Source organism: Phalacrocorax carbo, chromosome 12, assembly GCF_963921805.1.
Source record: "Phalacrocorax carbo chromosome 12, bPhaCar2.1, whole genome shotgun sequence".
Classification (NCBI taxonomy): domain Eukaryota; kingdom Metazoa; phylum Chordata; class Aves; order Suliformes; family Phalacrocoracidae; genus Phalacrocorax; species Phalacrocorax carbo.
Window position 1 is genome coordinate 3,886,680 of NC_087524.1, and position 288,358 is coordinate 4,175,037.

A 288,358-nucleotide genomic window follows, 5' to 3' on the forward strand; every position below is an offset into this window, starting at 1 on the left:
ATTAACAGGCAGGAATTCCAAAAGAGAACGCCTGGGTTTGCCAGGAATGCTGCCACAGGCATCAGAACAGTCACTGTCCTTTTACTGTGACGCTTCTGATCTCTGAAAACCATGGAGCCTCACAAACAGGATATTCCTGGCTGATGTCCTCTCTTGGTCAAGTAGAAGGACTTGTTCTTCTACCCCAGACAGTTTTGGAAAGGTGTTTGTATTGTTTCAGGTCTCTGATACAACACACCAAAATTTTTGTTTGATACAAACAAAAATTTAGTTAATTAATTGGTTAGTACATCTCCTAAGGTTGTTACTGGAGCATTACCACAGCACCTTCATCTGTCTCCTGCCATAGCCCCATTTTGCAATGCAGAGACTGGTGATTTGTGGTAGTTGCCCCAAAATTAATTTTTTATATTTTCATATAATTTGGGGGCAATGGGAGGATCTCGGTCGGGAGCAGAGATAGTGGAAAAGTATTCCACCTATCGTGCTTCACTCTGGCATTCAAGTCCAAAGTCCACAGAGATATTTAAATAAACACCAAACTGCTATTTAGCTACCAAACATCTAAGTGATTTCAGCGGAGGTCTAGATGTCTATGTTCATCTGTGTGTGTCAGTTAAGCTTTTTGAGAAGGACTAAACTTATTATTTTACCAAAAAATAGAAGAATAAGGCTACAGAATTATGTGATGGGGGAGAACAAGAAGGAGAAGCAATGAGAGCAGAAAGAGGGTAAAATTTATAACTAATTATTCTTATCAAAGCAAAGAAAGATGACTTAGAATGTGGCACACGGACCTAAAAGAAATATTGGGATTATTAAATCAAGAACTTAGAAGTTCAGGAATTGTCAGTCTGTCCCATCTGCACATGGGCAGTGGGAAGGGCTCCGCAGTCCTTGTGTTCAAGCACTCACACCAGTACTGAGCTGCGTGCTGGGGAGTTTCCGGAGTATCCCAGGCCACCAGTTACCCACGAGGCTAGTGAGCGTGCAATGCCCTTTGGGTAGGCTGGAGAAGTCAGCGCTGGAGAAAGCGGGTACTTGTAGTGACAAGGCCGTGTCTCAGCTCATCAGTTCCCTAAGCAGATGGATAAGGAAAGCCTCACTGTTGGATAAATCGCAAACCATGAGTTACCTTAAACCAACACTGAGCTCAGGTGAGACTAAAGATAAAATTCAGATAGAAGAATATTTGTTCGTCACACCCACGGTAGACAGGAATCTGTAGACTTTACAGAAATTACAGAGGGAACCAGAAACTTCTTTTTCTGATAGCCAGATGATTTGGTTTTTAAATGGGATTAAAGTATATTGCCCTTGACTAAGACCAGATGGGACCAACCAGTTCAGGATGATCGTTAGTTTGGGGTGACTGTTCCCCACAGTCTTTAAAACATGCTGTACCACCCTCAGAGTGTGTTTCATGTCATAAACTCCACACCGTACTTTTCACAGACTGGTGAAAAACACCCAGGCTCCCTCAGGATGAACTGAGACACATTTCCGAGACAGAGAGGGTTAAAAAAGTGAAAAAGAAAGGCATGCTTTCTCTTCTTCCCAACGACCACAGCCTTAAACTCTTTTCAGCTCACCCCTGTGTCTTTTCTCTCCCCACCATCTGGTCTGCCCCTTGACTCCTCAGCATTCAAATCAAGCATGGGGAACCAGCTCGCAGTCCCTTGCCCATATGAGTCAGAAAGGACGGAGCATGCTCAGCCGTGAGATACCTTCTGAAAATTTTGATCTTCTATTTTAAGAAGCCAGTGCTGAGCTACTTGTCAGCAGCCCAAATGCGGAACACTTTTCATTAGAAAAGCAGCACGCTTGTTACAGATTCAAAGGTCACCTTCTGCTGATATTTGGGCCCCTGGTCTTACAGACAAGAGCAAGAGATCACCTGAAAGAAGGTATCACAAATCAGAACAGATTTAGCATTGCAAACAACCTCATTCTCGATCCCTAATGTAAATTTATCCCTTTGGTTTGTCTATTATGGGACTTAGTCCACTGCCTTTAACTATGCTCAGTTTTACGCTCCTAATCATAAGGAACGATTGACATTAAAGCATTTGTAGCTGATTTTGTGCAATGACTTTCATGAGGGGCTGGCTCGGGTTTTTTACATTTTAAGGTTTATACCAAAAGCAAAGCTGTCCATTTTGCAGTCTTGTAGCGTTCGGCAAAAGATCATGTATCCCATGTAAACCTGTGCGCAAAGCGTACAGGATTTTGGATGTCGTTTCTGACCAGGCTCTTGATTTCCTTAGTTAATAGTATGTTATGCATGTTTACACAGATATTTGTACATTCTATGTATATATTCTTGCCGAAATGCAATTGCTTTTTGTGTGTGGTCTGCAGAGATGAGCTGCTGATGTTTGGCCTCGGTGCAAGCCGTAAAAGATTCATGTCACACAGCAACATGACAGTAAACAGTCAAATACACAGTGGGTTTTGACATCAAAGTCAAATCTAAAAAGAAATCTGAAGACATTTCCAGCTTTCAGCAGAGATAATTTAGAGTGTTTAAATAAGAGGAAGGTCAGACAAACTACACTTGACACTGCTGGGAACTGACAGATGTTTTTAAGAAAAAGCAAAAAAGATCACTTAAAAAAAGCAGCTGAAAGATTCCCATTTCTTTACTACATTGGTAATAAAAAGAGGTTTCAGAAATAGTCACAAAAGCAAACAGGGAATTTCCCAAGATTTTAGGACTTGTCCGTCTATGTCGCTGATCATTTTCAAAAGCAAATACACATTATGTAACAGAAGGGAGACCCTTATATATCATTATCCAGCAGCGCATTTCCAGCAACTGAATACGAGATTATAAATGCAGAGAAATAGCACAAGAAACCTGGAGAATCCAGCCAGTAGAGAAAGGAACTAAGATTCACAAGAGAGCATTGTTTCAATCTTTCCATGTTACATCAAATCTGTTTGCCTAGATCACGCTAGTACACACATGACACAGTTGGGCTGCCTTCCAGCCCACTTGGGCTTTACTGGTCTGAAATGGAGCTACTAACTTTCCTGGTTTACTAGTAATTCTATTTATAGTTTACATGTGTTTTCCTTTTACACAGAGGCATAGAATGAGCAGTTCACCAGGAACCGAAAGCGCCCAGGGGATAAAAGGTTAAATGCATGGACACAGGAGGGAGTGGGAGTTCAAGCACAGGTTGACAGTGAGCTGTCAGAGGGCAGAAAGATCCTCCACATAACATAGAACAGAGCTGTGCTGCTGGCCCCAACCAGCCACGAGCTTCTGGTTTTTCCCAGAACTGTGCAGAACTGAGCAAGAGGAGAACCCTGTTAACGCAGATCTGTTAACACTACCTGCTTTAGGGCAGACTCACAAATCCGTATGTATCACAATGGACAGCTCTGAACTGCTCTTTCAGATAATGATGACTGAAAACCCTCCTGAGAATCATCTTCCAGCCTTTCACGATCCTTACCCTCCTACATTTTCCTAACACGTTACGTTTCCCTAACGTCTAACCAAATCTTCCTTTACCACAGTTGAAATTCACTATTTCTATCCTACTTACAGTATAGAAAAAAAAAAATGCTATTGCTTCTATGTCTGAGGCAGCCCTTTATGCTTTTGAAGACCAGTATGTCTCCCCTTAGTCTTCCTTTTTGTTTAAGCAACAACAGAGGGCCAATTTTTTTCATCTTTTCTCACAGATCATGAGGACTATGATCAAGACTCCTTATTGCTGTTCCTCTTCTCTGAATTATCTCCAATCTGTCTACATCCTTCTAAAGCCATACTGCTCCGAGTAGACATAGTGCTGCAGCTAACATTTTGCTAACATCAAGTGGAAAACCTTGATGTATTCTGCCAGCTAAGTTCTTTGTTTATATGACCCAAGATTTATTATTTGCGGAGTAGCAGCACTGTTGATGCATTTTCATGTTTTCACCCACTCAGTCCTTTTTCTGCCACTTAACCACTTGTTCCTCACCAAAACCTGTGACAGACTGCTTGATTTTTATCAGATCATTTCTTCAATTTGTCAAGGCCATTTTGAATTCTACTGTTCTTCAATTTACTGAAAATATTATCAGACACAAGGCATGCTCATGAAGCACCTGATTCTTCTACTGCATCCATCCTATACTAGATTAAGCCACGTCACGTTTCCCTGCTTTGCCTATCTGAACAGCATCAAAAGCCTCAGTAAAATCATAAACATCTGAAACCTACTCCTTCCTCCAAGCTCACAAGGCCAGTTACGTGAAGTCTTAGAAGGGAAATACACTAATCTACTTAGAATTAGTTTCATAGTTTATGATGACTTGAACTTAAACTAAGCTGATGAGTCTTAGCCTTCAGTTCTTCTTTCCTACTTTCCTTCTCACTGATGCAGAGAAAATACAAAAGGGGGGTCTGAGCAATGGATACAAGTGTGTATTCAGCTCTGCTCAGAAGAATTTTGCAGATGAAGCCACTGAAGTCAGCAGTATACAAGGAGATAGCAGAAAAAAAATTATAGAATTAAATGTTAACACTATGATCAGTTTACTGCAGTGACGTGGGATCTACTGGAAGTTCAGAGACTTTACAGGTAGGCAGTAAATAGCTAGTGTTCAAAAGGAAATAATAGAAAGTGCCATCAAAAGTGCATGAAAATTGTTAGGACAATGTGAAAAATGTTTCTAAACTGTAGTCTAGAAGTGAGTTTAACAATTGGAGGACATCCTGTCATTTCCAGGAAAAGATAAAAGCCTACTTTATCTTGTGTACATATTCCTGGCAAGAAAAAATAAAATTATATATCCAAACTTGTTTTTAATTCAAATAGCCAGAAAATTCTGAGTGGATGCTCTAAGAAAAAAAGGAGAAAGTGCCTTTCTTAAACGAGAAAATAATTTGTTAATCATGCCTGTTCTGAAAAGTTATTTTAACGGGTGAATAGGATCTCTTTCAACTGCCTGTAAAGGTGCTTCAGTCGTTATAGTTAAGTATGCTGATAGCAGGTGGGGTTTTTTCACACAGACAACCCTCTAAAGCTTCCTACTATTATGAAAATGAAATATTTCCATCTTCATTCATTAGATCTCATGAAATCATTGAAGAAGTTAATCAGTTAAAAGATCCGTTAATGTATGGATAGAACCAGCGAAGCTGGAGAGGACCTCTGGAGGTCATATTCTCCAACCCCCTGCTCAGGGCAGGCCCAGCGTCGACGTCAGATAAGGTTGCTCAGAGCCTTGTCCAGTCAAGTTCTGAAAACCTCTGGTTCGTATTATTATTCCAGTAGTTATCCACCACGAAGCCTTTCTTGAGGAACGCTGTTGCAATTTAGCATGTCAGTTGGCTTTAGCACACACGCTGCATGTGGTACGGCCTTGGGCCTCACACCAGATGCGGCCAAAGTCAATGACCGCAGCATCAGCGCTCTGTTTACCATGTACTTTTCACATTTTATTCAAACAGGCACTCCCAAAAGAAGCACTGCAGCCTATATGCCATTAACAGAAATGGGTAAGCGGCAACCAATTTATTTGAGGAGTTTCTTCTCCCATAATGTCTTTGTGCTTACAGAATCACCTACAAAAACCTTCCGAATGGTATTATTCCAATGGTAGCTTCCACACATATTTATGGTATTATTTAGCCAAGAAAGAAACATTTTGGGGACTAATATAGAACAAGGAAGGCAGGATTTGGCACGAGCAAGCATTTTGAAAAGCTTTGCAATTTTTCACAATGAGAAAGAAGAATTTCTCTGCCAAATAACCGTGCTGTACGGAGCTGTGTCAAGTGCCCCCGGGGGGCATGGCTAAGTTCTGGAACACCTTCCTGGTGGAATGGAAAGTATGAATGCCTCTGCTGACAGAAGTACGTGTAGGAGTGCAAAACAATTGTATTAGTGAAAGTTCACAGGCCTACTTCAGTTTCAACAACCTGATGTCAGCTAGTAGAAACAAGTCTAATAAAGACAGGTCTTCCGGTCATGGCGCTGCTGGAGGGAAGCGTGGGTAGGCAGAGAACTGTTCTCATTAGCAAAATTTCCATTCACCTATTCAGTTTCAAGAAATGGGAATCCCTTGTAAATGAAGACCAATACTCCCACATTCTTTCCCAGGTGTTAGGGCACGCAGGTTGGCATAAGGTTCAGAGCTTTTGGATTTAATTTATTTAACCTCTTCTCTGTTGATCCTTGTGCAGAAGGGGGAACCTGACACGTGACGAAAAATAATAGCTTTTATGTACATGTTTCTTAAAAAAAAATTATGAATTGAAACACACTTCATCTAATCTTACCACTGTTTTCAGCCGACTTGTTTAATCCACTACAGATTTAAAGCAAAAAAGAAAAACTTCAAATAATTTTTTTTAAAAAATTGCAGAACTAATTTAAACATTCAAAAATCATTATTTTAATTTAGACTCCTTTAAGAAACAATCTTACTCTTAATATATTTCATCTCTGTTTGATTCTGTTACCACTCTACATGTTTAAAAACAAACACCCTGAAAATAAAACATGTGATCTGCCACAACATAAATAATCTGATGGAAGTGTTTCCTGGGAAAAAAAGACGAGTTACAGCCTGCTTCAGCTGTCCATCCCCACTTCCAGCCATGCTAATCTTTCTTTTTGTATCCAAAAATCAGTATGTTCTCACCAGTGAACATCTCTGCCATTACTGAAACCAAAAATGTATCTATGCAGTGCAGTTAAGCATCCAGCTAGGCTTACCATGGCCCAGCTTCCTCTAAAGAGTCAAATGACCTGGCCGATCCTGCTTCCAGCCATCCATGTCTGTTTTTTGCTCTCACTGTTCCCAGGAGCTCAGTTAGATGGATGCATGCTGGAACCCTTGAAGTGAGTTCTCTCCCTCTTTGCCAGTGCTTTCTGGCTGACAAAATATCCCTTCTTTCCACATTCATAGCACAATATTTACCAGTGCTGTAATCACGTTGCTCTTCAGTTTGTATTTGCAGAGAGTCAGACACTACACAAGCTTTCAGCCTCATGGCTCCGTCCGTACCATAGAGCGTGGGGAAGAATATGGGAGATTGCTTTCCATTTAGAAGGGATTACCATTTATTAAAGCTCAGTGAGAGAGTGATACTGTCCTCATGCCACCTTTTCACTGCCATCACGTACCAAAGTAAGATTCCCTTCCTGAAACAGAAACACTGGCATTTTCTGTAATATCAAAGTACTATTTCAAGGTGGTTGGTGGACACCTCACCCCCAAAATTATCCCATAATGAACTCCAATTTTTTTTGCCGGGCACTGTTTCACTGCAGCGAATGCTGCAGGCAATCATACACAGATACAAGGACTACCAAAGCCTAGCTCAAGGTGACAGTTTTGCTCATGTTATGTGACTTGAGGCTAGCTCTAGGGCAATTCCATTTTCCCCAAAAGATTTTGTGTAATTCCATCAGGTGGTCTTGTTTGGCCCCCATTGATCTCATCTACGGTTGAAGTGATGTTTTGTGACTGACATCAAAGAAGAGAGTTCAGGATCATTCTTCCAAATTTCCTAGAAATGCCCCAGCGTTCCCTGCCATAGAGATACACGTTTTGCAGCATGAATGATGGGCTTAGTGCGAACTACCTAAAGGAGCAATATGGAGATGAAGCATCAGTCTCAAGAGGACCCACAGATTTTGGCTGCTCTGGGCCCATCTAACTCAGGTAGAACACAGACATGGGCAAAGACTTTGACCGTTTGGACCTACCCAATTGAAGGAAGATCCCTGTAGGGACCACCTAAGGAATGGAGAAAGCCTGTTTCTCTGGGAAACTGCTCTGAAGGGGAGGGTAGAAGAGGAGTTAAAGCAGATTAAGGGAAAAAAACAATAGAGTATTAGTTTCTTGGATAAAACTTATAAGGATCACATGCATTTTAGCTATAGAAGTTGAGAAGAGGAATAGAGAAAGACCTAAAGGCTTAACGCTAGACACAAAATCTGAGATCTGAGAAGTGGTTTGAGCTCTTGAAAGTAGATGTCAGATGCACAGACAGTGAATACTCCAACTAAGGAAATGCTAGATTGCTAACACTTCACATGAGGAAATATCTCATTAATAACCTTATGAGAAAAACACTTATCCTGACTACAAAAGATAACTCTCCTCTGTACAATCCAGTTGCTCAGCTCTCACCAAAAATGAAACCTTTAATAGTTTAACAAAGGCAGGAGCACTTATGAAAGACACAACTTAATGACTCACCAAACATGTTGAGATCCCGAAGAGAAGGGCATGTCCCTAAAGGAAACATCTGCCACAGATCAAGGGCTTTTTACCTTGTTTGGTTCTGTAAAACATAATCTTTAACCTCAGCTTCTTCCAGTAAGTAGACAAAAACTCTTCTTAGTGGAACACTAATTTTCCCTAAAAGTATTGGCTTAGTTAAATCTGGTGAAGAAAATAAATATACAATATGTGAGTGATAAAGAGAATCTGTCAGAGATAAACATATGCCAGGAAAACTTCTTTATTTTTCTTCACTATCAGAATTATTTCATCTTAAAAACAAAGGGTGTTGAGTTTTGTACAGTGAAAATTGAAACCAAATCAATCTGATTTTCTAAATCTCAAGACTTACTTGCCAAATTGCTCTGTTTCAGCTCAGACTTGGTAACATTTAGTAAGCGGTAGAAGAAACAGCTGGGAGCATGCTGAATCTTTGAAGACTACACTGAAGCACATGCACACAGATTTCTCTGACTTCATAGTGTTCACTTTTCAAATGAAATTTAATTCAGCACTGACTTACAGCTGTCCCCAGATGTTGTTTTCACTAGGCTGACCACTCCGCAAGTATTTTCTGTGATTAGATCCTGTTTATTTTGCTGTTTCTCACAAAAGAACCCTAACATTTTGGTTGCCCCTGCTGACACAGAGGCCAGGAGGTGACCACTGCTGTCAGAGTGGAACTCGTTGGCACATAAGGAGGGCACACATTTACCTTTCTGGTCATATCAATGAATATCACTATAGAAAAAAAAGCTTTATTCTTACCCTTGACTTGCTCGATAAATGGCACCATGGATATTCAGCACACTGTAATGAATATCTGACAATTATCAGATGCCCCTGAAAGCTGATACCAACGTAGACCAATTATTCCCTTAAAACACCTCCCTGGCTCTCCCTTCTCTCTCCTGAATTTACCCTGTGACTTGCTTTGAGAAGGAGCATAACCACTCAAAAGACCACTTCAAACTTGAAACCTGTCATCTCTACTGTATACAGTGGAGAGGCATACATTCAAAGGAGTAGCAGGAAGTTTGGAAATGAAGAAACTATTCTATTGAGTTGGAAACTATGGGTTATTGAACCGTAAAATGTAAGAACAACACTTCTGAAAAAGCAGCTTTGAAATACACAGTTGGAGTTCACACATGGAGTTGGCTGCAACTTCCCCAAGCACTTGCTGTGCTTTGGGGGAAGCTCCAGCATAGAAATAGGAACTTATATGGTATTTAATAAGTTAAAATATTTAGCCACAACATAGGTCACTGCTCATGTAGGACTTGCTCGAAAATAAAATGTTCATTTACAATCTATATACTTTATAATTTAAATAAAGGCATCCAATTTGTCAGTAAACATTGCCTTTATAGGAAAATGCAGTAAAGTTTAGCTTTTCCTGTATTTACATAGCAGCCTATCCAGTGAGACTTATTGTTGTTATTGGCCTGCCTGAAACCGTTAATAGCATAAATCTTCTATTTAAAAATGACGTATTAGTCCTGAATATACTCATTGTTGTTGCAACACCACTATCACAGGGGAGCTAACACAAAGAAAATGAGCTTCCAAAATGGGTCTGCAAGGACCACAAGAGAATAAATACAAGATTTTACATCATCAAATAAAATTAAGTAACATTGTAAGCAACTTTGTTAATCAGACAACATTTTAGTCTGGCACTACACATTTCTGAGAAAAAGTGGCATGCTGCATCAATGTTTTGTCAGGTGGAAAGCAAACAGAAGAAAGAACGCTACTAAAACACACGTAAGACCATAAGCCTGGATCCAAAACTACAGTCTTGCATATATCCTAAATGTCAGCAGCCCTAGAATTTCCTTACGAAACAGAACCGGGAAGTAGAACTCTGACAAAGCACGCTTTTGTGATCATAGCTAGAACGTCAGCTGGAAGTCAAATAAAGACATCAGCCATGTCGTCTGCACTGCGAGACTCTTAATGAAATACTACTGATGCCAAAGGCTTGTGAGGTTGCTAAGCAGGGCAAAAGGGACATGCTAAACATTTAAGAATAAATGTGCGCTATCAGTACTTATGCTCTCAGTTTCCTCAGGACTTACTCTTACCCGTTCTGATGGCCGCTGATGGCAGTCTACAGAGCCCTTATGTCCACGAGGTAACTTTGGTTAAGGGTAGAGAAGATGCTATGGGAAGCAAATGCACATGAATAATATTTTAGGGGAGATGAAGCATATAAGTACAATGTTTTCAGGAAGTGATTGCTAATAAACTAGTGATAGCAATAGTAGTGACACTTTCATCACCAGGAAATTGGAAAACTAAGGAACAATTTACTCCCCAGGATGATTTTCTAATAAACTCTTACCTGCGCAGATGATTATCTTGAAGTAAATTGCTACTCCAGAAGCAAGAGGCAAAAAATCCTGCTGCCCTCATTACACCTTACCTTTAATTTCAAAGGAATGGATTGACAAAACGTTGTTCACCCTTCATTTCATAAAACCACAAAATTTGAACCACTTTTTGAATAGCTCTCAAATTTTTATGGCAGTAGGGTGTTGAGAACATCTGTTACGCTTCTCTCAAAGCCAAGAGTAAAAACACTAAAAATGCAGGAACCGATCTGTATGACATCGTGCCAAATGTACTTGTAATATAAATCAGTAGCGTTGTCCTGTCTTTTATCCCCAGCCTAATATACCTCTAAATTGAGCTCATGTGGGTTACTTTAACATGTTCATGAAAAAAAAAGCTTTACATGTCATTGAACTTAAGCTTTTTCCTCCCAGAAGCAGAAGTAACTCTCACATTCCAACCCACCCAGTTTCCACTGTGTGTTTGGCACAAGCCTAAGGCCGGGGTGAGGCCCCAAAGCCTTTTGGTCCTTTAGTGTTTGGTCCAAATGAGGAGAGAGCCAGGCCGTGAGTCCTAGTTGAAAGGCAGCAGACACCGTGTTCACCAAGAGGCCAAGGTAAAACTGGCGCTCAGCTGCAGAAGTGCTTCTCCATTATCTTGGGGATAAGTGACACTGGGGAACTTAATCCATGCCTGGCTTGAACTAATGTGCTTGCTCCTGCGTGGGAACAAGGAGCACCTAAACAGTCAGATCGTTGTGCTGGATGTTTATTGCTGTGGTTTCCATTGCCCATGCTGGAAGGGGCTTAAGACACCCTGAAGCAGTGCCTGTCCTCTCACACGTTTCTCCCAGTTGGCTTCCAGAATGGAAACATGAGGCCGAAGGAGGTGCCAAAAGATGGACCAGAAAGATTAACTGCTTGAATGATCCACAACGCAGCTCAGAAGCTCTGGCCTGAAGGGGTTCCCTAATGCTTAAAAATACCAAACCTAAAACCAACCAAAAAAAAAAATCCCAGCACTTGACTTACCCAATTATTTTCTGTGGAATGGCTGCTGTGTATTCTACAGAGAAGTAAAGATGAAAAAGGAGCTCCCATTAAAGTCAATGGGAATTTTACCGTGTGACTCCAGAAGGAACAGAGCATTGCCCAAAGAGCTTTTTGGAAGTGGCCTTCTCAACACTATTTTAAGGGCTGTTTGTGTGGCATATTTAATAATTAACTAAGTTTCAGAAGTCTCAAAAAATGTTTGAAATTATTTGCTCGGGCTAGCTGTGGTCCTTTTACAAGAGCAGGTGTTTCACCCCCAGAAGGACTTTGGAAACTGAGTGTATTTTCTGAAGAAAGCCCTTAGTTCTCCTTAAAAGCAACTGAAATGTTTCCAAGATACACACACTCCTCACTGTTCGTGGATTGCTTGGAAGTAGGGCTTTCCACAAAAATCTGATTAGTTCAAGAAATACCATTTCCATGAAGGAAGTGTTTACCTATTACTAGTGGCACAAGTTTTGAGACAGTAAATGAAATAATTTCCAACTTTTTCTGGAAAACAAGTCAGATGGACCCATGGTTAGGCAGCCACCTTCCTAGCAAGGACATGCTCGGCATAAGTTGTACAGACCTCTGCTGAAGGCATGAACAGGTCGGGTTTCAGGCAGCACACAGTAAAGTTTGCATCCTTCTCTTCTTCCAAAAAGCACGTGCTTAGTCTGTAATAGACTGAATGAAACTTGTTTCTCTTCAGTTTCTTACAAGCCTTCTAAACAGTCAGAGACGACTTAGGTGGATGTAGAGATTCAGATCTTTAATAAACGGAGAAAAAAACATCCTTTACATATAGAATGTATCAAGCAGCCCATCTGACACGTACAGATAACTGTGCAGTCACCGTTTGGGTGAACCCAGCTCTGACCATATCTTCTCAAAACACACCTTCTTCACCTTTTGCAGAGTTTCTTCCAGCTCTGCTGTCACTGCACTTGCCTGAACACACTTTTGCGATAACTCGGTCTCTACTTAGGGAAGAGGCCCATGTAATTCAAAGACACTGTGTATCTGTCTTGAATTTGGGATTGAAAATATCTGTACAGAAAGAGATTTATATTCTGGGTTTCTCTGAATTAGAGTTGGTTTTGCTGTGACTAGCAATGTGCAAGGCCAGCTTTATCAGAAACTTCTCAGTAGTCCAGATCTAAAGCCTGAATCAAAGTTGGAGCTGACTATCCTGTTTCCTCCGAAGCTAAAATGTTTCTTTCTTCTGAATCTTTTCCTTTGTCCTAGACAAAAAATAAAAGGTCATAAACTTTTCACCTATGAATCTCACAGAAGAAGATGATTCATATTGATCTCATCCTGTGCCCTTCTCTGTAAGGGAAGGGATCCAGGACTCGAATCCAACACTAATCATTTTTACCCCTGACCTCTTGAGATGTTTGCTCTCAATAGGGCTATTGAGATTGTTAGGTCACGTAATCTGACCTCCTATATCCATACATTTCACTTAGATTGGTGCTGACCAAGAATGTCAGTCCACTAAGACAACCCTTAAAATAGGTGCAGAGAACAGGAGAAATCAAGTGCAGCCACTGCTGCTTGGAATGGTGGTGGCACTGGGCAGCTGCAGGGGCTAGACAGGTTTGCAGGTGCTGGTAGCAGCAGGGGGATCCCAGGCACAGGGGACACCGCATGAAATGAGAGAAAAGAGAGAAAAAAATAAAAGATAGCATTGTCTTAATCTAAAAGGGACTCTACTATTAATTTTTTATCTCATTTTCAGAGCACCCTTGCAATACCTATTCCCTCTCTCAGCTTCCTTTTTATTTTACCTCAGACACCACTTCCCAGCTCCCAGCCTTCCTTCCCTCTTTCCTCTTCTGCTGGCCCTCTTTTTGTTACTGCTGAAAAACATAAATCTGGAAGCCTCCGGCTTTCTCTGTGTAGGACCATTCAAATCGTCCTGCCCCACTAAAAAGATTTTGGCTGCCTCTCAACTGGGAGTTTCCCAGCAGATAAAGACCTGAGTAACGTGAGATTTGAAAGTCAAGTATCAGTCATATCTACATTTTCAAAACAGATCTAAAAATACTAACAGACGTTGTTATTATTATGCTTCCACAGCAGAAACATTCCCTAATTACCCGTAATTATAGCTAAGCCTCATGCAGAGAAGGTATAATCAGAATAATAAAACTGTTGGAGCATTCACTTGGTAGGGCTAAAATTGCAGTTTTAAGCAAGATGCTGGTTCTCTCTGAAAATTGCAAGCATCAATTCAACAGAAATATGGCACGAAAACTATTTTTATGTAGTAATATCAAGTCAGTTTTATATTGGAAATTATAATTTTCTGGAATGCAGAAAGAGGAGACACTGCTGCTCAGCCTGGTCCCTGTTAACAACAGCAAAGGCTGAACCTGACTTCAGGCAATACTGGTACAAACTCTCCAACAGAAAGAAAAACATTGATAGAAGGATGCTTCTCTCTAACCTGTGCAGAAATGAATTTGTGCTTTATTGTATGAACTGGAAAAATTTGTTTTGCAAATATGTTTGTAGCTTTACTTATGCGCTCTCATATATAATTAACGACTGCCCTTATTTTTCAAAGAAACAAATTACATATGCCAAGATTTAATTTGGATTTAGAGACAGTTCCTACCATATTATATCTAGCCAGGCTGGTTCTCATCTTTATTTGAATTATTTCAAATTATTCCTGAAAATCCTCAAAATTACTGAAATATTCCTTGGAACCCCACTTCAACATCAGAATTGCTGCTTGACCAATGTGGAAGTAAAAACATCTATTAGATGTTCTTCCAAGAGTCTTGGCCATAGAGATTATAATGATAAATCTCATCATCACCGATGATTTGCACAAATTAGGAAACTACTCCTGTGATGAAGGAATTATGTCAATCCCATGCACTGACAACCTCTTCCTTCCCTCCCACACAGACATATAGTCATCGGATAAGTCTGCCACCTGCACAGCTGCTTCTATAAGTGAAAAAATATTCCTACTACCCATATCCCACAAATATATGGAGGCTGTTTGTGTTGGTGAAATTGTGAAGTCCAAGAAATGGCAAGGCTGATAGAAAACAAACACCATAGTAAGAAAAAGATAGAGCTTAAAATGTCCTTCTGGAAAAAAAAAAAAAAAAACCAAAAAACAACAAACTGTGCACTTTGAAAATCCACAGAAGGAGAAGTGAGTTATGGACATCAAGAAAACTCAGTCCAGCTCTATAAAGTAAGACAATTCAATACTCCAGAGTTGACTAAGGCAGTACAGTTGATTTTCATGTATGAAGCGCATTGGTTTGGTCTGCATTTAAACGTCAGTCATAGTCCTCTCACGTGTTATCTGGACCCTCCAGAAACTCTAAGAGATCAAAGGACATTGAAAGCTCAAACGAAAACAGTCACATTAGGTGAACACAATTAAAAAGGAATGACCAGGTATCATCCCAGTCAAATCTGCCAGGGTAACAGATCTTCCAAAGCCCTACCCTCATGCCTGCTACAGCTGTCTCCACGCTACCTGAAACATGGCAGAGAACACCGGCTCGCATTTCCTCTCTGCAGACACTATAGTTTCTAACAGTCAATATCGTTTTCCAGGCTCTGCTTGCTTGGAGCCTATTTCTCAGGCAAGACCCCACCCCAGCCCTTCCTCAGCAGACCCTGAATTCAACACAATCTTTACCAGCCACAGAAGCTCTCTCTTTTTGCATTACCATAAACATTCCATGACGAAACAGCGAGCCCCCTTTCTAGACTTTGTTTTCTGCAGCTGACTGAGGTACCATATGTTGCTAAAGTTTGAGTTTTGGAACTGGGATCAGCATTTGAGACAGTGATGAGAGCGATTTGCTGTCAGAGATCCCAGTTTTCCTTTTATCTTGACAGACATTACAGGATCCAATAACAAACTTCGCTCTCCCAGCCCTACTTTTCTCAAATGTTGTCCCTGAGCTCAGCTTTATGTATACACTACAGATATTTCAACGTGTCCAAGAAGCAAGTATAAGGTATTTGTTCCCAGGTGCTTAGGGTCCCACTCTACCTGACAATATCCAGCAGTAAAACCCAGCCCTCTCGGGGCCTGGGCTTCTTCAACCATCTCTCTAACCACAACCCTGATCTACCCATCTCCATAGCCAGAGATTAAGCAGTCATTAGCAGACCTGAATAAAATACTTCCTGAAGCAGTCGGCCAGCTCTTTGTTTCTCTGGTTTCCACCAGTGAGCCTTCCTCACCGTCTCCAGCTGCCTCAAACACTACGCCTACTCCCAAACACCAGACTATCCCTAGGCCTGACATAGGTATCCCAGCTGACCGCTGAACTTTGTGTAAACCGTTCTTCCCCGCTGGCACAAGTTCAAAGCCTATCTTTAGCGGCATACGGCTTCCTCCTTACGCAAGCAAGACAGACTTGAGGGGGAAAGCTCTACCAGTATGAAATGGGCAGGGTCTTCTACGAACACATACATAGTGGCAGCAGAGTCAACTTTCAAGGGTGCGCTTTGAGAGCTAAGACATGGGACAGGAAAGGGGCTCTCTCATATGATGCCGACGTTAACTTTAGTCGAATGCTATAAGCACAGTATCCTGTTTTCCTGAAAAGATAGAAAAAGCAATGTTATTCAGAATTTGTTTTACAATAATTTCACTTCCTCATTAAGGGTCATGTTGCTGATTACTTTTTCCCATTATATTGGCTGAGCCAGGCTTTTGTACTGCACTTGATAGAAAATGATTGAATGCAAGAACACGTATGCTAGGAAACGTTCTGTCAAGTCATTAAAGAGAAAAACCTCCTGTCATTTCTGAGAATTTTTTTAAGGCAGTTTGTAGTACTTTTTTTTCTTTACCTGCCGTATCTGGGACAACAACAACAATTTTATAAATCTGTTCTGATGTTTATGCTCTCCCCTTTGATATTTTCTGCTCTCACTAAGCTTAGCTGCCAGTAAGTTAATTCTCAGTACGTTAACAGTAAATTAAAATAAATTTAAATATTAATTTAATAGTATGAAGTACAATATTAATCTATATCTCTATAACTATATATATGACTATTATATCACTATAATATCACTATATTATAACTATATAAGTATTAACTTATATACTATATTAATATATCAAATATTATAAATAATATCGTAAAAATAAAAATATATTTAATTTAAAATTTAAATCTGACTATGAAACCTACCCTATGCCGAATCTAGAAATGTTGCAATGGTGCCTTTGTTTCTTGTATTTCAGAATACTAACACTTTGACTTATTTATAGTTCCAGACCTAAAAATCATAGAATCATAGAAACATTAAGGTTGGAAAAGACCTCCAGGATCATCAAGGCCAACCACCAACCCAACACCATCATGTCTCCTAAACCATGTCCCCAAGTGCCACGTCTACATGTTTTTTAAATACCTCCAGGGATGGTGACACCCCACGTCTCTGGGCAGCCTGTTCCAGTGCCCGACCACTCTGGCAGGGAAGACATTTTTCCTTATATCCAATCTAAACCTCCCCTGATACAGCTTGAGGCCGTTTCCTCTCGTCCCGTCACTTGGGAGCAGAGACCAGCCCCCCCCTCACTCCAGCCCCTCTCAGGCAGATGCAGAGAGCGAGAAGGGCTCCCCTCAGCCCCCCCTTCTCCAGGCTAAACCCCCCCAGCTCCCTCAGCCGCTCCACATCAGACCTGCTCTCCAGACCCTGCCCCAGCCCCGCTGCCCTTCTCTGGACACGCTCCAGCACCTCAAGGTCCTTCTCGTGCTTAGGGGCCCCGAACTGAGCCCAGCATTCGAGGTGGGGCCTCACCAGTGCCGAGCACAGGGGCAAATAAAGCCCCCAAATGGCATTTTTGTGATAACTGAATCCTGTAGGAACGATGTCCCGTTGGCTACAACATTGGGAATGAAAGTCCTATATGTAGAAACTAGTTTTTGCAGCTACCCCCTTACAGCTGGATTCCTGTGAAAGTAAGCGGCAAGAGAGTCTTTTTTTGAGATCCAGAAGCATATTTAAGATGTCCATGTTGCATACAAATCAATTGCATGCAGGAAGTTTTCACTGCTGAATCCAGGTAAATTGACCCACATGAATCCTATTTACATGTACTTACATTCACAAATACAAAGTTTAATTAATATCCTAGGACATAAAGCCCTCTAATTTACATGCAAAAGAAATAGCTAAAGTTTCTCATTTGATCTCTCCCTCTGGTTACTTCACTTGCTCCCTTCATTCCCTTCTGAGCATGTCCCCTGATCTGTTTCATGCATCGTCATGTCACTTCCATTTCCTCCTAATTATCTCCAGATATTTCCTCTAAAGACTCCAACATGTCTTCAATTCTCCAGTGTCAACATTGTCCAAGCACATCCCTGGCTTCCTTCTGCTTTTCACCTCCAAATTCATTGAGCATATTCTGTGCAACCACCTCCTGGAAGTAGCATCTTCCCTCACCATCCTACCTCTTCTCCAATCCTGGCACTCAAAAGAAGCTCCTCCCAGGCTATAACAACCTGAGAACCAATATTCAGTCCTTACCCTTCCTGAGTGTCATCTGTTTTCCAAGCTCATAAATATACAATCCTTCCCACTTCCCCATTTATACCTTATCTCTAGTAAATCATAAGATTTACAAACTCAGCTCCCATCTCTAGTCTGACAGTTTAAAGATCTACCACTGAACACCAGGTAATCTTGTCCAAACAAAAACTCTTCCATGTGTCAAGCATCTTCCTATAGATGTTAAGATGATGTCTCAAGCCCAGGAGAATCTAAAAAGGGCTCATAATTCCCTTCCAAATATCCGTCATCCTTTTTCTCAGGCACAACGGGTAAGACACATTGCCGTCACTAAAACATTCATGACAATATTCCTGACATTGTCTTCTCCTTAATTCCTCATATTGAGGCTAAGTCTTGCCAATTCATACACCACCACCAAGATACATCCTTCCTTAACCTTTTACGTATCTAAGACTTGCTCTTCAGGTAGCCATCAATGTAATGTCTTTCTCCTTAAAAAGAACATTCTTGACCTTTTCATACATAGCCTATATGCTATTTCAGTTAATTTCTTTCCTCTCTTGGAACTCCTCAGTCCTCTTTGCATCTTTCGCTTGCTGTAGTACATCAAACATGGACTATTGATCCTCACCTTCAAGATTTTTTCATAATACAATCCATCCGTATTCACCACCTCTCATATAATATCGAGGTCAGATTGCGGCTTTCACTCCCAGTGATGCTTGTTGCCTAATCACTGCATTTTACATTTCGCTTTGCACTCAAAACTTAGAGGATCTCTCCATTAATATCTGCAAAATTAATACGACTATTCTCTTTCAAGTACCTGCATAAAAACCTGCCTTGTTGTGATACTTACAGAATCTTGAAAACAATTTGGCATACCATGAACACAGTCCCTCTTGGTGATCATTACTGCCCTGTTGTCTCAGCACATCGGTCCTCCAGACACCTGTGTTGTTTTATATTTGAACTGCAAGTTTTGTGAAGCAGGGACCTTTCTGTCTGTGCTACAGTCAAAAGAGAATCCTCTTCTGTAACTACAATTTCCTGGCATTGCAATAATACTGTAGTAATAATAATAATAAATAAAACACAAACCAGAAGATTCGTGAGCTGGAAAAGAATGAAGCCAACTGAATAAATAACTCACAAGATATAGCTCCACTCATTGAGCCTGAACTAAGGAATAGTTAATCCATTTGCACTCAGGCAAATTGTGGGTTTTTTTTCAGTTTAAAATACTCGGTCTTCCATGGCCAAGAAGTTGGATGCAATGCAAAAGGGAGAGTCAGGATGCGGTCACATGTGATCATAACATAGTTGCTCCTCCAAGACAGTAAATTCCTCTAGGAGCTATTCTCTGAGAGTATGATAAAACCATGTTTCACAATTCTTCAAACCAGCAATTACTTATAACAAAGCTGAAGGAACAATAGATTTGTATGGAACAGAAGTAATTTTGGTACAGGAATGGATGATAACCTCCAAAATAAGGGGCATTCGGGAGCCTTATTTTAGTTGCAGAGTGTAATATCCTTTATTTTATACATATCTGAGATCTGATATGAGAGCAAAGAGATTTTTATCTTAAATTAAAACTGACTTTGGGCAGTAGGGCTTGTTTGGCTTGCATTTTTTAGCTGTGACCTTACTTGTGAAACACTGTGGTTTCAGCAACTGCATTATTGCTAATCTGTTCCAGAAGTTCTAAAATCTTTAGTCTGAAAGGGTTATTTCTGCATTAATTTTATTTTTTTTCCTAAAGATAAAAGATAATGGAGATCTTAGCTCATACACTAAGGGAATATTTCTAAAACAATGATTTCAAGGTAGGAAATGAGTGTGTATGACAGACACACTTGTAAAAATTTTACTATTAAGAAGAATTATGGTATGTCATCAATCCTAATGAAGGAAGACAACATAACAAAGGAGAAAAGGCATATCTGACAAGAAAACTAGAACTATTTACTGTATCATGAATTGGGATTCTATCACAGCTAAATATTGCAGCAAATAGCAAATGAAGGTTGCTTTTTGCCCCCTGTAGATTTTGGACATGAATGCTTGATTTGGAAAAAAAGGATTTCTAAACAGAACTATTTGTATTCTTGAAAGAAAAAACGTGCATTTCTTTTTTTAAATAAGTGTGTTTCCAAAATCTAGGATGATGGGATGTCCGTAAGGTCAAAATAAGAAAACCAGCATAGAAAGGGGGGAAAGCAGCTTCGGTTACATTTGTACATGCTGTATGTAACGAAGAATGAAAAACAAAGGAAGTTTCTGAAATTGATGAGACCCTTTTGAGGCTGGGAACCAGTACAATTACACCAGCCACATTTACTTCTGCATGCAACGCTTTGCCTGTGGTGTCCTCCTGCAAGATGTAAGGTTTTAAGCCCCAGGAAACAGATTAAGGTTGCAGCCGTGAGATCTATAAGCACTTGTCCCGCAGGAGTTCTTCCAGATTTCCCCCCCTCAAGCCTCACTTCCATTTCCCAAACTGCTTTTCTCAGACCTAATTATCTAATTAAGTGGTAATTAATTGGCGGATTAAAAGCTAGACATGAGCCTGCAACGTGCGCTCGCAGCCCAGACACCCACCCGTGCCCAGGGCTGCATCCCCAGCAGCGCGGGCAGCCGGGCGAGGGAGGGGGTCCTGCCCCCCTGCCCCGCTCTGTGAGACCCCCCCGCAGCGCCGCCTCCAGCTCGGGGCTCCTCAGCACGGGACAGACACGGGGCTGCTGGAGCGGGGCCAGAGGGGGCACAGAAATGCTCCGAGGGCTGGAGCCCCTCTGCTGCGAGGCCGGGCTGGGAGAGCTGGGGGTGTTCAGCCTGGAGAAGAGGAGGCTGCAGCGAGACCTTATTGTGGCCTCCCAGGGCTTAAAGGGGGGCTGTAGGAAGGGTGGGGGCAACCTCTTTAGCAAGGCCTGTTGTGACAGGACAAGGGGTGATGGTTTTAAACTAAAGGAGGGGAGATTCAGATTAGATATAAAGAAGACATTTTTTACAGTGAGGGCGGTGAAACCCTGGCCCAGGTTGCCCAGAGAGAGGGTAGCTGCCCCATCCCTGGAAACATCCAAGGCCAGGTTGGACGGGGCTCGGGGCAACCTGATCTTGTTCAAGACGCCCTTGATCATTGCAGGGGGTTGGACTGGATGGCCTCTAAAGGTCCCTTCCCACCCAGACCATGCTATGATTCTATGGTGTCTCCTCTCAGATTTTCCTCAGGCTTTTTTCACTGCTTACACTAATGCAAAACCCTGCACTCCACTCTTCTAGCAGGGCTTGAATTCCTGCATCCTTTCTCTGTTAGCCTGCTTGGGTCTGACTTTACCCTGGGCATCTCGCTATCAGTGGGTAACCAAAGCATACACTTTATTTTCCATATAAACAGAAACACGAGCATCCTCCATCTATCCCTATTTGCATGTATGAGAAGATACAAATAATAACAGGAAGACATTTGGTTTTACAAAGGGAAAAGTTAGAATAAACTTCTTACCATGGGATGCTTCATTCCATCGAGGAGATCTGCAGCCGTGCACGTGCAGGTCGCTTCATACTTCCCTTTTCCTGCCAATTTGGCCTATTTTTCGGCTGTGAATGCTTTTAAAAACTACAGACAGCAGACCAACAATTTTTATTAGATTCTTCATTGACATGGAGTTTTCATATAATAAAAGCACATAAAATACATTCATCTAGCTAGAAGACTATATACTGAGCTTTCTGAGAGCAGCCAAATGCCTGTGTTAACTCCAAAGCTGACCCTTGCAATGTTAAATCACCTTCCCCAAAAGAAGCAGAATTTGATACAGGAAGTGGCGTCTGGCATTTTCAACTTTGGGGCTGCCAAGGGCCTCCATTTATGGCCCCTCGCCCCTCTGTTGCACCATCGAGGGGAAGCACAGCTGGGAAGGGCCTGGGTCTTGCACCATCACGACTGTCGTGGTTTAGCCCCAGGCAGCAACTAAGCCCAACCCAGCCACTCGCTCACTCCCCCCTGCTGGGATGGGGAGAGAATCGGAAGAGTAAAAGTGAGAAAACTCGTGGGTTGAGATAAAGGCAGTTTAACAGGTAAAGCAAAAGCCGCGCACACAAGCAAAGCAGAACAAGGGAATCATTTGCTCCTTCCCGCGGGCAGGCAGCAGCTCAGCCATCCCCAGGACGGCAGGGCTCCATCACGCGTAACGGTGACTTGGGAAGACAAACGCCATCACTCTGAATGTCCCCGCCCCTCCTTCTTCCCCAGCTTTATATACTGAGCATGAGCACGTGTGGTGTGGGGCATCCCTTGGGTCAGTTGGGGTCAGCTGTCCCAGCCGTGCCCCCTCCCAGCTCCGTGTGTCCCCGGCAGAGCCTGGGGAGCTGAGAAAGTCCTTGAGCAGTGTAAGCGCTACTTAGCAACAACTAAAACATCTCCACATTATCAACACTGGTTTTAACAGATATCCAAAGCATTTCCCCATACTAGCTGCTGTGAAGAGAATTATCTCTATTCCAGCTGAAACCAGGACAACGACCAATGCAGGTGACCTGCAAGAAACCCCTGGCAACCTATGGTCCGTGGTCCTGCAAAAGGAAGGGTTGTTGCCTGGAAGAAGCAGGCATAAGGTGAGCTGGAGCGACATGGGACAAGGTAGGAACAGAGGACAGTTTTGACTTGTAATCTCTAGTGATGACTACCTATACACGATGCTCTACTTCCTCACCTTATTAACAGTCCACTGCATGCCAGTGGCCTAAGACCAGAAAGACATTGAGATGTACCAAGTACTGGTCACTCTCCAAGATATACTCCTGTCTTTCATAAGTGGACCCTTTATTTACAGACAAGTGGGTGGCAAGTTTGGACAGTGCAAGGCAAAAAGGACACTTAACCATACACACGTCAGGATTAAAGCATGCGTAAACCAAGATTAAAGCTCAAGCCTTTTGTAGGTGATTCATTCAAACCCATGTTCTGAAGAACTGCACTGATCTTGAGATGTCATGATCCCTGAGCCACCAGGAACTCTCCAAGCGCTGGCTATGCTACTGTGTATATAAAAGTTAAGGCCTTTTTGGCTGATTGGAAAGTTCTCTCCCACACACTGAAAATGGTCACAGATCTCATCACAGCACTGTCCTCATTGCAAAGGCAGTTCTCACCTCCCCATCCAGAACCTATTAATGCTCTACTAACCTGTTAAACAATAAACCCGGAACCTATTAACTAAAAAATAACACTGAAATAAAGGGAAAAAAATTGACCTCGAGTACAACATACACCTTCCACAATGCAGTACAAGGAAGCAGAGACCATACGTTGCCAGGGCAGCTCATTTCATACACTCTGCTTCCCAAGGTGCTCTGATGCCAAAGCACAAACACAAACCACGCAGGGTTGTGCTTACCATAGAGGGGCACGAGGCTGTGAAACTCTGCTCATGAAATAGCCATTTCTCACTGTTTTGTGCCACATACTTTACCTGCAAGGGTAAGCCAGAAATTTTTTATAAAAATTTACTACTGGGAAATTTTTGTATAAAAAAACCTCCTACAGCTCGTGCGCTGAAAACCGTAGCAGGAAATGCAACATAAGAGCACCACAGTCAGTAAGTACTCTAGTCAGGGTAAAACCAAAAAAGAAGAAATGGCTTAGATGTAGCTTTATGGGCTATACCTACCAAAGTTCCCACATCAGGTTTCATGGGTTTATGCTCATATTTTCCTTTAAAAGGCATTTTCCTCTTTCACTGTAAAAGAGTCAAACTGAAAAACAATTACACCGATACTTTGGCACTGTAATTTCTCCCATTTAGGTTATAATAAAAATGGGTAATGCAAAGTTTCGTTGTTCCTTGTGGTTGCTGAGCCGATAAAGATTAGAGTCTCTGCTTGGGAATGTGCCAATCTCTATAGCACATGGCTTCGACTACAACCTGGTTTGTGTGAATAGTTCAGGTATCAGTGTCGAACATGTCTGAATGTGTCTAAACATGCACTTTGATTTTTTTTTATACTTTAATGTTAGCCTTTACCATTGTGAGCTGCTTCTCATTTATATTTTTAATTTCGTAGCTTTGTATTTCTGTGCATTGTTCTGCATAGGAACTGAACCCTCTCAAAAATCTGATCTGGTCAAAATTCAGCCTTTGTTATGTGCTTTGCACTTAATGGGACTACGTCATCATCATTAGGCAAAAATTATACACTCTGGGTCTAATTCTGATCGGTAAAAGTTTCCAACTGTGAAATCAGGTTCCGACTCAGAAGGTTAAATGACAGTGGATTCCCCAGCTGCGGGGAGGGGATCTGTCCCTCCCTACCTATCAGCCACCCAGAAATGGCAGGCAAGGGGAATCGCCTGTGGGTCTGCCTGAAGGGTACTCATGTCATTGCCCTGATGAGCTCTGGTCTCCAGCAGAGGAAAGGAGGAAATATGCTGACTTATTTTATTCCACCATGTCATCGTCCGTCCTTGTATTGTGACTGGACTAACCCACACATCATCCAGAGATGGGAGCCACCTCCTGTGGCTGCTGAATTCAGGGCCCCAAGGAATTAATTGCCTGCCTGACATCTGTGTGGCAGATGATGGGGGGAAAAACGCTTCAGCTCACCTGTGAGTAGATGTTTTTGGCTTTATCCCACTACAGCTCGTGTATGCTGCAAGCTCCTGAGCTGATCTGCCTACTACATCAGCACACACTTCAACTGCCAGACTTTCTCATGGGCATAGAAGGGATTTTCTGATATGGAAGGATTTGCAAACTGCAGTATGAACTTCCCAGCAGTACTTCCCAGAGGTGCAGCAGGCCTCTGGTTATATTTCCATCTGTCAGAACTCTAGAACTTTCTAATGCATCTGGCAAACAAACAAACATGCAAATCCATTATAACAGTGAAAAACCTTCCAGGGCTACAAGACCTACTTCTATGCTTTCACCAAAATGAACCGTAAAATATAACACTTAGGTCCTAAAACATTGGAAAAAATATTTTTAAATGTTTAATAAAATCACAGTAATTACCTCTAAATGAAAACCAAGGATTGCTGTATTCCCCTCTGACGTATGGGGTGGAGATGATGCTGGGTATTCCAATACACGAGGTGCAGACCGTCTGCTTAATGTAAGAGAATTCCCACAAAGCTTCTTGCAGAACATACACAGTTTCCTGTAACGGTATGTTTATCTGTCAGAAGCTATCATCTTCTCAGCAGTGTGTCTGATGAAGACAAACCCTTGATAAAGACAAACCCTTGATAAAGACAAACTGAACCCCACTAGGAAGACAGCGGAAGACGGCCATTGCATCATTCATCACTCGTCATCTTAGCCTTGACTGGTATCTGATACTCTACAAATAACCTAAGGTACATTTTAACGCTCTAATTACTTTCAGTCTCATTATATTTGTCCAAATCAAACATAGGGAAAGAAAATATGATAAAACTAATCCTTAAAATAAACCACCTTCTTTAGACTTGCACGTAGTACCTCAGCGCCGCAAACAAACACCACACCTCCTTTTTCAGAATTTAGGGCGTGTGCAAAAGCAGGTTTGTTTTTGTCCATTACTGGGGACCAGTTGCTCCAGTGAGTTCAGAATCTCTCTCCATCTGTCCTGGTTTCGGCTGGGATAGAGATAATTTTCTTCACAGCAGCTAGTATGGGGAAGTGCTTTGGATATCTGTTAAAACCAGTGTTGATAACGTGGAGATGTTTTAGTTGTTGCTAAGTAGCGCTTACACTGCTCAAGGACTTTCTCAGCTCCCCAGGCTCTGCCGGGGACACACGGAGCTGGGAGGGGGCATCCCTTGGGACAGCTGACCCCAACTGACCCAAGGGATGCCCCACACCACACGTGCTCATGCTCAGTATATAAAGCTGGGGAAGAAGGAGGGGCGGGGACATTCAGAGTGACGGCGTTTGTCTTCCCAAGTCACCGTTACGCGTGATGGAGCCCTGCTGTCCTGGGGATGGCTGAGCTCCTGCCTGCCCGCGGGAAGGAGCGAATGAATTCCTTGTTCTGCTTTGCTTGTGTGCGCGGCTTTTGCTTTACCTGTTAAACTGCCTTTATCTCAACCCATGAGTTACCTCACTTTTACTCTTCCAATTCTCTCCCCATCCCAGCAGGGGGGAGTGAGAGAGTGGCTGGGTTGGGCTTAGTTGCTGCCTGGGGCTAAACCATGACAATCTTATGACTCCTACTTTCTCTAAGCTCCCTTCTCATGCTCCATATGATCTCTGCTTATCTCTTCCCCCTGCTTTTCACTTTATCCTCAGTGAAAACGTACTTAAACAATTGTAACAAAATTAGCCTGCTCAATCTACCTATATACTATGTCCTTGTCATTTTCTGTATTCCTATGAGTCAGTATTTTAACCACAGTCTATTTTCAGCAGACCTGACCTTTTAAATACCTTCCTTACCTTTTTGTAAAGGCACACCCTGATAGACAGTTCCCATCCTCTACTTCTAAGTGTTGTTATCTGGCCCCATAATTTTTCCAGACAACTAAGAAAGATAACAGAAGTTTGTTGACAGGCTGCAATCTAATGTACATAAAACTGAAGAGGGGGTTATTACAAAAACAGAAAAGGGAAATTAGTTTAAAAGGCAAGCTCCTAATAAAACCCTTTAAGAATGTGCCATGCTTGAGTGCCAATGAGCTGTAGTGCAGACCATGGGAAAGACTATTCAATAAAGAGCTATACAAAACACCTATAAAATAAGAGCTGCCATCCAACTGTTTATTTTTATCCAGGCATGCTTAACTTTTAATCTAAATCAGTCCCCGGTTTTTTTGTTGTGTGCTTTTCAGAACTAGCAACCACTTCCCCAGTTAACCCCATGTAAACACTCCAACTCATCAGTCATACAGCGTTAGATGTCACAGACAGTGTTTGCTTCCACGCTACAAACCGGCAGTTTCTGTACTTGTACTAGAACAAGTACATTAGTTAATGGACTTCTGCTTTTGACAACCAAGTAGCTCACCAAATGGCTCAAAATTATCGAAAAATATCGAAAGGGCTATTGGGAAAGGAATAATGAAGTTCAGATGTCTATTGCAAAGTGTGCCCAAAAAAGCAAAAAGGATATTACTGTATTTGCATCCTCAATAAACTTTTAATTCCTCTTACTCTCCTGTCTCTTCACTTGAAGCTATGCCTTTTGTCCACCCAAAAACCAAAGGAAGAGACTTGGAAACTGGCTTCTCTGAGTCTCCAGGTTCAGCCCACAGCTAAATCTCAGCAGTTCTTTCTAAGACATTTCCTACCCCAGCCAGCCAGCCAAAAATCCTATCCATGTGCTCATCATGTCGAGTATTGCAACATCTTTTTCTCAGGAGTTACCAAGCAGTCTTGTCCTGCTCTGATGCACCTAGAAAGCAGCTGAAAACATCAGCGCTCTCATCTTTCCTCCATCACATCCTTCCACTGCTGGCGCCCACATGAAGCTGAAGCTTTTTATCTTCCCTTTCAAGGCTTTTCCGATTTCTGCCTATCTATCCATCTACACAGAGAAACTAGCTCCCAGCACCAGTCAGCCTATTCGTCACCACTGCTCGTCTCAGGAAGGCACTTCTTGCAAAAACTCACCTCGTAAGGAGCTCCCATTAAGCAAAAGCATTTTGCTATCTTTTTTCCCAAGGATACACAGTCCCTTTTGCTGTGGTACACAGATGAGAGTGGTGACCAAAATTTCTTCCCTATCGCCTTCCAATGGGCTTGGACGTTCCTGTAATCCCATGCTTTACACCCGGTGCACACGCTGTATCGGATGGGGTGTGAGAAGGGGAAGGGAGGGTGTTGTAGGTACCATATGTTTACACAGTTCCAGTCACAATACAGGTCTTCACCCATGAGCGCAGTTCCTAGAGGCTATGATAATAAACAGTAGCTGCATGCCCGGCAGAGACAGGCTTCTCCGTCCGGGCTGCGAGCACCGAATCCCTCTCCAGCACAGTGCAGATTTCACATACAATTGCTAGCTGCTCTCCTTCCAGCCCAGTTCCCCTGAAGAGGCCATTCCCAGTGTCTCCATCCCTGCTTGGCTCTCACAGCCCCGCTCCCACCCATGCACGGGAGCAGCCAAAGCCAGGACAAGGCTCCCCGGGCAGCCGGGGACTTGGAGCAGACCTGTGCACTGACAAGCCCAGCTGCTGGCGGGGCCCCTCTCTGGCTGAGCGGGTGTCAGGAGCTCCAGCACTTGCAATGAAGGGAAAGCATGCCAGCAACCCTGCAAAGTGATTCACAAGTTCCCAGTAAGCGCTCTCCTATTGAGATGGCTTTGCTCCCTGCTTTACACAGCTCCCTGCTGACGGGCTGCGAATGAGCTCAGAGGGTCAGTGATCCTGCAGCAGGCACTGGGGGAAGGCAACCAGCAGAGCCGATTTCAGCTATATCACTAAGAAGGAGGAAGAGTGGTGCCACTGCATCACATCGCAACACAAGCAGGGAGAAGGGGTCAGGACACTTCTCAGGGAACATCACCAGCCAGTTTTGTAACTCCATGAGCAACTTTGTCAGGGTTAAAAACAAAAGTTCATCTACCTGCTAGCAGAGAGTGATGTAGAAGTCACAGCACTTGGGAGGGCATCCTGCTGGGTTCATTGTCCTCCTTCCAAACGAAGGCTGAGCACTGGTGTGGAATGATTACCAGGGGTGAGATTATTGAGGGTGAAATTATTGAGGCTAAAGTTATATCCAGATTTCATAAAAATTAACTTCCAGAGTGGAAGGCGGTTGGCGTGCTGGAAATTGGTTTAGTGACTGTCCCCTGAGCAACACCACCTGCACTCTTAGGTGTTGGGAGCACTGAGGGAGCTCAGTGACCTAGTCTAAGGGAGATAACTGGAGGAGATGGAAGCAAAGGCTTCATGGCCAAACTCGTCCATGAATCACTGCAGTTATGGGGGTTGGATGGAACCATGCAACCATGCCCAGACATCATGCCCTGTGGATGAACCTGCTCATTAGAACCTCATTTTAATACCAAAACACAAACCTCCATCCCAAAGTTATCCATCTCCAAGGCACAACCACCCCTCACTGAGCACGTGCTCTGAATTTCTCCTGGTCTGTACCTTTAAATCGAAGTGAGGAATTTCTACACCAATCAATAACAAAAGTATGTTTGACTAGAGTCACTCAAGCTCCACCTAAATGTAAAGTAGTATAAAATGACCCCAAGAGAGAGGGACGTTAGGGAAGACACCATCGCAGACTACTGGGATGAGTCGATGGGCTGAACCTTTCCTCCCGCCCATAGGGGCGCCTATTGGGTAAGACTCGAACACTTGGTTGTACCGAGCGATTCCCTGGGAAATATAGAGAACAAGGTCGTTATTCTGTGTCTTGTGTTTTAGTGCTTTATACTTGCACGTGCTTTGCAGACAGCGTATTTATCACCAGCCATCCAAGAAGAACCTGTATTTCTGTTGCTTCAAAAAACCCACACTGTGAGTGAATCTGTCCGTGAAGCACTATTGGGCACAACTGGGCTAATAGTGGTCGTCCTGTTAGTGAATCCCTCGTGGACTAACAGGAACCTGTATTTCACTGTCAGTGAATCTGGCCATGAAGAGTTATTGAGCACGACTAGACTAATAGGGATTCACTAACAGTACAACCATTAGTGGGCCAACAGGGCTGAATCAGGTATCGCTCAGAATCTAAGCCCAGCCACCCCCAGCCCCTCTGACACCTGAGGGCCAGCTGGATTGCAATGGGGTTTATTTTCTGCCAAATTTCTTCACCTATTAATGCAACAACTGGTAAGGCTGAGAAATACTGGGGGCGGTTGTCTCCAGCAGACAACTGGAGAAAATTCAGAAGCACCCGTCCCTCTGAGGGAACGGCAGTGCCTGGCACAGACCAGCACTAAGCAGGCTGGTTCAGGCCCAGCTGGAAACAGAGAAAACCATGTAAATCTGGAGGCTGGCAGGGACTCCTGGAGATCATCTAGTCCAACCTCCTGCTCACCGCAGAGCTAGTTTCGAACAGCACCCATAGACCTTGGCGAGGCCTTGTCTTCATGCCAACCTCAGACAGCTCACAGGTTTCAGGGCCTGAGCTGAAGACAAATGTTTGTAGTAATAAAAACAGAAGGTGGCTTCAACCAGGCTGAACATACCTTATGAATGCCCGTAGTGCCGTAATCACAGGGAATGGCGATACCTCTGCCGTATGCACACATTTGTCCCCTGCCCTTCTGCTTTCTCTGCATCTTTGGCCAGATGCAGTTCACTATCTGCTGGAAAGCCAAGCAGCCTCTTCATCTGCGTGCAAGAATAAAAGGCCAAAGAGCCAAGAGTCATTTGCACAATGAAAACACTGTGTCCCAGACTTCTTCATTATCTGCACTACTCATGAAGGAACCGGGGGCGGGGAGGATATCAAAACCCTCAGTATGGGAAGCATTTGAGTTGACATTCAAGTACAAACAGCTTTTCTCTATTAGATTTTCTGCCACCAGAAGTGACTACATCAGTCAGAATTTGAATACCTCTGACCTAGATTTTCCGAAGCCCATAGAGAAGATGGTTGTCCCAATCCACCTTCACAGGTATGGACTTAGGATTTGCTGGTCTGTTTGTTGAAAAATAAAATTAATTTTTTTTTAAAATCAACATATGCAGACAGTGGGTTGAGAGCTGGATTTTGGCTGAGGATGCAAATGATCTGGTTAGGGAGAGGGAGCAGCAGGATATTTTTTTTTCCACAGAAAATACTGGGAATTTATATCTTGTATTATTTGTTTGGGTATCAGCAGGAATGTTGCAAGACTGATCTGAGAAAGTCAGATATTGCCTGGTCCTGCTGTTGTGTTTGTTATTACTCAGTATCAGCTAATGTTTTGACAAAGAGTCATCTCATACTCATTGTGAGTAATATGTCATTTTTCCTTGTCAATATTTCTGAGCTCACCTGGGAAGTGGAGGACATTGGGAACCTTAAGGAAATCTGCTGCTGCTCCTTTTGGGAAGTTACCTGGCAGACCAGGGCCTCACGCTATGTACCATCAAAGATCTGCTCTTATCTTACAGTGATTTTTGTACCGATGCATCAGTGAGGAGCCATAAAAAGCCATATTTCTCATAACATGAAGATTGATAGGTATTGAAAGTTTTCTTCAAGAAGTATTAAGTCCGAGTTTTACAGTGGCAGGGAACTTATAATTTTCAGCAGAGAGGACAGCTGAGATGATGGTGCTGATCTATTTTCTTTGACAACTTTTTAGTATCCCCTTTTAAGTCTTTGATAAATAAAAGGAATGTTTCTAATTAAACTGAGTTGATAGGGAACACATTAACCTCTAAGTGAGAAAATGCTTCTATGAGCACTCAAAAATCACCCACTGTTGCACTCCACTTTCATTTTCCTTCCGTGTGTGTCCGTGTCATAACAAGTTATTTTAGGCCATTTCACAGTAAGCGATTGTAACCAAGCGTTAAAAGCCTCCTCCCCAGCCTCACAGGTATCCAACAGCTCACCTGAAGCCATTTTCCAAATCATCCATCCAAATAAATAAAGGATTAGAATCATAGCATGGTCTGGGTTGGAAGGGACCTTTAGAGGCCATCCAGTCCAACCCCCTGCAATGATCAAGGGCATCTTGAACCAGATCAGGTTGCTCCAAGCTCCGTCCAGCCTGGCCTTGGATGTCTCTAGGGATGGGGCCTCCACTACCTCTCTGGGCAACTGGGCCAGGGTTTCACCACCCTCACTGTAAAAAATTTTTTCCTTATATCCAGTCTAAATCTCCCCTCTTTTAGTTTAAAACCATCACCCCTTGTCCTGTCACAACAGGCCTTGCTAAAGAGGTCGCCCCCACCCTGCCTACAGCCCCCCTTTAAGCCCTGGGAGGCCGCAATAAGGTCTCCCCGCAGCCTCCTCTTCTCCAGGCTGAACAACCCCAGCTCCCTCAGCCTGTCCCCGTAGGAGAGGGGCTCCAGCCCTCCGATCATTTCTGTGGCTTCCTCTGGCCCTATTCCAACATATCCAAAATATCCAATAAACCATACTACACACTGTCAGTAGCCCAACCAGGAGGAACTTTTCGTTAATGAGGTTGTTAGATGAAATATACATAGTAATATAGAGAAAATAGATGTCTTGTGTGCATTCCTTGTCGCTCTACAATATCAAAACAAAAAAGCCAGAGTAAAGCAATGTAAAGAAAGAAAGAAAATGCACTCTTTTAACAGCTGAAATATGAGAATGTATCTTCCAGAGATGATGTCATGTACTAAATTCTCACGTAGCAGCTAGGTAATTTTTTTTCAGAATAAAATTAAAATTTTATTTGCTGAAAAGATACATATTTGGATTATTAAAAACAACTAGGAAATTTATATTATTTTTTCTGGGGCTAAAAATAAATTTTAAAAGTAATACGTCTATATGATTCACTTCCATTTTTCAAAATTAAATCCTTTTAGTATTGTTTCCAAATTAAGCTAATAATTTTGGATTAATATAAAATGTCAAAATACCAGGAAATAGATAATGTAGCTTTCCTTCTAGAAATGGAAAGAAAAATACCCCACTTGGTTCGATTCCAAACGACTTTTCCAAGTGAGGCAATTGAAGTCGCAGAAAGCTCTGATTTTTCTGTGATGCGTGCAGCTGTTTCTAGACATCTCCCCACATCTGTGCACCCCTTCCCGTGCGGCCCCCGGAGGAGGGAGACCAAGGCTCTGCCCCTGCGGAGCCAGGTGGCTGCACCAGAGCGCAGTGCTCTGTTCTAGCCTTGAACCCGTCCCCCTCATCAGCCTCTCTGCTGCTATCCAGCTGCCTCCCGCAGAGCCGCCGGGAGTTACGGCTACACGATGCCGTGAGTTCTGGGAGCACACGGGAGCTTGGGATGAGAAACAGCAGGTGTTAAGGAGGAGGGCAAGAGTTTGAGGGCAGAGGAGTAAGAGTCTGTGATGGGACTGGTCATTAGGAGCAATGTGGAGATGGTACGGGAAAGCAATGCGGGATGGGATAAGATGAAACAAAGAGGAAAAAAAAAAACCCAAAACCCAAAAAGATTTTTTTTTAACTTCAAGTTAAAAGTTTTAACTTTCAAGTACTTTTGAAATGAAGTCCCAGAACTTTGCATCGCCATGAGGGCATAATGCCAAGCCTCTGTTTTCATTTCAGAATAAGTGTTACATAAACATATTCTATGTAAATGCCTACATTAGATACGTGTGATTTATCTAATTTCCTGCAGAATATTTGCGTGTCTTTAAGCTGATATGTCCCAGTATTGGCCAGCTTTATTCTCTCAGTCCTCAGCTCACGTGACTAGGAAAGGAGCAGGGTGACAAGCTCTCCTTTTCTGCAACCCTTAGAAAAAGGGGCCAGACTGGATGCTAGGTACCTTTTGTGCTCAAGCCGCAACTTCACTGCCTAGAAAGAAAGCAGGTCCATCACTAGAAACTGACCGTCTGTGAGTTTCTTTCTTCTCAATCTTTTATCCCGACTGCTTCGTTTTCTTACACAACCCTAGAAAAAACACAGAGTCTTCATTACAATTCTGGACCATTGCATCATCAGCACCCCACAACCCTCTTTTTTTTTGAATCCACCCTTTCCTGGTGGCCTGTGGCCAGCCTGCCCTTGTAAAGCAAAATACACGTAGGTGATACCGATCATAGATCTATGCAGAATGTATTCAACTAAGATTCAGCACCTCTGTTGCTCATTACTTCCTAAGGGGTCAGGAATGAACATTTGCAGTCAAATGAAGTCCAATCACCTAACAGCCTCGGTACAGTTTGGCATTTTCTTCAGTTGTGCAGATCTCCACCAAAAAAATCTTTCCATTATCCCAATTTCCAGAAAAATGTTCAAAAAAGCTATAACCTATCCATTCATTGAAAATGTATACGTTCATGAGTGAGACTTTTTTTTTTTTAAACAAGGTTGACAGTGGGTAAAGACAAGACTCCCTAAATCCTGCTAGATGAGAGGCTTTGACACACATTATCGTATCAACCTCAGCGTGCAGTTAAAAGAGTTGTGAACTATCATCACTTCCGACTGTTGAAGGTCTCCCAGTTTTCATTCCCTTAAAAGGGGGTCCAGGAATAAAGTTAGCTAAGTACCAGAAAGCTTTTGGAGGCAAAACTAGTATTGCAGAGAGGTACGGCATCGCAAAAAAAATGAAGGTGGGGTTAAAAAGGAAAACAACTCACCCAAGAGAAAAAGAGGATGAATGAGAACTATAAGTACAAAAATATCAGTATTCAACACAGAGCAATCCTCCTTGCTGCAAAGGCAGAGATAGTTAACCTTAGCCAGTGTTTACACTAGTCATTTCCACAGATTTTTTTTCTGCTACCTTCACCAAGCTGCTTGAGGTCTAACACAAGATTTCATGTGGTCAGGAAGCTCCCCTTTTACCACATGAAAATTCCTCTCTTGCTGTCCTTAAAGGCTGTTATTCCCCTTTTGCATTACAAAGTTGAGAAAACCCCAGAAACATTTCAGATCCTTGTAAATTTTGAGTAAGCTTTCCACCCCCCACCCCCTCCCGCTTCCAGATTCAGTTGTTAGTTTTGGCTTATGGGAAACATTGCTGAAGCCTTCATCAGCACTTTTTTTTTTTTTTTTTTTTTTCAGAGGGGAGGTTTAATCCTCATCTTGACATGCTGCAAGCTAAAACCAAGCTTCTGCTTGGGAGAAAGAATTAGGGACCGCTCAGGGGGGTGGGTTTTTTCCCATTCTTTCGATTCCAGATGTAAAACAACTTAAATCAGCAGGAATGACACAACTCAGATCAGGGCAATACCCGCAGGTGAGGGGGAATGTCTGCTCGAGCAAAATAAGGGCAGCTCATTTCAACCCATCTCCAAAAGAGGAAGCATTTCCGGAACTGGCTACGGAACGTTTTAGCCAGCTGTCGCTTTCTCAAGCTGACAGCAAAATGCTAAAGAGAAATGAAATTAAGAGAATAAAAAGAGGAGAAAAAAAAAACCTGGAGTATCTTAATTTTCAGACATGTTCCAGGGCTTGTTCTCTCTGACAGGTGCAGGGATGTACTGAGCATGTAGGAGCAGAAGGGGAGCACGGAGAAAGAGCTGGAACTACCCTGTGCAAGGAGGCTTTCTGGAGGCGGGGATGCAGGGTTGCGAGGATAGGCGAGCTGGTGAGGCTAGGGCTGGTTTTGCTAGCTTGTGGGACTCAGAGATATTTCTAAGGTCAGGCATGGAAGGGAATGGACAGCATGGATTGCTACAGTCAAAGAGTCTGGAGGCCAGAGGTGACAATCTGGGACACATAGGTCTGCTTGGGTCTATGGGATAGTCACATATTAGAAGAAAAAGCCAGATGAATGGAATCTACACATAGCTTCCTGACTAGCCTACCCAACTTTCAACGGCCTTACGATTTTAGAGACAAATAAAAGCAATTTGCAATTTCTAGGAAAAGTCTTCATAGTTATTTGTGCTGGTTTTGGCTGAGAAGGGGTTAATTCTCTTCACTGTGGTGCCTGTGGTGCTCAGGGACCTTTCCAGCTTCCCGCGCTCTGCTACGTGGGCAGGGGGCCGGGAGGGGCGGGGCCACGGCCGAGGCAGCTGACCCCGTCTGGCCAATGGGGTGTTCACTCCATACCACATGACACCATGACCGGTATATTAACGGGGGCAGTTGCGGCTCGGGGGCTGGTGGTGTTGGGTGGCGAGTGGCTGTGTCATGTGTGGGTTGTTTGGTGGTTCATTCCCCTTCCCCCCGTCCCTGCCCTGGGTTTTGCGCCTCTCATTGTTTTCCTTTCTGTTGCATTTTTGTTGTTGTTTAATTATTGAACTGTTCTTATCCCAACCCACGAGCGTTACCCTGCTGATTCTCTCCCCCGCCCCACCGGTGGGGCAGTGAGCGAGCAGCTCTGTGGGGCTGAGCTGCCGGCTAAACCACGACAGTCTTTTTTGGTGCCCAACGTGGGGCTTCTTCAGCATGTGTCACCTCCTCCTCTGGTGATAATCCAAAGTCTTTGCCTTCTGGCCAGCCCATCATCACTTCCAAGATTCCTGGGCGACTGGGGTTTCCTACTCGAGCCCACTGGGTGATCAGTGCAACCCATTTACTCCACGTAGCATCAGTTGCATGGTGTGTGGAGGGGACGTTCCCTCTGAACATCCAGCCCAGCACTGGCAGTCGGGGTGCCAGGAGCAACTGTGCTTCAGTACCAACCACTGCTGAAGCAGCTCGGACCCCTTCATATGCTGCCAATATCTCTTTTTCAGTTGGGGTATAGCGGGCTTCGGACCCTCAGTATCACCGACTCCAAAACCCTAGGGGTCGACCCCGGGTCTCCCCTGGCAATTTCTGCCAGAGGCTCCAGGTAGGGCCATTCTCCCCAGCCGCGATATAGAGCACATTCTTTACATCTTGTCCTGCCCAGACTGGCCCAAATATGCATTCTCCAAAAACCCATAACCCCTAAAAATTCTTGTGTTTCCTTTTTGCTAGTTGGTGGAGACATGGCTGCTATTTTGTTGATCACATCCATTGGAATGCAGACCATTGGAAGACGACCATCTTGCCCTTTGATTCCTAAGAACTGGATCTCTTGTGCAGGTCCCTTCACATTACTTTGTTTTATGGCAAAACCAGCTTTCAGAAGGATTTGGACTATTTTCTCTCCTTTCTCAAAAACTTCTTCCGCTGTGTTGCCCCACACGATGATGTCATCAATGTATTGAAGGTGTTCTGGAGCTTCTCCCTGTTCCAGTACAGTCTGAATCAGTCCATGGCAAATGGTAGGGCTGTGTTTCCACCCCTGGGGCAGTCGATTCCAGATGTACTGGACGCCCCTCCATGTGAAAGCAAACTGTGGCCTGCACTCTGCTGCCAGAGGGATTGAGAAGAATGCATTAGCGATATCGATTGTGGCATACCACTTGGCTGCCTTGGACTCCAGTTCGCGTTGAAGTTCTAGCATGTCTGGCACAGCAGCACTCAACGGTGGAGTGACTTCATGCAGGCCACGATAGTCTACTGTTAGCCTCCACTCTCCGTTAGACTTCCGCACTGGCCACATGGAACTGTTAAAGGGTGAGTGGGTCTTACTGATGACTCCTTGGCTCCTCAGTTGGTGAATGAGCCCATGGATGGGGATCAGAGAGTCTCTGTTGGTGCGATATTGCCGCCGGTGCACTGTTGTGGTGGCGATCGGCACCTGTTGTTCTTTGACCTTCAGCAACCCCACAACAGAAGGGTCCTCTGAGAGACCGGGCAAGGCAGACAGCTGTTCAGTTTCCTCCGTCTCCAAGGCAGCCACACCAACAGCCCACTTGTACCATTTTGGGTGTTTGAAAAACCCTCTCCTGAGGTAGTCTATGCCAAGGATGCACGGAGCCTCAGGGCCAGTCACGATGGGGTGCTTCTGCCACTCATTCCCAGTGAGGCTCACTTCGGCCTCCGATACAGTTAGCTCTTGCGATCCCCCTGTCACTCCAGGGATACCGATGGGTTCTGCCCCTATATAGTTTGATGGCATTAAGGTGCACTGTGCGCCGGTGTCCACTAAAGCTTTATACTCCTGTGGGTCGGACGTGCCAGGCCATCGGATCCACACAGTCCAGTAAGCCCGGTTATCCCTTTCCTCCACCCGGCTGGAGGCAGGGCCCCTCTAGTCCTGATCATGGCAGTCACAACTCCCTTCCTGTAAATGTGAATCAAGAGTCTCTCTATTAAGCTCAGAAATAAAAGCAGTAATTCTACTCCTCTGTCTGGGGACTTGCTTACTGGAAACTGGAGCAGCAGCTTTCCTGGAAGAGCCTCCCTGAGTGACTGTTCTTCCTCGCAGCTCACGCACCCATGCCTGTAGGGTCGAGGTAGGCTTGCCATCCCACCTCCTCATGTCCTCTCCGTGGTCACGCAGGTAGAACCATAGGGTGGCCCGTGGTGTGTATCCCCTTCTTTGAGCCAAAGGACGCTTATTCCTAACAGCTGAGACTGCTCTGTCGAGGTGGGGAGTAGGACATATCTTCTTTGAGTTGCTGGACCTCTTGGGATAGTTTCTCCACAGCAGAGACAAGCGAGGAAGAGATATTTGTGTCGTAATCTCGGAGTCTATCTATCACCTCTGCCACCGTTGGTGTCTCGTCACCTTTCCAGGACATCACTGCCAATGAGTTTGCATGCGAAGACGGTGCGCTCCGTACAAACTTCTGCCACATGGGTCGTGTGCACTCGGCTTCATCTGGATCTTTGGATGACCGTTGATCGTCCAGGTCACCATAAATCACCTCAAGCACGGCTAATTCCCTTAGGTACTGGATGCCTTTCTCCACAGTTGTCCATTTTCCTGGGCGATATGTAACATCTTCTTTAAAAGGATACCTTTCCTTCACTCCAGGCAGGAGTCGCCTCCAGAAGCTTGTGTCCCTTTTCCAATTGCTTTGTCAACGCCCCCTTCCCCAGAAAGGGATCCCAATTGTTTGGCTTCTTTTCCCTCTAGTTCCAGGCTACTGGCCCCATTATCCCAGCATCGGAGCAGCCAGGTGACAATGTGCTCACCTGAGCAACGGCTATAATCTTTTCGCATATCTCGCAACTCGCTTAAGGACAGGGATCGGGTGGTCTCTATTTCATTTATTACTTCTCCCTCCTCTCCCTGCGATGGCCCTGGTTCTTCATCATCCCGTTCTAAATGAGTTGACGCCCGCTTCCAAGATTTCTTCTTGTGTATGGGGGCAACTGATACTGGTACGGGTTTATTTTCTGAGCTCCGGTACTTGTTGTGGGGGTTTGAGTGGCTGCAGTGCCTGTCCTCAGGGCTGGAGTGACTACAGTGCCAGACACTTTGCATTTCAACCCAGAGACCTTCTCTTCCCCCTGGGGGCACTGAATACTGTTGAGCAGGGCTCCGTATGCATGGGCCAGACCCCAGCATGTTGCAGTTATCGGTGTCTCTCTGGAGTTCCCAGCGTAACGACATACTTTCTCCAAATATTCTACTAGTTTTTCAGGATTCTGCACTTGTTCAGGGGTGAAACTCCAAAACCCTGGGGGTGCCCACTGCCCTAGGTATTTGCCCATGCTATCCCACATGCCCTGCCACTCGTGACTATCAAGCCTCGGGGCAGATTTCTGGGTGATATTCTTAAGTTGCTTAGTCAAAACCAAAACAGCATGCCCCAAAACTAAAAATAAGTATATTTTAACTACCCAAGGATGTTCAAAATACAAAAAGGTTGTTGTAATAATGGTGGAGACATTGTAGAAAAAAGTTGCAAAGATACCATTCTGTATTTCCTCCATATAAAATCTCTCCGAGGAGGAGGTATAATTGCTAATCGCCTCAACAAGGTGGCATCCAAAGTACAATAACGGTTTCAGCAAAAACCCTAAATACCGGATAAAGCTGAAAACCAGTGTTTGCGTAACAAACCTCTTAGGCAAAGCATTACTAATCACAGCAGACTAAACAAACCAACACCGATCTTTTTAACACCAACTGCAAAAAGGACAACATGGTGCTGTGACCAGCAGCTGTTGTTATCTCCAACCCTTGAGCCCCACGTTGGGCACCAAAAAAGACTGTCGTGGTTTAGCGGCAGCTCAGCCCCACAGAGCCGCTCGCTCACTCCCCACCGGTGGGGCGGGGGAGAGAATCAGCAGGGTAACGCTCGTGGGTTGGGATAAGAACAGTTCAATAATTAAACAACAACAAAAATGCAACAGAAAGGAAAACAATGAGAGGCGCAAAACCCAGGGCAGGGACGGGGGGAAGGGGAATGAACCACCAAACAACCCACACATGACACAGCCACTCGCCACCCAACACCACCAGCCCCCGAGCCGCAACTGCCCCCGTTAATATACCGGTCATGGTGTCACGTGGTATGGAGTGAACACCCCATTGGCCAGTCGGGGTCAGCTGCCCCGGCCGTGGCCCCGCCCCTCCCGGCCCCCTGCCCACGTGGCAGAGCGCGGGAAGCTGGAAAGGTCCCTGAGCACCACAGGCACCACAGTGAAGAGAATTAACCCCTTCTCAGCCAAAACCAGCACATTAGTTCATCTCCACTTAGTGAGGAGTACCTTTCTTCTCAGAAGAGGCTACTTCATTTGATAATTAATACCTCTACTCCCAGAATTTGCAATGGTTTGCATTACTATCATGCAATCTCAGGTCTTAAACTCACTGCAACTAGATAAATTAAAAGAGTAGTGATTGACCTAGAAAAAAAGTTTACAACAATGATACTGCAAATATTTTTTGGTGGACAGCAATGGTTAAAAATACAGAAAATTACATAATATTGCAATTAAATCACAACAGATCTGTGCCTTCACTTAGAACTGCTGCCAATCTACAGCAAAATGTCATTGGCTACAATTACCAGTCCTAAAATAAAGTGGACTCCGAAGTTCACAGAAGTCCTTCCTTCATTAACTTCCATAGACTTTAGAACTTGGGTTTAGGACAAAGCTTATTTAATCAAGGTTGAAGCTACCTTTCCCATCGAATGTCAGGTAAACTGCAACTCTCCTAGTGTTTTTAGCCACTCAGATTACCATTGATCTTTATGGTCATGCTTCTGTCTTGTTCCACCCTTGGTGTGATTTCAGAAGTTGACAGTCCCTAGGCATACTGTTTCTCTCCTTCCCCCCCCCCCCCCTTCTTTTTTTCCCTTGTCTTCTTTTTTTTCCCACCTCCTCTTTTCTTATATCAGCCCCATATTTGTTATTAAGCCTCACTGCTTGAGCTTCTTTTTAGGCAGTATGCTGTTACTGTGAACACATTAGACTTTTTGAAGCCCAACAGCAAATAATGTAATGCATTATAGATACAGTGCCCTCGAATGACTTCACTATTTGAGCCAGACAATTCAAATAGGTTATCATGCAGCGAGAGCCATAACAAGAAACACAGCAGAACAGTTTTACCAACTGCCAGTCCTCTTGCTGCAATGAGGATAAGAAAGATAAGAAGATTCCTGTCACAAAAGACTCCTGGTACTATAACACATCAAACAGCCTTCCAGAAATAAGTACAAATAGGGGTTTAGTATGCACAGAACGTCTGCCATACGAGCTGCCTCCTAGAATTCACTCCGTGCTTCCCAGCTCTCACTTTCCCATGTGGTCAGTCTGCCACCGTTCCCTCTCCTGCAGCACCCACCAGCATCTCTTCCAAATGCTGCTCTCCCTTCTTGCAAGTAGAGGTCACAGCTCTGGAGTTCACGTTCTTGCGAAGAAACATGACACTGCTGAGCTCACCATTAGGTCTTTTCTGCAGAACTGTTTGGGTCACAAGTTGCCTCCCTGATTTTATCATATTTATCTTCACCCTATTCAATATAAAAAAGAGGAGCATAGTTCAGATCAGAGAAACTGCTTGTCAGTTGTAAATCCTGTTTCCTGTGAATAATTGTCTATGAGTAACACCCTATGACCACAAAAAACACAGACCTTTTGCCAGGTCCTCCCTGATGCAGCAGTATCTCAAGCTACCTCCAGCTCTTCTATACTGCCCCACAAAATCCTTGGTCCTCTCCCACAACCCCAAAGCTTACCTCCCCCCCACCTCTTGCTTGTGCCCAGCTAGTGATTGTCACAAAATGTGAGAGCACTGAGTATCTCTGGGACCTCTCCCGCTCTGTCCAGTTCTGCCGAGCTGTTCAACAAGTCCACAAACTACTGGAAGAGCCTGACGGGTGCTGCAGTTGTATAACTGTTGTTTCTTCTGAAACTGAGCAAAAAATGACACTGCCACCACCACACAGTTTCAGCTGTCTTGTTCTCTGACTAGAGGGGAAAACCCTTAAGTTGCTCCCGAGATTGAGCATGCATGCATCTCCCCACCAGTGCTCCCTCACGGTCCTTTGGGGAGAAGTTTGCCTTTATCAAACCAGCAGCATTGATTCTGGTTTGTTCTCACCTCCAGCTTTCTTACACCAAGCCTTATATACCACAGGTTTTTATATAGAGAGAAAGATATATTTAAAAATACATAAACAAAACAAGAAATGGGGCTTTGTTTATATATATTAAAATTATTCACAAGTTTCAATATCTATTTCTATTTTTATATATATATATATATATATATAATTGATATATATGCACTATCATTAACTACCTCACATATTGCTGGACAATCACCGGGAGTGCCACACATTCCTTTCTAATAATCTCATCCTGGAATTCCCACCCAAGCAGAATAAAAATGCAATTCTTCCCTGGAAGCCACTGGCAAAGGGAGTTAGACTAAATACCAGTTACATTTTTGTCACTTGAGTCCAAACCTTGCTTTGGATATTAATTTTTTTCTATGCTGCTGTCAGGAGTTTTTACATCAAAAGGCAGAAGTAGTGGAAGTACACAGATGTACAGCATAATTATTAGAAAACCCTTACACAATACTGGATTTTACATCTTTGATCACATGTGTTGCAACAAGGAAAGCAAGTTTCTAAATCCCTCTCCTCGCCACAGCCAGCTAGAAGCTTAGCAGGTGCTACATCTACATTAAATAATCAAGATTTGTAATAACAGCGCTTGCCCCTTGCTTGCTTTGGCTATTAGTGCTTTGTACATAACACACACCGATCAGCTTGTCAGGTATCTGAAAGGATCAGTCACCGCCAAGGCAAATTTTGATGTCTGTATTGAGAAAGTTTTGATTAAATTCTTCTAACAAAGAAGTGAACGCAGCTTTCACAAAATGCATGTTAGAGATTTCTTCCCTCTTACTTCACAGCCTCTCTGTAGCCACCAGGAAGGTGTAGGTACGAAGGCGGCTGTTTGCCATAGGAGGGGAAAGCATACAGTCCAACTTTTCTGCTAAAATGCTTGTGAGGAAAAGAGTGAATGTTTCCTCTTTCCACTGCTATCATCATATTTTTTCAATTAAAAACCTCCTACAGTTACGGTTTTAGTTCTTATTCTTAGACCTAGTGGGAAAAAATACATCGGCACACAGCAGATAAAGAACATGTATATTGATTAATTTTATTCCTCATGTTGCTTTTGTTCAGCTTTAATGATTAGAAATATAATTCATCCTCAGAGAATGCTTAGGTCTCAGAAGAAAGTTTGGCAGCAAGAAGCAGGTGCTGTGTCATTTCTGACTGCAGGAGGCCCGTACTGTGCCTCTAGCCTCCTGGGAGAGAGCTTTTTTTCCCTCTGTGTTCGTAGCGTTCCTGGTCCCTAGTGTCTGGCCAGGGTTCCAAAATTGCATTGTACATAGCAGTATTTGAATTAGTGCTAACTGCAAATTATTAGGCTTTATCAGGATGGTTAACCTCTAGAAACGATGCTGATGCTAGTACATGAGCACTAATTTATCCCATTACGCTATGATGAGGAGGTCTGTGAGAAGAGCAGGGAAGCACTAAGCTGAAGCTCAATAGGCAAAGGAAATAAAACAGAGAATCAGCTTGTTGTGCTGATATGGCTGAGTGCAGGAGCGTTTCCACATATAACATGCTCTGCCTTTTTGTTATCTGTCCGTAGCTTTCGGAGAAAAACAGTTTTGCTAGCTGTGCCAAGTGTGGAGGGAAATTAATTTCCTTCTTCTAAAAAACAGTTCAGTTGCCCAAGATACAAATCTGAGTCACAAAAAGAGAGGAAAAAACATCTAAAAATGCATATAGCATATGGGCTACACTATGTAATTAATTTCCAGAAAGTAAAGGATGCAGAACAGTAGACATAAGACCTATGTTTAACAGTGCTGGGACGGGGGGTTTTGGTTATAAACACAGTGTCAGGATTTGCTAGAAAGCAGATAAAATAGTAAACTGTCAGTCGTGGTACTTGCAAAAGAGTTGCTACATAGAATAATTGCTCACCAGCCAGTTGCAAGCCAGTAATTTTGCTTCAGCCTTTTGGATTAGGAAACATGCACGCTCTGATCCTATGAAACCGAGGTGTCATAGATCAGAAAAGTAATTCCCCGCAGGTGAGCTGCAAGAAGCATCTTGCATCAATGCTGAACCCAGCATCAATCAGCACCAATGCTGAACCCAGGCTGAGCCATGGCTGTGGAAACAGAGGAAAGACACTAGCTGGAAACAATCAAACCCACGGAATGAGTAATTAAATACTCTCTCTCTTTCCTCACCGCTTTAGTGGCAGAGCTACTAAACCATTACTCACTTCCCTGAGGCACCAACTTTTGGCTGGTCCTGATCATGCTGGAATCGTCACCCACAAGAAACTTCGGTGCCCTCAAATGCTGCACCCTGCAGCTCTGCATTGGCGTGGTTCTGCTGACCCAGCTGAGACGTTTTCCCTCGCACGCCATCGGTGCAGGTTCCTCTCCAGAGACCTGGCGCTTGCTTTGCGTCCAGGGAAGAAACCACGCGCTGAAGCATTTGAGCTACACCCCACCCAGAAACACACTTACTACACAGCAGAAAAGTCCACCAGGAGTTAAGGTCACTTCAGCAAGCATAGTGAGCCAAACCAAGACCTCCCTGGACTGGGATTCAAGAGAGGATAGCCTTTTATCTTGCTCCTTTGAGCTGGGATGAGCTGGGCTCAAGTGGGCTCTAGAGAGGCAGGTGGGACGGCAACGGGAGGCTCTCCCACAGGGGGAAAGACCTGGAGAGAAAACACCTGGAATGCAAGCAGGCCCACGTGGAGCTGAGTAGGAGAGGAGAAGGGATAGAGGCAGGTGCTTGCCTTCTCAGATGTAGTTTTCCAGGACAGGTTGTGAGGGATAAGCCTCTGTTTGCAGCAGGACATGTGCGTGCAATGTATTACGGGTTCTCAACTGACGCAGGCACAAGGGAGTGATCATCTGACTGCCTAAGTGAAAAAACACTGCAAACCCGGCAAAGCAGCTGGCAATACTCAGCCAGTTTTCTTAAGGGAGGAGGGGAGGCTGTCAGCAGCCACTCAAGGGGTGTATTTTGGGCTTACCAGGAAAAGAGGATACCTGTGGAGAAGATCGTTAGGATAAAAAAAAAGGTGGGAAGGCAACTGGCAGGCATTTGCTCTTTCTGGAAGCAACAGTGACTAGGCCCCCTCTGAGTTTGCAGGTTTGTAAGCTGCGAGGGTCAGAGGAGCTTGCTCACACCATATTCCATTGAGCCCTCAGCATCCATGTATTTCCCTTGTTTACTTTTCTGGATAGCTTGACAAATTCCATTGTGTCGGCTATTTAGACTAGCTCTGGAAGTTTTGTAATGAAATCACTTAAAGGGGCTTCATAATTACCCAAACGTGTTGTTTCTTAGGGGTGCAATCTTCCACAGCTCCTGTGAATGACTGAAGCGTGTGAACACCCTTAGGTCCATACAATTTCTAGCATTCCTTTCTCATATCCTTTTGATAAAGAGGGTACATCTTGCTCACCTTAAAAACAGATTTTCTATAGCTCATCCTAGACTTTGGGCTACTTAATCTCCTGTACAGTTTGCTGCTTAGTTCTGAGGACAAATAAAAGTACCTGCCATCTGAACTCTCTCTGGAAGTATAGCTAACATCCTTGCACATCCCTCCAAACCACGTATCTGTAGCACTGAAGTTTTCTCTCAGCGGACTAAACCAAAGCAGCCGTGTTTCTGCCTGCCTGGCATAATAACCATCCAGCTTGGTTTGGTAGCTTTTTGGTTTCCCACATGTAAAACCTGGTATTTCAAAGAGACACTCCAGTCCACGTGCCTGTAGATTTTAACTTATACCTGGTGACACAAAAGTATGTTCGCATTTATGCCGACCCAAGGCAGAGTCCCCTCTTGCCGGTCGCTGTGCTTTGCTGCTGTGGGAATCTCCAGAAAGAGCTAGGTAACAGAAAGGGAAAGCTGTGTGGATGTGGAGTCCGCACCGCTCCAGCAGTAAGAACCCGAGGGCTGAAAGCGTCTGTGTCGCGGCGGGGGGACGCGTTGGTGCCGCGCTCCAGCCGTACCTGGCGGCTCGCGCGTGCTGCACCGAGGGGCAGCGCTGGAAGCGCCCGCAGACGCCTCGGTTCCCTTTCCCTTCCTCCTTCCTCTCCTCCCCCTGTCCACACCTCCAGCCTTGACCCTGGCAGTCAACGCAGTCTGGGGGGCCAGGTGATCAGTAACCTTCTCAAGTCTTGTTTGTAAAAAGAAGAAAGTCTGAAAAGAAGGATTAAAAAAACCTCAGCATTGTTTTCCACAGCTAAAAGCCTCTCTGCATTATTTCTGTTGCCTTTAAAGTCTGGAATGTTTGTATTGATTGGTTTTGGGTGTGGGGGTTTTTCTTCTGAGTCCTAAACAATTTCAAATTTCTATAAATAAGAAACACATTTAAGTTTTGGAAAACTATTTTTTGGCAGTTGTATTTATGAGAAAAACATACTGCAAGCACAACTCCAGAGGGTGCTACAAAGACCTTTCAAGTTGGATTGTACTGAGAAATGCAGAACCAGCCTAAATATTTGAGCAAACTGGCACATCAGCAAAGCTCAGCACACAAAGCCAGGGTCTTAGATGCAGTTTACATGTAAACGTGATAGTAGGTTTGCACTGATTCGTCTCTCAATTAAGGTAATCTGAGAATAAATGTGTGGAGGAGGGGGGTTGTGTTTTGAGAGAGTCTAAGGCGACTGATTTATTCAGATACAGAACCGTAACCAGTTCAGAAAGGGTTGCATGGATGGAGGCAGGTGATAGTGGAAGCTTAGTACTGATGCAGGAAAGCAAGGATAAGTAAAACTGCTGAAATGACTGCTGAGTCCACTAAGATAAATCCACGTCAAAGAGTTATTCACTCCTTCCAATAAAACTGAGGGCCAACGGACAACAATTAAGCGTTCTGTCATTACATATTGCTTCAAAACTAATTTAGAGGTAGCATAGTCTGATAGCCCAAAGAGATACTAGTTTTTCATTTAATCCAGATAACACACTAGATTAACCAAGCCTAAGCTTAAAGAGTATAGTGCTGAATTGCCAGAGAGGATTCGGGAACTCCTGCAGTTTGTAAGGTCAGACAAAGAGTTCGCTATTTAAGCACGTGCCTAAGAACTAACATGCAGTTACAAAGAGAAATGCATAAAATCTTACTTCTTTGACCTTTATAAAATTAGGATTTTTAAAGATATAAAGTGGACAACAGGAGCACCAAAAATCTCATTTTATAGCTTCAAGGGTCTGTGCAAACATCCCCTATCTACTCACAAATGACAACAGATCGGCTTTCGGTAGATCAGATAGGAAGTCTGTGTGGCACATCATGTCCCGTTATAATGAGGAAGGAAGCTAGGAGAATTTTGGAACAGAAGAGAGAAAGTTGGTTTTGTTTTTCTGACAATCCCTTACAATACAGTGTCATGCCGTTCCTTTCGTCTGGTAAAGCGTTGTGGTAAAGACCATGGGGAAATGCAAATATGGGAAGTAACATCTGTAAAATACTGCTTTAAAATCTCAGCACCATCAATACACAGAAGTCGCTGTGCTCTCACGCTCAGTGGCACGGTATATGCTGAACTTTCAATGAAAACAGGAAAAAAAAGCCCAAGCCTTATTTGCTTTACCTTTATTGTATGTTTTTGCCTATGTTTTGCTTTTTATTGAATTGAAAAGGCCTGAAGTTACATGTTTGTCTGGGTCTTCTGCTCATGAGTTTTTCTCATCCATACACCTAAAGTCAGATTATAGTATCCTGTTACAGAAAGTGCTTCCAAGGACACACAATACAAAAGTGGTTTCAATCCCTCACGGTTTAGAGCCTAAGCTACCTTCAAAGTATTGGAGAAATAGGGACATGGCATGCTGGGGTTATGCCATGATGACAAAGTAGACATATTTCTAGCACGGAATTCTAATAGGCCATTCTAGACATGCACTAGTCAAATCTTTTGACAGCTATGGCTTTTTTTCTGTTTTGTGGTTTTTTTTTTCAGTATTCCATATTCATGCAACAACGAGCCTTTAAACTGAGATTCCAGGTCTGATTGGCAAGAGACTCAGTACAGAGGTAACCTGGGGGAAACCACATATTTGAGGAAATGCATGGGGTGCGCCTGAAGTCATGCAAACGTTGAGGATGTGAGGGAGAGAGGAGCACGCAGGGTCACCATGCAGCACCTTGCCTCCTCCTGTCGTCACTTTGGTCATCCTCTCCGCTGTCGCGCTACACTGTCACCGCCAAATCAGACCACCTCACTTGACTTGACAAGAACAAGCATAGTTTTGCCTGCAGCTGACAGTAGTAAAGTAGGTACTATATCAACTCTTAAACTGCCAGGAAAAAGGGGAATAATCACCCTGGGTTCAGCCTTTCTCGTGGGATTTACTCACAGGCTTCCTATAGCACCGTATCCAAGTACCAGTTAGCCTTAACCTGGCTCGCTTACAGAGCCAATAGTACATGAAACAGACTGTTATAGTGTGTATTTACAATATAGAGTTACAGTATAAGGTATAACTCATTGAAACCACAGAGCACCCCCATCAGATGCTCAGTATTTGCCAAGATGAATTAACTGGGCTTTCTAGAACTGAGAGGGTAACTTTGGGATACCTCAAAATGGCTAAACAGCTCAGAGAAATCAGAGGCTGTGTTTTGCCTCCTGCATTTGGCAGAAAAAAAGAATACTTCTTTCTCTTTGTAGCACACCCCAAAATTCTTAAAATTATTATAATCATGTAGATGGGGAATTCTGTCTTTCAGCTGAATAGATGCATGGCAGAAATTCCAGTTCTGTATTCTTCTGAGCCTCAGTTTTTGCTCTCAGGATGTGTCATGTTTTTACCACTGAAAAGAAGAGTTGCTTTTCTGTGATATCCAGAAAGAGTAGTTATGTATTAAGACTGCGGCATTTCCTACTATTTATGAAGGTGTTTATGAAAATTTTTTCCTGTTATCAAAAAGACGCAGTGTCCAAAAGTGCTGCTCCCTTTATAAGTTCACATTGTCAGAAATACTAAGGGTCCTCTATTCCCGACAAACAGCCTCTGCAAGGTCAAACAACCCCCTAGACACAACGCAATGACAAAGACATTTTTGGGTGATGATGCGTAAGCGTTCGTTTCACGCTTTCCACATTATTTGCACTTTTTCTGCTCCCATCACTGTCCTCAGAGATTTATTAGCAATACAACACAGAAGATGATAAGCATTAAAATGTTACGTCGTGGACATAAGCAGCCCACGTGGATCTCTGCTGAACGAGACATGGGAGACCTGCTTCTCTCTTCGGGCTGGTTTTTTCCAGTGTGACTTCTCTGAGACTACATGGCAAAGCTGTGCATGTAACTGTTCTTCTAGCACCGTGTAGCTGTTTCCTTCAGTGGATCAGGGTCCTGAAAGCTTTGGTTCTATTCCTCTAAAATCTGCTTGAAAGAATCACCTGTTTTGCAGAAACCCTCTTTATATTCCTTGCCAGGTTTTTGCACGCAAGTAACAATTAATTGATGTGGTTGTGAAGGATCGATGATCCCTTTTATTAAGGGGATGCTCTCACACCATAAATTTAGGGAAAATTATTCAGGCTTCCCACAAATGTAATAATAAAATTTCACCATGGCTTTCTTAAACTGCTTTCTTCAATATTCTGTTTCTACAAAATTGAAAACTGTTTAAAAATAACATGATTTTGGGGAAGAAGCAAATGGTTCACTTTTGAAATAACATGGCAATATTTTAATAAGGAAAGTCTGAAATGCTGACACTCAACGACACCTGTGCAAAAGGAATCGAATCGTAGCTGTTCCTAATATGAACAGAGGAATGAATAAAATGAAATAGAATATAATTTTTAAAGAATTATCATATTTATTTTCTATTAAAAACAGACAGTACACCAAGGTTTAAAACATAAATATCAAAATTATTGTACACTTAGTCAACTAGCTTTGTTTGGCAGCAATATTTTACAACATCATTGTGCAATAATATGCTCTGGCAGATTAAACTCCACATAATCCGTGATGTGTACCTTTTCTGTTTACATCGTAAATCACCCTACAACAGTAAGATAGTTGTTCTGGCGTATGTATAGAACATCATACAGTGATACAGTACATGCTTTATGAAAGCTGGAAAGAAGGAAAGAAAAGAGAATATCTCTTAATGCTTCCCTTACTTGACTCAAACAAATTTAAGCAACAGATATTTACCCTCCCATTTGCTCTCATTTAACACAGGCAGTTCCAAGTATACATACAAATACACATATATTAAGAGGATTTGTTTAAATAGCTATTGCTTTTATAGGCGGCTTCAAATACATAAACATGTGTATGTCTTTGAAAAATTAACGTCCCAGCTTAGTCTATAAAAAAACAAGGGTTCATCCACAGGTGAATATCCTTAATTAGAGTGCGATTCTGTGAATGTCCCGAAGACTTTGTCCCAGTGGGTGAAGTAAGGAGCATAGTTCGATTTGAATTTCAGATGATGGAGATCATGATGTGGTGCTCCTCCATACAGACCGAACGGCACGAGTCGGTGAGTTGACCACGGAAGGTCGTACCCTGAATGGTCCTCCACTGACAGCCAAATGTTTGCCAGGAAGAAAATCATTTCTGTCAAAGGATGGCATCCGAGGAGCAAAGGGTTAATAGCAGCAAAAAATCCCAGCGACAGCAATTCCCATACACTGGAATACTGTGTAGTAAGAGCAAAGGTTGACACATGCTTGTGATGCACCTTGTGGAAGGTCTTGTAGAGCCAAGGCACCTTGTGATGAAGCAAATGCCACAGGAAGTACTCAAAATCAAACAGAAGCAGGCAAACAACTACTTCCAGCAGGACCTCAGGCAGCTCTGGAGCTATCACTGGTAGATTCACTGGTCTCCAGTACCAGTGGAGAAATGTCACCGGGAAGATCAAAACAGCATGGTGGTACATGCTCTGAATAATGCAAGGCACCATCATGCCAAGAGTCGGAGAGTTCAGCGGCTGGATTTTGTATTTTCTCAAGTTTGGTAGTTTAGTGCTTAAAAAGTCCAGTGCAATATAAGGAAGACAGAAGGCCATGTATGCTGTGAAAGAAAACAGCACTGGAAAAAACGGTGACTTGATCAACGGCTCCTTTGCTGTGACAAAGTCCCAAAGAGGCTGAAGGCACAACCTGTCCTGCTGCCCGTCCATCGCGTAGCTGAGCAGCACTCTGTCTGGCAGGCTGCAGTTCATGCTGATTGCGGTCTGAGAGGTCTGTAAATCCTGCACGCCTTTATCTAGCCTGCCCAAGCCTGCTCCGCCCATCTGAAGTCCTTAGTAATACACAGCCTTAAAGAGGAAGCTCCTGTTCCTGTTACACAGAAATCCATTAATGCGTTTAACTAATGCATTTAGTTAATGCATGTAATGCATTACAATCTCAGAACAGAATTGCCAAGCCAGAGCAATCACTTCAGCTCTGTGAGAGACTTGGGCAGTAGGAAAGATAAGCAGAAATGCAGAGCTCTAACACTGGAATTCAGAAAAAAAGAGTAGGAATGTTTTCTGCTCCACTTACACACTTGAAAAACTGCTGTCTCTTACTAATTTTAAGTTGTGTCATCCTTTGTTATCTTTTTGCCTTTTTAGGTAAGGAAATACAACCTACCATAGATTTTTTTTAATGTGACCGAAGATGTATGTACACTTAAACCCCAGGTCTGACCTGTGGATGTTTGGTGGGTAATGGATGTGTGCCCATGCATTTTCTTAATGATCCCTTGGGTATACGACAGGCTAAGTCAAAGCCCTAAGGAGACCTACACTATGCTTCCAGTCTGAACGTGGTGGCTGTGACTTATCTCTATCTCCTTTCACGGTTGTGCTCTCCTTAATGCTCCTGCATCAACTTGGCATGGCAAAATCCACCTGACTTGACTAGATGCAAAATTGAGCCAACAACGTTTGAAGAACAAAATATCCCCCCCCCAGCTGCCGGGAATAACACAAGGTAAAATCTCACTACATTTCTGAACAGATACTTAGTGACAAGTGTTATTGCATTATCACAATATTCGCTCCACATCTCAACAGTGCTTTGAGCAAGATGATGTGGAAATCATCCTTTACCCAAGTATCAAACTACCTCATGCAATTAAAAGATCCACTGGTTAGACCTACGTCCTTTGAAGGGTCCTCCTTTGACCACAGGCAAGCACACAGCAGACAGAAGCTAGCGGGCTTGACTCCCAACATCCCTAATTTGCTAAAAGTATTTAGGAGTAAACGATGGAGGTTTTGATTTAGCCACTAAGACATCACTTCTTTTGTGCTTTTAGGAAAAGACAAGCAAAGCTTTGAACATTTAGGGAACCGGAGCTTGTGATCAGCTTCCTATGAACTCACCTCCTCTGTAGGTACAGCATTTATTCTAAAACTGGAAATGAGCTCAGCTTCCTGGATGACTTTATTAGCTTGTTCAGACGATTTCAGTTCTTTGCCATTCAGAAAAGAAAACTGATGGGGGGAAACAGGAGGCAGAATTGATTCTCAATAATTAAGAACAATTAATAAGCAGTGACCTTTTCTGAACTATGCCTGGACTTCTCCTAATAGTTAAGTTTGCCTTCAGCCTCAACTCTTTTCTTTTTCAAGAGACTCTGCTCTTAAGGAAGCGCAGATTTTGCTCTTTCCTTAGACTTCAAGGAGTTTACTGAAACAGTAACATTATCTGTGCATTATTCAGGCAACCAGAAGTTCTTTGCTGGAGACAGGTACGGTATGGCCTTCATAGACTCTACCCGTTGCATATACATTTTAGAAATAGGTTCAGATTCTCGGATGTTGTGAGACTGTTCTGTTGAACTCAATTAATTCAGACTGTTGAATGTAGTGAAACTAAAACCCCGCGAGAGACACTAATTTAGTGGATGAGGATCTATATCCAATAGTCTCATTTCAATCTTCTGGTTGTATGCTATCCTGACCTCCATTTCAAATAAGGACATGAAAAATGCATTCGTAACTCAATCACCATCTGGGTCTGAAAATATTCACGTGAGAGGTGTTTTCTGTTGATTTATGTAGTTACAACCAAAAATTAAGCCTCCCAGATGGGATACGTGATTCTCTATTTTATTAGAATTATGCAGGGACTAAATTTATTCTATAATGTATTCCAAATCTGCCTAAAGGGAGATTGACAGAAATTGCTCAGCTGCCCTAAAGCCTCTCCTTCGACTAATCCTTAATAGCTATGTGAAGCCTCAAGAAATTTTAGGACCACTGCCACCTATAAGCTAGAATTTAAAGAACAGGCATTTTGCCCGCAGATTAGGTCATAGAAAAATAGTCTTAAGTCCCTTAAGGAAAAATAACGGGATTCTGAAGTCTTATTACTAGTCTATCCTGCAAAATAAAGCCCAAGCAAGGCGAGAACTTACCTCGTCGCCTGGCGCAGCCGGCCGTGCTCTGCACCCCATCTGCTGGTGCTCTGCAGGATGGGCGCTGCTGACAAGGCTTACCTCCCCTGGGTACCGAGCCAGGCTCAGCAAGCGAGCATGCTTAGAGAAATGAACCCTCGTGCATCAGGCAGGGCAAACCCTTATTCTCCAGAAGCGAGTTCAAGCCGTTTGCCTTAGCCACCAAAAGCACTTACCACATATTTGCGCTCTGCTAGCTTGGGTTTCTTTGTCAGCACAGGGTACCGTGAGAAGAAAAGACAAAGTGCACACAAATCCTTTCTGTCCTTAATTCAGCAATACAACCCCAGCTTTTTTAACTCAACTTAAAATGCTGCCAAACTTCCCCATGTGTTACAAGACTCTAACGGGTCTCTCAAAAAATCAAGACTCCTGCTACAGCGTTTAGGTTGAAGGGCACATAGTTTGGAATGAGGCCCCGCAAAGGGTCTTAAATAGATTCCACATGAGCGCAAGACGCAAGCACCTACCCCCAAGCTGCACTGTTAGGTACAAGCTATAAGGTAAACAGCAAAACGCAAAGTGGGTAGGAAAATGAGGAAAAGTTAGCAGGAGGGAAAACCAGGATCAACATACTGAAACTAATGTCGCAGCAGCAGAGGCAAAAATCTCTTTTTCCTTCCTCCTCTTCTCCCCGTCTCTTTGGTAGGATTTCTGTCATACCAGAGATAAGGCAACATCCCAGTGCATGCGGAGCTTTCTACCAGAGAAAGGGTGTCGGGATAGAGGGTTGATAACTTGCTCAGGATAGCAGCAGGGAAGCAGGACAGTAACCAGAGCAAAGGAAGGCAGAGGCAATCCCTTCTCTCATTTTGCAAGAAATTGTTACCGTGCTGGAAAAACACAATAAATCTGAGGTCCTCACATCCTGACTCACCTGACTGCAAGAGCCTGAGTGCAAGGAGACACACTGTTCAGCAGTACTCCTGGCAGCTCTGCGAGGGGGCTGCTCTAAGCAAGCTGCTTTTGCTGTCCCGGTGCTGGGCTGCAGCGGCCTCTCCGCATGCAACAGCACCTCCCAGCGCAGAAACCCACTGCCAACAGCTCTTCTCCCCACAGCTCCACACCAGCCTGCCTCGGGCTTCGCTGGAAGAACTGCTTTAGAAGTAAATATTTGCTTTCTGTTATTGTTACAGCTATCAGGAAATACTTCTTAGACTCTGTTGAAATTTTCAGGGATAACAAAATACACGCTGCTTTGCAGCAGGGCAAAAAGTTGGTAGGTATAGATCTGTCACAGGCCTTATAGGTGTAACAGGTTGGGAGGGAAAGAGGGAGCTTTGCCTGTTTACGTCTTTTCAACCTATGTTTAGGTATACTGAGATTCAAGTCCAGGATCTGAATCCGCAGAAGGGACGTGAGCCTCTGCCCCTCGCGTCCCAGGTAAGCAGCTTGAACACTGAGCCCGTGGGTATGCTGAGTACTTGAGGGCGAAGAACGCACATTCCTCTCCAGTTTTGATGGAAAACTTCAGCCTAAACACAAAATACATTTCTCAACAGAACTAACACGTTTTCTTAATCAAAATATTTTCATATCAACACTCCACCTCCCCAACCAAGCTTCACTGAAAAACTCTCCAGCCAGCATGGGAAGAAAGCTTAATCTAACGTCTTTCTAATGAATTCCTAACAATGGCTGGGGATGGAAAGCTGAGCAAATTGATAATTCTCAAGCTTCACCTTACCGGGATCAGTTTTCAAAATAATAACCATCAGGAAAAGATCCTAAAATTCTTTCATTCAGAATTCGTAATTCAGTAGCGAGAAATGGATCCGCATCCTCTACAGCTACCCATTCATCATTTCTGGAGTCAGAATGCAATAGGCACTTTCAGCTCAGTATCCTCAGAAAACACGACTTAGGCAATCGTGTTACAGGCGTGGCTGCTGTCCATCCAACCTTCGCAATTTTGGATTTCATTGATGATTTCAGTGATTTTGTTCACATAAAGCTATTTGAGAATAGGCTACTGGAGAAGAGAGGCCATTATTAGCATGCTTGATGGGCAATGGTGCAGCATGAGTTTGTGTTTTATAAGACATCGAAGAAAAGGAGAAGACATTATAAAGGCTTTAATTATAGGAAAAGCTTCCACCAAGAGCCACGCTCTACTGTATATCAGAAAACCTAGTCAGCCATCAAGGCCTCTCTCTCATATCTTACAGGTTAAAGCCATCTGTAACTTTTCATGTTTCCTTTTTTCTTGTACGGCACATTGCCCATAGAGCAATTTATAGAAAAATGGTTTATTTTGTTCCCAAGCTGACAAAACTGTTTCTCGTACAGGGCTCAAGGGAGTGTTCTGCCACCACTTCCTATGCTGAGGCACTCAATGTTGTCTGAGTTGATGTGTAAACTTTTCTCAGTGTTATCGCTAGCTACAGAATCCCTACTGCAAAAATGCTCTGCATTGAGCTAGTCCATCATTCAGGGCGCACCGCTGACCTACACGACCTCTACCATCCTTAGGCCTCCTGCATGAAGTGACCAGAGTGCATATACTTGCAGACAACAATTAAAAAAAAATCCTTTTCAAGCTCCAAACGCAACACGTGGACAAAAACCACCTGCCTTGATGTCTGCGTAAGCCCTTGTGTGCCCGGTTGTGTTGTACATCTCTAAGTCGAAGCCCTGGATTGTGCATTCACTTCAGGCGCACACAGGTCTGTGTGTCCGGCCATCCACCAGCTGAACAGGGACTACTTTCTTCTGGCTTTCTAGCAGAGTCTGATCAAGTCACTAAATGCTAGGACTAAGTCAGCAGAAGGTATCTAATGCCCTCTGTTATGCTACTACACTCTCATGTTACCCAAAGCTGATGTTCAGGCAACCTTCAACATCATGCGTATACACCTGTAACACAAAGCTTTCTAAAGACAGGCACTAAGTATGTAAGATCTGCTTTGAAAAATGTACCATACATCACTGCTCATGCTTACTAGACCAAGCTTCTCACTCTTCTCTATGTTCAGGGCATATTCTTTTGCATGTCTCTTTCCACTGACACCTCTCCAGGTTGGTCTCACACAGTGCTTGGAACTTCAGCAAGCTAGGGAGAGCACAGCAGCTCACAATTCCCACAGCCATCCCCGCTCCAGCGCAGCGGAGAAGCTCCATAATGGCTTTTGTGTAAAGCTTCTCCTGTTCTGGCTTTATTTCCAGGCATGCAGGGGGTTCATCAGCTGACAAAGCTGGCAACACATGGGGTTTAATACACCCTGCTATCCCGAGTGCACGTCGACTGCATTCAGAATGCACAGAAGGGTACAGCCTGAGCATATTTATTACTGAAGATGACGAAGGTCAAAAGCTGGGTCAAATGTACCATGGCAAAGATCAGTTCCCTGCCTTACTATGTGGTTAAACGCAATTTATGAGATTACCAGACAGTCCATTAAGCAATCTAATTACCTAAGGTTTAAGAATGTGATACAAGAAGCTTTCCACCATGTCAGTGATTTGAAATGAGCCCCACCTGGAGGCTTAGAAAATCACTTTGTCTTGTGAGCAGTTATTTACTATTGGTACCTTACTTAAGAGTCTCAGAGAAGTCCCCCAAAACAACATGAATGGCCTTTTAGGCTTAAGGAAAGCCTCTTTCAGGACAAAAGTAAAACAGAAGCTTACTTGGCTATTTTACTTTTTAATTGTATTTGTTCTGTGGACGAATAGTTGTGAAAAACAGACCCACCCTTCTGCATTCTGTCGCACAGATTCACGTGAATTCATGAAACAACAAGAAGTGAAACAACACATCGCTCTGAACTCCAAGTTTATTGAAATATCTCAAGCTTAATAAACACGACGCACACGGCTCTTGCTGTATCACATACCCTCACAACTGTGAAGTTAGCCACCTTGGATTCCTACAGAAACTTCCGTGCATCACAGCCAGGTGAAGCAAACACGGCTGCTACAAAAACAAAGCAAACTTAGAGGTCCTGCTAGGAATCGCAACTGCAGTATCATGAACCGCTTTTTCCTTAAGCAAAGGCTGAGGATTCCCTGAGTCTGAATTCAGAATTTTAAAAAAAAAAACACAAACAAACAAAACCTGATTTATGGCTTGTGCATCTTTTTACAATTTCTTTGTTTACAAAAAAGAAGTTTGCCTCAGTTTAAAATGCACTATTTTCTATGCCTTGTAGAAAAGGCTTTTTATCCTGGCGGGACTACTGACAGAAATCTGGGTTGAATCCAACCGTGGCACAGAAATTATCATCTGGACTGAGGCAACTGACTCCAGAGGTTGTTCACACATCTACATTTGGCACGGAACTTTTGTGCAATTCAGAGGAGCCGAAGTCCTCTGCACAGTCAACGGGAAGAGCAAGGCACCTCTACTACAGGCAATTACAGCTCCAAAGTCAGACCCCTGAGGCAGGTGTGAATCCTCTCCCCCTATTAAATGGGGGTTTAGCCCCATTTTGAAGTGGAAACTAAGATTAATACTGCTGGGCTTCACAACGGTGGCAAGCACCACACAAGCAGCTAAGAAGTAAACAGATCTTCAAAGCAGCAGATGATTAAGTCCACACAAATTAAATCACTCAAGCTGAAGAATTAATGCTTTGGCTCCTTCCTCACCAGTAGTATACTGCAGGAGTTTTTCTTTCTAGTCGTCAGTGCAAAGAAAACAAAACACAAGTATGTTATGTCATTCTCCTTGAAAGCCATAACCTATTGACAAAGCTAACTGAAAGTGGTATTTCTTTTAACTGCTTCTCTTGTTCCAGGAATCTGCAAGGGCAAATAACGATCCTTATCCATAGCTGGTACATGAAACCTGAAAGGCTTCATGGACACCATTAAATCAAGAAAAATGCAGCAACGAATCAGTCCCAAAACAGGAGATTTCAAAGGACAGTGGTGATGATCTCTGGCTTCATGACAGTTCTTCTGGGCAATATTGAAAAAGAACGTCCTCTGATGTAGCTAGCTTGTATGTGATGGCTGAAATAATAACAACGCATCAAAAAGTCACTAAGTGCTTTTTAAAGTACCAGCACCAAATGGGTCACTGCAGTACAAGGAATACTTCTGAAAGGTACTCGGAAATGGCAACATACTGAGAAACGGCAGTGGTTTATGGTCAGTGAAACACTTATTGTTTTAACTGTCAAGCACCTGAGGTGCTGAACGGACTAACTTGTCTTTCAGACCTGTCACTAAATTCATACGCACATGACATACTCCTTTTGAGCAAAGTCACACTGCTGGTTTTTGACTACCATGCCACTGTGGGCAAAATCAGCAGGACACAGTGAGGATTTCTGCAGGAGAGAAACAATACTGAGAAAAACAAACCAAATATTAATCCAATTCAGTAGTCATTGCCGGCATTTTAAAAATGCACCATAAATAAACAATGTAGCATTATTGCCAGAAAAGCATATGTTCCAAAAAAGATGAATTCCTGGTGAACCAGTACTCTGAAATACCATGCTGGGTTAGAGGTACTTCCTCATCATGTTAATTATTTCATTATACATGCGCTTAGGTGCATCAAGGCCCCAGATGAAATCCAAATGTTCCCATTCGGGAATGTGTTTGTGGTAAACCAAGTTTGTGATCTGAGTGAGGAGAATAGCAACATCCTTTGGGTCTGCCAGCCAGTCCTGTCCACCAGTCCACACTGCCGTTGGCACAGTCATCTCTCTCACTTTGTAGAAAGGGGGAGTAGACTGAGGAGGTGGAAAGGGAAAACAAAAACATTAGAAAGAACAAGTCTTCAGGGTGATACTACACTGCAGTGTAACATACTAGCAAATGCAAGGGTGATACTACACTGCAGTGTAACATACTAGCAAATGCAAGAAGAATGTGCCAGATTCTGATTTTCTCTTCCTCTCTTGAGCAGCTGGAGATGGAGTCCTGACTCAGCAGAACATGTAACTCCAGGAGTCCTGCAATATTATAGCGTGCATAGCAGTAAAGACGTGGTTTGAGGAGTTTACATGACAGCAGGGTAGCGGAAGCCTCAGAGGACACCCCTCATTCATCTCTAAACCCTAATCAAATACTAAAAGTGACTGCTACTCTAAAAGTATGATACTGCAGTCTTTCCCAGTCACTAAAGTGACAGGGGGCAAAATATTGTTAGCATTGCACACAACAATTTAGAAACAAACATGTGCGGAGACCAAACAGGCTGAAGATAAGCAATACAGTCAATGAACTGACAGCCTATGCCTTATTGTGAGAAGTGCAGTGGGATCTGAGAAGTTGGGCCCTGGAACAGGCTCCCCAGGGAGGCATCACGGCGCCAGCCTGACGCTATTCAAGACGCACTTGGACAACACCCTCAGAGACATGTTGTGCATTTGGGGTTGTCCTGTGCAGGGACAGGAGCTGGGCTTGATGATCCTTGTGGGTCCCTTCCAACTCAGGACATTCTGTGATTCTATGATCTCATGATCTAGGCAGACAGGACCACCCTTAAGAAACAGCGTGCCATCACAACTTTGTGTCCAAGCGTAGGCTCCATGCTGACTTAGGACTACCTCAGCGCTCTATAGTCCTGCCTTTTTTTTTTTTTTTTTTTTGGAAAAGGCAGATCTCCAGTTAGTTACTGGGCAACACTCGCGGCTCTTTAGCATGCAGCATGAATGCAGCACCCAGAGAAGTGCCCAAGGACTTTTTTTTTGTGACCCTCAAGAATTACACCCATAAAAGACGTCTACCTGGTTGTAGTGAGCCATATTTGCAGCCTTGCTTCCCCAGTCATAAGCTTTGAGTTCCCCAGTCTTCACAGCCTAGAAATAAACAAATATTCACACATACAGATAAGAACTGCAACACTTCTATTGCAGGAATAAAAAAAAAAAAACATAGGTCATCTGGAGACCTGGCAAAGGCAACTGACACAAGAAAGAGTGAAATGCCAAGTATTAGCAAGGCCAAACGTCACTGCTTTGCCCAGCGTCACAGGAGTGGGAAACATTAACTAACATTCAATACCATTAGACTTTGTCCCTTAAGATGTCACACTCCTTCATAGCAACAGTAGGAAAGATTAAGGAAAACAGTTCAGTGTGTCCAAAGGCAGCTTGTGGCAGCTCCGTGCTTACTTCTGAAATATTTACCTTGCTGTCTAAATGTATATGAGCACAGCATGGAGCTTTCTTAGAAAGTCTACTCTGTATGATTTACCACCTATTATTTTCCAGAAACAGAAGCCTATATAAGAGGGATCTGGGAAAAAAAAAAGAAGTCTTCAAAGTTTCTTTACAAGCCAACGCTCGAGCAGCTATGTACAGCAGAACACATTGCTTCTGAATAGATGACCAAGTCCATCACAAGTAGCGATGAACACTGCTTCCATGGCAAATGTCTGCTCGTGCTTGTCAGCCTGCTGGGCAAGCTTCAGGCACAATAGCATCACAGGCATCAAATCGTGCACTGAGGTGAAATTCAAAACACACTAATCAAATAGAAAATGAAGTCAAACAGAATAGAAAGCCTGCTGCTTTTCAGTGGCTAAAAATATCACTTGTAATTGAAACAGGGTTTGCTGAAAAGGGAGCAAATGCTTGTTGCAGCACCTCCAGGTTAAGTTATTCCATTGCATTGTTTGTCGGCCTGAAGTACTGAGGGTTAGCCTACCTTCAAAGACACAGGGGAGCAGGTGAGCCACCATAAGTCAGTATCAAAGCAGCTGCAGTGAACAGCTGCCATTCTGACAGCTGGAGGTTCCAGAATTTCACTTGGGCTATGCTACATATTATTTTGGCGTTTTATTCCATGTAAATATCAGAGACATCAATATTCTACACACAAGCTAGGGTCACAGACATTTTAGATTCTGGAAACTCTACCTGGCTCCAGTGGATCATGTTTTGTACAGACGTCCCCGCAGGGCAGTGTGTTGAGTACACGTCCACTCGGCTCTGCAACAAGATAGTTAACGTGGTTTACTCCTCACAGTGCAACAGTGCGACCATTACTGCTTCTTGAACAACTACAGGAAAACTTTCCACTCCTCTTAAAACGGTTATAAACAAAAGTTAACTGGAGCCATATATACAGGTCAGGTAAAAGGTTCAAATATTTTGGGGATTACTTACGATTAACTGCAGAACTTTAAAGCTGAACTTTAAACTTGATAATGACATCCCTCAAGCATTTTTATATATTCAGAATATATTTTAAGTGCTAGTATTGTAAGAATTGGGAACACATTAACTAATAATTAGATAGACCTCCAGAGAAACTTTGCATTACTCTACACCTAAACTAGTAGCCGTCAGTCCAAAGTGATTCCGAACTTCATACACTTTAAGTTTAAAAGTACGAAATACCATGGGGAAACTTTAATCCTGGCAGAAAAATAAAATATCGTCCACCATCAAAACCATGAAAACTGTATGTGCTGGGCAAGAAAACACTGAAAAACTGCACCTTCATCCTGATATAAAACAAAAAATATACTGGTTTTTGCACACAGAATGATGAAAAAAAATATTGCTGATTCTATCTTGCTCCAATAAAAAAAATCCTCAGCCTTCATCTACCTGTGGGTAAACTAATGCCAGCTTCTACTGATTTCAGGGAGTTAGAAACACTTTAAGAAGCATTATGAAAAACGGCGGTCTCATGCCAGTTGCTCTTAACTACCTTTTAGATAACAAAAAAATCCTGTGAACAAGTCCTTTGGAACTAGAACCACAGATGAAGCCATCAGCAGGGTCAGAAATTGGTCCCAGAGAAAATAATTGCACACGTCCACTGAGAGACCAGAAAACTTCAACAGTTCTCTTGAAAATGGTTGAAAACTGTATCTTTTTTCCTCACTTCCTTGCAAAAGGAATTAAATACTTGCACCATCATATTAATTTGCTTCTCTTACCCACTTCCTCAACAGATCTAAAATAATGTATTTTAGCTTTCCAGTAACATTTTAAACAGTTAATTCTATCCGTCCGAGCCAGGCAACTACATCTATACCAAGGAAAGATATTAATCCAAACTCATTATAATGAAGAAAGCATTAGGTGTTTTCTAATTACCCGTAAAGGGCAATCAGTACAGTGATAAACAGTCAATACTATGATAGAGTACACAATAACTCAGCTATTAAAAGTCACCAAAACATACCATATTCAAGTTTCTCTCATTAAAACCACACAGAAGGAAGAATACATTGCCGCATAGGTCATCAAGTATTCTGTGGGTGCAAATGTGAGTAGCAAGCCACTTCAGCACAGAATTCTGAGGGAGGAATTGTTTTTTTCCAAACATCTTCTACAAAATAACAAACACATAGGAGAAACATGTAATGACGTAGAATGACATGGGTTTAGTTTTTATACTACAACTTTCTTGAGGTAATTAGTTCTGTTTGCACTGGTGACAGGTGTGTCATGTGAAAATGATTTATCTCCTTATCAACCTTGTTTACAGCCCAATGGGAAGGTCATGGCTAGGGCTTCTGCTACAAATGAGGCAGTCCATTACCCTCACAAAAATTATGTGGGAACTGGGACTACCATTAAAGAATTCCAAACCTAACCTTCAACTCTAATCAGTTTTAAATTCAGTATTTTACGGGACTACTACACAGCTTCTTGTAATCAGACTTGTTTAAGGCTAAAATATTTTAAGCTGCATCTGCTAATGTTAAATGGCCTTGTACTTGCCACTTCCTTTCTTCAAACCACATAAGAAGAACAAGTTGCATAAGCTGTGGTGGACACTTCATCTTCATAAGTATTTTTAAAACTTCCAATGGCCCACTGGGCACTTCCCTGACAAGTGACACAGCTCTTTAAAGATCCACCTGACCCGTGGGTTTGTGGTTGTCACGTACTTCTGCACTATGGTTTTGTTTTTGCAAGTCACCATGAGAATCAAGCTCCTCAGCACAACACGAACGTCTGCACAGGACACTGATCAGCTACTATCCTCATTAGACGAAGTTCATTACACAAGGGACAGGAGACCACAGTTGTTAGTATCACTTTTATGTATCTGCCTTTGGAGCAGGAAACTAATAATGCAAACAGACATACATTGAATATGTACAAGGTACGCTAGAGAAGGGTTTCTCTCACAGGACGAGCAGCTCTGGGTGGTGGAAAGAAAAGTGACGATTAAAAAATGACACATAGCAGGGTGTTCACAACGTCTGTCTTCAGGCACTTACTGCAGCCTGCCAGTCTGCCTACATTCCCTTTGAGGTTAATGGGGAAAAGTAAACTCCTCCAGAGGATGATTCACAGCATCTAAATAAAGCTGCTGCTCTTAATCACCCTCTGAAGGATCCTCTTCTAATACTAAATGGTAACTTGTGAAACAAATCTGTTAAAGTTCATGACAATTCAAAAGCGTTCTATATAAAACTATCATATGACTCTTCTAAAACAGGCCAACTATTTAATTAATCATGTGATTTCTGGAGCGTAACTTCTAGAAACATGTAAATGGAAAAACATAATTTTATTCCATCTATTAAGTCGTAGCTGTAAAATACTACTTCAACGTAGATGATGCAAATTGTCTCATTAGACAGCAGTAAAGCCAGAGAAGCCACTGCTTACTTCCATTATTAGCATTATTATGGAAAAGCTGGCCCAGTATTCCTGTCAAACATGTTGACCTAGTCACAGCTATTAACATTCTTTGCTATGCTGTTCCCACCTAGAAAGGGGGACACCTCACACAGCTTAAAACATTGACACTGAAATACAAACCTTGAACAGCAGGTCGGGAAACGCTCCCAGTTTTGCCAGGGGGCTAGTGGCAAACTTGACTGTAGCTACTGGTGCCAAGGCAAAGAACATTTTGATTTTCTTAGCCAGCTGTGGCAAAGTTGAAAAAGCAATGAAAGCTGTAAATAATATGAGAATAATTAACAAACCTCACTGACACAAGTTAGATGAGAATTTCACCTGGCAGTGATTCTATAAAATCTAATAGATGTTGAGTGTGCACAAGTATTTTTAGATTAATGGTTTATTAATTAATTATTAACTGTTGTCTCTAGGATCAGCTTAGATATTTTAAATTAATCTAGTTACTAAGGAACACAAATAAAATGAGGTAAATAAATAAGAAGAATTCATTTTCTTCTGAAAAACAAGTTCATGCTAACAAACCGAACACTCTTCCAACCCTCTCTATCTGCAGGTCTAAACGCACCTGAGCCAGGCCTTACATACAGGAAAATATTCAGGAAATGGGAATCCTCATTCTACATGTCTGATGGTTCTAATTTTATTATGCACAGTTCACCAAGTTATTTTAATAGAAACTGTACTGGTGGCTAGCTGTGACTTCAATTTGTCACTTCAAGAGCTTCCCATTTTAAGTAAACACCGAAAGGTTAAGTCTTTTCAATGTTGATGAATATTCCAGGAAGCAGCTAAAAACCAGAAGCAGTAGGTTTCAAAAGCCCTATTTCTTGATCATTAAACCACCTATGTGGAACTTGATATTACTTCAAACACAATATATTCTAATAAATGCATCTCTTCACATACCCATTGTGGTACCCTGTGAATGGCCAACATAGAATACTTGCTCCTGGCCAGTCTTCTTCAAAATAAAGTCCACTGATGCTGGAATGTCATACTTGGCCATTTCATCAAAGCTACAAAGCAAAGATAAGAAGTCAGTTGCGTAAGTGAAGTTACGAGCGTGGAACAGCTGCACAGAGCTTTACTGCACTGCAGGTCAGTTGTCTGCACATAAAAAAAAAGCTTCCTTTGGAGGAAGCAGAACACTCTGGTGGTTGAGTCTTCACACCAAGCACCAATGAAAGCAATTAATAATCCAGTTGGCAGCCAGTCACGAGTGGTGTTCCCCAGGGCTCAGTGTTGGGGCTGGTCCTGTTCAATATCTTCATCGCTGATCTGGATGAGGGGACTGAGTGCACCCTCAGTAAGTTTGCAGATGACACCAAGCTGTGTGGAAGTATCGATCTGCTGGAGGGCAGGAAGGCCCTACAGAGGGATCTGGACAGGCTGGATCGATGGGCTGGAGCCAATGGTATGGGATTCAACAAGGCAAAGTGCCGGGTCCTGCCCTTGGGCCACACCAACCCCAGGCAACGCCCCAGGCCTGGGGCGGAGTGGCTGGGAAGTGCCCGGCGGAGAAGGCCCTGGGGGTGCTGGCTGACAGCCGGCTGGGCATGAGCCAGCAGTGCCCGGGTGGCCAAGGAGGCCACCAGCCCCCGGGCTTGTGTCAGCACTGGTGTGGCCAGCAGGAGCCGGGCAGGGATGGGGCCCCTGTGCTCGGCCCTGGGGAGGCCCCACCTCGAGTGCTGGGCTCAGGTTTGGGCCCCTCGGGACAAGAAGGCCCTTGAGGGGCTGGAGCGTGTCCAGAGAAGGGCAGCGGGGCTGGGGCAGGGTCTGGAGAGCAGGTCTGATGAGGAGTGGCTGAGGGAGCTGGGGGCGTTTAGCCTGGAGGAGGGGAGACCTTATTGCTCTCTGCAACTGCCTGAAAGGAGGCTGCAGCGAGGCGGGGGTCAGACTCTTCTCCCTAGTAACAAGCAATAGGACGAGAGGAAATGGCCTCAAGCTGCACCAGGGGAAGTTTAGGTTGGATATTAGGAAAAACATCTTCACTGAAAAGGTTGTCAAGCATTGGCACAGGCTGCCCAGGGAGGTGGTGGAGTCTCCATCCCTGGAAGTATTTAAAAGAAGGGTAGACGTGGTGCTTGAGGATATGATTTAGTGGTGGGCTTGGCAGTGACAGGTTAGTGGTTGGACTTGATGATCTTAAGGGTCTTTTTCAACCTTAATGATTCTATGATTCTGCTGACCACGTATGAAGGCTGTCTCAGGATGCTACACTGACCATAAAACTCCCTTTTACTGCCCCTACATATGTGATAGCACATGTAACTGGAAGAAAAAATCTTGCACATTCACAATGTGACTCAACTGAGATGATGGGCAACGAGAGGGAAAAGAAGCCTGCTCACAAACAGCATGTGTAGTTTCTCTAGCAAGACAAGGATACCTGAAAACCCAGAATTCTTCTTGCTTCACTGTAAAGTGTGTATGTTTCCTGGACCAGGTGTTCCCTCTGCTGTTTCCCAGCCATACGTCATAGCCAGCGTCTGCCAGCATAAAGCCGAGGCTGTTGTAATCCAAGTTTGTGATCCAGTTGCTGGCATCTGCAAGCAAACCATGCTGCAGAAACACAGCTGGCCTTGGACCTGAAAAATAAAGCATTTATCATAGCTTCCTGTTCATCTGGAATTGAATGTCTAGGAAGAATTCAAGGAAGTTATTGAAAGTCTGCTTTAGATTTGCACTTTGAATATTTAACCTACTTGACTTAATCTAAAATTAGCAATTTGTATAATATTCAGAATGCCATGAAATCACATGTTTTTACAAAAAGCTACTTTTTATCATTAGGGATTTTAAACTAGCAACTTGTTAGTTTCCTAACTAGGGCAAAAGACTCCTTGAAGTTCAAAACAGACAGCAAACGTGCAATAAGCAAACATGAGAAAAGCAGGAGCTACAAGAAAAATACAGGTAGCCCTTACAACTGTTTCAAGCTCACAAACGCTCGGCAAAGCGGCCCAAGCACAGAGACAGCTAAACTGCTTATGACCCTTGCCCTGCCCCTAAACCTGAGGAAGGCATTCCCACATATGTGTTACTGAGATCTTTGTCTTCCAGCTAAGTCAATGCCAAACTAGGGAGCTGAGCTGTGGAAATCTCTGCAACTGGTACTGATATTACCTCTATGCAACTCCCTTCCATTCCAAAGCTCTGGCAGAACCTGAAGAGCAGTATGAGTAGCCAACAAGGGAATCTGTTTCAAAGGACTTTCTCCCCTTGACTTAAGTAGTGAAAAGAACCACAGTCAAAACCCAGGTGGAATTTAGGAAGCCTCTTTCCTGACCTCCCCATCCTGAAAAGGGAAATGACACCTTTATGTGGAAAACATGAAAAAACCTGAAGGTTCCTGCTACTACACAAAGAAAATACATTAACATAGAACGCTTTAGGAGGAGCATGACCATCAGAAAATCCAAAGACCTGACTCCGGGTATTGCAGTAGCACAGGTGTTTTAGGGGTTTCTTTTCTGCTTTAATAACTGAAATCTGATAACATGGTAACTTTATCTCAATGCCGGAGATTACTCAGGAATTTACCTCCTCCAATGACACATCACTCTACTACAACACTAACTCACACAATACTTCCTCCATTGATAATTTAGACTTGGATCTTTCAGCAGAAACAGCCAAATCACAACTGTTTCAGTCACCTACACCCTCCATTCCAGGTCAAGTCCATGAATGTTTGCTGTGGGTTCCAGAATCCAAATTAGCAATATTCCTCCCTCCTGGCAAGCTTTACGGTCATCATGAGGAACCCTTTCAGTGCCTGCTTTTCCCATTCTGTTAAAAAAAACATGTTGTGGCATACTGCCCCTGCAACCAGAGCACATCTCCAGCAGTGCCAAACCAGCACTGGAGACAGCAGTTCAACACAACTGTTTACTCCGCCGCAGTAATACTTCATTGCCTTATGAAGAGTGTGCAAGATTTTCAAGCTTAACGTTAAATTTGTTTTCAGTAACGTTCCCTTTTAGCTTTGATACCTTCTTCCTTTTTACTAAACTCAGATCAACCAACTTCTACTTTTTTGAAGGACAGGCTCTCCTCAAGCTGCTACTTGCATGCTTCATAACATAGGAAGGAGAAAACTATTTAACTGCTTGAACGCTTTAGTTCCACTCTCCTATTAGCCTCCAAGTTCTCCCAGTTCCTTTTTCACTTTCCCAAGCAGTCACCAGATCTGCACAAGAATTGCACAATCATATGACAAAACTGACTTGGGCAATAATAATTTTGTATCACCTCTGATCCTAATACCCAGAAGGGTCCTTAAACTACCCTTCCTGCTATACAACATCTTGCTTTCTTCACTGCACCCTCAAGAAGTTGAAGACAAACTTATTTCCATCCCCTTCTTACCCATGCTATGCAATTGCTTTAGACTTTTAGTTAATACTAAAACCAGAAATCACTGATGTTTTGATTTTAGCTTCTCTGGACATTTTCCCTGTTGTTTTTTGTTGTTTTGTTTTTTTTTTTTCAGTTGAAGAACTGTAGGCTTTGTTCCAAAACATCATGTGATACATATTTCCAAGGGTTCCTATTCACATTATGCAGGTATTGCAAAAGAAGACTTATGAGATATATACACTAAGTCAGCAGTAACACATCATTGGTATCTTTCTCAGGAAAGATACCAAGTCTATAAAAACTTAAGATCAACATGAACTTTGAAATCTTCATTCTTCTAGGAGATCACACTTCCCCAAATGTGCTCAGTAATTGTTGTTTTTAAAATTAAAGCACTTTGCAAAACATGAACTTGGGGTCGACGGTGTGGCAAGGGGAATGTGGAGAATTCCCACAGGTCAGGAAACTTCTGTTTGCTTATGTCATCAATGAAGGATTTGAAAAAAAATCAAGAGGTACAAAGGCAGCCTGTCTTTTTCCTGTAGGCTTCTCTGAAATTCTTAAGTACAAAGACACCTGCCAGGTTTGCCTGGCCTCGTCCACGCACTGATCTTTACACACCCACCTTGTGAGAGACAGCGGACAGTGCAAACATCCTAACTCATACAAAACCAACAGATAAGGTCAGGAAGACTGTTGCTTGGCCTTTGGGAGAGGAAAGGGTTTTTCCACAGCTCTTGTCACACCCAAGGCTACAGGACACTCACTGATTTCTTTTGTGAGTTCCATGTTTTCACCTCTCATCCTAGGTTTTTTTCAGTCCCAAGAGTTCCGAGGCAGTCCTTAGAATGTGTACAGTTTCTATGCAAACAGGCTGCTGCTGCACGCATGCGATTGTCTGTAGGATCTTTTATAAGGGGTGGCGACAAGTCTGATACCAAATTCAGCCATTGCTGTTCAAATACACTGTTAATTCCATATGCAGTGTACAAGAATAGCAAGTCCAAGACTATGTGTCTCCTCTTCCACATATATTTGTCTCATTTTTAAAATCATTCCATCACCCAGTCCTTGCAAAAACCTCTGCCTATATCACTCCCTTTGTTTTAGCTTACATTTCCCCTATCCTTCCTCTCCCCCACCTCCTCACCTGTCCACCCCCTGCATCCCTTCCATGGCTTTATATCAGCTTTCACAGTAATTATTACAGCTTGTAACAGTGCTCTGGTGGCACATGCCAATGCTCCTCCCAGTTCCCTATTAAATCACATCCATAAAACAACCTGGTCTGGGCTGACTGTTGTCAACTACCTGTTACATATACTAAGTTGCAGTGTATTTCTTTATATATTGTACCCAAAACATTCTGAAGGGATTTTATCTTACTGCATGGCTTTACCTATTTAAGCAGCTGCATAAAATAGGACACCCCAGTGGCATGCCGTATTGGTCTGGCTTGTACCCTACTGCAAAGGGAGCTGCAGAGAGGTTAAAATTAACAAAAGATTTCTCATTTTATGCAGAAATCAAGCAGTAATTACTCTGTAAACATCCTAGTGGGAACTCTTGTGGTTTAGTTATATTTCACCAAAAGAGGCATGTGAACTGCCCTTACTTCTGAAAACGGTCAAGCATTTTTAACTTATTTGTTATAAAGAAGCATTTTTTAAAGTGAGGTTTGAGATAACCCAGCAACGTTACAATCAATCTCTTTTCAGGAGACTTTATTACTTAAAAAACCCAAGAAATCTCAACCCTCATTTTCCACTTCCTAGCAAATCCAGGCCTCTCAGCCCCTCAAAAAAGATCAAACGATGGGCTTGTATTCATGTCACAAAAAGACAACTAACTCCTCTCTTCCTTTACTCAAGTCACTCTGCATGTGCCTAATCTATTTTGGCCATAACATTCACCAACAAACCAGTCTAACTGCACAGGTCATATAGTCTTTAATCTTTTTCTGGATTATTACAGGAGAAAAAGTTTTGTAACTCAGAGCTTTTTCATGTCTTCCCATTTTTCCAAGCAGACATAATTCTTACCTTTGCTCCTCTCACTGCCTTTTCTTCCATAAGGAATTCTGTTAATGGAAAGGATGTACCCATCTTCTGTCGTCACTTCATACTCCTCACTAGGGTATCCCCTGAAGGTAATAATTTGACTCTGAAGAAAGAAAATAAACCACCTCTGAGTCAGACTGCCAGCCTCCTCTGTTCATTAACATGCGCAAAGTACTCCAGGTTCCTTCCAAAGAGGCAGAGGTGAAATTAAAGGATGTGGTACGAAAAAGCCTTACCGCCCACCTATTCAATGCAGACTTATCCCAGTGCTGAGTCAGGAACTAGCCAGAGCACAAACCTTATCCTAGGAATTTGGAAGGACTCCCTAGCCTGTCCCCATCCATTGTCATAGTAGTTACTCACACGCTGCTTACAGTGAGAAAGGAGACTGAAGCATTGAAAAGGAGATTATGATAACAGGGCGAAACATTGAGACGTGGATTGGCAGACAGAATTTGAAACTGCCTGCTCTCAAGGAAAGCAGTATCTTCCAGTAACAAACAAGTGAGGACAGCAAAAAGCCCCTGGCACCACAATGGCGTATGGAAGGAGGGAAGAGTTCGTCTCTCCTTAAGGTAAAGGCTTCTTCAAACACACTTCAGATTTATATCTGAACTTTACATTGAATTCTCTGTTATACAGAGGACACTATCGTGTTTAGGCAATGTGCTGAAATGAACCACAAACACAGCGGCTTTAAAACGCTACGGTCACGCTCTTCACATGCGAGAGCTGCCGACATTGCCACCTCAGCTCGTGGTTTCATGGGCCATTTCTTACTCACCTTTCTCCTCAACCCTTATGCCTATTGCAGAGCTCTCAGGTGACTTTGCTGACAAGCCAAGGAAAATAATAATTAAAAAACCCCAACACATGTTCAACAATCTGATTTCATTAATAAGTTTATCTCCCATCTCTTATGTGTTGGGCTTTATGTTATTTTCCTTTGATGTAACTCCATTAGGACAGAGAACTTGCTATTTAACTGGTTTCATGACACCAGCCGTGCCTTGAGAAAATATAAGATGCCAGCCACGATCAGAGTTCTACTCTTAGGCTACCTGGCAAGGAAGAGGAGCATTTAATTAAACATGCGGTTTCTTTTAAATATACCTTTAATCATCCACAGTGACATTAACATTCCAAAATTATTCCAAGGCTAAATTCCATTCAAATGCTACTAGCCTTAGACTAAATTACTATTTTCAGCCACTGAAATTCTATTTAGACGACACTGACGACTCAAGCACTTCTTTTTTTACAGACTTTAAGCACGTTTAGCTTCAAGTATCTTCTCACACATAGAAGAAAATGGCACAGTTTAGATGGGGGTGAGGAAAGAGCAACACCAGTTACTAACAGCAAGTACCTTCTGGAGTTGGCTGTTGCAGCAGAAGGAGAGTTAAGAGAGTAAGTGCCAAGTGGGGAGAAAAGCAGTCGTGGGGAGGAACACGGGAGCGCCGTGCTGGCAGCACGGGGTGCTTCACAAGCATCCGCTTTTCTAGCGGTTAAGAGAGTGTCCTAACCAGCAAAAAGCACAGGTCTGCATCAGAAAATACCCGAGAGACCAGCCACGGGGCAACGGGGGGCCGAGGAGGACGTGGAAGGGGGAGAAGCGGCGGGCGGCGCTAAGAGGCGGGTGTCAGCGGCACCCGCTGCCGGGCTCGAAGCCTCCCGGGGCGTCCCCCGCGGCCTCGCCCCGTTTCAGCCCCACGGGCACCATCCCCTCACCGCCGCCCCACTCACGATGTTCATGTTCGTTTCGGGGTCCACATTTCTCCTCCCGCTAGCGAAGGCGATGCTTTGCAGCAGGAAAGCGGCGACCACCAGGCCCCGCATCCTGAGGGAAGGAGGCGAGAGGCCGCGGCGAAGCGGAACCGGGCGCTGGGGCAGCAGCGAGCGGCTCCCGCCCCAAAGCGGCTTATGTGCCGCCTCCGCCGGGCGCGGCGACCGCCACGGGGCGGCGTGACAGGGGCGGGGAAGGAGGCGGCGGCGGCGTCCAGCCCCGAGCGGCTGAAGGAGGGCGGCCGGCCCGCCGCACGCCGCCGCCGGGCCGGGCTGGGCGCCCGGGTGTGTCCCGCAGCCCTGCGCCTCCCCCTTAGGGGTGGCTACGGAGCCGGCCGGCGGCGGGCCGGGCCGCTCCCCGCCCCGAGCGCCCGCCGCGGCGGGAAGCGGGCGCTGGGCCGGCGGCGCCGCTCAGGCCATGCGGCGCAGCCTATCGGCCGGCGGCAGGGCCCACCCGGCCCGCCCCGCCGGGCCCCGAGCCCGCCCGCCGCCCTCGCCGCCCGGCCCCGGCCGTTCGTACCGCTCCCGCCGCCGGCGGCGGGCCGGGCGTGCGCGGCCTGAGCCGGCGTGATTCAGCGCTTCTCAAGCGATGCTTGTGTAGGTCCCGCCCGTCCCGTCCCGTCCCCCCAACCCGGCCTCCATTTTCAGAAGTCCTTCAGCCCCGAGAACGGCGCGCGTGGGTTTTGCTTCGCAGCCCTCCTCGTCTCTCCACCAGCTCCTCGCCTGGAGTCCCCGGGATCCTCACATTTCCTCACAGGGTGTGTTTTGTTTTCCGCCCTGACCCCGCCGCGGAGCCCGCAGCAGCAGCGAGGAGGCGGCGAGGCCTCTCCATCGCCGGGGATACCTCTCGGGAAGAGCCGGCCCTTTGTGAGGACTATAAGGCGTTGACAATTAATTACCGTTACTCTTACACAAATAGATCATCTTTCCATCATTTTTGAGCATAGCCTAAATATATAAACTCTAATACAAGTGGGCTTAGTTGGGCGCACAGTTCCAGCAGGGTTATTGATCGTGGCTTCCTGCAAACCTGTTGTATCTTCGTTTTCTGAGGCGACTAATTGGCACTGTATTGCAGCGTGTTGCACATTTATGTGCTGAAATCTATGATTTCACAGAGAAGCGTGTCTGTGGTCAGGGGATGTGTGACCAGGCTTGCAAAAACTTGGACCAAATTCAATTCTCTAATATAAATATTCACATTACTACATCTGTAGTAGTAACTTCAGAGCAATACAGAAACCTGATACAAAATACACAGCGGTAAAGCAGGAATGTGTCAAGAACAGAAATGTTTCTGTTTATTTAGAAAGCATAAAGATTTTAATTGAAAAAATCATTGGAAGTTTTCATAGCATACACTTGTTTTGATACATGGATACATCACATAGTGTCACAAGTGACACTATGCAACCGTTGGCATTCCTGGGTCCCATTTTTTAGGGTCGTTTGGTTTTAAAGGACTTGGGTAGCAAAAATATTGCTCAGTGATTCCCTTGGGTTTTCTGTCAAATTAATTACAAGGTACTCTTCCCCCTGGAGGGAAAACCTGAGTTATAAAGTGCCACAACTGCTGCTGTCAAACAGAGTAATTATATGTTAAATGAGGCTAAATGGAAACTAGCGTTAAATAGGATATTTAAAGTGATCCTGTCGTTTACTGTGATAGAGTTCATTTACAATATTTTAATAGTGAAAACTGCATTTCAGGCAATTGTTTGGCTGGGCTAATGCTACCAGGGGAGAATTCTTTGTCAGCAGGTATCCGTTTCAGCTCCAAGGAAATGTACAGGTATGAGTTTTCTCTCTAAAATGTATAGATAGTTTTGAAGCCTTTCCCTATCATTGTATATGTACAGAACACACAAGTAAACATAGCCTTTGTATTAAATATGACTGCAGTTGCTTCCAGCCCATTTCTGCACAAGTGTTTTCCAAATGCTCTTGCATTTGCTGCTGTGCAATGCAGCTCTCCCCGATGCCGGTCAGCCCAGCAGCAGGTTTCCCCAAAGTGAAAGTGACAAGGCTGTAGAAGTATTTCTGCATTTTCCTGTGCTGTGCCGAGTTACAAAGATGGCTGCAGAAAGGCATTGCATAACTGTTCTCTTACTTTCACTTTATTCTGAGCAATTTCCTGTACTTACTTTATTCGCTAGGCATTTCTGTCAAACCAAAGCATACAGATGCAACTAACTTTGTAAAACATATGGATACTAGGGCAAATTTCTGCATTCCAGAAGGACAATTGCATTTTCCCATATGTACCAAGCTAGATACCAAGCAATTTACCAAGGAAAACAGACGCCCAGGACAGAAGCAGAGACAAGAAACCCATAGATATGTAGTAGCATAGTAAATAATTAGTGGCTACATTTGATTTTGGCCTTGCAGAAACCTTTTAAATAAATTTTTCTACAACTACCTGTAACCTTTATTTTCCATAAAATGCATGAATCTGTCTACATACTCTAATCCTTTTTCCTTCCCAATTCACTGCCTCTTTGCCACTTATCAAATACCTGATTGCTGGAAGGTTGCATGGCACTCAGAGTAGTAGCTGTAGCAACCTTTATCTTGAGCTCTGAAACATCAGCTCCAACAACACACACACACCCCCAGGCGCACAAAAAAAAATTACTTAAATGAGACACAAGAGGGGGTATGTGTTACTAAGTCTCTCCAACTTGTCGAAACCAGTTCTCCTATGTAAGATGTTTTCTTTTGGTTTGTTTTTAAAAGAAAGGAGAAGGGAAAAAGAAAGACGAGAAGGGAAATGGAAAGACCAGAAGTGAAAGGAAAAGAGGGGGAAGAAGGGAGGGGCAAAGGACACTCTTGTGCTGAAGCATTACTGCCCACTGTGAACTCACTCCATGCAGCCTGAAACTCCCTGCACCACTGGGAGCCTTCCCCGAGCGAGGGTTTCCACAGTGGCTTGCAGGCCGCCCTGGCTCCCCCCGGACAGCCTGGGGGTCGCTGGAGCCGGCCCGACAGAGCCACGGCCTTGCCAAACGCGGAGGATACATGCAGCTGACCACCAGATCCACAGGTTTGCTCCCCCCTATGTAGATGCTTCCTACACACTTGTGAGGGTGGGGATATGGACTGTTCATACTGCAGAAGATAAACTTTTATAAGCCAGAACCTAAAATTCTTGAAAACATACAAATTGGCAGTCAGATATTATAAAAATTTATAAATAAAACCATGGAATACTGTTAATTCTTGTCTGTAATTGTGGAGATTGAACATGACAGTGGCAGCAGCATTTCTGAGGTGATAATGAGTTTCTGGCCTGTTAGGACAGGAGGACAACCTTGTGCATCATCCACTAAAAACCTCACAAAATGAGGGGAGCTGACACTGTCATATACCAGGAACAATGAAAAGCCTTGTAAGGCATCCTTATATGCATTTTTATTTGCTTATTCCTATAAAATAAGGAAGGTAGGGATAAGGAACAGAATACACCTGCCACAATCCAGGAGAAAGCAGTTTATGACCTGCTGAGTCACCTGGACACTCCCAGTCTATGGGGCCAGATGGGATCCACCCAAGGGTACTGAGGGAGCTGGCAGAGGAGCTCGCCAAGCCACCCTCCATCATTTACCAGCAGTCCTGGTTAACAGGGAGGTCCCAGGTCACTGGAGTCTTGCCAATGTGACGCCCGTCTATGAGAAGTGCTGGAAGGAGGATCTGGGGACCTACAGGCCTGTCAGCCTGACCTCGGTACCAGGGAAGGTTATGGAGCAGTTCATCTAAGCGAGCTGATCAGGACAAATGGGACCGGGCCCAGCCAGCACGGCTTCATGAAAGGCAGGTCCTGCTTGGCCAACCTGATCTCCTTCTATGCCCAGGTGACCTGCCTAGTGGATGAGGGAAAGGCTCTGGATGTTACTTACCTGGACTTTAGCACAGCCTTTGATACTGTCTCCCACAGCATCCTCCTAGAGAAGCTGACGGCTCATGGCTTAGACAGGTGTACTCTGCGATGGGTAAAAACCTGGCTGAACGGCTGAGCCCAGAGAGTTGTGGTGAACAGAGCTAAACCCAGTTGGCAGCTGGTCACAAGCAGTGTTCCCCAGTGCTCAGTTTTAGGTCCAGTCTTGTTTAATATCTTTATCGATGATCTGGATGAGGGGACTGAGTGCCTCCTCAGTAAGTTTGCAGAAGACACCAAAGTGGGCAGGAGTGTTGATCTGCTCGAGGGCAGGAAGGCCCTACAGAGGGACCTGGACAGGCTGGATCCATGGGCCAAGGTCAATTGTATGAGGTTTAACAAGGCAAAGTGCTGGGTCCAGCCCTTGGGTCACACCAACCCCAGGCAACGCCCCAGGCCTGGGGCAGAGGGGCTGGGAAGTGCCCGGCGGAGAAGGCTCTGGGGGTGCTGGCTGACAGCCGGCTGGGCATGAGCCAGCAGTGCCCAGGTGGCCAAGGAGGCCACCAGCCCCCGGGCTTGTGTCAGCCCTGGTGTGGCCAGCAGGAGCCGGGCAGGGATGGGGCCCCTGTGCTCAGCCCTGGGGAGGCCCCACCTCGAATGCTGGGCTCAGGTTTGGGCTCTTCGGGACAAGAAAGACAGTGAGGTGCTGGAGCGTGTCCAGAGAAGGGCAATGGAGCTGGTGAAGGGTCTGGAGAGCAGGTCTGATGAGGAGCGGCTGAGGGAGCTGGGGGGGTTTAGCCTGGAGAAGAGGAGGCTGAGGGGAGACCTTATCGCTGTCTGCAACTACCTGAGAGGGGCTGGAGTGAGGGGGGGGTTGGTCTCTTCTCCCAAGTGACGGGACGAGAGGAAACGGCCTCAGGCTGCATCAGGGGAGGTTTAGATTGGATATAAGGAAAAATGTCCTCCCTGCCAGAGTGGTCGGGCATTGGAACAGGCTGCCCAGAGACGTGGGGTGTCACCATCCCTGGAGGTATTTAAAAGACATGTAGACGTGGCACTTCAGGGTGTGGTTTAGAGGTCATGGTGGTGTTGGGTTGACTGTTGGACTTGATCTTAGAGGTCTTTTCTAACCTTAATGACTCTATGATTCTATTCTATGATTCTAAAATGGGAGGTTGGAGGGACAGACAGATTGCTCAAATTCTACAGATATTAATTATGAAAGGACATTAGACAGTATCTAATTAAACATATTTCTTAACAAGATGGTCTCACATTTTAAAATTAAATGGATTCAAGAATGGAGAGAAGTTCTGTGATGTTATGTAAAAGATCTTGTTTATGAGTAAAGAGGAAGCAAATGTTACATAGATATGTAGAGACAAGAAATTTTTTGTTGGTATAATGAAAATCTTAGCCTAATGCAAGAATTATTATCAGTCTAGATCTAATTATTACAAAAAAGAGAAGGAAATATAATGCAGTTAAAATACTTGTTTACAGAAAAAGGTCACAATAATAGTAATATTATGGTTAAAATTGGTACATGCACCGGTGCATGCAAGGACACTTCTTAGTTTCGATTCCTTCCTCTAGACACTGCTCCCCTAGTGACAGAAATAAACAACGAACAGATATTTAGCACTTCTACACAATGGCGTAGCACAGAAAAATACAGGTCTGATACAACAGCAGAGACGTCGCGCCGTGGAGACCCAGGATGAAGGATGCAGGCAGTGGTGCTAAGACATTGTGAGAGGATTACGTGGATGACAGAGTAACAATAAAACAGGAACCTAAAGCACGGAGTAATACATGGCACGGAGCCAGGCTGAAAAAAGCAGCTGCCTGACTCATAAGTTTCTATTCCGCTACTGACCGCTGTTCTAGCCTCTCTTCAGAGTCAAGCACAAGCTGAAGTTTCATTTTTGATTCCTGTTAAATTACTCGATCACGTGAGCACTCAAGCATATAAAAGGGGAGTCATAAGAACAGTGATCAGCAGTCCTTTTGCTTTGAAGCTTCCTTGAAACAAACGAGCAGAGAAGGAAAATCATGAGGTAAGCAAGCAACCCAGACTCTGAAAGATGCTTTTTTTGCTATGCCATAGAAAAATAATGCTTATTATTTACATAAATGTAAGCAGTGAGGGACTTTGGGGATCCAAACAGGAGAAAATATTTTACAGAATAATTACTGGAAGAATCAAAATAAAATAAGGACGCTGTTGCATATTGTAATGTCATTGCTTCTCCAACAACGGCCAGTCTCTGTGAACTGACCTGAAACTTTGTGGATGCAGTTCAGGGATGAAATCCAGGCTGCAGCCTGGGTCTGGTCCGTAGGCGTGCATGCATGTGTCTAGGGGTGAGGCACCTGGGTAGAGAGAGGATCTCTGACCAGCTACTGGATGTGCAAAGACAGTTTCTGGGGACCCATAGGGTTAGTGAGCGAGTGAGCGAGCATGTGGTCTGTACTAGCAAGCAGAGCGGGGTTGCTCTGTACACACAAGTGCCAGCAACTGGGAAGACTGGTGGGATCTGGGAGCCAGCGACTGGATACATCAGTATAATCATAACATAAAAATAGTGCTATGATCTAACAAACAAGGATTTACAAATGCAGGAAATTAAAAATGAAATTTATAATCCAAAGCATAAAATATACAGAGACATGGGAAAGGCATGATATCACTTCCTCTGTATTCTGGGGGACATTTTTTATTTTGTTATCTCTTTTGGGTAGGCTTCAGCAATTGTTCCCAGAATACGAAATACATTTCTGAAGCCCAGAGGTGTGCCAGCTTTGGCACAGAGACTAGCCCTCCTCCTTGACATCTAGACCATCAGCTCTGTTGCTATGTAAGAGGTGCCCTCATAGACTGGTGAGGAGAATTACCGAAATAACTATTAGCCTCTTTAGATCTATGGCTTCCCACAGCTTTGGCTTGTTTGAAGTATTGTTGACTAGTGGCACCAGGTGAGGTATTGCCTGCTTTTGAAGTACATCATGCCTAGTTTAAAAACAAGGGCAGCAAAAAGCAAATGGAGTATAAGTAATCTTTTCTTTGATTTCTTCTAGTACCAATTTCAAGAATTCCTTAAAGAGCTCGCTGCTGCAGCTAGACTGTTATTTCACATGGAATTTGATGAAGCAGGATGTGGATCTCGATAACTTAGAGGAAACAGTAGGTGATCAGATTGAGTTTTTCGTAAAATCCAACATCGCAAATTATAATCTACTATCCTATATATACCATCTAAAGAAGTCAAATGAGGAAGCCCTGAAAAATCTCCAAAAAGCTGAAGAAGAAGTTAAAAAAAATTATCCAGACGAAATTCCCAGGAGAAGTCTTGTTACCTGGGGGAACTATGCCTGGATATATTACTACATGGAGAGATATGAAGAAGCTCAGGCTTACATAAGCAAAGTAGAAAACAGCTGCAAAAAGCTTTCAAGTACTGGTCAGCAGAAGATTGAGCTGCCAGAGATCTGTGCTGAGCAGGGATGGGCTTTGTTAAAGTTTGGGGCAAAATACTACGATAGAGCAAAGAATTGCTTTGAAAATGCTCTGAAGAGTGAACCCGATAACCCAGAATTTAATGCCGGCTATGCAATAGCAATGTATCGCTTGGAAGATATTTTCTACAGAGAACAAGAAGATGTAAGCCTGGCCCTCGAGCCCCTGAAGCGTGCAGCAGAACTGAATCCAAACGATACCTTCATTAAGGCATTACTTGCATTAAAACTCCAGGTCTTAAAGCGAGTTGAGGAAGGGGAGAGCTACATTGAAGAAGCAATGCAGAGAACCCCTGACCTTCCTTATTTCCTGCGATATGCTGCTAAATTTTACAGAAAGAAAGGAGACATGGACAAGGCGCTGGAGATTTTGAAAAAGGCCCTAGCAGTGACACCAAAATCTGCCTTTTTACATCACCAACTAGGACTCTGCTACAGAGCAAAGCTGTTTCAATTGAAAAAGTCTACAAGATATCCACCTCAACAGCAAGTGGAGGAACTCATCCGACTTGCCATTTTTCATTTTAAAATAGTGACTGAGCAAAACAGAAAGTTTTTTTTTGCCCATGTTGACCTAGCAAGCATGTACGCAGAAGCAAAGAGGTATAAAGAAGCAGAAGAGTCATTTCAGAAAGCGCTTCATGAAAGTATTCTGTCCTGTGATGATAAACAACTCTACTGCTACCAGTATGGCAATTTTCAGCGTTTTCATATGAAATCAGAATCCGAAGCCATTAAGTATTACCTGGAAGGGCTGAAAATTGAAAAAGATACTTATCTAAGAAATAACTGCAGAAAAGCTCTGAAGAAATTGTTGGATGAGAAAATTCAGAGAGGTTCAAGAGATGCTGCAGATTTTGGCACACTTGGACTCATGCATAAACTAAACGGTGAGAAACATGAAGCAATCAAGTGCTATGAAAAAGCCATTGCATTGTGTCCTGACAACGAAGAGTATCTGAATGCATTATGTGAGCTACGACTTTCCATCTCAAGCTAAAGCTCCCAAAAATCCTTCACACCAAAAAAAACCCCGAAATCCAAGGACATTTCAAAATTACTCTAAAACCTTTTCTTTTTTTTTCTTTTTTTCTTTTTTTTTTTTAGGTTTTATAACCAGGTGAAACATCTGGTGACATGACTTTCTGGTGATCATGTACAAACTGCAGATGATGGTGGTTCATTTGTTAGTTCACCCACCAGAAAGCATGCTTAGAAAGACTAAATAATAGCTACTCTGTCTTAGTCTTCGATGCTAATGCTTCTATAAAGGTTGTGTTTAAGTGATGATCGGTAGAACACAGAACTTCTAAGCTGGAAATCAGATCTTACCTTCTACTGAGAAAAAGATAAGGGAATCATATTGTGGTATTTGATCTATCCACTTGAAAGGCATGCTTTTACACAGATGGAATTTCTGATGCTTTTTCAAATAGTTTGAAAATGTCTTTTTTTTGTGTTATTTAGAGGAAACTTATTGAAGACTTGTTCAGTTTACTACCTTGCATGTTGTTTAACTATGAAAAATAACTCCTGCTTGGCTAGTTCACTGGAAAGCTTACAAAATGTGTATTATTGTTGTGAACTATTAAAGAGCACTGCATCCATCAACTGTTGCTTCTGATATCTCTCTGCTGACCAGTCCTCATGGTAGCAAATGAAAGAAAGGGAAATAGCCATTAGAAAAAGTAAGAGGGATAAAGCTTTGGCAGGATACGAACAAGTCAGGAGATAGCCCCATTTGTTTTCCCAAACTCTCAGCAACGCTGGCTTCAGAGGTGTTGCACCAAAGAATTAAATGTGCACAAAACAACATCCATCTAGTTTACCCAAAACCGCACTCTCAGGCACAGCAAACATCTAGAGAGGAAGGAAAGACAGTCTTTGAGACGCCAAAGAGATGGCTATCTGCAGCCACGCCCGTGAAACAAGCCGGGGATAGAAAACACACACAAGAGAGGTACTGAACTGGACACGGAGGGCAGAGTGCAGCTGGAGCAGAGTTGCATGAGCACCAGACAACAGGGCAGCAGAACGCAAGGGGCACGTGGGAAGAGGGGTGGGTGCCCACAGAAGCTACGTGATGGAAGAAAGGGCTGAAAGGACAGAGAGAACGGGTGGAGGAGGTGATTGTCTTCAGATACAAAACTAAAAGTCAGTATTCTTTACAACAGGCTGGCCTAATTCCACTGTATTTTACCTTGGTATAATAGAACATACTGCTCAGGGGAAACTAATGTTGTACTTCCAAAACACTTCTGAGCACTAGCCAGTAGGGTAGAATGAAGCAAACTGGTGACAGAGCCCATCAGGAAGGATGTGCACTTTTGTTTGCAGCCATCCTGGAGCATTCCTGCCCCTGCAACAGCAGTCCCACGTAGAGGCAGGACGGCAGGCCTGAAGGAGTGTAAAATATGATGCCGGATCGTGAAACAAAGAAACCTCTCCCCTCTCAGCTCGCCCTCAAAGACTCTTTCATAATGCAAGTGAAAATGATCAGGGGCTTAGCGGTATACAAGATACCACCACACCTCCTTCCCAAGAAAGAGCTGGGGCAAAATCCGTCCTTGTTTTCCAGCCACTTGCCAGCTTCTCTCTTACAAACACAGGTGGCCCTACCTGGGGAAAGAGCAGGGAGGGAGGAGAACGGGAAGGACTGGGAGAAGGACTGACACACCACTCCTGACAGCGGGGAGGAACACCAGCAGGGTTGAAATCAGGAACTGGTGACTACCTACGGTGTTGTGCTCAGCCCTGTGGGCAAAAGGGTATGTCAGGTGGCCTCACTGCCTTTCTCAGTCCTGAGGCGTCTAACATCAGCATCGTTGCCATCCAAACCCACCTGAGGCCACGGAGGGCATCAGGGAAGTATTTGAGGAAGAGGTTCCCAAAGCCGTGCTGGCACATCCATGCTCCCTTCCACACCCCACCACCAGGGCCTCTCCCGCCCCTCTCCTGGAAAATGAACCTTGTAGCAACAAGGAGAAGAGATAAATTACTTTGAGAAAAAATATGAGCCTGAATTTTTATGAAGGGTCAGAGCAGCTCAATCTTCCCCCTAGCAAAGAAATTGACTGTGAGGCATAGCGATGCAAGAAATCTACTTACTGTGCCTTCCCTTCCTCGGGCTCTGGAGGATTGCGCTGGACCACAGTACTACCTGGAGATGTGCTGTGCAAACACTGCCTTCCCGTTCTTGCCTAGTGTCTCGAAATGAGGAGAAACGTTATTTCCCACAGGGTGGTGCTGCTGCATTGCCTGGTGTGGCGATGCAGGGAAGAGGCTGAGCTGGAGCTTCGGGAAGCGGACAAAACGAAACACATTTTGCAGTGTCCAAGGCCAGTGGGCAAAGCCAGAATCACAGAGAAGCTGAACACCTCTCAGCTTGCACCCAGGTACGAACACATCACTGGAGCCTACGCTAGTGGTGCAGGGAAAAAGGAGTGAATATAACCCTTCAGGAAGTACTCATTTATGAATTGAAAGCACATTCTAAATTATATAGAAAACTCTTCTGGAATACCAGAATGGTCACTTAGAAGAAGGTATTATTTATTGAGGCGATCCCAGCTAAGGACTTTGTTATGCTGACCATGAAGTACATGAAGTTACAGCCTAACTTAAACAAGCTCTTCCTTCTCATATAAATTTGTAACACTTTAGGAAGCAAACAAGGAATTGCTGTGACAATATAAAATAAGTTCACCATACACTAGCATAGACAACCTTTGTTTTTCAGGAGATAAATTATCATCGAAGCTGGCAGAAATATTTCAGGCTCAAAGTTTTCTTTTTCTGAAAACGGTTATTTTTCAAGAGAAGGCACTTGACTTTTCCAATGCTGCTTTCACACAGTTTTTCAAGGTACAATTTATTAAATGTTCCAAAGCTGATCTGATAAAAACTATCACTAGAACACGAGCTATTTCAAAAGGATGATAATTTCCCCATTTCAAACCTCATGGAACGGGAACATGTGGGATGACTTCAGCAGCTGTAAGCACTTACGCTGAGTTCCCATTCACTGCACGGAATAGAGTTTATCCCAGGCAGGACTGATCTGAGGTGGGATCCGTCTGCTTCTTTCTCGCAGAGATGTTTCCCCAGCCAAGTCAGACCATGCTGTCCTGGGAAGGCAGACAGGCTCAGCGGTAGTGCTCCATCCATCACTGCTCAACGGGGCTGGTGGGAACATGCAGTGTAAGTGTTAGCCAGGGAAACTGTTCACAGCTAGCCCAGGTATCTCTGCCTACCGCTGCACCGTGCCGTGCCGGGGAATAGCCTCTGTGGAGAACAGCCTGAATAGCGTAATCTCTGAAAAAAAACCAGTGCAGGTACAATAAATAATTTTTTTAAAAAAATGGTATAATCCAGAGACTTCTGTAACGTGCCACCTGAAACACTTCACGTGCCAGGATGAAGATGAGCTGTTCGGTTTGGGTTGCGTGGACTAGGGGGTAGAAGTGTGGCAGGAGGCTTTGCAAACCTGGATTGTATTCCCCTTTCTTCCGCTCGCAGGCCACTTCTCGTTATGCTTCCTTCCTTCTGTTTCTGACCTGGGACATTCATGACAAGGCTGATATTTCCGTGTGGTTTATGCACAGAAAGCATCATTCAGGTATACAACCTTTTGTCCATTGGCTTAATTCAGAGCAGAAACAGTGTTAGAAAAACCTGAAATAATTCCATCATTTTCTACACAAGGTCTGTGTATAAAACCAGTTGAATGTTTTCTGATCAATTAGATATTTAAACAAGAAATACTGCCTTAATTGTAAGTTAAACAGAAAAGCCTATGAAAAAATGTCTTGAAATTAAAAAAAAATTTAAAAATGCTAATAATGTATTACATGGTATTGTTTACTAGCATAAAAATGCATATAGTATTATTCCAACGGGGTTTTATAGTATGACGTTCTGGCATGAACAACTGCTGAAATGTCATGATGTAGTAAAAAAAGGTAATTAAAATTTTTGTAAAGTAAATGACAGTGGTAACTTATAACTTGTTGAAACAGCTTGTCTTCTTTGTAGACCACATTCCCTACTTTTTGATATAAACTTTTGCATTAAGATCTAAAACAATATCTTCAACAGTACTAATTAATAAAGCCACTTTTTTTTTTCCTTCAAACGTGCTTATTTTTCCTAACTGTTATGAAATACTCATAGACATTTCTTATCTTTTTTTATGAATCAAAATTAGGGCTCAGGACTCAATTGCCCCGCAGAGCTGGAAAAAGGTTATGTCATTAGTTTTAAGCAGTTTTTGCGCTCCCATCTCTTAATGTGTGGCTGTGCATGTAAGTCACGCTACTGGCTCTGACCACACTTTTGAAGCAGGGCAGCGAGAAATGCTCTGTTTAAGCACAGACAGCTGAAGTAAAATAATTTTAATACCTTATTTTTGAAATATGCATGAAGAATAGAGCTACTTGATACACATACTATTCATATATATATAAAAAATACATTATGCCGCTATGGCTGTACTCTTGATCTAAATAAAATCCGTGAACATCAGTCTATTTTGCTTTCCCTTCTGAGGCACAGACTGGTATAGGACACCATGAGCAACCGTTGAATACACTGCAGATGATTAACAAAACTGTTAGTTCAGCATTGATTAAAATTATTTGGACTCTGCTCGGTTTGCTAAAGAAGAGAATGCGGCTTTATACAGCATCAAATCTCAGACATGATTTGCATTGCAGAACATGAATTTCCTCCATTGCTGACACCAGTTTCGCTCTGGCAATGTAGAAACGTCCCATTACTTATTAAATCATCACATCTGTCATTTACCCCATGAGCTGCACTGAGTCTATAGCTGCCGTGACGCAGCCAGCCGTAGCACACTCCTCTCACGAGCCGCAGGAGAGCATCGGCAAACCGCAGCGCTGGCGTTCTGGCCATCCAGAACAAGTGAGGTGATCAGTTCTCTTCGGTGGGCACAAACGGGGAGCTTGCACCGTCTGAAGATACAGCTCCTGGCTCCAAGAGGAGACAGACTTGCCACTGGAATACGCAGAAGAGACTTTGTCTGCCAACATCTTTGTTACTAATAGCCTGTGGAGCGGGCAGTTTCTCAGTTATCTGCTTGCACAGACTCGAAATTTCTTCAACAGCTGGTGATTTTACAGGAGGAAGAGGCTCTGTATTTGGAGAAAACACAAAAACCCTCCTCTGGTCTCCTGGGCTGCCTTTGGGCTTCTTCCAACTAATGCAGCTAAAGCAGGTTTGTCTATCAGCATGCCTAGTCCCCTGGCACAAATTTACTCCTCTTCAGATAGCAGAGGAGCCACAGCACCTCTTCCACCCTCCCAGACGAGGATCAGCTGGAGGATCATACCTGGAATGTCAATGTTTAGAAACTCAAGCTTTAAAAATATCCAGGAAAAAAAAAAAAAGCAGCAACCACCTCAAAATTTTACTGGAGGTGGGCTTAGGAAAGTAGGTCTAAAACCATATTTGAAATAAAATTGCAACTTATGTACAAAATTCAGGCACACTGTAAAAATTAAAGCTGCTCCAGAGGTGCCTTCAGCATAAAGCAGTTTCCTGCCAGATTTTCTTGGGGGGTGGGGGAAGGCTTTAGTATTTGAAACAGTTATTTGCAAAGAGTTTATTGCAGACTGATAAATGTGGAGGCGTTTTGGTGGTGTGATTTGTCCATTGAAACAAATAGTCCAGGACACCAAAAAGCTTATTTCATTAATACTATTTCTGAAATAATTTAAACTTTAGTGTTCAGTTTTGGTGACCAATTACTTTATCGTTTTCTTTTGATTACAGCTGATTATCGTCTTTGAGATCACCTGTGGAGTCGACATATTGCATTTCAAATAAATCTGTGAACATTTGTATCTACAAACTCTCTCTTTTCAGTCTATCTTTCTTCTGTTTCTGCATTAACTTGATATTACTGTTGCTATATGTAGATTTTCACCAACTAAAACATGAGAGAAAAACCTAATTGAGAGATGCCTTGTTTCACAGAAATAACCTCTTCAGTAGCGCAACCCTTCGGAGCCACCTCTGCCGCAGTCACGGCTGTGCAGTACTGAGTCCTGACGGCGCCTGTCATCTGTTGCTGTAGCTGTTTGTATCCGCAGCCAAAAATTCAACATCCTTTCGGTCTAATTGTGCTGTGACAGAATAAGCTATTGCTCCGTTTGCCCAGATGGGCCGTTTGGTGCCGGTATCGTTGGTGAGCGACTGCAAATGCGTTCTTTTGATTTTCTTTGCTAGTCTTGCAAAGCACAATAACGTTGAACTAAATATCATAGAAAATCCACACAGGAGGAATGATGCAGTATAGCTGCCAGATGTGTCCACAAGCCAACCTGTAGGAAAGCAAGTCATGGGTTTTTAAAGGCCTGCCAAAACTCCGATAATTTACAGATCCTGGGGTCAACAGGAGTTTTATAAACTTCTGGACTTATCATGTATAAATACAATCAAACAACATGGGTTTACGTCACCGTCACTATACTTGTCCCTTCTAGGGCAGGGAGGGATTTGTCCTCAGCAGACGGGTAAGACTGTTATGGGCTTTTGTTTAGAGGTCAAACCCATGAGAAAAGGCACAGCAGTCATCACCACAATACTAAATAAACATCTTTCGACTGTATGGATTTAACTGGCAGTCTTTAGACACGCTTGGAGAGCCCTGGGATGAAATATTGTGCACATGAAATCCTCGTACAGAAACATCTCATGAGCTATGCCCTAGGCTCATGAATCACTTAAAATAATGCCATTTTGCAATATTTTTTTTGCTATGGAAAATTAAATTAAAAGCTTCAGAAGCACAGACTAATTGGACATTGATGTGAACAATATGTGACAAAATATGCGAGACATATATATAGCTGGCTGTTTGAAACAAGATCTCTCTCCTTCCACAACATTCAAAACTGTGTCAAGTTGTCTCTCAAGAATAATAGGAGTACAGCTCTCATCCTAACTTCAATGTAATGGAACTGATGGGAAAAAATTATGGTTCGATATTAGTGATGAGCCTGTGACCAAACAGTAGTAAAGCTGTCTCACCCACCTGTTCAAAGCAGTCTGGAGCGGAAAAGACCAAGTCTTCCGCATGAAAAAAACAAAACCCCTTGCAACGAAACTCTCTTTAGGTTGCATTTTCAAAATCGTGTCATTTCACAGTGAAATCTTTTGTTCCTTCTACTTGCACAATTTCTGAACTACATGAAGTGGTGATGTAACAGCTCTTAGAAGCCCCATTCCACGCTGGTTTGTTTTTTAAATTTCAGCTCGCTCTATATGTAGAAGTCATCCCATCACGACAGGGCTTAAGTGAGATTTAGGATCTTATGAAGGTCTAGGTGTGTTATTTCCCTGCCCCGGGGCTACCTCCACATTCAGTGTGCGTTTGCTGTCCTTTCTCTCCTTTTACATCACGACAATAGGTGAATCTGAAGTAGCGATAAGATTATAGGAGAGTAATTTGTGAACTGACCTGCAACAGGTGGGCTCACTAGATATGGTATGGCATGCAGAAAACACACGACACCCAGCGCTGATGATAAGGAAGATGTTCCCACTACATCTGCCGTCACGACAGGGATCAGCGTTACATAGGCTCCGTCGAAGTAGCCAAAGGTAAATGAGAAAGGCACAAGCAAGGGGAAGTTTTGGAGAACTGGCAGGAAAAGACAACAGAGGCCATCCATTCCCACAGCAAAGAGGTAGCAAAAGAGCCGATGCTTCTTCAGACACCTGCAAATTTCAAAATAGAAAAGAAAATTGTTATCACTGGGCACAGCATCTCAGTTTCTGTGCCCTGGCATGCAGCACTTCAGTCTCTCTCTCTCTTTTATATAGTTCAAATTTAAGTCTATTTTCTTACACAGTCTTCAGGATTAGAAGCTCAATATTGGTGAGCCCAAGCAGGGAAAGCTGCACACCTACCGCTGCAGAAACATCTGGTGAGCAGCAGCCCATGCTGCCTGCCGTGATCTTTGGGCTGCCCCAAGTGAGGGGAGCCGCTCTGCTGCCAGGATTTTGCAGCCCTCTGAAGTTGCAATCCGTCAGGCTTTACATCCCAGCTCAGCAAGGTGCTGGTTGCAGTATTATTCAAAAAATACTACCGTATACCTCTCTCAGATGTCATCCTTTGCATCAGCCCTCAAACACTGGCGTTTGCATGAGCTAAGTGAGATGGCAATTCCCTTTCTTCTCTGCCCCACAAAACAAATTGATTTTTCCCACAAACTAAATACGCACAAAGAATGTGTCCTTTAGAATCAAAATCCTTCTTAATTTAGCCAGTCTCTACTGATGTTGCAGATGCTGCACGCAGATGTTTGGAGTGAGCTCTCCCGTACTGGAAAACATATAACAATTTTACGTCAGTTCTTCTGACTGTATGTACGATGGTGTTGGGCCAGACCCTTGAGCGTTTTCCATGACTTCTGTGCCTCCCCAGCAGCACAAAAGAGGTGGAAAGGCAGAGGAAGTAGAGTGAGATCCTCTAGGACATAGGTACAGAGGATCATGCTCAACATAACTCAGGCAGGGGGTTACTTTTCCACTGTCAAATGCAAAGGCTTTACACAAACACATCATTTCTTCAGGAAAAAAAGAAATTAAACCAGCAGAATTGAACAAACTCAGAAGAGGTAAAAACACTGAATAGTAAGCACTTCTGAAAGTTTGTGTGTTGGGTTTTGTTTCGTTATTTTTGTTTGTTTGTTTTTTGAAAATTTACATATCCTACAGAAAAAGTCCATATTGTTAACTTCTATACATATTACACCTCACTTGCATCCAGCCTCCCCACCAGCTAACGCTTCCCACTTGCTTAGCCATAAGCCGTTACCTTCTGTCTGTTAGCCATCCAAAGGTGATATTACCAATGATGTCTATGACACCAAGTATGGACATGAGGAAGGCAGCCTGGTGATGACTCACTCCGACGCTCAAAGCATAAGGCACTAGGTAGACAAAAAGAGGGCTACAGCCATATGCCATAAATAAAACCGACAGTGCCAGCACCATGAAGCCTGGCATCAGTAAAAAGTCGTATTCCTTCCATGAGCAGTAGCATAAACTTTCATGAGACCACGCTTTGATTAAAGGTGAACAGATGGACATTCGCTTTAAGTCTCGTTTCTGTGCTTTGGGGACATAATCCTGTTCAAGAAACTCAGGAGCAGTTTTACGGTCCTCCTTAAGAGCAATAGGCCGCATCAAAGCGCCACAGACACAGAGGTTTAAAACAAAACCTCCCAGGATGAGTAAAGCTCCACGCCAGGAAAACTGCTCGATTAAGAGCTGGACCACGGGGGCCAGGATGAAGGTACCGATTCCACTTCCTGACATGGCTATTCCGTAGGCCAGCGCTTTCTTTTTGTTGAAATATTTGCCCACCATTGCGATGGCTGGAGAATAACAGAGCGCAAACCCAAGTCCTAGAAGAGAAAGCACAGTGCGGATGGCTTAATACTGAGCATGACGTATGGAACACATTAAATTAAAGCACATAACCCACTTTCATTAGCACCAATGAATAGGAAGCTTTTTCTGATTCTGTATCACGCAGCTCAGTCACAGTGTGAAAAGAAACCAGGATGGCTCCTTTCTTCCACCGTCAGGGTCACTGACTCGACAAACTTAACGGATCATCATTAGTCCACAATAACAAGGCTCAGAAAGAACAAGAATGATCAATAAACGTCAGAGAAATAGTGTGTTGGCCTCCCCTGGATGCAAGATGAGGTCTTGCCCTGCGCAGATGCTGGCACCGGGCACACTGTCCTGATGGGGCACCACTTTGTGTTTCGGTCTGTTGCAACCCTGAACATTAATTTTCAGGTCTCTGAAACACAGTATAAAGAGTCTGTCCCTGTTACTAATATTCTACAATAAACCTTTTTATAGTCAGCTAAACAGACTCCACACAGCAGCTGCTTGGAGCCCTGACCATTTTAAATCCCTACCTACACGTAAAGAGGGAGAAAAGCCTCAGAAAACAAAGCCATGTCCAATTTAATAAACAAATAAGATCCATCTCTTGGACTGGGAGAAAGATTGTGGTCTCTGCTGCAGAACCAGAGAGCAGATTTTAATCATCAAATGTTTGCCTTAACCCAAAACATATAGTTCTGGATCAGCTGCAGAAGCGAGTTCCTGACTAGGGTTTTGGAGCATGTCCTACATCAAGGGCAAAACGGTCCCCACTGCCTTTGGTTGCCAACAGAGGAAATAATCACCCGGCACCGTAAACAGCTCTCCACGTCCTCCTCAAAGGCCGCACTGTGCCGGGTGGGCACTAAACCTGCCAGGATGGGATAAGTGGATTAGAGGGACTCCAGGCAGCGGGTGCCAGAGCGGGCACCCCTCAGGAGGCGAGGGGAGGAGCAGGGCAGAGAGCTGGGATGGACCTGTGTGGGCAGCAGAGCTGGAGGAGCAGCCCTGAGCTAGACATCATCACTCGAGAGCTGTGAAAATCATACTCCATTTGGTGTACGCACTATTTATTAATTAGTGAGTTGGCAGGGAGAAATAGGTCCCAAAAGAAGCCAATAAATGTCTTGTGAAAAGTGGAAATGCGAAGTTTGGGGCTGAAAACATTTTCATACCTCTTAGAAGGAACTCTGCTGCTTATTGCCACCCCCCTATCTCACCGCTGCTTCACTCCTCATAGCTTCAAGTCCTGCAGCTTCACCAGTTGCACTCCAACCTCCCCCCTGGGCTGGGGCACCACCTCTAGCCTTTACCAACAGTTCCCCTCCATTAATCAGCCCCCACAGACTGGAAGGTCACTGCTTGTACAACTGGCTCTTTACAACTCCACGTACAAAGTGCAACTGCTTTTCCACCTCTATTCACAGCAGTTCTTGCTAGGGAAGCCCCAGTGGCATTAACATGGTATGTGGCCCAGTCCTTTGAGTTACAAGGAGCCTTTTTATTTGTTATGAACATATTTGTCAAAGATTAACATTGTAATACAGGAATGACATGCACTACAAGAAGGATTTTATTTTTTTTTTAAACAAATAAGCTGTTGGCAGCATGTGAACTGCAGTAATTCCAGCAACTTGTTACTAAACAGCAGGGGACCAAGTACAAGGGCTTATATCACCGTGGCTACCAGGTCAGTATTAATGAGGAAGGAATGTCAGTGTGACCAGGGCACCTCTCAAGTTCCGCTGTGCACAGCAAACACAGGGAGATAGGACAGAGCAAAGGTATTTGTCACCACCATACCTGAACACAAATGGAGGAGCTGCTACAGCAACACTAGCAACCAGAAATCTGTTTGCTTTTCAAATGGAATGTAACGCAGACAAAAATAGGGTGCACAGCTGAAGTACCAGGTATTCACCCAGGGCTCCTCTGCCCACTTACTCTTTTGTTTTGATGCAAACTTTTTTTTAACATGCAAATATTTGGGGGCAGTCTAGAACTCCTACCATAACAAACTTCTGCCAAACCACAGGCAAAAAAAGGAAAGATTTTTGTGTATCACCTGCAACAGGAGTCCTTCCTGACGCCCCAGAATTTAAGAACTTTATCCATAGTTCCCTCTCTAACAGAAGTGAGAGAGTTGCTTTTGCAGCATGCTGCATTTGGGCTGTTTGAGACCCGCTGAGTGCTGAAGCCCTCGCAGGGGCAGCCAAAGCCTCTCTTTTACAATGAAGCAAACAGGTCTGAGCATCTCTGTTGACCAGCGTGGTGGCAATCACCCCTCTCGAAAAGAGGAGATCACCCCTCTTGAAAGGAAGGACCATCGTTTTTAAAATTCCTGTGGTGTTTTCCTGTCAGGAACAAAGGGGCTGAATGCCTCCTACCTGTAAGGACTCCTAATGATAAGTAGAGATGTTCCAGGCTGGTGGCAAATGAACTCAGAATTAGTCCAGTAGATGCAAGCAGGCCTCCTAGCATGATACCAACTTGGCAGGATACATGATTACTGATTAAACTCCCAAGTGGGGCTTCGGAGAAACAAATAAAGCTGGTAGTTAACGGCAGGTCTTCACACAGTTTGTTGCAACAGTCATCAAGGAAAAGGAAGCAGTAGGCAAGCAGGAGAAAAGAGCGATCATAGCTACACAGAGTGGTCTTCCAATACCCCCCTATCACAGTGGTGTGAACAGCAAAAAACTTCTAAAAATAATCTTCCTGAAAGTCAGGATAAAACTGAAATTTACAATAGTTTTCTCAGCAGCCATTTTGGTAGATCAAAGTAATTACAGGACACAGCTACTCTGCAGTTTTGGGGGTTAAGAGAGGCCAGAGCAGCAGCCCACACTTCATTACTCCACGCTTACAACACTGACACCTTCCCCCATCTGGAATTTGCACTTCAGCCCTCAGTAACTTCAGGCGTCCTTCCTCGCTCCTCCCAGGCCTCATGGGCTCTGCGTCAGACCGAAACGGGAGGTGTCTCACGTGTTTTGGACCACCTCCAGGGCTGCCACCCCTCTCCTGCAGTTCTCCAACATCGACGGCTCCCAGATCATCCTGCCTCTACCATGGGGTGTCATCGCCAGCCCTCTCCCTCTCCGCTACCTGCAATGCCAGGGCAAGGTTATCCTTTATTTCTCTTTTTTCCTGAAGATATTGCCTGGCTGACACAGGAGAGTTGCTGTGTCTCATTGCAGCTGTGTCCCTGTGCCTTTGTAGCAATTCGCACAGATTAACCCTCTTCCACAGGATCAGGGCATGGATTTTCACCTAGCTGTACAGAGTTGAAGTAAACCCATGAGAAATTCTGTACAACTGCTGCATTGATGCATGTCATTTTTAGTAACACTGAATTTTCTTCTGAGGGAAAAGACTATTTGTAAACATACAAGTTTGCTAAAAGGAGAATGGCTGTGACTTGATCTGAAGGCAAGATATGCATCCTGTTCTAAGTCTCAAATATGATTCCAATCCAAAGGCAAAAGAAACAAGTGCTCAGTCAGTAGCTCTCAAACACGACTTGTCCCACTAGACCTCAACAAAAGTACATTTCTGAAAACTTAGATCATTTGGCAAAACAAAGTTCTGCTTCTTTTCTAAGGTATGAAGACACTCCCTTCTTCTGCACGACTATGCTGGGATAAACAGCTTGGACATACCACACCCCAGAGAGCCCACAGTATCTATCTTTCCCAGATGACTCCACCAACTTATGAACATGCTAAAACCAGATGGAGCGGAAGAAAAAGCAGACACATTAGACTTAAAAGGGTAATACACACCACAGAGCATTGTAGCACAGTCAACAATGGAGTGGATCCAAGCCGTTCGGGCATAATCCTGCCCAAAGTATGTCTGGAACTCCACAAAAAAAATGGAGATGCACCTAGGAGAGAAAACATGAACACCAATCTGTTGAACATGGGATATCTGCCTCATAGAAAACACCAGTCTTGCTTTTCAGGTATAAAAAACACCCACTTGAAGGTCATCTCCAGCTCCCAGGAAAATAAAATCTGTGGTTTGCCTAAATCCCAATGAGATGGAGACATTTTTAAACAGTTTCTAATGGGTATCAGAAATGAAGGGCTACCTTAATGCATGAGGGACAAGACATGAAATGATGCGTGCAAGTTGAATAATTCGAACAGTACTCTGTATAGGGCACCTAGGCTAGGGTGGCTCAGAGAAGAATCCTTGCTTTGCACTAGCAACAACTGAATCACAAACTGGTGTCCAAATATTATCCCAAGAGTGGGATTAGGCAGTTAGGCTGAGGTAGAACCTAATTCAGATAACTACTCCAGAGAGATTATGAACATTGTAATGCCACGTTTCTCACTGTGGTATCTGCTGCTAAATTTGTATTACACACATTATTTTTAACTGAAATGAAAGTGAAGTTGTAATTATCAGCAGCAATTTATAGCCCAAGTCATGGTGTTGCTTCCCTGGTGCACAAAGCCCCAGCTCCCCAGTTCTTCGCTGACCTGGCTGCTCACTAACGGTGGCATTCACACCTGCACGAACTGGCAGGGCAGGGCCGGCACGGTACCTACAGAGCCAACACCACCTGGAGCTCTGTGTTCATGGGCACACAAGTGCAAAGCAAGCGAAAAGCAACTCCTCAAGAACAGAGAACCAAGACACAGCAGGAGCCCATGGACCTTCCAACAGTTTATTAAAATGCTTCCAGGAGAGGTTACTCTGCTCTGCCTGACGAGCGTTACTGTTCTACCTGTCTCTGCAGGGGAACAGGTTAAAAGGCTGCATAGTTTCATTCTGGTTTCTGGGTCAGCAAGAGATGCCCTTTCCTCCCTCTCGTTTTTCCTCCTGCAAATCGACGAACAACCTCTTCCTTCAGCTTTTTCTTGCGCATACTTCATTCTTGTATATACTCTAGATGTGTGCCAGCCATTAGATGATTTCTTGGACATAACACATTTCACATGTGAAAAAGAAATGAAATCCACTAGGAAGCCTCTACTATTGTTATGGAATGGATATATTTGCGTCCTAACTAACTAACTAACTAAACTAACGCCGTGTCAACATTTCCATGCCCCTTTTATGCTGTTGACTACAAGACCCTAGAATTTAGATCCCTAAACCTAGCAGCTTTATTTTAAAAGAAATGTGAAATTTAGGTAGGAAACACTGTATTTACATTATACTGACTGTCCAGCAAGACGCTGTCTCAGTGTTCCTTCCTCACCAGGGTGCCTATCTCTCTGCTTAATATAGCTTGAATGTCCATGTTCACACACACGCCAGGCTCCTCTGTCTCCAGCTGACATCAAAGTCACCCAAGAGCAGCTCTGGAAGCCATCTCACCCCAGATGTATGCATTATGTTTATGCATGGCAACAGCCTATTCCTGTTCTTTCTATTTTTGAGAAGTATTTGTGAGAAAATATGTTCTACATATTTTGAATACCAGAAGGGGCCTCCTCTCTAGGGCACAGACCTCCTCAGGCGGGATGGTACCTGAAGCGCCTGCAGTAGGAGAAGGGGGTATTTACAGGTTCCTCAGATAGACTCAGGAGCCAAGCAAATCCACTGGGACTAGCAAAAATGAGGATGGCCGTGGGGTCAGAGGGACACAGCGGACCCAAAGAGACCCTACATGCTTCCTCCCTCCGTGACCAAACCACCACAGCCTGAAATAACACTGTTTGCCCAAGGCTTTGATTCTGCAAAAAGCCAAGGAGAGGGTGTTGAGAGACAGAGCAGCTGTCAGAGGAGGCGAGACTAAAACCAGAGGGCTCATAATCCCTCAGCTGCCCCACGGCCTTAGGGATTTCAGGAAACCTTTAAAAATGTGGCAAGAGAGAGGTCTGTAGCTAGCCAGAATACCCCTGCAGCTGTGGGACATCAGGGAACATCCCAAATCGTCTTCCTAAGGGGGGAGGGAAACGGGTAATACCACAAACAGGTCAGAAAGACAAGAAGCAGCCCCTTTACCTCGTCACGGCCCTGGTACAGATAGTGACAAGGAAGCAGCCGGCAACGATCATCCACCCCCAGCCTCCGTCGGGAGGGCCGGCGTGCCGGGCAAGCCGGGGCAAGGCCATGGCGCGGGCTGGGCGACGCCTCCCTCCTCCCGCCTCAGCGGCGGGGGCCTGCTCCGGCCGGCTCCCCGCGCGTGGGCCGCGGCCGCCCGGCACGTGCCTTCCTGGCCATCTGAAGGGAGAGAGAGAGAAAACAGGCAGAGAGGGGAATCGGGGTACGTGGCACGCGCGGCCGGGCTAGGACATACTGCTGCGGCTTTATTATATAAAAGCAAGGGTTTTCTTTCAAATGCAGTTTATGAAAATTTGTTGGAAGCAAGAGTGACATCAGAATTTGGCCCCGTGTCTGGTATCGTTTATTTCAGGGTAATTTGCCCAGCAGTTACATCCTAGCGCGATACCCTTTCCCCCCACAAATGTCACAGCACACACATGGAAGCCACATACTTTACTGGTGCCAGTCACTGCAGGACATTTACCTTCAGCAGGCTCCCCGCGCTCACACCAGTCCCTGGCCTGAACTGTATTTTCAATTGCAGTATCCACTCAAAGCAGCTATTCTTCCTTGTATGCAACTTAGTGCAAAAGTTTTGTCTGAGGGAATACAGTTATCGCCTTTGTATGAAAGGGGAATATTCGCTGCAAAATCAGAGCAGATCTGATGATGAAATAACCTTATTGTTGTCACAAGCCAAACCTTAGGAGAAGGCTCTAATCAGGCAGGGCATGGCGACTTCATTTTCTGAGCACGGACAATTCACCGAGGATTAGAGCTAGCCTGTCCCCCTCTTCCATCCATCCATTTAAATCAAAGTAGTGCCTGCGCCCAGGCTGTAACATGGGCTCTAAATGCACACTCAGCGCTGCAGGACGCTGCAGGAGGCCAACTGACACGCACGGGACCCCGTATGAGTAACAGAGCCGCGTGTTGGAGTAGCTTTGCTAACGCTGTGGGTGTCACCAGCAGCATGGAACCAACAGCCCTTAGTCCCGTCTGCATCAGTGGCTGCCCGGCAGGGCTGGGCCGAGAGACCCGAGACGCCCCGTTTTGCTCAGTGCAGACACTCGCAGCTGTCGGTGCTGGGTTTCAGACCATGTTTTTGCTGTCACCAGCAGGCACCTAGCCCTTGGATGAATCAAAGATTTATGAGACATAAGTAAACTATCCGGGATGTCTTTCAGTTTTGCTTGGAGAGAAACCTCAAATAGCTTCTACATCACCCAATACGACAGACACCGAATGTGCAATATTCCCACGGACAAGAACCACAGGCTTCCCAGGAAATATTACCTGTTACAGCACGTAAGAGGGATGCAGAGCTACTCAAAAAAGCAGCTACATGGCTAATATTGTGCCTTTTCAATCCTTGAAGCTTCTCAGCCAGGTGATGCTCAAAGGCTTGGCTCTGCTAAGCCCAGGGCTCCCTGACCCAAAACAGCAAGGCACCGCAGAGCCAGCCTTAAATATCACCACAGATGAACCTTTGAGAAGTATTCATCAGCTGCCTTCCCTAAGATATCAGAAGGTGCATCTCAAAACCATTGCAAAATTATTTCAAGAAAACTTATATGCATTGCCAAACTTAAAGGAGAAAACAGGAATGACAAAACAAACAAAAACCACAACGCATTGAAAGTTTACCTGAATCCCTCCTAGGCTGTGAATAATACCCTGTAACACTGTACGAGAGAATCAGTGGACTCTTTTTGAAAAGATTTGGTAGTCTTGTGATTTAAAAAGGATAAGAAGCGTTATCCTACTCTACCTGCTTAGCTTTGAAAGCCCAAGGATTGCAGCTGATCATACAGGGCACAATCAAGCCCTATCTGCTAACGCAATGCAGCCCATAAATGTTAAAAACAGAAAAAACAAGTGCAATTTTCAAAGACAGGGGTTAAGTCCAGAAGCCAGTGGCTGTGCTGTCGTATGAGGCACCTGAACCGCCACGGGAAGTGAACAGTGAACAGATCTGTTCGTAACCTCATATTTTTTAGGCGTTATATATATTTTTTAGGATTTAAGGCAACCATGTTTGAAACAGTATCCTTGAAAAATATCAGTGAATAAAGATATTGACAAAAGATGCCAAAACTATATTATACCACCATCCAGTTACACAACCTAAAAAAGCTACCATTAAAATTCTGTTCCAGGTCTTTATGTATTCCTCAATTTTCCTCAAGTACCACTTCTTTGTGCTTCTGTGCTAGTCAGCCTGTTAGCTATCACACATTTTACTTTAGGCCAAAAATGCGGTATACTATTTGGAAATAAAAATTACTGTTCTATTTTTTCTCTTTGTATAAATAAATATGAGCAAAGCCTGTTATAAGTAAATATTTGTATAAAGCTTTCTAATGATCCAGAGCCCAAAGCAAAGCCCACGATAAGCATTAGAACACGTACCAATGCTGTCTTTATTATTCTCTTCTCCATTGTCACAAACATCTATTTCATCTTAAGTTAAATTGTATTATAAAGTCTTTGCAAGATCCGTGCTATTCCCTGTGTTTATATGGAGTCCAGCACAATAGGGATCTTCAGTGCAGCACGAAGCACCATTACAATATAACCTGCACTAATGAACTAGAAGAGAGCTCAGGTATGATAATAAAACACCTCTAATAACCTGCTTTGCTTGTCACTCCCGTGGCTCTCTGGAGAGATACGCCATGCTCCGCTCTGCCTGCTTACGCAAACGCTTCACTCTTCGTGTAAGAACAGGGCACATCTCAGATGGGACACCTGACATAGCTACGGTTCGGGTTATATAGCACTGGTCATAGCAGCTCACGAAGATCAAATAAGAATTCCCAGCTGGGGTTACAGGAGCCCTTGTAAGCAGCCACCAAACCTGGTATCTCATACACTGAGGCTCCTAAGTGAGTTCAAAGGCTCCCAGCTGGATGCAGTCTTCACAAGTTCATTCCTACGGCTGGTTAGAAAAACCACACCAAGCAAATGAGATCCAAATGAGTTTATGATTTCAAACCTCATCTTCGAGGTATGTAATTGCTAGGACTTGTATATACAAAAGATCGATGAAAGCGCTGCAAAGGAGACGAGGACAGTTTGCCTTTTCTGACACAGCTTTCTAATACACAGCAAACAAATGCCAATGCAGCTGACAGAGCTTTCTGAGCAGCCTCTGCAGGTGCCCACATGACCCCAAGGACATTACTGGCCTCTTCACAAGCCTTGTGACGTTTTGCCTGAAGCGTAAAGTTCATTTTTCGACCTTACGTATTTGCTTCAGGACAAACATACAGCAGTGCCAGTGTGTACCCGCACCCTCCTCCCCTCCCCACTATGTTCTGAAACAAACTGACACACGGACAAATTGAGGAAAAAGGGTTCAAGAGATTGGCTAATGCAGTAAAATAAGAAAGCATGTGTGTAGGCAAGTATAGCATTATTCACAAAATCTATGAGGGAGGCTGAAAATGCCTGCAGTCAAAAGTTAGAGGATGCTGGGCATGTGATACAGAAGACTCATCCACGGACTTGCCACTTGACACGCACGTTCTGTATTTGCCTTCCAGCAGGCGCTGCCTTTTTGTGAGCAGACCACACATCTCATGTGTTGAATCCACCCAGATGACAGACAATTTTGCAGGGCTTATGTTACATTTTGAGTAAGGTGACATGAACTAATGACTGATTATTTTTAACTAATAGGGTCAATGATACATTCCTTTCTGCAGAGTTCCAAGCAACAACTGTCTTATTAAATATGTGCAAATACTGGATCAACAAGCTATCTGATAGCTAAGGCAGTGGTTGCATGACTCTTCATGCTAGATCAGTGAATGACCAGATCATCAAGCAGTACAATTTGATGCAAAAGGTGACATTATAGTAGGGGTATGCTACCGGCCACCCAACCAGGGAGACCGAGCAGATGAGGCCCTCTATAGACAGATGGGAGCAGCCTCACTTTCACAAGCCCTGATATCTGTTGGAGGGACAACGCAGCAGGGCATAAGCAATCTGGAAGGTTCCTGGAATGAGTCAATGATAACTTACTTCTCCAAGTGATAGACGAGCCAATATGGAGAGGTGCTATGCTGGACCCTGTTCTCACCAAGGAAAGGATGGTGGGGAATGTGAAGCTCAAAGGCAGTCTTGGCTGCAGTGACCATGAAATGGTGGAGTTCAAGATCCTTAGGGCACAAAGGAGGTTGCATAGCAAGCTCACAACCCTGGACTTCAGGAGAGCAGGCCCTAAGGAAGAGCATGGAATAAGGAAGAGCATGGAATAAGGCCCTGGAGGGTAGAGGGGCCCAAGAAAGCTAGTTAATATTCAAGGATCATCTCCTCCAAGCTCAGGAGCGATGCATCCCAACAAAGAGGAAGTCAGGCAAAAGCTCCAGGAGGCCTGCATGGATGAACAAGGAGCTGCTGGCCAAACTCAAACACAAAAAGGAAGCCTACAGACGGTGGAAGCAAGAACAAGTAGCCTAGGAGGAACACAGAGAAATTTTCTGAGCACCCAGGGATCAGGTTAGGAAAGCCAAAGCTCTGACAGAATTAAATCTGCCCAGGGATGTCAAGGGTATTGCGCCTGGCACTGTTTAGCATCTTTGTTGGCAACATGGACAGTGGGATGGAGCGCAGCCTCAGCAAGTTTGCCAAAGACACCAAGCTGTGTGGTGCAGTCAACCTGCTGGAGAGAAGGGGTGCCATCCAGAGGGACCTTGACAGGCTTGAGAGGTGGGACTGTGTGAACTTCATGGAGTTCAACAAGGCTGAATGCAAGGCCCTGCACACGGGTCAGGGCAATTGCAAGCACAAATATAGGCTGGGCAGAGAATGGATTGAGAGCAGCCCTGAGGAGGAGGACTTGGGGGTGTTGGTTGATGAGAAGCTCAACATGACCCGGCAATGTGCGCTTGCTGTACCCTGGGCTGCGTCAAAAGAAGCGTGACCAGCAGATTGAGGGAGGCGATTCTCCCCCTCTGCTCTGCTCTCGTGAGAGTCCACCTGGAGTAATGCACTCAGCTCTGGTGCCCCCAACATAAGAATGGCATGGATCTGTTGGAGCGAGTCCAGAGGAGGGCCACGGGTATGATCTGAGGGCTGGAGCAGCTCTCCTGTAATGCTGTTTGGTGGAGTTTGCAGAGGCACATGATACACCACAGAGAGATCCTGAGCAATTCAGATGTACCTCTGCAGCACTTCTGCAGAGCCTTGGCAAGGCAGGGCTTCTTGTTTTGGATATGAGCTGTATATCTTGATGCCCCTTCTGCAGGGTTGAAGATTTCATCTCAAGTTCTGATTATTAAGGGTGGAGAAGGAAGTTCCAGGGACGCCAGAAGGGATCAAAGTAACCCTTCAATAAGCAGAAATATACACAAAATCTTTCAGAGAGGTCAACAACCTCCACACGCAGAGCCCTAATTTTAATGCATATACAGCAGGTGTCAGGGGTGCCAGGACCTCAGCCTAGATCTCTGGCCCAGCCTCCCAGGCAAGCTTCAGATAGGGTCTGAGACCCTAGTTCGTATTTTAGCTGTACGTTAACATACCTGGGAAGAATTTGACGACATATCAGGCTATGCAAACACAGATTACATACTTGGTTACATGATCACTCGCTATTATTTTCACAGAACACTTCCTGCCAACGTACACATGAATGGCAAACATTTAATGAGATTATAAGCAACCGAAAATAACCATATTATAAGAAATGCCTGGCCAGCATAGAAACAGGGCACCCAACCAACCTCCCCATAGTAGGATCAGTGTCCTCCTCATGTCCTTGACTTCACGCTCGCTTCAGGGAGTACTGTGCCTGTCATAGCCACTGAACTAATAGGTAAATTAAATTATCTTTCGTGTTGCTGCACACGTCTAACACACACTTATTATGACATCCTGGCAATTTTATTCTGAGGTTAGAAAACTTCATTTGCTTACACCAGGGTGTTTACACCCTGGTGCTGTTTTTTAATTATCCATATCATGGATAGTACAGATTGTGGACTCTGCAAATGAAGTTAAACAGGCAGAAAGCACATGCTTTGTCTGAGCAGCCGTGTCCTTCCCTTCCCAGCACTGCCTTGGTTTGCTCTCATGTTGCATCTTTTTCTTAACCTTTCCGGTGCAGGCTATGACTCTTACCTGCTCCACCTTTAGCGCTGTGAGGCCTGATCCCCACGGACAGCACTGGTTGCTTTTATAACGCATCCCAGACGTGCATAAAAGTTCCTGCTGCTTGTGATGCCTGAAGGAAAGCAGGGTTAAATGAAAAGCTCATGACAGAGCTCTGCACTTCGCAACCTTTGCTAGATAATTTTCACTCAAGCATTAAGAAAATGTGCTTTGCTGTGAGTTCAACGAAGATGTAAGTGGGGTGAAGGCGGCAACAAATTCTCCTGATCCCTAAGAAAGCCTCAGTTACACAGTGTGCCCTGACAGTTCACTAAACGGTGACTCTGTTCCCCACGTTAATACACTAGGTTTAATCTGGCAAGATAAATAACCTATCAGTTACTTCAGCAGCTGTTTTCAAGAACCCTGGGAAGAAAATAACTGCTCCTGGGAGCATCTATCTCCCTTACTCAGCCTCCTCAGCCAGCAGAAAGAAGGGAGTGGAGTGAGGTTACTAAGAAGGCACTGCTATAGCCTTGCAACTCATCACGAGGTGCCTTTTGCCAGGGAAAGGAACACAGAAACCCACAGCAGCCTAGCAACTGGCCGACACAGCAACTCACCTTTTAAAACACGGCACGCAGCCAGCAAAGCACTCGCCACCCACTCCATCTGCCCCTCCTTCCACCATAAAGATGTTCTTCTTTAAACAAATTGATACACTAATGATGTCGCAATGTGTGAAGTGAAGACGAGAAGCATTTGTGTGACAAAGGACAGAGGAAGAGCAGGTACGGTCACACCAGCCCGCCCGCGGACCAGCGGGTCGCTTTATTCCTACCTGGTTCAGCTGCTCCATTTACAGCGTTGGCGTACCTGGGCAGCTCCATCATCTCGAGGAACGCTCTCTCACCTGCCAAGCAGTTTGGATGCTTTTCCAAAGCACTCCGTTTGTAGAAGGATACGGCGTCAGCCAGAGGAGCAGGCACAAGGGCAGGTTTGTATCACAGCTGCCCCACGGCGGGACCGCACCGCCCCCGGACCACACCGGGGGTCCCACCCCGCTCCTTTCTGCTTCTTCGCACTGTCCTGGCTACACAAAGCTTAAAATGGCTGTGCATTAAGATGGCTTTGCGATCTCTTTCAGAACTGCATGGAAGGATTTTGTGCCGTTTACCCCAAAGGAGCTGGCCCACAGGTGCATACCGGCATAAATAAACACAGAATCCAACACTTTCACCTGTTTGATAATAGAGAGATGCACATGAGCAGAACGAGGAGACGACTTATCTAGAATTTTCTTTCTGGATCAGTGTAAGACACATACATATACACAAACTCTATGTGCCATTTGCTACCTTCGCAGCGACGATGGGTTGGTTTGAGAACCCTGTGACAGTCTCTGTGTCCAGAATCCCAGGACACGCTCCCAGAGCAGGTTCATTTGCAACAATAGATTTAAACCCTATTTTTCTTGTGAACAACAACGTACACGGCTTTCAAAGTCACTTTCAGAACACTTGTGCAGATTAATTTTATGAAGAACAAGTATAAAGCAGCTTAAGCATAGCTGGAGAAAATTCATTAAAGCTTAGAGTGAAAGGTAATGGAATTGCATATATGCACTACATTTACCACCCTATGCTCCCGGCTTTAGGGCAGTCTTAATATTCTCCAGTATTTACCCTATTCATGTAGCTCTAGGGCAGTTCTACTACCTTTCTTACTTTTCTTCACACTAAGGTTGTACCAAGCGTTAATTATTTGTAGTCATCTGCTACGTTCATTCGTTAACCTCCTGCTTTAACACTCTTGCTTTCTGTTCCCTTTTCTCTGACTGCTGCATCTTTAATTAAAAAACAAAACAAAAGCAAAACCCAAAAACCAGAAGAAAAGAACTATGAATAGAAAAAGATAGAAAGGGCACAAAGTGAGTAGGAAAGGATAGCAGAAGGGGAGAGCGAGAGAAGGAAAAATGTTAGATAACGAAGAGGAACATTGTATGTGTTGTGTGACAGGGGATCATACGAAATGTGTAAGATTAAATATTTAACATGTTTTGAAAGCGTCAATTTTTTAGGTCTTGAAGGATCAAGGATGACCTTATCCGTAACAATCTGCAGTAGAGAAAGGAGCTCAGACCAAGTAGCAGCTTAAAGGGAAGACAGAGAACTGGCAGAACACTGATTACCAATAACCAGTTACCTTCTTGTCCCAGGCGTCTCTAATTCCGCAGGGTCAGGGATCTCCCTCCCCCACTGAGCAGCCTCCTCCCCAGAGGCTTGCTAGCCCCTTCACTCAGTTCCCACATCTCATCAAATACAGTAGAGCACATGTAAGCGAGATGCAGTATTTGATGTGAGCACAGAAGGCGCCAACAGCTGCAGAAGCTTTTACCCACTGGATTTTCACAAAGTGGCACTTCTTCGGCCTCCTTTCCGCGCCCCCAGCAATTGCACATCACGGTAGGCACTACGGCCAGCAGGCCGGCAGGCAGCTGCGTCCCAAGTTGTTCTTAAATACACAGGAGGTAAAGACTCTCTCGTTCTGCACAGCTCTTGGGATTCAAAGGCTGTTTCTAATCTATTTTCTCCAGTAAAGAGCTATCCCATTCTGCACCCTGGGTTAGACTATTTAACGGGAAAAGTACAGCTTGTTTTGATTTCAGCATTGGCTATTTATCGAAAGCTGAATGATTATGACTTAGACTTGTTTAAAAACAACTCAAGAGGTCCTTTCCAACCCTATGTTTCTAAATAAAAATAACTCCACCGAGGGTCTTAAGGCTGCTACTCTATATCCTCAGCTTTCTTCACTGCTTAAAGATGGCTCTCTCCAGCCTCTAGATAAAACCAAAGTTTATGCTTTTCCGAGAAGACTGGCAGGTTCCTTGTGCCAGCCAGTAAGCCTGAGGATTATGTGTATCTGTAGAAGCAGGATACACATTCAGCTTCTCAGATCTCCATAAATTCAGTACCTCTCCAGCACTGTTACAATGGTTAACAACACGAACCACTTACCCGAAAGTCCATTTAGGGAATTGTGCCAGAACCTAAGTGGGGAAAAAAAAATTAAAAACAAACACACAAACCCCCCTGACTTTTAATTGCTGTCACAGCACTAACACCAGAGGCATATTAAGAAAGAGAGTAATAACTTTTTCCATTCTTAAATTTATAATATACCTGCATAAATCTGGATGGTTTACTCTGCAAATCTTTAACCTCTTTTATAGTTTTAAGGAGGGATTTCCCTATGATACAGAATAAGAGCAACATTAATAACCTATTTGTATTTTAGAAGGACTTCGGGACTTGCCGTCAGCGAGTGGGTGTCACGGTGCTAGGCACCATACAAATATCTAATAAAATTTGCCCGCCACCCAAACCGTATCAAGACAGAGAAGAGACAGCTTATTAAGTCCCATCACTATGCTGAGCAGCAAATGATCTTCATTTGCTTCTGTTTGTGCATATAAGGGAGGGAGACAGCTGTTGAAGAGGACAGATGTGGGAAGAGGATAAGCAAGGTGGAAACCAAAGGGATGTTAAACAGCTGGTAGAGAAGGGAGGTGCCAGAGAGGGGCATGGGTGAGTGAGGTGGTGCCAAAGAGGGACAGGAGCTGGGAAAACTCCCTTTACCCAAGAGCAAAAATACTCGGAGCAGAAACATGAAAAAGATGATAAAAAGATGGTAGAACGGCACAACATTCATTAGTTACTCCCCTACCGAGATGCGTGTCACTGGGAAAGGAAGAGCCGCGCTGGCCTCCCACAACCATCGCTCTGCAACTCTGGCTCCTTGATTTGTCAAATACCCCAGAAATTGCTAAACCGAATCGCACGGCTAGAGCCCCAGCAGAAACAGGTACCGTCTGCTGGGTTGGTAGCACTCGGATGAAAAATGTAACGTGAACCTCACTTTTCTCTGGCAACCACTGCATGGGGCTGACAGAAAAACAACAGCCTGACAGAAGGTGTCTACAGCAAAAGGTTAAGCAAACTATAATGGAAACCTTTTGACCCTTTAACGTAGTTTCTTGGTAGGTTAGTCCTTAAATAATGCACGTTAACCATAGAGGGTTAAAAAAAAAGTAAAATAATATTTTTGGGGAAAACCCCTTTGCACAGAAAGCTCAACTTTAGCTTACTCAATCCCACCTGGAAACGTGCATTTTTGATCAACGGTCTGAAAGGTTTTTAAACTAGCGAGCGCAGCGCTCACCACTTTTCACTGGGAACCCTTAGCAAGGTTTCGGTCACACATGTTCCATCAAACGTGTATTTTCTCCCTGAAAGGAGAACGGTACTAACTGACGGATAGCCAGCAGCCGCCCCGCTGGGGGCGGGGACGGGACACGGAACCCTCACTGCCTCCGTTTTACCATCTTTCTTTCCCCTTCCTGCAAATAAGTGAGAATAGCCAAAAATTGTTACAAAAAAATATCAGTCTCTGCTGTCCAACAACTGCATTTACACAACAAGACTTGTAAGACAATGTTCTGTAATTTTTGGAGTTGAGGGGTTGCTGATGACATATCGGTATATATTGAGAGCATAAGATAATGTCAAAATTGTCTGATGCTTATTGTTTTTCTAATATCTCTATGTTTTAAAATATTTCTACATTTTCCTAATATTTCTAATATTTATTTCTAATCATTATTTTTAAACACATGGTGGGTAGGCAACAGTTGTGGAAGGTTTTTTGTTTGTTTACAGAACCACCTATATATTTATTGATTTATAATTACACTGCATTTATCTGTTACTTTTGAGATCTACAGTATATCATCAATGATGACTAAAGATTTTGTCGAGCAATTCACATTTACTGTTAAACTTAAGTATGTGATAGTCCAGTCATGTTCTGAATCACCAGGCATTTATTAATATCCCATTATACTCTTAAAGAAATTTAACATACAACCATAATTGTTGGGAAATGCTGAAAAGGGTCCTTATTCGAAGCAGTCCTCAGCTGACACTTTTCCTACATCTGGTATATTAATTTTTCCATCTTCAGGAAGATCTTGCCCTGAGAAAGAACACCACTGCACAGCTGCCAGGGAACATGAGAGAATAGGTCATTTTTTCTTAGACCATTACACAGTCAGTCTGTGGAAATCACTACTCTCCCCTTCTACAGATTCTGCACCCCAGATTCTACCTTGGTGATAAGGACCCAAAAGCCAACCTCTCTCGGGTTACCTGGAGATGACCTGGCAAAGGGGATACCCAAGCAAATGCTCTCCTGATCCCTCCAGAGAAAATGAGGATGCTGTCAGGGCCCCCAGGAGTGCTCAGGCACCAACCCTGCGGCTGTGCCTGCATAAAACCACGGGGCTGATGACTGTGGAGACACATCTTCCCGCACACACCTGGAAGTGCCAAAGGCCACCCCAAAGCTATGGTTGTTGCCAGCTTTTATGTCTCGTCTCTGATAAGAATCAACCGGATGGACACCAGCTCCAGCACACACGCCTGGCGGGGGGTCACAGCCTGGGAAAGTGCTGGCAGCTGCTCCGTGGTGCCCTGGGGCCGCCGCCACCCAGCACCCGGGCACTCCCCGGCAGAGGGGAAGCCAAGAAAGCGGGAGGCAGAACCACGGAAACCGATACGCCCTCACCTAGAAACCTCCGTGACGTACTTACAGAAAAGGTACTTGAGCTTGGAGCTCTTTCGCACTTGTCATCTCTTCAGCCCTTCTCTTTATGGAAAAGCCTTACTCAAGTTATGCAAAACTAATTTGGTTCATAATGTCCTTGAGCCTTCTGGCTGGGTTTTAGTCAAATGAGGAACTGCACTTCAACAAAGACATCTTTTTCCCCTGCTCTTGAAGTGTTCAGAGCCCGAGTAACATTGTCGGGTTTTTAACAATTCACACAGAAAAATACTTTTCACTGTTAACTTTCAAGATGTGAACATTACGCAGGTGCTTTCTAAAGGGAAAGGAGATGTCTCTTTTAGAAAACAAATTCTGTACCTACAGAACAAGCTATCCAGAAGATTGCCTCTATTTATCTGATGTTCTAGGGCTGCTGTTAGCGTCAATTCAGCATCTTCTCCTTCAATAGGCAAGATTTGTTTGCGAAACCTAATCGGGTGTGAAAAGGCAAGGCAGGTTATTTCCCTTCGTTCGCACAAGCTAATGTTCTGAAACAGAGCTATTAGGATACTTAATGCCATACATGCTCTCCTAATGGACAATACGCACCCTATGACAGCAAACCCTCGCTGGGACCATTATTTTTCTTGGGAGGTTTTCAGCTGAAACTTTGAACTCTGTAAAGTTAAGACAGCCCTACTACTATTTCAAAGCCACTATTTTTCTTTAAGAATGATAATATATAACTACTGCATATACAATGGTGTATTAATATAATCCCCAGCAGGAATGGAAGAAAAATCTCTAAATACTGGAAAGACAACAGTTTAAGACAAAAACCAGGATGTTTGCTGTCTGCTGTTTCGTCAGACAGGCTTCCAACAGCAACTACTGATGAATGTTGCTTTACAGAGTTAGGTATTTCTGAGAAGTCATTGCACAAATAACATTTACTCTATTAAAAAAAAAGCATAATATATTATATATAAATAATATATATTATATATAAATAATATAGCCATAGGTACATACCAACGACCCCATCTCTGTACAAGGCGGCTTACGTGTGCGTCACTGCACACAAACTTCAGAAAATAGCAACAGGGAAGCTGCTCAGCTGGGAAGGAAACATTAAATACTAAAATGAAAGACAAGGAAACAGATGGAGGTCAAGAGGAAAAATTCTTAGCATGCCATAGGAAAAAAAAATAATCTTTGGCCAGGAAGAATGTATTTGACAGCACGCACATCGTGAAAGCATGGAGTGATGGCGTTTGCCACCGTTACACCTGATGGAGCCCTGCTGTCCTGGGGATGGCTGAGCTCCTGCCTGCCCGTGGGGAGGAGGGAATGAATTCCTTGCTTTGCTTTGCTTGTGTGCGCGGCTTTTGCTTTACCCGTTAAACTGCCTTTACCTCAACCCAGGAGTTTCCTCACTGTCGCCCTTCCAACACTCTCCCCATCCCACCGGGAGGCGAGTGAGCGAGTGGCTGGGTTGGGCTTGGTTCCCGGCTGGGGTTAAACCACAACAAAAGCTTTGAGAAAAGTGCCTCAAGTTCCCTCTGCTGAGTGAAGACTGGTGCAGCTGCTTGATTACATCATTTTCAGGAATGAGGAGCAGGAACTTTCCATGCTACTTAAGGGTGTACTTCTGCTAATTAGTATTGCAGCCCAGAAATACAGTTGCTCAATTTTATGTTAAAGAACATTTCTCTCCATAGAGAATGTTTTTGCTTTGGTAAGTGAAACATGAAAAAAAAATCTACCTGTCCTCTTAAGGATGTTTTACCTTTGCTCTCCAGATCTCTGGCTATTTCAGTTCTTTAAAAGTTAATTTCCATTTTCATTTTCTCTGGTGCTCCCATACAGCTCCTCAGCTTGTATCCTCTCAGCTCCATAGTCACACAGAACTGTCAGCAAGCAGAGTATTACAGTAAGTGTCCAACATGCTTATGGGTCGCTTTTAAGGAATGGAAATGTAATTGGAGAGAATGCTTGGAAAAATAGCTGACCACAGATGCCTGGGATGAGCTTAACTCATAAAAAGCATGAGACCAAGGACTCTGCAGCAAAGGACCCAAGGGTGCCTCCGGCAGGAAAACTAAGCTCTGAGTAGGGAGGGCAGAAATTTTACAGAAGAGAAGTTTGAGTTACAGTAGGGGTAATGAACGTAGGAAAACAGGAAACCACTTTCCCCAGGTTGTATCATGTTTGTCTTTTCTCTTCAATAGCCACACTGAAAAGACAGATAGCTACAAAAGAAAGAGGAGAAGAGCCCATATGGAGCAGCAAGATAAGACATTAGGGCGTCATCTTGTTAAATGTTAGACAGCAGTAGTACGGAAGGCCCATAGAAGGTGAAATTTTAAAGGACCCGAAAACGAAAAAAAAGAGAGAGTCTGATGCTATCTAAGAAAAAAAAAAAAAAATTGCTCCATCTCTTCTTCCTGTTAAACCCAGTCCTAATTACAGCAGCTGAGAGCAGCAGAACATTTACAACCACATAACCGGCCCACCCTGCTAAATGCCCCGCAGAACACCCAAACACTCCTACCAGCAAACTCTCAAATAGAAACACTTCAGAAGCAAGCTATGCGGGCGCTGCTGCTGTACGTGATCCTGCAGACCAACTGCAGGCCACTCATCACAGTATCTTGAGCCACTGCATTAGAAAGTTTATAAAAACAAACACATGGCTAAGAAATCCAGAAAAAGATTGTAGAGATAAGTATAGGCTTTCAGCCTGGTACCGTGCACTCGCAGGAGTTATGAGACAGTTTAAATTAAAAGAAGAAAGGATTCCTCAGCGTCCTTACTGACGTTGCTGGTCGGGGAGCCATCGTGAAGATGCATTTGCTCGCTGTTCAGATCGGACAGCCATATGAGTATTGTTTGGTCAAAGTCTTGCCACATGTCAACTTGGGAACCAAGAAACAAGAGACTTAAATGAAGGACTCAACAGTTATCCTCTTAGCCTGTTATTCCAGCCAACCTTGTAATTGTCCTTTAATTAGATCCCGTTATCAATAATCCTTTTAGTGGGATCAGTTTCACTTTAAACAGCTTATTACACAGATGACAAAAGCAGCAAAAAAGAACTCAAGAATTATCAGACAACAAAAATTACGTCTAAAAACAATGTTTATATCTTGATACACAGAAGATGATACTCCTTAAAATCTTCTCTAGGTGAAATTAAGGGTTTTTTCCTTGAAAGAGGACAGGCCCAAGTGATTTTTTTCAAGACCATCTTCTATTTACAATGCAAACTCACCCCATCTAAGGAATAAACTATAACTATTATGATAGCATTATTTAAATTGCACCTCCTGAATTACCTGAAAGAGTAACCTGGAGTATCCCAGAGAAGAGTTGTTACAGGCAACTGTTGGTTCACCCGTAACTTCATCCACAGCTTAACAGAAGGATAATCTTGATCTCAAGTTAAAACTGATAAACAAAAATTAAGGTCAAGTTAAAGTAATATCTATTTCTCAGATAAGAGATCTCTCACAGAGCTAAGTTTCCATTTCCAGTTAAGTAACACCTCTGTATGTTGGCAGCCTGAAAAACACCTGAAGGGTGTTGCTAGCAATGTCTGCCTATGAACCTTCCTGAGCAAAGCTCTGTTGCACACTCCAAATCCTGCATCATTAGATCATTTTTCTTCTTAAGCAGGCATTTCACATTAGGGCAGGCTGCATTTGATCAATTTTAAATCACTACAAAATTCCAAATTCACCTGAATTGAAAAAAAAAACAAACCCAACCAACTTTTAATCAGTCATCAAATACCAGTTGATTTCCTTTTCCTCCTTCACAGCCACCCTACTTGTTTCACACGTTATCCTGCCTGTCTCCACCTTCACATCCTCTGGTTTTCCATTTTTTCCCCCACCCAGTTTTTATTTAGTGCTTCAGTGCCAACTGCGTCGTCCTTCCCTGTTAGGAGGCACTGATACATTGACATCGTTTACGTGCTTGCTGTGTTCTCTGGGAGCAATGAGACTAACTTTTCTAATTTTCAAGGAATTTGTCCAAGGAGTAGCTCCGTGTACCAGGTTCTCACAGCTGTCTCCCAAGATTTACTTTCTCATTTGGATAAAATTAAAAGAGTGAAGTCGCCTACTAAAGGAGTCCTCTGCAAAATACCGCTGCGATATGCCAGAGGTGGCCACGCAAGAGCTCGTATTTGAAGTATTTTGTTATCCCATCCTTTCCAGCAAACAAGCAGGACTTGGACACTCTGACAAGTGTCATTTTACCATCAGTGATGCGTGGGCTGTTTCTGTGTAGCATGCACCATCAGCAAAAGGCAGAACTACGTCGTGTGGGTTGCTGCTCCCCGGAGATGACTCTCCACTCCATTAACTTTATTAAGAATAAACTAGCTGTGTGAGATAATTCGATTTATTCTTTCCAACTTGCTGCTCCATCAGGCTAAATTAAATGGACACGAACAGAATGAGCTCTGACCACAAACAAAAAAGAGATGAACCACTGGCTTCATGAAGAGCAGAGGATGGTGGATGAGGCAGGGCACAAGTCGCAGCTCTCTCTTGCGCTGCCTTGCTCCGCTGCCCCACACACTCGGCATCTGGATCCCTAAGCAAACCAAAACGGGAACTGCTCAAAGCTTGGGATCTCTGCTCTGCATCACGGAGCTAAAGAACAGGGTAGATATAACAGCGTTTGCTTCTGCAGGAAGCCGGCTCTGGCTGGGACGCACAGGGGTGTCTCTGCCACAAAGCCTTTTTGCCCTGCCACTTTGCGTTGCGGCCACGTGTCAATTTGGAAAAATGAAAATGTAATTTGACCAATTTTGTTGTTCTCCAATTACATCCTATTTTGACTGCTGAGATTTTCACATATTTAGGGTGGAAGCCAGGTCCTTCAATACATAATGACACAAATTGCATATTTTTGCTGAGAGTTTGAGGGCCCTTTGTGATCAGCTGTGATGCCGCATTCAGTACATTCTTCATCCAATGCTGATTTCTCTGCTGTCATCAAGCTGTATTTTATGGCAGCTGCATTTCCCATATTAAATATTTTGTATTGTAAGTGGCCCAGATATCAGATGCACAGAGAAACTGTCTGAACTGTTTCAGACGAGGAAACAGAAAATATTAATCCTATACTTAATAATGAAAACAGCTTTTACACAAAAAGCCCCAGATGCTACTTGAGCACAGTGCTAATATCACTCAAGTGGAGAAATTACCTGGTCATTGTATTAACTCAGCCCCTTCAAGAGGGGAAGTGCTGCTCCTCTCAGCTGATTTCCATTTCAATATTCTCTCTGCCCACAGGACTTTTTTCACTCCCTTCAAAAAAGGCACTTTTGCTTGCTGCTGCTGCTGTCGTGCTATAGCTGCCCCAGGGACCATCCAGGCTAATTAAAGACAAAAATCTCTATTACAGAAGTTTAGTAATGACAGCAAGAGGGAGTCAACAGGCAGAGGGCACTTTATGAAGAAGCTTTCCAAATGCCTATTGGCTTTATCCAAAACAAGTAGTGTTGGTTTGTTAGATTAAGCAGCTCAGACAGTGTAACTTTCAAGCCTTTATGGAAGAAGGTGTAATTTAAGGGGATATTTGCATGAAAGCAGGATTGCCAACAGATACAGCCAACAGGGAGAGAACTCTCCAGGAACATGTTGCAGCACAGGACATGATCACGGCGAGAGGAGATGGGCAGTGGTTTGTTATCCAACCTGACGGGATCTCATCTGGAAGGCTTGTGGAATAATTACTGAAGGTGAAATGATCGAGGCTGAAGTTACAGCCACATGTCATAAAAGTTAGCTTCCAGGGTGAAATACGGTTGGCATGCTGAAAATCATTTCAGCGATTGTTCCCTAAGCAACATAACCTGCAATCGTAGATGTTAGCAACACCGGGGGCACTCGGTGCACTAGCTCTAAGAGAGATAATTGGAGGAGGGAGTGGAGCAAAGGCTCCGCAGCCAAACTCATCCATAAATCACGGCAGGTCCGGAAACTAGATGGAGCCACGGAACCATGCCATGGCCTGAACCCTACAATTGCAAAACCATGCCCTGTGGATGAACTTTGCTCATTAGAACCTCATTTTAATACTAAAACACACACCTCCATCCCAAAGTTACCCGCCTTCAAGGCACAACCACCCCTCACAGAGCACGTGCTCTGAATTTCTCCTAGTCTGTACCTTTAAATCGAAGTGAGGGATTTCTACACCAATCAATAACAAAAGTATGTTTGACTAGAGTCACTCAAGCTCCACCTAAATGTAAAGTAGTATAAAATGACCCCAAGAGAGAGGGACGTTAGGGAAGACACCATCGCAGACTACTGGGATGAGTCGATGGGCTGAACCTTTCCTCCCGCCCATAGGGGCGCCTATTGGGTAAGACTCGAACACTTGGTTGTACCGAGCGATTCCCTGGGAAATATAGAGAACAAGGTCGTTATTCTGTGTCTTGTGTTTTAGTGCTTTATACTTGCACGTGCTTTGCAGACAGCGTATTTATCACCAGCCATCCAAGAAGAACCTGTATTTCTGTTGCTTCAAAAAACCGCACTGTGAGTGAGTCTGGCTGCGAGAAGTCATTGAGCACGGTTAGGCTAACGTGATTGTCCTGCTAGCGCATCCCACGACCGGCCTGAGAGGGCTGAATCGGGCGTCGCTCCGGATCTAAGCCCAGCCACCCCCAGCCCCTCTGACACCTGAGGGCCAGCTGGATTGCAATGGGGTTTATTTTCTGCCAAATTTCTTCACCTATTAACGCAACAAAGGCTGCCATGCTTAAAAAAAGAAGTGTGAACTACCAGCAACGTTTCTTTCTCTAACAAATTAAAAGCTGCTTCTCATGAGAGGTGTAACATCATCAGCACAACGAAATGGGAATATCACATCATACTGATTCTTTAAGCGCCAACTCAAAACGCTGGGTTACGAACTCAGAAGTTGGCCTGTGTGACGCAAAAGGCAGCCCCCGTGCTCCCAACAAGTTCTGTGCTGCAACGCATTGTAAAACCAGCTGTGGGTATTTACTGAACACCGATGCTGAGCCACGCCTGCATAGGCAAGGCTGGGTGTGATGCCCTGGCCCGGGAAATTTCAGCCTCAGTAGCTGAGAGACTGGACGCAGCATTCCAGCGACAGGTGAAGTTGGCACATGCCTTGAAAGTGGAACCATTTTGGTTTTGACTCTTCTTATTTCAGCTCTTCCTTTCCCTGTTCTTTTAGTGACCTTTATGGGGAAATAAAGGAGATGAGCTTGAAGGGCTGATTACAGGGGCCTCCGAAGGAGAGGAACAAACACAAAGACAAGAAATTACCAATCCAAATACCCGGTACCTTGGGGAAAGCTTGTGAGTGATGCATGCGGTTTCACATGGGATCACACAGTCCATCGCAGAATCAGCAAATGAAGGCAGAGCAGGGAGGAGCTGGGACAGGGACCACAGGCAAGCAGCGCACAGCCCTCTGCTACTGGGTTCCCAACCGTGCACCAAGCAGCAGGCTGCTGAACCAGCTCCAAATACTCCTCTGTCGAAGGAGCTTGATACTGTCAAACATGACAACTTGATGAGATAAGCCCTAAAATGGGCAGGAGGGGGAGGTATTTGCCTATATCAGTGGACTAAATTAAGAAGTTTTGTGTGGTCTTCAAGAAACTCTCAAAACCAACCAAGTTTAAGATGCGTGTACAACGAACACTCTAAGGCATGACTTATTAAGTACTGTAACAGCCCCAAAACCACTGTGGCCAGCAGGAAAACCATTTGAATCAGGAGGGACACATTAATTAAGAAACTCAACAGAACCATAGACTCCAAGAAACCTCTAGAGAGGCAGGGGAAAGATCCCACTTCCCACATTTGCATTTCACATCTGGGAAATGTTAGTCATCACATCCACTCTGGGAGAAATCCAGAAACTGCAGGAAGGAAGGAAGGAACTTTGAATTAAAAAAAAAATAATAATTTTTTAAAAAGTGACAGACAGGAGACCATTTCCATCTTGAACAAAGGGAGAGAAAGAGGTCAGCACTGTCCTGCTGAGCACTGATTATGAGGAGTTAAATTCCCAACTACAAAACTACCGTCAGGTCCTATTCAGAAACGGGGGTGCAGGAGTTTGGTGGTTGTTAGCTAAAACCTCTGCTCAGTTTTTCTACTCAAAACTTGCCTCTAGGATCTTCTGCAATGGCTGGGAAACACTTTTCAGTTGTTAAATGTCACAAGGCAGTATTTTCTTCTTCTGTTTTTCTCCTATTTGGAACTTTGCTTCCAACTTCGCAATCAAGAACTGAAATTTCTTTTACAGTATGTTCATCTGCACTCCTACCGAATGCTTACAATGCCTTCAAGAACAGCTTCTGAACACCAGGTGCACTGTTACCCCAGAAGAAATGGAGTATAAATGGTGTGTGAAGGGAAGGTCACTGGCAAACTGAGACAGCTGAGGGATCCCAGAAGTTCGGTCACATCTCTTGGCAAGCTAGGGGTATAATTTTGATGGTATCACCAAGTGTCAGGTCCAGAAGAGACACTTCTCTCGACAAGCACAGGCCAGCTCTCACCTAGCAGAAGGAAAACTTCTAATTCCCAGTCCCTCCCAGGTTGCACAGAAAACTTGGAGAGTTGGAAAGAAAAGACTTACAAATAACCTGCCAGAAAGTTAAAAGAACAATAATGTACATTATAACCAAATATCCACATATGGCCTAGGGTTGCGCATTACCATTATTTCTGGACACTGTTAATGATGATCCTCTGGCAGCAACTAACGTAGTTACCATTCAAAAAGCATTCAAGGACCATAGTCCCCAGAAGCTGAATAGACTCTTGTGACAAGAACAGTTACAGAAAATAATGTTTAATAGTAAAAGGAGACCGGCTTACCTCAGATGTATTGTTTTTACATTAATTTTAACTCTATTAACTTAAATAGCATTACCCAACTTACACTTTGCATCAACTTGCAAACCCCATTCCTGGTGCGTACGAGTGTGGAGGTGCAACCACACCACAGACCAGGCACGCAACGCATAGAAAAGTTGCTTCGTTCTTCTCCGCCATTTACGTAACGCTCCGAGGCAGCATTGACACCAAAGCTCGGACAATCATCTTACAGTAAAACATCAGAAAAGGAAAAGAAGAGACCAACAACCCTCCGGTGAAAACAGGTAACGCAGTCTAAAAGCAAACGCTAAACACCACTTCTTTTACTGCTTTCTCACTTCATTATCCCACCAAATGAAACAAGCAGAAACTAATAAATACGACACATAAACAAAAGAACAACAAAAAGTGCTGCTTCATTTGTTTTAAGTCCCAAGGAAAAGCAGCAGAAATATCCTGCAATTCTCCAACACTGAACTGCAGCTGAGAACTATTCAATGGCTTTCGTATTGTATGCAAAGCGACTGAGAGATTTTTATGAATTAAGACTAAGCTCGTCCCAACTTGCTAATAAAATTTATTGGCTCATTCCCTCAAGCCAGTTCCACAATTCCCAGCTGCTGCAGGCTCTGCGGAAGAAGTCTGCCACAAATCACTAGCTAATCTTACCTCCAAGTAAGTTATCCCGCTGCCGAAGCGATGGCCTGTTGCCTCAGGGGCCTGCGCAGCTTAAAACGCTGCAGAGACAAAAGTGATGGATTTTGCTTTTACAGTGAAAGGAAAGATACTGCATGTGCCTCCTGGCTATACCCGTGTCCTGTGGGATCCAGACCCGTCCCACCACGGTGTGTCCGCGACCGTGCCAGACAGGCATCCTCTGAGCCACTGGGCCGACAGCACCACCCCGCCCGCCGGCACTGGACACTGGGAATGCTGCTTCCAAACGCAGAAGGATAAGGGACCTTAACTCCAAGGATTTTGTACCCAGAAGATCATAGCTTGCCCTGCATGTAGTTACATCCAGCACCCTATAAGCTTCAGAGAGACAAAGAGACAATCCAGAGAAAGACAGTCTCCATCCAGGTATCTTCATCCAGAGCAGCTGAATTGATCTATAGCCCTGTTGGCAGCTGCTCTTCCACTTACCACATCACAGGAGGTGCACACAGCTCCCAGAGAAGAAAACAGAACTATCTCTGCAGTTTAATAAGCTGAAAACACCTTCATTGTCAGTGAAGAAAAAATGAGTGATTAGTCTGGATGTCTTCAATTTTGGTTTTAAAGGATTGCACCTTTCCAAAGCTCTCCATACCACAGGCTGGGAGCCCACCGCCTGCAGGCAAGCTCTAGCTTGCAGCTTTACTGCTCACAGGCACATCAATGTATGTCAATTAATACAGGCAACAATATAGCATTTGAAAGATGTATTTGTCTCTCATAAGGCTGCTGCCAAGAAACCCCTTTCCCCTTAGAAAGAATGGATAACATGAAGGGGTTTTTTTTTGTTTTTTGTTTGTTTGTAAATCTGCTTTTTTAAATCTACATGAGACTCTAAGATGATAATCCAGACTGCCATTGTAGTGACCCACCACAGGACAAACAGTAAAGGGAACATCTTTTTCTTAATTCTCATACAGTTTCTTGGTTTATGTTAGAAGAAGAAAAACTCTGTGATTTTCCTCTGTTAAATAGAGACAGTAGTAGCAAGTAATTACTCCTCCAAGGTCTGTGAACCAGAAAGTGTACCGGCATTCTCTAAGTATGCACACACACCACACAGAAGCTGACGTGCTGAAAGTATTTTCTTACTGGCTGCAATAGGATCATGGCAGAGAAGCAAAGTGCCCGAAGTGAGAATGAGGGCAAAAACAAAGTCCTAAAACAATGCACAAAAGCATCAATGGTCCCCAGACTGGAACAAGTCATAGCAGATTACAGAAAGCTTACGCTCCACTGACTTTTCAGTCTCACCATGCCAATTAAAACAGTGCTATTTGCTTAATCACTTCTGCCATTCAGAATTTAACAGCAGGTCCGTGCTACAGTCAAAAGTATATTTCACATTATATGTACGTGCAGAAGAGAGTAAGTTGCATGCAGGTGATAATTGCGGTCTCTAGGATTAGAGGCACCCTCTTAAGGGTGGTTTAATCTTCCCTGTTAGAATTTTAGGCATCCACCTACCCAGCTGAAGGTAATCTGATTAATAAAACTCATACCCTTACAATGCCTAGGTCTATTTTCCAGAAAAATGGGCTTTGAAACCCTCATACTGCAAGTGAGAAGAGTATGGGAAACGTATCCCGAAGTTACGCAGACACATAGCTATACGTCACAAGAGTAAAATCATTAAGTGAAAACTCAGGATTACAACAGAAACACAGAATCAGTTCTTCATGTATACAGCTAACTGCACGTGCACACACTGCATTCAGGTACCTGAGCATTCAGCTACGTTTTCCAAGCAACTGTGATAACCACATCATCTACTCCTGACCACAATCTGACAAGCAATTACTTCTCGCAGGAGCAGCAGCAATGCCGGCAGAAACAGCCCTTACCTCCTGCTCCCTGCCGCGCGTCCCCTCCTGCCAGGCCACCTTCTCAGCCCTGACACGGCAGCCACGCAGGCAGACAGATGGGAGTTAAAAGTAACTGATAACCAAGGAAGAAAAGGCGCTTCTGGACCCACGGCGGTTCCCTGATGCGGCTCGCCAGCAGCCCGCAAACGGTTGTGCGAGTACAGCTCCGAGGGTGGCAGGGGGCTGCTTACGCAAGCACGGGTCTCTGAGGAAACGCATGCCAAATTTCTCCCCGAGGAAGCAATTGCATCAAAACATCTGAAAAATCTCCCGCCCCGTGCCTGGTCCGTAGGATCTTGGCCGGGGAATACGGATCTGGAAGGGATCCCCGGGGGGTCTCCTACTCCCCTTCCTCGCAGCCGCGGGCAAGAACCGAGGCAGCAGATCCAGTCCGGAGATGGAATGTAGCAAGGCACTCGTCGGCTAAACGAAACACAGCATGTAGCTGAGGTGAATATGCAAGCTGGGGGAAAATAAGCTTTTGAGCTTATAGGAAGTTCCCCCCTTTTATGTATGAGGTAAATAAATTCTGATAAAGCTTTATAAAATAAAGTCTCACACTGCTCTACGCTATCTTTCATCGTGGCTTTCCAACTTGCGTTTAAGGCAAAAGTTAATGATTGAATTTTAAAGGCATTAACGTGGAAACCCGTAAGAGAAGCCCTGAGAAACCTTCCATGAAAATGCAGCCTCTGTTACACTGTTGCAAAAGATGGAAAAAGTAAAAATGAAGTATAACACAGGTGCAAAAACAAAACAAAAAGCACGTACAGTAACGAGCAATACGTAGGTAAGCAAATTCACGTGAAGACGCAGTAACAGCTAGTGGTTTAAGGTGAGTAATAATACGGCCCTAACTGAGGCGTAACAGATCCAGCCCGAGCAAAATGCCATCCTGTTTCACTTCATTAAGTTTCGCGTTACCCTCGGCCTTCCCAGCGCTAACGGAAACGCTTCCCCATCGCTGCTGCAGGAGGGGACCTACAACAGCGAAGAGGCTCCGCCACCCCGACCAGCTTGTTACCTCGATGAAATCGGTGCCGTCAAAAGGCTACCGCACACGTTCATCCCAAAGGCCTAATGAACAACTTACCCCGAGAGAATCTAAACAGAACACGACAACGCAGGAGAGGCAAGTTATCAGAAAGTTCAAAATAAGGATAATACTCATTCTCCCTTTTGGCATTATTTTTTCATTGAACAGTTTCCTGAACTTGGGGAGCCTGCCTGCGGTCACAAAATCCCTGTAAGGCCGGGTGGTGGTGTAGGCACGTGTCCGAGTATGCATTGCACACCTGGTTAAGTCCGGCAAGGGTTTAAGCGTTCTCCTCGAAATGAATTACGCCAACACGCCAGAAAAAGCATCAAGGCCCATCAGGATCGCTGCGACCAGCCACTTTCACAGCCCAGCTCTTCCCAGGCCGCCGCTGAGCAGCCTGCGCCTCCCTTTTCAGAGCTGTTGGGAGCCGCTTTGGGAGGTGGGGGGTGACAGCCGGGAGGGGCTGCACACCCGCACCCACACCCGCACCCACACCCGCACCCGCGCAGCAAAGCCCCCCTCGGCCACTGTTTTCAGCCGTCTCTAAACAGTTATATTCTTTTCTGCTTATACAACAGGAAAAATAAGATAAGCTTTCCTCATGCCATCTAGGAGCTTGAAATGCTGTTTGTTCTTTAACTGCCTGATTAGCGCTTTATCTAACCAACAGCTTGTACGTGTGTAGGCACATACCTACCGCACCTTAATTTAACGGTGGGGTTTACTATAGTTTTTAAAATTTTCATTATTTTTTGGCTAGATTTTTGTGCCCTTTCTGCCGTTCCAGGCTCCCTGAAGCGGGCAGAGCGCGAACGCGGCTCAGCTGCAGCCGCAGCCCCGGCGCCGCGACCCCCGGCCCGCCGCGACCCCCGGCCCCCTCCGCCCCCCGCCGGGCCCCCCCCGCAGCTCTCGGGGCGAGCCCGCAGCCCCCGCACAGCCCCTACCTGCGCGGCTGCAGCAGCGGGCTCCGGGGGCCGGGCTCTAACGCCGTGAGCCGGGCTTTGCAAAGCGGAGCCCGCGGCAGCCGGGGCGAGGAGGCACCGCCGGGTCCCCCGGCTCCGCTCCCCACGGAGCTGCGGAGCCCGCGGGGGCCGCCCCCGCCGCCCACCGCGGGGGCTGGCGAGCAAAGCGCGGGGGGCGGCGGGGGGTCCCTTCCCCTGGCTCCGGCGGCGCCAGGCTGTCACCAGCGGGACCGGGGATCCCTCCGTGCGTGACACCTTCACCCACGTGAAAACGGCGACTCAACAGTGCATTAAGAGCGGGGTTCCCCCCCACCCCCCCCCATCAAACAAAGCCCATACTGGGATTTCTGGATCCGTGTTCTCAGGCATTTCAGAAGGTATTCTTAAACCGTTCTAAGGCAGCATTCGGAGTGGGAGTAACACCAAAGCCCGTGCGTACGGACCCTCTGTCACATACGCGCCCCGCGCGCCCTTAGCAGTCGTGCTGCTGTTCCTTGCTAGCCTTTGAATTTTGAAACTCAGTTCCAAACCCCAGACCAGGGGGAGGACTCACCCAGATTTTGGCAAGCTTTGGACTCTAGACTCTTGGAACAAGTTTCAAATTCCAGCAGCCTTCTGTTTATCGAAGGAAGATAAACTAAGCGGCCTGCTGAATAGTGCGTGGGTTTTCAGACGCGATCTGGGAAACAGCAGGTCTTTGGGACATTAAACATGCTGTGACACTTTCCATGAGAACAAAGATAAAACGGGACCTTTTCGCATCCTTCCCCACCACTGTGGCCAGGCAGGGGCCGCCTGGTTCCTGTCTTTCACCCAGGACCTCGCTGCAAGTGCAAAGCCCCCAGGAGTGCACAGGCAGAGCCGGAGGAGGGGGTGGCTGGGAGGCGTTTGCTGCACCGCTCTTCCACGGCAAGTTCAAAATCCTTCACCGTAAGGAAGCACACACGGTTCGGGCAAGCACGGCAGCTTCGGCACAGATCGTTAACTGGAAAAGACTCCCTTTTGCAGGTGTCAGAGCTACCCTGTGCAGGACAGTGGTGCGAGGTGCCTGGGAGAGACGGGTGTACGAGTGCTTCCCCCTCCTCCTGCCCCCTGGGCAGCCCACACCACCTGGGCACAGCTGCCCTAGCACAAGTGCTCCCCTTCCTAGGGCTCACAGCAGCTGTAGATAAAAAGGGCTAGGTTTTCCCTACCAACTGCGTGGGTAATAAAAACTTGTTCTTGAACAAGAAAAAAGTGCAGCTCTTACTTCCTTGGTGAGATTTTGATTTTTTTTTTCATCTTTTTCTTACAGTTCTGTAATATTTTGGAAAGTTTTCAACCTTACCTGGATTAAAATGTGCTTCACGTTGAAAGATTTTCCTTGCCAAAAATGAACTGTTAACGTAGTTGCGAGAGGCTTTATTTGTGCTGTGTAACGCCGCCAGGTAACAGAGCTCTGAACAAGGCACTCTGTGCATTTAAGCCACCGCTCAAGAGACTGGGGATCTCGGCATCGCAGCAAATCTCCTCCGCAAGTCCGGGGGGCAGCGTCTCTATAACAACTCCCCACCATCGATGGGACCGGCAGCGGGTATCTAAGTTGGCTGCTGACATTTTGACGTCTGGGTCAACAACAGGTAATGCTTTCCTCTCTGTGGTGCGGAACCACATCGTGTGCTGTACACACCAGGAGTGCACAGAGAGGCGGTAACACGGCTCATACTCTGCTGACCTGGCCATCGGCACCGTAACTACTCGAAAAACACGCTTTTGTGCTGTGTAAATTCATTTTCAGCACTGACATATCACAAACTAGGTATCACCCAAACGACATGCCTGACTTCATTTGGCTCTTTGGAGCAACGGTCTAACAAAAATGGAAATACAAGGATTTGGTTTACGTTCATGTTTTACACATTCACGACGGGCTTCCTCTTGTCACTGCTAGCACAGATTTTTCCCACACAAGTTTCAGCTGCTGACACCGGATAAACCATCCATTGCACTGCTCCACCTAGCAGTTTGACAAGCAGCACAGTATAACTCATCTGTAAGAACCTTAATCCCTCCAGGGTTGCAGGACTATGCATGTCGCTCCCGTGGAGCTGCTGTAACCACGATACCCAAGGAGTACATTCTCTCACCCGGAGGGCCTGACCAGGCAAAGACAGTGGCCTCGGGAAGGGGGTTGTTTCGGTTTGCTCCCTATGCAAACAAGAATAATACCTTTGCACTCTCTTACGCTTTCCAAGCCACAAAAATAATCAAAAACTGTAATGCCATGGAATTTAATGGGTAAGATAAATGCTTTTACAGTTTGGAGGATGGCTAGGTGCCACGGTACGGTTGATTAATGGCCTTCCTGTGCAGTATGTTCTTAAAGAGTGTTCTTTGATTGAACCCTTATATACAATTAGCTGTGGCAAACTAAAAACCCTGCTACCCTCCTTCCTCTGCCCTCTTCTTCCGCCTCCCTGATACAGCCGGCTGCCAGTACAGGATATTCGATAACAGCATGCTGAGAGGAACGTTTCCAGATCTGGTCACTAACATTTGCATCTACAACCTTTGGCACCCTATAGTCAAGGGGATATAGCTTCCCCAACAGCTCTAGATATTAAGCCAATGCCATCACAGGCTGGAGAAACCGTAGTCCCTGTGGTTCCCTCAGTTCCCCCTCGGTAGCCACAGCCCAAACCTGGCTGACTCCAAGGCGAGAAGATGATGTACTCACTCACCACTTGGGAGCGGAGGCTCCTTTCCGCAGGTGCAGGCAAGCTCTGTTGGTTACTGCAACACAGGGCTTAAGCAGAACATCAAAAGGCTCTGATGAATTCCTCAAAATACATGGCTGTGCAGTGTCATATACGGAACCTGGGTTAGAAAAAAGAGGGTGTACAATTGTTATTCCGTGGCACCCTCACTTTTTACACGGACGTTGGCAATTCCTGGAACTTAAGACCATCATATGGCATCAGACCAAAAAAAATGCATTTAAAACCCAGAATGACACCCAGAACTAGGTGCAGGTATGTCTTGCAACCTATTCTGCCTAATCGAGTATATCATCTTCCAGAATCTTTGGAACTCTGGCAGAAATATCCTCTCTGTCTTGAAATAAATTAAGTATGGGCAGATCAATGCTTAATATTAGTAGAACCAGAGGATGATTCAACTCCTTTTAATGATTACCAGCCCCCACATTTGAAACCTCTTGCCTTGCCACTGTTTATCTGGGGTAGTCCTGGTCCGTCATTGAAACCCCTGGTCTGAGCACACGCGGTGAGCTTTCTGGACACATTTTGATGCGTGTGTTTTACAAAGATCAGTACTCCAGCTAGCCAGAATTTTCCAGTGCAACAATTTTTCACTAGAAGACACAGATTCACCAAAACAAATGTTCTATGGAAATGTGGTTCTGTAGCTATAAAAAGGCAGGAGCTTTAAAAAAAACCTCGTCTGCTAAATGACTTTCTTTTGGCAGCCTTCTAGGCTTCCTGCTAGCAGGCTTTTCTGGTGGAAAAAGGAAAATTTCAAAACGTCTAAATTTCTTTTCACATCAGAAGAAAAACTTAATTACACGTTGGAATTTTTCACACCATGGGAATAATAAATTTGAATTAGTTGTCCTTGGAAGCGAGCCTTCGCACAGCCATTCCAGTCTCTCTTCCACATCCACCGGACTGTGGACCAGAGGCTCGGGCTGTTTCAATCCATACAGGAATCCGACATCGAACACAGCCCGTATTGTTGCTCTAGTCTGAGGAGACCTAACCATTTCCGTGGCTCTACAGCTTGTCATGGCATTATGTTTCTGCTCTCCCTGCTGCATGATGAGTGTGGCTCTTCTGAAGAGCCAGTGTTAGCAGTTTACCCTGCTCATCATCACCTCACCCTCGCCTGTACCAACCCCTGGGGAAGAGCACAGGCTAAGGAAGGCTGGACTGGGTTCAAAGCCTGTGGGCAGCGCAGGTCATCTTTATCCTATTTCCCAAACCAGTACGTAATACCACGTAAAAAGACGATGGGGAGCCACCACCGATTCTCCACGCCACAGAAAACCAGTCACTTGGCGAGAACTGGCTGTACCTCAGACAAAACTGGCACTCACTGACTGCTGGGGCTTTCAGGGAGAGCTCCTCACCCCCCTCCCAGGGTATGCTGTGCCTCCGGACATGTTTTCCCTACGGCTCAACTGTGAAATGCACAGCTTCACAGCTAGGACTACTTTCAATCCTGTTTTTACTGCCTAATTGTTGTATTTGTTGTGTTCACAGGCCGGGGAAAGAGTTTGTTTGCTTTAAACTTTAATATACTCCTTTAAATAAAATATGCCCATTGATAACATCTACAGCAAACATTTACAGAGTTAACACACACAGAAACCACTGTCATTCCACCCAGAGAGAAGGTTAACAAGCATCAGAGATTTCTGTTTTCCTTGGAGAGGTACCAGATTAGTTCCAGGGGCACTTATGCAACACAACCTTACAGCCAAATCTCGTTGTTTGGGTTCTTTTTCCTTTTTTTTTTTTTTCCCCCCCCTCCACTCTGTGCATGTACAAGGTGGGTTGTTTTTTTTTTTTTTTCCACCCAGTTGTTTGCTTTTTTTTCCCCTCCCTCTCTGAGTTAAGCATGTGTGGACAGAGCCCTCAACCACAGCCAGCTACATCAGACACTATCTGCTCCGCGTAGCAGGTATTTTGGTAAATATTACATCATGGACTCTCCGCAGCCTTGCGTTTGGTATCAGCCACACGGCTGCAAAGCTGGACCAACTGCCGCCATCCCGGCACCGAGATGGTTCGGTTCCCCCCGGCCACACAGCGGGGGCTAAGCAAGGTGCCTCCTGGGTTCTCGGGGTGGGGGTATTTTTAGCACGGCAATTCAGCAGCCCCTCGAACCGAGAAGGCGCGGGGCACTCGGAGGCGGGCGGAGGGACGCGGGTGCAGGCTGGCTTGAGGCCGTGCTCGCCCGCACAGGTACCGCACCGGCTTCAGGAGGGGCAGGGGCTGAAATGGGCTGGGCCTTGCCATCCGGCGGGGAAAACGGCACCAGTGCCTGACCCTCCTCTGTGCTGCAGGTGCCTTTCAGTAGGAGGAGGTTTGAGGCGTCGTCCCTTCGAGGGCTAGCGCGAACTAACCCGTCCACCTTGCCGCCAGGTTTTCCTGCTGTAAAACCACCCGGCTGCTGTACAAGGTGCGGGGGCTCGGCCGGGGACCTGCAAAGCACACGGGACCGCAGTCTCTCGCACGTGCGTGCGTGCACACAGGCGTGCCTTCAGGGAGCGGCATCCTTCACTGCTCTTGCGGGAGGAATGCATGCCTGCATAAAGGCTTGAAGCCTCATCTTACCTGCTCAAGACATGACATTTAAAACAGTGAAGAGACATGGAATGGTATTATCTACCCTTTAATTGCTATAAAGAGTAATGCTACTTTTATGAATGGATGAGTGGTGACCGAAACCATTTTCTTCATTGATAAATCTCTGATTCAAGCCTGAGTAATATATTACTAATTAAGGTGTTTTGCTTGTTCGTTTTTAAAGCCAGTTCTCTGACATTTGTGTATTCAGCCTTGGGTGGTTTGTTTTGTTTTATTTTGTTGTTGTTCTTGGGTTTTGGGTGGTTTTTGAGGTGGTTTTTTTTTTGTTTTTGTTTGGGTTTTTTGGTGGCCAGAAGTTGCCCTCACTGAGTTACCAGTCAAATACCATCACCTTCCTACCACAGCAGGGTAGGTGGAAAGCTCAGGGACTCGAACAGGACTGACTAAATTATTTTCTTTCCTCTAACAGGTCTGCAAGGCAAGTAGGTTAGAAAAGGAAAAGCCAGTTGTTCTTATTCTTGTGAGTAAAGGTATTTCAATTGCCAAGCCTAACAATCTCCGTACATAGGAAAGACAGACTTCTATAGGGTCTTCACACCGGTCATTATGGGCTCCACAGAGTGGTATCAGTAACAGCTCTTTTGCTCCTATGCTGACAAAAGCACTTAGAATTCCAGGGTTGGCATCTGAGAACTTTGTAGGAATGAAACTTTAAAAAAAAAAAGATATCCCATACTGTTGTGAAGCAGATGCTCATGGCAATCTGATAAAGGCGGCTTTGTCTCCCGTTCATGTAAGAGAGCCGAACAGGGAGATAGGTTGTACGGCAGGTTAAAAAAAAAAAATCAAGCTTCCAATAGTGGAGAAAAATATCATATATGACCTTGACGATTCTTCCCATGAGTAAGAGGTGCATTCATTTTCAGGGGTCGGTGCCCCTCTTCTGCTTTATTCTTCTTTCATGTAATTTCTCGTGTGACGAGAGCAGGGGGTGGAAGGAAGAGACGACTTTTGTAAAAGTTCAATTCCTGAATATTTTCTGTCCTACCTGTAAAAGGGCAGCTGCTGTGTGACACGGGTTATGGGTCAGCCCGCAGCCGTCATCAGAAAGCAGCACTGGTTTCCCTTGCACCGCTCCTCCCCTTCCACAGGGGCCGCGGACCAGCGATGCACAGGGAGCCACCATGCTGCACAGGCAGAGCTGCTGGAGAGAAGACTTCAAACCTGCATCTGAAGAGAAGAGATAACTTACTTTCTAATCTAAAAAAGAAATGACCAAAACACTGGGAAATGTGGGAGTGGTTTTGGCTTATCCTGTAAATATTTCTGGGATCTTTGTGCACAGCCTTTTGTAGCCAAGCGCAATACGCTGAACGCTAGGTGGGTAACAGCACGCTCCATGCTTAGGGCATAAGAACAGCATGTATTTGTTTACTTATTCAAATAACACTAGGGGTGAGGTTGCTCAACAAAACAGAACAACTCTGCTAAAAGGAACAGAAACTCCATTTACATACGTTCAGAATTTTGTGATTCATTTAGCCAGCCAGCTTTGAAAACGGAAAATTCATTTGTTCTTTAATTTTTCTGAATATGCATTATTTTGCAGTTAATTTTTAGACATATAAAAAGAGTAAAAGTAACTTTCAAATACAAGACAGTGTTCTCACTGTCCAAATGAATTCAAAGAACAGCTTTTTGTTTCAGTCTCCAGGTGAAGCCTATGCAACCTCCCCAGAGAGCAGCTTCTCACGGCTTCCGTTGCCTTGCCCGCTTTATACCACGGCATTTTACAAAACAGATGTTCACAGACCACGTTTACTGTGCTGCCTCGGTCGTGCAGGGGGCTAAGGGTGTGCCGACAATCAGGGTATCGATGGCATAACACCGGTGGGAGGACAGAGGGGGCAGATTCAGCAGAGTAGGTAAAAATACTGTTATCTCAACGCAGTGTTACGCCTGCCAGTCGGTAACGATTTACCGATTTACCCAAGAATACTTCGACTGCAGTCCCCCCACTGGTGCAACCGTTATAAAAACCCTTAGGAAAACACCTTTTCCTACGGGCTTGCGGCGCTCATTTCCTGATCCTTACCGGCACGCGCCCAGTGCCACCCCCACCCAGCATTTGCACTGGGAACTCCTACCAGCACAGACCTGCTGTTTTATTTTTTGTGCAGTTGGTTAACACAGGCGAATGCAAAACAAACCCCCAGACAACAGAAAACCCAAGTCACAACATACCAGTGGCCGCGCCATCTCCTTGCTTGAAGCACTGACATCTCTGTCGCAACCGTCTTCTACGTTATCAAACCAGTGGCTGTTCTTGATGAGGCTCTGTCTCGCTCCAAGCGTTTTTCCTCAATGCTTTCAAGGCAGCAGAGAATATATATTTCCTTGCAAGGGTAAGTTCCTCTCACAGAAGAATTTAAACCAAAAATGTGTGCCACTCGGGAAAATAAATTCTAAAATATTACGTGGAAAAGTGGCGAGCAGGGTTACTGAGGCCACATCTCATGGATGGGCATAAATGGAGATCTCGGCACCAGGGGGAAGCTCAGTTCTGTACGCACGTTGCCAAGGCTGCTTTGGGACACCATAGCATTTGTTAAAGGGTAACTTCTGCTTTGTACTAGACAAAATGTTCAGATTCGCTCAAACTTTGAAGTTTGCAGAGAGATGGATGGGTCATCCATCCAAAAAGCTGGAAAACACTGAAGTTGCCAGCTTGGAAAGACACTTGTGATGCTGGAAGTGCCCTTATCACAACAAAATAAGCAAAACCGCTTAAGAACGGGAGCGACACCTTTGGGGCACGTTGTACGTCGGTACAACGCGACGCCGTCGGAGGCCGTTTGCCAGCCTTCGTTGCTGTATGTCAAACCTTTAACTTGGTGCTTCGTAGTTGCATCTACGGTGTTTAGAAATAAAACAGGCAGGGCCGAAGCGCTGCGCTCTGGGGTCTCCGCGGCGGCACCACCCTGCCGATCGCGAGCAGCTGGGGCTTTACCTCGGGGGCTGCCGACCCCTTGCTGCAACCGGCTGCTTTGCACAGCTGCGCACAAGAGCGAAGTGCTGAAGGCCAGCAGGAGAGCTGTGTCACTGCCAATAGGACTGAACTGGTTTTGCTGTAAAAAAAAAACAACATTCAGAGGCCAGCACATCCCCTCCCGTCTCTCACGTACTGAGACAAGCAGTGTTGGAGACCAGGCTGTTGCCTGCACTAGGGAGCACATCGGCATCTAGAGACCGAACCCTTCGGCACCGGCCACCGGGTACTTTACACAGGGGTTATTACCCGAGTAATAACCATCAACTCCTTTAGCTCACAACCACCCAGCTGCACCCTTCCTTCACCTCTGAATTCGGAAAACACCCTGCCTGCCATCCTGTCACACAACCTGACCCCTGCCACCCACCTCCCACTGGTCGCGCTTACCAAGCTAGCTTGTTGCTGACCCTCCAGGTCCCTTCCCACCTTGTCCATGGCACCCGAGAAACCTCTAAAGGTTTCTGAGCCTCTTTCTGACAGCCTCTAAGCTGCCACATCCTTTTCCCAGGCTCAGATGCTTCCTCCTCTCTTGTGAGTCTCAGCTTTTCTTTACTCATCTCTTTCCTGTCTCTTCAAGTGCCAGCACCTCCTCATGCTGGAGGTTAATCTCAGTTCCCAAGGCAGTTGACAGGTTCTCCTAACTTTTACAGTTAGAACCACAATTTTTATTTTTGGCTTCTTTTTGTTGAGAATTTTTCTGGGGAAGGCAGTAGAGGAGGTTTGAAGAACAAACTCCTATTGCACAGTCCCCGCATCCCTCCCTCTCTCTCCAAAAACACTAATAATCATGCAACTAATAAGTTCCAATCAGCATCAGCAATACTTAAAAGGATCAGAAACCAGATTCATTCAGTTTTTAGGTTTAAACTAGCATTTATTTTTCCAGGACATCCTAGCAATCAGATGTCCTCTACCTGCCAGGTACTGAAAAGTAACAATACACAAAACAGACTGTGGTCTTCTTCATAGCCTGTATTTCATTTTGTCCCAAATTCAAAAGACACCTTGTACTTTAAAAACAGATCCCAGCAGAAGAACTCATCCGACTGGAAACAATCATGTATGTTTGTTTTGTCATCAGTTCAACCCCATACGGTTTTCTGAGGTCTAAAATTCTGCTGTGTCCTGCCAAAAATCACTTGCAAGTATCTTGTGATAGTCTGATGGGAACGTAAGCGCTGGTAACGCTGAAACACCAGGAGAGCTTTGCTGAGGTTGGAATGCACCGCAGACACCCCACTTGTCCCAGGAGTCAGATTCTTGTACTGCCCCCACACCCCCCATGCTAATCTTCTCTATCAAGTCTGATCAAGTAAAACCGCATCTTAATCATCTTACTCTTCAGCCAGCATTAGCAAATTTTCCCCAGTAATTTAGTCCAAAAACTTTAAAACACAGACTCGTCTTCCTATGGGATATAATTAGACTTTTTGTCAAAACCATTAAAAATTGGGGTTTCTCGGCAGGAGGGAGAGAATGAAGAGAGTCGCATGTGTTTCAACAAGAACAAATGTTCAAGTCCAAAATAAGCAGAACTTGGGACAAGCCATCACAACTGAAAGCAAGGAATCCCACTCGTTCTGCCCCAACCTACCGTAACATGTTTCAGAAAGAGAAGCTAAATTAAGACAGCCTAGCTGGTTAAGAGATCTCATCAATTCATCCCAAAACAAGTGCTTGGAATACATCCTCCATCTGCAAACTCACTGATCTTCCTCAGGGAAGTCTGCTCCGTCACACTCACCATTCCCAAAACAAAAAGGTGCAAGGATCTGGGTATTTCTATGTTCTCAACACAAACCTTCCACAGCCGTGCAACTTCCAGTTTGTACCAGTGATATAGAGCAAAGGTAGATCTATGTAGTCAAGTAAGACCCTTGAACTGCTCTCAGACTCTTTAGATACCTCTGGAGGAGGAAGTGGGACAAAGAACCCTCCCGTCAGACGACTGCAGACAGCAACTGCGTACAACACAACCAGAAAAAGTTCAAGGCAACAGTGACGCTCTCGGAACAGCCCCAGAGCGCTCCCCACGGCAAAAACAACAGACCGCCGCTAGAAATCAGTCACGCTTGCCACGTGTCCGTCGCCTTAATCATGGAGGCGGTACATGGGAGGAAAACAAACGCTGGGATTAGCGAAGGCTGGCAAAGCCTAACGGTGAAGAAGCAAATTACAGTAGTAGCAGATTCATATGATGGTGCTGGTGGGGAAGGAGGGAAAAAAAGTCAACTATAGATTTCAAGGTAACAGACTTTTGCAGTAGGCTTTTCTCCCTCACAAAAGGAAGAATTTAACTTACCATGTCATTTTCCTCTTACGCCAGCCTCCTTTCATTTCTCCCACTCAGTGACTTCTTCTAACTCTCCATCCTGTTAATTTAGTTTGCTAATATTTCTCCCAATTAAATGTACCCATTTGTGCAGTTTACACTTCAGAGTATTTTTTTCCAGTCTTTTAACAACAGCAACTTACCTGTTAAGTGCCTTATATTTCAAATCAGCATTTTGAAACTCAAGTTTTATTTTGTGCTTCTCTTAAAATTGCTATGATCAACAACTTACCTGACGGCCCCTGGAATCTTACAACTAACGCTAGGGCTGTCAGCATTGTGCTTCCCTCCTTCAACCGCACCGCTCCAATTTGTGCATCCTGCGTATCCATATATATTTTCCTGAGTGACTTGCTAGGGTTTAAATTTTTTTTTAAAGGACTAGAGGATTTTAATCTTAAAAGAAGTGCTACTTCATATTTACTTAACATTATATTCTTCCTTCACATAACTATAAATGCTAAGAATGCAAGAACACTCAAGTGATAAGACATTCCCGTATCAAATTCCCTTCAAAAGCTGACCAGGGAGAAAAAGATGGAATCTTTCTCTGAAACCAACCAACCAACCTCAAACTGCCCCGCGCTCCACCGCTTTGGCAAAGCGCATTTACATGGTTGATGTTATGCTTCCCTCTACAGTTTGTGATAAGAAGTGCAGTCACCTCTCAACATTCTGAAGCCTTCCTTAAAAAAACAACCGACACACAACCCAATCTCTAGCTGTGAGCAAAGCTTAGCAAACAAGCTTATCTGAAGTGTTGTTTTGCTCATGAGAAATTAGGGGCACTGAGCAGAACCATCCCCACTTCCCTCACGCTCAGTTATCCACTACCACATGCTAATTGCCTCATGTTGTAGTTCACAGTCTATGAAAAAGTCAACTTCAAGCAGGCAAAAAGCTTCCAAGACCAAAGCCATGTAACAAAGGGTAAAAAAAGCCATCAATAACTAAAGAATTATCATGGAAATAACTAGTCATCTGTGTCACAAAACAGTGGTATGGATTTCACGTAACTGATTTCCAGAAATGAATTCGACAGATGCATCAAAACCGTCAAAACAGTAGTGGTCTTTATTTCCATCAGACAAGTTAACACTTCGGTTAATATTAATTTATTTCAACATTTGGGAGATATGGAAATTAATGACTATTAAAAAAGTGAAATAAACCCCCTTCCAAAAATATATTGGATAATACACACGTCTGAATTTTACACTGTCCCTCTAATGAGCCCTTTACATTCTGTGACATCACATACAGTTTTGCAAGACAAAATAATTTATGGACTGGTTTTCAGCCTCTGATTTGTGAGCCCTCACGGTGTCTAAGAAAAGCAAGTTCACACATGCTACGCAGCAATCTAAGTACATAGATTTCAAAGGGGTCTCAACACAACTGGGCGGGGGGGGGGAAATCCAGAGAGGTCCACAAATCAAAAAAAGGTAGAAAATACTGTGTTGGAATAAGCACTCGAATCTTAGTGTCCTGGAGGGAAAGCTAACATCACCTTAAAACCAGAAAATACATTAGTCAGTATTTTTTATAATTTTAGAAACTGGGCTTTGAATAATGCAGTTATCAGTTGTTTTTGATTAAGATCAAGTTAAAAGCTGCAGTCTACAGAGAAGTCTTCAAATAAATGAAACCAAATCTCCTCCCTGTGTCATCTAATGCCAAGTATGTACCATATAAATAACATCTGTACTGAAGAACTCTTCATACAGAGCATAGATTTTCAACAGAAACAGGATTTCATTTCAGTGTTAAGCAAGTAATTAAAATTGTAGTTTGCATCTCGTTTAAAATGTTTAATATAGAGGAGAATTAGTCCTGTAAAACCAGTCAGCAGCGTGTACCTGCTGCAAGTGATGACTACTGAAAAATTGCAACCTTAAACCCCCTGCCCCCACCAAGTCTTCCTGCAGTCTTGCCGAGAAACCCAGGTAGTCACAGAAAGCTTGTGAATTATTTTTTGGGGGAGGTGCAGGGGGATGTTAAATAAAAAAGTGTCTCATCTAATGAGGAAAGGAAAGGCAAAAAAAAAAAAATAATCAATGACTAGTTTTCACAGTAAAATGCATCAGCTTTGTAGTTTCATTTGAAACCAAGAACAAATCATGAAACGTCATGAAAATAAGATAAAAAAATCTCCTAGAGTGATTACTAAATGAAGTTAAAATTACCACACTAATCAGTAAACCCCAGAAGAAAAGCAGATGCCTCATATCACATTAAACAGTATCCACTTTTTAAAATAAATCCATAAAATCTGTATGTTTGGCCACTTTGCACATTTTTTTCCCCTAAAAAATACAGTGTACAGAAAAAAAAAATCTCGGTATTCCCAGTATGAATTCTAAAGTATAAGCTCAAAACCCAGAAGTTAAAGATCAGCTAAAAGGATTTTAAATTATTTACAAATCCAGCAGGTAGAACTACCATAATGGCTTCATTTCCATCCTTGTAGTGGCTTTCACTCTTATCCAGCAGCATCTGCAGTAGGAACCTCCTCAGGCAGCTTCATCACTGATCATCTGTCATTTTAAGCAATTCTAGAAGAGCCCCTACAGCTCCAAAATAACCCTTTAAAGAAGGCAAAAGCAAAAGAAACCCAATCAAATTCCAAAATAAGACATCAGCATGAGCATGTAAAGTCCTCAGTTCTGTTAGGACGATTAAGAGACCTTTCTGTGCCAAGTATTTGCTGTATCTGAATTATGATGAACGTTATCCTGTTTAGGTCTAAGAAAGGACCTTTTACTGGGAGAAATCTTACACAGTTCTCCAAAACTGTCAAAGAAGGAGGAATCACAGAACCACTGTAATGATGTGCATTGAGACGGGGCAGTTTCCATTATGAACACATCTATCTGACGGTCCCCTCAAAACTACGCTTACAAAATTAATTCTAGCTGAAGTTTTATACCAGACCAAATGATGGCACTAGGGTCAGAAAGCAAAAATCAGAGGTGTGCATCGTTTAGCAACAAATACCACAGGATTAGCGCTCGAGCCAGGGAATTAACAAGGGGTATTTTCAAATGAATTAGTAATTAAATTATATTTATGCAGAACTTAGTCTGCGCATTCACTTCAAAGCAATGGCACTGAAATTCTCCCTTTTAACTTCCAGTCAAGAAGCAAGAGGTTTTTGCGCTTACAAACAGAAGTTCAACATATATTTCCTTACCTCATGTTCCAAAAACAAAGCTTTCAGCTGTCCCTTGGACCAATAATCCATAGCATACGCTAGCACCTTCATAGAAATCATATTAATTCTGAGGAAGTTGCCAACAAATACCACCTTGTCGATATTCTGTAAAATCAAAAAGCAGACCAGCAAAAATTATGTTCCGCTACATTATTTGCCTCCTTCAAAATGTACTTCTGCCTCCGCTGTAAAATTAAATGGGAATTTTGGGTTCCATTTAAATTCTCCAGACTGAAAAGTTACCGACCGCTAAGTAGCGATGATGGAAGGAAAAAAAACAAACACCCAAAACCAAAAAAAAGTAGTTCTGTTCCAAAGAATGTCACAGATAGTGAGTATTTGCTTAAAAGCCCAGGACCTTCCCAACATGAACAGGGTTGAGTGTTTTGTTGTGTTTGGTTTCTTGTATACGATGTGGCTGCACTGAAGACATCTTTCCCCCCGCTTGTTAAACGAAGCAACCTTTCAGTGATCACTGTGATTATTAAACCCAGATGGAGACCCTCTGAAGGGTCTCTGAGAAGGATTACATTAGAGATGGGAAGAAGCATCTTTCACTACCCGTTATCTGCACTGTGGTTCCGTTTTCAAAAAGCAAGCAGAAGATGGCCAACATGATACTTGACGTGTATTGCATTCGTTTCAAAGCTCACTTGACCTCAGTTTTTATATAAAAGCTTGATTTTTGAACAATCAGCACTACGGTGTCAATGAGAAAGCCACGCACTCTCCTTAGTTGGGTGCACATCAGTGTATGTAAGCAACAGCTCTCGTGCTTAAACAACGCCCGTAACTACCTTACCAAGCCCAGTTTTGCGTGTTATGCACAAAAATGCACTTGCGTTTCGAATTGCTGTACCATGTGATGTTCATCATACAGCAGAATTGGCCTAGACAATTCGGTAGGAGGCTGAATCCTGGAGACATAAGCTTTTACAGGAGTCTGGAAGGAGCCCTAGAACCATTATCTTCAAGAGTCCTCTACTGAAAATTACCAGCAAAAAACCTGCATAGAAGCTAAAATGACCCGGTGTTACCTCTCTCGACTCACACAGCTCTATAAAGCCAAACACTTGGTTCTGCAGCAATTAGTTGGCTACAGACCACGGCTCTGTCGTGTCCAGCACTGCGCAGGTGACATCCCGGAGAGAACATCCTCACCGAACCCTCAGCGTTGGAGAGTGCCGATACCCAGATGCAATAATTCATTTACCGTATGTCCGATGACTGAGTTACGTGTTTGACTGTCCTCCGGCCAAACACATCGGCACAAACTTTACTTAAATAATTCAGGTTTTTGGTGATCTATCCCCTTAGACTCTGCAGTCACATCGGGATGCATTCATACTTCTTCCTAGGAACTTATATGGCTAAAAATAAGAACTTCTCAAATCAAAAGGCTGCTATTAAACATGGCCAATAGCACTTTGCATCCCCTGACAAGACAGTTTTGTTTCTGAAGGAATTTCTGACAAGGGAGGGACAAACATGTAACTAATTAATTTCCTGTACTGCAATACCATTCAAACTGACTAGAAACTACTATTTAATTTCTTTTGCATGAAACTATTTTTTTTGCTGAATATATACCTGAAGCTAGTGTTAACCAGAAATTCAAGCAAGCAGTATCTAATACCGAGTATAAAAATTACTGAAAATTTTAGATTAAAAATACTAATCTTATCTACTAGAACAGTAGAGTGTATATCAACATGCAAATTTCATATCAATTTTATTTTCCAGCTTTCCTTGACTTGACAAGGTTAAAAGTTATGTTAAAGATATAAAGTTTCCTATATTTTTGAAATGAACTAAAACCAGCTTTAGCATTTTTCATGAGTCGGAAAATGAAGAAATGCTACTTTTATCTCTCAACAATGTCTTGCCAGTTTATTTTTAAATTGTTCACTGCTGAAATATTCAAAGCTGAAAGACAGAAGCCTTAAACTGATGAAGGGATGGTGATGAAACGCTTACTTAAGCTAACCAAATTACAACATCCTGGAAAAGACACGCACCCTACCACCCTGTCGGGTCTTGCTAAATCGTTCAACTGCCCTGCAGTAGAAAGCTATAGCCTAGCTTCAATATAGTATATACATGTATTTGCCAATTTAATTGAATATGGGAATCTATATCAAAGATGCAATAAAAAATATTCTGCACGTATTTTTGCAAGCAGCCTTGTTCTGATGCAACTTACATATTCTACTAGTAAGAAAAGTATAAACCAGGGAGACTGGTTTCCTTTATGCAGTTTTGCTGTGCCTAGGACAGAGTGTTTCAAGTGATGTGTAGCCAAATGGTTCCAGACTATGGAATTTCTCTACCCTACTGCCAACTTTGTGCAAGCAAACTTTGCTTTGAAGTTCTGCAGACAGAATATTTCATTTATTCCCCAGCCTCATTTTTTCCTGCACATATGCAAGTCATTTTCAGTACAATATTAAAGCTGCAATCATTGGAGGAAGGGGTGGGGGGGCAAGGAAAAAATAACCCCAAACTTATCAAAACTCATGCTTCAGGGCATAAATGGATTTTGTCGAAGAACCTAAAAGTGAGCTTCACCACAACCCTAATGTAATATACACAAACTCCACAAAAGACTATATCATATTCAATGGTTTTTAAGCTCTATCTGGGCATTTCATTCATCCAGCTTAGTGAGAATCAGAGCTGTATCTCCCAAAGGCAACTGAGGTGTCTAATTATTTAACAGAACCACAGCACTACTTTTTTCCCCCTGAGATCAAGCTATCCGGAGACTAGCTGACTTACAATGCTAAATCATTTCTGAAATCTTTTTTAATAATATTGAAAGCTACCAAATGAAGGGTTTTGTTGTGGTTTTTTTGTTTGTTTGTTTGTTTGGTCTTTTTTTTCCTCTAAAGCTACAGAATAAGTTTAGCTCTGCTGGAGAAATTCTACTTTGACATTGTCTGGCAAATGAAGAATACTTTACACATCAATTCACGTTCCTCCACAAAACGGTATGGATGATGCCCAGTCTGAGCGAGCCTGCCCACAAAACGAAGATGTTGGGAGCTTTTTCACAATGACCCAGAAGCATCAGTTTCATCGGCAGCCCAATTCCCGCTCTGATCGCATCGCATGTGGTTCCCTGCTGCAACTCTCCGTGCTTTGATAGCCCTGTACAATGCTGCTTGAACTCCATGCCACAAGGCAACACTGTAAAGAAGCTGAAAGCAGAGAGACCACTGAAAGCGAACCATCCTGACTGAAAGAGTCCAGCTGCGGGGAAAAAAGAGTCTGTAGCCACTCTTCACGATGAAGGGAGGTCATCAGCGACACATACGCTGAGACTTGTGCTGTTCAACATACTTCAGAGGTGCTCTAGAAAGGGATATTAGCAGCAAACGTAACATTTATTGGAATACAGAGTTATTCTGGAGAGTCAGAATAAAAACCAAACAGCACAGCAACGCTGAAAAGACTTAACACCCAGTGACTGAGCAATAAAATGGCAGACGTTTAATTTAAGAGTGAAATGACACAAAAGGAAGGGGAAAGAGACAGACACACTTCAGTACACAATGACAGGCTCCAAATTAGCCACCACCACTCAAGAAAGACTGGAGGGACTGTGGATAGTTTCTGAAAAATACAACCTCCAAGTTCACAAAAATAAAATACAAAAGAACTGTTAGTAAAGGAACTCAGAACAAGAAATTTATCAATATGCCAGCACATAAATTCATTGTCCAGCCACACTCTGAATACTGCATGAAGATCTGATCATTTGATCTCAAAATCAGAACTGTAAAAAGATTAAAAAGCAAAATGCAACTGTGGAAGACACACACAAAGTGTCTTCCATAGGAGAGGAGACTAAGGATTAGGACTTTCTGTCTTGGAAAGACCAAGAGGGAGATGTGTAAATGTTTATTAAAAAACCAAAACCCACCAAAAGCTCTAGGGATGAATTATTTGCTATTTCTCATAAAGCAAAAAGCTAGGTAGGACCCCATAAAGTAGTAAGATAGCAGTTTGGTGAGTTTTTTGGTTTTGTTGGGTTTATTGGGGAGGTATGGGTGTGGGTGTGTTGCTGACTGGAAAAAAAAAAAGAGAGAAGCACTTTCTTTTAACCACAGAATTCTGTGGAGCTAAAAACATCAATGTATTTAAAAAAAGATTAGATAAATTCACTGTGAGCAGACAAAAGAGAGTAGTTACCACATAACAGCTCAAATATTTAGAGTTTGGGGTGGGGTTTTTTTGGTTGCTTGTTTGGGTTTTTTAACCGCTGGAAGCTGGCAGGGTGTATGAATGGAACAATCCATCCACAGTTATCGTGCCTAAAGAAAAGGATGTAGCAAGTGTCTGACAGGAGTTTGAGGCAGAATAATGAACTATATTTTTCTTCCCTCTGACCCAATACAATGGATCTTACGTCTGTCAAAACATTCAACAATACACAGTTCGAACCCATTGTGCTATGGAAACAAGCCAAGCAAAACAGTATTTAAAAAAAAGATCTGTTACGGTATAGTAAGACCTGTTAATAACTAAAAGGTAATTGAGAGTATTAATTTGGATTACAAAGGCGTTATTATTTATGTATTACAGCTTGAGAGCAACTGAACAGCTCTAAGCACCAGTGATTCAAGGAGATCTTTACAGTCAACTTTTCTCCCCCTTCCTTACCTTTGAAGCTCAAAGTACCTCAACACTTTGCATCAAGGATACAGGTAACACAAGTCACAAGAGTTAGTGCTCAGCATTAAATATGTGCATATTTACCAAGGCCAGCTACACACCTACTATACCACCAATTTGCATTTTTGTATTCTGATAATCTTACTACGTTTTTTCCAAAGGTTTTAAGCTTATAGTAAATATGCTGTCTTACCTCATTCAATGCACACATGCGAGCAATAGAACCTATGTTGTTGGTGATGGTGACCAAAGTAGCTCTGGCCAAGTCCTCTTTACTGATGGAATCTCTCTTTTCTTTACTCATCATATGGCCAAAGCTGTGTGAGGAAGATTATTCCTTTTAATAGGAGTTATTTAGGAGTGCTATAAGCCTTTAGAAATTTTATCATTTAGTAAGCTTTGCTTGGATTTGATATCCATCAATTTGAGACAGACTGAACATGTGGAAAAGGATCTCACTGGAACGGCAGAACAATGAGCAAAGACACCTCTTTTAAGACAACTGTAATTTAAAGGGAAGCAAACTACACCAGGCATTGCTTATACCCAGCTACAAAAAAAAAAAAAAAAAAGACAGAGAGAAAGAAGTAGGTGAGAGATCTAAGGACAAACCACATGATACATTCAGAGTGACATTTCCACATGGACATGGTGCATAGTCCAGGGATTACGCACTCGGTTCATCACGCCCCGTAAGTTTCCCAAGAAGCTCCTTAAAAACAGCTCAATTAACACATACCTTGAGGCTACAGCAGACCCTTGAAGGCCAAACCGCTCATAGTCTCCTCCGTAAATATCTTTCACCAGCTTATCCACATTGGTGCTGTCTCCTTTTGAGGCCATTTCTAGTGCTTCTTCAAATGTCTCGCAGCCAGTCAGCAGACAGCACAGGCCCAGGAATGTTCCTCCTCCAAGACTAGAAAAGCACAGTTCCTTCAGACCAGCAGCTTGAAACAGCTTTTACCACAGCTCTCCAGACTCCTGTTTTCACCACGGTCCACACAGCTACCAGCTATAGCTTGCAACTCCTCCCTCAGAGGAGCAAAGACAGACGCCCTAAACTGAGTTTCTATTTAACACAAATGTCATCCACCGTGGTTTTAACTGAGCCAATCTTAAGTCCTTAATATTTAAATAGGAGAAATGATGCTAAATAAAGGGTTAGCTGAGAATAAGATCCAATCCAACACAGCAGAAATCAGTTTGCTACTTGTAGCACTCTAGCAAATTTTCCTTCTGCAAGAATAATTAGCCAGCAGATCGCTTAAGTCAGTGATAAAAGAATAAACAGCGATCAAAGCTAAATATCTATGCAGTGGCAAGCAGCCAAGACAGGGGCAGGAAGCAGTCTGGGTCCTTCCTGGTCAGAGCAAAGCTACCGGCAGCCCGCAATGTCTGTCTCAACCCTCCAAAGAACTCTGAGCAAAGAGCAGCCACTTCAGTATCCTGCCCAGGCTCAAGTACAGTATTTACTGACTATATAAATTTAGCAGGGAGTATTTGGCAGTGCATAACAGGTTGCTAACTCATTTCACTAAAATTCTACTTTGCACTCTTCAGCCTTAACAGACGTGAATTTCAACTTACTAACCTCTACATCCTTCCTCATTCTTTCCTAACCCTTGAGAAAGTTAGCTTATGTGCAATGACTGCAGTCACACCGATTGGAGCCACTGTAAATAAGAGGATCAGTGAGACACCACTCTTGCACTTCAGGAGAAAGCACAGGTCAGGCAGGAGCACCAGTCAGTCACTGCTCCTGGATTAGCAGCCCAGTGTTTCAGAACACATCTAGTAGCGCTGTCATCAGGACGCGCGGCCAGCAGGAGCAGGGCGGTGATCGTGCCCCTGTACGCGGCACCTCTTCCATTCAACTCGCGTTTATCGTACACAGAAAAAACAGCTCAGGGCTACCACTGCGGCAAAGATATACCCTAGATAAGGCAACAGAAGACACATATGCGGCCAAGTGCAGTACAGGAGAAACTGTATTAATAGCGTACCACGCACTGAAGGCCAGAACGCAGCTTTGGAGGCTACTAGAGCAAATCCAAAAAGCTTCTTTGGTTGTTTTGGAGGGGTTTTCTTTCAGGTTTCTGTTTCGGTGGTTGGTTTGTTTGGTTTTGGTTTTAAGATTACTAACAATGAAGTACATCAATTTAGTTTGCACATGTAAAGAAGTGGGGTAGACTTATTGGTATTTTTACTACTAGCCTGGATGGACACATTTGTAACTGAGGTGATTTGCTGTAGGTAAGCACTGTTGCCACATCTATAGAGTATATTTAAACACGCCTCAATCTGATTTTTGGCCTTGGGAACAAAATTCTGCATCCACACTACTGAACTGAGTTCTTAAACAGAGCAGTCTCTTACCGAGCATGGGCCAGAGACCATTTCAACTCACCAGTACCCTACAAACCATTTCAGAGAGCACTAGCTGACCGAGGCTGAAACCACACTGAGGACAAAGTATGAATACAGACAGTCAGATTCTAGTCTTTACGTGCTGGCATTCCTTAATTTACCAGCATGGTCCAAAGACTAGTACAATCACTATGGAAAGAAGAGATCTAGGGAGATTCCTCTACCAAAATCCAGTAGTACCAGGTAATTCTGCAAGGTTTTTCCTATACCCTGGATACATTATGACTACTAAGCAAGAGGGTTTTGTTTAGCCCATACATTTTTATTTCGCTGCTCTGGCTGTTCTGGGGGATCAAAGCAAGGGAGAGACAATCCATTTAGTGGGGCAGCTTTATTTTGGCAATTCACAGCACGAGATAAGTAGGTAAGAACACCAAGAAGAGAGTAAGACAGCTCTAAATTTGAATGGATCAATGATTTCCCTGATGTAGACCCCTGTCTCTGAAGAAGTCCTAGGATATTTCCAGCCTTGCTACTGGTGGGCTTTTAAGAGAGATGGGAAGACAAGCACAGTTTGGGGCTGTACCTACTGGGTGTTTTTATCTGTTCAATTATTAAGGAGAGAAGAAAATAGAATTGAAAGAACACAGAATTAAGTTTACCTGGATCCTGTGACTCTCTTATAGTTGTCCTTAGAATACACAGCTAGAATGCTGACCCCTGAGCCTATGTTAACCAGCAGCATAGGATATGGATTATCAAGGCAGTAAGGCTTTTTCTGGCACTGTTCAGGATCTGTAGGATTTTCAAAATAATAGCACTCTGGTTGGCCATTGAAACCAACAGAATCAACATAAAGGAGGCCCTGGATCAAACAGTCCAATTCATCCAGTTTATGGAGTTGTAGATCAGCAATCTGGAACAGAACAACAAGAAATTAATAAACAAACATTTCCTAGTGTAATACAACACTGAGAAGGACAAAATGCTCTGCTGAAGCACTTTGATCACTTTAACAGTAACACATTATGCTGGTTAAGCAGTACAAAGATCTGTCTAAGCATGAAGTCCAAAATAAAAGGAGTTTGCTATCTGCCTGACACCAGGTCCCTCTCAAAACAATGATGTGCTATGCAGTAACATCGTTTAGTTCCTTTGCCTTTGAGAGGCTCTGCAAGCAGGGAACATTTCCCCCCGCTGAGTATTCTCAAGCAATAAATTTCTGTCCCCTCGTCCCCACCGCACGAGGAGCTGCGTTCTGCAGCTTTTGGGCAGTGTCTGGCACATGCCTGCACAGCAGCGTTCCTCAGGATGCAAAGTGCTTTAACTCATCATCCAACTATATTTCCCAGCAATTTAATGAAATATTCTACAGAAGTGTTAAGATCAAGAAACTTCAGTTAAAGAACAAGATAGTTAAAGCCTTACAAAACGCATATGTGTATGCTAATATGCATTAAATATGCAGTGGATTATGCTTAAAAGATTTGCATTTTTTTTTCAGTGAATGTCACCAGCAATCCAAGGGAGTTATTTCTTTAAATTATGGTGAGCACTTTAAAATGCCTCATGAAAAATAGGGTATTCCCAATGTTTGGTAAAAAACAATAAAAAACCCAAACAAAAATACTGTCAGGCCCATGCCCCCAGCAAAACGTTCATAAAAATGTAACTGTAAAAAAGGCAGAAAAACAATTGTAAGAGCTTAAGAAGGGCTTCCCCTCTGAGATCTCACAGGTCACCCGTGACTGTACTTGAACAGACGAGCCTACTTACCATAGCATTCTGTTTACTAGAATTAGTAATCACATTTCTCGAAATAGGATACAGTGACAACCTCTAGAAAGTCTCCTTTCCAGATGACATTGAGCTTAGACGTGTGTTAGGGAAAGGAGAGGGAGAAAAAATAGTAAAGTTGCCTGTCCAAACACTGGGGTCATTTGCATCCTTACACCAGCAAAGTAGGTCTTACCTACCTCCACTTTCTAGCAGAAAAAGCAAGAGGGTATTAGGAACAAAAGGGAGTTATACAGCACAGAGCTAGTTCTCAAACATTTGCATATGGCAGGATGTTTTTATAACAGCTAATGGAGAAGATTTACGAGGCTAACTACCTCCTATTTTTACTTCTGGAAGCTATATTAAGTCACTATAAAGAGGAAAGATATTTCTGTGGAATGGGCATGGCAAATAGGTTACATTCTTTTGAGCTATTTAAATCTCTCCCCTTAAGTTTTTTCTCTACTTGTACACAGCTCTGACTTGCTTTAACTGAAAGCCATTCTACTCTTTGGGTCTGCCCTTTTGTTATACTTCTGGTCTCAAATCTTGGACCAAGATCTTGGACCAAGAGATCAGGCCAAAAAAACCCAATCCAGCGGTCTCAAAGACCTCAGTATAAGATCCAGTTATTCACAGAACAACAGAGACAGGTGGAGATCATTTCTTCTTTCAGTATGTCCTCCCATAACTTATGCAATTCCTTCATATTTTTTTCTTGGTTACCACACAGCTACACATATTACAGTTACAGAAATGCAGCATAAAAGACTTGGCCCAGTTAGCCAGCAAATAAAAAGAATAAACACAAATCAGGAGAAATGTTTTCCTAAAGAAATGTTACAAAAATCTTAAGGCTACTTTGCAAATAACTTGGATTGCAGCAATTTCTTGCTATTAGACTGACAGGGAAAGCTCCAATCAAGAGATACACAATACAAGGCATTAACATAATAAATGCTTCGTGCACCCTTTCTGACAATGGACACTGTATGGAGCCACTAAGACATCCCTCATTAGAGGATTTATTTATTTTTAAAACCCAACTAATTTTGCACGTAGCTAGTCAAAATAAGGAGATTGTATACTAACCATGATCCTTCTCTAGGTTACGTGCTCTACAGTCTTGATTTCCTCATCTTACGGTATAGATGTACCATGGCCAAACACGACCTAACACACCGGGTCCAGCATGCGCAAACAAGTGTGCTAGGAACCAAAAGCACGCTATACAAAGACAAGTCATTAGCAGATTTATGGTCAAAACCTCTATTAAGCCAAATACCCAGCCACAGGCTGCTTTTGTCTCACCCGCATTACACTTTTATCAATAGGCAAGCTTCAGTGAGAGACCTTGCAAGACACAAGCAAGCAATACAAATATAGAAGTTTGGAGTTCTACTGGGCTTTTCTTTTTGAGCTCAGACAAGGTAGTCCCCCCCAGCTTATTCCACACATGAGCAAGAGTTTGCCAGAGTTTGCACTTCTGGCACCAGTGCAAACCCATAGACAAAATCCTTGTTTCTACAGACTCTCCAGTCAGCCCACCAATTTTGTAATAACAGAACAATAGAAACTAATCAAAGGTTCTTTTTCAAGCGCTCTAGCGCAGAAGTTTTATTAGGTCCAGCCCTCCATGTATAAAAGATGTATTAGAATTTGCTCTGCTTTTTACAGCTCTGTGCTATATTTAACAGCTGATATACTGTAAGCAGAAAAGCCCTATTACTGCTTTCTTTCATGTATGATATTCATAGCAGACTGGAAGACTATTTTCCTGCGTTGTTGCAGCAGTCTGGTTTTCATTTTTGGAAGGAGCAAGACTGGCATCAGTATTCCACATCAATCCGCCTTCATTCAGAGAACCGCGAGCTCTGCAGCCACCAGACCTCTGAGGCTCCAAACAGCCCAGTGAGCCACCACTGCTCTTGTTTCTAAACACAAGTTCGGGCACAGTTGCAAGAAAAGCAGTAACCCCTTCTTGTACAGGAAGCCACAATAAAGCCAGGGTCACAATTCCCAGTGCCCTTCCCTGCATACAGAACTGCCTTTCCTCTATACACTTCCCTACTCCCATTGACTCAAGCAGCAAAACGGCATCAAAATAGATGTGCCTGTCAACATCGTAACACACGTGTAAGGCAAACGTTTTTTTCTGGTGCCATCACCTGACCTACCACACTCTACTTGTCCTCAACTTTCAGCTGTTCAAACCACTTCTCCTTGCAGGAGCCGAAGATTTATGTGCAAAAACGCAAAACAAAAATGGGAGTTCTGTGTAGAAGCACGTTTTCATTGGACTTTTTCCTACAACTTTTTACAAAAATGCATTTGCAGGTATTTCCCAGCCCTTTACAAGCCCTAATTTGAGGGCAGACAGCATAACAGTCAACTTACTCTGCTCTGCGCTCCTGTAACTATATTCAGCACAGCGGCCTCTCTGGAAAAGCTTTATGTCAGAGAGTTGTGCTATGGGAGGAAGAACCACAGAACAAAGTAGTACACGGGACCCTGGAGTGAAAATCTATGACGGTTACAGGGTAACCATACGTACATTTTTAAAAAAGAATAATTCTTCTGCGTTATAGCCAGACTGTAGAAATTCCTCTTTATTTTAGAGTGTTTTTAAAATACTGGGGGAAGGGAGGGAACAAAACACTTTGGACCTCAAGGAACTCTTCAGGACCATCAAAAGGAGGGACTCAGGACTTTAACCATGTTTACAAGCAGGTGCAACACAGCACGGAAGTAGTGAACACTCCTCCGCGACAGCTCACACCTTAGCAACAAGCTCCTGAAACCCAGCTGATTTCAAGGATACATAAAAGGTCTGTTGTTACGGTGTACAGATGCTGTTCTAAGGAGAATGAAAGCCCAGCTCTTGTACACTTGCAAGAAGTGCTGGAAAATGGTACTGTCTGTTCTAGTTTTTTTTAATGTGTGGGGTTTTTTTTTAATAATATGCATGTCAAACAATCTTTAGCTGTATTAAAGTACCAGACAGTATAAAAGGAAAAAATGTGGTACCACCTTGCTGCTACTTTTAAGTATGGAAGCACAGAAGTCAAAGATTTGGATCATGTTTGTTTCTTTACAGGTGAGTGAATATTTTTACCTCAGCAAGGAAAACATGAAACAGCCCAGCACTCTAGCAGTGAGCTGAGGGCAGCCACGATGTATATGCAGCAGGACTGAAGCCTAATGGGTCAACACTGGTGTGCAGATATCTTTTCAGTAAAGCTCCAGCTCATGAAAGATTTCACCCAGTTTGAATTTTCACACGGTTACTAAGTTCTGGTGAGCACAGGAATGTCCAAACCCAGATGCAGTTACAAGTTCATCTGTCTCTTGGACTTTCAAATCAGAAATATGAATTTTTTTTCCTGTAAGAAACTGTTAGGCACATAACGTCTTGCAAGTTTTCAATTATCAATTACAACAGCCTCTTTTACTATACCACCCTGGGTTTTACATGCCTCCGGGCATTGCTCCAGCTTGTATTTCTTATAATAGCTTATGGTCTAGCTTGCCCTTTCACCTCCCTCCCATTACCTCTCCTCCACTTTCATAAAGACATGCTTTGCTCCTTTATATTTTGACTGCCTTCACCCCAACCCCCAAACCCGCTTCTTTTTGGGCTCAGATGAGGTACTCCCCCCAGCTCACTCCACACCCTGAGGCTGGGAAATATCCACTGGCACTCAAACAAGACAAGGTCTGGGCTTACCCTTTACTTGCATTAATGTCTGCTGAGGCAGAAGACAGATTCTGCACCAGCTTTGGGCAAAAACCCCACTAGTCTGGGATCCTCTGCAGAGGATCTGCCCTCTCTCCCAGCTAGCTGTAAGGATCTCTTTCCTCTCTTGAGGGGGAAAAGATGCACATTGCTCCTCCCCATTCCCTCTGAAGAGTTTCCTGGCTATTTGCGGTGGTGGTAACAGAAGGTATCATGGTTATTTCACCCATTCTCTGGATGCCACTTTCTACTCCAGCCACTCTGCACGCTACAGACCAGCACCTGCAGCCTGAGCAGCAGCGTCCAGCCTCTTCAAGCAAGTGAGGTGCAACAAGATTTTTGAGTGACTTACACTAACTTAGAGTTACACAGCTTACTCATCCTACAACACAGGACAGTGAGTTTATTTGTTTTAACATTAATACAGCCTACAAGTCATCTGCAGGCATTCAGTTCATACCACAAAGTCAAGCCTTAGACTCAGCTAATAACTGGCACAAGGAAATCACCCTCCAGCAGTCAAGCTTACTCTTAAAGCATTTCTTTACAGTTTATCTGGAAGGCAAAGGTCTGAGTTTCAGTTTGTGTTGGTAACAGATTTTCTTCCTCCCCTCCCTCAAATGCTCTTTATTAAGTGACTGGTTTTTGGCCCAGGCTCTGCTTCCACTGAAGCCAGCAGTAAAATTTCTACCAAGGCAAGTCAGGTTCTGTAGGTGTTTGTTCAGGAAAGGAATACAAAGGTCCCACCTTTGAGCCACTGCAATTGACAGGAATTTTGCAATAGAGCAGGTTTTAGCCAGAAGTCTGACTTGCTCCCCTCATCCCCCACGTATCCTTTCCACTGAGCTGCTTTACAAAACAGAGTGACAGCCTAAGAATGTATTCCTCATTACATTAACAGGGTACTTCTGTGCAAGTAATATGTGTGTCCTATCATGGAGGAGTCACAGAGTATGAAGAGATTTATATTACAGGTACACAAGCAAATAAGTCTACATACTCCTTACTTTTACAGAAGTGATGTTACTTGAGCATTTACAGAATATGCAAGGTGACAGTACGTAGTTGAGGAAAGGAGGGAGGATTATCAGAATTAGGCAACAGCGTCATCCATGCCTTAACACCGCTGTTACCAAAAAATCAGCCAGCTGTAAAGACCAGTCATTCAGAAGGTGGGCAGAGAAAACAAAAACAAAAACAAGAAAATGCACCCTAAGCTGAAAATAGTCCTTTTTCCTTTTACTGAATTATTTACTGCTGCTCTTCAATGAACATTAAGTGTAACCGTATGGTTGGTAAAATTATTTCTGTGGTCTAGTGGAATGAGTAGAGTCAATTTTCCTACTTCTAGGGAAAGCATTCAGATCTTAAGATTGAATCACATGATTTCCCAGGCTACTGATCATTACTGCCAGCAGTCACCAAGCAGTCCATGGAGACTTCTCCAGATCCCCTCCTATCCAGCACTGTGGATCACCAGAGGGAGGTCAGATAGCTAAACCTAGCTAGCTTTGTAGATTTAGAATCATAGAATCATTAAGGTTGGAAAAGACCTCTGGGATCATCAAGTCCAACAGTCAACCCAACACCACCATGTCTCCTAAACCATGCCCTGAAGTGCCACATCTACACGTCTTTTAAATACCTCCAGGGATGATGACTCCACCACCTCTCTGGACAGCCTCTTCCAATGCCTGACCACTCTTCCAGTAAAGATGTTTTTCCTGTATATATAGTTTAAACCTCCCCTGATGCAGCCTGAGGCCATTTCTTCCATCCTGTCACTAGTGACATGGGAGAAGAGACCAACCCCCACCTCGCTACAGCCTCCTTTCAGAGGTTGGAGAGAGCGAGAAGGGCTCCCCTCAGCCCCCTCTTCTCCAGGCTAAACGCCCCCAGCTCCCCCAGCCGCCCCCCAGCACACTTGTGCTCCAGACCCTGCCCCAGCCCCGCTGCCCTTCTCTGGACACGCTCCAGCCCCTCAAGGCCCTTCTTGTCCCGAGGGGCCCAAACCTGAGCCCAGCACTCGAGGTGGGGCCTCCCCAGGGCCGAGCACAGGGGCCCCATCCCTGCCCGGCTCCTGCTGGACACACTATTGCTGACAGAAGTTGCCTTTCTGTGGCATAGAAGACAGGCTTAAGGTAAACAAAACGTACCTCCTGATTTTACTTTATTTTTTAATACACAAAAACAACACAGATGTCTAGATCAAACCTGTTTAACTCATTCAGGGGTTCAGAACTAGACACTGGAACAGACAAGTAACAACAGGGTGTTTGCTTGTCTATTTTAAGGAGAAAATGCTGCTGTAATCTTAGAGGCATTCCTTCTTTGGGATTTGAATGCTGTTTTGCAATACGTTGGATCTTTTGCCCTAAATCTACGCAATAATGAAAGTCCTATAAGCATTTAGAAACACCATGAAAGACAAATAACTTAAAAGTATATATATCGGGAAATAAAGGGCCAGAACAAAAGCATGTTATCAATATCAGTCTCATGAGTTTCCTAGCATTTAGCCAGGGTTTTTGATGAAATTAACATTCACAAACAAACTTTAGTTCTCCCATGTTGCTTCCAAGTAACAGAAACAGTAACATTTAAAGCCTCCTCCACATAAGGCATCACACAATACTGAATCCCGCAACAGCAGGATATTAGACTTGGCGTATGTTCTCTACTTCCACAGGTGCATCAGAGTGATCAAATATTTGAAACAGACATTTCAATACTTCGAGAGGGCAATCCTGAAGCAGTTGTCCAATGTCAATTTACAGTCAGCAGAACACACTGAGGTAGCCAGCTGCTGTTACAACAGCTAATGAAGTGTGACAGTTTAAGTGCCTGTACCCAGGACACTCAGCCCTTCGAGAGAGATTAAGCAAGCAAACCTTCAAGTAATGGATAGTAGTTTGCTTCTGTAATACTCTATGGATATTACAGTTTGAGCCAAGAAATACTTGCTACAAAGGGAGGTGAGAAGCTGTGTAGCTGTAAGAAGAGGTCTCCAAAGCGCTCACTTAAGTGTGAGTGCACTTCACTGATTGCTCTATGCTACAAAACACCCCAGCCAGTCCTTATAGTGTTTCTCTTAAATTACCTACAAGTGTTGCAGCACACAGAACGTTAACTAACACTGCAGACACACAGAATTTCATGCCTAAGTCCACCAGTAATTTGCTCTGTGACCTGATATTTTTGTACAATAGCTAGCAAAACGGCCCCAACTTGAGTTGCTACATCAACTATATTGCAGCTGAGATGACAGAGACTGGTCCCTCACGGTAAATTGCATATTTGTGCCAGATAAAGCCAAAGCTATTGAGAGAAATGCCTAGCTGTGATAGCCACCAGGTAACTTCCAGTTCAATTATATAGCTGAGGGAGCAAGGGACATGAACTTCCTTATCAAGTAAGCAGCTCTAGCTGCTATTACATGATGCAAGAGAGGTGAATTTGGGAAGACTGACCATTCCAAAGGGATGGTAAGCCTCTTCAGAAAGTCTCACAGTGACCTCCCATTGTCACTAGAGAACGTGACCTGAATCATCCCCTGGACATGTGAAAGGACACTTGAAAACCTGAACTGAGGCCACACTGACTAGCATCAGACCTCATCTCCTACGGTGGTGCCAACACCCTTAGACAATGTGAAACAAACTAAAACCTTTGCGCACTAAATCATCAGAAGACCATAACATGTAAGGGACTTGCAATCAGCCTAAAAGACAAGAAATCTGGCACTAGTAGTAGACTACTACAGCAATTCAGAAACTTGTCAGTCCTTCATTAGACTAGCTGCTTCCAACGTTTACTGAAAATGATTGCACAACACCATAGCAGCTGGAACTCATGCTGGTCTCTCACAGCATTCTCTTTCCCCCTTAGGATCTTGGTCATCTGGTAGGTGAGGGGTATTGACAAAGAAAAAAAACCTCTTGTACTGCAGGAGTGGATGCCTGGAGTTAAACAAGAAGCACACAAAGCCAAGGACTGCAGTCCATGGCAGTTGGTAAATCAGTGTAATAACTCCCTAGACTGAAGCAGAGACAGAAAAGCAACTGACGTAACCTGTCATACCCAGCAGCCATCCCTCACCCCCAAGATCAGGACAGAAGCGTCAGACCTGCCTGCCAAGTAAATCATTCACATTGATCTTAGTGAGACTGCTGCGGTACAGGCAGACTAGTCATTCTTTTACAGAAAATGAAGAGAGATATACCCTAGTAGAGACACATACACAACTGACAACTGCCTCCCGCATGACTATTTCTCTCTAAGGCAGTTTGTACAACGGCTCTCCATGCCTCTGTCGCCACAATCAATTTTTGCAGTGCACTCTAGTGCGCTCATTTGTGAACTAGGACTACTGCTGAAGTTTATACAACAGCTGCATCTCAATACTTCAGATTTACATCAGCTTCTGGAGTTCACTGAAGATATTGTTTTTAAATTCTAGTGGATCTGGGACCTGGTCACCTCACAAACTTCCCTTCTTCACATGACGAACTCCCAGACCTGAAATCAAAAGCTAGCTGCTATTGTCATGCTTCCATATACTGTTTCTCCCCCCGCTCCATGCTTGGTCGTCCAGAATCTTAAGTCTGCTTGAAAATCAGTACAAGGGGAAGGGAACCTGAATCTAATCTCCAGCCTGTATGGTTTCATTTCTGGTTTTGCAATAGATACCCAGTTTGCAAGATGAGTACCTGTAGTCTCAGGCTTCTAGGCTGTCATTACACACCCTCAGTTTATTATGAGGCACCTGATCATCACGGCTGTACTCTAAAAAAACCCCACCATTTACTGAAGACGTCCTGCACAGTAACACTTCAGTAGAATACCTGCCCCCTCCATGTTCTCAGAAATTCCATCAATTAACAAATGTGAATTGATTCTGTTAGTCTTAACCAGTTAGGATGGACCAGAAAAAGTTATTTTCTCTATTTTCTCTGGAAGTTTTAATAGAAGGACTCTCATGATGTTTCCCCAAAATGCTTCCCACTGAACCCATAAGAACTGTTCACGTACCGTTCTAAAGTCCTCCTCAAACTTGTAAGCTCCACCTCCTGTGGCACAGAGCGTAGTGTGCAAACTGGAGAAGTTCTTTTCACTACCCATCTGTATGAACCTATGCATGGCACAGCTGGGAAAGCGGATGAAGTGCAGGTTTCCTTTCCGTCCGCACATAGTCAAGTTTTTCAGTTCAAGATGAACATCGCGAATGCCAGTTTTACCATAGGCTGTATTGGAGGTCAAGTATTTCCTAATGCTTTTCAGGTTTTCCACCTCCTCCTGTTCCTCTTCTGCAGTAATGTCCTTAGGTTCAAAGTAGACCAGTTTAACCAACGTTCCACCGATATCCATTCCAAACCATGGAAACGCTAAGGACAAGGGGGTTGGGGAGGAAGAAAGAAAGTCACTTATCACATATACAGGTTAGCCATATCACTTAAAACATTTACTGAATGACAATTCAGTGCAGTCACAGTAGCAGCATCTGCTCCTGAAAGGTGGTGGTCACTTACATGTCCAATTCACATGTATTAAACACCTCTCTATGTTAAGACTTCATAAAGTTAAGAAAAGGAATAAAGAAAATCTCGAAATACTCTTCTCTGGAGAAGGAGGTTTTAATAAATTGAAAGTATTTTTTCCCAGGAAAGCATTTTACTCTGCAGTGAGCACCTCCTGACAGCGCACATTTACTGCTTCACCCCATCTGACTCCTGGCATCAATTCTTAAAATAGACTAAGGAGGAACAAAAAAAAAAACCAACCCAAACAGGAGAACAAGATTTCTCAAGTCACATTCTCACTGTGTAACATCTACAACTGCCTCTCCAAGACCAGTCGGAATTTCCAGTCACAAGGCTCCGTCTGAAGAGCAGCGATACATAACTCTCCCATTATGCTGGGAGACTTAGACCCACCAGAACTAGCAGCTCTGTTGGAACTACACCACCTCCATATATTAGCAGAAAGAGAATGAGCTGGTTCACATTCAATATTTACCACTGATAGTCCTTTTCTTTGAGCATAGTCCCTTTGCTGGTATATGTGTTAGCCTCCCATTCAACTCTACAAGTGCCCCGTTTGCTTCTCAGCATCTATGTATTTGCACCAGCTGCCCTAGGTCTACCAAAGCCTTCATTTTGTCAATAGCAAGATAAAATGGGAATGGAGAACATGCAGACAGAAGATACTAACGGAACCAGGTTGTCTGCCTGCTCTGCTTATATATACATGCACACATTTTAAACAGTTAAGCCAGGTAACTTTACGAAGTGAGAATACAAAATCTATACTCAAGTACTGCAGGAGGCAGCTAGTAACATCACCTCCCTGCTTTTAGGGAGGATCAGGCAGACTTGCTAGAAATGCAGTTCTATGCAACCAGGGCATCCCAACTCAGTGTTGATACGAACTCCCAACCATGGATGCCATATGCATTACTGATTTTTCTGCCAGTGAACCTAAACGTGAACAACTTGGGGCAAAGATCTTAATAAGCACAGGAGGTACTGACCATACTCTTCTTCCTCACGTAATCACAGATCAGTATTAAGTTACTCGGCTTCAGGCTGAAAGGAGCTTAGAGTCTTTTACTTCTTACCACAAGGGTCTCGGCGTCATTCTTGTCTGGGTGAATAATTCAGAAGTCTATATTTCACGATGGTGAATACACCGTCCCTCCCACCCACACAATCCTTAAACGTTGGATGTTTAAAACTGTTACTTTGCTTCACTGCTGTATGCCAAATAATCAAATCATCAGTTTCCCCTCCCTTCCCTTAAGGAAAAAGCAGGCATAATGCATAAACTCCCATGAAGCAGCTTGCTTACAGTTCAGTTTTTCAATGCACACCCACTGTTATTTGCTGTGAAGTCTAATTTCTTTTTCCATGCCCTGCAAGCTGCAAGACACAAGGATGCTGAAATGAAGAAGTCTAATTTAAGGTTTGGGAAGATACATCTTATACAGATGCATGAGAGCTCCCTGAAATGGGAAGAACTCCAAACAAGTGCTTTTAGAATAGGCTTTATTTTAAAGAGGAAAAGTATGTTACCATACACTAGCCTGTAACTCAAACACTTTTGGAAGTCCAAGGTAAATATTTAAGCAAGTGGTCTGGTCAACACTGTACAACATTACAGTGCGGTGGAGCTCAGGACACCAATCCCATTACTGATTTACACAAATTTTTATTTAAGCTACTGAGAACTTTAATCACCTGTCCCACTGAAATAGTAAGTCTCCTCCTCGGTTGTACCTTAACTGTGCAAGCAGGAATTTTAATTTTGAAAGCAGCATGGTTGGACTGTGCGATACAGAACCAGCCTGTGGCTAAGTGTAAGCCAACTTCCAATATTCTGCATTAAGGGCATAAAATCTGCTACAATCCACCTGCACCAACAGCTACTTTAAAGCTATAGCATAGATTTAATCCTTGAGAGGGAAGAAGCATTCCATCCTCCTATCAAACACAAGCCCGGCAATAAAAGCGTTAAGTACTAACAGCTGAGAGTCATTCATAAATGACTGCCAAGACATTTACTTTTATATCTTAACATTTTGAGGAGCCATAACTAAATCATTAACAAAGAATAAGTACTGCCGAAAACAACTATGAAGTTATTTCAAGTCTGTATAGTTCTTGGGATAGGTACAGATAACGCTCACATTTAAAAAGCAAGCAGAAATACCAAGGCACTTTTTTTTTTAGTCCATTCTCTCTGTGAATCGAAGCTCCTTTCGTTTTGTTGGGAGCCAAATGGAGAGTTGCAGAAAGAAAAGAACTTTGCCCTTAGAACAGCAGAGGTTTTCTTCAGCACAAAAACAAACCAAAAAAAAGCACAAGGTCAGTCCCCAAACAACAACTGATATTTCAGTTACACAGAACAGCAGCTTAGTTTTCTTCACAGCTGCTAACACCAGCTGCCTGCTGTTGGTGCAATGAAGATAACGACTGTTTCCACTGGTTGACCACCCAGGACAAAAACCAAGTCTCAAAGCTCCTAACAAGTCCCACTGAAATTCGTGTAACTTCCATACAACTGGAGTGACAGTAGAAACACTTCAGTATTGCAGTGATTATTTTAAAAATGTAGTATTTGTATCTTTCGTTACTATTAGTACGCTCCAAAGCTAGACGCACCACTGAAGAAACATCACTTCCTTTCAGTATCTTTAGATAACTGTCCTGGTTTCAGCTGGGATAGTTAAATTTCTTCGTAGTAGCTAGTATGGGGCTGTGTTTTGGAGTTTTGCTGGAAACAGCGGTGATAACGTGGAGATGTTTTAGTTGTTGCTAAGCAGCGCTTACACTGCTCAAGGACTTTCTCAGCTCCCCAGGCTCTGCCGGGGGCACACGTTGCTGGGAGGGGGCACAGCGGGACAGCTGACCCCAACTGACCACAGGGATATTCCACACCATATGACGTCATGCTCAGTATATAAAGCTGGGGAAGAAGAAGGAAAAGGGGGATGTTCGGAGTGATGGCGTTTGTCTTCCCAAGTCACCGTTACGCGTGATGGAGCCCTGCTGTCCTGGGGATGGCTGAGCTCCTGCCTGCCCGCGGGAAGGAGCGAATGAATCCCTTGCTTTGCTTTGCTTGTGTGCGCGGCTTTTGCTTTACCTGTTAAACTGTCTTTATCTCAACCCATGAGTTTTCTCACTTTTACTCTTCCGATTCTCTCCCCCGTCCCACCAGGGGGGAGTGAGCGAGCGGCTGCGTGGGGCTTGGTTGCTGCCTGGGGCTAAACCACTACAATAACCCACCTTAGCTGGTATCTACACACTTCAACCTCCCTGACGGCACTGAACGCAGCACTAATGGAAGCGTGCGTGCAGACTGCAAGGTGCCCCTGGGTTTTGCTGCCTCCCTGAATACAGGGAGTATGACCATTCAGAAGTCACCAAAATTATTAGGGTCCTCACTGCTACAACCGGGGGGTATGAAGAAAGCAAGCTATTTGTGTAGATACAGCTCCGCAGACTTCAGGGAAAATGGAGGAGGGGGGAAATCGCCGGGTTTTCTTGTTTTGTTTTTTGTTTGTCCAGCATTTCATAGATAACCTAAATGTCCCATTTCTTGAGTTATTAAAATCCAGGAAAGCAAGGAGAAGAAAGTGAAATCCATCACATACGCACCTGAGGCTGATAAAAGTTATTCGAAAGAGTGTGATTTACTATGAAAAATGAAGACACTGGATATACTGCAGAAATGCTTTCACAGTGTAAAAAAACCAAATGCACTTTAACTAAAATTGATAAGACTGTTTGGAGCGGATGTCTCTCTTCTCAGCAAAGTCAGCCTGCAATACATACCGGTTGGATCAATGCAATCTATTATTGTGGAGAAAATAAAAATATTCTACCATATTGCTACACTGCACTAAATAATAAAAAATAACATTATAAAATCTAGTTCTAGCTCCTGTAGAACTGATACAGGAAGCGTCAGGATAAAACATGCGCTCTTAACCACCTAGCATAAACCAAAAGGCTCCACTTATCTTAAGAAAATTAATTCTCTTTATGTTAAACTGCACCAACTACTTACTGGTTTGTTATCTTGAGATAAAAATCTCCATTACTCCAAAATGTAGCTGCAGAAGTATGTGACAGTGCAAACAGAAGGTAACCCAGCATTGCATAATTAGGTAATCTGATGCACACCAACAGCTATACTATCTGGGGCAAAGGTTCACTCACGAGAAATTCCATTATAAATTTTACCTAGTTTCTGCACAGACTTTGAAGTGTATGAACTTATACGGCCATTCCTATAAGGCATATTACATTCAGAACTGAACACATTTGATTCTTAAAATTCCTATGCTTAGCAAACAACATAAGGAGGGGGTGTGGAGAGTAAATATGAAATCACAACATGGACAAGATCAGGGCAAGCAAGAATGAAAGGGAGCTCCTAGATCACTAAGTAACATTTCTCCTCATTAAAAAGCATAACAAACAGTAATCCTTCTCATATGTTTATTTTTGTTATGCTTTTCCTCCTCAACTCTCAGATTGTGCCTGAATCCTGCTGGTTGGAACTCTCTTCTCTCTACAGGGACCCTAGATTTATCCATGACCAATCTGCAGCAGTTTCTTTTTTTGCCATGACTGTTTCAGCTTATACATCTCTTACAAGATCTCTATTTCCTTGAATGCAGGTACAGTATCTCACATTTTTATCAATTATTTGAATGGTGGTATCAATACTGACATCTTAGTCACAAATATCTCAGATGAAATATCTTTGGTTCAGCTGCTTTTCTTCCTGGGCACACATGTGATGAAATCCTTCCTTGTAGGACTGTAGGTTGAAATCCTTCATTTACATTTTTCATTTGCATTTAATTTGCATTGTGTAATACTTTGATGATCTAAGAACTTCCTGTTTTAATTGGGGCTGGAAGAAGGGAGAGAGCGAGCCACAAATAAGAACAGGGGAAAAAAAATCAAAACAGGAGGCACACATAAGATGGGATATTACTCTCACAGCTTCTGAAAGCTGCTTTCTACTAAAAACGCAGCTGATAATAGCTTACATAGATTTTTCAGTTTCTTCTTCCTATTTTAGACAGTTATTTTAAACAATCCAAACACATTGTAAAATGGAAGTATTTGTTTTCCTTTGAACAATAGAATATATAGCTTAAAATAATCCATTACATTTTCTTAGTAATGGAAGTTTTTTCACACCTTAAAAAGCTAGAGCTAAACAAATCACAAACTGGAAGGCGAAGTCTTCCAGTTAATTTTCAGCAGCAAGGGCTTACTGAATGTCCACCTCCTCACTAGAAAATGAAAAAAACAAAAACAAACAACCCAAACCACAACCCTTCAAACCCAAAAGCACAGACAGAGCTGTTGGTTAAACCATTCACAAACTGATTTCTGAAGATAACGCTGGGTGACCAGGTCATTACCTAGCCTGCATAGCTTCATTAAAAAACCCTAACAAATAAAAGCCAAGCTTACAAAGCTTCAAGAAGCAATGATAAGCTATGGAGAATCTCATTCTGGGATCTGACAGCACCCAGCCTGGTGGAAGTGATTTGCATAAGCTTACCATTCCTGTTGGAAATGCATTATCTTGTTGATAAGGCAGATATGCACTTTTGACTCGCAGGATGCTGAACCACAACACACCAACTAGTGCAGTTTGTTACCACCCTCACTTCCACCTACATTAAAAGCAGCTGGAGACTAACTTTACAAAGCACAATCACCTGAAGAAATGCTTAAGAGTTTCCAGTTTCCACCTGGCCTTAAGTAGTGCTACATAACCATGCTGCAGCCAAACATCACAGATGAAACAATCTAAATATTGGCCAAAAGCCTTCTTTACTATGAAGCTACAACTTGAAGTGTTTAGAAGTTAACCATGGCAATTATAAAGCATATTAGTTGTAAACAATCACGCTGCCTAAAAACACACATTCTTTGACCCCTAACAATTACCAGCTGACTTGGGGTGAGATGTAAGTTGCTGATTGGAACAGAGACCCCAAAGCTTTAGGAAGTTGATGAAGCCTTCTACAGACAGCTGGAAGTAGCCTCACAACCGCAGGCCCTGGTCCTCATGGGGGTCTTCAGCCACCCTGATATTTGCTGGAAGAGCAACACAGCAAGCCATGCACAATCCAGGAGGTTCCTGCAGAGCATCGAGGACAACTTTTTGATGCAAATTGTGGAGGAGCCAATGAGACAAGATGTGCTGCTCGACCTTATCCTAACAAAGAAGAAAGGGCTGGTTGAGGAGGTGAGAATTGGGGGTAGCCTTGGCTGCAGTGACCATGAGATGGTCGACTTTAGGATACTGCAAGGTAGAAGCAGGGCTATGAGTTGGGTTACAACCTTGGACTTCAAGAGGGCCAACTTTGGCATCTTCAAAGACCTGCTAGAAGGAATCCCATGGGCTAGGGCTCTGGAAGGCAGGGGTGCAGAAGAGAGCTGGACAGTACTCAAGGACCACTTTCTCCAAGCTCAAGATTGGTGCATCCCCAGGAGAAAGAAGCCAGGCAGAGGAACCAGGAGACCTGCATGGACGAGCAAAGAGCTTCTAGAGAAACTCAAATAGAAGAAGGAGGTTCACAGTATGTGGAAAAAGGGACTGGCCACTTGGGAGGTATACAGGAACGTTGTCAGGGTGTGCAGAGATGTGATGAGGAAGGCCAAGGCCCACTTGGAATTAAATCTGGCAAGGGATGTCAAAGATAACAAGGGCTTCTTGAAATACATCAGCAGTAAAAGGAAGACTGGAGATACAGTGGTCCCACTGCTGAACAAGGAAGGGGCCCCGGTGACACAGGACACAGACAAGGTGGAGTTACTGAATGCCTTCTTTGCCTTGGTCTTTACAGCTAAGGCTGGCCCTCAGGCATCTCAGCCCCCAGAGGTGAGAGAGAAAATCAGGAGAAAGGAAGACTTACCATCGGTTGAAAAGGATTGGGTCAGAGATCACCTATGGAAACTGGATCCTCGCAAATCCATGGGCCCCAATGGGAGGCACCCATGAGTGCTGAGGGAGCTGGCAAATGTTCTTGCTGAGCTACTCTCCATCATCTTTGAAAGGTCATGGAGGACAGGAGAGGTGCCCGAGGACTGGCAGAAAGCAAGTATCACTCCAATCTTCAAAAAGGGCAAGGAGGAGGACCTGGGGAACTATAGGCCAGTCAGCCCCACCTCCATCCCCAGAAAGGTGATGGAGCAGTTCATCCTGGAGGTCATCTCCAGGCATGTAGAGGACAAGGAGGTTGTCAGAAAGAGTCAACATGGATTCACCAAGGGAAGATCATGCTTGACCAGCCTTCTGTGATGGCATGACTGGCTGGGTTGATGAAGGGAGAGCAGTGGATGTTGTCTATCTCAACTTCAGTAAGGCATTCGACACTGTCTCCCATAGGCTTCTCACAGCCAAGCTAAGGAAGCGTGGGTTGGATGAGAGGACAGTGAGGTGGACAGAGAACTGGCTCAACAACAGAACTCAGAGGGTCGCGATCAATGGGGCAGAGTCTGGATGGAGGCCTGTCACTTGTGGTGTTCCCCAGGGGTCTGTGCTGGGTCCAGTCCTGTTCAATATATCAATCAATGACCTGGATGATGGGACAGAGCGTAACATCAGCAAGTTCGCTGATGACACCAAGCTGGGAGGAGCAGCTGATGCACCAGCAGGCTGTGCTGGCATCCAGCGAGGGCTGGACAGGCTGGAGAGCTGGGCCCAGGGGAACCTCATGGGATTCAGCAAGAGCCAGTGCAAGGTCCTGCCCCTGGGGAGGAACAACCCCACGCACCAGCACAGGATGGGGGTGACCCTCTGGAAAGCAGCTCTGTTGAGAAGGACCTGGGAGGGCTGGTGGACAATAAGGTGACCCTGAGCCAACAATGTGCCCTTGTGGCCAAGAAGGCCAATGGTGTCCTGGGGTGCATTAAAAGGAGTGTCGCCAGCAGGTCGAGAGAGGTTATCCTCCCCCTCTACTCTGCCCTGGTGAGACCACATTTGGGGTGCTGTGTCCAGTTTTGGGCCCCCCAGTTTAAGAAGGACGTGGAACTGCTTGAGCAAGTCCAGCGGAGAGCTACCAAGATGCTCAGGGGACTGGAGCATCTCCCTTATGAGGAAAGGCTGAGAGACCTGGGTTTGTTCAGCCTGGAGAAGAGAAGGCTGAGGGAGGATTTCATAAATACCTATAAATATCTAAAGGGCAGGTGTCAGGAGGATGGAACTAGGCTCTTTTCAATAGTCCCCAATGACAGAAGGGTCAGTAGGCTCAAGACGGAACACGGGAAGTTCCACCTGAACATGAGGACAAACCCCTTCCCTGTGCGGGTGCCAGAGCAGGGGCACAGGCTGCCCAGAGAGGCTGTGGGGTCCCTTCCCTGGAGACATTCACCCCCCGCCTGGACGCGGCCCTGTGCCCCTGCTCTGGGGGTGCCTGCTCCAGCAGGGGTGGGACGGGGTGAGCTCCAGAGGTCCCTGCCAACCCCTACCACTCTATGATCTTAATTTAAGGAAAGCAATAGAATTACGATGTCCAGCTAGCTTCTTCCCTATGTCTGATGTAGAATAATGCTGTGAAGCACCAGTCTAGTTAACTGCCGCGCTGAAATCTTTGCGCTTACTTGGCTGCAGTGCTGTTTCACGGGGATTGATGAAGGCAATTAACTGCTCTTTTTCTTTCTTCTGTCCAAAGATCACAATTAAACCGAACAACATGACACTTTCGCAGGCTTTTGAAATTTGCAGAATTCACATCGTTTCAGTATTTTATTCTCTTCTGGAGCGCTTCACAGCACAAGGCATCGTAACAGACACAGAAAGGTAATGATTACAGGAAAATATCACAGTACGGTGTAATGTAAACCCTAGTCTCACAGAGGGTCTGCGGTAATGACTTGAACCAGAAAACTGATGTATGTCCAATATCCCTGACAGCTCATCTAGTTCAACTAGGGAAAAAATAAAGCAGAGACAAGCTTCTCAGCAGAAGAAGGAGGAGGAGAAAAGGATGTAAGTCAGCCCTCAGATCCTCTCTCGCTGCAGGCTAATCAGCAAAGCACACTGGTTTCACAGGGAACCTTCCCCTCTCGGAGGGGGGAAAAAGACTTGAGAACATGGAAGTCTCTCTCTGGCAGAAAGTTAAAAAAAAAAAAAAAAAAAAATCAAGAAACATATAATTTATAAGGATTTAAAGTAATAATTGCTGCAGAAAGATAGGTTTCATTTGCTGAAATATTGGGAAATGCCAATTATCTCATTATCTTTTCCACCACGCAAAGCAAACCCCGCAATCAATACCAAAGTCTTACACAGCATGTGGCAACTGCACTTCATTTTGCAATGTGTCCTTAAGCCCAGAACAAACATCTGCAAAGGCCAGGATTAAATACAAAAACCAGAAAAACGGGACTGTGTAGTGTTCGCTAGAGACGGATACAGCAGAAAGCTACTCAGTACCAGGAGAATCCGAGTATAATTTCATGACTTTAAGCTGGTGACAATGAGCTATCATATTTTCCTGCAAGTCTAATACTAAATTGCAAATTTATTCTCGTTAATACGTATCAAATCAGCAAGAACTAATGTATTTTATTCAGCAAAGAAATTGCCCACAAAATAGCACCACAAAGCCCTTCGCTCACCTGCTGTTTTCATTACAGCCTCATTTTCATTAAATCCCCACAAGTGAAGACTCTCTTGTCACACGTCTTGGGCAATACAGCCAGGCATCTACGCTTTACTTCGACGGGCTCTTTTTCCCCTCAAGATGGGAGGGAAGTGCCAAATTCCTCATTCTTTCTTATTCAAGTGATTACATGAACCACTAAAAGCCTTATTCTTTGCTTCAAAATAGTTTTTACTGTTACGAAGAGTTTGATATGCAAGTGCTGACTCTTCCTAGTTACACCCAATCAAAATGTAACTTAGTCCAAGTTCTGCAGTTTTTGTTCCTGAATGAAAACGCGAAGCAGGACAAGGACTACAAAACCGGTTTGTGACAGCGAATGATTTGGTCGTCAATATGTTAAATCGGGTAGAAGACTAAATTAACTATCAACAGGTATTGTATACGTTACATGATGACTCAATACAGAGAGCGTTCTAAGGGGAAGCGGTATGCGTAGCTTAGCAAAACTATTTAAAAAGCCAGAGAAGGCACTGGCTAATAAGTAGCCCTGTGAAAGCTGCAGCTCTTCGAGGCTGTTTCTGCCTATTTTGTTCTGCTTCCACAGAAAAGTTTTTTTAAGTATTCATTTCAAAAGAAAGAAAAAAGAAATCCAGAGTAGCTGAATGCACACTACTTCCTACTGAGTAGAAACATCTTTAAGTTTTGGCAGTGGGTAGCTGTGATCCTGACTATCCCTGATTACCCTTTCGGAACATGCCGAGCTTTTAAAAAGCAGCAAACATTTGTTGGCTTTATTTGAAGGGCTAGTGATTTGAAGTGCTCCGAAGAAAAAGAGTACTTTTTCCACTGGACTGTTTTACTTGCCGAGTTCACTGTGGAATGCTTCAATGGCTCCATATGAGAAGTTAGCTACGATTGGGTAAGTAAAATATGCTATTAATCAAACCTTGTACAGTTCAATACGTTGCAAATATGGATATCTGCGACTCTCAGCCTTTACATGAAACATGGAGTAGACAGCCAGTCCACTAACACCTCCCAGACCGGCAAACCAAAGGCCACAAGCGATGTTCGTATGGAGCAGATGACAAATTTATCGCATATACAAGATACCCCGGGGTTCCCCCCCCGCCCCACCCCAGCTAATCTGGACTCAGCTCCCAGCTCTACTTTTTCCTTACCCCTAACGCCGCTTGGGGAGGGGAGGGAGCGTGCCCGCGGCCCGCCGCCCCCCGCCCGGGCGTTACTCACAGTGCTGCTTGGCCTCTATCAGCTTCATGGGCGCGTCCGGGAGGCGGCGGAGGCCGGCGGGACCCTGGGCGCCGCCCGACGCGGTGCTCGGCGCGGCGCAAAGCCGCCTCCCGCCTCCCGCCGCCCGGGTTTGTGCCGGGCCGCCGCTCCCCGCCCGCCGCCGCCCCATTGGCGCAGGGCGGGCCCGGCCCACGCCGCAGCGGGGCCGTGCCGGGGCTCCGCCGCCGCATTGGCCGGCACCGGGGGCCCTCGCTCCGCCCGCCCGGCCCGCCGGCGGGGCGCGGGGGCTGGGGGACGCCCGCGGCGCGGCGGGGAAGCGCAGCCCCGCGCCGGGCCGGGCTGCGGCGCCCGGAGGGGGCCGGGCCGCCGGGCCGAGCCAGCGCCGCCCCGCAGCGGAGCGGAGCCCGCCGCGCTCGTCACTTACGTGGCCTGTGCCGCCGGCCCGAGTCCATCCTCCGCCGCAGCCTGCATTTCTTAGCCGGGGAGCCGTGGCCGGTCGGCGGCGGCAGCTCCGGGCGGAGCAGCAGCGGGTGCGAGGCCTCCCCGCAGCCGCCGTTGCTCAGCGGCTGGCCCGAGGGGTGGAAGCCGTTCTGCAACAGCCCGCCGAGCAGCGAGCAGGAGGCGGCGGCGGGCGGCGGCCCCGCCGGGGCGGCGGGCTGGGCGCGGAGCTGCTCCCCCATGGCGGCAGGCTCTACCCTTTGTCTTCCGGCTCAGCCCCGGCTGGGCGCGGCGGAGCCGCCGCTCATGCCGGCGCCCGCTCCCGCAGCCCCGAGCGCCGGGGATGCGGCTCTCGCCCGCCCGCCCGGCCGCTCCCCCCGCCGGCGGCGGCGCACGGCGCAGGCGTCCTGCCCGCAGCGCGCTGCAGAGGGGCGGCCGCCGCCCTCCGCCGGGGACGCGGAGACCCCCCCCGCCCCCGCCCTTCCCTTTCACCGGCGTGCGCGTCCCCGCCGCCGCGCCCGGCACCTGCGGGGCTCGGCCGGAAGCGCGGCGGGGCGGCGGCCCGCGGACCCCACCCGCACGGCGCGGGCTGGCGGGGCGGGCCGGCCGGGGCAGCCCGGCGCCGCGCCGGCGTGCGCTCGCCCCGCCGCCTGCTCGCTAGCGCGGAGCGGGCGGGCCCGCCCCCGCAACCGGCCGCGGGGCCATCTTCCCGCCAGGCCGTCCCGACGCACGCCCGTGGGACGGGGGACCCGCGCGGTGCCGGTGCGCCCCGTGCCTCGTTATTTGTGCATCAGCATCAAGGCTCAAGTTCTTGTCTACGTTGTCACGTGTTTCCTCCACAGCTTACAGGGACTTGCGTGACCTTGAATGCGGTTGACCTCATGCTTTTTTAGTATCTTGGCTCTCCGCTGGTATCTTGTGACCGTGATTTAGTCCCTCACCACTGAGACATCCAACACATTTTCTGAATGAAACGTATTAAATATGTTTTAAACGTATTAAATATCAAGTGGGCATAAACCTGAGCGAACTCTGCTGTGGTGTCACGCGTACTTGAAAAGAAACACTGAACATGAAGGTCATTTCTTCATGCAAACTGCCAGTCGCTACATGGGTGACTGTCCTTAAAGTAAAAACAGGTCACATCATGGCTCCTCCTCACACCTAAAATTAGTAGAGGACGCAGGCCCTCCACCGTAACACCCATACAAAGAATGAAGAGCCATCCTAACTGCCTCCAGAAAAGGATACTGCGTTAAGAAATTGCTTCGTGAGAGGTAACATGACATTCTCTCCACTTCTTGGCTGGGACCAGAACACTGTGTTCAGGTAACTGGGAGCAAGCCACACAAAAACGTGCGCGTGAAGTTGGGGAAATAAGAGTGCTGGAGAACAAAGAACAAGTAAAATTTTCTTCCTAAAAGCCAGTAACCAACATTCCAAAGATGATTAAAACACTCCAACTTTCCCTCACAGCCTAACGCATAAGCAACTGCTGTAACTGCCAGCCCCGAAGCGACTGCCCTGAAGAGGCTCGGAAGGAAGGCAGGCCATACGCGCTGATGGCTAGAAGGAGCTGTAGTGCTCCCAAAACTGGGAAGTTCTTTGAGAACTCCCTCACTTCCCGAGTTACGTTCAAACTGAAAACCAGAAGGTGGCTGCCTGGACCGGCAGGGACCTCCATACCACGTGTTGGCAGTTCTAGGCAGCTGGCTGGTTATGCTTTACGAACTTTCTTCTTAATTCAGACCTCTCAGGGCATGAGGAATCCTCACCGCTCCTGTTTCCAGCTGGCAGAGGTTGTCCCCTTCTCCGTCCCCAACACAGTAACTTGACTGCGCATGCAACCAGCCCGATGCAGAACGGGATCGTTCCCGCAAGCCTGTTTTCCTCTGCACTTGCAGCGTAACTGGGAGCAGACACGTGGGCAGTCATCGTATCTCAGCTGGAAGGTGTCAACTTTTTACCTTACTCTGACAAAAGCAAGACCATCTTTAATGGCACGCTTTGATCTCCTTGTGGTAGGACCACAGTCCGTCCACTGACTCTGCAATGGAACATGGTACCTGTTTTATGTGCTGTAACCAATTTTAGCTACTAAACTCCTGGAAGGATTTAATGAAAGGATTAAATAAAATAGATGGCGTTTAATGAAAACACCACATTTTAGTCTAGGAAATGAAAGGTTTGAAAGGATATTCAATTCCGGAACAGGTAACAGCAAAGGAAATAGATCACAGTTGCTGAGAAACACGAAAAAATTCACAAGCGATAACTGCAGTAAGGGAAATTCACTTTAGATTTGAGGCAAACGTTTCCTAGAATGAAGTTAGACAAGCCTGAGGCTGCACCGAAGACTCAACTGCCCATTGCTGCAAGTTTTTAGGACCTGCAGAAGCGGTCTAGTGTAGAGCTGATCCTGACTTAGAGCAAGCAGAAGAGATGGCCCAGACACCTTTCTGAGGGTTTTCCCAATCTTTTAGTTCTAATTAAATATTTCCCTATTATTTTGCTCTAAGTATTACACAATTATGCCCAGGATAGAAGTGGACTAGACTGTGCTGAATAGAAGAAGTAGGTCAGGAAATACTCTTAGGATATGATCCAAATCACTGACCAGTTCAGGGTGGTGTAGACCAATGGCATGTAACAACAACAAACACCACCTCAAATAATGCTGGAGAAAATATAAAAATGGAGAAATGTTAAAGACTGTCCAAATCAGCTGACGGGTTTCATGTACCGGGACAGATTCAATTCTGAGTGTGCAAGCTACCCTGATCTTGTTAAGCTCCCCAGCAGGAACGGATGAAAACACCTTCCAAACTTTTTGCGTTGTGGAAAGATTAAGTTTCAAACCAATGTGCTGCTTTCTCAAAACTATTTCAGACCCTGGTGCTGATGAATATCCCAGGAACTGATTTCTGCACTGCAAAATACCACTTTTTTTCATATTATTTTTGTTTACGCTTGTTTAATTTTGGAATGAGCTTTTAGAAAGGTTTTCTGTACCCTCTTCAGTTTTGATTTCAGAATCCTTCAGCTCTTCTGCAATGTAAACTAAGACAAAGGGAATAAAATTGGAGTGTGTTTAATGTATAATGTGATAATCTGTAAGGGTTTAAAATGAAAGAATCTCATGTCCTCAGGTGCATGTAGCGTTGCTTATTTCGGGCACAAGCAAACCACAGTGCAATCCATCTGGCATTCAGGGGAAAAAGACCTGAGCCTTTTGCATTAATGAAGTCAAAACTGGGAGCAGATGAATTGTTCATCCTATTCCGCATCAGCTGTGATCCACAGGTAGAACCACAGCACCACATTTCATGAACTCAGACAGCCTGTGCTCTTCAAATATTCTGCATAGGGGCTACACTGGTGACATGAAGGTCTGACATTATACTTAGTATATGAAAATCTTAAACATCATAGAAAACACAATCCATAAGAAATATGACAGAAGTGATAACGCCACCTCCTTAAAACAGGGCAAAGAGTAGAAATAAACTGTCCTGCTACTCTCACAGTTGAGCAGTCGGCTCACGAGCTGCTGTCTATTGGGTTTTTATCCATACTATGTATGAGACAGTGCATCACGGCACAGCTGCCTGAAAGCAGGTATTGTTTTTAAGAGGTACCACCCTCTCCTGCCTTCATACAACATACAGACATTATGTTACTGCCTACTTTACATTCCTTTATATTAACTTCTGAATATTTTATACATATTTAAGCTGTTGCAAATGAAGAACTAGGTGGAACATACGTTTGCCAATGAAGTCATGGCATGTACTACAGGTTCGATTTGTAACACTTTGGTGCAGCCAAAGTAAATTTTTCCTCTTCCTTTTATCCTAACTTCCTAAACAAACCCTGTGAGCCAGTTCAGTTTGCAGTCTAACTTGCAAGACAACAATCCAGGTAGAGTGCAATATTGACAAAAAAAATCAAGGATGCTTCCAGTTCTTTCGATACTAACATCTGCTCAGCATTTCTGTCTTCCTTTCTGAACAGGACTAGGTGAAAACTACTTCTTTATTTTTAAATATTTTCCTATGTATTTCACTGTAAACCAGCAGTCTGGTAGGAAAAGGACCACAAACAGAGTATGCTGAATCCAGGACAAATGGATTCAGAACAGTGAACAAGCCTGCTACACGGACTCACTGCATATCAGACATTTGCACAGCAAACACTTGATGGATTGTTCCATACCTGCCTGTACTTTAGCCACCCAGCTTTCTACCACCTCTGTTTATTTGCTTATAAATACAGAAAGCCAGGCTGCAATTCTCTAACTCTATGAGTCAGCTTCAGCAAACTAACAACTACCTCGTGGTTAAGATACTCTGCCACAGAATCAAAAGTGCTGTGCTCCTGCCCATACGGTTTCAAAACCAATGGGACTAAAAAAAAAAAGCCAAAAAACCAAACACAAACCCCCCAGCCTTTCAGGTATGTTAACACCAGACAACCTGGCCTGAAATTTTTAGGAACTTACAAGGATTAACTCCTCCGCCCTCATTATTCTGTGGGGCTCCCGTATCCCTGGTCTGAGGCTAAGCTAAAATAAGCATCAAACAGGTGCAGTCCACATGTAAAGCCATTAGCCAGGAACAAAAAAAGAGAAAATCTTACAGAGCACCAGTGGTGTTACTTTAATTCAAAGCCAGCCAGCAACAAAGCTTTGGTCATATTTTGGAGAGAAGTGGTAATGAGGAGCATGTACACATCATCTCAAATTACACCAACTGCATTATGCAATGCGAAGAGTGCAATGAAACAGGCTTCTGGCACAGCTGCCTGCTGATTTATGTTCAAGAGGCTGCTGCTGGCACTCTGCCACTCCTGTTTGTACTTCCACTCAGGTTACTTTTATGTTTATCCTGTTTCTATATTACAGGAAAGTCATACTAGTTCTTATTCAATTTTATCCCTTGGAAAAGAAACCAAATACACAACAGCTTAATAAATTAACATAAAAATATTAAGAACATTCCTTGCAAAAATTCAGTACTGTTGATTTTAGGCATATTCACGTATCACATATTTCAAAAGAAAAGTGCCAGGTCTAGGAGTCCAGTATTCCTTCCTAACTTCTTTTCAGAACTGGAAAAAAACCCTACATTTTTTGGCAGATGCAGGACCTTTGGTAGACACATGTTTAAAATATATTTTAATGCTCTTTCTCCCTTATTTTAAATGGCAGGACTAGAAGACCACAGTCAAACGTAACTACAAAATGACAAATGATAGATGTGTAAATCAAATGGGACAAAACAGCTCTAAAACTGTGTAGAATTCTTACCTGGAAAATGCAATGACAGAGTATTTAAAAAGGGACCCAAAGGGCTCTAGTATTATCCATGTGATCACACGAGAGCTAAGCCTTACTGTAACAACAGCTAGCTAGCATGAGAATTCTGCTTTCCCCAGACACTAATGCATCTGAGAGGGGAAACTGATTGCAGATGACAGAGGAAGTGAAGGGCATAAATTTAGTCATATGCCTAAATCTTTGCCAGATTGAGGCCAAGAAAGATTATATTGAGACCATCAGTTCCTTCCCTCCCCACCCACCTCCTGGTGCAGGCTCCTTTCAGTTATGCCTCCTGTGACTATTAAACAAAACCTGTCAATTTAAGGAAGAAAAGCCATGTTCCCGGGCACAAAGTTGAAGCCCATCTCCCCTTCACATTCATCAAGGGAGAGGAAGATGGAGAAAGGCACTCTGTCTGGGTGGGAACTTAGCTTTGGCTGAACAGCCCTCAGGAGGAACGTTCTCTCACATAATTCATGACAAATAGGGCATAGATACATCTCCTGGCCCAAGCGCAACGCTGAGTGCCCAGGTGAGGCGGTACAGGTGCTGCCTGGAAAAAGTCACCTGGACTAGGACATGACTTACATATCTAACAGCAATAGCCAAGGCTAGGGAATAACAGTCAGAAGAGTACATAGGTGTAGTCTGGTCTTACCAGCCTGCCCATCCCTGTGACCAGACTTTGCAGCAGCCCAAGTGGTTTCTAAGTTATCCTCTGGCAGTTCTGAGATGAGGTTAGAGTTTGTGGTTGCCGTCTTTCATCCCAACTGAAAAAAAGCACACAGCAGTCACAAAACAGTGAGAACCTTTTCCTTCTAGAGCCTTCCCTGCCCATACCTCTGTTTCTCTGTGCCCAACTAGACAATTACAACGTAATTTGCAGGTGCATTTACTCTCCACTACTTCTAACTGATCCCTGGCAGAGATGTTGGTGCCCTTCTTTTATAGGAAGCAAAAACCTTCAGTACCTTAGTTCAGACATTTCAAATGAAACTCTCCAAATTAGTAAACATTTAAAATCTAGTCCTTAATTATTGCTTAGGAGTAACAAGCCAGTGAAAATAAAGTAGGCGTTGGAGGTGAATCATCTTTTCTTCTGTGCCATAGTTCCTACTCTGCAGAGTGTTTGTAAAAAAGGAAAACCCGGCTAGTGGATACAAACTATTAGGCATGTAAAAAAGCTAAAAATCTCCTTTCAAATACACTCTCCTTTGCCCCCATCCACTCTATCTCGTACCTAAGTATTTGGCTCAGTATACTGCTGCTTATCTTTAACTATCAAACTTAAATATACAAAATGTAATTGGAAAACATACAAGTTCACAAACCACTGATTGAGAAATAGTTTGTCATCAGGAAAAAAAAAAGATTGCAACAAGTGGCAGAGCATTTGGTAGAGAAAACAATGGCCTTTGCCTCTGACTGCTCCCCTCATGTATGTATACCTACTGGTTTTGCTTGGCTGAATGTCTTCACTTTCTTTTCAGCTCAGCATTTTTACATGGCCCTTCGTAATGCCATCAGGAGGGAAGCAACAGTTTCAAAACAAGCACTTTGAAAGACAACAACAGAATGGCTGACAACTACGGAAGATTCTCTCTTCCTCATTCAGCAATGCCACATCTGAAGAGGAGGAGAAACTGGCTCTCTTACCAATACTCAGCTGCACGGAGATTTTTCACTTGCATTGATCTGTATTCCCAGAGCCTAAATGCTGCCATGAAATTCCCATGGATATTAATGACTACAAATCAGGTAACAAGAGGGAACCAGGCTTTCTATGGAAGAGGAAAAAAAGGCATCTCTGAACTATTCTAACTAGTCTCACGTACCTCCAATGCAGACAAAACTGTCTTACTCCTCTAATCCAGGACGGAGCACACAGTGTCCATCAGAGGGACAGACACAGAGCTCTTGTTTTCCTTCTTCCAAACTAGTCCACAGATGGGAATCAGTGTAGAACGGAACCACACCACACTTTGGTTCCTCAACCGCTTCCAGCAGCGGGGAAGTGTATGTCTGAATGAGCATTTAAGCACTGGGTTAAGTCCAAACATCACAATGAATCTGGAGTTAAAACTTTAGTACTTGAGCAATATGACTTTGCTTTCAGATAGATAAACCAAAATTTTTTTTGTGTTTTTGATGCTGAAAAAACATTTTAATATGTTCTTGTGAGGTTAAGCTGAAACCACAGACAATAAAACTCAAACGCTAATCTTTATAAAAATACCTTTTTTATCCATGTTTGCAAAGAATGAGAGTCTTGTGTAGGAAGGGGCTGTGCTATAAATGACAAATTTGTTCCTAAAGGCTCCAATTACCTAGTAACAAAGAAGGGAAACAACCAAACTCTATGCTAACATTGGGTTAGTTTGCCATAGTTACATCCTGATATTTCGGGGACTGGTGACCTTTCAGGGTAAACATTAGAGTGAATAGCCTGTACTGTGCAACACATTTTGTTTTGTTCAAGAGGCCAATTTAGAGCTTTCAGATTTTCACAAGGTCAATACAAACTGTACACACAAAAAAAGAAAAACAGAATTATCATAGACTGCTGTCTTCTCATTAAATGTATTGTGGAAAAAAAACCCCAAAACCAATAGAAAGTAATTTCCAGGGTCTCTCCTGAATATAAGGCAACTTGTATTTCACTGCAGGAATCTTAATGTCACCAAAATATTTGTTTTCTTGTAATAAACCAGAACTAATGCAAACATACACTTGGTCTGATGGGAATTTAAGACTCAAAGAGACCATCTGGGTCATCAAAACAAGTTCTTTGAACCAGTGATTGACCTGGAATGGTCTAAGAAACATATATGCAAGTACCACAGAGCACAAAAGATTTTGTATTATCTCGTGACATATGACTGAACACCTTGGACCAAAGCATTATTTTGACACTCACATATAAAGTCTTAATTATACACATTTATTGTTCTTTTAAACCCAGAACTGTAAATCAGACTCCTTGTTCTCATGAACACAGCTAACCAATTTTGTTGTATTTATCCTTAATTTTGACATGGAAGACAGATAAAGAAGCTGCAGAGTTACTTTTGGTGTCAGTGATTTCACAAACAGGAAGAGAAAACCAAAGCATTGTGTATCTCCTGTAAAACAGGAGACAGAGATGCCTTTTTTGGTCACAAAACCTCTGTATATCCACTGAAAACAGAACTGATAGGACTAAGACACCAATCTTATACTTTTTGCCTGACTGCTTTAAAAGTAGCAAGCACCAATTGATTTGCTGTTCCTCCATTTATAAAATTTACTTAAAATATCAGAGGATACATGTACCTTATCTTCATTCCACTTCCTCTTAGCAGGAAAGCAGGGCAGGGGAAGGGAACAGAGAGAGAGAGAACAAGCACACAAGCCAGAAGGAAAGGTACAGCTACCCCATCAGGTGAAGGTATGAGGAAAATACTGCTGCAGTGGTTTTAAGGCATCAGTGGTCAAGGATTGCAAATAAGAGAATCCCTGCAAATTACATGATGTGATCTAGTCTCCATTCACAGGCACAGCTGAAATCCAGTATAAGCTGGAATTGATACACCTGACCTAAAATCCTAAACCAAGAAAAGCTGTCTGATTTATGACCTCCTTATCATTGCCAGTTTTCAGGCCTTACATCATCACAGAACATACAAACTAAACAATGCATACATAAACAAAGTCATTTCTAGAGCCAATTAATTCCCATATTTCGAGGCAAATGGATTGACACATCATGACTGTTTTCATAGGATTAGCAAAGACTACCTAATCAATTAAAACATTTAAAACAAAAAGAAAAAAGAAAAAAAGAGAGATCTCTCTCATGCAGAGAGAAATCGGGCTGGAACCCTAGTTTCAGTGAACTAGAAAGTCTGGTTAAAATAAAAAATCCCAATTCTCCGCCCCTGTTCACCACCCAAGTTTAAATTTTATTATAAGCAGACTGATTTCAGTCACAGCACAGACTGGCATAAGGAAAAAGGAAGAATACATGAAATATAGTTCTGAATTTAAATACTTTGCACTTATGTAGTGCTCTCTACCCACAGATCTTGAGACACTTCACAAACTGTGAATAACTGCTCTTCTCACCTCCCATTTAAAGAAACAAAAGCAACAATGCTAAATCAAAAAGTAGCGAGAGCTGAGAAAGGACTTGCAGAAAGGTCTCACCTCCAAAGTAAAACCCATATTTGGATCAGTTTGACCCAAAATGGAAATTAAAATATCCATGCCCCAGAACTGGAAAATTTAGTTGCGGTATTCCAGAGTAATTTTCAGATTTTTAACTCATTTGCCTAGGCAGGGTCAGTGCTGAAATGGAAATCTGAAAGACTTCTGTTTGAAAAACATCAGAATATCTTAATTTTTTAAAAAGGAATTCACCCCGTTTGTCTCAGCCAATCACAGACTGAAGAAACAGCTTCAGTTCCCCAGAAGCTGTATTCTCAGCAAAACTGGCTATTGATCTGGCAATCCTTTAGACTGGCTGATGAGCAGTCTTCCATGTGATATGGCAGGGCCCTGGAAGGACTCCTCCTTCATGCTGCTTATTGAAAACAGCATCCATTTAGGTTTAAGAAACCAAACAAAAAAACCCTCCTTGCAGTTCCAGCAAATTAACTCATCAGTATTATCTTCCTTTGTTGAAGCTCCTTGAGCCTACTGGAAACATACATTTTCACTCCACTGACATTTTGCTGTTCTGCCTGTAAAACTCAGTGAAAAGCTACCTGTTTATCTTTGTGTGTACATCGACATAAGTTATGTCATTTGGCTGTTAGCAGCGTGATCAAAGTTCTAGGCACACAGGTTACTGACCTCAAAACATGCTGTTTGAAATCGCTGTATGACATAATTTGTGTTATTCTCTACGTCAATACTTATTTGATCTGCTGTCTACTATATTTACAACTGAACAAAATAAAGAGAACAGAAACTACTACTCTATGCAGTTTTCTTAAGACATTCTCCTCTCTCAGTACAGGAATAATTTCAGCTATACTAGCAAATAGCCTACTTTTTAAGAATACGGATGTATAGGTATCCGCAATGAACATGAATAATTTCTAATGTTATTAGAAACTTAAACTCCCGGTTTAAGAATCATAGTTGAAAAACACGAACATCTCACTAAAATGTGCCAGACTTTCCTCTTCACCACTTCAGCTGAAAATCACTCAGAACTATTACAATCAAACTGTGTTCCACATTTTCACTGCATGACGAACGTCCGACATGGAAGTAACATCTGACTTCCATGAAGAAGTGTTTGTGTAGCCAAATGAGACTGCGTTCCCAGCAACCAGTGACACTAAATTTCGTTATGAGTAAATGATACAGAGGAAGGACAGGGACAAAGGCGACTGGAGGGGAAAGGGGAAGATGAGCAGCAGACTTGCCTAATGAGAGGCCAGCAGTCCCAAGTTTGTGGTCTGTGCTCTCTTCCCATCATTGGCAGGCACTGGCATTAGTTGGGCTTTCCTCGGATCAGACCTGCATTGTGATACCACCTCACAAACTGCAGCCAAGGCGGAGGGGGAGGGCGGGGAGAGAAAAAGAAACAAAACAGAGAGAGGGGGTTACAGCTTTATACACCCAGTGCTTAGCTACACCATCCACCTAAAACTTAGAGCATCAGATAAAAAAATTTGGCGTGTGCAACACAACCTCAAGCAGCACTGTGTCATAATTTGCAGGGTATAGCTACATTTGTTATACCTGAAATCAAGCCTCGTGTTTACTTGTAACAGCAAGAGCCATCTGATTAAAACAATAATAGAACTATAGCATCTATTTCTGAGTCACTTGTCTTGGATAATTAATTTGCCAAGAGCATGAGTCACCCAGTTAGAAATTAGTTAGAGAATGACACATTTCTAGCTTTATACTAACATTATCCTTAAAATAAAAGGATTCCCTCCTTACCCCGAAGTTGTTGCATGTTTTGATTCTTTTCACAATGCCAAAATCTGCTTTATACAGAATATTTGGATTAATTGTTGGAATAATTATCTTCATTCTATAATGCCATTCACCCAGAAAGATCTTTATGTGCTTTATGAATGTGTGTGCATTCTTCAGTACACCCACATATATGACAAAGCGTGGTAGCGTGACAGTACTTGTTAACACTATACAAAAGCACCTGACTGGAACTGCAGTCAGATCCTATAATCTGTTGAAACAGCAAAAGGAAATTCAGAGGCACAAAACTGAATTACTAGCTACGGAATTTTGCCGTTTACATCTCAGTTTTTGCAAAATGGGGTTTATTCTGACTACAGAGGGTCCGATCAACCAGTGCTCAGTAATGCTCATCATTTCAGTGGAAACCTTTCAGTTTCTTCAGATTTCAGATGTGAGCAAACTTTCAGTAGGGAAGCCTGGCCTGTTTCAAAACTCCGCTTATCCTTGGCTGAAGCATGTTGTGACAACATCAGGCAGGGCAGCATCAAATTGAGAACTACATGCTGAACTGCGTTTGGAAATAGTCTCTACCTCTACAAGTCTGCATATGCCCAAAGTCTGCAATCCCACCAGCCACCTGCATCTTTGACTCCTTGCTGAAGAACTGCCAAAGATGCAACTTCACAAGGAATTTAGCCAATCTAAGACTGCCTTACAGCAGAAAAGCAGCCCTGCCCTTTTGTCCCACCAGCATTTCTGCCTGCTCTTCTGCTGTCCCAGCGCCTGTTTGGCCACTGATTTGCCTTAAAATAATGCTGTTCAAAGATCAGCTGCTCATTAATCCACTCTTTGAGAAGCAACTGAGGCTTCATCAGTTTTCATCATCTTTCATCTGCTGGTCGACTTTCAGGGAAGAAGACTCTGTTTCTCTTCAAGGACTGCACTGTAGTCCAATCGCATGGCACAAATACAGGCCCTTCTTTGCAGGAGTGTGACTTCATTCTATGCAGGGCAGATGTCTAGCATGTATTAAGCACCCTGCCTTCTGTTTTTCCTACAGGATGATGGGCAATGCCCAGCCCGAAATACTAATAAAATATAAGCTTTAAAATAAAAATAATAATTAAAAAAAAAAAGCTCAGACCAAAACAGGAAATGCCTCAGGCCATGGGCTATTGTCAAAGAGCCATTATTTTCAAGTCCTGTAAAGATAAGTCACTGTTATGAAATTTGTTTTCTAAATGTTCATTCCTTGCCCTTTTATCATGCTGTAGGATAACTGTCACCCAATACTAGACATGAATTTTGATATCTAAACTAAGAGGCTAGTGAAGAAAGCAAGGTTCCACCAGAGGGCAATTCAGGTTATGGTTATATTGCTTGCTGTACCATGTAGCATAACTGCACTTCCAAAACAAGAATTTAACTTAGGCCTGAAACTATTCTGAGCATTTCTCTCCACTAACTCTACAGGAAGCCCAAGCTAAAACATCTGAAGGTCAGTGGTGTGACTATCCCACTCCAATCGCATCTCCACGAGTTCAAGGAGAAGCCCCGAGCGCCCAAAGCCACGATGACATTCTGAGGAATGGTACATAATGTCAGAGGACAGCACTAGTTTCTGAGGTCAAGACAGACAGTTGACACTTCCCAAGAATAAAAAGAAGCTCTGTCTTGGGTGTCAGTGCCAGAAAGATGAGTAATACTACACTGAAATACTGTAATGGCTACACTGTTAACATATCCTGCTCCTTGGCTTTAGCCCACATTACATGAGCAGTAAACTTCCTGCTCTGGAACCACATCTTTTTGAGGCACCTTATATTTTTGAGACACCGAAGTGTCCAGCCTTCTGGCTTCTACACAGAATTTATATATATCTACACATATGTACATATACACACGCTCCTTTAGAAATCTTTCCGTTTCTTCAGCTATCAGCTATACATCTGATATATATTTAGATATATCTTGGTATCTTGGCCAGTTTCCCTATTTCAGAATTGCTTTACTCTAGATAGGTATTCACTTCATGTTCCAATTTATCTATCTTGTTAAGTTTCTAGTAAGATAACAGAACAATAGGTGAGAATGTAGTGACCAGCAGAATGTCTTTAGTAAAATTTTCTGGAGCTGTTCCGAGGGCTCTGGGACCATTAGACAGCTATTTGCAGCCTCTATGTTACATAACACTACCAAAGAAGAAACAGTATTCTCAAAAAAGTAATGCTAAGGATTAAAGCTTGAATTTCTTACACCATGAAGAACTTCCATATGCAGCCTGGAACTGAAATAAAACTTCTGAAACCTCAACTGAAATAACACTCAAACATATGTTTTGTTTTACGAAAGTCAATCCTGAGATTTTACCTTTAAATTCTGGTTACCCATGTTGGTATTTATATAGCACTGTGGGTGATTGAAAAAGAATCAACAACACATGGAGAGAAATAAAGTTTTACTAATCAGATTTGGAATTCATCCTCAGCCCTCAGCGTGGAGGTTACAAGCTAACACACCGTCTGCAAAGAAAATAAACGTTGTGTATGGCAAAAAGTGGCACCAGGCCTAGTCCCAGACTTGGAGATAAAAAGACATTATGCAAATATTTGCAGAACTTACGCACAGGATTAGAAATGGGGAAGGGAAGGGAAGGGAAGGGAAGGGAAGGGAAGGGAAGGGAAGGGAAGGGAAGGGAGGAGAAGGAGAGGGAGAGGGAGAGGGAGAGGGAGAGGGAGAGGGAGAGGGAGAGGGAGAGGGAGAGGGAGAGGGAGAGGGAGAGGGAGAGGGAGAGGGAGAGGGAGAGGGAGAGGGAGAGGGAGAGGGAGAGGGAGAGGGAGAGGGAGAGGGAGAGGAGAGGAGAGGAGAGGAGAGGAGAGGAGAGGAGAGGAGAGGAGAGGAGAGGAGAGGAGAGGAGAGGAGAGGAGAGGAGAGGAGAGGGGAGGAGAGGGGAGGGGAGGGGAGGGGAGGGGAGGGGAGGGGAGGGGAGGGGAGGGGAGGGGAGGGGAGGGGAGAGATGGGGCGTTTCACGGAATCAAACAAAATTTGGATACACACTTCAGAAAGCCTTCAGGAAATATAAGCAGCATATATATATAAATATATATATATATATATATATATATATATATAAACGTTTTCTGAAGTAGCCAATGTTCCTGGACTGTATCTTTCCTTCTGTATCAACAATACTACTCCATTTTTATGTCCAAAGCATACAAGGACTTGAAATCCACAGGAAAACTAAGATGCAAAGTCATGGCTATGTGAAAACAGCGGCAAAGCTCATACTGACTTCTCTAAGTACAGGATTCAATTTATTATTCCTGCTGTAGAGCCATTTCTAACAGTATGTCCTGAGACATCAGTGTAACATTGACTATGAGGAAGAATATTACACACCTAGTCAATACCAACTGCCAGTCTTCCTGCCTGTGGATTCTCTGTCAAGGTTTCCAATTATGTGATTACCAGTAGCTCAGAAATGCCTGGTTTACATGATTCAGCATGATCACAACCCAAAGTGAGACAGTGTATTGGGTATTGTTGGGATGGAGTTTATTTTCTGGGGCACATCACAAATGCCCCAGAAACTGTATTTAGCAACCAGTTCTATGGAAAAGGCATCTGTGCAGTCTTGTTCTTAAAAATAGTAAAACAGCACATAATTTAAGAGTTGTCATCATTTCTTGTGTAAATATGCTTTCACAAAAAAAAACTTTGTATATTTTTTAAACAATAGTTTTACTCTTCATAATATGTATCTTAAACAGCTGATAACTACACTATTTGCTACACGACTATGAATAAGTCAGACAAAACAGCTGATACGTTTATAGGACAAATACTTGTGTCACCATGTGAAAACAGTTCTCACCATTTTCTCCATCAGAGGCCACTTTTGCTGTTACGTTGATTAATATGATATTGTGTTGTTTGGCCCGATCAGCCTGTTCACGTCTAAATGCTTCAGCCCCTTTCAGCAATAAAGCAGAATACTTAGCCATCGCTAGCGGTCTTACAGCATCTGTTGCCAGAGTTACAGAAAGACCCTAGAAAAGGCAGAAGAAAAAAGAAAAAAGTAGAATTTTTTTTGCCCTCCAGTTAGTAAAGCTTCCATTTCCTTTGGTAGTAAAACATACGATAAATATATATCTATACACACAAAATATTTCTCAATTATTATGCATCTTGACAGCCTGTTAATAGGCTATTAATTTTACTCCAAACTGGCAGTTCAAATGAGTAGGGTATATCATAGAAACATGTAAGAAACATATTTTATCATCATTTATGCTATGACGATGTTAAAACGACCCTGTGGGCTAAGAATCCCACTATAATAGGAAAGCATGACTACAACTGCCCTAATGATCCTGCCTTGAAAAGCTTCCTGTTCATAATAACAAAAGATTTAAATATGGATGGGTGGAAAAAACATCCAGCACGCTAATACTGAAAAAATACTGAAAAAAATGAACTGCATTACTAATTCCTCAGAATAGCCAAGCCAATCACTTGTGTTAGTTGCTGGAGCCAGTATAGAACACTATCACCATGGGCCCTTTGCTACACATGCTTTTTAAAGAGCTGTTCCATTTAATATAAGCTGGGAACCTAAGTACACCCATACACTTGGTAAGTACAGTGACCCAAGGCACACAATGATGTCTTCAGTTTTGTTTTAAGCCTGGTGATGAGAGTTAGAAGGTTCTGATTTCAAAATGCTAGATCTGGCCTTCAAAATGGTGATTATTTGTATTAACGTATTACAGAGAATAATAGATTTTGAAACTTTTTGGTTTAATTACAAGATTAAAACTTTGGTTACAGCTGAAATGATCTCTTTAGCTCATCAGAGGATTATGCAATGATTCAAAGAGGAACAGAAGGAATAACCAGAGGGTTGAGGTAGAAGCAGGAAGAAACAGCGATAGCTTTTTTGTCTCAGTTGCACTTTTTCCAAAGACTAAGTCTTGAGTTACACAAACTGAACAAAATACATCTCAGTGAATATATGCCAAATCTTCTCCTATATAAGACAGTACAGCTCCTTCTCAAGCAGTAATACTATGTTTGCCATATATGGGTTTTCAAATGAAGCTATGAAGATTTAAAAATGTTACGCTGAGCACATGCAGCACATTTTCATTACACCAAACACTGGCATCATACCAGGTGGCCTCACTGTGTCTACCAGAAGCACACACATGGCAGTACCTAAACAAGCCTTCTTAACATAAGCCCGTCTCCAGCTGCGAGCTCCCTGTCTCTTCTGTCCTCAGTGTATGACTTTTTAAACAACTATGACCACAAAAGCACAGGCAACCCCACACCTTACTTGCTGGAGCAGCCAACCCTGGGAAGCGCCAAGGGCCATCAGGGACCAAGCCTAGCACCAGGCTCTATGGCGTGCCTCCAGCTGCCCATCAGCGATCCCCTCCTTCCTCCCCAGGCTCCTGGCTCGCTACCTCACCCTGGCATGTGCTCCTCAAGCGCCCTCTTTGCCGGTGGGTCTATGATTCATTTTCCAGGCTGTATTTTATGCTCCCAGAGCACCTCAAAGGAGCAGCCTCATGACCATCTGCAAGCTCCTTCTGGTGACAGCTTCTTCCCACCCTGCCCAAAATCCAACAACTACTCAGTTAATCAAATCACCCACAAAACATCTGCAGCATTTGCGGGCAGGGGGCTGGCAGAAAGCCCCTGCTGCCCTGGGGAGAGGGCTCTGACGTCCCAGTCAGCCGCCCTTCACTGCCCGCCTCGCCGCCGCGGCTGGAGACACCACTGGGGCTGGGCCCCGACACCATCACCTGCCCCTGGGGCAAAGCCTCCCAAGGCGGGGAGCACCCAGGCAGTGCCTGGCTCCCCCAGCAGCCTTGCAGCCGGGTACCTTCCACTGGGGTCAGCCCAAGAGCCCAGCAGGGTCAGGGCAGCGGAGGGCGAGCTGCGGCTCAAGTGCGAGGCACTAACTCTGGATATTACTGCGAGCCTTCCGCTCAGGGCCGCGTCACCTTGTCTCCCGTAATTAATTTGATGTATGTTCATGTCTGGTGCAGGAAGAAATGCTGTGCTGGTCAGCTTACACAGGGTGGCAACATGAACATGTGTTTGCTTTCAGGTGACCGTCTCTGTGCCACTGAGTTCAAGGGAAAGCTTGAACATATGCACACTAAAACACAAATTTTATACTGGCAAACCCAAGCCATTTTTCTCTTAAGTTTGTGACCTTAAAGCTAGCCTTGCTATCTCAGATGACACCAAATTTTAGAGAAAACCAAAAGGAGATGTTTCAGGAGGAATGAGCAGGAAACAAGAAAATAGATAAAGAATCAAAATTCAGCCATAGAAAAATGATATTGAATGAACTGGGAAGTATGAGACTGAAGAAGTAGCTCATTGCTTAAAAGAGAAGATAAGGGAAAACGTACCTGTATTACTAAAGAAAAATAAGCAGATGAGGAGCCTGCAAAATCATGACTTCACAACATCAGCTGTATATGCATTAAAAATAATGTCACCTGAAGGTAACTGATGGGAGTGGGCCAGTGAGGGTACCATTATATAGGTTCAAATTAAAGGAACCATGAAATGCATCCATAAGACTGTGCAAACAACAAGATAAATGACAAGAGCTGCCCAGAAAGCTAGGGGTGAAAAAGGGCTGACATGACAGACTACCAAGACAATAACACAACGCACCACTTTCCTCCAAGAGACCTGTGTGACACAGAACAAGCTTTCTGTGCCAGATGGCTCCAAACAAACAACAACCCCTGCAGAAGGACTTTGCCTCCAAACAGGACAGGAAGGCAGCGCTGTCAGGGCACGGGGAAGCACAGCAGAACCAGGATTGCGGAGGGGAAACTCAGGTACTTGGTTAATTCCCTGGGGAAGGTGAGTTGAGTACAAAGAAGCTGAAGCCAGTCCTGGTTTGGCTGCTGCTCAGATGTGCTGAAGGATGCTGGGCCAAGTCCCAGCAGTGTTGACTGTGTCTCTAATTACTTCTGACAGCAATGTAAAAGCTAGCTGAGATATGGTGTCTCGTTGGGCATCATCGTATCACTCAGATGAGTAGACTATCCACAACTTCTGAATCCTGTCCCAAATACAAGGAGCATAAGTTTCTAAGGGTAATGGTGAGGGTTCTAACAAGTCATTTATCAAAAAGTCTTCTCCTCTTGGGGAGTGGCAACCTTGCTCCACAAGTTAAAAAGAATTTGAAAAGAAACAGAATCAAATGGCGGGGGTGAATGAGTTAACAGTTTTGGCAGCAGATATTTTTGTTGTAACTGGCTGTCCTTGCACAAACCACTTGAAGGAGAATATATTGGTGGAAAGCCATAAAGGTTATTTACATAGATGGAGTTTCATCATCTCCCACTCCAAAACAGGCTGGGTTGGTTATGCTGATCTAATGTTTTTTCTTTATCATGGTTTGTGTAGGCTAGGAGCACATGTGATTGTGTTTTAGTTTGCTCTCTTAGTATGCTGATGGTAGTCCTTTGAGATACTAGTTCAAATTATGCAGCATATGCTGTGTTGTAAAAACAGTTTCAGAACCCTAATATTAAAAGAAAACCAAAATATTGCTTACACCGTGAGCTTTGTTATGCACCAACATAGCAAGAAAAATTTTCTGCAGGAAATAGCCCCCAACCTTTTTAGGAATATACCTTACAAACTATTCCGAGATCATCTTCAGTCTTCCTTTCCGACAAGGAGGGGAGAACAACCTTCAGGTTTGCTCCCAGGAGTTGATTTTTCCCTTTCTCTGAGAGCCATTCTCAGTCCCCTCCTGGTACGAAAAAGGTGGTTTGGCATTAGGTTAGTTCAGTAGTTTGAATTCACTGTTCTGTTCAGGATAGAAACCACAATACTTTTTAAAAAATTGCCTAAGTCTTAAAGAATATCTACAAGAGCTTTTCAGTTTTGTTGGGCAAAAAATTTCGATTTTAACTTTACATAATTTTCTGCTCTTAAAACAGACCAACTGTTGGACCACAGCCTGCGTCTGAACTGAAATCAAGTACACATCTTTAACTGATAGGACATTGCCTCTGTTTAAAGCAAGATGGGATTTAATCTTAAAGACTACCTCATCAAAGCAGCTGATACAGGATCTGTGTAGAATTATTCTTTTACAGACTTGCCTGCACTAGCTGGCATTCTTTCCTTCAAGTGAAAGACAAACATTTGGTTTTGGTAGTTACCAACTACTTTCAAGTTACTTTTCCTTTTATTTCCATTGAAAACGGGCAGCCGTTCCATATTAAAGTTCAAAGAATCCCTGCCTGAGTCTAAAGAGAAACTTATGGTGACTTCTGTTACCGAAACCTGTACATTTCGATACCCTGACGTTCTAGAAAAGGACGATCTGTTTGGCGTTACGACACCGTTTTGAAAACAAAGCCAAGGGATTGCTCTCATTGCTGTTTAAGAAATTAAATCCCTATCATACAAACGTGGTATCAAACAATAATTTCCACCTGAGGAAGGTTTTAAACAAAGATACCTTACTAAGCATCTTCCACAGCTGTCACTCTGTCAGTATTGTAACCCGGGGTGAGGAACAGGCACAGCCTGAACTTAAAACCGGCGTTTCCCAATCCTGCTGATGCCCGCTGTGCAGCTTGAGCAGGTCACCTGGCCCTTTCACTGCCTGCAAACAGTGATTATCCTGTTTATATACTACTGCAAAGCCTCAGCTTGCCTCCCAGCCTGCAGAACGCCCGTGGAGATAGCATCGCTGTAATCACCCGGAGTATCGACGAGCTCCAACTTACGTGGGTCTTTCTGCCAGATCTGAGGGAGGCAAAGCCCGGGCACCGCGGGCGGCGAGGCGAGGCGAGGGCAGGCCGCGAGGCAGGCCCGGCGGCGCCAGGGCGACGTCCCGTGGCAGTCGAGGTCCTGCTGCCGCTGAGGGGCCATGCCCGGCCGGCTGTGGGCGCGTGCAGCACGCAATCCCCAGTCACCACCCCCGGTACGCCGCTCCCACGGCAAAGCCCAGCCGCCACCGGAGAGGAAACCCCGCCCCGGCGGGACTACATTTCCCGTCGTGCCTTTCGCCGCGGCCACGCCCCCACCCTCCCAGAGGGCCGCGCGGCGCCGCGCACGGCCATTGGTCGGATTTGAAAAGAAGCCGCGGCCGAGTCGGTTGCGCCGCGTTGGTTGCGCCGCAGCGGTTGCCTGGGTTATTGAGGGGCGCGGAGCGGCGCGGCGCGGCGCGCTGCCTGCCTGCCTTCACCCCGCCGCGGGCCGCCGGGCTCGCCCAGCGCGGCCGTGAGCTCTCAGGTAAGCCTGTGCGGGTTGCGGGGCCCTCGCTGGGGGAGGGAAGGAGGCGGTGGTTGCTGCCTGGGGGGGGGGGGGGGGGGAAGTAGCGTGGGCGGCCGCTTCCCCTCGTTTCTCCCTGCCGCGATCGCGGTTGCTACCGTGGGGGAGAAGTCGCTGGTGGGGGTGTGTGAAACCTCGGTGCTGGGGCTGCAGGGCTGGGCCGCTGGAGTGCCCCGTAAGAACGGGAAAAGCGTGCAAAGCCTTGACGGGGAAAGTTAATATTTGCAGAGAGAAAACTTTCCAGTTTTAATTTTTCAACTGTAAGGGCTGCTGTTTTATGTTTATATAAATTGCCAGGCCGCTTGTGCGGTCCGGAGCCTGTTCCTGCCGTGCGTGAGGGGGCTGTGGCGGCGCCCTGCTGCGCGTGCCGCTCTGCACCCCGCTCCCCCCGGTGCCTGCAGCTCTAAGCCCCGTGGTCACCGTGAGCAGGGCTGCAACAGCGTGTCCCAGCACGCAGGGACCTTGCAGTGCCTACAGCCGGACAATGCACTGTTCACACCAGAATATCTAAGGTAATTACAGTGCCGCACTGTAATTACGGGGGGAGGTGGGTGCTCCGCGCCTGGAGTTACGGATGCCGTCAGTGGTTGAACATTACGGGTCTGAGCGCTGGGCTCGTGTGAAGACTTTCAGTTCCAGCTTTGCACAGGTAGCTTAATATTTGTCTTTTCCTTCTTATGTGGAGAGGCTCAGAATGAGAGCATAATCTTGATAAATCACACTTTAAAATAAGCTTGTGCTTAAAGCAACTAAATGTCAGTTACCTAACAAATGTTTCCTTTCAAGGATAAAAGGGATAAAAGAGTGTTGCGGTGTGACTTTGTGTAACTGATGAGAAAGACTTCTAGATCGTGACAGCACAGGTATGTTTCATTCAGCAGTAGCTTATTCACAGGTCAGTGTTTGTTCAAGCTGTGATAATATTTCAGGCCAAGTTTTTCCTGGTTTTCACACAGTTGCCTGACAAAAGCTGTAGATTAGAAGAAACAAAGTAAACATCACTGCTTAGTTCAGGTATAGTTTTACCTCACTTGCAGCTGGGTTATGTTTGCCTAGCTTCCTGAAGTTCTGTACCTGCCTTTACAGGCTAGATAGGAAGGCCAAGCTGTTAAGTGTTTTGACATGTGCTGACATGTTCCAGGTGTTATGCTGAGGGGAACAAAATGTTATGACTGCTTAACAGACAAGGCTCTTCCTCAGGAGAGGGGCTTTGAACCAGCCCTGGTCTCTCCATTGCCTTAAAGAACACTGCAAATTCTCCTTTAGTGTTTAGAGAGACAATGTTTATGCATTGCTGTAGCATAGACATGGGAATGTAATATTAGAAGACAGTTGAATCGTCAAGTCCAAAGCTTCAAAACTGTAGGAGGCCATGTGGTAGGTGTCTAACTGTTAGAATGCCTGCTGCCGTAGTAAGAGTACTTGCTCAATGAGTTATTTTAAACTTAATCTGTTATAAAAGCTGCCAAGTCGCATCTGTAATATCACAGGAAAAAGCAATAGGAGAGTAAAGTGCAGGCAAAATATACTAATATTTTTAAGCAAAATGTACTTTTTAAAGGTTATTTTGAAATTACACCTGTATATTATTGTCTAGGAAAGAAACAGGAGGAGCTGGAGCTCTGTGCCCACTCAGAAGGTTATGACATCACAGGAGTAACTGAAACATGGTGGAACAACTCAAATGACTGGGGGATCGCAATGGACTGTTATAGGCTCTTTTGTAAAGACAGGCAGGGTAGAAGAGGTGGAGGAGTAGCACTCTATGTTTGTGTAGAGTAGCTACAAAGAAGATGGAGGTTCCCTTTTTACACAGAGTCCCATGGAGACAACAAGGGGGATGGACACAAGTTGTTCTTGGGGAGATTCCGACTGGACACGAGAGGGAAATTTTTCACAGTGAGGACAGTCACCACTGGAATAATCTCCCCAGGGAAGGGGTTGACTCGGCCACGTTGGACACCTTCAAGAGCCGTCTGGACAGGGTGCTGGGCCATCTTGTCTAGACTGTGCTCTTCCCAGAAAGGTTGGCCTAGATGATCCCTGAGGTCCCTTCCAACCTGGGATTCTGTGATTATCAACACTGAATCAATTTACTTTCATTTTCTATAGCAAATTTTCACTGCCCAAATTCTGAGATGCACAAAAATAGTTAAATTATGCATTAATTTCCATCTGTTGGTCTTTCGAATGTCTCTGAACTCTGTCTTGTATTAAGCTATGTTGTGTCAGTGTTAAAATACCAACTATTTATCAGGCCCTGCAGGGATAACCATGAAGTTTGGCTTACTGTTGCAATGAGCTTGTATTCTAAATGGACGCTATAACAGGGTGATGAAGGGGATGTGGATTGTATTGGGGTTTTTTGTTTGGTTTTTTTTTTAAATTATGGCTTTCTCATTGGACATGGGTTTTAGCAAGATTGTGGTATTTGTGTAAGGCTTTTCCCTGGTAAACAGTTGCTTTCACTGAAAGAAGAATGGTTGTTCTTGTTTCATTGTGGTGTGAACCCCTCTGCAGACCCTCTCCCCAGCTATCAGAAACTTGCTATGTAAATTATGAGTAGGATGAAGAAAGCTTTCTCCTTAAAGAAATTGCAGCTATCCGTCTCAAAATGATTTTTCTTCTAAGGGGCTTCAGAAACTCTACATTATGTAATCAGAGAGCAAAAAATAGTTGTATCTTGCAGGATGGAACCACCATTGGATAATGAGAAATTTTTCAGACCATCCTATATTGCTGGTGTTGAGTCATCTCAAAGAACAGCACCAGTAAATCTGGAAGATATTAGAACAGATCTCTCTGCTGAATTTTCTTTGATTTCGTCAAGCTCAGATGCAAGCTGGGTAAGCAAGCTTTAATGTTTGCATTGTTTGGATATTTGTTTTAAATAAGCCTAGTCCTTTCATCAACAGGAATAATCAGAATTTTACAGAGAAAATGAAAAGCATCTTTAGAATGTCTTTAGTTTGAAGGAGATATGTGAGATAAGACTCAGTTTTGTGGTCCTGCATTGATATCTTACTGGGTGCGTCAGTCTCGTGAATGAGGCTAGCTGCTAGTTGAGGTCAGCTTAATCATAGAATGTTTTTGTGGGTTTTGTTCTTGATCTCTAGTTGGCCTGAATGTAGTATGTACATATATTTGTGCTGCAAGACTATTAATTCTAAGTTATCACAGCATGCTTCTGCAGGGGCCTAAGCACTTTTAAAAACTGATGGGAAGCAAGAGTAATTTACTACATGTTGTCAGATAGGTCTGTTCAGAATAGCCTGATGAAAAGAAAACTGTCTTAACATGCTAGCTATCAGACAAAGAATCTAGTAATTCTAACTTCCTTAATTTTTTTTTTTTTTAATTTAAGAGGAGCAGTTTGGAGTCGAAGGCACACATACAAGTTTGCCTGCGTATTAGGCCACCTACATCGTTGGAAAGAGAAAATGAATTGCAGGTGTGACATTTATTTAGTTTAAAAATACTTTAAATATTACTTTTTCCTGTAAGCTGAGCTCTTTTATACTATTTTCATGCCTGCATTGCTTGTGCTTCCTTTTAATAGGACTGCATTTCACTTGAAGACTCAACAAGCATCATACTGAAGCCGCCAAAAAATTATTCGGGTCAACTAAGTGAAAAAACTGCTGGACAGCCAATGCAAAAGTTCACTTTTTCACAAGTAAATGAATCGTCTTTATAAATTTTTAATTTATTACTGGAAAAGATTATTAACTTATTTAATACCAAGCAAACTAGAGTTTTAACTGTCAATAGTCTTTAAGATTACAAACGTATAGCATTTAAAAGATTCTTTAGAAGTCTCTTATGATTGCTTAAAGAAAGTAAAGGTATTTCTTTGTAATGCTTAGGTGTTTGGACCTGAAACAACTCAAGAAGAATTCTTTGACGGTGTTATGAAGCAATCAGTGCAAGATTTCTTAGATGGATATAACCGTCTTATTTTTACATATGGCGTTACAAATGCTGGGAAAACCTACACATTCCAAGGTATAAGCAGAAAAGCGTTCTCCTTGAATGAACTTCCTTTTTTTTTTTAAAGTGAGGGTTGCTTCTAGCAGAAATATTTATTTACTTTAACTTTAGGCCCTATACATTGGCTTCTCTTGAAAGTTAATAAATAGCCTTTGAAAGACTCCTTCCATAAAAAATATCACTAAATTGACAACAGACAGAATCACTGCCAGGGTTTACATAAGCATATAGTGATATTTCTTTGTAAGGCTGTAATAATTTCAACCAGGGGTGTGTCATCTTTTTATTCCCCTTCAAGCATCTAAAATGTCAGAGAGGAGGGGGAATTAGGAAAATACATCTATATATCAGGATGTGAAAAATGTTTCAGTCACTCCACAGCAGACTAGAACTTTGTTCTTTTTTTTTATTGTTATGAAGGTCATATGCATCTTATTCCTGATTTGAAGACAGTGCATATAGTATTTGAGTCTGTTTCAATCGTTGTAGGTAGAGAATAAACAATTCTAAACATGTTTGATTACTTCCAAGTATTTCTGTCTTGCCTCAAGTTTCCAAGCCTATCAATAATATCCTAGGAGACCTTGTTTCCTGTTGCACTATTTCTGTGCTGTTAAAGCTCAATATCCTTTCTGGTCAGATGATGTCATTCCTTAATTATTTTTCAAAGCATTTTAACAAACAAGGTGTTTTGATTTCACATGGAAACAGTTTCTCCTATAATGAAATGGCAGTTCTAGATGATGTGCTACTTGTTTTATGCAGAGGAGTAGTAGAAGGACAATTAATTCTGTGCCATATGAAATTGATCTTTATTGAAGTGACACTGTCTTCTATGTCATCTTCTGTTAGGTGGATTAATGATAACTCAAAGTACTAGCAGTAGTCTTCAGTTATAATCTGGGGCAATAATAGGATGCTCTTTCCTGTCTTAATAAATAATAGGTAAATAACAAAAACCAAAATTCCTAACATGTACAGTCCCCCATGCTTGACTAGTTTGGGGTGTGTTGTGTGGTGTGGTTCTTCAAGAATTCTTTTTTATTCACATCTTTTCAGACTCTGGAGACTTTTTCATAGTATTATATTTTTAGGACTTAAATATCAACTTGTGATAAGAATTGGCAGGGCAGAATGTTGCCTACTGGGTGCTAAGATTTCATCTTCTGGTTATTCCCAGTATCATCAATACAGCCTTTCCACTTTGGCATTACATGGGAGCCTCTATTCTGTCACTGGCAAAGGACTTAAGTAAAGGATGAAGCAGTCTTTTTAGGACTTTTCATTGTTCTCCAGTGGCTGTTACTTTGTTCATGTTAAGTTGAATTACAAGTGGCATTAAAATAAACAAAAAAAAGAGATGAGAAGAATCAAATGTAATGCAACAATACTTTAACTTAATGTGTTATCTGGTTAATAGCTCGGTGTTTGAGTGCCAACCAGATTTTGCATAGGTTCTGACTTAGGCAACACAGCAAGTGCTGTAACTGATAAAAGCCCATCTGTTTCAGGAATAGGAGAAATTACATCAGAGGCTGGAAGATGATGCTGTCAGAGTCTGAGACAGGACAGTAGCTTCACTCTCTCTCCCCTTGACAACTTCTCTCTGGTTTAGAAATCAAAATTAAGTGAACCCTTTTTAAACTTGCATCTTGATTTAGAAAGATCAAGCATGCTTTGAGGCTTTTATTTGACTCCTTTTTGCCTTTCAGGTGCAAAAGTAGTATGCTCTGATTAAAAGGTCTGGGACAGGGAAAGGAATGAGTCTTCATAAGGCTTCTAGAACTTTTTTGTAGGGTCTGTGGAATTAGTATAGGAATGTAACTGAGAGATCAGCCAGCAGTTGTATTTCAAGATTACTTCCTTGAGAGAGAGCGAAGGTACCCTGTGAAATGTAGTGGAAAAACTGCAAATCTCTATTAAATGTCTGTTGTTTGTGGTTGGTTTGTTGTTTTTTTTTTTTTTCCTCAAGGCTAAGCCTATGCAGAACACCCCAGCAATTTTTGCTTTATGTCATGCCCCTTGCTGTCTAAGGAGTAGAGCATGAGCTGTTGTTGAAACCCAAATACCTTTCAAAACACTGTCACTTCTGTTACCTTCAGAATACAAAAAAACCAGTCTCGTGCTGTAAGTGGCCTCCAAATTCCTCATGTGTGCTTTGAGATTAGAATTGCTTATCTTTCTGTCTTCATTTATGTGTCTACCTTGTTCACAGTAATAATTGGGATCTTTCTTTTGTATGCTGCTTACAGGGACAGAAGATGATGCTGGTATTCTGCCAAGGACTATGGATATGTTGTTTAAAAGTATTGAAGGAAGGCTATACACAGCAATGGATGTCAAACCCCATCGGTGTAGAGATTACATAAAGCTGACTAAAGATCAAGTGAAAGAAGAAACTGCGATTAAAAGTTCAATACTTCGCCTAACAAAAGAGGTAGAGGAGCACTATTTTCTATACTGATGAGTACACACATCTTCAGACAGTTCAGTGTTACCCTCTTCATTTTTCAATGGGAAGAGACTACTTGTATTTAAGCATGGATGTGTCTATTTGCTCTCAGCTAGCTATTCAGATTAGCAGTAAAGTGAGCAATAGAGCTGATGAATACTGTTCTGTGGATTTCAGTCTTGCGGCTGAATACTTGACAGGATTTAAACGTTCTGTTTTGGGTTTTTTCCCCCCTATAGCTTGGGCACCTGATAATTTACCCTTTGAGGTTCCTGGTACTTATTAAGGACTGAATGCAAATAGTCTCTCCATTTGTATGCATGTTACTAGGTCTGCTCCCTTAAACAATTTACTGTTTTTCAGGATACTTGAAAGAAAATAATAATTTTGAGGTTGTTTCCCTCTTCCAGTTTGGCAAATACCCTCAAAGGGAGCAAAAATATTTTTGAAACAGAAGAGCTATAAAGCCAGTGGACTTCTAGAGATTTGATTTAAAATGCGTTTCTGCTGGACTTTATTCTTAAAGAAATCACTGTGGGGCAGTCCAGAAATACACTTCAGTTTTATGAGTTGTCTGGAATTCTCAAGCTGTTTAGTCCAATTAGTTATGGGGGATTTACGCTTGTAAAAAATACACCTTTTTCTTTGTGTGTGTTTTAATTCTGAAACTAATGGAATAATAGCATATGCTCAGGGTTTTTTTTTCTAGGAGTTGGAACTAGAAAGGGATTATTGTGGCCTGTGGTAGGTTTCTGTTGGTGTGTAGTGTTTTTTTGTTTGGGTGGGGTTTTTTTAGTGGAAAGAATTAACCATCTCCCTAATGGTATGCTAAGTTATAACGGAGTGTTCTGGCCGTTGTGGGATGGAATATATGTTACTTGGATTTGTATCCATGAGTTAACTGGACTTCTCCAGTATAGAAGGCAGGTGGCAGCAAAATTCTTCAAGACTTAACTTCAGAAGCATAGGCATATGTTAAATCTAGCTCTAGCAGTCTTCAAGGACTTCAGAAAAACCTGTCATGGATGTGTGTTTGAATACACATATATGTCCACTCTAGTTTGTACAACTCATTATAAAAACAATACTTCAGCTTGCTGGGTGGGTGTTTTTACAAGTGTAAAGCTTAAACCTAAAAGTCTTGATTACATAAATATTTAAATATTTCACGAATCACATTATGGAATCCCAGCTTTATATGAAATATATTTAAACATTTAAATACTTAAATTAAATTTAAATTTAAACATTTAAAAAAGGGCAACCCAAACCACACCTGTGTTTTAATCAGTGTTTCTTCTCTTAGGCATACTGGTTTTGGTAGATGAGTTGCATTTCTTTGCAGTTCTGTGCCTAGAAAAAGCCAACCAACCAAAACTAACACTGGGAACAGAATGTATGTGTGTGAAATTCATGAGCTCTAACTATAGGGGTTTATTTTATTTTTCTTTTTTGTTTGTTTTGTTAAAGAGCAGAAGAACTTTCTTTTCTTTCTAAAACTTAGGCTTTATTTCAACTGTGGAAGTCTACAGCCTGCATGATGAAGCAATAAGTTGGTCACTTAAGTGAAAGAATGTTCTATGTTTACATCGGTGTCTGAGGGTTGACCTAGTAAGCTGTAAGATATGGAATCCTGAATTAGCAAAATAACAGTAATAAAAAGCTTTAGGACTCTCTAGATTCACCAGGTTGTGTAATGTGTAAACTGCAGCTGGACTCCTGCAAATCATCCTGTTAAATCACCCGCTTTCTGTGTAGGCTCCCACTTCTATTTTTTGTGGTTAGTTTTCTTACGGTACAGCAAACTGAAATGCTATATACTGTGATAGGGCCTGATGTAAGGGAAGTGTCAGGAATGAGTATTAAAGAAAGAATATGAATGTTTCAGGTTCTAATTGAATCAAATTCCTAATTTCAATAGGAGCATACAGGTGCATCGAACTAGGCATGATGTGTAGCCAGGATCTTTGTATAGGCTTATTGCAGCTACCTTGTATTCCTATGTAGCAGGATACAAAAGTAACTGGTGGTGTACTGGTGATGTTCTGTCAACAATATATCTTGAAGTCTGTTTTCTGTTGTAGGTAGACCATCAAAATAATTCTAGCAACAAAGCACCAGCTGATTCTAAAGGTATGTTTAATATAGAAGAATTGCAATTAAAGTTGGAAAAGAAACTTTAAGGTCAATAACTGACCTTCTTCCAGGGTCACTTCTACTCCCAGGGATTCTGGCCTATGTTAATAAAATGACTACTTGGCATTTCTATATGCCTGTGAATTGGAGAGTGAGCAAGTTACCTGGGCAAAAACCACAAGGATAAAATGGTTAGAAGAATTCCTGGATGGGCATTAAACGAACTGAAACTATAGCAAGGAAAAGTAGTACTACTTATGCTATAGGCCCTAGTGGTATCCTGACAGGCTTTTAGAGTACCTGTATGTAAATAGATAAACCTAATCTAGCATTTAAAAACTACCTAAATACTAGGTTTGCTTTAAAAAGTCAGAATGAAGTGTGCTTCTCAGTTTAATTCTCTGTCCTCTAAAGATATTGAAGAGACTTAAATCATTCTAACCAAGCTGTATGTGTTTGATAGAATTTGCAAGTGGAAAAGGAAGTGGTAGAGTAGGTGTCTCTTGCATATATGTAGGGTAAGCATGTGAATTCCAGGTACTAAAGAAAGGCGGGGGGAAATGCCAATGGTCTTCCTAGAAGGCTGCTGTAACATGAATTTTGACGTCTTAATTTTTAAAATAAAATTCACTTCACTAGGCCTATAATGATTTGTAATATTTTGTACTTGGCAGACTTCGAAGAACTCGTAGACATGGAACAATCTAGAACTAGTATAGAAAAATACATGAAGTTTTCTGTTTGGGTTTCATTTTTCGAGATTTACAATGAATGTTTTTATGATCTCCTGATGCCTGTATCAAATGACAAGAAAAGAAAAACACTACGCCTCGCTCAAGACATCAAGGGATGTTCTTATGTAAAAGGTGATTAGAATACATTGCAAATTGCCAAATGTGTAACTTGAAAATTCAGTCTTCCTGTAACAATATTTCTTTCTAGATTAGAAAACTCTTAACTGCGTTCATTGTGGCACTAGAAATGTCTACCCTGAGTATGAAAGGCAACAATCTACGCACGTAGAAGTACTGTGCCTTTAATAGCATTTTCTCTTTATTCTTGACTGTAACCCTTAAAAGCCTGCTTGCCCTCCACTGCCTTGATATTTTTTTGAAATGGGAGAAATATTGAAAACAACTGACAAATTTGTTAGCAGTTTGGGTTTTTCCATTTCCTTAAAACCCCGAAAGTTCTTAACTATAGTTACAATTGGCTCAACAGGGTTTTTTTTTACGATTTTCTATAGAGAAATATACTTCAGAGAATACATGAGAGAAAGTTCAGTTTGACTAAAAATTACATTTTACAGTACTCTTGTTTTATCAAACCTGTAATGTTGGGGGCAGGGAGTTAACAGAACACAAAATAACTGTTCAGTGGTTTTCTGGCCATGGGAAAAATAGGATTTGAAACTTGTTTGATTTGTTACAGGTTCTTTGGACAATCAAGACATCAATTCTAGATTAAAGGCTTTCTTTTTGGTAGGTGTTTGGCCTGCTGCTTTTATCTTTTATATGCCAAACTATAGATTCAAAAAGCTGAATTGGACAATAGACCCATCTCCATTTATTCAAAGACTAGAAAATGTGTGAAGTAGGAAATAGTCTGCTCTGCACTATGCTTCAGCATAATTTTTTTAATAAAGCTTGGAAGCATAAGGCTGTTCCTGATGTTATTGAGGAAAGCCAGTTAATGATTTTCTTGTTTTTCTTGGTCACAGCTGGTTGTTTCTCTAGTACAATTTTGGTGACATCTAGTTTAACAGAGGCCATAATATTCATGTTTTAAGTTCTATTAGTAGGGTTGTAGGTATTTACTGTAGCATAAACCAAGATAAAATACAGTCTCATATTGCAGACAAAAATTCTTTACTGGTGTTTTCCAGTTAAGCTGATGGCCCTGAAAGACATGCAGGTGACTTCCCCACCCCCCTCCTCAAAATTGTAGGCTAAAACAGAGAAGCTGTCCAGGTAGAATTCTGCCTTGAGGAATGAGAACATAGGGCTTTCATACTCATATTAATCCTACCTTTTGGCTTTTCAGTGCTCAGGCTAAGGTTGCTCACTTAATTTGGATGGAACATATTTTAGTGTGCTAATAGGATGAAATTATGTGATATACTTGTCCTTCCTTTCCCATGGAAGGAGGAATCTTGACCTTATTTGTCATCATATAATTTCTGTCTGAAGCAGGCTTGGTAAAATATTTGTATGTCTCAAGTTAATGTATTATTCTTGGTGTGCATACGCTATCCCCTAATCTCTTCTTTCTTCTTGATAATGATATTTACAAGATTATTGTATTTGTTCTTCCTAAAGATCTGCAGTGGGTTCAGATTTCTGATTCTAGAGAAGCTTTTAGACTTCTAAAAGTCGGGTTGAAACACCAGACTATTGCAAGCACGAAACTAAACGCTCGTTCGAGCAGAAGGTGAGAAGCATTTTGAATAACACTGGGCATAGGATGATGTGTGGGAGGAACGAGAAACTAAAACATGGCTTGTGGCTTTTAGGAGGGGAGGTTTCAGTTTTTATGTTCTTTAGCAGTATGTGACTCAATGCTTTAAGGCAAAAAGATTCAATCTTTGAGTAAGATGAACATGTACAAAAGCTAACAGCATTTTATCAAATACTTTCCTTCAAGCAAAAGCAGTTAACTTTATTCCCTTTAAAGGGGGGGGGGGCAAAATAAGTGCTACATAAATATCCCTTTAAAAGTCTGTATCTCATAGAGAGCATGTTTAGGTATGTTGACAGATTTGACAACTTTTTGAATGGATGTTGTGGAGGCTAAAGATATTTTGAAGGTATTGGTCTACTTTATCACTTCTCTGCTGACTTAACTTCTCTTTTTAGCCACAGCATATTCACGGTTAAGCTACTAAAAATTGAAGATTCCGGAGCACCACGAGTGACCCGAGTCAATGAGTAAGTTCAGAGCAGAGCCCCCTTCTTCTGTGAAGTTGTCAATTATTTTCCATGTTGGTGTGCTGGTATTGCAGTACACACCTAGTGGTCTCTGGTAGAACCTCATGCATGTATGGTAGTTTCCTCACTTACTATATTCATACAGTACTTGGCCCTCCACCTCAAGCTATCAGATTGCAGTGCTGTTTTATATCTTGTGTACTCTGTTCAGCACAAGGTTCTGCTAGCCTTCTATGTTCCTGAATGCATGTAAGCATGAGGAAAGGCTGAGACACCTGGGTTTGTTCAGCCTGGAGAAGAGAAGACTGAGGGGGGGATCTCATCAGTGCCTGTCAATACCTGAAGGGTGGGTGTCAAGAAGATGGGGCCAGACTCTTTTCAGTGATGTCCAATGATGGGACAAGGGGCAACAGGTGTAAATTGGAATACGGGAAGTTCCACCTGAATCTGAGGATGAAATTCCTTACTGTGAGGGTGACAGAGTACTAGAACAGGCTGCCCAGAGAGGTTGTGGCATCCCCTTCTCTAGAAATATTTCAAACCTGCCTGGAGGCAGTCCTGTGCCCCCTGTTCTAGGTGTACCTGCTCAATCAGGGGGGTTGGATGGAATGATCCCCAGAGGTCCCTTCCCAACCACTACTGTTCAGTGATTCTGTAAGTCCTCAGAAGGAAGAGGACGGGGTGGGGTTGAAATAAGAGGTGTGCTGGGAAAGTGTGTGGCAGAAAGTAGTGCGAAATTCGATTCGGGAAGCAATGTTGAAAGGATGGATGGGTTCATGCAGATGAAGATCAAGTAATTCTTCCCGTAAGAAAAGTGATTCTTTTTAAAAGTGAAGATTTGTGCACGTTCTAAGGTAAATAAAGTTAATTTTTCTCGTCTGTTTTCAGATTGTCAATTTGTGATCTTGCTGGTTCAGAAAGATGTACCAAGACCCGCAATGAAGGTGATAGACTGAAAGAGAGTGGAAATATAAACACCTCTCTCTTGACTCTAGGCAAGTGTATTAATGCACTCAGGAACTGTCAACAGTCAAAGTAAGTCCTTTTATGAACTGCAAACTGGTTGTGGTTTTTAGGTATTGCCTACAACATCTAAAAAGCTGTTTAAAATATACAATGCGAACGCTAAGATTTTGGTAGAAAAGATGCGTAGACTTGTAAAGTCTATACTGTCAAGTCTTGTTGATCTACAAAAGTTATCTTTAAAGGTGCCTTGTTTTGCCCTTTCATTCAAATTCTAACATCCCTTAAACATGTTATCATAGCTTGTAGCAATTTAACTTTCTTCTGAGCTTAGCTTGGGAATAAGCTTAAAATCAGCTTTTCACTAGTGTCATAGTAAGAGTCAAATTTTTAGCTTTTTTGTACTCCCTTGTGAACAACCTGTTTTCTATGTACTTGTAGTGTAACAATTTTCATCAGCATCATAGCATCACTATCATAATTGTGCACTTTTTGACAAAATCTGTCTCTTTTTTTTTTCTAAATACTGATATAACTTCAACACGTTCCTCCTGATCCAGCTAACTATGCAGACTAAAGAAAGCCTTCCCACTATCTGTGCTCTAGCTTGGGGATCTAAATAGGAGTAAAATAATACAAAAAGTTAGCTGACTGAAAAAAACCAGTACACTATATAGTCACAGCTGGATGTAACTGTCCAGGACCTACTGCTTCCACAGGTGCTAATTTGAAGATCTCTTTCTGTCCCAAAAGCTAAATGAACACTCAGTCTGCTGATTGATATGCCTGGATGTGCTTTCCCAAATTCACTTACTCCATAACACTGTTCCTGATAGCCTATTTAAAGTGTGAGACCTTAAGATGAAAAAGCTTTGCTAGCATGTGTTCCTGATTAACCCTACATTCTACAGATTTACAGTCTTTCTTATCTTCCTGTTCTTTCCAGATAGGAAGGATGCATTAAGACTAGCAGCTGCTTAGAGGGCTGTTAATGTCTTCAGAATGTCTTTTTCTAATCCTAATAACTTGGAATTTTAACAATCTAGAAGAAATGTTTTGAAGCATGATCTGTTAGTGTTAATAGATGCCCCTTGCAAGCTGAATAGGAAGCGGTAACTTTCTTAAAATTATTCTTGTTTATCTGTCCTGCAGCAAAGCTACTTATGAGCTGTATATGTATTCCAGCAGGACTGTCAGTAGTTTGCTGAGTTCTGTAGCACTATTTATATAACTGAATCGCTGTCATGTGTCCAAAACAGAGGCAACCTATTCAGTGGCAAGTGTGTGCTTAGTCATGTTTTAGGAGTTCTCATAGAATTTCCTATAAGCATCAAAAACTACATCACTGGCTATTAAATTCAAGGGCACAACTTCAGAGTTAGGAAATGCCAAACTGCTGGGGGATTAGGGAAAAAGTTCTGAGCATTACCTCCATGCGTTTGGTGTGTGCTCATTTTCTCGCCTAGGCTATTGTACATTCTCAGAGGCAGGATAGTGAGAGAGCTCTCTGATAATGTTGGAAACTGCATGCCTAGAACTAGCTATGTCCTCTTCATGAAGGTGGAAAGGAAGAGAGAGAGGTAGGGTATAGTCTGATGTAGCATGAGGTTATGTGACCTATCCTAGGCTGATGTTGAACGTGCTTTTGGTTTAAGTGCTCCCACTGATGGTATTGCTATAGCCTAGCCGAGACAATCACTAAAGCAGCAGTCACAATAGCTACATGGTCTCTTCACAGACAGCTGTCTCTAGTCCAAAACAATTTTAATTGATTTAAAGACTACTGCTTTATAAATATTTTTAAGTATTCAGGCTGGATAGCTCTCATACTGACTGGATATTATTAAACTTCTGGTCATCTGTTCTTTTGTCTTTAAAGGTTGCAGCAGCACATACCCTTTCGTGACAGTAAATTGACTCATTTCCTTCAAGGATTCTTCAGTGGGAAGGGGAGGATATACATGATAGTAAACATAAGCCAATGCGCTTCAGCGTATGATGAAACACTCAGTGTGCTAAAGTTCTCAGCCATTGCACAAAAAGTAAGTGTGTTGTAGTTATCTTGTTGATCAGCACTTATGATTTGCACTTAAGAGCAGGTTCTCTCACTGCTAAGAATATTAATTTAGTTACTGGATTTTTCTGTCCTATGTTGCAATCATCTTTTCCAATTCTTCCTAGTCAGGCTTTATTTTTCTTGTAAAGCTTCTCAAAAGGCTTTGTTGGGACTTCTTTTTTTGAGTGTGGGTGTGGGAGCATCTCTTACTGAAAATTCATAATTCCTATAAAATGTCTAGCCTAACAGGATACTTGCTATATTTGGAAGAAGTACCCTGAGATCTAGGTAAACAACTTCTTTACTCGTAACATGCTCTCATCTAGGAGCAATTCTAGCTGCCCCATATACTACTATATCTTAACTTGGAATATTGCTCACCTGAAATATTGGCAAAATAGACTGAGCACCAAAGAGTTTGAAAGGTTGCCTTTATGTCCGTAGAGGCTTCAGTGGGAAGGCAGTGGTTAAGCAGAATGAGCAGGAGTAAATGCAGATCTGTAACCTGGCAAAGTCAGAAGACAAAAGTATTGGGGATCAGTGCTGCAGTGCTAATGGAAGCCGAGGATAACTTCTGTTGACAGTTAAATATGTTCAAAGGACAATAGATCCAGGCCTTTGGAATGTGGGCTTATCTAAGCAGGTCACCTGCAACACTAGAAGGAGCAGATGGTAGGGGTGATGCAGCTGTTCAAGAAACAGAATTTGTAGGACATTTGTGTAACGCAGCTAGAAACTTGAGGTACAGGAAAAAGAGAAATCTGGTGCATGAGGTGGTGACCCTCTTGAGGTTGTCGAGCTAGTGAAACTTGGTGTTCATAGTCTAACCCTTCTTTTGATTCCAGAAAGTAACTCCTCTGTACTTTTGATGGAAACTGGTCTAAGTCCTCTGAACAGAGGATAGGCTGGGGGAGTACTATGCTCAGGAGACCTATAGGGAAGTGCAACAGGTATCTTTTGGAAGTGCCAGTAGAGGTTTAAAAAATACCAATGACTTTGTTCTTCATTTCCTGGGTAGGTTGTAGTTATGGACACATCTGTTCTTCCCAAAGATCAGTCATTTGGCCAGAAATCAGCAGGAGAATCATTACTTTTTAGTAACACCAAAATGCCAATCCCAAGCAGAAGAGCTACTATCCTATGGGACAAGAGCTTAGAAGATGTGATTGAAGATGATGAGATGGAGGAAGAGTGTAGTACGTCAGGAGAAGAACCTGTGCAGAAACATGAAGAAACTAAAGTACTTATTGGAAAGGAAGAATATATGGTATGTGCCAGGGCTACTTTAAGAATTGGTTTAGTATGGAGTCTTGAAGCAAGGTAGTATTCTCCTGGTTTCCCACATACTCTCACCTATCTTTTTTTTTTCTGATCACTCTTATTATACCTAAATCCAGTGTTAAGAACCAAAGGTGGGATTACTTGTGACTTAGAGTTTTCCCACAACAGACACTATGAAATGTGTCTAAACACAGAGTGAGCATTAAGAACTGCAGGTACAGCTTTCTCTCCTTTTGGTCAGCTATGGTCAATGCACAGCATTACCTTGTAATTAGCAGCAATACAGAAGACACTTCCTTTGTATTCTATGCACAAGAAAACCCTGAAAACCAGTTTTAAAGGAACAGCAGTTTTGGTCGCTTCTGGGGAAAGACGAGGAGGGAACAGAGGACTTAGTCTGTTTTGTGGAGGTTTTGTTAATATTGCCCCAAAAATGAGCATCTGGAAAACAAAAGCCAAATCCTGTGGAGCATAAGCCAGTTTTTTAAGACAACTTCAAGAATTCTTGTAATAAACTTAATGTTCTTTTGCAAATGCCTACTTTGTGCAAACTTCTAACTCAGTGTGGTAGTATCAAACAGATATTTCAATCTATTCATGAATCATTCTATTCTACCAGTTCTTTTATTAGCTTATTCATGAACTTTTGCCACCTGGAAGAGTAAAGTGTTGTTGTAGTGTTTGAGGAATGGGAAAAATCTTGCTTCTGGGAAACTATTCCTTCATGAAAAAACTAATAATAATGGTAATTCTAGATGCTGTTGAATGTCATAGAAGATTTGAAGAACAAACTTATTACTGAAAAGAAGAATAAGTTACTGTTGGAACTGAAAATTCGTGAAGAAGTGACACAAGAATTTACCCAATATTTTGCTGAGAGGGAAGTAGATTTCAAGTAAGTTAGCTTTAAGTGGTTTTGAAGTTACTGGTTAAAAAAATGAAAGTAAACTCATTTATTTCTCAGAACTGTCTCTTGGCCATAAAAGCCCACACTCTTCTGCTAGACTTACTGCCCCTGTTAATACTGTTAATATATCAGTTTCTGTTTGGACTGAGTTCAGGAAAGGCTTTGATTTGCAGGGGTGGGGCGGGAGTGGAATCTGTAAACAGTGCGTGTTCCTGTAGAGCACTCCCAAGAGAAGAGCTTTGTGATAGGATGTCTATAGAAAGAGTGACACTTGCAGAAGTATTTGATTATTGCAGTGTTAGTGATACTCCACACAGGTATTATGGCTCAAAAAGCTTAGAAAAAAGCTTGTAGTTAAGTGCTATCCATAAACTGTGTATTTGTCTCCCCCTCATTCTTCAGGTGTGTGTGTGGGAAGTGTACTTCTATTTTGGTGTAGCAACATCATTTTGTGTATTGTTCTATTGTTTTGACACAATTTCTGTGTTCATAGGCAGCTGTACTAATAACTCCTTAGCAGCTCCTACTGGCTAGCTTTCAGCTGACTTACGCTTTCTTACTACAGAGAGTGCCTTTCTCACGAACGAGAACGGCTTGAAGAAAATTCTGAAAGACGCCTGGAAATCTTCAAGGAACTTGTAAATAGTTGTAATAAAAGCACAGATGAAGGAAATAAGTTAAACGATCAATCTTGCAGTGAACAAGCTGGACCTCTGGTATTTTTATCCCCTCCCCAATAACATCGCTTTTACTAACTACATGTTATGGTGATAGTATGTCTCAAGGGTTGGAAGGATGGTTTCAAGGAATGGCACGCTGTGTAACTGTATCCTCAGCAAGATATGTTTATCGCGTTCAATAGAAGTACTTGCTGAGCCTCGGGCATGCGCTTAGGAATCTTTGGGCCTTTCTGCATTTCTGTAACACAAAGTGCAAATTGCTGTACACAAAGAAATTGGGGGGGAAAACTGCAATTATGGTACAAGCTCTATTGCTTTAAATGCCTATTTAAAGTATTTGAAGCTGACTTCGTAGGGTGGCCCGTATATGGACTGTACTGGAGTGGTCGCAGAGACTTTTTCTTAAGTCTATTGTAGCTACAGCTGAAGCAATGAGAATTGTATACACGCTTAAGCCATAAACAGACTCTTAACTTGAGGCTGGCTCTTGTGAGTTTGGAACCCTTTGGTTTTTTAAAAAAGGAAAGATATAGCAGAAATATTTTGAGTACAACTTAATTTGATAAGTTACCACAAACTTATTTCACCTCAAACTCTTACTGATATATGAAAATTTCAATGTATTACTTCTTCTAAAACTGCTTGCTGTATTTCTGACCCAATGAGAACATTGAATAAAATACTGGCTTTTAAAATAAATTTGGAGGGGATGCCTTTGTGATGATATAAAAGGGAATGTGATGGTGGGTCATTAAATACTATAAAAAAATTAAGTAGCTAGTTTTTGATATTGGACACTAGTGTGTGAAGGTAGACAGAAACTGGCGCTCCAATTGCAGATGAAGCTATACGATGGCTTTGTAGTCAGAATTAACTGTGCTTATATGTTTGAATTCATAATGGTCTTCCAAATTTTCTGTAGAAATAATGGCTACTGTGTAATTATCTGCCATTTCTTAATGGATCTAAATTATCTTTCAGGATGAAGAATATACCATGGGGCCAGGCACCTACACTGGTCTTGAAGGCATTATTGATTCTCTGCAGAATGATGTCATCGATATCAAAAAGCAGGCGGAAGCAGCGCACAGATACATTGTGTCCCTAGAGGACCCACAGGAAGCTATACTTTGGCTTGAAAAACAACTGGGAAAAATTACCGCTGAACTAAGTAAGACCAAAGAAGCACTGATAAAGAAAACCAATGAACTAATCAAAACTGAGGAAGAGCTGACACAGAAAACCAAAGGTGAGCTGGGTGTAAGTGTGACGTGAAAGGCAGAAAAAAGAAATCAATCACTACTGTAAAACAGAAATAAGAAACTAGTTGGGCAGGATTTTGGAACCAAATCATATGTATAGCGGTGGTAACCAATTGTCTTCTCTATGTTCAAGTTGAACATATTCCACAGGCCTTGGTTATTTAATTTTAAGACAAAATTTAAAACTGCCAATTGCAGATTTGTGAATTGTTGGGGTAAAATGTCAACATTACAATATAACCATGAAATCAAGAATCAATAATCCCCACATGTCACAATAATCCCCACACTGCTGATGCAGTGGGGATCTTGGGGAACACGCATAGAGGAAAAAGTAGCAATACCTCATAATATGATTTCAGCACAAGTCTCTTGACATGATCCGTGTATTATGAGGGTTGCAAGGCCCAATTCTCCTACTCAAAAAACCTAAGCAACTTTTGAAATGTGTCCTATAATTAGAAGTCAATGTGAAAATAAATCAATCTACTCAAAAGGTACTGAGGTACCATAAGATCTGGCAAAATGGATTACTGAGTAAACTATGTAATGGCTGCTTATTTGATTCAGGCTTATTTTCCTGTTGCAGACTTCGAAATGCAGATGACTAAACTTGATGAGTCTGCTAAGCAGCTTAAAGAAGCAACTGAGGTAACTTTCTCAAGGAAAAACTTGTGCAAAATTATTTGCTTTGATACAAAATTCTAATAGCTTAAAATGCTATTATAGTACACTTCTAGCTTTCAAGCTTAGCTTAACTGATCTTGCTTCTAAATGTATGGTATGGTTCAACAATTTAACACTGACTGAACTACTATTCTTTCTTTTCCAAGAAAATGAATACACAGAACAAAAGAATTCAAGAACTAATGGACATTGTGGAGCAAAAAGATGATGTTATTACAAAACTACAAGATTTGATATCCCATTTAGAAGAAACTGTAAAAGACTACGTAAGTCTTAGACATCTCAATTTTCTTTATACAAAAAATCTAAGTCTACGCTTATGATGGATTTAACCATTTTAAAAAATGGAAATTTTCTGTAAGTAATTGCTGCTTGCTTGAAATGGTAGCAGGTGAAATTGGCATTGAAACTGAAGTTACAGCAAAATCTATGCGGGGGTGTGTGTGAAAAATGAGGCTTTTGGAAGCAGTGATCTGGAGTTATTGGAGGACTGTAGAAAAGACTCTGAGGAGCTACTCTAAAGGCAAAAAAACCCCAAACCCTCAAACTAGGAGGACTTAAGCAGTAGGAATAGAGGGATTGCATATTTATATTTGCCTAAATGGAAGATGAAGGAAGGAAAGTCTTGCTGCAGCAAAAGGTCAAATTTAATTGAAGTTAGTAGTGTGAGAAGGACAGTGATCGTGTAAATTGACAACAGAAATCAGTGTGTTCCACCCACACTACCATGCATGCACACACTTTCTAAGGAAGAGCAATAATATGAATATATTAAGCAGAGTTTGAACTAAGAGTGGATGGCCAGGGTATCTCTTCTGATGTGATTAATAAAACTTGCAACTGGCTAGTCTGCTGCTAGCTGCTGAATGCCAGAAGGCTAGCTTGGCTGAATGTGTACAGGCTTAAAAAAAAATAAACAGAAACAAAAAACCCAACCCAAAACAAACTATTCAGTTAGGCTGAGTTTTTTGAGCCTGATGTCCAGTAACCTGAAGTAGTTCTGAGAACATTTTAAATGAAGCTTAGTCAGCACTCCGATCCATTTCTCTCTTCCACTGTAAACTTAAGGCTTTCGCTAGACTTGGTGTTTTCTTCCCTCTCTCTGCCCCACAGCAGCCTTAGCTTTTCAATAGCCTGAATGCTCCCAGAGTGATAAGAGTTCTGATGACTGCTTCCTATTACTACTCCTTCCAAGAGCAAGGCTCTAACCCTGTCCAGTGTTTCTATGAGACTGTGTGGCATGAAACTTAAAATATAACTACAAGCCTCAAGTCTGTTCTATACATTATTTCTTTAATGAAGTACTTAAAGATAAGTAATTGGTCCTTGGCAACCAGCATGGCTTGCCACTTGCAAGTAAAGAAACCTTGTTCCTAGTCAAAGATATACTCTAAACTATGTATGACACAAATGATTAGGCTTTCAAATTGCATCAGATCTGTGTTGATAAAAGATCTGTGGCTTTGCTGAAGACAGTCAGAACTCCCAACTCTGCCAACTATGACAATAAAGCGATGAACTTGTAGAGCTGACCATTTACCCTTTGAACAAATCAGGAATTTCATCTCTTTTGACATTCAAAATTTTGAATTTCAACTCTTTTGACACTGGAAATTGTTTTCAGGTGGTAAACAAACTTCTCTTAGATGCAAGTCTTGCATTTTGTAGTTTCTTAATCTCTTGCTCTGCTTTCTGTACAGTGCAAAGCATTGTGCATATTAGTATCTAAAGGTGTACCTGCTTTTGGTTTAAGTAACTACCTTGTTCCTCTGACACTTGCTATACATGTTACCCAGATAGTTTTGTAAAAATATTTGCATATAAAAGGTTACGAAGTGTTTTAAGTGCTCACTTTGTAAAACTTCAAAGTAATTGAGCTTTTTAACACAGGACAACACTGTAACTACCATTAAAAGAAAATTGACAGAAAAGAGTTCTAGTGAAGTGACTGAAAGCAGCTGCCTCAAAGATTGTGAGGAAACTGTGTTGGAAGTGGGAAGAAAACGTTGCTTTGAAAATAAGCCTACTGTGGAAGAAGAGCCACCTACAAAGAAAGGTACAATTTCTACCATCACTCAACAGGGGGTCTTCCAAAAAAACTTGATTACTATTCCAGAACAGAAGCGAAGAGCTGTGAAGCGTAAACGTTATAAGGAGAAAATCTGCTATGTTAAACTGTAAATGGAAGTAACTGTTATGTAAATATCTGTTTTGCAGAAGGTCTTACACTGTTCACTTCTAAATGCTTCAAATAAAAGTTAGTTTTTAGACTCTTTCCTTTCTTCTGCTTTTTCTCATCTGTTAATGTACTTGCAGACCCAGCTGTAGTCCTTAAGCAATTTCTTAACAGTTCTTTTTGTACCTAGCCTGCTGTTGCTGGACGTGTGGGAAAGCAGCATCTCCTGCTCAAGTTTTTTAAAATGGTCTAAGCAGGTATCAAAGGTGTCAATGATTTACTGATTGTTCAGTCACACAGTATGTGCTGTGAAACTTGATGTTTCGTTCTGTATGCATGCTGTGAACTGACATGTGGTCAAGGTGACAGTGCTGGCAAAGGAGAAAAGCTTTCCGCTTGAATGGAAGTAAAATTACTTTAAGTCCACAGGCGGCATATTTTGTGCAGCTCTCAAGTTTGCATTTCTACTCTCTGCTTTCCTTGCTATATCTGTGAGCTTACCAGTCGTCTTAGAAAGGCATGAACAAACTAGCTGCAGTTGAAGACCTTCAAGGAAAAGGGTGAAACTTAAAAGTACAGAACTACTTACGTTATGCATTTCATCTTACTGATTAATAGACTTAGATTGAGCCATATGGGACTGACCTGTGTAAAATGGTATTTGTAAGATCTACCTGCCTCTAACTTGACTTCAGGACACAGCTGAGCTTCACTTTCTCACAGAACTGTGGAAAGCATATGCAAAAGAAGGGTGAAAGGTATTCCCTTTGTGTCCCTTACTTTCTTGCCTTCCTCCTACAGAAGAGGTGCAAGTAAGAAAATCTTCCAGGCATTGTTTGAGTGAGGGTGAAATAGAAAAAGAGAAGTAAGAGTAAAAATGGGAAGCAGAAAATACCTATCCCCATAAAGATGGATAAGGCATGTTAAAAGGAGACTTGTTAAATTCACATTATCACAGAAAACTGAGGAAACAGATATTGAATAAGCTGAATGCTGGACTGTCATTCATCACATTCTGCAGTGAAAGAACAAGGGAGCACTCAGTCTAGTAGAAGATCAGCTTTAGTTTATGGAACAAAGCATTTCATGCATTGGGTAGCAAACTTATAATATTTGCTGCCCTAGAAGGTGGGAGAGGCAAATAAATCTCAGATTCCAGGAGTGGTTAGACAATCAAACAGCCAACAGGTTCATACATAGATACTTGAAAGGGTTAAGCAGGGATGTATTTTCTCAAATTCCTCCACCATTCCCAATCATCCTGTGTCAGGAAAGCGCTGTAGGAAGTGGCCAGGCCTACCAACAGTAGCAAAAGCTGGTAAAATGTTAGGCTTTAGGTCAACTGATGGGGTGTGATCCAGTAGGGCATTTCTGATGTTTTTACAACTTGTTCAGATAAATGTCACTTGAAGTCTTTCTTAAGAGAAGCTTGTGTGTCTGTACCAGATGCATCTCTGATTTGTCTCTATCATCTTTGGTTGGGATGAATATTGGATCCGAGCATGACTGCTTGATGGTGCCACCTATACAACTGTTATAGGAAGGGGGTGGGAAATGAAGCTGACGTAGGCTCCTTGATATGCTAGGTAGTAGTAGGCTTGTTAAAATCTCACGATGGAAGCTCATTTAAACAACCAAAAATAGGGAAGTGATAGCTCTTTTCAAATAAGAAATTAAAGTGGATAACTAGCAGTGCCAATTAATGTCAGCACTGAGATTTTTCTGTTGGGAAGAACAGGCTATTCAGGCATGTTGGATACGTCTATTTTGTGGGTGTTGAGAATATAAGGCATCTGATTCAAAACCTGGGTTGTTAGCTGCTCCACAATGATGATGCTTATTACTTAACCTTTCTCGTTAAATGTACTTGGCACAATACAACAATGAGCACAGCTACGCTGTGATGGCTTTCTCGTAGAATTGAGATATGTTAGTGGCCTATGAACAAAGTTTCTTTGGGGAGAAGATAGGTTACCTTGTCTTGAAGTTCAGGTTTTTATACTCTTCTCTAGGACTTGCTTCCCATATTTGGGGTGGGGCTTTTTTCTTATTACTTCCTACATAAAAAGCTTCTAGACTAAATATCACATATCTTCTTGCACTAATATTTATCCTGCTTTGCTGCATGGTTGTGGCTGTCAATACAAAGCATCTAGATCAATTCTAAATTCTCTTGTGAATGATCATTCTCTTCTTGCTATAGTTGTTGGGCTAAGCTCTGCTATTTTTTTCATCTTGCCAACTTAGATCACAAAATATGTCTTAAGAAGTATTTTGCCTCTCCCTCTTAGTGAAGTATGTAAAAATTCATGCCCAGTGTGAGGAATATATAGTATTTTGTCTGATATGGTTTCTTGAGACTGCACAGCTGGGCTTTTGGAGAAAACCATTTCCCAATACAGAATTTTTTATCTTGAAGCATTTAGAAGCATGGCTTTACAAGGTGAAGTAAAGCTGCTGCTCTGTCTGACCTAGCTGGAACACTTGATATGTCTAATTAGAACAGCAAAGGTACAGAAAAGCAGGAGAAAAAAAGTGTCCTGTGGAATTTGATCACTCTAAAAAGAATCAAAACACCAAACCTGAATTGAGTTGGAAAACACTATTGTTAATGCTTCAGTATGACTTTTTGTTAGTGACTCAAATTTGGTGACTCTATAAAGCTTGTTGGATCTGTTCAGAGGCTGTTTCCATGTAGTAAGCATATACCCATGTGCTTAATGCTCCCAAAGTGATATGACTGCCACACTCCACCTTACTGTAGTTGCAGTACTCAAGAACCCATAGTATTCCGTGGAGTACACAGTTGTGAGGACCTAATCCTTAGAGATAGTCAGGCTTGATTTTAATACTAAAACATAGCATGCACGTTACTAAATGGACATAGTTGGATTCTAAAATGCTCATGTGAAAAACAGTCAATTCTGAAGGTGGTGAAATGCACAAGATTTTAGTTAGAATTGCTCATTACTTAAGGAAAGACCAGTCTTGAGCTAGTAAAATATTTATGGAAATTTGGAGTTGTGATGGAATGTTGTATATCTTTCTGGGAGAACTTTACATGCAACACGTTAGGTGTGGGCATAATTAGTTATCCCTGTATCTAATTCAGAAACCAATTAAAAAAGAGAAGAGAGGAAGGTCCCAAACACTAAGTGAAAAATTTGTGCAGGATTTTTAGCTTCATTTCTAAAGTAATGGGATATTGAGTGTGAATGAAACTTCTCAGAAAAGTATACGATACCATTGCTCTTTTAAATGTAGAATGGGTCATCGCTAGCTGTATTAAAGGGATTGTTGAACCAGCGAAGGTGGAAACTAGATATCTGTTATCTAGCTCACGGGTATTACTACATATTAATTAGTAAGACTAGCTTGGTTTTTCTACTAGTGGTGCAGAGTAGAAAGCTGGAATAGAGCCATGGCAAAGTGTTCTTTAAGGCTTCTGAACACCTTGCTGCAAACTATGTCTAGAAGCCTAAGAGGTACCTAGTGCATGTTAAACAGTTCAGAGGGCTTTAACTAATTCGAGACTTCAAAAATGCATATGATATGAGGGTGTGGCTTTCACATGACCATTTTGCACATAGTAGTTGCTATTTGGTATTGCTAGTGACTTGTACTATTGATTTTAATCAACCTGTATGGTGGGTTTTTGTTTTTGTTTTAGGAGATACAAGGGAAAGCAGGGAAAATGGCTCTCTAGAGCAAGAGAGACCTGAGTATGTGAAAACAAGTATTCCTGAGAACTATGCAGAAATACTGGTACTGAAGGAAAGAACTGAAACCTTGGAGGGTCAGCTAGCTGCACTTGAAGAACAATGCAGAAGAGAAAAAATCAAAAAAGAAGAGTTCAGTAGGCAGATAACAAACTTGCATCTCAAGCTCTCTGCTTCTGAAGAAAGGGCTTCTGGCTTAAGTGAAGAACTTCAGGGGTGTCGAGCTGACTATCAGGAGCTTGTTTCTGAATTGGACAAACAGAAAGCTGTAAACAGAGAACAAGAAGAAAAGATTATTCAGCTAAATAACGAAGTAGAAGGTGCAAAACAAAACATAATTGATAAGGTGTCACAAATTAAAACAATGCAATCCAAAGTAGATGAGTTGTATAAATGTCACTTAGAGTCTTATGCTATGGATATTGATGTACTTAATCTAGGGGATTCCTTAAACTCCCAAAAAGATGAACTAGAGAGAGCTCAAATGAGTCCTGTGTGTACACAGTCCCAAACGGCTTCTACAGCAGATCTGAGACGGGAGAGCTCCTTTCACTGCAGTATTGAAAGCATTTGGGAAGAATGCAAAAATATTATTAAGGCTTCTTCACAAAAAAGTCAGCGGATTCAAGAACTACTTCAAAAAGTTGAAGACTTAAAGAAATCACTTGATGATACTGAGAACTATAATAATCAACTAAAAATAAAATTAAATGAGGCTGAAAATCAATATCATCAGTCTGTAAAGGAAAAAGACCTTATTAATCAGTTACAAGAGCAAATCCAGAAGAAAGCCCAGGATTTTGAAAAACAGGCTGCAGAAGATCACAGAGTAATTGCACAGTTTGAGGAGGAAGTTACCAGCTACAAGGGAAAAATAAAAGAGCTTGAATGCCTCTTGGAGGCTTTTAGAGAGAAAGAAGACAATGTAACACAGTTAGAAGAAGTACTTAAAGAAAAAGAAGCTATTATTTTAAATCTAGAAAGTAATACAGTAGCTCTGCAAGAGAAATGTGCCAGTTCAGACAAAAAACTGAAAGAATCAAATGATCAAGAAGCAAATCTGAGGGAGGAAGTTGTGCGGTTGGCGAACAGCTTGGAGAACATGAAAGACACTCTTCAGGAAAAGGAGAAAAATGAGGCTGAGCAAATGCAATCTATAGAATTGTAAGTAAATAATGAGGTAATCTGAGTCTATTCTCAAAGGGCTGAGTTAAATCTACCTTCTGTGAACATCAGTTTATTTTGGCATAACACATTTACATGTGTATCAACTTTATTAACCAAAGTGCTTATTTAAGAATTTTTAATACACTACTTGAATTCTATATTTGCCTATTCTCACGCTATGTTTTCCCCACGTGTCTGTATATTCTTCCAAAAATAGAGATCTAAATGTTGTTGGACTGTTGTAAGGGGAAACAGGACCATGGAGGGAAATGAAGAATTATTTGGAGATCTCTGATAATTTTATTTTGAATACCCTTTCTGGAGGAAGTGACATATAGTTTAATGCTATATCCTGTAACTTGTATAAACACAGGCAATGTTTTCTTTGGAAAGGACTGAATGGTCAAAAGGAAAAGAAGAAAGGGTAAAAAAAAGCCTAGGGAGTAAACAGCTGATTTTGGTAATAGTAGATTGTGTTCACCTAGAATAACTATAAGAACTTGAAAGAATAATGGGTGTAGGAGGGTAGGGCTTCCCCCAGCCTCCTCTACTTCTTAAATCTTTAAGAAATAAGAGATTAAATGTGTCTGAGAGGTGATATTACTATACGGTGAAGGAATTGCAGTCATGTAAAAACAGCTTTAAGATGCTGTGTAGCCCTACTTCTGACTAGGGCTTCTGTACTGCCATAGCTGTGGGTACCTGTGAATACTCTAAAGAACAATTTAACATGAAGGTCTGGGGATGATCTTAAGGGTCTTTTCCAACTTTAATGATTCTATGATTCTATGATCCCTGACCCTGTACTTGTAAAGCTTTGAAAGGTTTTCATTTTGTGAGGCTTTCTTTTGTATTGTCAATTACAGACTGTAAAAAAAACTTCTATTAATTATTTTTAAAGTAAAAATCCAAGATGTCTTATTGTAAACTTTTTAAAATAAATAGGACCATTTAAAAATAAACCATCAAACTTCTTAATTACTTTGTAGCACTTGTAGCAGGAGTATTTGTTCCAATGTCACTGTTTTTTCTATTTTCTTTTGATTTTTATTTATTTTGATCCTTACAAGGTCTGGGGCGTAGATATCAAGTTTAAACTTACTTGACATTATTCTTGTTCCTTTTGTTACTCTGTAATGACACCTAATAATAAAAATGGTTGCTCTACTGTGCTTTAAAAAACTTTTTTTAGATTGCAGTGTTCAGAAGTGAACCTGAGCAGTTTGTTACTTCAGGATCATTTAATAAGAAGCTGAAATCCAAAAGTAAAATTATGAAGCTTGTCATTGATCTCACAATTCTGAGATTCTATTCATGAATAAAACAAGCAGTCAAAGAGCCTGAGTCAATATGTAAAAGCTGTTTCTTTGAGATGTGCAACACTGAAGTTATTTATGTCTCTTAATTTCTAACACAAGGCTACGTCAAGATCTTTCTGAGAGCTCTGCCCTTGTACAGAGTTTGAAAAAAGATTTGCAGAGGAAAGAGGAGGAATATACGGATTTGAAAGAGAAGTTTTCTGATGCTAAGAAACAAATTCATCAAGTGCAAGAAGAGGTTAGTAGCTGTAGGCCAAATGTTTCTTCTGCAAGTCTATGCCTGGCATTCTGTTGTTAAAACCTGTTTGCATAAATCTCAAGCTACAAATGTTAAAAGTGATCCATTATAAGGCTATTTTGAGTGATACGTTTAGAGTAACAGTGAATCTTAAGTTACTTTGCCTTTGAGCTGTAAGCTAAAGATAAGACCAGATGTCAAAACACGGATTAGTACAGACATTGAAGGAAGTAAGTAAATTTCATTAATATACTTGAAAAAGGTTTGTGAAAACTATGGCTTATCTGGTTATGGAGAAGGACTTTATAATCTTTATAACAACAGTAGCCTTATGTTGTTATTTGTGCTGTCTTCAAAGCCTCAGACTTCAGACTTGTGGGAAATGCTGATCTCTGGGACGAAAAGATGGATTAATCAGCAAAGGAAAGCACTAACTTCTAGAGACTTTAAAATCTGAGCTATGTTTTCTATTAAGCTTGGGGAGGAGAAATGAAAAAATGAAATAACTTTTACTAATGTTAATTGTCAGTACTTAAGAAATCCTACTGCTTGATAACTAAAACCTCATGGAATATCACAAGAACTTAAAATCCACAAGACTATTCCAAGAGTCTGGGCTTGAAAGTGAGGCCTTAAAAAAGTATTACTGTCTTCCCCAGCAGCCCAACATCTGAGGACCTTTTCCTACTCAATATCCAGTGTATGATCCTCGTTTGAGAAGTAGCAAGGGTGGGTGGGATCACGGGTCAAAAAACTTCTTTAAAGGACAACTGAATTTGTATTCATGTCAGTCATCTCATCAATCATATGATTAGGCTATTCCTCAGTGTGGTGTGTTTGTTTGGGTTTTTTTGTTTTGGTCCCCATCCTTCCCCCCCCCCCAAGTGTAATACTCTGTTCTGTGGTGAAAATCCTTCCCTAGGGAGGACGTATGGTGTAATGCACATCCAGCCCCTGAAATTGAGCCAAGATGCTTGCAAAAATTTGACTCTTTAATTAAAGTATTTGATTATTTAGATAACTTACAGAGATTTTAAAAGGCTTATAGCTAAATGTTAGCTTTGCTTGCTGTCTTCGTGCATCGTTACAGGTATGTGCGATGCGATCTGAGGAGAAATCCCTGAGGAGCAAAGTTAATGAACTTCAGAAAATAAAAAACCAATTTAGTGAAGAATTAGAGGTTAAACAGCGCACAATCCTGCAACTTAAAAAGGTATTTTATTTTTTAAAATTTTACTTGCTCTTAGTTTTTTTTTAACCAATCCATTAATGAGGCAAGTTTTCCATGTGACAGGAGAAAGCTTACAAAAATTGGGGTAAAAATAAGAGTAGCCAGCTGAAACTAGTTTTAATGGATGAATGAAAGATGTTTAAAGAACTTCTTACTGTAGGACATTGTCAGAATACTTAATACCTGCAAATACCAAATACCTTGATTCTGATTAGTGTCACTTCAATATGTTAGCAATGTCTTTCTCTAAACAATTTTTTTAATCCACTTGAATGCTCCTTCACACCATACAAAAATCTTATTTATTCTGGACTGTTTATCTTAAATACTACATTACTAATTAAAGCTCAAAATGAAAAGCTACTCATTTCTAGCAGGTACAGTTGCTTGTTTCAACACTTTTTCGTTAATTTGCTTTCAATGTGATATTTAGGAGCAGTTGAATAATGAGAAGCTGAAAGAAGTCTCCAAAGAGTATGAGAAAACACGTAAAGGTCAGAAAAAGCCATTAACGTTCCTTTTTTTTTTTTTTTTTTGGTGTGGAATGGTAACATAGTGAGTTGTCACGTTAATGGATTTGGAGAGTCTTGTATATTTATATTCTAAAATACTAAGAAACTCCAACCCGGACATGAAAATGTTACAGTCAGGAACTGATTTTTATTGAATCATTATTAGCAGATACTCTGAGACTGTTTCTTTGCTTTTGTATATAAGAAACAGAAGCCTCAGAGAGAGTGTGGATTTGCTCTGTCAGTGTTAACTTATTAAATGTCGGTATTTGCCATTTTAGTCAGCCCTTTTAACAAAATCAAACAGTGAAACGTGACCTAGCACAATAGCAGTTTCTGCTGGGTTGATGAACGGTTAGCAGTTGAACAATGCTTAGTTTCCCATATAATACAAGCTGTAGTCTGACTGATATTAACGCTGTAACGTTCACCTAAACCGAGCTGATGAGAATCACTCAAGAATTCTGGATTTGGATAGTTGAGTAGAGGTGCTCCGTTTCTTTCTAATAGAGCTTTTGATCTCAGGGAATGGGGGAAACTACTTGTAACGAAGGCACTTTGAGAGAGAATGGTGGCAACTAGGAGGGGGCTCATTTGCATGTTTATTTTCAAATCTTCAGATCTGTGTGCAAAGGAGAAAATAATAGAAGATATGCGGATGACACTAGAAGAACAAGAACAGACTCAGATTCAACAAGAACAAGTTCTTGAAGCCAAATTAGAAGAGATCAACAGATTAGTTTTGGGTAATTTCTCTGTGGAAAGGAAGCAGGGAGGCAAAATTGGTTTGGATGTATTGATAGCTGCTTTAAATTTCTGTTTATATTGTTGACTGTTATTTAGGCATTAATTTTACATAGTACATAAAAACCATCTAATGGTTAAAGGGTTCTGTTGTCCCTTTGTGGTAACAGCTGATAAATCCAAGTAACTTTAGTAGAAGGGTGTGACCGAGGTCAAATATGGATTTGAAACTACACATTCTGTAACATCGTTTTGTGTACTGACTAGAACTGGAAGCATGGAAGCAGAAATATAGAGACCTGAATAACCAGAGCAACACTGACTGGCAGCAAAAGATGAGCAAAAATGAGGAAAATGAGGAATTAATAAAGCTACAAAAAGAACTGAAGGTAAAATATGGTTTCATTTAGGAGTCTAAAGTTTTTTTTCTGTGGCACTATCTTTAAAAGCTAGGGCACGATATGGCAAGTTGTTACACTGATAAAGGAAACCTCTTCTAAAAGCTGCAGTGCACCAGTGCAGCAAGGTCTAGATGCAGTGTCTTTGTAACATACAGCATCACTGATGCTCCATAACGGAGTGTGCCTGTTGCTACCATGGATGGGGCCCCTGTAGCTGGGCTCCTCTTCCAGTTACCTTAACCAATCCCACTCCTGATATCTGTTCCAAACCTCTTTCCTGTCAGTTGCTTGGGCAACTAAATCAAACTCAAGATCTTGTGCATGCTGTATGACCTGGAAGTCCTCCCTGTTAGCCTGAACGCTTCCCTCTAATTCTCCTTGGATTAGAAAATAGGCTTTTTTCCAAGCAGCTTTTAAGGTGCCTCTTCTGCCTTAAGTGGGAGAATGTCTGGCATGAGGTTTGATAGTGATAGAAAAGGAGGCAAAGCTGCTGTGGATTGGTGTTCTTCGGTATGTGCTATCTCTGCCTAACATTCAAACTGTACTGCATTCTTTGCCTTTCAGTCTTGAAGTAAAAGTAACTTCTCTAACATGTCCTGTAAGGCAGCATAAAAGACTGGGAATTTGTAAGTTAAAAAGGTCTCTTTACCATTACTTTTGGTGTAACTTTTATAGTGTTTGTGACTTACCTAGAGCATTTTTAGAGAGGAAAAAGATCTGTTGCATGAAGTCTGAATAAGAACTGCTGAAAATTAATTTTTTTTCAATAGAGGAAAACAAATGAGTGTGTAATACTTGCACTTGGGAATATGCTGGAGTAAAACTGCTAGTATTTCTGTTCTCTTTTGGAAAGGAATCCCTTTAATGGTAATCCGGATTTTAAGACATCTTTTTTTTTTTGCTTAATCTCTGCCTATGGTTTTATTTCTGGTTTCATTAAAATAGGAAAATGAGGCAAAGTATCAATCTGATAGAAAGAAGTGGCTGGAGGAAAAAATGGGACTCATAAATCAAGTAAAAGAAGCTGAGAGCCATCGCAACAGAGAAATGAGAAAATTTGCGGAGGACAGAGAACGTCATGTAGAGCAACAAGCAGAAATTGTAAGTGACTGGAGTTCTCGGCAGAGTCCTCTCGTGCAAGTCTTTAGTACAGAGCAAACATCATGTCAAGTGATAACAGTGTGGGCACTTGAGGGTAGCTGGCCTTTGTCCAAGTCCCTCACTTTATCACATGGCAAAGCCTAGAGGAGTCTTCTCAATATGAAAAGGAAAGAATAGGAGGATCATAAATGCAAAAGCTTAGTGAGTAATGGAAGTTGACATGTCTGTTCCTTTCTATCCTATGACTGCCACTCCTTGCTAAGAATTCTTCAGACTTCATCTTGTGTGTAAAACACCAACAAGTAGCCCACACTTAAATGAATTGCTAGTTAAGCTAAGAAAACATGCTTTGAAAAACAAGACTTGTTGCTTGGCTTTTCCAAAAAAAAACAAACCAAAACAACCCAACCAAAAAAAAGCCAACCAAAACAAAAAACCCAGAAACAACAGCTTCCCCCCCCCCCCCCCCCCAAAAAAAAAAAAAAACACCACCACCAAAAAACCCCAACACCTAGGAGGCTTTAGAAGGAAGAGAAAAGGCAAGAAGAATTTAACAAAAAAGAAAAAAAGTTTTTTTCCAGGTGTAGAGTGAAAATACTCAAAATGCTAACGGTTTTGCTCCCATATCGCTTCCAAAGTTTAGTGACTGATAGTTAATAACTAGGCAGATACCTCGCCTGTTTGCTGGACAGCATCAGGGTTGTAATTTTGTAGGCATATGAAATAATTGCATGAATCTGTACAATTTAAAACTATGTTTGCATCTAGAAGTATTTAGCAATGGCTATGTGGACCTGCAAACACTACAGGAGGACGCTAGGAGCTTAGGACTACTTTCACTTTGTGACGTTGCTTGTGTGAAACTTGTTATAAGTAAAATCACAAAGTGAGCCAAACAGTAGTGGTTCTTACCAAAATTCTCTTCACAACGAGTATACCTATAGGTACAGATTTTCTAAGTGAAGCATGGTTTGCTTTTGCATATTTGTAGTGAAACTAGTTCTGTGTGAATTTTTTAAGATCTACATAGGCTCTCAAGTTTAGTAACGCCATAAAATAGTACCAATCATGCAAAATCCAACTATCAGAACAGTTCAGATAGGTTAGAATTGAACGCCACTTCTACACACTGTTTTTTCCCCATTTAGGAAAGACTTGCTGCACAGCTGGTTGAAAAGGACAACAATCTTCAAAAGTGGCGTGAAGAAAGAGACAAATTAGTAGAAGCTTTGGAAGTACAGCTCAAGACTTTGGCTTCTAACATCACACAAAAAGATAAGGAAATAGCGGAACTGAAACAAGCCGCACTAAAGGATGGAGGAAAGGTCATCTTTCTCTCTTGTTCATATGTGATTCTTTTGTTGTTATTCATTGATTCTGCGAAGCACTATACTTGCTTTTTGCATTTTTGGCTCTATTTTTGATTCTTAAACACTGATGTTCTTTTTTTTAAACCGAATTTGTAACAGTAACTGAAGTTTCAAAATATTTAGTAGTTCAAATAAACACCCAAGTCTATTTGATCCTTTGATTGCAAAGTTGGACTGGAAATCTGAAACAACTATCACATTTGATGCCTTTTTCACAGCACCTAGGTCTTCATAGACAGATGGGAGTTGAACTTCTTGTAACTCTACATCTTCCCAGGCTGTTGTATGATACTTCTTCACTTTAAATAGTGGCCACTCATACATGAAATTATTGGCTTTTTGTTCGATAGCTGACTGTTTTGGCCTGCAATTCCAAAACTGATGCTAGCAAGTAATTATAATAACGCTCATACATATGTTAATTTCTTTTGTCAGTCCTGCAATTTGTGGCAATTTTTGCTGTGTTTATTAGGGTGAGGAAACCGATATAGAACAACTAAGAAAACAGCTGGCTGAGAAAGATGAATTTATAAAGGAATTGAAACAAGGCATTAACAATGAAAGTCTTCAGTCTTTGGCAGAAGTACCTTTACCTGAAGAAGGACAAGATAAAATAGATCAGTCTGTAAACACGGAGGTATGTTTGCTCTGTGTATAGAAAATACATACTGATGGTATGTTGTTAACAACTTTGATTTTGTTTTGTTCTCAGTATATACTTCAGCAACGTTGGGATTCTCTCTAAAGTTACTTTTTGGAATTCTTCGTAGTTAGTATCTTCAGTTCTTAGTTCATGCTCATTCCTTTTCTCTCCCTCTTTCATGCTCGCATGCAGGAAAAAAAGTGCTTCAGTACAACACCACCTCTTTCTACATTACAGAACTTACGTACCTGAGGAGAAAACTACTTAACTAATCCAGGTTCTAGAGGTTTGAAGACATAAAACTTGTAGTGTCATCTCAGTTTGGTTATGTCAGCATTAAAGGGATTTCAGCTCAAACAGCTTTCATGATATCACCTATAATGTGGTAATAGAGATGATTCCGTAATTGCAGCTGCCAGCCCATATAGCAGGTTCACCAGAAAAAGACAGTATCTTGCATCCCGCTTCAAACCAAACCAATATTTGAAGTTTACACAAAGAAAAGATCAACTTTGCATATTTTCTGAATAACAGTTAAAAGGCTTGCAAGTGTACTGAGACTCCTGACTCTGACTGAACCCTTATGTGCTACATGAATAGTATTTAATGAGGTAGTTCTGCTAAACTGAATTAATGCTGTCTGGCTCCATTGCTGATTAATAATGAACCGGGCTGAACACAGATTTCCAGCAGTCCCTCCCCTGGCCACTGGAAGATGTGATTCTCTTTTTGTTGCAAAACTAAACTGAATGCCAAAATGCATCTCTTCATCTCTTTCCTGTCTGCTGCCAAATAAGACTGGCTCGTTTCTTTCTACTTCATCAATTCAGCTAGGGCTGTATAGATAAAGCTTGTGGTGTGTGAGGAGGACAGAACAGCTCTCAGAAGGGTTACTGCTTTGCACAGCTTAGCCATAGCAGCTGAGAAAGTGTTGTAAAATTAGTTGGTTTTGCTATGAAATTACTTACAAAGAAAAATCATTGTGAGCTGTTGGTGCTGAAGAATTTCCCTCAAGCCAGTAGCAACAACACTTGATGTTACCAGTAAGGAGAGGTTGCTAACAGCATTATTGTGTGAGAAACTGTTATTCTTGAAGAGAATGGGGGAAAGCTTTAGGTGGAAGTCAAATAATTCTCAGGAAAGACATAATGGAGATGAAGAAGAAAAACTGAAGTGATCAAGGTGATATGTGTCTCCGGTCTTGTGAGGAGAGCGTAAGAAGCTGGCACTCCGATTAGGAGAGGTTAAGGCCACGGGAGGATTATGGGGCTGAGGCTTACAAAATCGTGGGTGTGGTGGATAAACAGAAGGCAGAACTGTCCTTCCTAAAATCCTGCAAGAACTGGGCAGCACTTGATGAAACCAACAGGAGGTAACTTCAAAACAGTCAAAATATATATTCCTCTATGAAGCAGCTAGTGACCTTCTGGAGGTGGTGGAAACAGGTACTGTCAGCAGGGATTAGAAAAAACTGTAGTAGAAATCCATAAATATATTCATAAATAGATGCTCTGAGGATTAGGCAAAGGTGTACTCTCTGACACTTCTAATGCAACACCTGGGAGTGCTGGGAAAGCACAGAAGGTGCCAGGGTCACACACGTTATCCCTAAATAGCATCTCCCTTTGCTATTCTTGGAGGCAGAATACTGAACTAGATGGGCTGTTGGTGAGACCCAGCAGGGAGATCTTATGATCGCATCATGAATAGATGTTACTGACTTAAACTTGTGTCGTCGTTCAGCCCAGGTGTTCATTAGCCATCTGTGCTTGGGCTTTTGTGCTGTAACTTTAGAACACTCAAAATATTTTGAGGTTTACAGTCTAGCATAATCTTTATTCATTCTAAATATTTACAGTGTATGGAGAAACAAAGCAAGACTAATCCTATAGCTGGACAAAGTATTCCAGTAGGATATGATGGAGTTAGAGAGAATTATTCACTATCTCGATGCCCTAGCAGTGCCTCTTCATTGAGTGAGGTTGGTATAAAACTCTGATTTTGAAAATTTTGTGCAGTTGTATGGGTTTTGCTACATGCAGAATAGGGAAGAAAATGTGTCCTGTTGCCTGAAGAATTCTGAAGTTTTATTCTGCAAATCCCTTTATTGGTGATCAGATCACCTGATTTAGTGGCTTTTGGTGGAAATACAAGCAGTATGACATGATCACGTGAATAATTTATATCTGACTCCAACTGCGAGCTCCTGAAAACTTGCTTCTCAGTGATGCTCATGAAGTGGCTGATTATTAGATAAGTCACGTGAAAAAAAAAACAAACAACCCTTTTAAATGTACAAGCAACAGCAGGGCAAATTGGATTTGCTTCCTTCCACTGCAGGATTCCTGTGTGCAATTTATGGTTAGCTAATGATGCTAACCATTCCTGTAACTTTCTGACTGCTAACTCTTTCACGAAGTAGCAGTTATTAAGAGAAATGGTTTTATGAGCCAACTCCATTCTTGGGAATGCAGTGGTGTTGGTATTCCCACTCAAAATCCCACCGGAGCCTGTTTGTTGAAGGTGGTGACCACCTTTTATGGCTTTCCATGAGCTTTGATCATTTTCCTTGTTAAGAGGAGGAAGGTACCCTTCAGGGTGAGCCAGCATAGGAAGCAACAGCAGCTAGACTCTTTGGGATCCTACTAGCAGCAGTAGTAGCAGCCACTGGCCGTTTCTCATCACCACTGACTCCAGCAGCCCATCTTCCGTGTTTCATTCAAACAGCTGCTGAATTCATTTTTGTGTGCTAGCCAGCAGCTGAACTGCTGCCGCAGGGCTGCAGGAGCTGGGGAGAGACCACAGCTCTGACTTCCTTGCTGGTTTTGCAAAGAAAAACAGGGTTGGGTGGATGGTGGAAGGTAAGTGCTGCTGGGGAAGAGGAGCTGCTCAAACTGACCTTTCCATCGCACCCTCACTGCGGTTCTTGCAGTTTGGCTGTAAGCAGGTACAAGGAGGTCTTCAGCCTGTGAGCAATGGTGCTGCCTGAATGCTGGCTTTCCCTCCAGAGAACAGACAGTAATGTAGTAGTCACTCATAGGTTGAGTTTGGCTTGTAGCTTGTCACTCGGACCTTGTTACTTACACAATTAGCTTCTCTAGTGTAGAAGAGGAAGGGAAAGCTCCCTAAAGATACGCTAGAGAAGGATTATACTTTTCTCTCAAAAGCTTCTACTACTGCTAGCGGTGAAAAAGTGACTGGCTGTCTCTACCCTTGAGGAAAACTACTTGTGAGCAAAGTATCAGGGTGAGTTCAGCAAGGAAAACATTGATTTCTGTGATCATAGAAATGTTAAAACTTTTTTGTTAAATTTTAGAAAGTTAGAAAATAAGTTAAACACAGAAGTGTTGAAGTTGAAGTAGTTGAAGTAGATTTCTTCACTTCTGTTGTAAGTGTTCTGAAAACTAACAGCTGGAAAATGGAATGCTTACTTTGCAATCCACTGGGGAGGGATATGTATTTCAGGTTTTTTTTAACTCAAAGTGATTTTAAAACTTGTTTTCTTAAAACTTCCCTATGCTTGCAGGACCATTTAGAAATTGTCCTTGACTCTTCTGAAGTGTCCACAGAAACTGGAAAAACTCGTCGGTTCCCAAAACCAGAGATGGAAATCCAGTTCACACCTCTGCAACCCAATAAGATGGAGGTGAAGCACCAGGGCAGCAGCTCACCAGTTACAGTTAAAATGCCCAAGTCAAGAAAGAAAAGAAGGAGTGAAGAGATGGATGAGGTATGACCTCTAGACCAAACGACAAAATACGTTGTACAGTTTTTCAATATATTACCCTGATCATTTGTTGGACTCCTATCTTTATCTTCCGATTCTCACTGGGATCCTAAGGTACATTTAAAGCTCCTTATTTTCCCCCAACAAGTCATGGATCTCTGGCCTCTGTTGAATAAGGTCATAGACTTCAATTTATCCAGACTCTGGCCCCTTGTCCTGATTTTGCACTTCTTACCGTTTACATTTCTCTCTGCCTGCTGGTCCCGTTTGCCCCAGTCTCCAGCTCTGAACTGTGGGATTACAGACTAGTTCTATAGAATTATTTCTTTTGGCTCAGGGAATCACTGGTATCAATTATAATCTATTCTAATAGGCAATTACAAGTTAATCAATGCATTTCAGAGTTTCAGGACCACTTCCTTTGACTTTTATTTCTCCAGCCTGTGTTTGCTTTGACATTTTTGCACTTAGAGGGACTGTACAAAGCTAATTGCACCAGCACCTGAATGTCCCTGGTTTCTGAAGACCTTAATTCTTCTTTAGTTCCCTCAGTTGTGCTATGTTATATGCTCCAGCCTTCTTAACGTGCAGTGATGTTTTCATGTGAGACTAGGGCCCCACAGCAGTTCAGGGTGGTAAAAATCTTTACTGTTCCTACCTGAACTGTGCCTGTTCCTTTCATCTGCATTTTATCAGCATTAACACCAATACCACACTCTCTAAGACACTTACAAAGGTTATGAAACCCTAGGACCATGTTGTGGTGGTACTTACATACTTGTAATCCTACTTGGGGGGCTTATGAATTTCTGTATTTCTAAGGACTTTTGAAGCTGATGGGTGAGTGTGAGGGAGATGACCTGTGGATGATTTGGCTAGGTGGTAAGTGATCTCTTTCAGGGAGTGAGCTTGTCCCATCGGGAGAATGAAATATCTGATGCTTCTCTAGCATTTCTTATTCAAGCATTCCCAAGTGATATATATATTTTTTTAATCTCTTAGTAAAATACTTAAGGGAAATAGTCACTTCGGTGATTAGCGTTGATCAGTACTTCAGTAAACTCATTTTTGTTAAACCGGGATTGCAAAAGTAACTGTTAAAAGCTGTGTAAGTTAATTCATTGGAATTCAACGCTTCGTTCCGTAATAATGTCCAGAGTTGGTTTAAACTTCTTGTGTCTTGAACCAATTTACTTCAAGAGTAGCAGTCTCTCAGGCTGCTGGAGAAGTGGGTGTAAAAATAGCCCTTCTGAAGGCACTGAAAACGAACTGAACCTTATCTACAGATGGATATATTTCATCTAACGTAGTTATCCATGGTTTTAGAGAGACTTTTGCTAGTCCATTTAAATCTGTTCATAGTGTCATAGTCCGTGTTCATACCCTTACAGGATAACATTTAGCTTCCAATAACATGGAACTGAACTTAGAAGTATCTTATTTCTCTCTTATTCATCTGTTACTCTTAAATATTATTTCCATGTTACATATGCCAAACAGAAACAGGTTATAAAATGATTCAGTAACTTTCTGTTGCAAGTCTACTGAAGGCACAGTTTGTTTTTAAAATTTCCTAAAACTGCAAAGCACATTGTCTGCAGTAAAACTAAGGACTGAGGGGAAACCTGTGGTGCCAAAATAACCATGTACTGCTTGTCACAAATTTTTAAAAAGTAAACCAAAACCCCGTTGTTTTTCTAGAAACAAAGCAAGCCAAAGCTTTTGCAGAGACTCCCTCTACTTAAACAAAGAACAAAATCCTCTTTCCCTTTTCTGACGCTGTTATCAGTTGGTATGGCTATCGGGAATCTGAAATGTCTTGGCACCACTTCGCAAGATAGAAGATGCCCTTTAATGACAGCTCAACAATGGTACTGTGCTACCAACCCGTTTTTATAGTCACCATAAAACTGAATTTACATTTAAATTTATTGCATTAATTTCAATTTGTGTGTTCACTTGTCAAATATCTTAAACCAAAAGTATAGGAAACAATGGAGAGAAGAAATTAGTAAATGTCAGAGTGATTTGACTACAGGTAGTTCTAGTTCCCCCCACGAGTTTGTTTAGCATTTCATTCACATTTGAATAGTTACCTCTATGTAGTATTAGCCAATGCCTCCCTAGAGTTAGTTGTAGCATTTAAACAGTAGCTACTTCTGTAATATAAATAACTTTTGTCCTTTTCAAAAGAATCCTCGTTAAAATTTGTCTTATTTTCTTAGGATTTTGTGAAGAGCGAGAACAAGAAAAATGTGAAACCTGCTATGGCTAATTCACCTTCTACAAGCAAGAAGAAAACGGTTTGGTTTTTTGTTGAAATTAGTTTTGCGTTTTCTGTAAAGGTGGACTTGTGAAAGGAGCAAACGTTCTTATGCAGCAGTATCTTAGCCTTATCTATGTACTTGAATAGGATTCTTAAACACTTGTGTTGTCTTCCAGCTGAACTCTATAAGCTAACCACAGAGAGTAAGTCTGTGTTTGCCAAGAATGCGTGCTAGCTGCTGTGTACAATGATTAAAAGGGAAGGATGTGCACGTTGAATAGTTATGAAAAGTAGGGTGAACACACTATTAGTGTTTGATGTTAAGGCAATGCCTTTGAAGTAAAACTAAGGTTCATATCATCTATATGCATGGCAATTATGAAAAGCTGACTTTAAGCCTCAGTAGTAACCTGGGAAGGTTCAGACGGTGGGTAGTAGTGGATTTATTTTCCCCACCAGTTTCCTCCTGTTTTATTTATAACTAGAACAGTTTGTCTAATAAAATACTTGACAATTTTTAATCTAATTAGTTTTTTAAAAATAATCTATCTTTTCCCTATGTTGCTCATGCCCTTAAACGTATTCTGTGAAACTTTGACCATTTTTTCTCTTGTGGGTATGAAATGAGTTTTTCTACATTACTTGCTATCACAATATCTTTGGTGTAATGAACAGGGGTGTCAGTATCAAAGTCCAAAATGTCAGCTTGAAAATAACATTAAAGCCAAATAAAATGGAATTAAACTTGAAAATAAGTCAATTTGCAATTTAAACAAGGATCTTGTATTTCTGTGCAGATGTCTACTACCCAGCCACTTCAAAAACAATACTCCTTAAGGAAACAAGAATCTACTTCAAGTAAGAAGTCAGCTAAAAAGAAAGATGGAACACTACAAAAACTTGGAGATTTTCTCCAAAATTCTCCTGTTATTTTTCACTCTAAAGGTTTGTACAGAATAAATAAGGCTTTTTCCATGTTCTCTGGGCGTTGTAGAATGGCTTTTTTCTACTGTGATCTATTAATGTATATGTTATTAATATGTATATGGCATTAACAACATTGTGTATATGTCACTGCATTGAGTTGTTCTTTTGTTTATGAAATAATGGAGTCTGAACTGGGGCCTGCTATACTAAATCTTGCAGACTAGAAAAGGCTGTCTGTGTTGCAAGGACCACACGGTTCTAAAGGTTAGGTTAAGTGTGAAAGGTAAACCAGGCGGAATGAAAGGACTCAGCGGGCAATATGGGCATATAAATTTATCATAAAAGCAGTGATAAATGTTAATCTCAATGTCTGAGTTACTTTGTTCTTATTACAGTAAAACAGTTAAAGGCAATTTCAGAAATTTGCCCTACTGCTCAAAAAAAATCAAGACCCGAATCCAAACTCCAAATCCTACCTTGTTCTATGAGCAATACCTCTTCCCTCTCCCCCTGCTTTGTTCCTGTGAAAACTGTGTTAATAACTTTTGATGTATGTACGTGGGAGTGGAAGATCAGTTCTACAGAATCTGAAAGCCAGTGTCTCATTAAAATATTTGGAAGACTTCAAAAACTGACTATGAAGCGATCAATGGACTTCGTGCAGTTTAAGCGTAGCCTTGGGAAGATTAACTGCTAGAACTTTCCAACGAAGAATATATTCTTATTCTTTCCTACAGTACGACGTGGTCTCTGAGATAGTGTGTTTTTAAGAAAAGGTTAAAGTTAGCAGAGGGCACAAAGACTCACCAGCCTTAAATTCTAAAAGACACTGTTATTTGGTTGTTTAAAACAAGGTCAATCGTTATTCAATGTGGACAGTTAAAATGAAGATGTCTCTACCAGCTTGAAAACTTGACTTGCTCCAGAGTACATCTTTCTTATCTGCTGTAAGACAGGCTAGGTGATGATAGTGGGATTTTTAACGTTTTCCAGTTTGTCAGATTGGTTCCGTGAGGACTATACCACTATCAATGGAAGCCAAATTCAGACTGCTCAAAATTCCACCCTGAAAATACTTAATTTTGAGCTAGTTTAACCTTTATTGCCATGTCCTGTATTTTTTTCTTTTGCATAACTTAGTATCGTTCAGGATTTCTTCTTTCCTTCTAGCGTATAATATGCATATGCTCGTCTCTTCCTATATCTAGTACTAGTTTGATAAAACTACAAGTATATAGAGAAAATTGACTATGCCCTGTGCTTCTGTTGGTGCAGAGTTAAGCCTCTTGTTCAACTCCTGTTGAAGTGTTTAACTCCCAGTGAAATCTGAATCCCAATTGATTTTTAATGTGTTATTGAAATGTGTCTTTTAAGCTTCTGCATCTGAAGCTATCGAAAACTACTTCCAACTATAGAAAACCGTGGAAGTCAAATACCACTTCTGAATTACTATATTTAAACTTCAAAATACATCTGTTACATTTTAAAACTATTTTTAATAAACCTTGTTTTATTCATTAATTTTGAGGCTCAGAAAACCAGTAAGACATTGATTTATGATAATTTTTTTCTTCCAGCAAAGAAGCTGATTGCGACAATAAGCTCTCCCAAGTCTGCAGAACCAGAAACTGTCCAGGAAAACGAGTTCAAGCCAAAACGAGCTAAGAGAAAGCTGTATTCAGCTGACATTTCTTGCCCTCTAGATATTCCTGCATCTTCGGTAAGTGATTACAGGTTACTCTTCTGTCCACCGCAATGTATTTCTATAATCTTTGCTTAAAATGAACTATTGCGGGATGGAGCAAACCTGAAGGTCTGATCAAGTTGCAGAAGAGGTTTGAAAGTACTGACTTATTTCGGGATTCTACCTAACCATTCCTTTTGGTCTTTTCTTCCTGTTCTCTTACTTAATTTTCTCAGTTTTCTCACCTATCTTCTCTGTGTTTGGCTGCTGACTTATTGTACAGGCAATACAGCAATCAGAAGATATCTTAGCTGTGGTATGTGGGGAGTTACTTTTTCCTCTACTACAGCAGTTGAGTCTTACTTAGTTTTTCCAGCAGTAGGTGTTCATTTAAGTGTAGCACAAAGGGAGAGTAGAAATAGAGACCATTGAGGGATCCATAGGTTTGGAATAGCAAGATTGAAACACTAATGATTAATTGTACTTGCAGACCTTTAGTTTGCAGGGCACGTGAGTGCCTAAGATAGTTTATGCCCAGCTGATATTTGGGTTACTTTAGGATGTCGATACATCCATGTTTTTCCAAAGCACAATTTAGATAGCCTTCTGGGTGTGCTTAAATTGTGTTGCCCTGTCTAAGCCAGCCTATAGAGTCTTATAGGCCAGGACTTGATGTATTGTTTCTGAAATCTGACTGTATGGTTCTGTCGGTAAGGATAGTGCTGAGCGTGCTCTTGCTCAGTTGGAAGTATATCTCTTCTGTTCAACCCTTTCCTCCCTTCGCTACAGTGAGCCCATACTGATGAGGTATCCTATTGAATTTTCTGTAAATTGTATGAATGGATGTGGCAGAAAGCAAAACGCTGTCCGTAGGAGGAAGGTGAAAATGACAGAAATGCAGAGCAAAAGAACTAAGAAGCTTGGAAGTGAAAGAAAAAGGGAAAGACTGAATCCAGGGAAAAACAGAGAAAGCTAAAGGCATTTAAGCTTAAAATATGTGAAAAAGATGAAGTGTTTAGAAAACAAAATGAGTATTATTGGTTAGAAGTGAGAGCTGCTTTGAGATCACGCATTTCTTTGGGCTTTGGTATTTGTTTCGGCAAAAAATCGAATTGTGTATGTTCCCAGGATTTGTTGCTTATTATGATGCACTAAAATGGTGTCTCTATCCTGGAGACCTCTGACTGAGAGATAATGGGCAAACTTCGCTCTGAAAACAGCTTCTGGGGAAAAACATGTTGTTGGTTACATGGGTCTAGAAGCACATGCCATTTGTCTCTGAAGAAATGCTGAGTAACTCTTGAAATACCATCTTTTTCAGGTCTTTGTAGAACAAAAAGAGAAGGAAAGTGATCATCTAATCATAAAGCGACGGCTGCGACCAAAACCAGCTAAATAATCTTGCAGAAGCATGTTCGTGTTTTCTAGTTAGGGCATATTTCCATTGTATTATTTCAGTTGATTGTATATAGGAAGTAACAGATACTTGGTCATGCCCTAAAGTCTGTATATAGATGTACAGAATTGTGCTGATGGCTTCTGGTTCCGACTCCATTAAAGCTGAAATACTGTTTAAGAAACTTGTTTCTGAATTTTTTTTTTTACGGAGTGGTGTCTTTGGAAGTGTTCATAATGTAACTGTTGTTCCACACAGGCATAGTCCTTACTGCACGGTTTAAGTTGCTTTTTCCAGGTGGCCAGTATACCTACCATAACTTTGAGTGGAAAAAAATGAATACACATCAAAACTTGTATATCTTTAAATTCTTTAAAAATACTAAAAAACCCAAAAGTTCTGCGAAGGTACAAAATTAAGGAATTTGCACCATGTGGAGAAATACGATGTTTTCATCGCTTGTGTGGTTTTAATAGCTTCTACTTCTAAATTAAGTCATTGATAAGCATATTATTATTTCTTTGGGGACTGAAATCTCCTTAAATAATTATGATGGGCTAATTAGACGTGACCCACTCTTGGATAGACATTTGACATTTTATTCTAACCATCCAGTTAGCTCAATTAGAGCAGCTACTCTTGATTTAGTAAGGTTTCAGCTTATAATCAGTGACTGGCTAAACATTTACAGCCTTTCTGGTTTCATCAATGTAGCATTAACTTCCGTCACTGGCAGTGACTGTATTCCATAGGATTTTGCATTGTTTGAAGAACACAACTGGTCATCTTTCAGGAAGAGCTGAAATTACTTTGATAATGACCCGCTCCTGACGCGGCTGAAGCAAGACAACCTCAGTAAGTGATCATTTGCTCTAACTTCCTGCTCATGCAGCTTTCTTATTTTTATCTTCTTGAATTAGTGCCAGCCATACAACATTGTTTTTACTTGGACTATCAGATTATTTTGACTGTTACTGCATTTTGGTCTGTCTCACCCATCATATCTATGATTCTAAGACATATTTCTGTTCAGAGAGTTCATTACCAGTGTGTTTTGCACATAGATGTTGTTTAGCACCGTAGGAGTGCCTTGTTTACAACATTGCCTTTTGAGGCTTGGTATTGGCCTGACCACAAAAATTTTTCAGAAGTTCTCTGTCAACATCCAACCTGAGATTTCTTTTTTTTCACCTTCCTCCAAGCCATAATGGTTCATCAGCAACAACCAGTTGGTCTGTAGAGGCAGTGATAGTTTGCTCATACACCCAGAGAGGTGCTACTCATTTTTGGTAATACAGTTGCAACCTTACTGTCTTTAGAAACTATTCCATGATTTAAGTTATGTTTCTTTGTTTGTTTTCTTACACTGCTGCTCTGTATTGTCTTTTGTTTGATTGAAGAAAAAAAATCAGCAGATTAATTCATTGACACAAACACAAGATTAAAATTATTTGCCTTGAAAGAAAAAAGTGGCTTTAAATGCCTGTTGCAGTCTAGCTTTCATAACAAATATGATACCTTTAAAAATGGAAATCAATGTGAAAATGGTCATTAGTAATTTCTTTAGTAGAAGTGGTTTTCCTTCAATTTTTATGTGCCTGTGGCTTCAACATGGTCAGCAACGCTGTAAGTCAGTTTAGTGGCAACAACCTCTGATACAGTTTTCTCTACTGTTCTCCAGCAGAATGTCTGAGCATGAAATGTCTCTTCATGAGGATAATGAATAGTTCAGTCCTGTAGATCCTGACTGGTAAGATCAGATTCTCATACTAAGTTGCTTCTCTAGTTTTCTGACTGTAAAATGGAGTTGTACCCCTATACTCTTCCATATCTTTTCCTTAACAAAGATAGATTGATGTTTCGTTCTTCCTAACTTGAAAGTGGCAAAGTGAGCCTGATTCAGAAAGCATTCTGCTCTTCAACTTTTTGTCTTCGTCTTCTGTCTGTGTGAATGAAAACTTAGATTTCATTAGCTTGTCCTTGGTATTGCCGTCTTCTTTCTTTCCTCTTTTCTTTCTAATAGAAAAATGTAAAACCCAGGTGATGGTCAGATAATTCTAAATAAAAATAAATGCAATGTCACTTAATACCTTTTCACAGGTAGGATTTTATGCTTTGAGCCCCCCTGTCTTTCCCAAGATCTTCTGTTTTCTGCTCTCTGTGGTCCAGATACCTGGATTGATCTTTTAGGGCTATAGAAGAGCACAGGAGCAAAGATTCTTACCTAAATGTAGGTGCAAGCTCCTCATTTTACACAAGTCTTATAGCTGGAGACAAGAAATACACAAGGTGAAGTCATATAACGGTCTTAAACAATGGGACGCTACTTGGAATACTTATTCTTTGTCTTTCCCTTAACATTTGGTCTGGGTTTTTTGACATTTTTAGCAGATGTTCTCAGTCAGCTGTTCATCTTGGCCCTTGATTTGTTTATTCTGAATAGTTTCAGTTAATTTTGGAACCTGTCAGCATGTGCCTTTTCAGCTGGATTGTTCCTCCCATTGTGTATAACCTTGCACTTGCCTGCAGTGAAATTCATACACCATCGTGTTGCCTTGAATGACAGTTTGATTGCTTATCATTAAATCATCAAATGTCCTTACGGTTCTTATTTAACCGAAAAACATTTGCAAGGTAAATGCAGTATTGGAAGGATGCTGAACTTACTTGATTGTTACATGTGTGATTTCTTTATGGATTCAAAAGTGTGGAAAGTAATAGAAACATCTTCAGCCATTTGAGGTCTCTGAAATTGCTGATAGCGTTTGTTCTTCCTATCAAACATAAAATTTCATAGTTTCAAACAACTTGTGCTTCTTTCTGACTTTGTGGGTAAATAACAAGGGAAAACATTTAACAGTATTTCAATTACTCTGGTAAATTGAAGCTTAGTTATCTGCAACTAACTAGGAGATAGAATCTCTCCACTTAGTCTAGCCACTATGACACTCAGGGATGCTGCTGTACTTCTACCTGTATTAGCAATTTTTCTAAGCTCTTGTATTTACTGAAGTTTTTGTCAGTGGTGCTGAGCTATCTGGAGGCCGTATGAAAACCTGTTTTTTCTGGAAGTCATTTGAATGGGTGTTTTCTGTGTAATCTGAGCATTAGAGTAGCTATACATACATGCACAAAAATGTCATCTATTTCACCTATTCTAGTTCTTTTTTTCCCTAGGGTAGCCTTCGCAATTGCAAGAACTGAATTAACTTCCTTCATAGGTGTAGGCTTAGTTATCAAACTCTGCCGTTACAGATTTTTAATAAATACAGAAATAAAGCTTTGCTTTGGTCAAGGGATTGTGATTTCTGTACTTTCTACAGCTCTTGGAGTTTGAATCTATATGTTGGTAGCCTAGAAATTGGGTCATGCTTTGCGTACCTCCTTTGTCCGTGTCAGGGATTATCAATTATTTCCTGAGCAGGAAGCACATGGGTGTGATACGAAAGGAAAAAAAAAATAACCCAAGAAAGCAGGGGATTTTTAATACTATCACATATAAGGATGTTTGTTTTCAGATCTTTGGAAGTAATGGGAAATACTTTTTTTTCCTGGTCAAGGCGCTGATCTCTTCTCTCTGGTGCCCAACGCCAGGCCCCGAGGGAATGGCAGGGAGATGTGCCGGGGGAGGGTTAGGCTGGGTATTAGGGAAAGGTCCTTCCCCCAGAGGGTGGCGGAGCCCTGGAACAGGCTCCCCAGGGAGGCATCACGGCACCAGCCTGGCGATATTCCAGAAGCGCTTGGACAAGGCCCTCAGAGACATGGTGTGAATTTGGGGTGTCCTGTGCAGGGACAGGAGCTGGGCTTGATGGTCCTTGTGGGTCCCTTCCAGCTCAGGACTTGCTATGACTCTAAGAGTGACGCTAGCTCAGTATTGTCCTTTCTTTCAGCTGCTCTGGAGAATGAAGCAACAAGTGGTTTAGGACATCATTTCCAATTTGCCTTCTGACTCTTCCTGATAAGTACTGGAGCTAATTAAAAGCTGAACATGAATAGGCCTCCTTTTTATTGTATTCTTACCTAAGCGTAAGGTTCATCAATTAGCTCGCGTAGCAAAGAGAATAGTTTTAGTCCATTAATGGAGGAAAGCTCAATTCTTTACCTAGTAAGGGCTAAGACAAGCACCATGTAATGGAAATTTGGTCTATATGTTGACATGAAGAAGACACCTGGTAATACTTAAATTTTCCTTTTTTTCTTCAGAGCTTTCTTGGCTGTAGGAAGGTTGTACCCCAACGGTCTTGTGTGATGCATGTATCACTGTGCATAATTGGCTGGAGAGAGGAATAAGAGCTTCTATATAGGAAATTGGGTCATGCAGTCCTGATATCCTAAGAGAACTCCAGTCCCACAAAGGAAAGCCTCCTGGGGCAGCAACAGTGACTTCCTCTGTTTTGCTTTTCCCCCACCCCCAAATCTGAGTAAATCTAGTTTCTGAAACTATCTGGAATAGGACAACCAGATTCAGTACCAACCACTTCTGTGCATTGAAAACTTCTGATATGTAAAATAAAGTTTCCTTTCCCCAAGAGAATAAGCTTAGATCCTTATAACTTTAACAGACTTTTAAGCCTTGGCCTCACTTTGGTGTTTTTTCCCCCCACACAAGGAAGGATACTCTTCTATAGTACGAAACGGTTCTATTTCTGGTTTAACACGTGAATTCTGCAAAGTGCCTTGTACAACACCCCCATTGTCTTTGAATAGTTCCTCTTGGGCATGACGTGCTGTAAGGGACAATTCTTAGAAAATAGCCTATGCTATACTTGTGTTAAGCTGCCCCAACTTTTCCAATGGCTAAACCTCATCTTGAAAAGCCTATTCCTTACTCAACTTCAGCTCATTTGGGGTGAATGCTTTTTCTCTTGCCATCCTCATGGCACGCTGGTTACGGACCTCACGAAGGCTTCTGGAGGGAAAATAAGGGCAACACTTCATATAGGTCAAGCTTTTCTCTTTGGCAAGAGAAAACAAAGGAACAGTGACACCATTTGATCAGACAGTTCGTGAAGTGAGGGTGTTTCTGGAGCTAAGAAAGTGAGAAAAGGGAGCAGAATCTATTCTGGGGTGATTTTTCAGCCGTAGGATAGCTTTCCGTAGGTAATGCAAGTACCTGAACGTTTTTGAAACTTGATTAGTGCTGTGAGAGAAGAAAAATAAGAACACTTTAAAACATGCCTACGTGGGGCTCTGCAAAGCCCAATAACGTGAGTCTCCCGCTTACGACAGCGAAATCCCCGGGAGGTGGCGCTGAGACACTGCCCGGCACCTCCAGTCTCGACACCGAATTTCAGCTGGGAGGTGCAAGGGGGCAAGAAATGTTCTACCTTGTTTTAAGCTAACCCATTTCTCATCCCATTTAGCCAAGCTTCACAAAAAGCTCAGAACGGGGCCTACTGGACTCTATTCTCTTGGCAAATCCTAGTCCTGCAGCTCTTTTTTTTCCTGCTGCAATGATGCCAGCTATGCACACGAGCAACCAGCATATAGCCCTGTCCCATAGGGTTTTGTCTCCTGGGTCGCGATTCTGAGGTGAAGTATTGGTTTATACATACTGATGTCTACTGTAACCTGTTCATCCATTGCTGACATTTCACTGGAGTTCGTATACTTCTCTCTTAAGGAAGGTAAGGGAAATTTCCATTGAAAAAATCCACTAGGCAGAACTAGAGGTCTTCCAAGGCTTAAGAAAAAGTACGAGATCAGATACATTAAGGAAAAGTTTGTTTCCAGAGTTGCTGGATTTAGTATTTATAGATCTTTGTATTGATGTCAGACTTTTTTTTTTTACAGAGATGTTGACACTGAACAAAACCAGTGTTCTGCTATAGGGGCTTAGAATGCATTTCGTGGAAGTGCTGTAACGTTGTCTTATTTCTGAATCATCTATGAGAATAAGGAATCTTGTGAGAAGCAAGCTTTGCCTTACTTTATAACATAAAAGTGCCAAATTGTTCCTTTCCTGCTGTGCACTGAAGCATCCATGTGCTCTCAAATTGATGATGAAAGATGAGTTCTGAAACTTATCTGGGACCAAAGGCAGGGGTTTTTTGGAGTTTAACTGAAAGACCAGCTTTTTCAATTAATTAAATAACTAGAGGAGTTGGGTAAATTGAGCTTGCACCTCTCTCAATTAATTTCCAACTGTTTAAAGTGTGTTTTGCTTTTAAAAAGGAGTCCTTTTAATCATAGGTGAATTGCTGATGTGATGCATCAGTGCTGTTTCATGTCAGCCTGGAGAAAATAGAAAATTCTGGCTAAAAGAACCTGTGGATAAAGGAGAAGCAGCATGTGTAGATTAAATACTTCGGTACGTTAAACAGCAATGTCTAATTTGGAGCTCCTTACAGTATTGTACCTTCTGAGGTATGCTTCATCTTGGGGACCTCATATAAAACAAATATAAAATATGAAAAAGGTAAATATATAAAATAAATAAAATCTATAATTATGGCTGTGTATGTTTGGAGAAAGCTATCTAGACACGTTTCTCTGTGTGTGACTAATCAAGGAAGCTTTAGATGTTTTTTCCTTGTCATCTGTGGTCAATAGCCCTTAAATAGTAGCTTTGCTCTGACATGTGTTAATGCCTCAAAGCAACAGTAAAGATGTTTGCACAGGCTCTGTGCAAAACTCCAAATACAAATCCTCCCCTCGGTGACCTTTAAAACTTGGGTGCAGTCAGATAAGCCAGTTGAAAGGTTTTTGGCTGGCGGTGTGTCCCCAGGCAACCTCATAGGTCCAGCAGTTCCTACGGATTTAATTGCCTGAAGGACAGAAATGTGGAAGGAAGCTGCCCTGAGTGAGTACTTGAGTGTTTGACAGGAGTGAATTGCCTTAAAAGCAGCTGGCAGTAGAATGATATGGTTTTATTTTCCTGAAGAAGAGAGAATCAGAATATTTGTTGCTGTACATGTAAGCTTTTTCCTTGCTTGTAGACTTGTGATATCCAGGTTGTGTTCCGGAGAAAATGATTGGTGAAACAAACCCAAACACAGAAATTAATGAAGTAACTAAATATAAATACATAAAAACTTGAACTTCGGAAGCTTAACCGCTTGGTGTTAGCCAGGCACATCTGCGTGTGGATGCCAATGTGGAGATCTCGGGAGGAACGCAACAATCGTGACTCCCAGAGAGTCGGGCGGCTCCTGCACAAGTACCTAAACTTTGTAGAAGTAGATGCATTTGAAATAATTTTCCTTACCATTTTTTAACCTGTTTCACATACAATAGTTACAAGATGGCACTGAACTTCAGCAGAAACCAGTCTTAAAAGTTCAGTTTGGCTGACTGTAAGGGGATGCACGCAATGTCTTAATCCACAGGGAAATGCGTGTGCTGCATCTATCCCATGTTACATATTCGGGTTTGGGTTTTAGGGTAGCATTGACAAGGGGGAAAAAAATTAATATTAACGTGGGAAGCAAAAGTACATAGAAAAAGGAATCCAACCAGATGAAAACTGTTACTGCCTTCCAGTGTTAATGAGACCTGGGCAAATGCTTCCAGTAGGCAGCAGAATGCCTCAGGAGCAGATTGTGAAATGAAACACTAGAGCTTGAAATGAGCAGGGAGGCCGTTGAAGCTGACTCTGATTAACTGCAATCTGCAAATTACTCGAGCAAATATTTCCATTCCAGAAATCTGCAAGTTATTGACCATGTGACATTAGAGGCAAAGGCATTGTAGGGGTGAGAGCGAACAACTCGGAACTTCATCTCTATCAAATATTTTGTAATACACAATTACATCACAGAAGCACTATTTTTTTTAAATAAAATTTTAATCATGAGAACAGCCTAATTTGCTAGCCTCTGCCATACAAAAAAAAAAGTAGCTCTTTTACTATACTGATCTTGTGCTTTGCTGCTACAAAACTGACGCTTTATAAAATGTCACTTGGTGTTTGGTGAGTCTTGGACTCATTTGCGTGCATTTTCATAACAGGCAGGGAAAATAAGTTGCTTCACTTTTTTTAATTGAAACATTTAACATAGCAGTTTTATCACTTTGACAACCGCTGACATTTAACCGCTGTATCTTTCAAAGCTATTGAAAATTTTTTAAGACAACGTGTTGTCGGCGGGTTCCGTCTGAGCTGAGGCTTTGCGAGGTAATGAGGGCAAGAGAGATGTTATTGCTACACAACTTCTTTTCAGCAATGCTCTCATACTATTAGGTTTTCCTAGCAAACTAAACAGTGCTGGCTTCTCTCTCTGCAGCCCTCCGGGATGCTACAGCGTTGTCACCCGGAGCCAGGTCGTGGGTACCACATAGCAGTCAGCGGAGGAGCAGGGAAACTCGCTGGCTTGTCACTTCCACAAAGCCTCTGAACTCCCCATTGTGAAGTTGTAAGTGGAATGAAGTTACCTGTGCTTACTTCCAGCTGTACCAGCCTCTCGGCATTTAACATCATGTTATTTTTCATGGATTTTAATGAATTATTTAGACTGTCGCTGGCTTCAGTGGAACGGGGATTTGACTTCTAAATGCGAGAAGGTGTTTGGAGGTCTCAGGCTTTGCTCCACACACATGAGGTCACAACCTCCTCCTCTGACTCCTCTGAAAGAGATGTTATGATCACAGATCCAAGTGTTTCCTTCTTGGAAGAAAGTTTTGTGATCATCTGTGGGAACAAATACATTTCAGTGATAGCTGAGAGGCTGCTGCACAGGTTGACATCCTCCCTTTCTCACATGAGAAACTCTGGCTTTATGACCCTATGCCCATTTGGACGTGTTTTATCTGTATCTTTGTATTCAGGATTTAAGATGTTGATGAGAAAAAGGCATTTGGAGAAAAGATGAAAAAGCCTGTGTCTTTGCTCCTCGCAGAAGAGAAGCGCATTGCTTCTGTAATGGGGAAGTCTTTGAAAAGTGGCTTTGAAGCTATCTCATGCTTTGAGCATAGCTAGGTGTTGAAGTAAAGGCAATGAACGAATTCCTGAGGAAAGTGATTTTACAGAGACATCTCTGTGCTTACAGGTATACGAAAAAGTCTCTTATTCCTCTCCTGATGGGGCACAATATCACTAGCCCTGATCTGATACCATTAAATGTGAGGCTCATGTGGGTACTTAAATATGACACATTCCTCTTAGGAAAAATCAGCAGGAACATCCAAGGAAACGCTCTGCTCGGACACATTCCAGCCTCTCTCTCCTTAGTGTTTCTGTCTTTCCTTAACTGTGATGGGAGGTCAGGAGAAAGAGTCTACTTTCCAATCACCTGTTTAAGTTTTCCTCTTACGAAGTGTAAATCGCCTGGTACACAGCTGTTGGAGCACTAGGCACCCTACAGCTGCTGAGAAACAGTCTCGGATTGTTTGCTTTCAGTGGTTCGATGAATAATTCTGAAATTAGGGCAGTGATTGCTTTGTGGAACGTCTGCATGCAAGGTGCTCTGGATGTTTCTCTTTCCGAGCAGTTTAGCCAGTTAAACACATTACCAAATAATAAATTTGAATAATCCTTGTTTTTCAAACAAGGATTTCAAGCATTCTGAAACTAATTCCGGACAAAATGCTTTGAGCTTAACTTATGTCATCTTCTTAAGCATATATCAATGTGTGAAATGCCACACGGCATTAATTTCTTGCTTATGGAAAAAGGCCCAGCAAAGTGTTTGCTCCTGCTTAAGTAAAGCTGGAACATCAAGTTCCCAGCAGGTAATCTCTTGGACAATCACGCACAAAGATTTTTTCGTCCTTGTAAATTAAACTTCCTGAACATCGTCAGACTCTAGTGATGCAAATGAGTAATAAAAAACGGAATAGGAAGTACAGTCGGTCTTGTCAACTCATGACAGCTCTTCAAAGAAAAACCCTGAAGCTGAATTTCGTGTAAGGAGTGACTCCTGTTTGCTAATGCAAGAAACGTAACTGATGAAAAAGGAAATTTGTGCTATACAGATATTGCCAAAATAGTGAGTACTTGATAATTTAAATATTTCAGTGTTCTGGGACATAGAAATCTATGTCCCAGTACAACATAGGTACCTATAGATAGATGCAAGCCATGTTTGCTTATTACTTGTGATTTACGGAAATGAAATGTTCTGCTTGACCCTAACATATTTATAATATTTCATTCCCAGAGAATATTGAAATTGCATTTTTACTCTAGGAAAACAGTTCAAACTCGTGTGTAAAATGGCCTTTCTCATCCCTGTGTTGCTTTGATATTATAGCCACTAGGGAAAATACTTTGTTTACAGGTCAATGCTCTACAGTTAACAAGTAAGATGGATAATAACTGGTATGGTTATAGACTCCCTGACCTCTCCAGAAAATAAGATGCAGTTAGGGGAAAAAAGAGGGCTCTTTAATCATATGGTATTTCAATCTAGCTAAGAATGCTATATTAAGATTGTTTTGCAACAAATGCTATCTACGTATCTCTTCTGAATGTGTTTTAGAAGTACTGATATCTGCCTCTGTCTCACTGCCTTTCATTCTTCTGACTTCTGTTTTCTCTGTCATACCACTTTTACAGTTACCTGTTAAGCCTTGATGTTACACATGGTTTTTTGTTAATGTCCATCACTCCATTTGTTCTCCCTTTCCAAGAGATTAAAAGACCCGTGCGCTGTTTTTATGCATTTTTACTCTCGTGTTCTTCCTCATAATCCAAACCGTCTGAGTAACTTCTACGTAGAATTCAAGGATACGGTGCCTGGTTTAGTCACAAACGTGATACTTGGTACTGCTTGATGGGAGCGTGCAACTACTTCTAGTTTTGATTATATTCACAGAATCACCGAATCCCAGGTTGGAAGGGACCTCAGGGATCATCTAGGCCAACCTTTCTGGGAAGAGCACAGTCTAGACAAGATGGCCCAGCACCCTGTCCAGACGGCTCTTGAAGGTGTCCAACGTGGCCGAGTCAACCCCTTCTCTGGGGAGATTATTCCAGTGGTGACTGTCCTCACTGTGAAAAATTTCCCTCTTGTGTCCAGTCGGAATCTCCCCAAGAGCAACTTGTGTCCATCCCCCTTGTCCTCTCCATGGGACTCTGTGTAAAAAGGGAGTCTCCATCTTCTTTGTAGCTACCCCTTAAGTACTGGTACTTAAGCTCTTGAGTTTGTATCAGCAATTGCACATCTATCAGCATGAATTTGAAGTACGATTGAAGCCTACGTGCCAATCTGATATTGGGAGCAGAAGCTGGATCTTCAGATAGCTTTTCCCATTGAATGGTACTTTATCTTAGTGTTGTCAGTGAGGGCCCATTTCTTGCATTAAGATTTTAAAGAAATTATTAGTAGTGGAATCATTTGAGAAAATAAAGATTCCTGAAGAGCTGATTGAACAGCATTAGGCACATTAGGCAGCCCATTTCAGTATATGGACCAATTTGCCCGACAGCATTGCTGCATATGGTGTCTGCAGATTGTTCATCTGGGCCAGTCTTGGATTTAGAAGTGGTACCAGGATTGCACTGTATTCACCTTCGCTGACTGTCATAGGCTTGTTTGGGGTTTTTAACAGAAGTATCACCGAGCTCATATGTACTGTTAGTAGAAGAGACCGGAATGTTTCCCCTCTTGCTAAAGTTTTCCCATGGGGACACCACTTGTTCAGCTGCTGAAAAATTAGTCCATGGCAAGTTAAACTAGGAGAGGTGACGCAGAAACCACTTCTGGTTGTGCATCCTTGACCGCTTCCCCGGCAGCAGGGGCAGCTGAATGATCTGGGAAATCCTCCTAAAGTGTTGTTTACAGCCTGATGTAGTTTAAATAGCAGCCTCTGATGTTAGTTTTTCCACTACCATTGGAGAGCTGTGGTGGTTTAGGGTGAGATTTAAGGCTTCAAAAAACCACCTGTGCTGCCTCCCACTCCCCTGGAGTCTGTTGCAGCTCACCATCAGCGCAGGGAGGGTGCCTCTGTGGGAACGGACGAAGAACTCTCTCTTTCAAAGGTAACAAAGTTGATCCCAAATACCTAAAGCTGAAAATGGCCTACCTCCTTGTCTGCTTTCCTCTATAAATTACATAGCAAAGGCAAAGGAAACAATAGACCTGTCTCTCCATGGTGAAGAGACCAAAACAGCATCAGGGCAGAAGACAATAAAATGTGAGTCCTGTTAAATGAGGAACTTACAGGACCAGGGAGGAGGGTAGTAAAAATCAAGAGTAGGAGCCCAAATGACTTGCAGAGCAGGAGAGAGGAAAGCTTTAGGGAAAGGGGTGCTATAAGGTGCTAAAGTAAGTACACTACAAACTGTGTATGCTACTCAGTGGTGATACTGACTTGGAGATTATCTTGGTGTGTGCAAACCCCAGGTTAAGGCATTTAGGCATTTCTCTTCTAAGCCCTTGGGAAGAAAGTCCAGAATTAGGCTTGAATCTCAGCTTTTTACTTATACTCTTTCCTGGGCATGGAACTTCAACTTACATAACCTCACGTAGCTACAGCACGGTCAGTACCTGAACTTTTGCCAGCTGAACACTTGGTTCATGAGATCCAGGACTGGTGTTGGGGCACCGGAGGGGTCAGCCCATGTTCAGCTGGGCTATAGCTGTACTGACGAACCTGCGCCACTAAGCAGTGCCTACTACCTGCTCAGAGCTGCAGCAGTGTCCCCAGACCCGTGTGCTTGCCTGGTCTGAATAACTACATCTGCTGAGCCTCCCCTCTCCGGATCCATGTGTGCCTTGAGGAGTAGATGCCTTGCCAAACACAGCTCCCTGCCAGGGCTAATGCGTTTTGACTACCGTCTTTAATTGCTGCAGAGAGGCTAACTAATAACTGTTGAGGCTGTTCTGCTCTTGTAGAGGGGGAGAAGGGAAGATGCCTATGAAGTACTGGGGTCATGCTATCTTGAGAGGAAACAAGTGTCTTGGTAGATATTTTCTTCTTCCCCCTCCCTTGCTTTTTTCCCCCTAATAAGTCACAGCTTTTGAAATAGAGGCAGTGCTTTTCCACAGCCCATTCTGTTCTCTTATAAAGTTTTATGCTCTTCATCAGTATTTTGGTTTTGTAGTTCAATAAAATATCATCTACAGTAAAACAGCACTTGAGGGTCCTGTTTACTACAGTTGGAATAGGCTGATCACTCTGTTTCCTTTTTATGTAACATTAATTCACTTCACCCTTTTTCTTCCAGCCCATGTGGGCAATCAAAAGAATGATTTTTGGTTTGTTTTTAACTTTACTGACAGAGTTCTTATTGCTAGAGAAAAACACAATAACACTTTTCTCATCTTTTTAACATATAATTTTTTTCAGATTTTCTAAGCTCTGTTAGTTAACTGGGCTCCAGACGCAATGAGTCACTAAATAGTATTTTCTAATGTCAACATTCAAATGACTGAAAATTAATTAATTTATTACCACACGGACAAAAGTGAATTAAATTAAAACTGTGGGCAGAGAATTTCAAAACTACCTTTCACTTTATCTTTCTTTTGACATATTTTTCTCCTGGATATGTTGTTTTTTCCTTGCATTAACTGAAGACACTTGAAATATGAATCCACGTAATAGTAAGACTAATTGCAGATGATTTGGAAGAGCTCATAATAGATGCAGTGATGGACTAATCCCCAAAATTACATTCAGAACTGAGGCACTGCAGGACATCAGGTACTTGGATAACAAACTAGTGCACTGGAATTGCAGAGAGTACCGATATGAGAATGCACCAATTTAAAAATTTTAGATAATGGAATTATTTTTTCACACCTCACGGCTTTGCTCTCCAACACTGTACGCTAAGGACTGAAGAGGAGACTATGTTGTTATGTTGGAACAGAGATACCTTTTTGTTAGAGCATACTATCCCAGCTTGGAAGGTGATTTAATCTGTAAATTGAATTGGAACAGATAAAATGTGTGTGATAAAATGTCTGTATTAGCTGTTGTATTATTCAAGCTGTCCTGACTGACTTCTCTGTTAACTACAGTGTGCCAAAAACTGTCCTTTATATGTGATTGTGTTGGCTGCCACGGAGATTTGCTTGCAAGCAGAGTTTAGCCATGTGGCTTCATGAGAGCCTGTATTCAGAAGCAAATACTTTAGGAGGCATAACGTCTGAGTTCTGACTGAAAAGTAAGAAATCTGTGGCTTAGAGTCTGCTAAAACAACAAAAATGTTAACTTTTCATGGACACTGATCAAACAAATCTCCCAGAGCACTGAATTGCTTGCTTGTGTTATCAGAGAACCACTGACAGGCATGCAAAGGTAAGGTAAAATGTAAATGAAACATCCAAAATGGAAAAGACAGGCCTGATGTACTCATAATTAAATCAGAAGTTGCTGAACCTCCACTACTCAGGAAATGGTTGTGGGTTTTTCCCTGACATAGGAATGAATGTCCCAGGCATTTCCTCAGAAGCGCAAATGCCTCTTCACTGGCCAGGTGTCATCCCTCGTTCTTTAATGGCTGAACAGCAAGTCTTTGGGCGAGTCGTACCTTTGGGAGGTACAACTCCTCAGCTGATCCAATGCACGCCTCGCGGTCACCCTGCTTGACTGTGGCAGAAGATAGGATTTGTGACAAAGGTGAGCTGATCTAGTGATCTGTTGCTGTCAGACACAGAAGTCCTGTGGCCCTGCTGTCCTCCTTGCTCCCATTTCTAGTGCTGATGCCAGCACCCAACAGACCATTTGGGGAGCCACAGAAAACTGCCCCAGGAACAAAGCAAACAGATCTTTCTGTGGTTTGAGGAAGGGGGATTCGCTCAGCGAGCGGGCAGACACCTACTGCAGCTGCAGCCCGAGCACCGAAGAGCGGGGGAACGCGGCTGGGTGCAGAGCCCCTGCGGAGCCGCAGAGGCCCACGAGGCCCTGAGCCTGTCCGTCAGCTCAGCTGCAGCCCGAGCACCGAGGAGCGGGGGAAACGCGGCTGGGTGCAGAGCCCCTGCGGAGCCGCAGAGGCCCACGAGGCCCTGAGCCTGTCCGTCAGCTCAGCTGCAGCAGGAGCACTGAGGAGCGGGGGAACACGGCTGGGTGCAGAGCCCCTGCGGAGCCGCAGAGGCCCACGAGGCCCTGAGCCTGTCCGTCAGCTCAGCTGCGCTGAGGAGCGGTAGGTACGTTGTGCTCTCTTGCAGCCTGGACTTCAGCAGGTATAGCTGACAGAGATTTGTTAGCAGCTTGTTACTGCTCTTGCTGGAGACCAGGCACATTGGTGATTGATTTGGAGGGGACTAGCCAGAGTCTTTCTTCCCAAAGTACCGCAGTTCGTTGCCTGACACTGCGGGCTAGAAATGGTGAGTATGGGCAGGGTCTCAGCTCAGGGTGAGGGCACTGGCCAAACTCAGAGGGCATGAGAAGCATCAGCTGCTTCACAGGGGACCGGGATGGGCTTCGATGTCATTTTGGGTGTGATAGAATAGCTTCTTGCTTTAGTGGAGCTTTTCTAATCTTTGGGGAAGATTAAATGTATTTTCTCTTGAGACAAATATTTGCTACATGGAATAAGATTTATGTGCTTGTAAGGAAAAAGCTAAGAAAGTAATTTTCATCTGTTTTAAAGTATGAGATTCTAGGCTCTCCAGGGATATATAACACTAAATAAAATCTATGAATGAACATAAAAATTCTCTTGATCAAGAGGTGAATATTTACTTCGTGTAAACCAGAGCACAATTTTACTCTGTAGAGAGAATAAAAAAGAATTGTTGCAAGATATGCTCCGGCCATAGTTTTCCAATATTAGCAAATAAAACTTAAGACAAATCTTGTCATTAGGAAAAAAAAAGTCAGTTGTCAGCAAATGCTGTTACCAGACTCTTCTAGGACAGAGCAAGGTTCTTCTGTTAATTATAGTTCTGGTCACTTGTCTGACTAATGTCAGAGTCTTGGTCCACAAGATTCCACTTCAGTGAACAGCATCGGCTGAAGATGGGTGATGGAGCCGTGTTACAAGCTGCGTGCCTCTGCTTTCAGACACAGAGCTCGCAGCTAGTTACCTAGTGAGGTTTCTGGGCAGCTGTAGTGTGCTCCTACAACGCAGATCTTGCTTTGTCACACCCGCAATTCAAGATGCTTCGGCTAATAGTCTGCTGTGGGTGCTGTTGCATGCGATGTAGGTTTCTGCTGATTTAGTGAGGAGGATCACCTGGTGACAGGAGCCCACAGGTGATATAAGAGAACAGAGGGGCATAGCTGGGAGTGTGGGGGAAGAAAGTCAGGGTGTCTCCTCCTGTCTAGCAGTATTAAGCTCTGCTTCTGATTTAAGGCTGGAGTTTCACAAAGACAATTACAGTCAGCAGCAAAAGCACATCCAACCAAATTTATTTAGTCGGGTGAGGGAGCAAATGGTATAAAATGTAAAGAGGATGAAAAAGCCAGAGTGGAGGAGGAATGTGGGGATTACCCTGTTACCAGCCATGTTTTCTGTGAAAACTCTCACTCCCCTCTGTAGTGTTACCAGCCTTCTCTTAGCACGCACAAACTATATTGAAAGATAGTGGAAATAACCTTGTCCTGGAAGGTTGTTATATGATCTGCCTGTTATCTGTGCTCATTCTCTTTTTGCCAGGCTAGGCTTAGTTTTCAGCTCTGGTTTTATTTTTCTGCCTGTATGTCTCTAGATATATTAGTTGACTCATAATAGCATTTCCATTATAGCTTTGTGTGAAAAAAGGGAAAAAAACCTTTCCCTGCTAATTTCTTGATGGTGGATGATTAGCTGTGCCCTTGGGGTCTCAGGGGTTATGGGAAGAAGGTTGGAATTATGGACAAGAATTCTAACTGGATGTTAAGAAAATCCTTGGTGCTGAAATGGTTAATATAAAGTTAATGTTTCTGAAGAGCTAATGTGCTCCTGGCTTACTTGGGACAGTTGATACCCTATAACACCGTTTCAGAGGTGGAGGTATACAACAGCATCAGTTCTTACATTCTTTAGGTAAGCATTGATATCTTGATAAATCTAGAGAAACATTATATACATAGAAATGTAACTATGAACAAATGAAAACTGGATTTGTGGTAAAGGATACCTCTGAATATTCTTAAGGCAGTTTATTGTGAGAGTGCAGCATTTGTGCTACCCTTCATAACCCTGGTTTGGGGAGAAGTATCCCTGAATTCTTAAACCTGTGGCTTGCTCAGTCCTTGCAGCACACTGAAATCTCATAATTTCTATAGCTTAAGTTTGTATCCCTCTCAGACCCCCTGTGGCGTTAATCTGCACAGGTCTGTGGAAACACAGCAAGCAGTCAGCAGCTGATAGTCTCTGAATCAGTGATGAAGGCACTTACTTGTCGCTAGAATAAGTGAGAACTGCTGATCTTCTAGTATTTGGCAAACTTTTGGGGATTCCAGACAAATTAGATTGTGTGCAGTTCATCAGTGGCCCCATCTTTGATTTATACTGGCCATAAATACAGAGTTGTCTCCTGAGCTACCTTCTGCACAGCCATGCAGGAGGGAGAAATGGCTTTACACTGGGGGGGGGGGGGGGGGGGGGGAGCCTTTCCTTAAAAGGCAGTTTTTGCTTTAGTTGAAGTGTGTTAAAAGTGTAAACAAAGCAAGAAAGCTCCTGCTGACACTCACCTCAGTGGTTGCTCTGCTACAGTGTTTGGGGATGGGATAGGTATGCCCCTTTTCCTACCTGGTTACAGACTTTGCTTCTCCTCGGTTGTACCAACAGTAGCTGGAGTGGTGCAGGGGCAGCTAAAGTGCCTTACTTACTTAATCTGAGTTTAAGCCAAGGAGTTTTCCACTCTCCCCAGCTACTGATGGGTGCTGGTTTGTTTGAGCTGAGGACTTAAAAGGCAAATACATTAGTGCCCATGGAACAATGCTAACTTTAGGGCTCATGTGGGTCTAACGCCTGTCCCAAATGTGGACCTTGGTCACTTGCCTTAACTCTGCAAGTTAAAACACTCCAGAAGAGATCACACGGCTCTGCCTTCATCTCAGCCCATTTGATCTCCCTTTTAGAAGTTTGCATTAACTGATATACAAATAAAATTATGATGCAAAGCCCTGCGCCAGTAAAGGATTTGCAGTTTACTTTATCTCTGTCTTCACACAGTTTATATATGAAGCATTTTTTTTTGGCTTGAATTTCCTGACAATATGATTGAGGTGTGCACCTTGATAAACATCTTTCTCTTAGAAAGCTTACAAAAAAACATAGAATGAAAATCTATCTTTGATTCAAAAAATAGATAAAAAGTGTGGTGTGGTATAGCACCATTTGTTATCTTTGGCTGTATTTGGATTTATTTTAACTGTGTTATTTAAAACCCCTAGAAAAACCACATGAGTCTATCTTTGAAAAATCTAGCAGAGTCCCAACTCTCAGCTAAACTTTCTCCTTCGCAGAGTTCAGTGTCCTGATTTCCATTAATGCGGGAAGAAAGGGTTCTTAGAAACACTGATGTGTCAGAAAAACTATAGGTTCAGATTAATTCTATGGGTAAGATTTATTGGAACTTTCTTTAAATTCAGATTTCATGGAACTCCTTTTTACCTTTCAGGATGTTTCAGCATAAAAATGTAAATAAACTGAAGTGAGTGTGTGTGTGCATTTGGGGAAGAAAAAGACTTAAAATGCAAATTCTATTACAGCAACCAAATCTTTGCTCTGTCTGATTTGTTAGCATAATTTTACAGCTGTTCTCAGTTAAGCCAATTACTCACAAATCTTTTAAACAACCCAGTGTCATGGAGCACAGATCAAGCTTCCTCTCATTTAATTATAGCTGCTACACTATACGGTATAATTGGATCTTCAGGAGAATTTCCCTCTATGTCATGGAGGATAGGAAGAAGCAGCCGGAACTCAAAATCAGGTGTAAATGATTATAAAGGGGCTGCAAGTATGTGTTATAATTTACTTTAAGATTTTGAAAATTATAGATTCTTTCCAAACTAAATGCTTGCTCACTCTCTCACTTTTTTTCTTTTTTATTTTTCTTTTTTTGGGGGGAGGGTAACATCTAGAATTCCCACCTTATGGTAGTTCATGGTTTACTACTGAATTTGAGAATCCTGGAACTGAGCTGGCCTTACACCAATTCCAGGTACAACTGGAATTTTCTGGAAAATAATTAGACTGGAACCTGCCACAGAGGAAGTGATTCCCCTACGGGAGAGAAAAGGTGAATGTTGGTTTCATATTCCTAATGCAGAATTCTGCTGGCCTTAACGCCAGACCTATGGACACTATCCTATGGAGTGTTTGGCCAAAGCTGGTTACAAAGGGGTCTTGAATGTCCCGTCAGTGTCGTACATGTACATGTACACGTGCAGGGAAAGGAAAAAACCTTTCATTCACTCCAAGTTGCCCTATTGCAAATGGTATTTTTCTTGTCGGTGTTGTCTCAACCTCTGACACGGTCTTGGTGCTGTTGGAAACGGGGATCAGTGTGACGTTTTCCTCACCTGTAATTTAAACAAGCAAAGTACAAATCCAGGCAAACACAAATGCAAGCAACAGTAGACAGACTTTTTATGAAAAAGAATGGCTGTTTGAAGGCACAAACAGTGCATGATTTTTCTCCATAGTGTAAAGTTGGCTTTGTTGCCTCTTCTTCAACCAGTCCTTTGAGTGCCTTTGGATTTGCAGAAGACACATACTATAGGGTTTTTTCCTGTATTTTCTGCACTGATCCCTTGAGGATTTTAGCTCATTGCTGTGCATCTTTCTCTGAAGGGCGCAGGAAGTCTGCACAATGACTCCTGTCAATGAGGAAACATCCCAAATGGCTGTCATCCTGCGTACTGTCTACACTTTTCCGTGCGGGGAGGGGACATGCCTTCTTCCACTGAAGCCCTGAGTGGGTCTGAGGGTGCAGAAGGTGGTTACGTTCTGGCTCTGTCCTGGACACTGAGGAATTATCAACGCTTTGGGGCGAGTGTAATGTAAACCAATTAGCATTACACTTCTTAACAACACAGTCTGTCAAATACAGGGGAAAGAGCAATGTACAGAAGCACTCTGCACCTTATACCTGACATCATCTGATATACGATTGAAAAGCAGGTTCTCCTAGTAGAGGAAAAATTGCATCTGAACTCAGCCTCTGATAAGCCAAGCAGTGTCTCTTTCCAGCTGAAAGTCTCCCAAACTGTCCCAAACACAGTTGCCAGAGCACATTATCATACCAGAGAAAGCTACCCTAGCTTGTCTATGGAGCAGTGTCATGTCTCTCCTATAGCCAGTGCTCCAGCCCTGGGTTCCCATGCTTGATATCTCATCGTGTCCAAGTCTAAGCTCTCCCAAGGCAGCAGGATCTCACTGCACTTGGGTAATCCTCAGTGGCTCGGGTGGTTAACTTCTGATTTTTGTGCCACTGTGTTAGGCACAGATTTCAACTGTATCTTTGTGTGTTGGTTAGTTTTCCATTGTCACGAAACCTAAATCATTGTCAGGTGAAAAGTCCTCTGTTAAAGTGCCTGTAGGACTCACGGGATAATTTGAGTCCTAAGCAGTGGTTCAAGTGGTAGCAGCACTTAGATGCTGAATATTTTAATGAGGGAGTTTATAGATGCCCTTGTTTATGCATTTTGTAGCATCATAATACACCCAAACACTCTTATATGAGAGAACATCCTGAGAAGGAGGCTTTCTCTTATGGACTGTAAACAGAGCTAGAGATGCTATTCAGCAATATTTCTCAAAGGTATCCCAGCAATTTTGAAGTATCCAGGGACTTCACTGTTACTTAAGAAAACAAAACAAAACAAAACAAAAAACCAAACCAACCAACCAGCCAACCAAAAAGAATATGGTAATAGCAAAGCCTAGGAGAAATGATGTCTGGACTGGCAGATCCACTAAAGTGGTAGTTAGTGGAAAACCATCATCAAACAGCAGTATTTCCAATGGAACTGTAAAGGCTAGTGCTAGGTCTGATACAGCTTAGTGTTTTTTATAAATAGCAGAGAAAGGTATAGGAAATCTTTTGCAAAGTTTCAGGTTGTTGAGTTATGTTGGGAGGCAAATTACAGAGCTAAGCTGAGCCTATTTAACCGAAATGTGTTTTAAATGTAAACAAATGCGAAGTTCAGTATCTAGCAGCAATGCATGCAAGGTCATACTCACAGAAGGGAGGAATGCTTCTGTCTCAGCACCATTGCAGGGTTACATATTGGGCACCAATATGTTGAGTTTGCTGCAAAGCACAAGACCTGAAGCAATATTTAGTAGTCGAAGTGGTTGAGTCACCATGCCTGGAGGTGTTTAAAAGATGCATATTTGTGGTGCTTAGGGACATGGTTTAGTAGTGGGCTTGGCAGTGCCGGGTTAACAGTTGGTCTCGATGATCTTAAAGGTCTTTTCCGACCTAAACAATTCTATGATTCAGGAGTGCAGAGACCAACGCAATTCAAATGGGAAACTAGGCATAATTTTTTAGATCTAGAAGGCTTAAGAACTTCTAGCATATCAGTCCAGGAACACAAAAACTCATTGCTAGATGTCCTCAGGCCTCTCTCGAAAAGATGTTTTAGACAAACACAACTTAGTGCATTCGGTTAAATACTTTGGCCTCTTCTAAACAGTTGCAAAGAAATTGGAGGCTGAGAAGGGACCAGTCAGTCCATCCGAAGGGGCCTCGGTTCCCTTCAAACCCGAAGCAGGCAAATGGCAGAGTGCCTTTAAGCAACGGCTGTAGGTAACTGTGCTCTTGTTACCTCCAGTGCCGTGGCAGGACAGCATGTGATCCCATCTCAAGTGCTGCATAAGAGGAGGTAGGAGCCTGCAGAAGGTACTCTGTGATGTGAAAATATTTAGCAAACCCTGAGTGGCAGTAAGAAGGGCAAGTTTGAAAAGGAGCCTCGTCAACACCCAGGAAAGCATAGCTTGAGTTAGCTCTAGAGTGACCAGGCTTGGACACAGTGTTCAATACCAGTGGCCAGTTCCAAAGACTTGAAATCAGTTTAAGCCATCCAAAGTACTTGTCTTCTACAGCCATGAAAAGGGGGAAAAGCCACAGAAAAAGCATGAGGGCTGCAAATAAGTGATTAAGAAAATAAAGCAATTTGGTTTATTGGAACAAGGGTATATTGTATAATTAGGCAATTACTGCCGTTTCTATCATCCTGCTGTTTCTGGCTTGTAGGTCTTGTTGTAAAGGGCCTTGACCTTCCCTGCATTTGAAAATACTACCTGTACGTGGAAAGACAGTCTGAACTGGCAGGCAGATGTATGAGCAGTAAAGGAGCTCTACGAACTCTCTTAATCCTATGATTCTATAATTATTCAGCATCCATCTGTCCTGAACTCTTCACAGCTTCTAAGCAGCACCGTTTTCCATGCAAGTCTTTGCCTCATCCAAATTTCTGCTCCCAAGGCTTTTTGATCTTCCTCATACGGATCAGCAACTGTTTTAAATTGCCACGGTATACAGCTATTATTTGTATAATTTATTTTGGCTAGAAAATACAGGCTTAATAACAGTTAGGACTGGATGGTGAGGTTCTCCTGAGAGGCATCACTTTGTATTAAGAATTTTCTGAACTGCTGTTTGAATGAAGGAAGTCTTTGGATGTGTCTGAAATATCAGCTATTACCTGGTAGATAACGGTGCTTTTGGAGGTTTGTATTCTCACAACCAGAAAGATGGCAGGCATCTGTTCCCTGCTGCGGTCAAGGTATAACCAAGTATAACGGTCACAGGGACTTGATTTTATAATATATCCAAGCAGTTTTGTCAAGTGCTACTATTTCTCATGTAAATTAGTTTATCCCTGGGTCAATGACTATATTATAAACTGTCTATATAAAGTATTCCCCATTTAAGGAAATCTGCAATTAGCATAACTTCCTTTTCAAGTAAAATTATTTCAAGAGCTTTTGTCGTTCTTAATTGTAAATAGTTTTACATTTCTTGGGAAAAGGAAGAACATATAATTGTCTTCCTCCCTCCTGTTTCTTATAGCTTGTTTCAGTTATGCCTAAGCCAGTTCTGAAGTTCACCCTGTTTTTCCATTTAGGACTTGATTCAGTCAGATACTTTCCTGAGGTTAAGCAAGTGAGTACGCAGAGTGGTTTTTAACAGCGCTGAACACTCATGGAGAGTATCTTGGTGAATCTGCACTAAGGTTGCAAGAACATACGGCTATTACTGTGGTGATAATGTGGCAGCTGAAGTAGGTAACACACCCTGGAGATCAATGTAGGATCAGCTAAGACCAGTTTTGAGTTTACAAATTCTGGAATAAACAAGCACATATATTACTTTGCATAGAATAACACTTTTTTTTTTATGCTAAACAGAACGTCCTGGTTTGGGAGCATTTGTAATAAAGGCAAGGAAACAGAAGGCTAGAATTACAAAACAAGAGGCACCAGTGGAGATTCCCTGCCTGAGATCACCTTGGTTAACACTCCACCAATGATCATGGGTTCCCTTCTTTGCTCCATTTCACAACAACCCAGACCTAATTACCGTACCCTTTTTAGTTTGTCCAGCTGACCTTTCTCCACTTTGCAAGGATGGCTCAAATGTTCACTAGGAGGGGTGGAGCTGAGAATGAACAGGCAGATGGACAGCCAGCCGCGGGTGGTGGCTAGGGTAGTGTGCAGGTCGTGTAGGTCACATCCCAGTCTTCATGGAGATTGTGCTGTGAATCACGGTAAGAGTTATCTTTCAGGTATAGTGGTTGCATATGTTCAATGGTTTGAAATGTCCACAACAGAGGATAATATGCAGGTATCCAATGATGCTCGTTTGTCGATACTCTGCTTTTTAAAGGGTCCCTGTTTAACATAGCTTTCCACTTTTGGTATGAAATTGTCAGGGCTAGAGATACTCCCCGTTCTTTTCACTCACCAGCTAACTTACCAATCGCATAGTGGACATATCCCTTGAGAATAACATTACCAATTTCAGCACCCAGTAACCTTTTTCTATCAGTTGGTGTCCTTTCCCGTCTTAATCATCGTCACTATTTTTCTGGCAGCTATGAACAAGGGGGCAAGTGCCCTATCACTTCCTGATGTTCACAGAATCACAGAATCCCAGGTTGGAAGGGACCTCGGGGATCATCTAGGCCAACCTTTCTGGGAAGAGCACAGTCTAGACAAGATGGCCCAGCACCCTGTCCAGACGGCTCTTGAAGGTGTCCAACGTGGCCGAGTCAACCCCTTCCATGGGGAGATTATTCCAATGGTGACTGTCCTCACTGTGAAAAATTTCCCTCTTGTGTCCAGTCGGAATCTCCCCAAGAGCAACTTGTGTCCATCCCCCTTGTCCTCTCCATGGGACTCTGTGTAAAAAGGGAGTCTCCATCTTCTTTGTAGCTGCCCCTTAAGTACTGGTACATGGGGGTGAGATCCCCTCTGAGCCTCCTTTTCTCAAGGCTGAACAAACCCAGCTCTCCCAGCCCATCCTCATATGGCAGCTTCTCAGTCCTTGACCATCTTGGTGGCCCTTCTCTGGACCCCTTCCAGCCTGTCCACGTCCTTTTTGTACAGCGGGGACCAGAACTGGACACAGGACTCCAGGTGTGGCCTGACAAGCGCTGAGTAGAGCGGGAAGATGACTTAATGTTGTTAGAGTAGGACCTTTATGTCATTAAACATATCTCAAAATCAGTGGGAAAAGGTATCTAAAGGAGGGCTGGGGAGGGGAATGGTAAAGTTAGAAAAGCAATGCCAGCTGTCCATGCAGCTTTGCTGCTCTCTTTGGGGACACTATAGGCACATCCTCTGGTGAGACACCTATAGAAACCTGATGCAAATTAAACTGAAGGCACAGAACCAGCTGTGTTTCTGCAGAATGAAAGCCCTCTGATTTGTGTTGTGCCTGGTGCAAGGGAAGACTTGGTAATAAATTTATGGGCGCTTGCACTTTCATTAGCATTTTCTTTTCCAGAACTGCATGACGGTTTTCTCTTCCCGCCCCACTGGCGCTCGCAGGAGGGCTGGGGAGCAGAGGGGGATCCTGAGGATGCCAGGACAGGGCTCATCCCACAGCGTGGTGTGGGAGCAGGTCCTGGGGAGGCTGGTCAGGGCTGTGGGGACTATTACAGCCTCCAACACCCTCACAGGCTCTTTGTTTAAGCAAGGGCAAATAGGAACTGGTCCAGAACTATTTTACTACTAATCCAAAAGAGAGTCAGGCTTTAGTATTCTGGAAAATGGTGAAAAACACAGGAGGAAATGCTCACATTTCCTTATCTCAACTGATCCTGACTTCCTCTGAGAAATTTTTGGGCAACACTTAAAGTATTTTTTTTTAATAAGAGGCTGAGCTTTCACTCTGTCTGAAAGTTTAATTAAGCACAATATATCAGTATGATTCTCTTCGATAAAGAAAAAAGAGCTGAAGCTTTTTAACAAGGTTCTGGTACATTTCCCACTTTCATTTAGTGCTTCTTTATTTGGCTGCAGATGCCACTCCAAGATTTTTTTATTATTATTATTTTTTTCTTTGTGACATGTTTATCTGAAGCACATGTAATTGTAATGCTTCCAGAAATGCTATCTGTTCTTGAAAGGGCTGAAGTGGGTCAGCAATACTTGCAGAGATTGCCAAATTACAAAAGCACTGCACTGAAATATCCTATATCCTTCCAGCTCTCCTTAAAAAACCTGCAAGACTAAAAGCAAAGCTTTTAGATTGATTTTCTTTTTTTTTTTTTTTTTGGCTTGCTTTCATACAAAAGTACAGAGAGGACAGCAAAATATGCCCTAAAGGGAGTTTCATTATAAAAGTCCCACCAAGAATAGGGCAAAGGCACGGTTTTCCAGGTTCTGAGATGGTTAGTCTGTTCCTTATTTACTGCCAATTTATATCAATAATTAGTAATTGCCATTAGCAGGTGACTTTTATTAAAGTGAAGTTAGTTTTGGGTTTTTTTAAAATTGGGTTTACAGTTACTGTGAGTTTATACAAGAGTCTCTCACCTCTGGGGTGGAGCCTTCAGCTTTTGATTGAATTAGATGTTAAGAGAAAATGTTTCAGTCTCTGTGCTACTGCTCCTTGCAATATAATTTGAGACTGAGTATCTGCTTGCAGGAGGCGGTGGGGCTGTGAGTGGGGAGTACTGTGAGACAACGTCTGGTACACTGAAAGAGAGGAAGGCAAAGCTTCCAGCAAGTCTGTCCAGACAACTCCAGAGATGCCTCAAACTGTTGAAATTTCCTGAACATGAAACTCAAATCACGATTTACACTCTCTAAGTATTTTTTCTCTGTCTTTCCCTGAAAGCTTAGTTTGCCTTTTGAATCAAAAATCTTTTAAAAATATTTTCATCAGAAGGAACAAACTGCATATATTGACACCTGCCTAAGAAATAATAAAATCCTTCTTGTTTTCTTCAGTAAGCAAAGTAAGTTATAGTGTGGAAAGATCCACCATTTGCAAGTCAATATATTGAGATCTGTTTGTTTCTTGGACACATAAAAAACTTGGACCTTGACAGCACATCTAGAGCACCTTGTCAGGGACCACTCCTGGACCTTCTTTAGGCTCAACGTTTAAAGACACGTGCCTGGTGGCTTGGAGGGCAGTCCAGCAGCAGGGGAACGCTCAGCAGATGGGTGTATGGTGACCGACAGTCGTGTCCATTCGCCTGGTGAGTGGATTTACATATCCACATTTTAAGAAGATGGATTGCTCTGGTCCTGCAGGAATTACCCACAGCGCCTCTGGGATACAGTCATGGCAAAGATCGGCTGTAGGTAAGTTATGATGTCCGCGACCTGATACAGCAGCTGGTGGGCGGTTTTTTTCCTGGTTTCCTGAAAAGATGAGAGTTTATACAACCACTCTATGTGAGTGTGTCCACATCTTAACTGTTGAATCGATTGGCCAGTTTCAGCCAGGTGTAGAAGATAGGTAGACATGTCAAAATTATTGCATCTCGACAGGTGTCATGAAAGCAGGCAGCCAGACAGGAGAGAGAGGAAAAGACTGCAGAATGATCTCATTCCTTACCAGATAATCCACGCTGATGAGAGTCACCATGCAGTAAATCATATGACTCATATTACTGCAATTGATAATACTTGAATAAACAGTATCTTGGTAATAAAACAGCTCTACAGCTTTTTTTTTGTTTTGTTTTTAATGGAGTAAACGGGCTTCATACCCATTAGATGATAAGTTAGCTCAAATAATGGCTTGCATTAGAAGTAATGACATGAACACATACCTATACTATAATCTTGCCATCACAAATTAAATGCTTAAGCACGTTTGTGAGAGCGTTTAAAGATGATTTAGTTCAGGAAAGCACGATGTGGTTTTACCACGGCTGAAGGTAAGACTCTCTTCCCTAGTCTCATGCTAGATATTTTTCCTTCTTAGAGCTACTGATGTGCCATGGTCAGAGCTTGCTTTTCTGAGTAGTTACCTATCGGTCTTTCTCATTGAGGAGTTCATGCAGGCAAGATGTAATTTAATGGCAATTAGACACAGATGAGCAACTTTTTTTTTAAGTATCAGCCTTTTGCTGAAGACTGATAACGATAAACCTTCAATTCAAAATAACTGCTTAGAACTTACAGGGTTTTGTTTGATTTTAATTAAAATGTAAGAAATTAAAAGAAAATATGGTTTTTGCACTAAGGAATAAAAACTAATTGACACAGCACAATTTGAAGTGTTTAGCTTAAATTAGAACCAGAAATGTTCAAGGGAAGTGGGCCAGTTTCTTTAGGACCGAGTGCTGAACCCCTAGTGGATGTGAATTACAGCTGACTGACAGAGTTCACGTTTGAAGGGAACCCGAGACACTGTAAGTTTCTTCTTATGTATGTACAGATTTTACAAAACAACTGTGCACTTTGCGATGCCTACCCACCAGTCCAGGCTTTGACTTTCTGTAAAGTGGGAATTGAAATTCTTCTGAGGGACAGTCTGGAAACCCCATGCTTTAAATGCAAGTGTGATGTGTCTTAAACCTGCCAGAATACTACAAGTGGAAGGGCTGGAAAGGCTAATCCTTGTTATCAGAGCATGAGCACATGGGGCAATGCTTGGATTTGGGACAGATGCAGCTTCAGCTTTGGCTATTTGCCCACATCTCTAGGGTGAAGTAGATGATGAGATTTGGTAAGTGAAAATTAACTGGTATCAGGAAATATTGTTTCATGGCAGATCACTAGACCAAGTGAGGGTTTAGGATATGCAGATTACTTCAGAGGATCTCATACAAGCAGCAATCATAAAAAAAATTTAAGACTATTAAATCTCATGTCAGAACAAAAGGATTTAGCAAATTCTGCCAACAGCGACGCCAGTAACTTTAGGAAATCTTTAAGTCCAAAGAGTGGTGCACAGCACTTTGGCAATTAGTAAGAATAGGTGATTAGTTAGAGGTGTTTGAATTATATAAATATTGTTTGTTTGCTTACAGAGAAGTAGGAAATTGTACATAAGGAGGTTTGTGTTATGTGAAATGTGTTTGAAACACTGAATGAAGGAAGTGACATATCTCTGCTAAAGACGGATTCTCCCTCCTCTGCCCCATGGCTTGGAAAGCATGGAGTAATATAAACTGTCTGCTTTTCTAGGTTCAGTTTTGCTTTTAGCTTTTTCAGTAGAAACACTGTTTTGAATCAGCATAATGAACTGACATGGCCTTTTGCCATTGCTTCTAGTAATTCATAAGCAGCAAGACGTGGAGCACTACTTATCACTGTGTAAGGGTTAGCTGTAACAGTAAATATGTTGTTAGTAATATAAACAATCCCAAACCCCAGCTCTAAATCTGAGCTTTGCCACAGTGAAGATAGAGAAACCTAGGTCACATGAATTTCCCCAGAAATCTTATTTCTTTGTTCTAAATGCATCTCCTCTGCCATGCAATCCACGTTCAAATGTGGTGGACAGGAGCTGCTTTGGCTAGTATGCCAAAAAGCTCAGGATGAGACAACGATGTCAGCATTACTAGCTGAGGCCTATGGGCTTTTCTGTGCTTGAGAGAAAAAGGATTCTCAAAATGTTTAATGAAACCCAGCAACGTGAGCTGTATTGTGCCGGTACCCGCACTGGCTTCCCTTGCGAACTGTGGGGAACTGGCAAAACCTTCATGCACAGAACCAGCTGGGGGGATGGAAAGTTGTTGGTAGATGCACTTTGTTCAATTGATCTTTTGGGGGAGAAATGTCTTAATTTTTTTTCTTTTTTTTTTAATTTAAAAAATTCCTTTTGTTTAATTTATTCCGTAAAATTCTGGATCAAAATGGTAACAAAACATTGACAAAATAAACAGCTCAACTGTCTTAAAGCACAGCTTATTTAGAGATCAAGGTGTGACTTCAGAGGCTTTCTGTTCGCATGTTTTAAAGTGGAAAACAAAAAAGCTGAAAAAGTCCCTTTCCCCCCAGACAAAAAAGACTTTCCTCACAAATTTCTGAAGGTAAATATAGGGTCTTTTAGCAGACAAGGAGTGAGGTAGCCTCTGCTAATGCTTATGGGCACTCAGCAGAATTATTTAGTGAGGTAAATTCATTAAAGGTGCGAGTTCACAGGTGTCTCTGCTGGGCTGAGTTGATGCCTGAGAAGTTGCTCAGGCATTGGTGATGATGTCTGCTCTGAGAGATATTAAATACAGCTGACATCATTAGCTAGTTAGATCTTCTGGGGCTGGAGAAGAAGGGACGTGTATCATGGAAGTTTGCTGCGGTGTCTGCTCTGTGTTACGGAGAGTGGAAGAGGAAGACTTTAAGGAGCAGGTGCTGGTGGAGGTCTGTACTGCTGAGCGCAGGTCTGGGGTTCTGAGTGACCTGGCATCGAATGAGCCTGTGCAGACAGTCCTCTGCTAGGTAAGAGTTGGGTGCTTATTTTCTTCTTTGCATCTTTTTTTTAAATCATCTTTTTCTCTAGTGGTTAATATTTTTCCTCATCTGTAAAGCATTTCTGCTGTTTGGGAGGTTATTGAAGTGACTTTTGATGTAGGCTTTATCTTCTGTGGTGCAGAAAGAGATAAAAATACCGCAGAATTTTCAGGTTCTCTGATCTTTATTTAGCCTGTGTTTTGTAAAACTTTCTTTCACTTCAAAGAGTGCTCGGCTTACATAAAAAGTGGAGTGAGCAGTTTTAAAGAACAGTTAGTTATTTCTGCAACAGATGAAAAGACCTAATGCTTCTCCTACCGCATCAGGCTGTCTGTTCAGTGCTGTGGAGGTCAGTGCTTGACTGAGAACTCCATTAAGTTTGTGTTAGTCTTTGGGCTTTCACAAGTGCAATATGTTGGTTTTGTCTGTATTTTAGCAAGCAGATTTTTAAATAAGTGTGTAGGTAAATGTGTTCTTTTATGTCTTAACAGCACTGTAACGAATTTAACCCGATATTAAACAGAACTCTTTGTTTTGACTTTTTTTTATGTAATTGTAAGTGAAAACTAATTGTGTGGTCACTCCAAATACAATTCAGGCGTGTTGTTTTTTCATGTGAAAAATGTGATGTTTCTGCAGCCTCACTCCAGTTGTACAGTTGTTCCCGTCCCCCCACAGCTAACTCTGTGATGTTTCTCTTCAAAACGGTAGACAAATTAAAGGATTAATTCTGTATTACTTAACACCTCTGTCTTGAATGTAAAGGCAAAAATCAAGTCCTATGGCTTCAGCTGATGACTAAATATTTCAAATTTCAGTCTTAACACAAACAATCAAAACCACCTTCTAGCACAACAAAGCTCTGCTGTGAAACCGAGGCTCAGCCGTGATCAGGCTGATGTGCCGGGCTGCAAGGTCACTCTTTGTGTGACGGGGAGTTTCACGTAGGTGTAGTGCCTATTAGTTTTTTGGAATAACTTGGTATACTGCACCGATTCTTGCTTCCCTGTCTAATACTCTTGGTGAAGAGAGCAAGAAATAATAACTTCTTTTTTAAGGTTGTTGTGCCCATGCTCATAAGGGCTCAACCGCAGAAGGTAGGAGGAGAGGGTCGGGGCTGGCCTGCTGTTGCACAGGTGGACTAAATGAGGCCAAGCAATGGGCTGCCTGTCCCAAAGGTGGCCTTGAGGTTTGCTGAAGCTGCTTGGGTGAGTTTGAGCAGATGAGTGACTCTGTGTGCTTGCTTGTATGAAGACTGGCTTAGAATAACAAAATGCAGGGACACACTTGAAACAAATCCTTTGCACTGTGAGAAATGTGCTTGAAACAACTGTGTAAAGTGTAAATAACATGGGGAATTGGAGGATCCATAGGTGACTTTGTGGTTTTCTGTTAAGATTTGTGTTAAATCTGTTTAATTTTGTAATTCCTTTGACTCTTATGCAAGCAGCCTGAGAGAGGAGTAAAAACAATTTTCCTTGCAATGTGACAGTCCTAAATACCAAGTTGTTAGTTGAAACATGTGAGGTTTGCACGAAGGGTACAACTCCTTTGCCACCTGTCTCATAAAGAGTCATAAAAATTTAATTGCAAAAGTATTAACAACGAAGACCTGGAATTATATCTTTGGGTGCAGAGGAAGGACAGCTCTGCCTGTAAGCTGGCTACGTTCAATAAGCCACGGTTTCTTTCTGTAGGCCTGGTTTCTGTCTATGAGCCCTGCCAATACAAAATCAGGTGTTTCTATTCAGACTCTGAATTTCCTTAGGGTGTTTTCATCATGACACCTATGAACAGTACTTTTGGCAGATGGCTAAAGCAGAACCTGAGATGCTAAGTGGTGCAAAAAGGAAGAAATACAGCCAAGAGATGTAGCATGTATTTCCTGAACTACCTGCCTCCCTGTGGAGGGACAGTCCAAAGGATGTTTTTGCCTGCACGTTGTTTCTATCTACACGTGTGTGCAAAAGGCTTTGTTGTTTGACTAGGTCTGTCTTAACTCTCATTAATTGTAGTAAAGCTTGTTTGGTAGAAGCTTGTATTTATTCATGATATTGGTTTCAGCAAGAATCAAATATCTGAAAATCCTGGAGCGAGCAGGGACTTGCCCAACTTTACTTGTACCCTCTGAAGCTGGTGGTACGTGCAGGTAATTCTGCTTGCGTTGGGTGTAACTGCTGCCAGATCGGTTAGGGTTGTATGGCAATGCTGTGAGACTTTGATAAAATGAGATGCTTCATGTTCTCAACTGAGTTTTTATGCATTTGTGCTCTGCATCTAAGAGCCAGTATGTCTTGCTTAAGCACCAGTTGCAAGTCCTTGCTGCTGAGATGTGGAAGTGAGCCTCCCGTAGAGCCTCTTCGGTGGTTAAAGTGGAGATCAGTAGGACCTCAGATGTAATGAAGGGCAATTGGGAAGCATTAGTGTAAAGTGGGCTGATGGCATTGTGGGAATCAGCATGACTATGAAGCTTATTGTACAGAGGCTTAGTCGTACAGGTAGAAGGAGATCGGCAATAGAAACGCTGCCAGAAGTTGCTTAAAGAGACCAGAGTTAAGAGGGGGAAATGCAATTTTTCTACTTGAGTACTGCTTAATTTGAAGAGTACTAAACATCACTTGGCAGCCTTAATTTTTATTTAATAATAAAGATGTTTGGATAAACTTTTCAGGGAAAACAGTGTTTTAAAAGGGAAGACCGTATATGCTTATAAGAAAATACATCCAGCGAGTCATTGCTGTGTATGAGGTTAAAATGCAACTGTGACAACGTTGTGATTTTTATGTGAGTCTTAAATATCCCACCTTTAACAGAAGTGGCTGACACCACCTCTCCTCTGTATTCTGACAAAATACACTCTTTTATATGATGGCTACACTGAACTGTAACTGTCTTGGATATGGCTGGCTCGTCCCGAGTGCTGCCTGCTCATTTTCCATGGCTGGAGAATTTTATATGTAAGCACAAAGCATCTTAGGGGCAGCAGCAATTCAGGAGCTGGATGTTTGGTCTATATAGACACAATTTGCGTCTCTGAAATGTTGAAGCACTGAGTTTTATTTGGAAGTAACCATGGAGTCTGGCTTGACAGAGCTCTTCAAGGCAGCCATGGCTTAGCCTTAGGCTGAGGGGTGACCCTGAGCAGCTGAGCAAATGAAGATTAGGAAAGGCACTAAGTGTCTGTCTCTAGATGTTGCTGTGTTTGTGCTGGTTTTGATGCACTATCAGCTGGTGCAGTGCACTTGGTGCTGCAGAGCAGCGCGTGGGGGAAAGAGGGCAGATGGGAGCCTTCACCACCTGGCTCACGCTTCCTTGCACGTAGGCTTTTCATCATAGAACTAGGAAACGTTGCTCCTTCCCACCCCTCCTCAAGTCTCTATTTCTCTCTGATGCACTGTGAAAACAGCCATTAGGGCCACTGGTTTCTCCCCAAACAGAACTCTTACTGTTGTGGCTAGTGGTGTTTAAACAGTTCGCGCTGTTAAGAGAGGAAAAGGCTTGATGAAAGTTCTCAAGAAACAAACAGACCTGGTGAAAAAATCCAGGAAGACATCGGCTGACAGCCAGCGATCCACCGAACAGGACTACTGGAAAAAGATTGCAAGCCAATTTCCAAACCATAATTTGCACTCGGGTACCAAAAAGCAAGGTATATTTTCAGAGATAAAAAGGACAGGTGTGTTATCTCCTCACAATGGCAAAATAAAACCAGTTCATAGCGATTGGGTGAAGATTTTAATAGTCTCTAATTTGAATTTTATGAATAATTAAGGTTTAGAAGTACAGCCAGACAATGAAATTGGTTATGCTGGATCTAGGATATGTACAGTGACTATCCAAATGGGCTGATATCACCAGTATAGTTATGAGCCAAGTTTTTATCCATTTTTAATATCAATATGGAATTAGCTACTTCTATTTTCCACATAAGTAGGGAGATTTTTCTACAAATTCATGCAGTCAAATGCTTCCTCTCACCTTGCTCCAAAAGCCCATGTGCTGTCCTGTTCCTATGCTCTTCAGGGTCGCAAGGAATTGCTCAAGACCAGGTTGGAAATGAAATAGGCAAAATTAATGGATGACGGGGAGAAATACTATTTTTCTTCTTTATTGCTTGTCCATGACAAGACAGCTGTCCTTACTAAACCTCGCTGACTAATTCACCAAACTTGCTGAAAAATTACGTCCTCAGTATGTTATATGATCCAATTCGGTCAGTCACACTCGTTTCTTGAGAAAATGATAGTCTGACTAATTCCTTTGTTTTTCTTGAGGTTTTGCAAGTAATTTAACATCTTGTAAAGATTAATGTTTCAGAAATGTCATTTTGTTCTTTGCTTCAATCTGATAACTATTCTATTCATTTTGCAGCGAGAGCAAATTAGTGAATACCAATTAATGCAGTAATCTGTCTTCCTGGATATAAATTTGCCTTTGAGCACTTTCTTTTTAAGCAGAAAGATTTTAACAGTAGTAAATATTACATTTGAAGGAAACCGAATTCAATCAATCATTTCTCTGCCTACAGTACTCTATTACACATGTTGCAAGAGGTGGTTTATTTGACTCTTCTATTAACTCTGAAATATTTCAGTGCTGACCTCACTGGATTTTGAAAGTGAGTAGGTCTTGCCAATCTGACACTCTTGGGTGCCCTTCACAGGTTTTTGATGCAGTAAACTTATTTCTTGGTTTGAGTTTTCTTTATTTTCAGAGAAACCTAAAATGCCAAATTGAATAAAACTCATTAATGAACTGCCTTTAGTTACCCAAGACACAAATCATTCACACATTATTCATTGTATTGAAATAATTTGAGTGACTATTTTGGCCTAGCCATTAACTTCAGATTCTTTAAAGTTTTTATCATTCTTAATTAATGAAATAATATATCATTTTTTTAAACCCACATTTTTGTCTATAAAATGTTACATTTGCCCCTTATGACAATACTCAGATATATATTATGGCTTCCATTAAAGAGACTTACATAATTTCTGAAAACCCACAGTTGCTTTTTCTGTCACTTTACATGGATGAAAACCTAAATAGAAAAAGAAGCAGATGTTGCCTAGGTAACTGCCATATTCACAGCTCTGATTCTAAATGATTCTTGACCTTACTGTTGCTACGTATTTATACTTCTAATTGGCTCTTAATATTAGTATCTATGGGTTGGGGTTTATTTGGGGGGGAGGTTGGGTTTTGGTTGGTTTTGGGTGTTGTGTTGCTTGTTTTCATACGTTAAAGTTAGCTGGATCTCTCTGCCCGTGTCCTCTCCACTGGGATGCCTGTGTGTACGCATCAAACTTTGCATGACGGGAGCATTAACATGATCGATGGGCTAAGAAAGGGGTCTTAAGTGCGCTGGTGGGGTGGAAGGAGAGGCATCGCCACTTTAACTTTCTGGTTACAACTTAGTAATGTATGCATTTGTTATACATATGGGTTTGCTGGGGATTGTTATTGAGAGAATTAAGCAGGTGCTTTTTAAAAATATTCTTACTACACACAAAATTAATCCAGTATAAGCTTAGGAAAGGGAATCATATTGATTGCATTTCCTCTTGGGATAAAATTGCTCAGATCTATATCAGCAACCCATTTCCTGACTCTTTCTGTCTGCAAATCAGTACTATGTAGGAGCACTCATTTTTTCATCTCAAGCACTAGCACCACTTGCAGTATAGCTGGAGAAAAAGCTATCACGTTTATCAGCTGTGTGAGGTACAGGGAGCTGGAAGAACGCCGAGCGGCTGGTAATAACCAGGTAGCAAAGATCTGAAATGGAGCAAGCCTGAAACTTTCTGAATGAGGAAGAATATTAAATGCACAGTCACTGGGGCATAAAGGAGCACCTTGTTTGTCCTGCTTGTCTTGCCAGGTTTTCCTGGTCCTCTGCCACATCACAGGAGATGGCATATGTGCGTCAGCCTGTGGAAGAACCTCTAGGAGTATGAGGCAAGAGAAGTCAGTGCTCCTAGACAGGGCTTGATGCTCCAGTCTGGTGCAGGTGCAACAGGCGGCTGGGTCTGGGACGAGGGGGAAAGCTCTACCAGCGCTGCTGCTCAGGTTTTGTTTACTTGAGCTATTTCAGCCAAACTTTATTTCCTCAGCAAAAATCTCATATTGAAAGTGAGCAAGCAAACACGTCTGGGGGAGAGTTTCACTGAAGTGAAAGTGAATAACCGCTACTGCGCTTTGTAGTGTTGTCCCTGCTCAAATGCAAAGTGTAGGACAGCCTGCTAATATAGAGTGTGTGTATATATATATATTTATAACCACTCAAGTGTTCAAGTTTCATAATTTGAATATATAAATCATTCAGCAGAAGCTGTCATATTTGTGCTTGAAATGTTGGTAATATATGTCTTTATAACGCTTGCTCCCTGAATATTGCTGATTGAAGTGCACTAATTTTTCTGTGTGATTCCTTTGATTATATCCTGTAAGTAAATTGCCTATTTAGAACCACTCAGCTCTGCTTTGTCACTGTCTAAAGAGCTTCCCATCACCTGTATTATGTCCACGTATGTCATAGCTAATACTGGGGAGGGGGGGATCTATCATCTATTGCAGTCATTTGTGTCTCTGAAATAAAGTGAGATTTCAATCACTAGAAAATTTTAGGATGAGAGGAAATGGCCTCAAGTCACATCAGGGGAGGTTTGGACTGGATATTAGGAAAAACTTCTTTCCCAAAAGAGTGGTCAGGCATTGGAAGAGGCTGCCCAGAGAGGTGGGGGGGGGGGGTCCACCATCCCTGGAGGGTTCAAAAAACATGTAGGTGTGGCACTTCAGGGCATGGTTTAGGAGGCCTGGGGGTGTTGGGTTGATGGTTGGGCTTGATGATCCTGGAGGTCTTTTCCAACCTTAATGATTCTATGATGCTATGAAAATAGTAGAAGGATCACCAATGTGATTCTTCCCCCCACTTTAGCAGCACTGTGCCTTTCTGCCAAGAGATTAGGGCTGCTATCTTTTGGGGTACAATTGCTCTATAATGCCCCTAAAAAGTTTCTCCTTAAACAGCTGTTTCTCCCCTGAAATTAAACTCTTGGAAATGGCAGGTAAGAATTTTTATTAGCTCTACGTGTTCCTGGTCTCCAGGTCAGGCAAAAACTTTGTTTTTCCTTGTGTCCTCTTCATCCTAAGCAGTCTTATGGTGTCTGATGAATTCTGTGTAAGCAACTCTGCGGAACTGTACTTCACTTACACTAATATAATACATAGTAAAATTAAACTTACTCCCTTGTACTCAGTATATAATATCTGAATTTAACTGATCATGAAAAAAATCATAATTTGGGGTGTTTCATGAAAAACGCTAAAGTAAAAAAAAAACAAATGAGTCCCAATAAACTGGGAGCATGGCTATAATAGTTAGCAATTTTGTACAAGATTAGCTTATGAAATTACTTCTTTAATGTTAAAATTAATCATCACAGAACTTCAACTGGGTTTTATTTGGGAAGACTTTTTATTGTAAACTAAGTGGAATTTTGGTCTTACTAAAATAAGTGAGGAAATAAGATCCTTCCTTTTTTTGTGCCAAAAATAGCTCCACCCTGGTACCCTCAGGGACTTCTGCTTAAGATCTGTACATCAGGAGAAAGCAATGAGATGGGACAGAGCAAATGAGCTGAAGGCCTGGGACTGTACAACTAACTAAAATAAAGACCTCATGGCACCGATTGGTGTCTAGAGCTCATTTTCTTGGATGTCCCTCTTCCCAGTATCATGCCCTGGTATTTTCAGGCATTCTTAAACTTGGCACCCCTGTATGTATGAGGAAATGTTTTTCTGCCTGCCAGGAGCAAGCACAAGGTGTAGTCCTACAAGTCTTTGTGCTCTAGACGCCTTGTAGCAGAAGGACTCTGCAGTGATATCCATCTTCTCTTCCTGTGGGGGGTATAACATTAGCTTGACTCATGTGCCAGTTAAGTGACTTACTATCATAACGCTGGATTTTAGCCCTGTTGAGTAAGTGCGTCTCCCTCAGCCAAGTAATATCTATTTATAACGTGATGGTTCAATTTTCTCTTGGCCCAGAATTTCTATTCTGTCTTCTCCAATTTATACCCAGCCTTTGCTGTACTGTGCATTATTCCCAATCCTGTGTTCAGTCAGTCTGAATCTAACCTTTAAAATCCACTGCTTCATCGCCATGAGAAGGGATGGGAATGTTAGTCCTGGTAAGGAGATAGTAGTTATTTATTGGTCTGTCTCAAGTCTTGGTTGACTGGAGTCAACCAAACAAGCAGAGTGAAAGCAGGGCTCTAGTCCTTCAAGATGGTGCTAGAAGCTTCGTAAACAAGTCTGTTACGGGTGCTCTCCTTGCAGTAAGTAGGTGACCTTTTATACCCTTTCCCAAGATAGACTTTGGCCTTCCTGAGGTCTCTCACAAGCCATTTTCCATTCCTGCTATGTAAATGATGAGTTATTGCTACTTTACATAAATTTTATGCTATTTAAATAACAAATGAAACAACTTGTACTATGGTAAGATGGAAAACCGAGGCCCCTTCTCTTTTTTGTTTTTTTTTTTGTAATGATGTGTGCATTTGTTATGCAAAAAGATTATTGCTGTTCGTTTTAGTCTGCAAGACCCACAAGCTGAAAAATTAACACTTCAAATATGCTTCTGACTCAGTCAGTAGCCTGTGGGTTTCATGTCCATTTTGAGCAGGTTGGTAGGTTTGTATGTTTGTTGCTGAGCTTGGCTTTCAACTTCTCTGAGTAAAAAACAAAAAAGAAGAAAAAATGAAACCAAAAATACCCTCCTCAAATCTCCGTTACCTCAGAGTAATTCTGACCACCATGATGCCTCACTCAAATGTTCTCCCATGCTGCTAATGTGCTTTCAGTAGACTACGGTCATATGATGCTGTTGACACCAGAATGTGATACTCAGCGTGCAGAAATTTCAGCGTTTTGCCACTTTGTCAATGTTTTCCATTCTTAACCTTACCAGAAATTTTCACCACCTCTGCTTCATTTTTGTGTAGGAGATGAAAGCACGAAAAGCCAACTTGCGTAATGATTACCGTCATGTATGAATACTCTCTTATTTTGTTCTTTTAGTTTATTCTAAAGTACTTTTTAAAGGGGCTCTGTGAATCAATAAGTAAGTCACAAAAACACGACAACACAAAAACTTCCATGTTTGTGCATATCTTTAAAAGGTAGCATTAAAAATAAGTTGTTGTTTGGTACTTATTAAAAATAAGTTATAAATTATCGATTGCAATGAGATCTTCTGAGGCATTTGTCATGCTGTTGTTCCAGACTCCCTCTCTTTTCAGCTTCTTCCTACACATCTCATTATTTTTAATCTTAAATCCTTGCAATAAGACTTAACTCTTTCATATGACTGTATCATTTCAAGGAAAAATAGACCATAGGCCATGAAAACCGCAAAATTACTCAGTAGAAGAATACTATTAAAGATTAATAAAGTCCTAGTGCCAAAACTTGCATGAGTAGTCACTCTGAGATAATAGGAAGCTAGCATGGAAATTTTTCTGGTGTAGACAAGTCCAGAGCCATCTGTGTCTCTGCCTGGCAGAATGATAAAGTAAACAGGTATGAGCCAGTGTGTTAATAAGAAAAAAACATCTTTTTGGTGTAGTGGTCAAATTTCTAACTCTCGAGCTCCCCTGAGAAATTAAGGGGTAAGGTATACTTCTGTGTGCCACTTGGGGTGAGGGGAATAATATTTCTGTGTGGGAAAATGGGTACATTTTTCTGAGCATATAATGCAGTTACTAGGGCAAAGTCTTATTCTTTTTTTTAACTGTCCCTGGAACTAGAAAAGTATTTATCACTGGATGGATGGGAAAGTTAAACGTGAAAAAGGAATAATTCAACCAATGTACCTCTATCTGCAACAAGCAGTATTGTATGTCTTGGCACTTCATCTTAAAATAAAGGGTTTACTTAATTTGCCTTCAGCAAATTTAGTATTTGTAAAACTGCTGAAAGGTAGAAATGGTCATACAGTTGCCATCTGGGAGCAGGACTAAAAGGCAGGGTAGGGGGCAAGTAGCCATTTCAGCTCTAACTTTTAAACAGTAGAGGCATGACTCATGTTATGGGCAATTACTTGGAAGAAAACAAAACTCCTTTGTAGGTATTGTCTATTTAAAAAAAAAAAAAGTCCGAACTGGCTTGTTGTTGCTTTACTTTTTTTAACTCTCAAGATCCCACGTGTCCCATTGGGATGGTTGGCGATTAAGTCATTACGCAGCCTGGTAGCTGTGTTCATGCAGAGTGTAACGAAGCTGGCATCTGCGATGTGAGTTACTGTTGTGAAGGCCCGCATTATCACAACAGAACATCACTTGCTCTCATCCATGACGCGTTAGTGAGCGACGGTGAGTTTAGGCCAGGCTGTAGTAGAAGTGATGTGGAAACAAACTGATTTGTAAACCATGTCTTAACCTCTCATACATCAATATCATGGTTTATCAACACTCCAAAACATACTCTGAATGTGGTCACTTCTTGGTACCACAGCCAGCCCTTGGTATCTCCTCCGGCTTTCGCACGTCTGCTTTCTTGTCTGTCTGAATGATGATGGCCTGTCTTATTGTTTTGTCTCTGTGCCAGCCATACTTTTAATGTTAAATTGTTTCCTTTGCCATGTCAGTTGTTGGGTTCAGTCATCTGTTGTTCCACCTATCTCCTGCTCTCTTTCCTCCTACTCTTGATGGAGCAGTGCTTGCGCTGCACGGGACAAAACAGGCTGCCATTATTTTTGCCATTGCTAGCTCTCTCTTGCTGCACTCAGGCAACTCTGGGCTAAAGGCTATTTACCTGGATGGTTAATTTCATGTTTCTTTGGAAACAATAGTTGACAACTCAGAAGAATATGACAAACTTCATAATTTCACCTTCTCAGCCTGGAAATTCATCTTTTCAGGAGGCAGTGAAATGAAAATTACTTCCGCTCTAATACTTTGCTGCTTTTTCTCCTGATTTTGGTTGACTGTATTAATAGCCCAATAACTAGACAGTTCCCTGAAGAACCTGCTAGGAGTGAGTATCAAAACCTGAAACTTTAAGTCTTGCCTTAAAACTCTTTCTGCCTTAGCTCTCTGTGATCCGTGTAACAGCAGACCAAAGGTCTCTGAAGTCATTTGCCCTGAAGAAACTACTGACAGGGTTATGGCTGTTGTAGGCTCTCTATAATGGGCTTGTACTTTCCTCTCTGTTCTTAAAAAACACCTTTCTACCTGTTTTGGTTTTTTTATTGGCTTTCTTTTCCCCCAGTCCTTCATGAGTAGAGGGTGATCCCATCCATATTCCATGGGGTACAGAAAGCTGGGCAGTGTCTATAGTGCATCTTCTATAGGTTCGGGGTTGGCTGGCATGAGCCCTGCTGAGTCGGTAAATGCAAGTACACACTGCTGTTGATGGCAGCAGTAAAGGCATCTCTGAGTTTCTCATTCTCTTTTGCAACTGAACCTGTGGCTGTTGAAAATCGGTGGATCTCAACACTGTAAGGGAAAAGCTTGCAGCTTTATAGGGACATATATAAACTTATTGAAATAGTTTTCAAGCTAACTATGACGTTCTGCTCTTAATAGCTATTTTGACACAGGAATCTTCCGATTGTTTTAACTCTGTTAAATTTTTTTTTAAACAATTGATGCTGAAATATAATGACACGTTTGCCACCTCAGATACCTTAGTGTCAGATGACTACAATTGTCTGGGAAGTGTCAAGGTACACCCTCTGATTAGTTAAACTTGATGTCTCAGAATGTTTTAGCAAATGAAGTTATTCCTTTGGAAGGGAATGGGAAATGCACTTAGGATTTTTTTTAACTGTGATATCAGGTAAGAGCTTAATGCTCAAGACTTGGGAGGTGGGAAAAGATCATGTTATGCTTGTCATTGTCTTGACAAATATTCCTTGCCAAACATTTCTCTGCTTCCTATCTGGAGCTGTGCAGACAAACACAGAATATTTCTGTTGCTGAAAATAACCAGTGAAATACAATAGACTTGCACAGCTGAGCTGAACAAATGGTTCAGCATTTGTATCCCTTCCAACCGTGCAGAAAAAACTGCTTTGGAAACATATTGGGAAAATTAATCAAATCTATATAAAGAATGGGGTGTGGGCGGAGTGGACACCCCACCCCCAAAAAAAAGAACACACAACCAATGACCATCCGGCATTCTAGCCTACAGTCCTTTTCTGAGACTTGACTCGCTGATGCCCAGAAAGCTTCGTTCCATGCAGTAGTGCATTTTCCTCCTTTGGACGTGGAGACTAATATAAGTGTTTGGCGTGGGTGGTTTTGTTGTTTTGTTTTTTTACAAAACCCTCTATGACAGTGCCTATTGATGTCAAAGAAAAGATGGACTTAAATGGGGCTGGCTGTGGCCTTTGCCCTTCCCCTGTTTAAGGAGAAAGGCTGGCCCATGCCTATAATGCTTTGCAGTTCATGTAATGAAAATCTGAGAAAGTTATACCAGGCTTCCATCAAGACAAAATGATTTTAAGGAACAGCTTTGGCTCAGACGCCATAGCATTTAAAATAATCTACAGTAATACTGTTTACATATGAACTCATTTGTTTGTTTTTAATCTGTCATAATTTTGTACAGTTTAACTTATAATTGTACATGTTTTTCAAGTTTTAAATACTTTCCAAGTAATTGCTCTGTGGCAAGGCAAGAGTATGACAAACTGTAAAATGGTTGGCATTCAACTTATAAAATTCCTAGCAGTAACTTGAAAAATATTTCATAAATGAAAAATAGAATGAACCATTTTAACTTCAGAATCAACCTTCTTAGTCATACAGTCCTGGAAAAAATCTGAGATATTTCACCCTCCTTTGTAATAAGGCTATCATTTATCCAAGTGAAAAATCATAAATGATGATGGATTATCCTTTAATGGAGCAGAATAAAGAAGGATCATGGGGGATTAATTAGTAATTAAAGTTAACCTGTGTTGCCTAAATCAAATGAGTTTTATTCTAAGTGATTTTCTGCTCTGTTGGGATTTTCTGTAAGGAGATAGGACTATATCATCAGCAAATATCACTCGTTATTTTGCCTGGATATCCATCTGGATGTTTGGTTTGAGTATGCGCTATTCCATGTAGCTCACTAGAAAATTATGCTTCCTTTTCTGGTTCAAATGCACTTTTTCTACTGTGTCTCACCATGAAACTAATTGATAGCCACAAACTCGATTATATAGGGCTATTACTGAGTGACTTTTTCAATGAAGTCAGGTACAGCTGAGTCATTTGAAACACTGTTTATTCCTTACACTTTTGATTATGAAGAAATTGAGGTTGTTTGGGCTCGTTTTGTTGTTGGGTTTTGTTTGTGTGGGTTTCTTCTTTTGTAGCTGTAGACTTAGAGGATTTCAGCATGGATGTATATCTTTGGCATTTTTAGGATACATAAATACATACATTAAAAACAACAGCAACAAAACCGGAACAAAACAACCCAATACCAAACCAAACAGCAAAATAATAACTCTGAAGGCTTGAGCAGAGTTTGTGCACTTTAGCAAGGTAATCCTGGGAGAGTTTAGTTTAAAACTTGCCTCTTGCCTTTTTAATAGAGATAGCTTTTGTAAATATTCTCTTTCAAATTATTTCTTGCTTCAAAAAGTAGCTTGTTACATGAGATTTTTTCCTACTTTGCTTACTAGATTTATATTCCAGCTTCAATGTTTTCTGCCTGAGACTGATCTAGCCTTTGCCCCTTACTCAGTTTTGTGCAGGCGTGTGGAGAGCAGTTCACCCCCAGTTAAGTTCTAAAACTTCCCTCTGTTGAGAAGGTAGATATAGATAGTAACTTCCTGTAGATGGTTTCCCATTGAAATGGGAAGCATCAGATGTAAAGAATAACTTATGTACCAGGTAGGCAGAACAAGTCCTTATGTCCTCAGATTACTTTCTCCTGACTAGACTGGTAGCAGTTGGTTGAGGAAAGGCTAATGCAAGGAAGCAGGTCTTGCTCACAGATGTGAAACTGCTTGGATTATTCCAGTCCCTTCACAGGGAGCTGTAGAATAGCAGGTTGATTGCAGGAAGAATTTTGTACCACTCTCATTTAAGCTTTAAAATTGGCATGGAAAAGACTATAATCACTGTTTCCATTCTCTAGCTCTTGGGTGCGTGTACGGTTTTCTTAAATTTCAAATTTTTTTAAATTTTATTGTGGGTCGTGTGGGCTCTGTGTGTGTCCCTAGCAAAAACAGTAACACAATGCTCTGGGTTTCAGAATTTAAGTGCCAAAACGTTTTAATTTTTTTAGGTCTATATGCTATAACCTGTTTAGAACAGCTCTACAGCTGTAACAGTGAGAGGCAGGCAGTTAATTTCTGGTAAGAAAACAGTCTTCATGAGGCAAAAGCTTGTTAAGATTGTAGCAAAAATAATCGCTAGAATGGTTTTTAAATTGTTCAAACTAGGAATCTTTGAAAACCAAACTTATCAAGCAATCAGATGCTGCAAAGATGATTTACTAGTAGATTCTTTCAGAGGCAGTTGAGCAGAGCTTGGGTCCCACAGAGGTGCAATGAGGTGAGATTAACAGGAGCTCTGGATCAACTGAGATTCAGCATCTGTATGCAAACAGGGTTTATACTCGCTATTTGCGGTTTTACGGCCCTTATGTTTGAGCTGAAGAACTGCCAAGAATTGAACACTTCACCTTGGCTTCACTCTGTTTCCCTCTTTTTCCATTTCTGCTTGGTTGCAATCAATTTCCATGACACTCTCATATCTTTTTAACCACATCTAGCCCTCAGCAATCTCCAGTTTTGCACGTATCATTTTTCTTTACATTTGTTGCTCCACATTCCGTTCTCCACATCATGTTTCGCTCATATGGTTGCACTGGGAGCACTTAGATTATCTGCCGTTCTGTTACGGTGCCGAGCACAATGCAGACCCGTTTGTGGTTGATGCCTAGCCTTGTATAGAATAGAAATGAAGACTAATAGCAAAAACGTAGTTTCGCTTCAATAGAAGAATACTCTAAAGAACTGCAGAGACACTGTAGTTAAGGTAATGTGAGGGGCAGGGGGAAAAAGTGTTAAAATATGTGTCTTTACCATGCTGGCTTCAATCATCCCCTCTCCCTTTAAAGAGAGAGAATACACTGAAATCTTCAAACTTTCAATACACTGAAAATAATCTCTCTTGTCTCTTTTATAAATTTAAAAACTACTTTTCATAGCTATGCTTTATCAGAGAAATGTTTTCTTATGAGCTGTCAAGTCTTCTAACAGCATTATTTGTTTTTTTATAACATTTTTAAAGTTTGTGTAGTACTGTACAAATGCTTTTAATTGAAACTACAAAGAAAGTCTCCCAATGGATTATTGCTTTTCAGTTTTGGATTTTGGCCTGGCATAACAGCAGATTATTTGTACTTTTGGTGGTGGAAGTTTTGTTTCTGTTCTACCCCAATTGTACAACGCTTCACACATCTTCAAGGTTTCACCTCTAAAATGTATGTATTCAACCTGGAGAAAATCTGCTAAGAGCAAGGGCAGCCTCAGGTGTTAGGAAAACAAATGGGCACTCAAGATGAGCTACTCATGACTGTATGTGTGCTCTGCCTGTGTTACCTTATATTTTAAACAGCAGCGGCCTCAGCCGTTCAGGGCACCGCTGCTGAGTGACAGCGTTGGTCTGTTCCTGTGGCACCAGTCTCGATTCTTTTATGATTCACCGCTTTCGTGAGACATGGAAGGGGGATAGTTGGTTAGACAATGAATATGCATATTTTTCCTTTTTTATCCCTCTCTGTAAAGGGGGAACTGCAAAGGGAAGAACAACAATAGACAAGGAATACAGCCAGCTGGCCCTTGCCAGTGCCCTCGACAAATTCAGCCTGGCCTTGAAGCCTGTAATACCCTGGCTGCCCATTACCATTAGACTGGAACTCAAACATGCATGTTGGTTAAAAGTAGGTCAAGACCACAGTGAAGACAAAAGAGAGCAGCTCTGCTGCTTCTCTAAGTCTACTGAACAGGCTTGTATTTCTGCTCAAATAATTTTGAAACTCTTTATCGTGTACCGATATTCTGAGATTTGCTTGATGAATTTTTTGTCTTGTTCCTTTTATTGTTTCTGCTGTCAATCATAGAACCCCAGATCATTGTGCGGACACCTCCCTGGGAACAGACATACAAACTGTGACGGAGCTAAAGTCTCCTTGTGCAGGTGATGTTCCTCAAGGGCTATTTCAACATGCTTTACCTTTGACTCATCAATGTGATACAAGTTAAGCTTTCCAAACTGGACAGTTGAAACCCAAATTTCTTCTACTCTTGACTCTTCCCCTGCCTTTTCAAGGGTCAGACTACTTCACTGTGGAACTTGCGTGGCCTGTCTCTTGTTCTCTGGAGATTATACCATAAATTGTTAGGATACAGAGGTTATGGTACAGAAGGTGTGGTGTTCACACCTCGTTGGCAGCAATACTTTAACCCTATACTGAGCCGAGTACGTGCCACTGACCATATTGCATTTTCAGGGTAGACTTACAAGGCAGAATTTCCCATCTTGGTGTCTTTCAAGGCATCTTGTTTTAGCGACAGTCATGCTAATTTTCCCTATTTGAAGTGGGCGCTTTTTTGGACTGTAGAATACACCCAAAGGGGTTGTCACTGGTGTTTCTTACTTGGGGATCATTTAGTGTAATGTTAGCAGTGTGGTACTGTTCACCAACTGAGTCCTTGTTGGTAAGCCTTTCTTTTCAAAGGTGGCTGCATTGACACAATGTCTGCTGTTTAATAGGTCATCTTCAGAGACTATCCAAAGCCGGTGGGGAAAATACAATTGCAAATGTGACTGAGGTGTTAACACTTCTGGGGGCTAATCTGAAGCTATTGCTCTTGGAAATTACTACTGTAGCACTGATTTTTTTTTTTCCTATTTTCTTTTTTCCCCCTAGACATAAATGAAAGCATCATTCTGTACATATTTTATTATGGTTGTTTTCTAAAGACACAAAAATACCTTCACAGTGACAGTCCTTGTTGTTGCTCTGGTAAAACAGATGAAAAAATCTAAGAAAGACCAAAAATTTCCTTCCTTTTTTGTTTCAACAGTGCTGCAGTGCCCCATGTCGGGGCACCTGTTGTCACTGGAGCTTTTTTCCTATAAATATCTAACAATTTCACTTTATCAGACTAGTTTACTTGTAGTGTATCTGATGGGAGAGTAGAGATATCAAATGCATGTGTTCTTTCAGTAACTGAATTATAAAATAAAATATTTTGAACTCTTAGAAAGTTTCTTCAGCCTTTTTTTTCTACCGCTGAAATTACTGTTTCAGATTTTCAGCTTGTGCATGTTTGTAAGCCTTTATAGAAAGTCTGACTACTTGTTATATTGGTAGGTGAATAAAGGCTGTGATAGAATGGTGATCTTGTATTTGGAGATGTGCAAACATGTTTATTGAATTAAAAAGAAAATAAATAAAAATAGTATATCTTCTGTCATACTAAACTGGTTCCAAGGGTTGAAATTTTGCTTGTATTTGGAAATATACCAAAGAAACCTTCTCAGTAATTATTCTGCAATAGTTATTTTAGGTTCAACCAAAACAGTCATTCTGGGATAACTATTCTGATAAAATTCCAAGTGTAGACAAGTGTTAATAAACACAAGTCTGTCATTTGTTCACAATTAGCGTTCTCTTTGCCTTCTTGGCTGGCTTTGTTCCGCATGTCGTTATTGGTGTCATCCAAAAAGGGTTTTTGTACTTATTTTGCCATGGCCGTGAGGAGACCTGCCAGGCAAAGGTTATGAAAATCTTCACCAATTTTTGGAAGGAAAAAGACTTAAATCTATATAGTGAAACTAAAACCAAACAAAAATCCCAAACACAAAACAGTTCAGTGACTACTTAATTCCTGTCAGAACCCAGGTGTGCTGTGAAAATTAAAGAAGCATCTGTAATTTAACTACCATGTAGCAAAATGGTTTTGAAAGGAAGGATTTTTTTTCCAACTTCAGTGATCATATAATGACAGCAGATGGTTGAGAGGATTTTTAAAAGCTCTCTTGCAAGGGAAAACGGTCACCTCTTACTTCTGTGGCTGACTTGTTCAGTGTCACATGTGTTATTTCAAATTGCTGAGAATGGAACATTTTGTTATTTTTCTCAGGTTTTACTTAATTGGCTTTTCCTTATATACAGTGTATATTTTCCCCTTCTGAATTGCCTCCTAGAATGTGGTGGTTTTTAACTGCTGTCTTTCTATCCTAATAGCTGCACTGTGAGGGGAAAGCCAGATGTGTTACTCATTAACAGAAAAGGGGAGAGAAAGCTTTCATTTTCATGAAAATATTTTGCTTCTAGCATTTTTTTTTTTCTATTCTTCTTTCTTCCCTTTTTCTGTCTGCCATCACCGAGGCGCTTGGCCCTGCTCTGGTGTAGATGAGTGGTGTAGCTGTTGTCTATCTTTCCAGTCTTTGGCTCATTTGTTATTTTTTTTCCTTTTCATCTTCCCAGGTCTTTGTGAGCAGGTCCCAAAAGGACCTAAAGCAAAAACTGGATAGTCATTAGAATCCGTTCTTCCCTGTCTACACTGCTTTGTCCTTTCCTACCCCAGTCTTTCCTTGTATCTTCATTTAGAATATGTGGGCAAAAACCTTGACACTCAGTGAAAATCAGCAACTAAATTTCCATGACTTCAAACAACTTTTAGAAGTTGCCCAGTGTCTCCCCTATTCTGAAAGGAGGCGCTGCAGGTGCCACCGCGACCTGGTAAATGAGCCCCCTCCTTCTTCCCCAGGATTTTTTTTCTTAGCAAAACAAAGACTAAGAAAAGATCTGTCTACTTCCCTAAAGACCATCAGATGGTGGGTCTAAGGGAGAGAGAAGAGTTAGTCCGACTGTATTGGCAGCAGGACAGCTGCATGACTAAAGCTAGGACAGGAATAAGCCATTTTTTTTCAGACACCAGAGGAATAAGACTTAAGCTTCTGGTAGGAGCGATGGTACTGGAAGCAATTTGAAAATTGGAGCTTGCAAGTTTTGTGGCATGCAGAGGAGAGCTGTGAGGGGCTGCTGCTTGTAGGCTGTGGTGTGGGAAATGAAGCATGTATAGATTGGCTTTGAACTGGTGAAATTGGGATATTAGATCTGGGTATATTTACTTATTGAATAATGATCCATGTTTTCAACATATTTGGTTGTACTTGTCAGTGTTCTATGAAGTAGGATCCAGGAAAAAAACTCCTGATCAGGGTAAAAACTTACCTGGCTTTTTATGAATAATTGTTGTCTACTGTACTCTGAATGGGGGTGTGTTGTTAATTTCTGGGTAGAAGATACTCTCCTTCGCCCTACCCTCAAGCTGTAGATGGACTGTGTCTGTTTAATTCTTTGACTGTGGTGGTTTAGCCCCCGGCAGCAACCCAGCCCCCCACAGCTGCTCGCTCACTCCCCCCTGCTGGGATGGGGAGAGAATTGGAAGAGTAAAAGTGAGAAAACTCATGGGTTGAGATAAAGGCAGTTTAACAGGTAAAGCAAAAGCCGCGCACACAAGCAAAGCAGAACAAGGAATTCATTTGCTCCTTCCCGTGGGCAGGCAGGAGCTCAGCCATCCCCAGGACAGCAGGGCTCCATCACGCGTAACGGTTACACGGGGAGACAAACGCCATCACTCCGAACATCCCCCCCTTCCTTCTTCTTCCCCAGCTTTCTATGCTGAGCATGAGCACGTGTGGTGTGGGACATCCCTTGGGTCAGTTGGGGTCAGCTGTCCCGCTGTGCCCCCTCCCAGCTCTGTGTGCCCCCGGCAGAGCCTGGGGAGCTGAGAAAGTCCTTGAGCAGTGTAAGCGCTACTTAGCAACAACTAAAACATCTCCATGTTATCAACACTGGTTTCAGCACAAATGAAAAACACTGCCCCGTACTAGCTACTGCGAATAAAATAACACTATCCCAGTAAAAACCAGGACACTAACAAAAATAGAAACACTTTTTTGTGCAAAACCCAAAGTGCCAAGGGCCCTTCAGTCCATCCTCTTGCTCTGCCGTGTTTCTGAAGATTGCAGGGCTGGGTCATGCTTTGCTGATGCTGTAGTGACTTTATTGTATCCATCTCTGTTGCTTTGCGCAGGCTTAGGGTGATGCATGTCAGGCGGGCACGTCCCTGGTTCTGTTCCTGCACCTGGTTCTCCTCGGTGTGCAGTTCTGCTCAGTGGGTGTGGGGATTCACCCATGCGAGCCCAGTGGTAGTTTATGGATCTATGAGAGCTGAAGACAGTAGTACTGTTAAACTACTAATTTATTTACTTATTTGTAACTTAGATTATCAATAAGGAAAGGAGTCTACGTGTCATCTTAATGCTTTGCACAAATGCAAACTAAATTATAAATGTTAACTCTCCCCTGTTAGGAAAATGATTTCTTGCCCATCGTGGCTGGTACAGTTCTCCCTGCCACTTCCCCAGTGATGCTCCAGCAGATTTGGTGTATATTTCTTGGTGTGCTTCACTTAGCTAGTGTTTGCTCTGGCATGATGGGAACGTCTCAGGGAGATGAACAGGAGGGAGCATTGTGATAAATCGGCAAGGGTACATTTACCAGAGTTGCTAAGCTCGTCAGTGCAGACTGTTTCCGGATCTCCCAATGCCTAGAGCTAGTAGGAGCTCTCACTTTATTTCCATTTTACTTGGAACACTTGTTGCTCTGCCTGCTACTCCTTCAAATGTATTGCTTTTAAAGGAGGAGAGAAGGTCATTTGAAAACAACTGTGCTTCTAGATTAACAATCTCTTCGTTCTGACAAGAGCTGACTCTAAGGACCTCAGAATCGGGCTGTGAGCAGAAGCAAGCATTAAGTAAAAATTCACTCCTCTTAAATGAAACCTTTCAGATACTTTCCAAACTGTGAATGTGTCATAGGAGTTGCCAGCCTAAATATGACCATGCTTCATTTTTAAAGACAATCAAATAAAAGCTTTTACTGGTCTTGGACAGCACATGATTATTTTTTTTAACTTGGTTTAAAGGAAAAGACAGCTCGGCAATCATGACGACAGAAAAAGTTCCAGAATCTTTGTTGTCCAAGATAAATGTGTGGATTTACTAAAATAGAGGAGGTTGGCAAAGCTGAATTCCAATCAAGAGAGCAATCATAGTGTACAGAGAGCTCTGTTCAGGAAGCTGATTAGTCAATCAAAATGCAAATAATTTGCAATCTGCATAATATCTGGAAGTGTTTGGTTTATGGATACTTTTAGCAGATTTCCCCTAAAACATTCACTGTGTTTGCATTTGAAAGCGTGTGGTTTGTAAAAGGATTAGTGACCCAAAGCGGTGTGACGGTGATTAGTCTGGTAGAGGGCAGGCTGTTTCTTTGAGCCTTTGTGTAGCCTCTGTTTGGGTACAACTTCTCAGCTCGCAGGCCTGTGCCTGCTCTCTCCCATAAAATTGTATTCACTGTACTCAGAGTCCTTGGCTCGCAGCTGTCCTGTGAGGCCTCGGCAGACCCAACTGGCTTTTGTCTCATTAGAGAAAACTGTTTGGGTCCTGTGAGTGCGACTATGGGAATAAATTACTTTATTTTCCTCCCCTCTCACTACCCCTGTATCTGTTGTGGGGTGAAGAAAAAGAAGTCGAAGGCAGTGACTCAAACCAGATTTGAATCAATCTATTTTTGTGCCTCGAGCTGGTGTAAAGAACAGTTTTCACGACATGTGGAACAACTTATGTTGGTGCTTTTGCAAGAAAAGACAACTAAGATCTATGCTTGTAGTGCTGGAGGACCGGGCTGCTCTTTTCTGTAATAATCCAGTAGCAAAGGTAGCAACCTGGCAAGTGGGAGACTCAAAGTCATGTCCTTCTGCCACCCTGGAGGATGCCCTAACCTGCTGTTGGAGAGGTCCTATCTTGTATAAAAGAATGAAATGGCTGATGAGATACAGAATAGCTTTTCAGCCTGCTGGCAAGGATGCACTCTGGAGATAAGAGATGGGGATTTTACTCTCTGCTCCACTGATTTTTATTATTGCCTTATTTATTTTTCCCTACAGACAGGAAAAAACATCTCATTAGATTACGTTGTGTATGTTTGGGGAAGGTAAGCAAGCAAAAAGGCAAAGCTTTGCTACTGAAAGGGAGGCTTTGCCAGGGCACCTTGCTGTGTATCTGCAGTCAGGACATCCCTAGGATAGGGAGGGTGTGGGACCGAATCCAGGCAAGCAGAGGAAGGTACTGAGCTCATACCTCTGTCCATATGCACGGCTGCCTCAATCGAGGGACTTCCAGTTACCTGGGGGTTGCACTACTGCTGCTGGCCTCTTCCGAAAGAACAACCCCATGTTTCTGGGAAACTTGCTGCTGGCAGTGATCAGAGCAAAAGTACGGTGAGCGAGGATTGTCTGCTCGATATTGATTAATACTTAGTTGTCTGTGGAGCAAATAAATTTATCATATAAATATCGCAGTCCCATTATAATCCCTTAAGATTTTCTGTCTGCTTTATCTCACTCAATTAGGTGTGGTTTGTCCCCATTTCCCTCACAAGGGTTGCGACTGGATGAGGTGGGCACTTCCCTGTGGCTCTGCAAGGGTTTTCTCCCTCTGCCTGAAAGCCAGGGCTGTCCACAAAGCCCATTTGTCTCGTGTTCTGGAGGCCGGGTTTGTGCATCTCTGCAGCAGGCTTGTGGCAAGAGGTTGGGTTTATCGAGCAGCAGAGGTTGGATGGAGGCCGTTATTTACCTTTCTAGGGTTTACGTTGGGGTGTTCTTTTTTATTTGGGTTTGGTTTTTTTTGTTTTTAACTGGAGTTTAACTTTTTTAACGGGCAGTGTGTCAGTAATTTCAATACATGAAACTACCTCCTGTGTATTTTGTGTTTTGGAGCATGTAAATTGAAAGTTAATAAAGAATAAAACCTCTGTGTTCAAGCTGACAGACGCTTAACAACCCAGTCAGCCTGTCTCCAAGGGACACTATCTGCTGTTGAATGCCTTCCCAAGTCCAGTGCAGAGGCACCAAAAGCTGTCCTTTAGATCTGCTGTAGTACTCTCTAGGCAATAATTGAACCTACACATAAGTGCATATGTATATAACAGAAGCAAAACATGAAAAATAATAGAGGCAACATTTTTTCTTCGAAAATGCCTCCATCGTTAGCTATTTGCAGCCCTTTCAGAAGTGCCAGCTCTTCTTTATTCCATCCCACTGTACAGATCACTGCTTGAAGGCTTTTGGAAATTGCCTCTCTGGCGGTTCATTCATTATGCTGTCTCCTTCCTTACTAGCAGGCAGTTTCCAAAATGCTGAGCAGCACTGCCAGTAAAGTACCCGCAATCCTTGCCTACTCATACTGGCGGGACTACATGGTCAGCCTCCACTATGTTCTGGCCAATGTCAATGGTTTTCTCGCTTTGAATATTATAACCATTTCTGTGTGTTAGTGTGGTGAAGAAAGGGACTAAAAGAAGCCAAACTTTGGGGAAACTTATATAAGCCTACTAATGAACGCTGGCTCTGCATGAGTCACTTGGGAATTCTGCCATTGAGTTCTGTCAGGCTGGAATTTTTGTGTCATTACTTGAATTTAGAGGAAATTTGGTTTAGCCTTTGTTTTAGTAAAGGGTCTCCTTTACAAAAATTCCTATTTTAAATTCCTCTCATGACGATTGGCAATTATTAGTCTAAATATAACTAATTGCTTAAACAGAAAACTCAGTCTAATGAGCAGATAAATGAGCATGAACATAACCATTTATTTGGACAGTGCCATCTAGTTGTTGTAAAACGTAGCGGGTTTTTCTTGTAAAACTTAATTACCATGGCAAATCACAGCTCTGTAAAAAAACTTCAGTGTAATTTAAGGCTGTTTTCATCCATTATCCAAACAGTTGTTTCTCTGAAAAGAGACTAGTAATGTAAAGCAATAACTGTCTTAATTAATGGAATTGGTGGAGCTGGCAGTAACATGATTGGTTTGGGGGGGGCTTGATTTTTGTGTGTTTTTTTTTTTTTTTTCCTTGTGGTACACTCCATTAAAAAGACTTTATAATACAAAAGATAACCTATGAAAAGATCTAATAGCTTTCTGGCTTTGCCAGAGCACCTCCCCACCCCTTCCTTCTAAATCTCCCCAGCAGTCTTTTTCCCTTTTTCTACTATAGTTCTCACTGATAAAAATTCACCAAATCTAACTCAACAAGTTCTGTACGCAGAGTCAATAATCAATCTACTGTAACCCTTCAGATTTCTCAGTCATGCAGAAGGAGGTCAGGCATCAATAACTTCTAAGGAGTTTTTTTAAGAATTTTAATGGTGTTTCATGTTTCTTTGGCATTTGCCTTACTATCTGCCTTATTCTTCATTTGAAGATTTAGTAAATGTTTAGTATAATGACTGTTTTCTGCCCAAGACTGCAGTCTTCTCTATTTTTAATAACTGAGTAAAATGGCTTGTCTTGAATACAATGCCAAAGAACGATTAGGAACATGAAACCTATTTATTGGGGAAGTAAGCCCTGAGCTGGTGGAATAAGTGTTATAGGAAATGTCAATATTAGTGAATATATTGGAAGACTGAGGTCTCTAATTTTTTTTCCCCCTGTTTATTTTTTACCACACCTATAACCAAATGTTTTCTGAACACCCATCTTATAGTCAGGAGTCTTTTTGTGTCTTGTTAATTCACTGAGTGTTAGCCTGCAGTAGAGATGTCTATTTGGTAACATCATTAGATAGCTTTACCCCACCCCCCCTTTTTAAAGAATTCACCTTATTCTTCTATAGAACATTTAATCAGAAAAGCAAACAAAAATCACCATTTATTCACTCTGTTTCTCGCAGTGGTCCTTTTTATCTTTTCTGCTTAATTTGAATGAAACATAATAAATAGAATTATTTTTTCTCTTTGAGGTTTAGGTCGAAAAGATTCATCACGCACCTCTGGTATTCAAGAGAGTTATTGAGTACAGTGATTTCTGTGAAAATAGCTGCTTAACTGAAAACATAAGCTCTTGGTACGACGCTGTGGGGTCAGAGCAAAGGACCACATAGCTCCCTAGGACTGTCTGTAGGAGCAGTCGGTAGCGGATATGTTGGGCAGTGCACTACAGTCACCTGCTTGCTTCCAGCAATTTGTAGAAGTTATGATATATGTATATGTTTTTCTCCTAAAAATGGGACCACTCACGAGATGGAGCACATGCTTTTCACCCCAGTGATTCCCTCCTTCCTGCCAAGGATTTTGAATCACAGTGGCATGCCAGGGAGGAAAATCCATATAGCAGGAAATAACACCACCTGTGTGAGCAGGGACATTGCTCACACCGTTGGTAAAGGCTGAAATACTTCTTGAAAACAGCGCAAGCTCTGTGTTGCAGAGCGGTTGCCTAGAAGAGAATAGGTAATTGGTCTTGGCTCTTTCTTGGCCTTGCGGTCTTAGACCTTGGATTGTTTAAGGGTTGAAAAAGAAATTGTTCCCAAGACAATTGTACCTCTGATCTCACTGAGAATCGGAGAGGAATGCAAGATGTCAGCAGACTGCCTTACCTGAACCTTCTGCAGCGAGTCCTGCAGAAAACCTTGTTACTTCTTCAGCCAAGAGAATTGTTTGTGTATGATGCAAATGACACGGGGAAAATGACAATATTCTTATCTTCCCTTTCTGCTCCCTAGGGGAAACTCAGTAAATCATGATCAATATTACTATGCTCACAAAACTCTTAATGAAGCTGCAGGTAGGCAGACGAAACTTATTACTATGCTTGATTTCTTCTGGGTGATCTGTTTGTACAGCTCTGCCAGTTCATTTGTGTTCAACTCTGTTTAATATTGCACTGTTCCTGTCCCAGCAAAGATCCCCCTCTATAATGCAGCCCTGACCCGCGCGGTTCTGAAATCTTGCTTTAGCAAGTATTTAACCTGTAGGGATAGTTTCTGATGTTTAATTAAGCTGCACAGTCTGAACAGAGATGTTCCGCAGGCTTTTGGGGGAAGTCGGAATATATTGGGATGCTGGAAACAATTAGTTGGTCTGCAGTAAAGCTTGGAAAGGTAAGAGTAGTTTTGCTGATATTGCCCAGTTACAATTGGGGGCAAAGTGTCATTGTGCACAATTATTTTATAAGTATAGGCAGTGCTTATTCAGTACAGATGATCAGCCGCTGTCAAGGTATAGAGGCAAATAGTTATGGTTTGAACTAAGTCACGTTGACTCCAAGATCATTACAAGTGTATTCAAGTCTCCAGTGATTAGGAAGGTGATTCTGCCTATGTTGCAATGCCTCTTCCACGAGGTATAAATTTTCAGTGTATTTCTCTGAGAGTGTCATGAGATGTTCTCTGGCTTCTGCTTGTTCAGCTTCTGGCTAGACAGTCATAGCATCTTAAAGAAAAAATCCAGAGTGTAAATTACTTTGTGAATTAGGGGTAATCTAAGGCTGAGAAAACTGCTTTCTTCAGACATCACAGAACTTGCCAGTTAAAAGCTATTCACATTGGAAATTTTCTTATAGTCTTATGCAGAATATGATTAGGACAAAAAAAAAGTTTTATTGTCAGCTGAAGCATATGCAGATAAATCTAGTTGCTTTACCATAACATGCATAATAACAGCTGATTTTGCAGAGCATGTGGGTTCCCCAGAGGCATGAGTTGATAAATTCTGAATCTGATTTTGTATTTTAAGTTACTAATTGTTTTATCCTACTGGGAAGTACATTATGATGATAAATTTTCATGTAGTTATTAAAAAATACAGAATTGTCTTACAGCAAGTTTCAAAACTTGTCAGTAGGGTTTGTTAATTTTTAGGTTTTGACATAAAGATTGCAAAGCTGGGGAAGGGATTCAGGGCAGGGTGTAACTTTTTTGATGTATTATTATTTCCCAGGTCTGTTATTGACAAGGAGCACAATGATCCAGAATGCGTGATCCAACCCGTGTGCCCCTGTTCCAACTTCAGAAGTGGCTGCTGTTCCTAAGTTATGCAGGTCCTTTTGAAAATCTGATTTCCCATCAGGAATACCAAATGAATAACAATAACACAAGGCCTTCCTTCACTCGGGAGTGGAGGCTACTCTCATCATTCTAGATGAGATGGGACAAAGAGTGTCTCAAAAAAAGGAATGTTCAAAATATGAATAATTCATTTCTTGTTTTAAATGAATGAGCATTCATAGTTATAATTGACAAACTCTGCTTTCAATACAAGGCACTATGAATGGCTTGAGAAAATTTGTTATTTGCTTGTGAAACGCAATGTGAGCAAGACGTGCAATCGAAGCTCAGCTCCCTGCTGGATCCCAGGTGACTCTGCTGTCAGCTGGCCCTCCAGATGGCACAGATCCTGAGATGACGACGCGCTGGTTTATGAAGTGGAAAGTGTAATTACTGTGTTAACAATGCATAATGTTGGATTTACTGTTAGTACTAAAGCTATAGAAATTGAATAATACATCACTAAAATCTCTCTCAGGAAAAGACAAATGCTTTAACCCATGAAGAATGGCTTCACTGGCGTTCTTAAAAATTTTCAAGTGCCTTTCAAAAGCATTTTTTTCCGTTTATTTCCTATCCATCGGCATAAGAAATAGTGCCCTATGGACAGCAGCATAGACTCTCATCCATTTTCCAATCATTTAATGACTTGCTTAAGTGTCAGTTTTGAACGCAACCATCTGAATGGCCACTGAAAGAACGAAAATGGAATGTGAACCATGGTTGTGTTTGAGACACCTGTACAACCACTTTAATAGATTAATTTTGAGGCACTGACAGAACGTGTCTCTGGTGACCCGAGACTGCAAACGTGACCTATGAATCTACAACTAGCTTAGGTCACCAAAGGATCTTCTTAATGCTTTTATAATCTCTTTAGCTCTCTTTAAATTCTTTATGTTATCAAGTGATGCATTACTAAGAAGATAGTCGTCTAGTATTTCATAACTATGCATAGAATACACATACTTGCACATGCATATATATATTTCCAACTCTCCTGTTAAGCTATTTTGTAAAACCACCACACTTTCCTCTGAGAGAGTTCACAAATTACTAGGTGCTTGTTAATAGTGTAATCTCTGGTAAAGATTAAGGTTGCTGTAAGAGTTATTAGATTAAAATCCCTTAAGACTGCTTGGTCTTACGGTGTGTATTGTGTGTGTGTATATATATATTAAAAAAACCTTACTGGGGGAATCTCTTGGCTGATGCTATCACACTGTACCTATGCTGATATTTTAGGCTTAAACAAGATAAATATTGAGAATAATAATTCTCTAAGACAACAGTGACTAATGGAGAAGACTGATAGAAAGAATATCGGACAAAACCTCAGATGGCAAGATCTCTTCAGTGCAAATGGAAGTGTATAATAAGCAAAGCTATTCTTAGTTTATAAATTTGCTGCCCGTTGCTGCTCCTCAGATGAATTTTCAGGTAAATCCTTGCTCCTGTACAGTATATAGGATTAGAAGAGCTGAATGCATTTATATCTTCCTCCCCTCCAGAGAAAGGCAGAGGGGTGCCTTTGTATTTACTGAAGTAGAATGAAGGCAGGCAGTAGTTTAAATTTCCATCTAGGTGATGGAAGCTCTGAACTGATGCCAGTGTATGCGAAGTTAATGGAGCATGTTTGCTACGTTGATGATGAATGTGGTGATCAATGAGGAATGTGATCATGGGGATGGGTCCCAATGGTCAAGTGTCAGCCCTGTTCACATCTTCATTTCTGTACTTGTTTTTCTGCAGATGGAAATGAGACATGGTAGGACAGATAACAGGACCAGTTGTGTGCTTAGAGTGTGTATAGGACTGATGTCTAACAGCTAGTTCCAAATGTATTATCACCACTGAAATTAAACGTATTTAAAATAACTATAAGAATACAGGACTTGGCAATGAAATCATTCTATTCTGAAAAACAACCTCGAACATTGAAAAAGTGCACTGTATTTCCCAAATATTGTGTAGCTACTAACTTTGTGGTCTTGTTTTCCCAAGTCATGATCCTCCTTGTCTAGCTGTCCTGGAGTCCAGAATACATAGTAAGGTTTTGAAAGTGACTCTCACAAAGAATCATATTAACAACTGGAGTCAAAGTGATACTTCTCTTGTTTTGCTTTCAGGCAGCTGATATTAAGTACATTGTTTTATCCCTAAAATATTGTTTCATGTAATTTTTAAGTCGTACATCTGTGTTACTGTTCTATTTTCAATAGCACAAACTCCTTACGTTGATTTATTAAAACCATTCCTCTAATGGGAGGAGGAAGAATGTAGGAGACAATTGAGTTCCCATGCCTTATTTTAGGCTGTTTGCTTGCGCTCTGTTTGCTCGTACTGTGTCTCCATAGTAGGAAAACTTGCCTTGGTGTTTGGCTTTATAGTGGCTGCCTTGGAAACCATCAAAGTGTTCGTGGTTTGGTTTCTCAGTCGTCGAGATTTTCAGCTAATGAGAGAATGTTAAGGAGCAGTGTATGTACTGCTTGGAGCAGATCTGTTATTTTGAAATAAGTATTAGTCTCCCTTAGACAAATGCTGATACCAATTTCATGATCTCAGTAGTACCTTCCTGTATGCCTGTAATATTTAAAGACTGTTATGA

General features: G+C 42.5%; 6 protein-coding genes and 3 long non-coding RNA genes across 22 annotated transcripts; 4 read left to right on the forward strand and 5 right to left on the reverse strand.

The window, feature by feature from the left end:
* Nucleotides 1–49,820: 49,820 nt before the first annotated feature.
* Nucleotides 49,821–57,052, reverse strand: CH25H (cholesterol 25-hydroxylase). Of its 2 annotated transcripts, none has more exons than XM_064463778.1 (2): nucleotides 54,299–57,052; nucleotides 49,821–51,311 (listed from the first exon to the last, which is right to left on the reverse strand). In XM_064463778.1, exon 2 carries the CDS (start codon nucleotides 51,263–51,265, stop codon nucleotides 50,369–50,371), a length of 897 nt encoding a protein of 298 aa, XP_064319848.1. In that variant the 5' UTR covers nucleotides 51,266–51,311; nucleotides 54,299–57,052; the 3' UTR covers nucleotides 49,821–50,368. The 2 variants fall into 2 exon arrangements, with proteins under 2 accessions (XP_064319848.1, XP_064319847.1); XM_064463777.1 differs by having other exon boundaries at nucleotides 52,346–57,052.
* A 127-nt stretch (nucleotides 57,053–57,179) lies between these two features.
* On the reverse strand, nucleotides 57,180–72,299 carry LOC104043534 (putative lysosomal acid lipase/cholesteryl ester hydrolase). Its single transcript, XM_064463776.1, has 9 exons — nucleotides 72,167–72,299; nucleotides 70,403–70,523; nucleotides 66,388–66,586; nucleotides 64,905–65,014; nucleotides 64,116–64,252; nucleotides 62,521–62,667; nucleotides 61,242–61,313; nucleotides 60,108–60,179; nucleotides 57,180–59,108 (listed from the first exon to the last, which is right to left on the reverse strand). Exons 1-9 carry the CDS (start codon nucleotides 72,257–72,259, stop codon nucleotides 58,875–58,877), a joined length of 1,185 nt encoding a protein of 394 aa, XP_064319846.1. The 5' UTR covers nucleotides 72,260–72,299; the 3' UTR covers nucleotides 57,180–58,874.
* A 423-nt stretch (nucleotides 72,300–72,722) lies between these two features.
* On the forward strand, nucleotides 72,723–81,212 carry LOC104039465 (interferon-induced protein with tetratricopeptide repeats 5). 5 transcript variants are annotated; one of them, XM_064463771.1, is made up of 4 exons: nucleotides 72,723–72,963; nucleotides 73,916–75,251; nucleotides 77,679–78,142; nucleotides 79,164–81,212. In XM_064463771.1, the coding sequence occupies exons 3-4, from the start codon at nucleotides 78,138–78,140 to the stop codon at nucleotides 80,599–80,601; spliced, it is 1,443 nt and encodes a 480-aa protein (XP_064319841.1). In that variant the 5' UTR covers nucleotides 72,723–72,963; nucleotides 73,916–75,251; nucleotides 77,679–78,137; the 3' UTR covers nucleotides 80,602–81,212. The 5 variants fall into 5 exon arrangements, with proteins under 5 accessions (XP_064319841.1, XP_064319842.1, XP_064319840.1 ...); XM_064463772.1 differs by having other exon boundaries at nucleotides 73,916–73,997; XM_064463770.1 differs by having other exon boundaries at nucleotides 72,723–75,251.
* Nucleotides 81,213–83,131: 1,919 nt separating this feature from the next.
* SLC16A12 (solute carrier family 16 member 12) lies at nucleotides 83,132–121,705 on the reverse strand. Of its 4 annotated transcripts, XR_010374939.1 has the most exons (8): nucleotides 111,092–112,414; nucleotides 96,003–96,221; nucleotides 93,821–93,924; nucleotides 92,423–92,566; nucleotides 89,449–90,040; nucleotides 88,087–88,346; nucleotides 84,088–86,947; nucleotides 83,132–83,915 (listed from the first exon to the last, which is right to left on the reverse strand). XR_010374939.1 is itself a non-coding variant. In XM_064463765.1 (7 exons), exons 2-7 carry the CDS (start codon nucleotides 96,110–96,112, stop codon nucleotides 86,685–86,687), a joined length of 1,473 nt encoding a protein of 490 aa, XP_064319835.1. In that variant the 5' UTR covers nucleotides 96,113–96,221; nucleotides 121,570–121,705; the 3' UTR covers nucleotides 83,132–86,684. The 4 variants fall into 4 exon arrangements, 3 of the variants coding, with proteins under 3 accessions (XP_064319835.1, XP_064319837.1, XP_064319834.1); XM_064463765.1 differs by lacking the exon at nucleotides 111,092–112,414 and adding an exon at nucleotides 121,570–121,705 and having other exon boundaries at nucleotides 83,132–86,947; XM_064463767.1 differs by lacking the exon at nucleotides 111,092–112,414 and adding an exon at nucleotides 121,213–121,237 and having other exon boundaries at nucleotides 83,132–86,947.
* Nucleotides 121,706–121,750: 45 nt separating this feature from the next.
* Nucleotides 121,751–127,080, forward strand: LOC135315470 (uncharacterized). Of its 2 annotated transcripts, none has more exons than XR_010374940.1 (3): nucleotides 121,751–122,139; nucleotides 122,525–125,918; nucleotides 126,375–127,080. It is a non-coding gene; the product is annotated as an uncharacterized LOC135315470 (long non-coding RNA). The 2 variants fall into 2 exon arrangements; XR_010374941.1 differs by having other exon boundaries at nucleotides 122,525–125,910.
* A 5,894-nt stretch (nucleotides 127,081–132,974) lies between these two features.
* PANK1 (pantothenate kinase 1) lies at nucleotides 132,975–164,906 on the reverse strand. Of its 2 annotated transcripts, none has more exons than XM_064463773.1 (7): nucleotides 164,514–164,906; nucleotides 152,728–153,080; nucleotides 142,844–143,097; nucleotides 140,554–140,730; nucleotides 140,008–140,131; nucleotides 135,117–135,242; nucleotides 132,975–134,509 (listed from the first exon to the last, which is right to left on the reverse strand). In XM_064463773.1, the coding sequence occupies exons 1-7, from the start codon at nucleotides 164,767–164,769 to the stop codon at nucleotides 134,450–134,452; spliced, it is 1,350 nt and encodes a 449-aa protein (XP_064319843.1). In that variant the 5' UTR covers nucleotides 164,770–164,906; the 3' UTR covers nucleotides 132,975–134,449. The 2 variants fall into 2 exon arrangements, with proteins under 2 accessions (XP_064319843.1, XP_064319844.1); XM_064463774.1 differs by lacking the exon at nucleotides 164,514–164,906 and adding an exon at nucleotides 164,090–164,273.
* On the forward strand, nucleotides 162,605–171,421 carry LOC135315472 (uncharacterized). Its single transcript, XR_010374943.1, has 3 exons — nucleotides 162,605–163,270; nucleotides 163,640–163,757; nucleotides 171,338–171,421. It is a non-coding gene; the product is annotated as an uncharacterized LOC135315472 (long non-coding RNA).
* Nucleotides 171,422–178,906: 7,485 nt separating this feature from the next.
* LOC135315471 (uncharacterized) lies at nucleotides 178,907–184,832 on the reverse strand. Its single transcript, XR_010374942.1, has 3 exons — nucleotides 184,556–184,832; nucleotides 183,446–183,567; nucleotides 178,907–179,821 (listed from the first exon to the last, which is right to left on the reverse strand). It is a non-coding gene; the product is annotated as an uncharacterized LOC135315471 (long non-coding RNA).
* A 48-nt stretch (nucleotides 184,833–184,880) lies between these two features.
* Nucleotides 184,881–229,248, forward strand: KIF20B (kinesin family member 20B). Of its 4 annotated transcripts, none has more exons than XM_064463762.1 (35): nucleotides 184,883–185,063; nucleotides 185,889–185,965; nucleotides 187,779–187,948; nucleotides 188,467–188,553; nucleotides 188,662–188,778; nucleotides 188,969–189,107; nucleotides 191,345–191,529; nucleotides 193,629–193,677; nucleotides 194,355–194,546; nucleotides 195,999–196,110; nucleotides 196,536–196,607; nucleotides 197,496–197,642; nucleotides 199,450–199,612; nucleotides 200,645–200,893; nucleotides 201,663–201,802; nucleotides 202,380–202,530; nucleotides 203,476–203,743; nucleotides 204,346–204,407; nucleotides 204,590–204,709; nucleotides 206,334–206,499; nucleotides 210,290–211,502; nucleotides 212,924–213,062; nucleotides 214,153–214,275; nucleotides 214,727–214,787; nucleotides 215,426–215,551; nucleotides 215,817–215,938; nucleotides 216,896–217,051; nucleotides 218,200–218,376; nucleotides 218,894–219,058; nucleotides 220,923–221,045; nucleotides 222,591–222,794; nucleotides 225,017–225,094; nucleotides 225,855–226,002; nucleotides 227,562–227,704; nucleotides 228,990–229,248. In XM_064463762.1, the coding sequence occupies exons 3-35, from the start codon at nucleotides 187,793–187,795 to the stop codon at nucleotides 229,065–229,067; spliced, it is 5,631 nt and encodes a 1,876-aa protein (XP_064319832.1). In that variant the 5' UTR covers nucleotides 184,883–185,063; nucleotides 185,889–185,965; nucleotides 187,779–187,792; the 3' UTR covers nucleotides 229,068–229,248. The 4 variants fall into 4 exon arrangements, 3 of the variants coding, with proteins under 3 accessions (XP_064319833.1, XP_064319832.1, XP_064319831.1); XM_064463761.1 differs by having other exon boundaries at nucleotides 187,792–187,948; XR_010374938.1 differs by lacking the exons at nucleotides 227,562–227,704; nucleotides 228,990–229,248 and adding an exon at nucleotides 224,493–224,662 and having other exon boundaries at nucleotides 184,881–185,063; nucleotides 187,792–187,948; nucleotides 225,855–225,938.
* The last annotated feature ends 59,110 nt before the right edge of the window (nucleotides 229,249–288,358 follow it).

Excerpts from the sequence above, each read along its gene's own strand:
- PANK1 (XM_064463773.1), bottom strand. The coding sequence starts at position 164,769 with ATGGGGGAGCAGCTCCGCGCCCAGCCCGCCGCCCCGGCGGGGCCGCCG. Across the intron at positions 143,098-152,727 it reads TTGAGGAGGACTTTAGAACG|ATTGCTGATCTACAACTCCA; the intron begins GTACGTGAACAG and ends GTTCTGTTCCAG. Across the intron at positions 134,510-135,116 it reads CTTTGTTTTTGGAACATGAG|GGTTATTTTGGAGCTGTAGG; the intron begins GTAAGGAAATAT and ends CCTTCTTTAAAG.
- LOC104039465 (XM_064463768.1), top strand. The coding sequence starts at position 73,936 with ATGCTACCAGGGGAGAATTCTTTGTCAGCAGGTATCCGTTTCAGCTCC. Across the intron at positions 73,998-79,163 it reads AGCTCCAAGGAAATGTACAG|TACCAATTTCAAGAATTCCT; the intron begins GTATGAGTTTTC and ends GATTTCTTCTAG.
- CH25H (XM_064463778.1), bottom strand. The coding sequence starts at position 51,265 with ATGGGCGGAGCAGGCTTGGGCAGGCTAGATAAAGGCGTGCAGGATTTA.
- LOC104043534 (XM_064463776.1), bottom strand. The coding sequence starts at position 72,259 with ATGCGGGGCCTGGTGGTCGCCGCTTTCCTGCTGCAAAGCATCGCCTTC. Across the intron at positions 64,253-64,904 it reads TTCACAGGGTACCACAATGG|CTTTCATTGCTTTTTCAACT; the intron begins GTATGTGAAGAG and ends TATTATTTACAG. Across the intron at positions 61,314-62,520 it reads ATGAGAGAAACTTGAATATG|AGCCGAGTGGACGTGTACTC; the intron begins GTATGTTTTGGT and ends ATCTTGTTGCAG.
- KIF20B (XM_064463762.1), top strand. The coding sequence starts at position 187,793 with ATGGAACCACCATTGGATAATGAGAAATTTTTCAGACCATCCTATATT. Across the intron at positions 211,503-212,923 it reads CAAATGCAATCTATAGAATT|GCTACGTCAAGATCTTTCTG; the intron begins GTAAGTAAATAA and ends TTCTAACACAAG. Across the intron at positions 215,939-216,895 it reads AGCTACAAAAAGAACTGAAG|GAAAATGAGGCAAAGTATCA; the intron begins GTAAAATATGGT and ends TCATTAAAATAG.
- SLC16A12 (XM_064463764.1), bottom strand. The coding sequence starts at position 111,162 with ATGAAGTTACGGGTGAACCAACAGTTGCCTGTAACAACTCTTCTCTGG. Across the intron at positions 93,925-96,002 it reads TGTACCAGGGCCGTGACGAG|GTGCATCTCCATTTTTTTTG; the intron begins GTAAAGGGGCTG and ends TTTCTCTCCTAG. Across the intron at positions 90,041-92,422 it reads ATCATTAGGAGTCCTTACAG|GACTTGGGTTTGCGCTCTGT; the intron begins GTAGGAGGCATT and ends TTTCTCTTCTAG.